This window comes from Rhinoraja longicauda, chromosome 22 (assembly GCF_053455715.1).
Source record: "Rhinoraja longicauda isolate Sanriku21f chromosome 22, sRhiLon1.1, whole genome shotgun sequence".
NCBI lineage: Eukaryota > Metazoa > Chordata > Chondrichthyes > Rajiformes > Arhynchobatidae > Rhinoraja > Rhinoraja longicauda.
Genome location: NC_135974.1, coordinates 16235165 through 16490838, shown reverse-complemented (window position 1 = coordinate 16490838; position 255674 = coordinate 16235165). Strand labels below are relative to the sequence as shown.

General features: G+C 44.0%; 4 protein-coding genes across 16 annotated transcripts; 1 reads left to right on the top strand and 3 right to left on the bottom strand.

Annotated features, from left to right (window-relative positions):
• The first annotated feature begins 1973 nt into the window (after window positions 1–1973).
• Window positions 1974–12743, top strand: LOC144604660 (delayed-rectifier potassium channel regulatory subunit KCNS2). The gene is made up of 3 exons (XM_078419300.1): window positions 1974–2294; window positions 10731–11725; window positions 12297–12743. The coding sequence occupies exons 2-3, from the start codon at window positions 10760–10762 to the stop codon at window positions 12741–12743; spliced, it is 1413 nt and encodes a 470-aa protein (XP_078275426.1). The 5' UTR covers window positions 1974–2294; window positions 10731–10759.
• Window positions 12744–23535: 10792 nt separating this feature from the next.
• On the bottom strand, window positions 23536–153551 carry LOC144604431 (serine/threonine-protein kinase 3/4). The gene is made up of 11 exons (XM_078418846.1): window positions 153433–153551; window positions 132207–132287; window positions 120202–120330; window positions 117825–117939; window positions 115753–115917; window positions 108556–108723; window positions 107049–107186; window positions 101378–101506; window positions 97795–97984; window positions 72474–72634; window positions 23536–31697 (listed from the first exon to the last, which is right to left on the bottom strand). Exons 1-11 carry the CDS (start codon window positions 153462–153464, stop codon window positions 31539–31541), a joined length of 1467 nt encoding a protein of 488 aa, XP_078274972.1. The 5' UTR covers window positions 153465–153551; the 3' UTR covers window positions 23536–31538.
• Window positions 153552–156595: 3044 nt separating this feature from the next.
• On the bottom strand, window positions 156596–172491 carry nfs1 (NFS1 cysteine desulfurase). Its single transcript, XM_078418845.1, has 13 exons — window positions 172287–172491; window positions 171804–171889; window positions 170749–170865; window positions 169593–169676; window positions 169060–169212; window positions 168672–168765; window positions 167766–167900; window positions 166349–166506; window positions 164802–164907; window positions 164303–164384; window positions 162043–162126; window positions 160413–160502; window positions 156596–159431 (listed from the first exon to the last, which is right to left on the bottom strand). Exons 1-13 carry the CDS (start codon window positions 172384–172386, stop codon window positions 159368–159370), a joined length of 1353 nt encoding a protein of 450 aa, XP_078274971.1. The 5' UTR covers window positions 172387–172491; the 3' UTR covers window positions 156596–159367.
• Window positions 172492–186596: 14105 nt separating this feature from the next.
• On the bottom strand, window positions 186597–226061 carry rbm39a (RNA binding motif protein 39a). 13 transcript variants are annotated; one of them, XM_078418834.1, is made up of 23 exons: window positions 225946–226044; window positions 225682–225862; window positions 221423–221489; window positions 221170–221269; window positions 220001–220158; window positions 218079–218148; window positions 215379–215428; window positions 214360–214554; window positions 212541–212558; window positions 209440–209511; window positions 208035–208088; window positions 202855–202987; window positions 201974–202126; window positions 200817–200954; window positions 200504–200569; window positions 199987–200191; window positions 198107–198193; window positions 196822–196896; window positions 196047–196079; window positions 194908–194986; window positions 191031–191136; window positions 189662–189740; window positions 186597–188768 (listed from the first exon to the last, which is right to left on the bottom strand). In XM_078418834.1, the coding sequence occupies exons 5-23, from the start codon at window positions 220015–220017 to the stop codon at window positions 188668–188670; spliced, it is 1731 nt and encodes a 576-aa protein (XP_078274960.1). In that variant the 5' UTR covers window positions 220018–220158; window positions 221170–221269; window positions 221423–221489; window positions 225682–225862; window positions 225946–226044; the 3' UTR covers window positions 186597–188667. The 13 variants fall into 13 exon arrangements, with proteins under 13 accessions (XP_078274960.1, XP_078274956.1, XP_078274962.1 ...); XM_078418830.1 differs by having other exon boundaries at window positions 225682–226061; XM_078418836.1 differs by having other exon boundaries at window positions 202855–202972; window positions 225682–226060.
• Between the last annotated feature and the right edge of the window lie 29613 nt (window positions 226062–255674).

Below are 255674 nucleotides of genomic sequence, written 5' to 3'. Positions count from 1 at the left end.
CCTCCCTCCCTCCCTCCCTCCCTCCCTCCCTCCCTCCCTCCCTCCCTCCCTCCCTCCCTCCCTCCCTCTCTCCTCTCTCCCTCTCTCCCTCTCTCCCTCCCTCCCTCCCTCCCTCCCTCCCTCCCTCCTCCTCTCTCTCCCTCTCCTCCCCTCGCTCCCTCTCTCCCTCTCTCCATCTATCCATCTATCTATCTATCTATCTATCTATCTATCTATCTATCTATCTATCTATCTATCTATCTATCTATCTATCTATCTATCTATCTATCTATCTATCTATCTATCTATCTATCTATCTATCTATCTATCTATCTGTCGCTCTCTCTCCCTCTCTCCCTCTCTCCCTCTCTCTCTACCTATCTCTAGTTCTCTCTTTAACTAACATTAGGTCGCCCAATAAATCACACCAAACAGCAGAAGAAATCCCAGTGGGAATCCAACCTCTGGGTGTTTCTGACATCGAATGGGAATCTTTTTTTGGAGGTTGTTTTTAGAGATCCATCGCGGAAACAGGCCATTCGGCCCATCTAATTCGCGCCGACCACCAGTACTATCCTACACACACTAGGGAGAATTTACCCTGTTTACCGAAGCCAATTAACCTACAAACCTGTACGTCTTTGGAGTGTGGGAGAAAGCCAGAGCCCTCTGCCGTCTCTCAGCCCCTCTCTCCGCACCGCTCCATTCGTTCCCAGACAAGGGGTTTCCCTCTGAACGCAGGGACTACAGTGTCGGACAGTGTGGCTAATTGTGACCTCCTCTCTCCCCCTTTCTGGCTCGGTTTGGGCACTTTCTGGCTCGGTTTGGGCACTCCGACCCATTTCATTCCCCGGCCATCGGTCCCAGAGCTCTCTGGAAAATCCCTCCGAAAATCCACCCCGAATCCCCATCCCAATCTCAAGGCAGAAACACACCGCGACCCACCGCGACCCACCGCGACCCACCGCGACCCACCGCGACCCCACCGCGACCCACCGCGACCCACCGCGACCAGTCCGCCTGCGTTTCATCCGGTCATCTCCGGAGTCATTCATTTGAGTTTGGGAAAATAAAAGGTGCTTGATTTATTTACATAGCTATCTGCATACGTGGATTTGAATATATTTATTATGGATGTGCATAAGCATATATTATTTTATATATTCGATGTATTTGTGTATAAATTCCTAACTGCATCTATAAATTCATTGTTTGTGAATCTAGACAGGTTGGTTTTGTGGATTTGAATAAATTCTTTATTTACACTTAATATGATATTCTTTACCATTTATATAATTTAATCTGATATTTAATACTTTCTTTACACCTAATATGATTTTCTTTATAATTTGATATATTTAGTGCTCTTTACTTACGTATAACATGATATTCTTTATCATTTAATGTATTTAATATTCTTTATTTATAAATGTAAAATGATATTCTATATCATTTATATCGTTTAATATTTATTTAATACACTTTATTTACACATAACATTGTATTCTTTATTTAATATATTTAATACTTTATTTACACATAATGATATACATCATATACATCATTGAATACATCTGTAATATTCTTTATTTGCACATTTAATATATTCTTTATCATTTACATAATCAAATCTGATAGTTAATATTCTTTCTTTACACCTTCAATAGGAGTTCGTGTCTAAATTTAAATGTCGTTCAGCTATTTGGACTTGTGTCTGTAGTTTAAATCAAATGTGCTTAAAATTTACAAATGATAAAATTTGAGAGATGGTGGGTGAATGTCAGATGTATTTCGTTTTAAAGCGGTTTCTGTTTAGTGTGGGTGACAGAGGGTCCTCATGGGTGTGATAGTTTATGGAGATTTCTCAGCTGCCCGAGTTTAAGACAAGACATTGCCCCAGACGGTGGGTGTGATCCAAACGCCCGCGACACCAGGAGTTAATCGGACCATGGGCCGGCGCTAGATGTTACTAGAGCCACACATACACACACACACACACACACACACACACAGCGCTGAGGCGACACAGCAAGACTGGAGACCCAGGAACTCAAAACCAGGACCAAATCTTAACTTTGTCCAACTCAAAATCGCCACCAGCTAAAAGAATTGAGGAAAGGAAGCGATTTACAAACGAAAAGAAAGCCTCAGCGTGCTGATAATCCGCCGTGAAACTTGAATGGGCGTTGGTTGATACAATGCAGCCGGGAACCCGCGGAGTGGGAATCGGATAAAAAAAAGACAGCATTAGATATTCCGGAGACGAGGAGAGACGGTCCAGGAGCGAAGGAGCGCCTATAAGGATCGCCGGGAAGGTAAACCCAGTTACATTGTAAAACCCGAGCGAGAGGCTGAGGAAGGAATCCCGGGTTTCATAGCCAGTCACCACCGGGGTCTCCCTCACGTTATCATTCTGCACGTCCCTTTATTGCATTTTCCAATGTCATTTATTAAGGGAGCTCCATGTTCCCCGCCTGTCCCATTGATTTGACCGTTTAAACTAAAGACACCTCTCGGTCCAATGCAAGGTTCCCCGGTAAGAAACAATCTCAGAGCAGTTTGAACTTCGCTTGGATCCCAGTCTCCCTTTCTAAATCCACGCAGTTGTTAAAACTAGTAGCTTAGAAACAGAAATTTGGTGCAGGAATAGGCCATTCGGCCCTTCAAGCCAGCGCCGCCATTCAATGTGATCATGGCTGATCATCTAAAATCAGTAGATCCTGCTTTTCCCCCATATCCCTTGATCTCCTTAGCCCTAAGAGCTAAATCTAACGCTCTCTTGAAAACATCCAGCACTGTCTTCTGTGGCAAAGAATTCCACAGATTCACAACTTTCTGGATGAAAAAATGTTTCCTCATCTCAGTCCTAAATGGCCTACCCCTAATTCTTAAACTGTGACCGCTGGTTCTGGACTCCCCAACACCAGGAACGTTTTTCCTGCATCTAGCTGGCCAATCCTTTAAGAATTTTATATAAAATCCCCTCTCATCCTTCTAAATTCCAGTGAATAGAATGAAGCCCAGTCGACCCATTCTTTCATCATATGTCAGTCCCGCCATCCCGGGAATTAACTTCACGAACCTACGATGCAATAGTAAGAATGTCCCTTCCTCAAATTAGGAGACTAAAACTGCACACAATACTCCAGGTGCGGTCTAACCAGGGCCCTGTACAACTGCGGTAGGACCTCCTTGCTCCTAAACTCAAATCCTCTCGCAATGAAGGCCAACATGTCATTAGCTTTCTTCACTGCCTGGCTGTACCTGCATGCTTACTCTGGCGAACTTCATCCCCCTCTCCTCCCTCCCTGCTTTTCTCTCTTCTTCCCTCTCAGCCTCCCTTCCCTCCCTCCCTCCCTCCTTCCCCCTCTCCCTCCTTCCCCTCTCAATCCCCCTTCCTTCTCTCCTCTCATTCCCTCTCTCCCTCCTTCCCTATCCCTCCTACCTCCTTCCTCCCTCCCTCCCATACTCCTCCCCCTCTCCTTCCTTCTCTCCTCTCTCCTTCCCCAAGGAGAGATTAGAAGCCTGAAATGAGTGGTTGATCAAAGGTGACAGGTCAGTGGGAGGATGGAGACTGGGAAAGGAGCTAAAGGACAAGATGATAGTTGGAGGTTCATGTGGGTCTCTCTCTCTGCCTGGAGAGGGAAATAGACCACTCACGGTGCTGGCAGCTGAAAGGGGGAGTGGAGAGAATTTGCCCATGGGTTGGTGGATGTGGGGGGAGGGGGGGAGAGAGCGAGAAAGAGAGAGAGAGAGATGAGGGGAGAGGGAGAGAGGCTGGGGGAAGGGAGGAAGAGATTGGGGAGGCGGATAAGGAGATGAGGGGAAGATGGGTGAGACTAAGTGAGACTGGGGAGGGAGAGAGGAGTCGGGGTGAAAGGGAGGGAGAGACGAGGTGAGGGGGAAGAGTGAGTTGGGGAAGAGGGTTGCGAGACTGGGGAGGGGCTAAGGAGATGAAGGGGAAGAAAGGAGGGAGAGAGGAAGACTGAAGGACTGAAGGATAGGGGTTGGGGAAGAGGAGAGAGAGAACAAGGAAGGGAATGAGGAGAGAGAGAGAGAGAGAGAGAGAGAGAGAGAGAGAGAGAGAGAGAGAGAGAGAGAGAGAGAGAGAGAGAGAGAGAGAGAGAGAGAGAGATGGGATAGGAAGAGACAGAGACGGGGAGAGATAGGAGAATGATTGAGAGCTGGATGAGAAAATGAAAGGGAAAGACAAGAAGAACAGATGAGGGAGTGTACAGCTGGGCTCTGTGATGTGAATATCCAATGTCAATGGAGTCACCTCCCTCCTCCTTCCCTCTTTCTCCTAATGCCAAATATAAACTCAGAAAACAATGTGTAGGTTGAGTTATTACTGGAAGGATGTGAATCACACTGCAGGTACTGAAGTGTTGGATATGACAATACAGACCGGACGGTGAGAATTCTCCCCAAATCAAGTCGGTTTGGGGAGAATCCTTGATTATACTCGCGACTTCTGGCTTTGTTTTGCTTTTTACACAAATTTATTTGTTGTACTTTTAAAATATCTGTTTATTATATTATTACTGTGTTTACAAACCTGTTGTGCTGCTGCTGTTGCTGCAAGTAAGAATTTGATTGTTCTGTTTCGGTACATGGGGCAATTATCACATTGAATGGTGGTGCTGGCTCAAAGGGCCGAATGGCCTCCTCCTGCACCTATTGTCTATTGTCTATTGTCTATTAAACACCCTTGACCCTTGAGTTTGTGGAAAAGATTAAAGAGAATTAATATTTAATTCCACCCCCGCATCTGTGCAGTTTCAGCTGCATGAAGGACGTTTAAAGACTCTTCTGAAATCAGAAGAAGGGGCCCGAACCGAAACCTCACCTGTCAGTGTTCAGGGATGCTGCCTGACCCTCTGAGTTACTCTGACACTTTGTGTCTTTTTTTTGTAAATGGGCATCTGCAGATCCTAGTATTTCCATTTAAATATTCAATTTGTTCACATTTGGCCCACACCCCTCTAAAGTTTAGAGTCTAAATCTTCCCTATCCATGTACTTGTCCAAGTGTCTTTTAAATATTGTTATAGTACCTGACTCAACTAGCAGCTCATTCCAAATACCCTCCACCTTCTGTGTGAAAAAGTTGCCCCTCAAATTCCTATTAAATCTTGCCTTTTTCACCTTATTCTCCTCTGGTTCTTGATTCCCCCACTCTGGGTGAAACACCCCAGCTAATCTTCATTCAGTCTGTGGAAGGGTCCTGACCCGAAACATCGCCTATCCATGTCCTCCAAAGATGCTGCCTGACTCGCTAAGTTACTCCAGCACTTTGTGTGGGTTTTTTATTGTGTGTGAATCGATGATTACAAACGTAGACATTACAGACACCATCCTTGAGCTGATCATGTCCCTGTTCAAACAATTCAATTCACCATTCACAGTGTCTTTCCCCAGTCAGTCTGCTAAAAGACACTGTTAGCCAGCACTAATTAACTGCAATAATTCGATGGATGGGATTACAAAGATGAGCCATTATTTTAATTGTTTAAGCTCTTAAAGTAATATACAGATAAAGATTCATTCTGTCTGTAATAGGTGTAATTACAGAGAGAGTCACAGTTTGCCCTATTGTGCTTTGGTGACATTTTCCAATTAATGTCACTCTCCCACTCGTTCCTCCTTGCTTTGTTAATTTTTCCCCTTTGTGTATTTATCTAAATCACTTCCGAAAATTGCTATTGGATTTGTTTGCCAGCCAGCACATTCTAGATGGCACAGCTGGAAGAGGCATTGCCTCACAGCACCAGAGTCACCGGGTTCGATCCTGACCTCGGGTGCTGCCTGTGTGCAGTTTGTACGTTCTCCCTGTGACCATGTGGGTGTGGGTTTCCTCCGGGTGCTCCGGTTTCCTCCCACATCCCAAAGATGCGTGCACGTTTGCAGGTTAATTGGCCCGCTGTAAATTGCCCCTCATGTGTAGGGAGTGGATGAGAAAGTGGGATAACGTAGAACTAGTGTGAACAGGTGATTCACGGTCGGCATGAACTCAATGGGCTGAAGGGCCAGTTTCTGTGCTGCACCTCTATCACTGGTAGATCACAGCATTGGGTAGAGGAAACGATTTTTCATATCACCTCGAATTGTAACATTTTCAAGAACTGTTTATTAAGTTTATTAGTTTAGTTTGGTCTATTGTTATGTGTGCTACAGTGAAAAGCTTTAGTTGCGTGCTAACCAGTCAGTGGAAAGACTATACATGATTACAATAGAGCCGTCCACAGTGTGCAGATACAAGATAAAGGGAATAACATTTAAAGCAAGTCCAGTAAAGTCCAATTAAAGACAGTCTTGAGGGTCTCTAATGAAGGATATGGTGACTCAGGATTGCTCTCAAAGTTGGCGATAGGACGGTGCAGTTGCCTGATAACAGCTGGGAAGAAACTGTCCCAGCATCTGGAGGTGTGTGTTTTCAAACTTCTGTACCCCTTGCCTGATGGGAGAGCGGAGAAGAGGGAGTGACCGGGGTGAGGCTGGTCCTTGATGATGCTGCTGGCCTTGCCGAGGCAGCGTGAAGTGTAGATAGAGGCAATGGAAGGGAGGTCGGTTTGCTTGATGGTTGGGGCTGCATCCACAATTCTCTGCAATTTCTTGTGGTTATTTACCATATTCTCCAGATTTGGATTGGAACAATGAATGTCTTTAAACAATGAAATCCCCCCTTTTCTCCCCCCTCTTTTACCTATGCCCCCCCTCCCACTCTCTTGCTCCCTTCTCCCCCACTGCACAATTTCACCTACATTTCTCCCTCCGTCTTTTCTTTTCCCTTCTCTCCACATCTGACACCCTATTGACTCCTTATCTCTTTCCCCTTTTTGTTACCCTTTTGTCTCCTTTTCATCACCACCCTTTGCCCACCCTTCTCCCAACCAAAGCCTCATTCACCTGTATCCACCTATCACTTAGACAATAGACAATAGGTGCAGGAGTAGGCCATTCAGCCCTTCGAGCCAGCACCGCCATTCAATGCGATCATGGCTGATCACTCTCAATCAGTACCCCGTTCCTGCCTTCGCCTCATACCCCCTCACTCCGCTATCCTTAAGAGCTCTATCCAGCTCTCTCTTGAAAGCATCCAACGAACTGGCCTCCACTGCCTTCTGAGGCAGAGAATTCCACACCTTCACCACTCTCTGACTGAAAAAGTTCTTCCTCATCTCCGTTCTAAATGGCCTACCCCTTATTCTTAAACTGTGGCCCCTTGTTCCGGACTCCCCCAACATTGGGAACATGTTTCCTGCCTCTAATGTGTCCAATCCCCTAATTATCTTATATGTTTCAATAAGATCCCCCCTCATCCTTCTAAATTCCAGTGTATACAAGCCTAATTGCTCCAGCCTTTCAACATACGACAGTCCCGCCATTCCGGGAATTAACCTAGTGAACCTACGCTGCACGCCCTCAATAGCAAGAATATCCTTCCTCAAATTTGGAGACCAAAACTGTCAAATTTGGAGACCAAAACTAGGCTTTGTCCCACCCTTCCACCTCTTTTCCAGTTTTCTCTCCCCCCCCCCTCCCTCCCCCAAGAAGGGTCCCGACCTGAAACATCGTTTGTCTCTTCCCTCCACAAGGAACTGACACAAGGAACTGCAATTTGTATGTATCACAAAAAGGAATTATTGACCATAAGCTGAACAAGGCAACCAGAAAAACAAAGCACTTGTTTTGTTTGGAGTATTCACCACAGTTCCATATAATCCATTAAAATCCATCAATGTCCACCAATATTTGCAGTTACCTTTCAACCTGGTACATGGATTTACAATGTTGACACCAGCTGTGAAGATAAAAAATGTTGGGAGTCTTCTTATAAGGCAAGGCTTATAAGTGACAGGAGGAACAGCTGATGCTGGTTTACAAAGAAAAATACAAAGTGCTGGAGTAACTCAGTAGGTCAGGCAGCATCTTTGGAGAAGTGTAGGAAGGAACTGCAGATGCTGGCTTACACCAAATATCAACACAGAATGCTGGAGTAACTCAGCGGGGCAGGCAGCATCTCTAGATAGAAGGAATGGGTGACGTTTCGGGTCGAGACCCTTTTTCAGTCTGAAGGGTCTCGACCCGAAACGGCACCCATTCCTTCTATCCAGAGATGCTGCCTGTCCCGCTGCGTTACTTCAGCATTTTGTATCAATCTTCAGCATCTGTGGAGAACATGGACAGGTGATGGTTTCGAGTCGCTACCCTTCTTCAGCCTGATTGTGGTGGGAGGAGGAGGTGAAAGCTGGTGGAGAGGTGGGAACGGGACCTCTTCTATCCTTATCTTAATCTCACATTTTTTTGTCTGTTCATCTCTTGTCTTTGTCCAACCGTCTGCCAATCAAACCTCCCCCCCTCACCTGTGTCCACCTATTACTCGCCAGGCTAATGGGTAACCTGGTAGAGGTCTTAAAGGTCACAAATGGATGGATTAGCTTCCATTATTAGGGGCATAGACTTGATGGGCTGAATGGCCTAATTCTACTCCTATAACATATGAATACTATACATTAATGGAATCAAGCTAAACTCGAGTAGAATAGGTAGAGTGAAGGGGAAGATCGAGTAAGCGGATGCACAGCTACAAAGTCGTGGCTTCAGGTCAATGACTTTCACTGCGACAGTTGAATACGACCTGCAGTTTCTTTTACAATCTCTTTTGCCTGTGAATCTGATGAAGATATGTGCAGCGCAAGGAGAAAGCAGAGAGCAAATTGATCGCTGGCTCAGAGGGCTGGCAGGAATCAGCTGAGTCATTCATAGACATGCTCTTTCATAGAGTCATAGAGCGTGGAAACATGCCCTTCGGCCCAACATGCCCACACCCACCAACATGCCCCATCCGCACTAGCCCCACCTGCATGCATTTGGCCCTTATCCCTCTAAACCTATCCTATCCATGTACCTGTTTCTTAAACGCTGTGATAGTGCCAGCCTTGACTACCTCCTCTGGCACCTCATTCCATACAGCCACCACCCTTTGTGTAAAAAAGTTACCCCTCAGGTTCTTATTAAATCTTTCCCCTCCCACTTTAACCTGTATCCTCTGGTTCTCGATTCCCCTACTCTGGGTAAAAAAAATCTGTGCATTTACCCTATCTATTCCTCTCATGATCTTATACACCTCTATAAGATCACCCCTCATTCTTCTGCGCTCCAAGGAATAAATTCCTAGCCTGCTCAACCTCTCCCTGTAGCTCAGGCCTTCCAGTCCCAGCAACATCCTCATGTCTTTTCCAGCATAACAACATCTTTCCTATAACAGGGTGACCAAAACTGAATACAATACTCTAAATGTGGTCTCATTAATGTCTTGTACAAGTCATTGTTTCATTTGATGAGTCTACGAGTTGTACCTCTTACCCTACCCCATATTCTACCCTGATCCCCCGTACCTTAGTTCTATCCAACAAACTAGGGACAATGTACAAAAGCAAATGAACCTACAAACTTGTTGGTCTTTGGAGTGTGGGAGGAAACCGGAGCACCCGGAGAAAACCCACATGGTCACAGGGAGAACACACAAACTCCGTACAGACAGCACCCTTTGTCAGGATCGATCCCGGGTCTCTGGCGCTGTGAGGCAGCAACTCTGCCGCTGCGCCACCGTGCCGCCCCAAGGGACAGAAGGGACTTTTGCCCAATCATTCCCTCAATCAAGGAGCCTTAGAAAAATGGTCGACAGAGATTGATTTAATTGATCCCTTGGAGGCTGAGAGGAGACCTGATAGAAATGTATACAATTATGAGAGGCTTATAGATAGGGTAGACAGTCAGAACCTTTCTCCCCACGGTGGAAACATCAAAGGACTAGAGGGCTTTGCTTTAAGATGAGGGGCAAAATTTAAAGATGTTTAGGGGTGTTTTTTTTACACAGAGGGTGGTGGGTGCCTGGAATGTGCTTGTGGAGGAACATATGTCAGTGACATTGAAGAACCTTTGGCCTACGCAGGGAATGGAGGGATATCGATCATGTTCAGGCAGAGTGGATTAGTTTAACGGCACCATGATCGGCAGGGACATTGTGGGCCGAAAGGCCTGTTCCTGTGCTGCACTGTTCTATGTTCTGTGTTCTAATGGTAAAAGTGCAGAGCCAAACGAAAGGTTTGAGGGGTATGGGACGAATGCAGTAAATGAGGGCTGGTTCAGTCAATAGACAATAGACAATAGACAATAGGTGCAGGAGTAGGCCATTCAGCCCTTCGAGCCAGCACCGCCATTCAATGCGATCATGGCTGATCACTCTCAATCAGTACCCCGTTCCTGCCTTCTCCCCATACCCCCTCACTCCGCTATCCTTAAGAGCTCTATCCAGCTCTCTCTTGAAAGCATCCAACGAACTGGCCTCCACTGCCTTCTGAGGCAGAGAATTCCACACCTTCACAACTCTCTGACTGAAAAAGTTCTTCCTCATCTCCGTTCTAAATGGCCTACCCCTTATTCTTAAACTGTGGCCCCTTGTTCTGGACTCCCCCAACATTGGGAACATGTTTCCTGCATCTAATGTGTCCAATCCCCTAATTATCTTATATGTTTCAATAAGATCCCCCCTCATCCTTCTATATTCCAGTGTATACAAGCCCAATCGCTCCAGCCTTTCAACATACGACAGTCCCGCCATTCCGGGAATTAACCTAGTGAACCTACACTGCACGCCCTTCTGTTCCGGGAGTCTTCCATAATGCCGTGACCTCTGTGGTAATCCATACCACTTGGTCTAACCCTGTGTCTCTGTCCGTTCCCCAGGTTACTAGGGATCTGTGCTGCCCGTTACCATGGTGAATGAGACATCTCGATCCTGGGATCCTAAGTTTGAGGACCAGGCCATCAACGTGAACGTGGGAGGCCTGAAGAGGAAGCTGAGCTCCAGCACACTCTCCAGGTTCCCCAACACCAGGCTGGGACAGTTACTCGCCTGCGACTCGGAGGAGTCCATCCTACGAATATGTGATGACTACGACGTGTCGAAGAGAGAGTTCTACTTCGACCGGCACCCGGGTCTCTTCCCCTACGTCCTCAACTTCTACCAGACCGGGAAGTTGCACATGATGGACGAGCTCTGCGTCTTCTCCTTCTCACAGGAGATCGAGTACTGGGGCATCAACGAGTTCTTCCTCGACTCCTGCTGCAGTTACCGCTACCACGACCGCAAGACGGAGAGCAGACGCAAGAACTGGGACGAGGAGAGTGACGTGAGCAGTGTTGACACCTCCCCGGATGAGATCTCCAACTTCAACCGGGACTTGTTGATGTTCGAAGGGATGAGGTACGGCAACTGCAGGAAGCAGCTCTGGCTAACCCTGGAGAACCCTGGGTACTCCATCCCAAGTAGACTCTTCAGCTTCATGTCCGTCAGTGTGGTCCTGGGCTCCATCGCCACCATGTGCATTCACAGCATGCCCAAGCACCAGATATTCGATGAGTTTGGGGAGCAGATCGATGACCCACGGCTGCAGATCGTGGAATATTTCTGCATCGCTTGGTTCTCCATGGAAGTCTGCTCGCGTCTCCTCCTCACGCCTAACGTCAAGAGGTTCTGCTTCCACCCGCTCAACATGATCGACATTGTCTCCGTGCTGCCGTTCTACATCACCCTGGTGGTCGACCTGATCATCGGCCACTCCACGGACCTGGAAGACTTGGGCAAGGTCATCCAGATCCTCAGGCTGATGAGGATCTTCCGGGTATTGAAATTGGCAAGGCACTCAACAGGACTGCGTTCCTTAGGGGCCACCTTGAAGGTGAGAATGAGTCTTTTCCAATTGATGACCATGGCATCGAGTTGTCATAGGGTCATCGAGTCATACAGCGTGGAAACAGACCCTTCGGCTCAACTTGCCCTCACCGACCAACATGCCCCAACCACCCTAGTCCCACCAGCCTGCACTTGGCCCATAGCACTCTAAACCTATCCTATCTTATGTACCTGCACAAATGTCTCTTAAATGAGAGGGGGATATAGGTAGAAGGGGAGGGGGGAGGGGAGAATGAGGGGTGGGATAGTGGTAGAAATACAGAAAAGAGAGAGGGGTTTACAGGTTAATTGGCCCTCAGTAAATTGCCCCTAGTGTGTAGGGAGTGGATGTAAGTGGGATAACATAGAACTAGTGTGAACGGGTGATTGATGGTCAGTGTGGACTCTGGAGCTCCTGGAGGCAACCCCTGGGGTCACAGGGAGAAGGTGCGAGCTCCACACACAGCCAGACAATGCCAGAGGTCGGGATCGTGCCGGGGTCTCTGGCGTCGCGAGGCAACGGCTCTACCCACCGTGCTGGCCCCAAATACTGACGGATCTTTGCGTGTGTTTTACAGCACAGTTACCGAGAGGTGGGCATTCTGCTGCTGTACCTGGGCGTCGGCGTGTGCGTCTTCTCCGGCATGGCCTACACGGCCGAGAAGGACGAGGACGTTGGTCTGGACACCATCCCGGCGTGCTGGTGGTGGGGCACGGTCAGCATGACCACGGTGGGTTACGGTGATGTGGTGCCCATCACCGTGGCCGGCAAGCTGGCCGCCTCGGGCTGCATCCTTGGTGGCATCCTCGTGGTGGCCTTGCCCATCACCATCATCTTCAACAAGTTCTCCCACTTCTACCGGCAGGAGAAGGCGCTGGAAGAGGCTGTGAGGGGGAGCCGGCGGGTGAGGAGAGAGGGCGGGGAGGAGGATAGCAGCGAGGGAGAGGAGTCGACACAAACGAGCGACCAGGCTTTACGGCCTCACTCCATCAGAACAAAGGACCAAGAGCTGCCCGCACAGTAAGACTTGTCAGAGCCACAGAGGAATCGTTCTATAGAATCTATATTAGATCACGGGACATTCTCTACACGGGAAGATTCTGACCGAATAGGATGGTTGTGAGAATTTTACACCCCTTCTCCCTGGCCATAGCCCTTGTGAACATCTTCCTCCTGTAAGCTAATGGCAGCCACGATGTGAAATTGTTAGTCATTCTGCTCATCTCCTTGCCCCATTGAACTCCACGCCAAAGGACTATTATTGATTCATAGAGTCGTACAGAGTGGAAACAGGCCCTTCGGCCCAACTTCCCCATGCCGACCATCATGCCCCATCTACACTACTACCATCTGATCACTTTTGGCCCATAACCCTCTAAACCTGTCCTATCCATGTACCTGTCCAAATGTTTCTTAAATGTTGCGATAGTATCTGCCTCAACTTCCTCCTCTGTTCCATACACCCACCACCCTTGTGTAAAAAAAGTTACCCTCAGGTTCTTATTAAATCTTTCCCCCCTCACCTTAAACCTATGGTTCTCGACTCCCCTACTCTGGACAAACGACTATGCATCTGCCCGATCTGTTCCTCTCATGTACTAGTTCACCTCTATAAGATCACCCCTTATCCTCCTGTGCTCCAAAGTATAAGGTCCTAGCCTGCCCAACCTCTCCCAATAGTTCAGGCTCTCGAGGCTGGGCAATGTCCTCGTAAATCTTCTCTGCACCCTTTCCAGCTTGACAAAATCTTTCCGATAACATGGTGACCAAAACTGAACACAGTTCTCTAAATGTGGCCTCACCAACGCCTTATACAAATGTATACACTACATTGTTCCAACCATAAACACAGCACCCCCCTCACTCCCAACCACCTGGCCTGGTCGACGTGTTCTACACAGCAATAATTGGGACATAATTCTCAGCGGGGAAGTTTTCAATGCCAATCAGCGCTATATCTCACAGAAATAATTTGCATTTATATAGCACCTTTACCGTACAAAACTACTGGAGCTTCCTAGAGGGTGCGTAGAATGTAGAACTGTGCCTCACAGAAACAGGAACTTTGGTCCACAGTGCCTGTGCTGAATACGTCATAAGCCATAGGAGATGAAGTAGGTCATTCTGCCCATCGAGTCTACTCTGCCATTCAATCATGGCCGATCTATCTTTCCCTCTCAATTCTCCTGCCTTCCCCCCATCAGCCTCGACACCCTCACCAATCAAGAACCTATCAATCTCTGCTTTGAAAATACCTAATTACATCATCCGCAGCCGTCTGTGGCAATGGATTCCACAGATTCACCACCCTCTGACTAAAGAAATCCCTCCTCATCTGCTGTCAGTTTAACATGATGCCATGTTAAACTAATCTCCTCTGCCAGCACGTGAACCATATCCCTCCAAACCTCCTGGAACTACATAGTGGGAGCATAGAACATAATACAACACAGGAACAGGCTCTTCAGCCCACCGTATCAATGCAGAACATGATGCCATGTTAAACTAATCTCCGCCTGAATGAGACCCATGTCCCTTCATTCCCTGCCTACCCTGCACTGTCATGCCAACTGGGATTCCCGGCACTTGAGGAGATGCCAAGGGTAGGTTGCCCAAAAGCCCGGTCGAAGTGGCAGGTTTTAAGAAGGAGAAAGGAGGGGGATTTCGGAGTTGGGGTCGGTAGCTGAATAAATAACATGCTCTCAGCCTGAAATCCAAAATTAAACCGTTCCATCAACACCAGACAAAATTCCTGATTGCATGACAAGCCAGTTTCAGGTGTTACAAACCTCAGTGCCAAGAAATCACAGTGACCTTCCCTGCTTATCCTTCATAAAAGTAATTACAGAAGGAGCCGATCGATGGGAATGATTAAAGAGCATCGGACGAGGAAAGGCCACAAAAGCTGGAATAATAATCAGCTCTAATATCGGATGGATATTGATGTAACGTGACTGATGGTCTCCTCGCGTTGTTCTGCTGGAGAATGTGGTGAGACCCAGTCGTACAGGCCCTAAACACATCTCCTCTCCTCACACCGACCCCAGTGAGGCATGAGACATTGCAATCTCAGTTACCGCCCGCTTCATGCAGTCGCCAAAGGGAAACACATGGACACTTTTGCACACATTTGTGCATGCACACAACACATAGAGACACTGGGACAGACACAGACAGATGCAGACATGCATGCAACAGACACACACACACACCTATATGCATGCAGATGACACACACATTCAGACACACACAATTGCAGACACACACACTCAGACACCCACATAGACACGCATGCACACAGACTGAAACACAGACACATGCACACACGCATTCAAACAGACACACACACATGCAGACACCCACATAGAGACACACACAGGCAGACACAATCATTCTCAAAGACACACACAGAGGCATGATGCATGTAGGCAAACATGTATACACACACACACAATCATACATATATTTAAAGAGAGACAGGCACATTTATAAAACAAACCCAGGCATATATATACACATGTACACATATACACAGGAATATATAACAAAGTTATGTTTAAATATATAAGCATACACACTCACACACACACATGCCACATTGTAGTGCAACTATGACAAGGCGCATTATTATATGGCTGTCACATTATTCACGTTGTGCAAGGCCAACAGGGTTGGGAAGGGCTGGGATCGGTGATGGTCACCGCCCCACAGCACAAAGTCCGTCAGTCTGGGACTCGAGTTTAACATCCCCGCGATCAGCAGCAGGGAGTTGCCTAGTTGTGCGGGGACTGAGGGCATGAATGATCTCCCGGTGGCTGTAGTTTTCACAGGTGTAGCAATCCTCCTGATGATGAGGACAATTGGGTTCACTGTTGTGCAGAGTGTACGAGTAGCTCCACTCCACACTGGTACTGCCGTTTGGGAGTGTGTGTGTGAGAGAGTGAGTGGGTGTGTGTACATATGAGAGTGAGTGTGTTGAGTGTATGTGTGTGAGATAGCGTGTGCGTGCATGAGAGTGTGGGAGTGTTTGTGTCTGTGTGGGAGAGTGTTTGTGTCTGTGTGTGGGAGAGCGCTTGTGTCTATGTGTGTGTGTGTGTGAGTGTGTGTGTGGGGGAGTGTGGGAGAGCGCGTGTGTGTGTGGGGGGGGGGTGTGGGTGGGAAAGTGCTTGTGTCTGTGTGTGGCTGGGATGGTGCTTGTGTGTGAGTGGGAGAGCGCTTGTGTCTGTGTGCGTGTGAGTGTGAGTGTGTGTGTGAGTGTGTGTGTGGGTGAGCACTTGTGTCTATGTGTGTGTGAGTGTGTGTGTGTGGGAGAGCGCTTGTGCCTGAGTGTGTGGGTGAGAGAGTGCGTGTCTGTGTGATGATCCCACAGGGAGTTTGATTTTCCACTCACAATGGCCGCATGTCCCTCACTCTAACGCGTTACATTTTCCTTCACTAACAACCTGCTCCTCAAGGAGAACATTTTTTTCCACAAACATTGAAGATGGTGAAAAAAACTGCATTTCTGTCGTGCCTTTTACAGCCTCAGGACTCGGGGTGCCTGTGGCCAGTGCTGCAGCCTCGTTGCTTTGGTATTGCAGGGACCCAATGGCCATTTTATGCACAGCAAGATCCCATAAAAAGCAACGAGTTAAATTATTGTCATAGACACACAAATGCATCACATAGACAACACCATGGACATAGACATGTGTGTTCATGTCTGCATAGCCAGACATATATACATGACAGGAACATGTATGCATCAGTGTGTGTATATATATATATATATATGACAGAACCATGTACATGTGGACCAATATGTATATACATGAGAGAAATATGTACGGACTGATACGCATATACATGATAGGAACATGTATGTATGGCTTGATATGTAATGCATGACAGGAACATGTATACATGATAGATATGTGCATACATGACAAGTACATGTACACATGGATAGACATGTGTGTACATGACGGAACATGGATAGACATGTGCATACATGGGTAGATATGTCCAATCACATAGATTATCTTTTGCAGTCGAGGGTTCACCATAGCCTCATGGAAGGTTTTCAACAGGGCAGCATTAACTTTCCACGTTAACCTGGGAGGGCAGGCGGCCCACCTCACTTTTCTCATTCAATTTTCCCCACAGGATGTGGGACGTTACTGGGAAGTGCCACCACTAACTGCCCATCCTTAACTGCCCCAGTTACAGGGCCTCTCCAATGTGGTAACAGGATGGGCCCCTCAGCACTCTACCCCATGCCTGTCCTACCACCCTTTGCCAATGTCAATCTTCACTCCTTGTGGCCAATGCAATCTTTGAAACTGTAGCGAACAAAAGCCAAGGGGCGGCGTAGGGCGTAGCTGGTAGAGCCGCTGCCTCACAGCGCCAGAAACCCTTGGGTTCGACCCTGACCTTGGGCGCTGTCTGTGTGTGGAGTATGCACATTCTCCCTTACCCTCTGGGTGCTCCGGTTTCATCCCACACCCCAAAAACGTGTGGGTTTGTAGGTTAATTATTCTCTGTAAAATTGCCCCTAGTGTGTAGGGAGTGAATGTGAAAGTGGGATAGCATAGAACTAGCGTGAACAAGTGATTGATGGTCAGCATGGACAGTGGGCTGAAGGGCCTGGTTCCGTGCAGTATCTTGAAAACAAAAAAACTAATTTCCTTAGCTCTGGGGCCATCTAGATTCAATTACATTAGCTGAGGCCAAACACTGGAACAATATTGGCCTCTCAAACCTTTAGTGTTGTTCAGTCACCCCTTGGCAATGTGGATCTTAATAATCAATACAATCCTTGAAAAAAGAGAACCATTCGCCTTATCGAGGCTTGAATGTGTTCAGATTAATCAAGGATTGAGCCAAATCCAAAAGCACTTAAATTAAACTAGAAAAAAACCTACAACTCCAAAGTAACAAAATCAGAGTGCCACAGTTTGGAGAGTCACAGTGATTCAGCCCGTCTCAATGGTTGTTGAAGGAGAGTGGTTGAGATTTCTTATAAGAAATTTGTTTTACGTGAAGTGGTGCTTCCGGGGATCAGTTCTGAAGGACCTGGTCCTTATCTTTCCAGACAACCTCTGTAATCCTCTCAGATACCTCAGTTAGACATCCCTATTCATCGACAGTCAAAGGAATACAGGTCTGCTTTATCTATGCAACCTCCCATCATTATTTCATCCCTTTCCTGGTGACTTTTTCCTGCTGTCTTGTTGCATCCCACCCTAACCTGGATCTTCGGCTATCTCCACAAACTCCAGTACGCCTGACCTTTGGTAGAAGGTCGGTAGGGAGGAGGCGAGCGGTGGAAATGTGGCTCGGAAAATGAGGGGGGTCTCAGGTTGTCCGTTCCCGCTTGCCCCTTGAGATGGCAATGGTGCATCCTGTGGAGGAGAAGCCCCACACGTAGCCCTTCCCAACTGGAGCAAGGCATTATACCTCAACAACGCAGTGCCCAAACCTTGCAGATGGACCACCAGAAATAAAGAATCATTCAATTTACCAAGGCTTGGATGTGTTCAGATTAATCAAAGGTTGGGCCAAAGCCAAAAGCACTTAAATTAAACGACTAAAAAAGTTACAACTCCGCGGTCAATGCACCACAATAACAACCTTCTGGTACTGTGTTAGTTATTTGCAGGCTTTCGGTCGTGCCTGCTTCAATCATGGCTGTGTCAGATGAAACTAATATTCAGAATAATCTATCAATAATACAGAGGGTTAACCTGTACTGATGTTGCATGTGGAATTCCATGCAGTTAAAGACTATCTATGCATGTCGTACATCATTGTGTAAACCACTACTCGATTCAATAAAGAACATCGTCAATGAAGCCCGAGCATTTATTGTTGTCAATGGGTGAATGGAAAACCACCAACAGGTTCATAGAATGATGCCAAAGAAATTGGGTGAGTTCCCATAAACGGTTGTGTCGGCAGGAACTGCAGATGCTGGATTACACTCAAGATAGACACTAAATGCTGGTGTAACTCAACGAGACAGGCAGCATCTCTGAAGTAAAGGTGGTCCAGAGATGCTGCCTGAACCACCGAGTTACTCCAGCATTTTATGCCCATCTTCCCATAAACTGTTCCCGTTTGGTTGGTGGATGATCCTTCCAGTGTGGTGCACACGCATACAGGAACCCATCCTTGTTTGCAGAAGTTCAATGTAGTTTATTGTCACATGTACCGAGGTACAGTGAAAAGCTTTTGTTGTGAGCTGTTGTCAGTGGAAAAACTATATATGATTCCAATCGAGATGTCCACAGTGTGCAGATACAGGATAAAGGGAATAACATTTAATGCAAAATATAGCCTAGAAGGGTCCCGACCCGAAATGTCACCTGACTGTATTCTCCAGAGATGCTGCCTTACCAACTGAGTTACTCCAGCACCTTGTGTCCTTTAACCTGACCATGGGCCTATTGAGGTAACATAGAAACATAGAAAATAGGTGCAGGAGGAGGCCATTTGGCCCTTCGAGCCAGCACCGCCATTCATTGTGATCATGGCTGATTGAAAAACAGGCCCTTTGGCCCACCGAGTCCATGCCACCTATCGATCATCCATTCACACTAGTTCTATGTTATTCCATTCTCTCATCCACTCCCTACACACTTGAGACAATTGTACATAGGCCAATTAATCTACAAACCTGCACCACTTCGCGATGTGGGAGGAAACCCATGCGGTCACAGGGAGGACATGCAAACTCCACACAGACAGCACCTGAAGTCAGGATCAAACCTGGGTCTCAGGCACTGTGAGGCAGCAGCTCTACCAGCTGCGCCACTGTGCCTTCCCAGTTACTCCAGCACTTGGTACTTTTTTTTGTAAACCTGCATCTGCAGTTCATTGTGTCTACACTCTAACCCAGAACAAGGTTAGATATCAACAGCAAATTATAATTCAGGTGTAGGGTTACAGAGAGAGGATGTGATTGATTATCACACTGCAGCTGTGTGATGAATTGATGTGCCTGCTTCTGATATAATGAGCTACAGATTTTTCTTTTAATTCCCATTCACATGGGAACACAAGGCAATGGAATTAGCTTGAAATGGTTCATTAGCATGCAAACGAACGTGAAATTTTATTAACTGAGCAAGATCTGTGTGAAGTGATTTGTCAGCTTTGAGAGAGATTGTCTGTCACATGCTTTTCCCACATTAGTACCTGGCTGCCTGACATCTCCTCCTGTCTGCCTTTCCCAGCTGCTGGTAACTGTGTTGGAAGTCATTAATGATGGTGGCTGAGGGACAATTAGACAGAAAGAGAACTCTCCATATCTTCAAAATAGTGTCCTGGGATCTTTAATTCCTGCTGACAGGTAACCTTCTTCGCAGCAGTTATCAGGCAACTGAATCATCTTATCACCAACTAGAGAGGGGTCCTGAGCTACCATCTACCTCATTGGAGACCCTTGGACTATCTTTCATCGGACTATCCTACGCTAAACATTATTCCCTTCATCCTGTATCTGGACACTGAGGCCAGCTCGATTGTAATCACGTATAGTCTTTCCACAGACTGGATAGCAGGCAACAAAAAGTTTTTCACTGTACCTCAGTACACGTGACAATAAACTAAACTAAATAAGGATGCCCCAGTGGCACAGCGGGTAGAGACAATGCCTCTCGGTGCCGGAGACCCGGGTTCAATCCTGATCTCAGGTGCCGTCTGTGTGTGGAGCTTGCACGTTTCCTCCCACATCCCAAAGACGTGTGGGTTTGCAGGCTAATTGGCCCTCTGTAAATTGCTCCTCGTGTGTAGGAAGTGGATATGATAGTGAGTTAACATAGAACTGGTTTGAGCGGGTGATCAATGCTGGGCGCAGACCTGGTGGGCCGAAGGGCCTGTTTCCGTGCTGTATGTTTAGTCTAAACATACTTAAGGGTGGCACGGTAGCGCAGCGGTAGAGTTGCTGCTTTACAGCGAATGCAGCGCCGGAGACTCAGGTTCGATCCTGACTCCGGGTGCTGCACTGTAAGGAGTTTGTACGTTCTCCCCGTGACCTGCGTGGGTTTTCTCCGAGATCTTCGGTTTCCTCCCACACTCCAAAGACGTACAGGTATGTAGGTTAATTGGCTGGGTAAATGTAAAAATTGTCCCTAGTGGGTGTAGGATAGTGTTAATGTGCGGGGATCGCTGGGCGGCACGGACTTGGTGGGCCGAAAAGGCCTGTTTCCGGCTGTATATATATGATATGATAATAAACTAGTGTGAACGAGCGAACAATGGTCGGCATAGTCTCGATGGGCCGAAGGGCCTACTTCCATGCAGTATCTCTAATCTAATCAATCGGTGAAATTTATCTCTGCAAGCTTTGGAACTGAGACTCAAAGTCTGAACTTTGGAGGCAGGAGAGCAGCCCGCTGAATGTCCATCAGCTGATGAAGGACACCTGACATGCTCTCTCTTCACATGCACTGCCTGACCTGCTGAGTGTTTCCAGCGTTTTCTGCTTTACAAATTTACATCTCATTTTTCTTAAAAATCATAGTTGATCTCTGCTGAATCCATAGGGAACGGGAATAAATAATAAATGTCAATAAGCAAATCATGCAAAGTACTGGAGTAACTCAGCGGGTCCTTTGTGTCTTACTTACATTGAGTGTTAATGACTGTCACGAAACAAGGAGATTCCATATAAAACTGATATTATTACAAGACCAGACTCTTCAGATTTACTGTAGGCCCTGAAGCATCAATGGCAGGAGCTTGTGGGCAGGACATGCTAAATATAGACCATTACTGATGACTTGGAGTTACTCCAGCTTTTTGTGTCTATCTTCGGTTTAAAGCAGCATCTGCAGTTCCTTCTTACACACTTGGATTTTGTTATTTTACAGAGACCAAGTCAGGCAGAATTTTACAACAGATGCTGTCAGATATAAACACCAACCTGCATTTATGTGACATCCCTCGTGACACTTTAAGGATGTCCCAAAGCTCTGTCGATGGGACGTCATTGTTGTAATGGCCCAGCAACAGGAATCAACTTATAATCTATTTGTAATTTTGAATGGGGAACCCTGACTGTGCCCATTGCAAGTCCCTTTCCTCAGACAGAGCACAGATGGAGTTTCCTTGGTCTTCATCTCTTGCCCCACCAGACTCCACCACTTCTTCCAACCAGTCATGACTTCCCCTCTTCTCCCCAACCTCCCCGCCTCGTTCCGCTTTCTGCAGGGACCACTCTACCCGTGACAGCCTAGTCCACTTGTTTGATCAATCGGTTGAAAGACACAGCATGGAAATAGGCTCTTGGGCCCACCGAATCCACGCCAACCATCTATCACCCGCTCTATGTTATCCAACTTTCTCATCCACTCCCTCCACACAAGGGGCAGTCTTATGTGGGATTGTAGGCAATTAACCTGCAAACCCGCATGTCTGTGGGAGCACATCAGAGCACCCGGACAAAACCCAAGCGGTCTCAGGGAGAACGTGCAAACTCCATACAGACAGCACCCGAGCGAGGTCAGGATCACAGTGAGCGGTTGGGGGTGATAATGGAGTCGGGTTCAAACAAAGTGTTCAAAAGAGAAGTGGGACTTTACTTTAGGCTCCAGAGATAGTCTGGAAACAGGCCCATCGGCCCACCGAGACTGTGCTGACCAGCCATCACCCCATACACTAGCACTATCCTACACTCTAGGGGGAATTTACAGAGGGCCAATCAACCTACAAACCTGCACATCTTTGGGATGTGGGAGGAAACCAGAAATTCGGACAAACCCATGCGGTCACAGGGATAACGTGCAAAACCCACAGACAGCACCTGAGGTCAGGATTGAACCCGGGACTCTGCCCGGGTCACTGGCGTTGTGAGGCAGCGGCTCTACCAGCTGCACCACTTATCCCTCCCTACCCAACCCTCTCTAGTCCCAGGCACTTTCCCCTTCAACCATGGGAGATACACTACCTTCCTACACCTCCTCCTCCCTCACCACCACCTAGAATAGCCCTTCAAAGTGAGGCAGAGATTTAGCTGCTCCTCCTTCAACATGGTCTATTTTATTCAGCGTTGATAAGTCAGAGGAGCAGAATTAGGCCATTTGGCCCATCGCGTCTACTCCACCATTCAATCATGGCTGATCTATCTTTCCCTCTCAACCCCATTCTCCTGCCTTCTCCCCATAATCCTCGTTACCCTTACTAATCAATTATCTGTCAATCTACACCTTAAAAATATCCATTGACTTGACCTCCACCGTCATCTGTGGCAATGAATTCCACAGATTCACCACCCCCTTGGCGAAATAAATTAATCATCATCTTTCTAAATGTCCAATCCTTTTATTCTGAGGCTGTGCCCTCTGGTTCTACTCTCCACCAGCACAAACATCCTCTCCACATCCACTCTATCCAGGCTTTGTAAGTTTCAATGCCCCCCCCCTCATCCTTCTAAGCTCCAGCAGGTACAGGTCCAGTGCCGTCAAACACTCATCATATGTTAACCCAATCATCCCCGGGATCATTCTCGTAAACTTCCTCTGGACCCTCTCCATACCAGCACATCCTTCCTCAGATATGGGGCAAAAGTGCTCACAATAATCCAGATGTTCAGTGTGTCCTCCTCTAGACATAAACCCGCAATTTTACGGTCTTTAGAATGGATTTGTTACAGCGGACGGACCTACTGAACATCAACGCCACCCCCTGTCCGCACTGCCTCCATTTTGTTTTTTGCTCACGTTTCCAGCCTTTTGCTGGTCAGGACACAATTGGCTTCATGGAATTAAGATCCATTTTGCAGTCTCGCTATGCTTTTTCGGATTAAGAAACACCCCGTCAAACATTTCTCAACAACTTTCTTTAATGACATTATCGCTGTCAAATACAGTAAAACAGTGGCTGTAACATTAAATCGGAATAAAAAGACAGTAAAATTTACAAACTTCTTCATCCACATACACATCTAAACTGAACATTTTACATAATATGCACACAGGAAAAAAAACCTGACTGCTTTGATCTCCATTCCAAATGACCACAACCTGCTGTGATGATATATCTCTGAAATACTTTTAAGTTTTTAAATTGGAAAGTCAAAATATTAATGTCTTTCCATCTCAGTGCTTTTATGAAAAGGAATGTAATAATATAGGCTAGGCCTTAGCAAATTGACAGCAGTATGGTAAAGTCTCACTGATTTTTAGAAATGGATTTGATTTTGTTTAGAAATACTGCATGGAAAAAGGCCTTTCAAAACACCGAGTCCATGCCGACCATCGATCACCCGGTCACACTAGTTCTATGATATCCCACTTTCTCATCCACTCCCTGCACACCAGGAGCAATTTTACAAAAGGCCAATTAACCTGCAAACCCGCACTTCAGGGATGTGGGGGTAAAGTGGAGCAGATGGCCACAGGTACAACGTGCACACTCCACAAACAGACAGCACTCAAGGTCAGGATCGAACCTGGGTCTCTGGCGCTGTGAGGTAGCGGTTCTACCAGCCGCCCTTCTGTACTGCTGTTCAAACAGTCCCCATTTTAATTTAACCGATCCTTCTCCCCACCCAGTTAACTACAAGTTTGGACTTGCATTTCACAACAAAACTGAGTGGCAGTGCAATTCCTCCTGGCCTCACCCCCAATATCAGAAAAATGAATCAGAAGTGATATTTTAAAGCAAGTCAACATAAAGATATAGAAGTTCTGTAGAAAGAGACACAAACCACCTAAACAAATCCTTGTATACCATTCAAAAGACTTTGAACACATTAGCAAGGTTGTTGTAATATCAGAGAGAAGATACTAGGAACTGCAGATACTGGAATCTTGCGTAGAACACAAAGTGCAGGAATATGTGGAAATAATGAACTGCAGATGATGTTTTACCGAGGAAAGATGCAAACTGCTGGAGTAACTCACCAGCATTTCTGGAGGTCATGGATAGGCGACCTTTTTGGGTCGGGAACATAAGAAACAAAACTGTACAGTGTAGAGATTTACATCAGGTGAACACACATGATCATTCTTCTCGCAGAGTAACTAAGCTCAGGAGAGATTTAATAGACATTCATAATTTTGAGGGAGTCTCAGCTGGACTGGTATTTCGAACTCAGAGATTGAACATAAACTAAGTAAAGAACCCAAGGCAAAAGGAGCAATATATTTAAGGCAATGAGTTGGTGCACACCACCTTTAGTTTAGTTTAGAGATACAGTGCAGAAACAGGCTCATCAGTGGTCACCCCATACACTAGCACTATCCTACAGGCTAGGGACAGTTTACAATTTTTACTGAAGCCAAATAACCTACAAAACTTCACGTCTTCAGAATGTGGGAGGAAACCGGAGCACCCGGAGAAAACCCACGTGGTCACAGGGAGAATGTACAACCTCTCTATACACAGCACTGTGTCAGGATCAAACCAGGGTCTCTGGCACTGTGAGGCAGCAACTCTACTGCTACGCCACTGTGCTGCCCCATTGCTTTAATTTTTGATTATTCCTTCCCTTTATGGGCAAACTCCATTTGAAGAAATAAATATGTTCTCTTTATTATTTTATGAAATTAATTAATCGACTTAAAGCAATGTTATCTTTAATGCATGTCAAGATTATTTTCAGACACTTGGTGACTGCATGTATTCATTCATGTTGTGGGAAAAAGGGATAATTGTACCAAGTCATTGGTTGAAGAAAAGTTTGGGGAGAAGATCAGGAATTTCGACACACTCAGTCTTCGATCAACAGCTAAGAGCTTAGTTTTAGTTTAGTTTAGCGATACAGCATGAAAACAGCCCACACACTCGTTCTATGTTATACCAGTTTTGCATCCGACACTAAGGCCAATTTACAGAAGCCAATTAAACTACAAACCTGCACGCCTTTGGAATGTGGGAGGAAACTGGTGCACCCGGCGAAAACCCACGCAGTCACAGGGAGACCATACAAACTCAGTACAGACAGCACTGTAGTCGGGTCGAACTCAGGTCTCTGGTGCTGCAAGGCAGTAACTCTACTGCTGCACCAGTGGAGCCATAAGCAGAGGCAATATTACTAGTTTGAGATCAGATAGTAAGATTTAAGAATTGCACGTTGCAAGAAGGATCAGTCAACAGAGAATGTGCACATAATGGGGGTATGCATTATGAATGAAAGTTGCCTCTTTACCATTGGTTGTTTTTTAAAAACATTTACAATACATTCACTTTTTACCCGTTAGGCAAGATGTATTCAAATTGTCAGGTGATTTTCACTGCTGTCAGGAATAACCTGCCTTCAAAGTAGAGCACCTGCCCTTAGCTTACATTAATAACCAGCAAAAGCTGACACAAAACAGCTAACTGAATTCAAAATCAGATCACTCTAGTCTCCGCTCTCTTGTTACTCGCCTCTCATGTGACATGAACCAAACAAATGTAAGAAATCAAATCCCTGGTTGGCGAGGGAAAGTCTGCTTCCAACTGCTGCTGCATTTCACATGCTACTTCACTGCCTTGAGGGAAAAGTGCAGATTAAATGTGCACTCTACTAATTCCATTAAATAAGCCAACTATTTCAGAGTCCCCAGAATCATTGATCAGAGAATGGACTTGTGATGGGAGCACATAACTTTAAAACATATACTGGTTGCTTAGATTTTTACATTTTTGCCCAGAATATAAAAAAGATGCCGTTCTCATTAAAAAATGGCAGATTTAATTCACGACCGATTGCTACAGTGTGTCTGGGTTTTAGAAATGAAATATATTATACAACTATTAGGCGAAGAGTTGGCACATTGTTGTTGTTTTAGAGATACAGCGTGGACACTGGCCCTTCCGCCCACCAAGTCTGTGTCGACCGGTGATCATCCATGCACAACTTCCATCCCATACACTAGGGACAATTTACAGAAGCCAATTAAGCTACAAACCTGCACGGTTTTTGGAGTGTGGGAGGAAACCGGAGTACCCGGAGAAAACCCATATGGTCACAGGGAGAACGTACAAACAGCACCCGTAGTCAGGATCCACCCTGGGTCTCTAATGCCATAAGGCAGCAACTCTACCACTGCGCCACTATGCCACCCTGAACATCGTACGTGTTAAATGCACGTTGGCAATTAATTAAAAAACTCAAGGGGAAGCATTTTGTCAATAGGATGCTGCATTACTAGAATCCTCAACATCATTCCTGCATCCTCACTGATATAAGCCAAAGAGGCTCAATACATAGGTTATGTTGCCCATCTCAACTTCCATTGATTACAGCATGCATGGTATTCCAGGATATGAATGAAAGCCAAATGTTAGAGGATGATCCACAGAACATCAAGACACTTATTCATCAGAGTGTTGAGTATAGAAGTTGAGAGGTCAAGTTGCAGTTTTATAAGACGTTGGTGAGGCCATATTTAGAGTGTTGTATTGAGGCACCATGTTATAGGAAAGATGTTGTCAACCTGAAAAGGGTGCACAGGATCTACGAAGATGTTGCCAGGACTAAAGGGTCTGAGTTATAGGGAGAGGTTGAGCAGGCTAGGACACAGGAGCACAGGAAGATGAGGGGTGATCTTATAGAGATGTACAAATCATGAGAGGAATAGATTGGGTAAACGCATGGAGTATTTTGTCCAGAGTAGGGTAATCGAGAACCACAGGACATTGGTTTAAGGTGAGGGGAAAAAGATTTAATAGGAACCTGAGGGGTTAACCTTTTTACACAAAGGATGGTGGATGTATTCAACGAGCTACTCGTGGAGGTAGTTGAGGAAGGTACTATCACAACGTTTAAGAAACATGTAGACAGGTATATGGATAGGATAGGTTTAGAGGGATATGAGCCAAACACAGGCAGGTGGGACTAGTGCAGACGGAGCATGTTGGTCAGCGTGGACAAGTTGGGATGAAGGGCCTTTTTCCAGCTGTATGACTCTATGATTTGGGAGTGAAATGATTTCCTACACTTTCCAAAGCTTGACGGCATTCCTCGCGGATCTTTTGAAGTCCACTTTGTGGAGTTAGTTAATGTGATCTCAATGGGGTCCTTGTTGATGAGTGAAGGACTTGACTGAGAGGTTAGAGAGAAAACACTTACGGGTGGCGTCATGAAAACTGGCAGTGGTGCTACATGGCAGAGCATCACGTCATGATCAAATGGCGGAGCAGATTCGATGGGACGAATGGACAAATTCTGCTCCTATGCCTTATGCTAAGTGTCAATTGGAACTTCCATAGTTTAGTTTAGAAACACAGCATGGAAACAAACCCTTTGGCCCACCGAGTCCATGCCAACCATTGGTCACCCGTTTACTCTAGTTCTACGTTATCCCAGTTTCTCACCTACTCCGTGTACACTAGGGGGAATTTTCAGACACCAAACATGTTCAAACCCACACATCTTTGCGATGTGGGAGGAAACTGGAGCACCCAGATGAAAGCTAGTCAGTCACAGGCAGAACTTGCAAACCCCACACAGACAGCAGCCAAGATCAGGATTGAATCCAGGTCTCTGGCACTGAGAGGCAGCGGCTCGACCAACTCTGCCACTGTGCCAGAAAGAATTGAGACGCTGCTACTGAGAGGCGTGGGGGGGTCAGAACAAGCAACAACATGGGAGATTTTCCAATCTATAGAAAATGAAGAAATTAACACTTCTTCCCTGAAAACAAAGTAGAAGTACAGAACACTCTTCCCAAAAAGCTTTTCAACTGGCAATCAGTTGATAACACCAAATTTGACCAAAAAGGTGTCACTGAGAAAGAAATATAGAAACAAGGAGCTGCAAAGATAGACACGGAGTACTGGAGTAACTCAGCGGGTCAAGCAGCATCTCTGGAGAAAAAAATGATGGATGAAGTTTTGTGATGGGACCTTTCTTCAGGCATTCTCAGAGTCCGAAGCGGAGAATGAAGCCCATGTTATTGACTTTCAGCAGATCCCAACCCAACGAGAACTCAGTCAGATTGTAAAGTAAATGGTGCTTGACAAAAAGCAGGTCTGCTGGTCAAAAACAGAAAATAAACTGTTAAGTAATTCATTGTTCTCCTCTATCAATGTTTCAAAGCTTACTGACTGGGCAGGTTCCACTTTGATAATAAAGTTGGCAATGGAAAGTGAGCACTTAAGGTAATCATGGATGCTGAAACTAAGATAAGAATAAAATTTGCTTATAAAAGTTAGTCAGCTGCACAGTTCATGAAGGAATGCTTTCTGTTGGCGAGCTCCGTGTAAAAATGTAGGCCATACCTTTCAAAACACTATGTAGTTTAACAATTTTGTATAAAAAACAGTCTGAGTGTGAGGAATTATAGAGCGGATTGACGCAATACAAGACTGCACGAAGAAGAAGATCAAGTGGGTGATACTGTTATCACAGCAGTGCTGTGTGAGGAATGATGACAGACACAAAGTGCTGGAGTAATTCAGCGGGTCAGGCAGCATCTCTGGAGAAAAAGGATAGGTGAAGATTTAGGTTGGGATCCTTCTTCAGCCAGTCCCGACCGACGCAGTCTAAAGAATGGTCCCAACCTGAAACGTTACCCATCCATTTTCTCCAGAGATGCTGCCTGACCCGCTGAGTTACTCCAGCACTTTGTGCCTATGTTCCTGTGAGGAATAACACGGCTGTGGACTACACTGTTGACAAAAACTGCCTAAGGAACTAGAATTCCTCCAACTGCTGAGGAATGGAAGCATTTTACAAGCTGAAAGGTTTGACATGATAAGTGCACTGCATCTTCAGATACTTCTTTGTAAAGATGTCAGCAATCTCATCTCCAGTGAGATGGTCTTGAGTTCCGGTCTCAATATAGAAAGTAAATATAATACTTATGGTGAAGCCTCCTGTGCAGTGTGACAGAGCGCCACACTATCAGAAACATTAAACTGAGGCCCTATCTGTTCTGTCAGCTGAAGGTAAAAGATCTGAAGAAAATCATTTCAAAGAAATGGGGAAATTTCCCCTGGTACCCTGGTCAACATTTGTTTCTTAATCAACCTCTCCAAAGACAGATCGTATTAACTTTATTTCATTGCAGCTTGTGGCTATTTGCAGGGAACAAATTGGGGCTGTGTAAACAACATTTAATTTAGTTTAGAGATGCAGTGTGGAAACAGGCGCTTGGCCCACCGATTCCACACCGACCAACAATCACCCGATCACACTAGTTCTATGTTATCCCAGTTTTGCATCCTACACACAAGGGGCAATTAACAGAAGCCAATTAACCTACAAACCTGCACGTCTTTGGAATGTGGGAAGAAATTGGTGCACCCGGAGAAAACATGTAGTCACGGGGTGAACGTACAAACTCTACACAAACAGCACCCATTGTCAGGATCAAACCCGGGTAGACACACAATGATGGAGTAACTCAGCGGGACAGGCAGCATCTCTAGATAGATGGAATGGGTGATGTTTCGAATTGAGACCCTTCTTTGAACCCGTGTCTCTGTCGCTGTAAGGCAGCAATTCTACTGCTGCACCACTGTGCCGTCCCTAGAGATTCTTGAGTGATTGCATCTCAAAAATATTTCTCCATTATCAAAGCATACCATCGCATCCTCAGGTCATGCGACAAGTCCACTTGTCGAAACTGTCTAAGTATGCTTGGATAAAGCACGCACTGCGGTCTCCGTACACAAGGCTCAAAAAGCTGAAGGAACCTGATAAAGGGATGCAGATTTTAATAAAAGTTAGTTGTGCCTTTATCTCATTTCGAGCAATGATCAGTGGACCTCCTGTGTTGTGGAGGACACCAAGAGACAAAGTACTGTAAGAGAGGATATTTATTTTAATTTAGCATGGAAACAGACCCTTCAGCCCACCGATTCCACGCTGACTATCAATCACACTAGTTCTATGTTATCCCACTTTCTCATCCACGTCCTACATACTAGTGGCAATTTGCAAAGGCCAATGAACCTACAAACTTGCACGTCTTTGGGATGTGGGAGAAAACGGGAGCAACCGGAGGAAACCCACACAGTCACAGGGAGAACGTGCAAACTCCACACAGACAGCACCCAAGGTCAGGGTTGAACCTGGGAGTGTGGCGCTGTGAGGCAACAGGTCTACCAGCTGCACGACTGTGCATATTGAGGAGACACAGTATGTTTCTCAGTATATGAACCCAAGATTTCCTAACGTTTGATTCCATTTCACATCTTGGATACAGTTGTCCCATCTGCTGTTGAACCCTCGGCTTTAGTGGTTGGGTAGGGAAAAGTGGAGACTGGGGTTCATCCCAAAGCACTGATATACAGTAGTTTTATTGCAAAGTGTTAATCTGGGAGCCTCCTCTAATCTGTTTAAAATATATAGCTTAAGGTTTTCTCTCAGAGTGATGATGGCTTCTGGAAAAAAATATTTTAGAAAAATAGTTTTTTTAAAAATAAAATAAAAACAATGTTCATCCTGGTGGTGGCTTTTATCAGCCACGTAACCAAAAGCAAGACTCCTGAGACAGAGGGGCAACTTGCCTATTAGTCCACGACAAGAGAGCGTTTCTTGTGTTGTATGCGTGTTTGTATGAGAGTCAGTGTTTGTTTGAGTGTGTGTGTCTTGCCTTTGTATGTTGGTGTGCAGATGTGTGTGAGAAAATGAGTATAGGTCTGTGTCATGTGTCTCTATATGCATTGGAACATGATGTTACTCCGCATAAGAGTGTGTGTGTGCCATCAGAGTAAAGGTTGTGGTGAATCCATAGGATGTGCGTGAGAGTCAGTTGTATGTGTGTGCGAGCGTGTGCATGTATGTGCGTACGCATGTGTGTACATGTGCTTTGGAAACAATGCTTCTTCGCAGAGCCCTGAGCAAGTGTGACTCTAAGCTCAGCGCATCACCCTAATGGTGAGGACTTCCGGCAGCGTCTCAGAAGTTCTGCTGCCGCCGTTTCTTGGCATCGATGGCGTCGAGGATGGGCTGCCTCTTGGCTTGGTAGCGCTGTCGAATCTCTTCGATCTCCTGCTCCATCGTGGGGTCCAGCGAGGCAAGCCTCCGCTGCAGTTCTTCAACGCTCCAACTCTTTAACTGCAAAGTATATTAAAAAGAAACGTTAGCTTTAATTTCCTTACCATCATAAAAAAAAATCCTGAACATAAACCTGAACATAATGGTGGCACAGTGGTAGAGTTGCTGTCTTAGAGAGACAGAGACCCGGCTTCGATCCTGAATATGGGTCCTGTCTGTTCTCCCTCTGACCGCTTGTTTTCTCTGGGTACTCCGGTTTCCTCCCAGTCTGAAGACATACAGGTTTGTAGGTTAATTGGCTTTGGTAAAGATCGAAAATTATTACTAGTGTGTAGGATAGTGCTTGTACACGGGGATCGCTGATCGGCGCGGATTCGCTGGGCTGAAAATGCGATAAGTATATGGAACAAGCTACCAGAAGAGGTAGTTGAAGCAGGTACTACCTGGGTTCAATCCTGACCATGGGTGCCATATATATCAAGTTTGCATATTCTCTCTGCACTATATTCTACTGCACTATATTCTACTGCACTTTACTTCATGATTTCCTGCAGGTCCCACAACCCAAAGATGTGCGGTTTGTAGGTTAATCAGCCTCTCCAAAATGGTCCCTAGTGTGTAGGGACTGGATGTGGCAGTGGGATAACATTAAACTAGTGGTGTTTGTTTGTAAGCCAGCGTCTGCAGTTCCTATTGTCTCCATAAAATTAGTGTGAACAGGTAATCGATAGTTGATGTGTACTCAGTGGGCTGAATGGCCTGTTTCCAAAGCTATGTCTGCAAACTGAACTAAATGACTATGTGGATACAAGGAACTACAAATGCTGTTTCACAAAAAAAGACACAATGTGCTGGAGTAACTCCATCAGTGAGGCAGCATCATTGGAAAGCATGGATAAGTGAAGTTTCAGGTCGGGACCCTTCTTCAGACTGAAGAAGAGTCCCGACTTGAAATGTCACGTATCAAAGTTCTCCAGAGACGCAATGTGTCTTTTTAAAAACTAAATGACTAATTGATGTTCCTCATGGGATGGTTCATGGGAAAATATAAGGACATTCTAGAATCCAAAGAATAAATCCAGATACCACCTTTAAAGGTATGCTAAAGGCTCGGCCGCGGGACTTAGCTGCGCACGGTACGGCCGCGGGGCCTTCCATCGCCCGGCTCGGCCGCGGGATGTTTCAGCGCCCGGTGCGGCTCGGCCGCGGGGACTTGGGCGTGGGGAAGAGAGCGGAAGTTTTGTTGCCTCCATCACAGTGAGGGGGTGTTTGGAGTCTCTGTGATGGATGTTTGTGTTGGGGTTATGTGTCTTGTGTTCTTTTTTTTTTGTGTGACTGCTGGTAACGTAATTTCGTTCGGTACCTCGGTACCGAATGACAAATAAAGCTCTGTATTCTGTATTCTGTAAAGAAAGCAATCATTTTCATAGCCCCTTCCGATATTCTATTGCACTTTAAACGTTTAATTAACTTTGGATCATTAATATAAGTCATACACTCAGAAGATAATCCACTTAAAGGCTTTCTCCTTTGGTCTTGCATGGAGGCTCAAATCTCCATTGGAAAGATTATACACATGCCAGACCTGGCAGAGGAACGTTTGAGATACAGCATGGAAACCGGCCCGTCGGCCGACCGAGTCCACGCCGACCAGTAGTCACCAGTTCCATGATATTCTACTTTCGCATCCACTCCCTGCGCACGACGGGCAATTTACAAATGGCCAATTAACCTACAAACCCACAAGTCTTTGGAATATGGGAGGATATCAGAGAACCTGGAGGAAACCCTGGAAACACACGGACACAAACCCCGCACAGATAGCACCCGAGGTCAAGATTGAACCCGGGTCTCTGGCATTTGTGAGGCAGCAGCTCTACCGCTGCACCACTGTGCTGCCCTATTGATTATCTGCCCCCTTGAGGAGGGCCTGGTCTCTGCTGTTAATGAGCACTAAAATCTCAGCAATTACAAATACACTTTAATTGCAGTAACTTTGAAATCAATGCTCTATTCATTTCTTTCCCCCTTAATAGCTTTTGTCATGGAGCCAACTTCTCGATGTTTAGAAATTCAGTTAATTGCTTTTGGCTCTTCCTGACTTGGCTAATGCTCAGCAGGCACGTGTTCTGGTCAGGAACTGACACTTGAAGTTCAGTCAAGGACACCATTTCAATGAATTAATAGTGTCATCACTTGGTACTGGGAGCAAATCCCCTCACCCATGCACTGTGAATAAAGGACGTTCTTGTGTTTCTGACATATTTTATTTTACTTTAGAGATACAACATGGATGCAGGCCTTCGGCCCACCGAGTTCATGCCGATTGTCAATCACTCATAGAGTCTTACAGTGTGGAAACAGGCCCTTCAGCCCAACACTCACACCGGACAACATTTCCCATCTACACTGGTCCCACCTGCCTGCATTTGGCCCATATCCCTGTGAACTTGTCCTATCCATGTACCCGTCTAAACATTTTTTAAATGTCGCAATAGTTCACACTAGTTCTATGTTATTCCACTTTTTAATCTACTCCCTACACATTAGGGGTAATTTTACAGAGGCCCAATTATCCTACACACCTGCATATTTTTGTCTTGAGTAAGGGTAGTGGGGAACCCGGAGGCAACAGTGAATGCAGGTGGCATACTGGCTCAGTGGTAGAGCTGCTGCCTTACCGCACCAGAGATCTGGGTTCGATCCTGATCACGGGTGTTGTCTGTAATGCGTTTGTACATTCTCCCTGTAACAGCGTGGGTTTTCTCCGGGTGCTCCGGTTTCCTCCCACACACCAAAGATTTACAGGTTTTCAGGTTAATTGGCTGCAGTAAAATTGTAAATTGTCCCTAATAGGATAGCATAAACACTCTAGTGATCGTGTTATTGTACGGGGTGATCGCTAGTCGGTGCGGACTCGGAACGCCAAAGGGCCTGTTTCCGCACTATATCTCTAAAGAATAAAGTAAACTCTAAAGAAAACCAAACAGTCACACAGAGAATGTGCAAACTTGACACAGACAACACCCCAGATCAGGATCTCTGGCGCTGTGAGGCAACAGCGCTACCAGTTATGCCACTACTTGGGAAAAGTCTGCACATACAAACGAGAGTTTGGGAGCCCGGAGGGTTGGATTTGCAGAGCTGGAGGCATCTTATGCCAGGTGGCAATGTAGCAATTCCATTTGCCAGAGACCCAGGCTCGTTCCTGACCTTGGATGCTGTCTGCGTGTGGAGTTTGCAATATAAAATGCTCATACATTCTACGAGCAGAATTGGGCCATTCAGCCCATCAAGTCTACTCCACCATTCAATCATGGCTGACCTATCCTTCCCTCTCAACCCCATTCTCCTGCCTTCTCCCCAAAACCCCTGACACTCGTACTAATCAAGAAACTGTCAATCTTCACTTTAAAAATATCCACTGCCTTGGCCTCCACAACCATCTGTGGCGATGCATTCCAAAACGAGAAAGACACTGTCACATATCACGGGGCTTTGGAATTTCTTTTGCAAATTATGGCAAAATAGTTACTTTTAATGATTTAAAAAACTGAAATTACAGAACATGGGAAAGTACAGCACAGGAACAGGCCCTTTGGCCCACAATGGCTGTGCCAAATTAAAATAATCTCATCTGCGAATAATGGTTCAGGCGATCGATGTTGAGTGTACTAGGACTGACGCTGTTTCTCCAAACATTGTATAAAATGAGTAATTGAAATCCGCCCACTTTCATGGAGCACAGCAGGAGGGTAGCTTGTGTGGGTTGGGATGTAGGTAGGGGGAGCAACTATACTATAAGGTCTATTGTGAATGTCACATCGTGCAAGTTCATGTTTTCACTTGAGGCTGGGATAACACAAATTAGCCCGCCCTTTGTTGAGGGCCCTGTGCGAATCCTTTAATAAAATATTAACATAGCTTTGTTTTACTGCAATTAACTGTTTCCATGGATAACCTCTAATTAAAATTACAGTAACCGTATCATTAATTTATTGAAATACTGCAAAACATTAACATTTTATGAAACAAATTATTTTATCCTTATCAATAATAAACGCATAAAGTAAAAGAAATGAACATTCAAAGTTACCTACAGTGCCCCCCATAATGTTTGGGACAAAGACCCATCATTTATTTATTTGCCTCTGTACTCCACAATTTGAGATTTGTAATAGAAAAAAATCACATGTGGTTTTGGTTAAAGTGCACATTGTCAGAATTTATTAAAGGGTATTTTTATACATTTTGATTTCACCATGTAGAAATTACAGCTGTGTTTATGGATTGTCCCCCCATTTCAGGGCGCCATAATGTTTGGGACACATGGCTTCACAGGTGTTTGCAATTGCTCAGGTATGTTTAATTGCCTCCTTAATGCAGGTGTAAGAGAGCTCTCAGCACCTAGTCTTTCCTCCAGTCTTTCCATCACCTTTGGAAACTTTTATTGCTGTTTATCAACATGAGGACCAAAGTTGTGCCAAAGTTCAAAGAAGCCATTATGAGACTGAGAAATAAGAATAAAACCGCTAGAGACATCAGCCAAACCTTAGGCTTACCAAAATCAACTATTTGGAACATCATTAAGAAGAAAGAAGTGAGCTTACAAATCGCAAAGGGACTGGCAGGCCAAGGAAGACCTCCACAGCTGATGACAGAAGAATTCTCTATCATAAAGAAAAATCCCCAAACACCTGTCTGACAGATCAGAAACACTCTTCAGGTGTGGATTTGTCAAATGACCACTGTCCGCAGAAGACTTCATGAGCAGAAATACAGAGGCTATCCGGCAAGATGCAAACCACTGGTTAGCCGCAAAAATAGGATGGCCAGGTTACAGTTTGCCAAGAAGTACTTAAAAGAGCAACCACAGTTCTGGAAAAAGGCAAGAACAAAGTACGGAGGAGAGAAGGAACTGCCCAAGATACAAAGCATACCACCTCATCTGTGAAAGACAGTGGTGGGGGTGTTATGGCCTGGGCATATATGGCTGCTGAAGGTACTGGCTCACTTATCTTCACTGATGATACAATTGCTGATGGTAATAGCATAATGAATTCTGAAGTGTACAGACACATCTTATCTGCTCAATTTCAAACAAATGCCTCAAAACATATTGGATGGCGGTTCATTCTATAGCAAGACAATGACCCCAAACATACTGCTAAAGCAACAAAGGAGTTTTTCAAAGCTAAGAAATGGTCAATTCTTGAGTGGCCAAGTCAATCACCCAATCTGAACCCAATTGAGCATGCCTTTTAAATGCTGAAGAGAAAACTGAAGGGGACTAGCCCCCAAAATAAGCATAAGCTAAAGATGGCTGCAATACAGGCCTGGCAGAGCATCACCAGAGAAGACACTAAGCCACTGGTGATGTCCATGAATCGCAGACTTCAAGCAATCATTGCATGCAAAGGATATGCAACAAAATACTAAACATGACTACTTTCATTTACATGACATTGCTGTGTCCCAAACATTAAGGTGCCCTGAAATGGGGAGACTATGTATAAACACTGCTGTAATTTCTACATGGTGAAACTAAAATGTATAGAAATGGCTTTTATTAAAATCTGACAATGTGCACTTTAACCACATGTGATTTTTTCTATTACAAATCTCAAATTGTGGTGTACAGAGGCAAATAAATAAATGATGGGTCTTTGTCCCAAACAGTATGGAGGGCACTGTAGAAAACGAGAACTGAAATAGGCCATTCGGCCCTTATTCATGCATCAACAAAGAACATTATCTTAGCTGATCCTCTATCACATTTCCATCCTCTCCCCAGACCTTTTGATGATTACAGATTCCATCTGTACAGGCTTCCCCACTTAAGAAAGAAGTTAGGTTCCTAAAGAATGCAGATAAATGTAAGGCGTTGCACTTTGGGAACTCAAACCAGGGCAGGGGCCTGGAGAGTGTTGTGGAGCAGACAGATCTAGGAATGCACATACATAGTTTCCTGAAAGTGGGGTCACATGTAGACAGAGTGGCCAAGAAGGCTTTTGGCACATTGGCCTTCATCAGTCAGTACATTGAGTGTAAAAGTTGGGATGTTATGTCACAGTTGTACAAGGCCACATTTGGAGTATTGTATTCAGTTTTGGTCACCCTAATTTAGGGCAGATGTCGGAAAACTGGAAAGAGTGCAGAGAAGATTTACAAGAACGCAGCTAAGACTTGAGGACCTGAACTATATGGAGAGGTTAAGCAGGGTAGGACGTTATTCCTTGGAGCGCAGAAGGCTGAGGGGTGATCTGACAGAGGCATGCAAGATCATGAAGGAAATAGATAGGTGCACAGAATCTTTCACCCAGAGTAGAAAAACCAAGAACCAGAAGACGTAAGTTTAAGGTGAGAGGGGCAAAATTGTAGTTTAGTTTGGAGATGCAGTGTAGAAACAGGCCCTTGGGTCCAATGAGTCCGCGCTAACCAGCGATCATCTATACACTAGTTCTACCCTACACACTAGGGACAATTTACAGAAGCCGATTAACTAACGAACATGCACGTCCTTGGAATGTGGGAGGAAACCAGAGCACCCAGAAGAAACCCACGTGGTTACAGAGAGAAAGTACAAACTCTGTGCAGATAGAACCCGTACTCGGGATCAAAACTGAATATCTGGTGCTGTAAGGCAGCAACTCTACTGCTGAGCCACTGTGCCGTCCAATTGGAACCTGAAGGGCAACCTTTTCACTCACAGGGTGTGGGTATTGTATGTGGAACAAGCTGCAAGAGGAAATAGTTGAGGCAGGCACTATAACAACATTTAAAAGACATTTGAACGGGTACATAGATAGGAAAGGTTTACAGGGATATGGACCAAATGGGGCCAGGTGGGACTAGTGCAGATGGGCACCTTGGTCGGTATGAGCAATTTGGGCCGAAGAGCCTGTTTCCACGCTGTATGACTCTAATCTTTTGTCATGTGAAAAAATGTAGGGTAGGAGGCCCAGTAAGCCCTTAGGTTTCAAAGGAATACCAGTTGAATGGATGGTCAGACAAGTCAGAAGATAGTCAACCTCCTTCCAGAAAGGACACAATTAATTAAATTGACAAACTGAAGCATTCAAGCTGAAACGTTTAGTCATTCATCCAAGGGACTTTGTTATCATATGGAAAAACACAGGTGCTTAAGAGATGTTTTTCCATTTTAAATAACTTGTTTATTTCACTGACTCCTTCCCACTAACCCAATGAAAAAGACTGTTGAATCTCAACACAAGAGACTAAGGAGGCTGGAATCTTGAGCGAAACACAAAGTGTTGGAGGAACTCAGCAGTTCAGGCAGCATCTGAGGAGGGAACGGACAGGTGACATTTTGGGTCTGGACCCTTCTTCAGTCACTGGTTTTCTCAAATCTGTGTTTGAAAGATCATTTCCAAAAATATTCCCTACCTTGTTGCGAACAAAATCTTAATTAATTGACAAGGTGAATTAAATAAAACTTTGATGTAGCATCGAATCATTAACTAAATTGTCATGGCCTTTCCTTGCTTCCTATTCTCCAGCCTTAGTCAGTCTGCAGACGCGTCCCGATCCAAAATGTCACCCATTGACATTCTCCAGAGATGCTGCCTGACCTGCTGCGCTCTCCAGCATTTTGTGTCCACCTTATAAACCAGCATCTGCAGTTCCTTTTTATTATATTTATGTTATTTACTAAATGTTTGCTAACTGGGCAGACTAAAATTCTTTAAAAGGGAAGCCTGGGTTTTTGTGCTCCCTTGTTTACATTTGAAAGACACAAAGTGCTGATACAACTCAGGTGGTCAGGCAGCACCCTCCATGATCTCCAGGGATTCTGCCTCAAATAATGAAAGGCCAAGATAGAATGGATGTGGAGAGGATGTTTCCACTGGTGGGATAGTCTCGGACCAGAGGGCACAGCCTCAGAATAAAAGAACGTACTTGTAGAGTGGAGATGAGGAGGAATTTATTTACTAGAGGGTGGTGAATCTTTGGAATTAATTGCCACAGACGGCTGTGGAGGACAAGTCGTTGGGTATTTTTAAAGCAGGGATTGCTAGGTTTTGATTAGTGAAGGTTATGGGGAGAATGCAGGAGAAAGCAAGGCAGCAACTCTGGAGAACATGGATAGGTGACGTTTCGGTTGGGACTCTTCTTTAGACTGATGGTGGGGAGGGGGTGTGATGGAAGAAAGCTGGGAGAGAGCAGAAGCAGGACAAAGGTTTGTAGGTTAATTGGTCCTCTGTAAATTGTGTCTTGTGTGTAGGTAGTGGATATGAAAGTGGAATCTGTGAACGGGTGATGCATGGATGGCATGGACAATGGGCTGGAGCCTGTTTATATGAGGTATCTCCCAAGCCTTTTTTGTTTGCTTGCTCCTGTTAGCCAACTTTGTACCCACAACAATATGGTACTCCTGAACTATGAGCTTTTATGGTCTGCATTAACATCTATTACAGCCCCTTACTAGACAACTCCTGAAAACCATGGATCCCCCGTTAAGCAATGTTACTTTGATAGAGGAGTGAATAAATTAATCAATTTCCCCTTCACAAAGCCATATTGACTTTGCCCAAGGACCTTGAAGTTCTCTGTGTTCTGCCACAATGTATTTAATAATAGCTTAATAGCTTCTAACATTTTTCCTGTGACAGATTTGACAAGTATATATCAATTACTGCGATACCATATCCAAGCCAGACATCATCGGGTCCAATACAGGTTAAGATTTATGTCGGAAACCACCCCCAGCTGAACTGTTCTTCAAGTGCTAATCGTGAAGGAATACAGTCAGTGGATAGAGGCAGAGAGTCATACAGCACGGAAACAGGCCCTTCGGCCCAACTCGTCCATGCTGACCAAGATGCCTCAGCTAAGCCAATCCCATTTGCCTTCATATGGCCCATATATATATCTCCAACCCTTTCTTATCCTTTTGTAAATGGTGCCAAATAGCAACTCGTGCATGTGTGATCTATGCAAAATGATTTTCACTGTGCCATGCACATATGACAATACAGCACCATTCAAGCATTAATATCCATGTACCTGTCCAAGTGCCATGCAAATATTGTTATTGTACCGGCCTCAACTACCTCCTCTGGCAGCTCATTCTGTCTACCCACCCCCTTCTGTGTGAAAAACAGTTTCTCCTCAGGTTCCTATTAAACCTTTCCCCTCTCACCTTAAATCTATGCCCTCTAGCTCTTGATTCCCCAACTCTGGGGGAAAAAAGATTCTGGGCGTTCACCCTATATATTCCCCTCATGACTTTATGCACATCTATAAGATCACCCCTCAGTCTCCTCCACTCAAAGGAATAAAGTCCTAGCCTGCCCAACCTCTCTCTGTAGCTCAGGCCCTCAGCAAACATCTTCGTAAATCTTCTCTGTACGCTAAGTACCTGATATATTAAGACTGTTTAGTGACCTTAAACATCGACTGAACAACACTTCCAACCGCTGGCTGGGTTCTCTAGAACCAAGAATCACTGTCTCAAAATAAGGATGAGCTATTCAGGGCTGAGATAAGAAGATTCTTTGCCGCTCCACAGAGGGAAGTTTTGGCACTCTCCCTTCCAGAGAGTCACGGAACTTTAGAATATTCCAGAAGAATCAAGGGATGCAGTGTTACCGCAGAATGATGGTGGTAAAAGATCAGCCATGGTCTTATTGAATGGCAAAGCAGGTACAGGGGATGAGTGTGGAGGAAGGAACTGCAGATGCTGGTTTATACCAAAGATAGACACAAAATGCTGGAGTAACTCAGCAAGGACTCAGCGAATCGTTGGAGAAGGGTTCTGACCTGAAACATCACCTATTCTTTTTCTCCAGAGATGCTCCCTGACTCGCTGAGTTTCTCCAGCATTTTGTGCCTAACAAGATCAGAATTGTCGAGTCCTGCTTGTATTTCTAATGTTCCCTATTGGTATGGTATCAAAGTAATTGGTTCTGAATCATTTATGTGCACAGCTGGTAGAGCTGCTGCCTCACAGTGCTGGATACCCGGGTTCATCCTGACCACGGGTGCTGTCTGCGTGGAGTTCCATGTTATCCCACTCTTGCATCCAGTCCCTCTACACTGGGGGGATGAACAGGGGTCAATTAAGCTATAAACCTGCACGTCTTTGAGTTGAGAGATGAAACTGGAGCGCCCAGAGGAAACCCACGCAGTCACAGGGAGAATGTATAAACTGCACACACAGACAGCATCCGAAGTCAGGACCGAACCCATATCTCTGGCGCTGTGAGGCAGCAGCTAGGCCGTTCCAAAATGGTTTGCCCCCCAAATACTCCCCACCTAACGATAGCAAGCTGACTCCGATCAATCATACCCAGACAGGCACTTCTCAACCAAATCATGACAACTCAGTTGATACCACCTCTCTTTACAAAGCAGCAACAACAAACTTTCTTTCAGAGAATCAGCAGTGGATCAAAATAGAGAGAGAAATATGCTCTCATGGGTTAACTTGTAATGAAGTCCATTGTGGTGATGCTGAATTAGCTGTCTTCTGCCGGGTTATTTTCCATCTAAAAACTGTAATTTTCTTACAAAGCCCGAGCGATGCGGTGCCAATCTTTGGTGTCCGCTTGCTGTTAGAGGCACGGGAGACGGAATTAATTATGCAGCTTGCTGGCAGCTCAATTCCATTCACAAAATGATGACAGACAGTCGGGGTAATGTGTCATGGTGAATGTAGTCCACCATCTTTATAAAGTTTGACTCAGATACTGAACAAGATTATCAGCATTTGGTGGGGGTTTTGCCAAAATGTACAACTGCATTTTATGTTTGATTATTGGATACCCAACAAGAAGATTATCAGCACAAAGTTTTCCTTAAGGAAACAGATTGCAGAATTTAAAATCTAATCGCTATTTGCGAATCGATACAATTCTCATTTGCTTCTGAAGCACATCCAAATCACTATGCTAATTGCTCTCATACCCATTCCTGCGTACAGCTCCGATCAATCCCTTCAAGCTCCTCACATTCCAGGTTTTCCAGCATCCAGTCACCTCAAGGGATTCACTGCACTCTCTCAACTTATTCATGACTTCTGAAGGGATTTTTAAATCCCGATCTTGCTAAATTACCAAAGCCAAGTGCCATGGGATATTTATGGGATAAGTGCACCTGTCTGGATGCATATTATACGCGTTGGCCTTTTGAAATGTGGCTTTGTAATGCACTTACGACGCTGTGTGTGCAGTACAGATTTACCAAGTATTATCTTAAACCACTTTAGCCAAGGATATGAATGAAGGTCAATGATATGGAATATTCTGGGAGAGAATTGCTCTACTATTAATCACCAAGCAACTGTCCTGAGTCTGAAGAAGAGTCCTGATGCCAAACATCATCTGTCCACGTTCTCCATAGATGCTAACCTGTCGAGTTCTTTCAGCACTTATTTTTTTCAAACTGTCCTAAGAGCACTGACTCCTTCAATCCTCAACGCTTCATCTTCAAACGCTTCCTAGTTACGTTGAAAGGGCGTTGAAATGTTAATTATTTCTCTTTAGTTTGGAGACACAGCATGGAAACAGACCTTTTGGCCCATCTAGTCCATGCCATGCTACGTTATCCCAATTTCTCATCCACTCCCTACACACTAGGAACAATGTTATAGAGGCAACTTAAACTACAAACCCACACGTCTTTGGGATGTGGGAGGAAACCGGAGCACTCAGAGGAGACCCACGTGGTCACAGGGAGAATGTGCAAACTCCACACAGACAGCAGATCAAACGCGGGTCTCTGGTGCTGTGAGGCAGCGGCTCTATCTTCTGCGCCACTGTCTCTTGCTACAGATATTTTGTTTTCATTTATTTGCTCCAGACAAGTGGACTTCGGTTTATTTTAGTTTATTGTCACTTGCACCGTCGTACAGTGAAAAGCTTTTGTTGCGTGCTATCCATTCAAAGAAAAGACTGTATATAATGCATGATGCCTGCAATTATTATTCATCCCTAATTGTCCTGAAATGTTCAGTTTAAAGTCGACCATCGTATAATAGAAAGGAACTACAGATGCTGGTTTATACCAAAGATAGAAGGGTTCTGACCGTCGTATCTAGCTTTGTTAACCATTGCTACTTTTAAGAAACATTTAGACAGGTTTAGAGATAGGAAAGGTTTAGAGGGATATGGGCCAAAATAAGGCAGATGGGACTATAGATGGGGCACGTAGGTCAGCATTGACAAGTTGGGCCGAAGGGCCTATTTCCCTGCTGCACGACTCTAGCTAGAGAAGGTTTCCGACCTGAAATGTCACCTATCCATTTTCTCCAGAAATGCTGCCTGATCCGCTGAGTTACTCCAGCATTTTGTGTTTATAAAGTCAACCGTACATGGGTGTGGAAGCACGTGGAGTTGAGACTGGGCAAGGATAGCAGGTTTCCTTTCCTGAAGGTGAATGAGTGAATCAAATGTGTTTTTACCACAATTTAGTGGCTTGACGGCTTTTTTCCTTGTATTTTTACATTTTCATTGAATTACTTAAATTTAGATTCCTAAGCTGCACTGCTTCAGGATTAATTGTCCAAACCTTTGGCGGTTCATCAGGTAACAACATTAGGCTGCTGCATCTTTGCCAGATTTTCCAGCATTTCCGACTGAATATTATTTAGACACAGCTCCAGCTGGGTTTCAAAGCCTGGATACTACCTGGCATTTTTGCGAGAGCACGGGAAGAAATATCATGGTTAAAAAAGATTATACTGTTCAAGAAAGGTCAACAGCAGATGATATTTCACTGACTCTCCCCTCTGCCCTGGAGCAGCTGAATAACAGGAATACATACGCCAAGTTACTGTTAATTGATTACAGCTCAGCGTACAGCACATCCCATAGAGTCTCACAGCTTGCCCACACCGACCAACATGGCCCATCTACACTAGTCCCACCTGCCTGCTTTTGGCCAATATCCCTCCCAACCTATCCTATCCATGTACCTGTCTAAATGTTTCTTAAATATTGCGATAGTACCTACCTCAACTACCTCCTCCAGCAGCTCGTTCCATACACCCACCACACTGTGTGTGGAAAAAATCACCCCTCAGGTTCTGGCTGCGGGAGGGAGTGCAGTGTCTCGGCCGGGGAGTGGGTCGCTGGCTGGACTGGGTGCCGCTGCAAGAGGCCGAGCGCCTGGACCGTACACGGCCTGCAGCGGTGGAGAACACCATAGCTAGGCCGACCCTACAATGCCGCCGGGACAATGCGCCTTCATGGTCAGGTCAAGAACCCTGCACTTACAAACTGGGACTGGAAAATGGCGACAAAACATGGCTACTTTATATACCATCTCGGTGTACTACTGCTATACACATGTACTGTTTCTGAGATGCTTATCTATGATGTATCTCAGTGCTTATGTAGTGATACTGAATACTAAATGAATTTCACTGTACCTCGGTAAATAAACTCCCATGACCAACGGAGCACTATCTTCCATGGACTTCTTTCCTACTTGTGTTTTGTACCAATATCTTGCATTTGCAGTCTTTTTCCTTTTCACTGCCTTGTATAAGTTATGTATAATGCATAATTTATGTTTTGTGTACTGCTCTACACCCCTGTCATGCACGCAAGATTTTCAAGTAATGCGCAGTACTTGTGCATACGACATTAAATTGTATAATAATAATAACAACAACAACAATATTACTGTATTAATTGTCTGAGTGGATGTACTGGCTCCAAGGCAACTGAAGAAAGAAGTGTCTCTTAGGGTTGCGCAGCGGTAGATTTGCTGCCTGACAGTGCCAGAGACCTGGGTTCCATCCTGACTTCGGGTGCTGTCTGCACAAAGTTAGTACGTTCTCCCTGTGACCACGTGGGTTTTCCCCGGGTGCTCCGGTTTCCTCCCACACTCCAAAGTCACACAGGTTTGTAGGTCAATCGGCTTTGAGTAAAAAATTGTTCCGTGTGTTGGATAGTGCGAGTGAACTGATTGCTGGTCGGTGCGGACTCGGTAGGGCCTGTTTCCGCGCTGTATGTCTAAAGTATAAAATGATCCTTTAGACATACAGCGCATAATCCATTTGACATTTTTAACTGCAGGTGGTTCTAACTGCTTCAGCCTTCTTTTGCCATTCTTTCACCACCCTCCAGACTTGATTATAAGTATAAAATGATCCTTATAATCAAGTCTGGAGGGTGGTGAAAGAATGCCAAAAGAAGGCTGAAGCAGTTAGAACCACCTGCAGTTAAAAATGTCAAATGGATTATCCATTTTGGATTCCTTTTGAGGTCTATACCATCACAGCAAATGCGATCTCACCCAACCTGATTCATTGCATGTGACATCAAGAAACAGCTGAGGGCAATGGATAAAGCAAAAGCTTCAAGAACAGAAGGCAACGCAAAGGTCATGCGTAAGACTTGTGATCCATTACTGGCCACAACTCTCTACCCTGGGATGCTGTCTGACCCACGGAGTTACTCCAGAATTTTACGTCTTTCCATGGTAAACCAGCAACTGCAGTTTCTTGTTTACACATTTTGACTGCTCCAAGGTAGTCCAAAGTCTCCTCAAGGTATGCCAACTTTGAAGAAGTATTCCTCCTCTTGGTCTGAAGAAGGGTCCCAATCCAAAACGTCACTTATCCAAGTCCTCCAGGGACGTGGCCTGACCCACTGAATTACTCCAGCTTTTGGTGTCTTTCCTTGGTAAACCAATTCTTTGTTTCCACTCTATATCCATCTACTTGATCACAAAAAGCAGGACTCACTCGAGGACACCCGGCCTCCCTTTCTTTCTTTGGCACAATTAGAAATCCACCTTTCAGATAAAGAGCTGTGTCACAGCTCGTAATATCTCCGACTTTGGCATCAATCTCTGTCATTGTCAGATCACATTCCTTTCAAATATGCAACTTGTCCTTCAAGGAGTATTCACGGTTAGAGCAAAGATTAAACAATGGATTGTTTTCAGCAGAGGTGTTGGGTGGAATTAATTCAACTATTTCCTTGAAGTGCAAAACAAAGTCTCTTTTTTTTGTTGTTGCGGTACTTTTAGACTTTAGAGATAGGGCACGGAAACAGGCCCTTCGACCCACCGAGTCTGTGCCGACCAGCGATCACTCCGTACGCTAACCTACACGCACTAGGGACAACTTACCAAACCCAATCTGTACGTATTTGCAGTGTGGAAGGAAACCGGAGCACCCGGAGAAAAACCACCGTTCACAGGGAGAAGGTACATGCTCCGTACAGACAGCACCCGGAGTCAGGATGGAACCCGAGTCTCTGGCGCTGTAAGGCAGCAACTCTACCGTTGTGCCACCCTGCCGTCCCTGCCGTCCCTACCTCCAAACTCGAATCACCGGAACCTTTTGTGTAGCTACCTCATAAATAAAATATATTTTTCTGTTTAAAAATGTGCCTCTCTCCATACAATAGTGAGAAATTGTTCTGTAGCGCTTCAAAAAAAAAAATCAATCAATGCAGCCTGCTAGTTAAATGACAAAATAACCTTCAAACATTGAATCACCAGGGTTAAACCTTCTGGAGCCGGCCTCAAGCAGTGCTTTGTTAAATTGTACATTACATCAATCTCTTCCCCATACAATGCCCCAACTCAAGTGGAACAATGCCCCTCGGATTCATCTTAAAATAGTCTTGATTGGCATGACAGTGATGAGCCTTGATAACAGCGCTCTAAGCTCTCGCTACTCGCTCTGAGTGTATATTTGCATATTCTACGCTCCTTCCCCTTCCCCTCCTAAGAATGTCAGCTGAACTATGAGAGAATAAGCTCGGGAAAGAGTACAGAGCATTTGTTTCCTTTAGGCAATGCTGTAGAACTGTCATTGCAAAAACACTCAAGATGAAAAATGTCCATCCATTTAAGATAAAATTAAAACACACAATTCACTCTGCCTCCAAAGTAGATAACCAATCATTCCTCCCAAGCACAAAATAATTCTTAGACCCTAATTAAGTGGCTCTGTATTACAAATAATGGAGTATTCATTGACACAAAAGTACCAGGCAATGAGCTGAGGCAATGCAAGACTCATGGCGTGCGGGGGTGTGTGTGTGTGTATATGTCAGCAAGCAGATGCGAGGAGGATGGAAGGTACTTGATGCAAATTTTTTAGTTTTCGTTTTAGGGATACAGTGTGGAAACAGGCCCTACGGCCCACTGAGCACCCGGAGAAAACCCACGCGGTCACGGGGGGAACGTACAAACTCCATACAGACACCAGCCGTAACCAGGATCAAACCCGGGTCTCTGGCCCTGCAAAGCAGCAACTCTACCGCTGCACCACTGTGCCACCTGGGGTTTGAACAATCGGGGTTTAAACAGGAGCAGTAGAATTTTGAATGGCCTCCAGCTCACAGATGGAAGAACGAATGCAGCCCACCCAAATATTTGCAGGAGACGTCAATATGCCCCATCTAAGCTAGTCCTGTTTGCTGATGAGTTACTGCAACACTACTAAGGAAGCAGCAGATGCAATGGGAACGCCTTCACCGGCAGATCTCCCCAAAGTTGTACACCATTCTGACATGGAAACACGTTAATAATCCTTCATCAACATGGAGTCTCCGTAACCGTGCAAGCATCTTCATCAGAAGGATTGCAGTAGGTGAAGAAACCATCTTTTCAAAAGCAAATAAGAACGGGCAACAAATAGAGTGAGAGAGTCATACAGCATGGAAACAGGCCCTTCAGCCCAACTTGACCATGCTGACCAACATGCCCCATCTACCCTAGTCCCACCTGCCTGCGATTTTGCCCATAAACCTACCGAATGCATTCAAGAGAGAGCTAGATAGAGCTCTTAAGGATAGCGGAGTCAGGGGGTATGGGGAGAAGGCAGGAACAGGGTACTGATTGAGAATGATCAGCCATGATCACATTGAATGGCGGTGCTGGCTCGAAGGGCTCCTCCTACACCTATTGTCTATAATCCATGCATCTGTCTAAATGTTTCTTAAACATTGCTAAACCTGCCTCAAGTACCTTCTCTGGCAGGTCGTTCCAGACACCCACCGCCCTTTTGTGAAAAAGTTACCCCTCAGCTTCCTATTAAATCTTCACCTCTCACCTTAAACCTATATCTGGTTCTCGATTCCCCTACTCTGGGCAAAAGACTCTGCGTCTACACGATCTATCCCACTCATGATTTGTACACCTCTATAAAATCACCCCTCATCCCACTGTGCTCAAAGGAGTAGTCCTAGACTGTTTGATCTCTACCTATTGCTCAGGCCCTCGACTCCTGGCCACATCCTCGTAAATCTTCTTTGTACCTTCTTCAGCTTGACAACATCTTTCCTGTAAACATCTTTCCTGTCACCAAAACGGAACACAATACTTGGAGGAAACTGTTGCCCATCTTATTCTGCATGTGGGATGTGGTTAGACAATTACTGCATGGTGGTGCAGCAGTAGAGTTGCTGCCTTACAGCACCAGAGACCTGGGTTCGATCCTGATTACGGGTGCAGTCTGTACAGAGTTTGTACCTTCTCCCTTTGACCATGTGGGTTTTCTCCGGGTGCTCCGGTTTTCTCCCACATTCCAAAGATGTACAGGTTTGTAGGTTATTGGCTTTGGTAAAAAAAAATGCAAACTGTCCCTAGTGTGTAGGATAGGGCTGGTGTATACGGATCGGTGGTCGGCATGGACTCGGTGGGCCGAAGGGTCTGTTTCCGCGCTGTATCTCTAAACTAAACTAAACTAATATTAAGAAACAACAGCAAGGATCAATATCTGATGATGCAGCAAAGGAAACCAATAAGCACAATTAACGCATGCAATTTGATCTTAATTTTAAAAATTACAAATACTTACAACTTTCATGTATAGACAGTCAAAACTTTTCTCCCCACGGTGGGAATGTCAAAGGCTAGAGAGCATAGCTTTAAGGTGAGGGAGCAGTTTAAAGGAGGCATGCATTTACACACAGGGTAGCGAGTGCCTCGAATGCACTGCCGGGATTGATGGTGGAGACAGATATGATGGTAGCGTTTGAAAGGCTATGTACAAGGATGTACAGGGAATGGAAGAATATAGATCACATGCCGACACATGAGATTAATTTAGTTTGGCATCATGTTCAGTGCCGACATTGTGGACTGAAGGGCATGTTCCTGTGCTGTACAGTTCTATGTATTCAGACTTGAGATGGTGCAAAGAAAATTAAAGCAAAACATGACCAGGAATAAACTTTCCATTCAAATTCACTTTGCCTCATCACAAAGTGCTTCGAGAGACTGGTCCTGCAGCACATCAAAGCCAGCCTCCCACCCACCTTCGACCCACACCAGTTTGCCTACAGAGCAAATAGGTCTACAGGGGATGCCATCGACACTGCTCTTCACACTGCACTGACCCACCTTGAACACCAGGGGAGCTATGTGAGGATGCTCTTCCTCGACTTCAGCTCTGCCTTTAACACGGTCATCCCGAGCAGACTGGTCACCAAACTTTCCGACCTTGGATTTTCCCAAACCATCTGCAAATGGATCAAGGACTTTCTGACCAACCGCCCCCAGACAGTCAAAATAGGCCCTCACCTCTCCTCCACCATTACACTGAGCACCGGCTCACCACAGGGCTGTGTGTTGAGCCCCATCCTTTACTCCCTCTACACTCACGACTGCGCCCCCACCCATCCCACCAACACCATCATCAAGTTCGCGGATGACACGACTGTGGTTGGACTCATCTCAGAAGGAGATGAGACAGCCTATAGGGATGAAATCCAAAGGCTGGCAGCATGGTGTTCAGTGAACAATCTGGTCCTGAACTCCTCCAAAACAAAGGAACTTATAATTGACTTTAGGAAAACCAGTGGAGATTACGACCCACTCTACATCAATGGGGTCTGTGTGGAAAGGGTACCAGCTTTCAGGTTCCTGGGTACGCACATCGCAGAGGATCTCACCTGGTCTACCAACACCATCACCACAGTAAAGAAGGCACAGCAGAGACTCCACTTCCTGAGGATCCTCAGGAAAACCAACCTGCAGGAGAAGCTCATGTTGTCCTTCTATCGCTGCTCCATCGAGAGTGTGCTGGCATACTGTATAACCACATGGTATGCCAGCTGCTCAGAAAAGGACAGGAAGGCCCTTCAGAGGGTCATCACGACGGCCCAGAAAATCATCGGCTGCTCACTGCCCTCCCTGGAGCACCTGTTCAGCCTACGCTGCCTCAGTAGAGCAGGCAAAATAATAAAAGATCCATCCCACCCCGGCCACCGTCTGTTTGTTCATCTGCCCTCTGGTCGACGTTTCAGGTCGATAAAATCCCGAACAAACAGACTTAAGAACAGTTTTTACCCCAGGGCCATACGAGAACTGAACACTACCTTTGCACTAGGCAACACTAAAAAATCTTTGTACTTAACATAATTGTATTTAATTGTATTTATGTATTTATTTGTTTTTGCATTTATTGCATATATGTTTGTACGCACCGTCAGGATTGGCTATTTTTTAATTTCGTTGTACTCGTTGCAATGACAATAAATGAATATTATTATTATTATTATTATTATTATTATTCCCATTATTGAAACTCTAATTGGAACTTTTATTGAGAAAACAAAATGGCAATTGCTTTTTTTTTTTATTGCTCATTTTGTATCTTCAGGGCACCTCCTGGCATTTCAGACAACAAATTTCAATTAAAGTGCAGGAATTGTTCTGTCGATTGACATAATAGATTATCTGCACACTGCAAGGACGCAAAGAAAAGCAAACAGATGGATGCATTTATGGCTACGGGTCATGAGATAAGAACTGATTAGCGGGCAGCTCTGCCCTGCTCCTCTTCGAACAGTGTTAATTTTCCACACATACCCAAGCTCGACGAGGCAAGGGTTCCGTACGTCAAAGACGGCACAACACTGGCAATGTAGGACTTAGTCGCTTGGTTTATGCATTCACTTTCTGACTGGAGTCTGACCCTTCTGCAGTCTGATGAAGGGTCACGACCCAAAATGTCACCTATTGCATTTCTCCAAAGATGCTGCCTGAACCGAACTAAACTGAGTAACTCCAGCATTCTGTCTCTCTCTTTGTCTGCTTTTGTGTGTTCACCAGCATCTGTAGTTCTTTGTTTCTATAATCCTGACTTGTGTCGTGAAAGTGCCACAACTTTATGAATAACGGGCTGCAGAAATATTCAGGGTCTTAAGAAATATTAAGCACAGTATGTGTGTGACTGGTCCAATTAAGATTCTTCTCAATAATGATACCTTGAAATCTTGATGTGTAAGGGACGTGGCATGAGAAAAAATGTTGTGGTATACAAAGGGTAGTTGTTAGGCTCTCTTTCACAGAAGGTCAATGCCTGTTACTTGTATGGTGAAAATGCCGTGTACCACATAACCACATGCCTAAATCTGAGTCTTTTGGATAAAATATATCTATTAGATTTCAGCAGGTTAGTCCTGCATAATTTGAAAATTTCCACTATTTCTGAGGAACATTTGATGGCACTGGGGCCTGTACTCGCTGGAGTTTAGAAGGATGAGTGGGGGGGGGTCTCATTCCAACCTACCAAATAATGAAAGGCCTGGATAGACTGGATGTGGAGAGGATGAGTCTTGGACCAGAGGGCACAGCCTCAGAATAAAAGGAAATTCCTTTGGGAAGGAAATGAGGAGGAATTTCTTTAGGCAGACAGTGGTGAATCAATGGAATTCATCACCACAGATGGTTGTGGATGTCAAGTCATTGGGTGTTTGTAAAGCAGCGATTGATAGGTTTCAATTAATAAGGGAGTCAAAGCTTATGGGGAGAAGGCAGGAGAATGGGGTTGAGTGGAAAAAATAAACCAGCCATAATCAAATGGCAGAGTAGACTCAATGGGGTGAACAGCCGAAATTTGCTCTTATGTCGTATGAACTATGCAAATGTTTGTATTTAAGTTGTTAATTGTTGATGTGTTCAATGCTTTTCAGTTCAAACTCCATTTTCCGTGCTAGATGACCAACAATTCATCAATACCATCAGACCAACAATTTGAGACACAATTTGTCTCAGACCAACAATTTGAGACACAAGAAACTGCAGATGCTGCTTTACAAAAGACACAAAAACTCAGCGGGTCTGGCAGCTTTTCTGGATATGCGACGTTTCGTTTTGGGACCTTTCTTCAAACGACCAAAACTCACCCATAGCCTGAAGAAGGGCCTTGACCGAAACATCGCCTCTTCAAGTCATCCAGAGATGTTGCCTGACTCACAGAGTTACTCCAGCACTTTGTGTCTGTTTTGGATTGCAACAATTGGATAATTTGTCCTCATGGATAATTTGTCCTCAAGAAATTCCTAATAATTGCTGACTCAAATAAAGCACCCTGCTATGCTTGATGGGTCACAGCACTGTGGGAAATGGCAGATTAGTTCTTCAGAACGAAGTTGAATTACTTATAATTAAACCCTCCGGACTCTTCATACCTCTACAAAATGGTGCCTGACATGCAAGCAATTGGTAGAAGGTTTGAGGCTGAGGAGAGAGCAAAGCTACTGTTGTGTTCAGGTCAAAGACAAAAATCAGAGGATTTGATAACTGCTTCGCAGTGGATGCTGAGAGAGTGGATTGTGATTTATTCAGGACAGCTGGGGTCAATTTAACACTAACTCAATTTTTTTAACACAGCTAGCAGACAGCATAACTCAGTAGAGGCTGGAACTGCTGCAAGATTTATTCATCATGTACAAAACTTCACAGAATTGATGCCTTGCCATTCTGGATGCTTTCAAAAGATAGACAACTACACAAAAGCAAACAACAAATAAAGTGTCATCAGGACAATTAACCCATCACCCTCTGCTGGATTGTTGGGTCTGGTGAAGCTAATCATTCTTTTCCTTTGTAAATGCACATATCTTTCAGTTTACTTTGGAGATAGTTTTGAAATAGGCCCTTCGGCATATGCATGCTTTTAGATGTTTCCACTATTAACAGGGTGTCATTAGCAATATTAATCTTAATTGTGGATCATTACAAACCTTTGTTTAAGTGCCTCATAACATATTCACAATAACACTGTATCTAATATAGTATTGAATCAATTATACAGTACTGAAGCAAACAACTTGAGCGGGTCAGACCTTGAGGGCCAATAGTCCCCAGCAAGCCTCACATTTTTAAACAGAGATTAGAGGATTGGAGTATAGGAACAAGGAGGTCCTACTGCAGTTGTACAGGGCCCTAGTAGACCGCACCTGGAGTATTGTGTGCAGTTTTGGTCTAATTTGAGGAAGGACATTCTTGCTATTGAGGGAGTGCAGCGTAGGTTCACCAGGTTAATTCCCGGGATGTCGGGACCTGGACCTGGAGTACTGTGTGCAGTTTTGGTCTCCAAATTTGAGGAAGGATATTCTTGCTATGGAGGGCGTGCAGCGTAGGTTCACTAGATTAATTCCCGGAATGGCGGGACTGTCGTATGTTGAAAGGCTGGAGCGATTGGGCTTGTATACACTGGAATTTAGAAGGATGAGGGGGGATCTTATTGAAACATATAAGATAATTAGGGGATTGGACACATTAGAGGCAGATAACATGTTCCCAATGTTGGGGGAGTCCAGAACAAGGGGCCACAGTTTGAGAATAAGGGGTAGGCCATTTAGAACGGAGATGAGGAAGAACTTTTTCAGTCAGAGGGTGGTGAAGGTGTGGAATTCTCTGCCTCAGAAGGCAGTGGAGGCCAGTTCGTTGGATGCTTTCAAGAGAGAGCTGGATAGAGCTCTTAAGGATAGCGGAGTGAGGGGGTATGGGGAGAAGGCAGGAACGGGGTACTGATTGATAGTGATCAGCCATGATCGCATTGAATGGCGGTGCTGGCTCGAAGGGCTGAATGGCCTACTCCTGCACCTATTGTCTATTGTCTATTGTCTATTGACTAGCATATGATGAAAGAATGGATCGACAAGGCTAATATTCACTGGAATTTAGGACGAGAGGGGATCTTATAGAAACATAGAATTCTTAAGGGATTGGACAGGCGAGATGCAGGAAAAATGTTCCCAATGTTGGGGGAGTCCAGAACCCGGGCTCACAGTTTAAGAATAAGCGGTAGGCAATTTAGGACTGAGATGAGAAAAAACTTTTTCAGCCAGAGAGTTGTAAATCTGTGGAATTCTCTGCCACAGAAGGCCAATTCACTGGATGTATTCAAGAGAGAGTTGGATATAGCTCTTCGGGCTTAAGGAATCAAGGGATGAGGGGAAAAAGCAGGAACCGGGTACTGATGATCATATTAGATGGCGATACTGGCTCGAAGGGCTGAATAGCCTACTCTTGCACCTACTCTATGTTTCTAGATGGAATTTCGTTTGAAAGTTGCTTCTACTCTACTGAAAAGATCAAAATAATTTGCTGTATAAAGATAGCTCTCATGGAAACACAAGGAACTGCAGATGCTGGAATCTTCAGCAAAACACAAAGTGCTGGAGTAACTCAGCAGGACAGGGGCAGCATCTGTGGTAGGAATGGACAGGCAACGTTTCAGGTCGGGACCTTCTACAAGCTGATTGTAGTAGGGAGGGAGATGGGTGCGGGACAAAGCCTGATAAGTAATAGGTGGAATGACACAAAGTGCCGGAGTAACTCAGCGGGTCAGGCAGCATCTCTGGAGAAAAATGATGGGTGATGTTTCGAGTCAGGACCCTTCTGCAGACAGGTATAAGTGAGGATACAAGTGAGGGGAGGATTTGATTGGCAGATGGGTGAAGTAAGTGACAAAGGCTAGAGATGATAAGGATGTCAGATAGTTCTAATTTCACCCTGGTTTTAGGGGAAATTATTGTCCTCTAGTTAACAAATCACATAACCATGGCGAAAAAAACTCTTCCTATCCAACAGTCATCAGTTTCTGACTGTGAACATTGAAGAAGTGTCTGTAGAAGGGTCCCAACCTGAAAAGTTGCCCATCTACAAGGCGATATGTTCAGACTGTGGAGCAATTAAGTTCCATATGAGAAGTCAGGTATGGGATAAGGTGAAACCCAGAATGTAAAATTTCAAATCATGGTTTGAGTGAGGTTGCAAGGAAATGCCATAAAACTGGGGCATCTTATCACTGCAACAGGGGAGAGCTAACAAGCAACTTAATGGAATTGCTCAAAATGAGGATTAGATAATATAAATCTTGTTATGGTGCTGCAAGTAAGAATTCCGTTGTTCTGTTTTTGGTACATATGCCAATTAAACACTCTGGACTCTTGAAATAAATGAAGTAACTTTAACTTAAATAACTGAAGTAACACCGAGACAGGATCAAACCCAGTCTCTGGCGTTATGAGACAGCAGTTCCAGTAGCTGCCCTCACTATTTATGTACCTGGTCCAGTTGAGTTTCTGTTCAATGATAACTCAGTCCATTCAATGTTTACAGATGCTGCCTGTCCTCTTCCTCCACCCTAATCGTTTTACCAGTTCCACTGTTCTCCACATTGTTTCTCGTGCAATCACACCTTCCCCAGACAACAATTGACCTGCTGAGTTACTCCAGCACTTTGTGTCTATCATTGATATAAACCAGCATCTGCAGTTCCTTGCTTCTGCAAAAAGAGACTGTTTTTTTGGCTGCAGGTCAGTAATTAGAAACACGGACTGACAAAAGAATCAGAAGTAAGATCTGCATAATTCATCTTATATGTCAAGTTGGCAGGGCTTAAGGAACAGTGCCTCGAAAGTTTATGGAAGCCAATTCAATCACAATTTCGAAAACAAATTGAATTTAGACTTCAAAGCTGTGAAAAAGGAGTTTGAGAAAGAGACACTAAGACAATAACTCTTCAAAAGGGCTTGCAAGTCATGATGGGCTGAAGTCTGAAGAAGGGTCCTGACCCGAAATGTCACCTAGTCCTTTTCTCCAGAGATGCTGCATGACTCGCTGAGTTACTCCAGCATATTGTGCCTATCTTCAGTGTAAACCAGCATCTGCTGTTCCTTCCTACACGTGATAAACTTACTGGTCTCTTTCTGTACTGGATCTTCTTATGATTGTATGAGAACATGGTTTGTGTTTTATACTAGACTCTAAATTTGTCTCAAGTTTATAACCTGCAGGGATTATGAAAGATTCATCGACCTGAAATGTAAATCTTTTCTTCTCCCCACACATGCTGCCTGACCTGCTGAATATTTCCATCATTCTCTGTTTTTAATTAAGAATGAGTGTTTTGGGATTCACCAGTTATTGGAAACTGTCAGGTGCATATAATGAGAGGTAAATCTTAAACAAAATATGTCTGCAGCATATGGTGGCACTGTCAAGTCAGCAGCACATGAATGAGCTTTATTTCAATGTGACCTGTTCTATGCTATCTAAGATTGAGTGTGTAAAATCTCATTTAAACTTGCAATCCATTCCTCAGTGTTGAAGCTGATTGCAGAAATTGAAATATTAAAAGTGACCCACACCATTCGAAGCCAATAGGGAAAAAAGACCTTCACACAAAGGACAGTGGAAATCTGGAACTATGCCCATGAAGCTGTTTTGTTAGCAACAGTATTAAAAGTTACAGGAAAAGTTGGTAGCACAGTGACACAGCAGGCAATGCCAGGGACCCAGGTTTAATCCTGGCCTCGGGTGCTGTCTGTGTGGAGTTTGCACGCTCTCCCTATGACCTCGTGGGCTTCCTCCCACATCCCAAAGACGTGCGGGTTTGTAGGTTAATTAGCCTCTGTAAATTGCCGCTAGTGTGTAGGTAATGGACAAGAAAGTGGATAAATAGAACTAGTGTGAACGGGCGATCGATGGTTGGCGTGGACTTGGGTGGCCTGAAAGGCCTGTGTCAATGCTGTATCTCTAAACTTGGTGGGGCAGCTTGGAATTTGAGGAGGGGTTTTATACTTCTTATTCTCCTGCAGTGACCCACAAGAATGTGAAAGGTGTCGGATGGAACTGCAGATGCTGGATTTTACCAAAGATAGGCACAACGTGCTGAAGTAAATCAGGTCAGGCAGCATCTCTAGAGAAAAGGAATAGGTTGGCATGGATGGATTGAACCGAAGGGTCTGTTTCCATGCTATGTGGCTATGATTCCACTGTAATTATCCCTCAAATATTGGACTAATTTATATGACACTGCTGCCACCTGCAGTTTATAAGTAATCAACTGGAAGAATGCAGCGTGGAAGTTGATTTAACAAAGATTCAGTACCATTTTATCCCCTCTCCCATCAGGCAAGAGGTATAGAAGTGCGAAAACGCACACCTCCAGATTCAGGGACAGTTTCTTCCCAGCTGTTATCAGGCAACGGAACCATCCTATCACTAACTGCTAAGAGAGCAGTCCTGACCTACCACCTACCTCATTGGAGACCCTCTGACTATCTGTGATCGGACTTTACTGGACTTTATCTTGCACTAAATGTTATTCACGTTATTCCCTTTGTTATGTATCTTTACGCTGCGGGTCGCTCGATTGTAGTCATGTATTGTCTTTCCGTTGACTGGGTATCACACAACAAAAGTTCAATGTACCTCAGTACAAGTGACAATAAACTAAATTCAACTTAACTCATTACACAGTGGTAGTATTACTTGATTCACTGCACAATACAACACAGAAGTCACAAACCAATGTTGGTGCTTTCATTTTGTAAGAATCTTTTCCAACCCCTCCACCATTTCACTTCATCAACACATCCTTCAACTTCCTCTAGCTTCCCAGCTAAGTGTGCACCATTGTTCATCATATATAATCCTTACTCTGGCAGCAAGTTAAAATTTTTATCCACACTCTGTGGGAGTATGCTTCCTCAGTTTCTGTGGTGAAAGGTGATAAATCCCCAGGAGGTGATGGCGGGCATTCAGGTCTGGTGACGCAGAGGTCTGGTAACAAGGCCAGACACGACCTTGAGAAGACCATCAAAAAGACCAAAAGGGATTTCCGCTCAAAGCTGGAGGACAGGGCGGATGTTCGGCAACTGTGGCAGGGCTTGAATGCCATCACCTCCTACAAGGCGAAACCAGGACAGCGAAACATCACTCCCTGACGAGCTTAATGTGTTCTATGCACGCTTTGATAGGAGAACACTGATGTGCCTTCCTGAGCCCCCATACGCCCTGATGGTATTACAGTCACAGTCACAGAGACCGACGTTGGAAGATCCTTCAGGGGGGTGAACCCTCGGAAAGTGCCTGGACCTGATGCTTTACCCGGTCGAGTTCTCAAAACCTGTGCAGATCAACTGGCTGGAGTTTTTGTGGACATTTTCAACCTCATTACTGAGGTCTGAGGTTCCCACCTGCTTTAAGAGGGCATCAATAATACTGGTGCCCAAGAAGAGTGTGGTGACGTGCCTCAACGATATCGACCAGTGGCACTAACGTCCATGGTGATGAAGTGCTTTGAGAGGTTGGTTATGGTGCATATCAACTCCTACCTCAACAAGTACCTCGACCCACTACAGTTTGCCAACCGTCTGAACAGGTCAACGGAGGATGTGATCTCACTGGCTCTCCACTCCGCACTGGACCACTTGGACAATGAAAACACTTACGTCAGGCTGTTGTTTGTAGACTACAGCTCGGCGTTCGACACCTTCATCCCCTCCAAGCTGGTTACCAAGCTCACGGAACTGGGTCTCTGCCTGGAACATGGCAACGACAACAGCCTGACCGCAGGAGAAGACGGCAGGGGAAGAGAAAAGACATTCTGGCCTTCCATCACAGTGAGGAGGGGACTGGAGGAGACTCACTGTGATGGATGTTTCTTTTTGGGGGGTTTTGTGTTGGTTGGGGTTGTGTAATTTGCTTATTTTATTGCTCTTATTGTTGGACCGTGGGTGACGAAATTTCGTCCAAAAAACTTGTTTTTTGGATGACAAATAAAGATATCTTGAATCTTGAATCTTGAATCCCCCTGCAATTGGATCCTCGACTTCCTCATCCACAGACCACAGTCTGTTCGAATTGGCAGAAATTCTTCCTCATTAACAATCAGTACGGGAGCACCTCAAGGCTGCGTGCTCAGCCCCCTGCTCTACTCACTCTATAGTCATGACTGTGTAGCTGGACACAGTGCAATCTCCATCTTCAAGTTCGCTGATGACACCACCGTTGTTGGATGAATTACAGATGGTGACGAGTCAGAGTATAGAAGTGAGATCGACCGATTGACCAAATGGTGCCAGCACAACAACCTGGCTCTCAATATCAGTAAAGCCGATGAACTGATTGTGGACTTTGGCAGAGGAAGGATGAGGACCCACAACCCTGCTTATATCAACGGAGATGGTGGAGAGGGTCAAAAACGTTAAATTCCTGGGTGTGCATATTTCCAAAGATGTTTCCTGGACCCAGCACACTGATGCTTTTATAAATAAAGCACATCAACGCCTCGACTTCCTGAGAAGATTACGGAGATTCGGTATGTCAAAGAGGATTCTCTTGAACTTCTACAGGTGTGCAGTAGCGAGCATATTGACTGGTTGCTTCATGGCCTCGGCAACTTGAACGCCCAGGAGCGGAAAAGACTGCAAAAAGTTGTGAACACTGCTCAGTCCATCACCGGCTCTGACCTCCCCACCATCAAAGGGATTTATCGGAGTTGCTGCCTCAAAAAGGCAGCCAGCATCATCAGAGACCCACACCATCCTGGTCACACACTCATTTCACCCCTGCCATCGGGAAGAAGGTGCAGGAGCCTGAAAACTGTAAAGTCCAGGTTCAGGAACAGGTTCTTCCCTACAGCCATCAGGCTATTAAACACTACAACCTCAAATAACCTCTGAACTACCATAGACTATTATTATTATTATTGCACTACTATTGTTTGTTTTTTGATATGAGTGTATATGTGTGTGTGTGTGTGTGTGTGTGTGTGTGTGTGTGTGTGTGTGTGTGTGTGTGTGACCACACGCGCATGTATGTGCATATATATGTGCATATATAAGTGTGTGTGTGTGTGTGTATGTGCACTTGTGAATATATATACACACTGATTTTTTTTCTCTCTTGTTTGTCACATTGTTTAGTGTACTATGTTTACATATTCTGTTGTGCTGCAGCAAGTAAGAATTTCATTGTTCTATCTGGGACATATGACAATAAAACACTCTTGACTCTTGTATCTCCCTGTGGATGTTGGGGCATCTTAGGAATTCATAGCAAATAGCTTCAACATTCACCGAAGGAATGAACTAACTGCGGGAACATAAAAAGTCAATAAATTAATATTGACTTACAAACCACGACAACTTGCACTTTATATTCTACCGTGAACATTTTAAAATGCCCAAAGTCTTTCACAAAGGTGTACTCAGTAAAAGGAATGGAAATTAATCAAATATGAGAATGGATGACTAGAATTTTGGACCTTACAATGGGTCGAGCTAAAAGACTGGAGTTTAACCCAAAATAAACAACTTGCTAATGGATCCACTGCACAATGTATTGTGTTGCTGAATGTTTCATTTATTATCTGCAATGCTTTTTTTATACTTGCTTGTTATCTATCATCTTCTATCTCTCGTCCTAACACCTACTGTTCAATTCATTTCTCCTTTTTTCCATTTCGAACATTAACCATTTCATATTATTCTGAAGAGGAGGTTTAAGAGCTATTCAAAATTATGAGTGGCTGAAATCCTTTCATGAGAATTGGTAACTCGAAGAAACAGATTTAAAGCAATTGGTTTAAGGACTGAACTCTGAACTACATAGACTTGGGGGCATTGGTTTAGTCTTTTTGCACAATTATTGTTTGTTTGTTTTATGTGTGTGCGTTTGTGTGTAGCAAACTTCTTTTGCCGATTACATTGTTTACATGTTTTGTTGTGCTGGCTGCAAGTAAGAATTTCATTGTTCTGTTGGGACATTTAACAATAAAGCACTCTTGGCTCCTGAAAGATGAAGCTATTGTAGGCAATGGATTGTTATTTGTTTTTGATAAAATTTGTTTCCAAACACATTTATTCCAAGATGGCATGTAAAGCACAACATCAACTAACAAGTCTATAGCAGAATCAATCCCAATGAAGACTAGTGCCAGAAGGTAGAAAAGAACAAGACCAGGCCCATTGGCCCAAAACGTCCATGTTAATCAAGATGCCAAGTTAAACTAATCTCCTCTGCCTTCAGGTAATCCATGTTCTCCATTCCTTGCATATCCAGACTGATTGGTCTGAAGAAGAGTCCTGACTAGAAACGTCACCTATCCATGTTCTCCTGAGGTGCTGCTTGAGCTGCTGAGCTAATCCAGTACTCCGTGTCTTCTTTTGTAAACCAGCATCTGCCGTTCCTAGTTTCCCCATCAGTATCCCCTCTCCCTGGCCAACATCTCCAAGAGCATCACCTCAGTTACACACATTAAGCTACACTGGCCCCATGGTAGATCGGGAAATGGTAGGCAGAGTGGCGCAGCGGTAGAGTTGCTGCCTCACAGCGCCAGAGTTGCTGCCTCACAGCGCCAGAGATTCCGGTTCGATCCTGACCATGGGTGCCGTCTGTAAGGAGTTTGAATGTTCTCCCCGTGACCGCTTGGGTTTTCTCCGGATGCTCCAGTTTCCTCACACATCCCAAAGATGTGCAGGGTGGGCTGAAGAGCTTGTTTCCAAGCTGTATTTCTAAACTCAACTGGATAAATATTTTATTAATAACATGCAGGCACGTTTTTTTGCCAATGACAAGGAATGCATATGGTGGAATCTTGCTTAGAACTATGCTGAATGTGCTCAATGATAGGCCTAACCATTTCTCCTCACATTTCTAGGGTTCAATTTCATTGTAATTTCACTTTCAGGACATATATGACAATAAAATACTCTTGAAAGGCAGCATTGTGGCTCAGCAGCAGTGTGATTGCCTTACAGCACCGGAGACCTGACTCTGGGTGCTATCTGCATGGAGTTTGTACGTTCTCCCTGTGACCACGTGGGTTTTCTCCGGTTTCCCTCACATTCCAATGACTTACTGGTTTGTAGGTTAATTGGCTTTGGTAAAAAAAGTGTCAATCGTCCCTAGAGTGTAGGATAATGCTCGTGTATGGCGATCACTGGTCGGTGCGGACTTGGTGGGTCGAAGGGCCTGTTTCAGCACTATATCTCTGAAGTCTAAAGACTCTTGGCTCTTCGACTTTTTACGGTTTTTAACATTTAAATCCTGTCCTGTTTCACTGCACTTTTCAATTTAATTTGTGTTCTGCATAAAACAGTGCCGCAGTTCTCACCTTGTGTCCATTAATGTTGGGAGTTCTGGGCAACAATCATTTCTGGGCCTGGTGTAGTATAGCCAATGTGGTGCTACATTGTGATACTTTAATTCAACACCAGCCTGACAGAATGGGAAATTTGTCCAAAGCTCTTACTCTAAATACACTTGGTGACCTTTACGGGAATGGGAAGCATTAAAGATTGGATTGATGTCACTAAACGTCAAAACGCTATGCCTATAGGCATCATTTTGCCCTGTTGTGAGCATAATCGGGAGGTTCATAACATTAAAATAAATCATTAAGCCGGAAAGAGTGCAGAGACGTGTATAAAATCGTGAGTGGAATAGATTGGGTAAACACACAGAGTTTCTTGCCCAGAGTAGGGGAAGCTTGAACCAGAGGACATAGTTTTAAGGTGAGGGGGGAAAGATTTAATAGGAACCCGAGGGGTAGCTTTACTTACACAAAGGGTTGTGGGTATATGGAATGAGCTGCTGGAGGAGGTAGTTGAGGCAGGTACTATCGCAACATTTAAGAAATATTTAGACAGGTATATGGATGAGTCAAACACAGCCACGTGGGACTAGTGTAGATGGGGCATGTTGGTTGGTGTGGGCCTGTTTTCACGCTATATGACTCTATGAGAAGATTTATGAGAACATGGCCAGGATGTGAGAGGCTGAGTTTTGGGGACAGGTTGGGTGTGCTAGGACCTAATTCCTTGGAGCGCAGGAGGCTGTGAGGTGATGTTGGAGGTGTACAAAATCACGAGGGGAATAGATAGGGTGAAAGCAGTGCGTCTTTGACTCAGGGTAGAGGAATCAACAAACAGAGAACATAGGTTTAAGTTGAGAGTGGGAAGATTTAATACAAACCTGAGGAGCAACCTTTTCACTCAGAGGGTGGTGGGTATAGGGACGAGCTGCCAGTGTTTTTGATGACTGGTACTAAAATAGCATTTAAGACACTTGGACAGGTCCACAGATAGGAAAGGTTTAAAGGGAAATGGGCCAAATGCAGGCAATGGGGACTAGCTTAGATGGAACAACCTTAGATAGGGAAATCTTGGTCAGTATGGACTAGTTGGTCTGAAGGGCCTGTTTCCGTGCTGAATGACCCGTTGACCTGAAACGGTTAACATCAGAGATGGGGGAGAGGCAAAAGAAGAAAAGCGATTCAATAAATGTCTGTTCTTTCCTCTTCATTGGTGTTTTACATATTAAACTGGCAGGATTTTATAAACAATCGTGCAACAATGGTTTTGAGAATTATAATACCCAAAGAATAACAACGGCTTTAACCTCCCGAGGGAATTCATGGAAGCATTAATCATCACCATCACATTTATCTCCTGACATTTCTATATTCTCTCAGTCTGGGAGAACACACTACCAAAACGACAGACAATTCCCTTGCAGTGAATCTCCCTGATGCGATTGTTTCAGACGGATGAGGGGGAGCATGAAGATGGATTAGGCAATTTTTTTTCACTCGGCTTTTTAATCATTTGGAAGTGCTACTTTTGTCAGCTGATGCAGCTGGATACTGCCTCCAGCTGTCACAGTTGGGCGACACGGTGGCGGGAGAGTTGCTGCCTTACAGCGCGAGACCCGAGTTCAATCCTGACGTCGGGTGCTGTCTGCTGTTTGTACGTTCACCCCATGGGTTTTCTCGAGGGGTTCCGATTTCCTCCCACACTCTAAAGATGTACAGGTCTGTATGTTGACTGGCTTTGGCAAATTGCCCCTAGTGTGCAGGATAGTGCTAGTGCACAGTGATCACTGGTCGGCGAGGGCTCGATGGGCTGAAGGGCCTGTTTCCACGCTGTATCTTTAAACTAAACTAAATCCAGCTCAGCAATCAAATTCACCGAGGAATAGTCTCCTTATTGTAACCACAAAATGCCTTTCCAATATTAACAGTAGTCTTTATTGTGAGATGTTCCTCACTGTTTTACTTCTAGAAATGATGAGGTGGATGGAGCAATAAAAAGTAAGTGGAGGAAGGAACTGCTGGTTTATACTGAAGATAGACACAAAATGCTGGAGTAACTCAGTGGGTCAGGCAGCACCTCTGGAGAAAAAGAGGTGATGTTTCAGGTCAAGACCCTTCTTCACACCCTTAGTATGGAGATGAGGTGGAATTTCCTCAGTTAGAGAGTGGTGAATCTGTGGAATTCATTGCCACAGTCAGCTGTGGAAGCCAAGTCATTGAGTATTTTTAAAGTGAAAATCGACAGATTGTTGATTAGTAAGGGTGTCAGAGGTTATGGGGAGAAGACAGGAGCAGGGGGTTGAGAGGAAAAGATAGATCAGCCATGATTGAATAACAGAGTACTCAATGGGCCAAATGCTGCTCCTATGACTTATGAACCACACTAGTTGTATGTTATCCCGCTTTCTCATCTACTCCCCACACACCAGGGACAATTTACTGAGAGCCAATTAACATACAAACCCGTATGTTTTGGGGATATAGGAGGAAACCGTAGCACCAGGAGGAAACCCATGTCCTGTCCCTAGAACTGCTCCTTGATAGAATCTTGGAATGTTTGACCCCAATTATAAAGTTACACTTCCTTGTTCTGTACTCCACAGCAGGGAAAATAGTGTATCTACATCAATGATTTTCTATCTATCTCATGCAAAACTCAAAAAGTGCACAAATGGACCAGATGACGTTTTGGGTCGGCACCCTTATTCAGGCACGAGTGTGAAGTAGGGTCTGGACCTGAAACATCGTTTGTTCATCACCTCCATAGATGCTGCCAGACTGGCAGGAACAGAGGATGTGATGCTGGGGTTAATGAAGCAAGGTGGGAGAAGTTTCACATGGGGCTACGGCATAAATCATTTGGACGTATGCACTGAGTTACAAACAGTCTATATAATGACCAATCCTCATATCACCATACCCACCACCCTGCTTTCTCTCCCCTACTTACTCCCCCAGTTCTGCCCTCCACTGATGGCTGTTACTATAAGCAAAATAAAAGTCTGCACAGCTTGAATCAATATGCAGGTAAATCATGCATACCGTCACAGCAATAACAGACACATCCTCCTGAGGATGTGTGAGAGAAAATTATATACTAACTCAATTCCTTTTGCTGTACAAACTAAACCTCCAATGCAATTTCAACTGTCCTTGTTTTTACTATGGGTGCTATATTTCATTGTTACGTCTATTTGGTTAAACTAAATTACATGGATTCAAAAATACAAAAGCAATGTCCTGTAAATGCTCATCAGAAATATATATAGTAAAGACTCAGCAGGTCAGGCAGCATGTGTAGAAGGCGAAAATTAGGTAACGTTTCTGATTGATGACCTATATGACCTGCAACTGACAGTAATAGTTGCTGTCGGAGCTGCTAGCTATTTCCAGGTTTTACTAATTGTTTCCAAGGATCCAGTCTCTGCACTGCAATTCTTAACTTGTCTCTTCAGGGCCAAATTAATCCCAGAATTTAATCCAAAATTTCAATTTAGACAGGATATGGGACAACCGCAGGCAGGTGGGACAAGAGTAGATGGGAAATGTTGGTCGGTGTGCGCAAATTGGGCCTGTTTCCATGTTGTATGACTCCATGACAATATAAATGTGAAAAAAGACAGTGCTGGAGTTACTCAGTGGGTCAAGCAGCATCTCTGAAGAACATGGATAGGTGACGTTTCATATCAGGAACTTCCAGACCTGAAATGTCACCTGTTCATGTTCACCAGGGATGTTGCCTAGCCCACTGAGTTGCTCCAGCCTTCTTTCAATTCTAGCTGAACTCATGACATTGCATCACTACACTTATCACGGTAGCAACATTTAGAAAGGGCTAGATGGGGCATCTTGGTCAGCATGGGCATGTTGGGCCGAAAGGGCCTGTTTTAGACTAGAGATACAGCCTGGTAACAGGCCCTTCGGTCCACACCAACCAGTGATCACCCCGTACACTAGCACTATCCTACACACAAGGGACAGTTTACAATTTTACTGAAGCCACTGAACCTACAAACCTGTATGTCTTTGGAGCGTGGGAGGAAACCAGAACACCCGGAGAAAGCTCACGCAGTCACAGGGGGAACGTACAAACTGCGTACAGACAGCACCCATAATCAGGATCAAACCAGTCTCTGGTGCTGTAAGGCAGCATTTGTTGGGCCACTGTGCCGCAGATTTATGTGCTGCATGACATGGCAATAATTAACCAAAACCAACACCAATACCTACATCCGATCAGAACTTCAAGGAGGAAAGAAATACTGAGGAGTTTTTGGAATCGTTAGTGGCTTACTAGGTTAATATCTACCCTCCTCCCCCATACAGTATTGAGACCTACAGAACAAATTGCTGCCCTGCTCTGCTATCATCAACCAGCAGATTCCGGCAGTTCTTCTGAAGACTCTAGAGGGTCTGGACTGCAAACATCAAGCTCTATACTTCTTCCAAATTTACAATCATAATTGCATTTTTTAGTGTGCTTCTGATTGTTAGGTTGATTGGGCTCAGTTGCCTCAGAGCACCAGAAAATTGCAACGGTAATGAAACCTTGTTTAAAAGAGGTACTAAATCACCACTTTATAACTGTGTTCTTTCCAGGTCAGGAGCTTTGTAAACCCATGATGGAAAGTGTCTTGAATTCGGCTGCAATAATTTTGAAGAGTAAAACTTAGCTTTCTCTGTTACCCATGTGATGAAAGTCTGGAGATCAAGAATTTCCAAGTGGTTGAACAGATATTGTGAATGGAATCATGCAATCGAAGATAAATGCAGAATTTAAGAACAGTCAGTTTAGACAATAGGTGCAGGAGTAGGCCATTCGGCCCTTCGAGCCAGCACCGCCATTCAATGTGATCATGGCTGATCATTCACAATCCATACCCCGTTCCTGCCTTCTCCCCATATCCCCTCACTCCGCTCTCTTTAAGAGCTCTATCTAGCTCTCTCTTGAAAGCATCCAGAGAATTGGCCTCCACTGCCTTCTGAGGCAGAGAATTCCACAGATTTACAACTCTCTGACTGAAAAAGTTTTTCCTCATCTCCGTTCTAACTGGCCTACCCCTTATTCTTAAACTGTGACCCCTGGTTCTGGACTCCCCCAACTTTGGGAACATGTTTCCTGCCTCTAACGTGTCCAATTCCTTAATAATCTTATATGTTTCAATAAGATCCCCTCTCGTCCTAAATTCCAGCGTATACCACCCTCGCCGCCCGCTCCAGTCTTTCAACATACAACAGTCCCACCATTCCGGGAATTAACCTAGTGAACCTATGCTGCAAGAATGTCCTCAATAGCAAGAATATCCTTCCTCAAATTTGGAGACCAAAACTGCACACAGTACTTAAGGTGCGGTCTCACTAGGGCCCTGTACAACTGCAGAAGGACCTCTTTGCTCCTGTACTCAACTCCTCTTGTCATAAAGGCCAACATGCCATTAGCTTTCTTCACTGCCTGCTGTACCTGCATGCTAACTTTAAGTGACTGATGAACAAGGACATCCAGATCTCTTTGTACTTCCCCATTTCCTAATTTGACACCATTCAGATAATAATCTGCCTTCCTGTTCTTACCACCAAACTGGATAACTTCACATTTATCCACATTAAACTGCGTCTGCCATGCATCTGCCATCCATGCACAACCTGTCCAAGTCACCCTGCATCCTCATAGCATCCTCCTCACAGTTCACACTGCCACCCAGCTTTGTGTCATCTGCAAATTTGCTAATGTTACTTTTAATCCCTTCAACTAAGTCATTAATGTACATTATAAATAGCTGCGGTCCCAGTACCGAGCCTTGCGGTACCCCACTAGACACTGCCTGCCATTCTGAAAGGGAGCCGTTAATCCCTACTCTTTGTTTCCTGTCTGCCAACCAATTTTCTATCCACGTCAGTACCCAACCCCCAATACCATGTGCTCCAATCTTGCCCACTAATCTCCTATGTGGGACCTTATCAAAGAGGTGGCACCATAACCATCTACTCAGTGGATATCATGGGTTGCCTTGTCTTTGACTGGATGTGCTTAAAGGGTCTGTCCCACTTAGGCGATTTTTTAGGCGACTGCCGGCGACTGCCAAAGTCGTTGCAGATCGCCAAAATTTTCTTTTAACCTACGACAATGACCACGACAATGCTGAGTCAGGTCGAGATTACACCGTCTTCGGAAACACAGTGAAATTCCCACGCTTATCAATACTTCTCCGGCGTCCTAATTTTCTCTGAAATCTCTGACAAGTCTGTAATTACTTGAGAGTTTTGAAATATAACATCTTGCCCAGGTTACTTGAAAACCAACCTTCACGGTAACAAGGCATAAACTGGATTGACTTCCAGTTTACTAATAGCAGTATTAAGAAATTTAATTTTAAACGTGGTTAAATGGATTTTTGTGCGGAGTGTGGACATTCTTTGAAAATGTATGGGAGATGCATATCTGGTTTCTGGGTTGCATATCTGGGTTGGGAGCTTACTTTAAATGTAATCGCTGATAAACATTGCGAAAATTCCCACGCTTACCTGACCGTCAAACTGTCACCTCCAACTACCTGTCAAATGTCCTAACGGTAAATAAATTGGTTAAACACAAGTATGTTATGGTATCTTCAAATTACTTTACTTAATTTAATATTACGAGCTTCTAAATGCATCTAGCAAACATGCGACAGCGCCCGCAATAAGCAACGATACCTGGCGACAAGCCAGCTGTCGCCAAGAAATTTCAATCCGGTTGATTTCTCAGCGACGAGCCGAGATCCACTACGATCCTTTAAAGACTCCTCACGATCATGTCCGCAATACCCCGGCGAACTGTCGGCAACAGCCTAATCGCCGGCAGTCGCCTTAAAATCACCTAAGTGGGACAGGCCCTTAACTCCTATGGCGATGGATGCGCTTCGTTCAAATAGCACCACCTCCTTTGAGAAAGGAGAAGCACTCACTCCTCTGATCACTGTCATTTCTGTGTGCTGAGGCAAATGGTAGGGGAAGGAACAGGTTATGTTTATCTTTTTAAAGGAGACATGCGGGGCAATCTCTATGGTAAATGCCTGGAACCCGCTGCTGGGGATGGTGGTGGAGGCAGATACAATAATGGCATTTACAAGCTTAGGATATGCGGGGAATGGAGGGATATGAATTATATACAGGCACATAAGAGTTAACGGGTGGCATAGAAGTAGAGTTGCTGCCCTACCCGGGTTCGATCCTGACTACGGGTGCTGTCTGCATGGAGTTTGTATTTTCTCGCTGTGACCATGTGGGTTTTCTCCGGGTGCTCTGGTTTCCTGCCACTCCAAAAATGTAGGTTAATTGGCTTCTGTAAATTGGAAATTATGTGTAGGATAGTTCTAGTACGTGGGGTGATCGCTGGTCGGCACGGACTCGGTGGACCAAAGAGCCTGCTTCTGCGCTGTACCTCTGACGTTGGTCTTGGGAACATATACAGCACAACCGGTGGGGGCTGGATCTGCTCTATGTACTTTACTCGCAGTTGGAGCTATAATCGACAGTGGGACAGTAAAACTTAATTCCTCGTCTGTGAGAACGTACACATGATCAATTATTCCAATTAAGAATGTCAGCAGATAGTTGGACTGCTACTAAATTAAGCCGTTAGAACCAAGTACATCCAGACACAGCCAAGGCAAGTCTGAGCAGATGGTTATTGCGCCACTTTTAAGTGACTTCTTACAATCTGGATTTATCTTCGAATGCATGATTCCATTAACAATATCTGCCGGCACTGTTCAACCACATGGAAATTCTTGATCTCCAGACTTTCATAACACGGGCCAGAGAAAGCTAAGTTCTAGTCTACAAAATGATTGCAGCCGAATTCAAGACACTTTCCATCACTGGTTCACAAAGCTGATGACCTGGAAAGAACACAATTATAAAGTGATGATTTGGTACTCTTTTAAATGAGGTTTCATTACCATTGCAATGTTCTGGTGCTCCGAGGCAACTGAGCTCAAACAATCTAATAATCAGAAGCACAGTGAAACATGCAGTTTTGGTTGCTAATTTGGCACCAGGATAGAGTTTAATGTCGGCAGCCCAGCCTCTACAGTCTCCAGAAGTACTGCTGGAATCCGAGACCGAAGGCTCGCCAACGTCTTTGATTTCACAAAAAGAAACACCTCAATGAACCAATGATTCAAATGTTATTAAAATTTACAATGTACCATTTAGAAGTAGTACAAAAAAATAAATCTACAAGGATTATAACACAGCTGAATGATTAGAAGGACAGCGCAGTGGTGCAGTTGCAGAGCTGCTACCTTACAGAGCCAGAGACCCGGCTTCAATCCTGACTATGGGTGCTGGCCGTACAGAGTTGGTACATTCTCGCTGTGACCATGTGGGTTTTCTCCGGGTGCCCCGGTTTCCTCCCACATTCCAAAGACGTACAGGTTTGCAAGTTAATTGCTTCTGTAAATTTTCCCCAGTGAGTAGGATAGAACTAGTGTATGTACGGGCGAGCACTGGTCGGTGTGGACTCGGTGAGTCGGTCCTGCTTCCATGCTATATCTCTGAACTAAACTAAGAATTATCTGGAAAGGTTGACCAGGTTAGAGCTTTTTTTCCCCTAGATAAGAGATCAGAGAAAAGCCTTGGAAAGGCTTGTAATGGAGGGGGAAATCCCTCTATTCCCTGCATATCCATGTACCTATCCAAAGGAAATGGAAATAAAAGGTACCTAGAACATAGAAAGGTACAGTACAAGAACAGGCCCTTTGCCCACAATGTCTGTGCTGAACATGATGCCAGGTTTACTCATCTTTTCTGCCTATCCCTCCATTCCATATCCCTCCAATCCCTGCATATCCATGTCCTATCCAAAGGCCCTTGAAACACCACCATTGTATCTGCCCCCTGGCAGTGCATTGCAGTCTCCCACCACTGTGTAAATAGCTTGTCCTGTACATCCCCATTAAACTTTGCCCCTCTTTCCTTTTGCCCTCTAGTCTTTGAGAAAAAGTTCTGACTGTCTACCCTATCTATGCCTCTCATAATTTGATATACTTCTGGCACGTTCCCCTCAAGCTCCGGCATTCGAGAGAATACAATCCAAGTTTGTCCAACCTCTCCAGGCAACATAAAAACCCTTAATCGTGGCAGCATTCTGGTAAGTCTGCCTGTAAGATTATGACATGGGAGCAGAGTTAGGCCATAAGGCCCATCAAGTCATGGCTGATCTATTTTTCCCCCTCAACCCCATTCTTCTGCCTTCTCCCCATGCTTCTGCTGTTAAACAAAGAAACCAGCTTGGGGCAGCACAGTGGCGCAGCAGTAGAGCTCCTGCCTCACTGCCAGACACCTGGGTTTGATCTTGACCACGAGTGCTGTCCGCATGTTCTCCCTGTGGGTTTCCTCCGGGTGTTCCGGTTTCCTCTCCCATCTCAAAGACGTGCAGGATTGTGGGTTAATTGTCCCTCTGTAAATTGTCCCTAGTGTGTAGTGGATAAGAAAATGGGATAACATAGATCTAGTGTAAATGAGTGACTGATGGTCAGCATGGACTCAGTGGGCCGAAGGGCCTGATTCCATGCTGCATCTCCAAACTAAACTAAGCAAACAAAGCCAGCTCTTCTGATCGACATAACTACACCCAACTGTGCCAAGATTGATAGGGTAATATAAAAAAATTGGTTGAACTTTTCCTCTTAGTTATTACTTGTCAAAACATTAATAACAACAGATTTTAATTTACTTACAAATTCAAAGTCGCCGTCCTGTGGCACCTTCCAGATATCGGAGGAGCCCTGAAGAGCTTGCGCGTTCCGATTACTGTGGCTATTCGCCTGATTCTCTTTTTCCTTCTGCTCAAAGTACTCCAGGAAGGAGGGTTTGCTTTGCTGTAACGTATCTTCTTTCTCTGTGCGGTTGAGGAAAAACATGCAGTGAGCTAAACAAAATTCTGGGGTGAGAGCTCAAAGTTGTTGAACAGTAAATATTGAGCAGTCCCCAACAGTTTTTCAGAACGTGACCCAGCATCTCTGGGAGCAGAAATTAGAAAGCTAATGATGTAGGAACAGGGCAAGGCTACTCAGCAAGGCTACTCAGCTTCTCCAGTCTGTTATCATTCACTAAGAACACGTTAAACTGTGACAATACTCCTTTTATCCACACTTTGCCCTACACCTCTCAATACCTCTGTAGAATATAAATTGATCAATTTGATTTAAAAAATTAGGATACAAGGAACTGCAGATGCTGGTTTACAAAAAGAGACAAAGTGCTGGAGTAACTCAACCTGTCAGGCAGCATCTCTGGACAACATGGATGGGTGATATTTCGGGTCAGGATCCTTCAGTTTCTGAGACTTCAGACTTCTTCCAACTCCAGTGTCTGAAGGGCTCCGACCCGAGATGTCACTTAACCATGTTCTCCAGAGATGTTGCTTGACCCACTGAGTTATTCCAGCATTTAGTGTGTTTTTCTGATTAAAAATTAACTCATTTATTAAAAATCAATTGCCATTTATATAAAATATGTCTTAATTTCTCACACGCTCTATATATAGAACTGCTTGCTAACCACTTTGGACTTTAGAGATACAGCGCAGAAACAGGCCCTTCGGCCCACCATGTCCCCACTGACCAGCGATCACCTAGCTTTTCATTGTGCTTCGGTACACGTGACAATAAACTAAACTGGAAACTATATTCCGTACTCTAGGATTTTTCGCTTTGCTCTACATGTTGTACTTGTGTTGGCTTGATTATACATGTATATATAGTATGATCTGAATTAATCAATTGCATGCAAACAAAAGCTTTTCACTGTATCTCAGTACGTGTAATAATAATCACCATTACCAATAAATTGCTCTCTAAACTCTCATGGGAGCATTCGAAAATTGCCTTCTGTGTGTGGGGAGTGGATAGGGTTGCCAACTTTCTAACTCCCAAATAAGGAACAAAAGGTGATGTCACCACCCGCGCCCCACGTTTCTTCGCCCAGCCAGCGGCCACGTGCTCCTGTTCCACCAATGGCAGCTGCCCGGGCAGGGAGGCGGGTTGCTACGCAACCTCTGTACGGTGAACACACTCGGCCCCGCTCCCAGAACACACTCCGTTAGCCTACACTGTCCGGGCCTACAGTGTCCGGGCCTAATATGGGACAAGGGTAGTCCCATACGGGACAAACCAAACTAGCCCAATATACAGGATGTCCAGCTAATACGGGACAGTTGGCAACCCAAGGAGTGGATGAGAAAGTGGGATAACATAGAACTAGTGTGAACGGGTGATTGATGATCAGTGTAGACTTGGTGTGCCAAAGGGCTTGTTTTTATGCTGAATCTCTAAATTAAACTAAAATTTGTCATAAAAAAGGAAACTGGTCATGAACTCAGTGGGTTGAACACCCTATTTCCATGCCGTATCTTTCAATGAATGCAATCAAACCTCTTTTTTTTCTTTTAATACCAAAAATGAGATGTGATCCGTCACTTATTGACTAGGAATAACGTAACCTATTGGCTCTGAGTGTTAACAATATTCTGCACTCTGGTATTTTTCTCTTTGCTCTACCTGTTGTACTTGTGTTTGGCTTGATCGTACTCATGTATAGTATGATCTGAACTAATTGGATAGCACGCAAACAAATGCTTTTCACTGGATCTCAGTATGTGACAATAATAAACCAATACAAATAAACAATTCTCTAAGTCCTTGGGGCAGCACAGTGGTGCAGCGGTAGAGTTGCTGCCTTAGTGCCAGCGATCCGGGTTCAATCAAGTCAAGTCAAGTCAAGTCAAATTTATTTGTCACATACACATACTCGATGTGCAGTGAAATGAAAGTGGCAATGCCTGCGGGTTGTGCACAAAAATAATTACAGTTACAGCATATAAATAAAGTTAATAAGTTACTAAACATAGCACAAAAAGTGTCGACAAAAATTTAGTCTCTGGGGTTATCAAAGTTGACAGTCCTGATGGCCTGTGGGAAGAAGCTCCGTCTCATCCTCTCCGTTTTCACAGCGTGACAGCGGAGGCGTTTGCCTGACCGTAGCATCTGGAACAGTCCGTTACTGGGGTGGCAGGGGTCCCTCATGATCTTGCTTGCTCTGGATCTGCACCTCCTGATGTATAGGTCCTGCAGGGGGACGAGTGTAGTTCCCATGGTGCGTTCTGCCGAACGCACTATTCTCTGCAGGGCCATCCTGTCCTGGGCAGAGCTGTTCCCAAACCAGACTGTAATGTTGCCGGACAGGATGCTCTCTACAGCCCCAGAGTAGAAGCAATGGAGGATCCTCAGCGACACTCTGAATTTCCTCAGTTGTCTAAGGTGGTAAAGGCGCTGCTTAGCCTTACCCACCAGTGCGGCAATGTGCGTTGCCCACGTCAGATCCTCTGAGATGCGGACTCCCAAGTATTTGAAATTGCTCACCCTCTCCACAATAGACCCATTTATCTCCAGTGGCGTGTACGTCCTTGGATGTTTAGCCCTTCTGAAGTCCACAATCAGCTCCTTTGTTTTAGTGACATTCAGGAGGAGGCTATTGTCCTGACACCAGAGTGCCAGATCAGCCACCTCCTCCCGGTAGGCCTTCTCATCGTTGTTGGAGATCCGGCCCACCACCACAGTGTCATCAGCAAACTTGATGATGGAGTTTGAGCTGAACCTGGCCCCACAGTCATGTGTGTACAGGGAGTACAGTAGGGGGCTAAGGACGCAGCCCTGGGGGGATCCTATGTTCAGGGTGAGGGAGCTAGATGTGTGTTCCCCCATCCTGACCACTTGGGGCCTGGCAGTGAGAAAGTCCAGGACCCAGGCACACAGAGGGGTGCTAAGCCCCAGTTCCAGCAGCTTCTCAACCAGTCTGCTGGGGACTATTGTGTTGAATGCTGAACTAAAGTCAATGAACAGCATCCTCACATAGCCCCCCTGGCTGTCCAGATGAGAGAGAGCGGTGTGTAGAACCTGGGAGACCGCATCATCCGTGGACCTGTTCGGACGGTATGCGAACTGTAGTGGGTCCATGTTGCGAGGAAGGAGGGCGCAGATGTGCTTCTTGACTAGCCTCTCCAAGCATTTCATGACAACCGAGGTGAGGGCCACCGGTCGGTAGTCATTTAAACACGCTGGAGAGGCATTCTTTGGCACCGGTACAATGATGGATCTTTTGAAGCATGCAGGGACCACGGACTTTTCCAAGGAGAGGTTGAATATTGTGGTGAGCACTGGAGCAAGCTGAGTAGCACAAGACTTTAGTACTCGCCCAGATATACCATCTGGGCCTCCAGCTTTCCTCGTGTTCACACGCGTCAGAGCCCACCTCACCTCATGCTCGGACACCGAGAATGTGTGCACATCCCCGGCGGTGGATCCCCCTCCAGCCTCGCTAGCCAGCGCCCCTTCGGTGCTGTTTTTAGACGGCGAGCTGGTGGTGTTACCCGTCTCAAACCGTGCGTAAAAAGAGTTCAGGTCATCAGCTAAGGAGGAGCCGGCACTTCCGGTTGAGGGGGTGCTGGACCTGTAGCTAGTTATAGTCCGTAGCCCCTGCCAAAGGCGCCTGGTGTCCTGCTGCTCCATCTGTGACTCCATCTTGTCCCGGTACCTCTTTTTTGCATCCTTCACTGCCCTTCGCAGTCGGTAGGACTCTCCCTTGTAGTCGTCCATGTTGCCGGATGCCAGGCCGGAGTTGTAAGCAGCGGTGCGAGCATTCAAGGCCACGCGAATAGACCTGTCCACCCAGTGACTACGTAGTCATGACTACGGGTGCTGTCTGTACGGTGTTTGTACGCTCTCCCTGTAAACCGTGTGGGTTTTCTCTGTGTGCTCGTGTTTCCTCCCACACTCCAAGGACGTGCAGGTTTGTAGGTTATTTGGCTTTGGTAAAATTGTAAAAAACTGTTCCTAATGTGCAGGATAGAGCTAGTGTATGAAGTGATCGGTGGCCAGCACAGACTCGGTGGGTCAAAGTGCATGTTTTTTGTGTTATATCTCTAAAGTCTAAAGAGGAATTCGAAAATTGCCAAAATATGGCCAATAATTTGATTAAAATGAACATACTTTGCAGCAGAGATAATCAGATGAGGGGATACAATGCACTATTCCTAGTCTTTATTTTCTTCAGCTCACTGTGGTCTTTAATAATCCAAAATTTAAATTTGAATCATCTATATTTTCCATAATCAAAAATATAGGTGTCCAAAGCATGCAATTTCATCTCCAAAATAAAGACGAGAATTATTCATATCCAATTCCGAGATCCATATCAAAATTCTTTATGTACATACATTTTCTGACTGGTTCTGCACGAAACCTTGCACAGCTCAATACATCAATAACGTTAAAAAGCATTCTGAAGACAGGAGTGGAATGTTCAGGAAGGGGTTTATGGAGTTACAGCACAAGTGTGAATCAGCAGAACTACATTTGGCATGCTTTCATTGTCGACCTGATGGAAGTATAAGTATATATAAGAGGCGTAGATAGAGTGGACCGACAGAACCTGTTCCCCAAAGTGGAAATGTCGATGACTAGAGGACATAGCTTTAAGGTGACGGTGGCAAAGTTTTCAGTAGATGCGCGGGGAAATGTTTTGTTTGGTTACACAGCGGGTGGAGGGTGTCTGGAATACACTGCCGGGTGTGGTGGTGGAGGCAGAAATGATAGATGTAATTAAGAGGCTTTTAGATAGGCACGTGGATAAGCAGAGATTGGCGGGATATAGATCATGTGCAGGCAGAGATTGGCATATCTTTGGTATGTTCAGCACAGACATCGTGGGCTGAAGGGACAGTTCCTGTACTGTATTGTTCTATATTCTAACAATGACATCCTTCAATATTTGACGAATTGTGAGAACCGGGTTGTATGCAAAACAAAACATTTCCCTGTATCTCGATACATGTGAGAAAACGTACCATTGAATCAAACACTAGTAACTTGAATCTATAGAATTAGCAACAGATGGAGGAATTACAATAATCAATTTAATAGTTGAATTAAATATTCTCATCGAAAAAGACCATGGCTTGAAAACTGTCACGGTCATTCTCTGGGAGCTACATGTGAGGAACTCCTATATTACCAGTTCAACGGCTTTGGAAATGACATGTGATAGCTGACGTCAAAGAAAGTACCTATAATAAATTTGACGGATCAGTTTGTTTGCGACAAGCATTAAGGCAATGTTGAGACACAACGAGCGGTCTAAATCTAACGCAGGCACGTCACATCACAGATAACCACAATAAACTATGTTTCCTGAAATAAATAACAAGTGCACATCCATCTCTTGCAACCAGCAGTATTTACACTGCGGTTTGAGGCAAATGCAACATTTCGTGTGGAATTATCATGTGGCTAGACACACCAGGCATCTTCCACTGACATTTCAGTCAAGTACAGCGTGACATTTCCTACAATGCTACCAAGTGAGGAGGAATGCCCTGCAGAACTATTATGGATTCTGTCTTTATCATCTTGAGCTGTCTGTTTAGTGCAAACAGGACACGGTGGATTGGAATTTATGGTGAGGCATGGAAAACAAAATGCAGCAAATAAAAACAAAAACAAATTGCTGAAAACTCCCGGTCTCTGCAGGATAAAGAATAAAATTATTTTGACAAATTCATATCTGAGACTTAGTTCTTCAGCGACAGAACAATTTGTCCCGTATTTACTGTTTTAATTTGACTTTATTTTGTTCAGCGAGGTTATAAAAGATAATGGAACCAAGACAGAGAAAAGGGACTGAGATACACATTGGTCATGAATTAATTGAATGGGGATTCTGAATGCACCCATCATGTAATGAAACACATAAAACGTAGCATTACTAAGACTAGATCTACAATTCAATACCTTCTGCAGCTTCATAATATTTTGCATTGGAAGCTCATGTGATTTTTGTCTTTTACAGATCTGATTGCTTCAATGCTAATGCTTCAAAACCATCCTCCCACAGTGTTCTTCATAGATCCCAGGTGGTTAAAACTCTACTACTCGTCCAATTATAACCAGTTTCCAGCCAAATGGCACAGTGGCGCAGTGGTAAAGTTGCTGCCTTACAGCGCCAAAGCCCCGGGTTCAATCCTGACTACGGGTGCTGTCTGTACGGAGTTTGTACGTTCTCCCCGTGACCGGATGTGTTTCCTCTCACATCCCAAAGACACGTGAGCTTGTAGGCTAATTGGCTTCTGTAAAACCTTTCAAGCATATAGGGATTGCTGCTCGGCGCAGACACAATGAACCAAAGAGTCTGTTTCCATGCAGTATCTCTACGATCTGATTGACATTGGTTCCTGATGCTCCAAACTCAAAATACTTGTCTTTGAATCCCCTCTTCTTCATCTGCAAAACTTGGTCCAGTCTGAGAATCCCCACACAGCTCCCCACTGTTCTTAGAACAGTCCCCTGTACATTGCATCAGCACATTCAACTGTCTCTAAGCAGCCAACACAACTCCTAAGATCTTGGAATATTCTCTATATTCCTTTTCAATTCAACACTAGTTTGTCTGATGGCACCCCTGCTGATACCATAGTTTTCTTCCTTGACATCTATTAATGATGAAAGTGCTCCATCAAAATGCATGCTGTCATTGTTTGTTTCATTACTTGTGCAGTGAGTGGTTAGAACAGTGAGTGGTTAGGGCGGCACTGTGGTAGAGTTGCTGCCTTACAGCGCCAGAGACCCGGGTTCGATCCTGACCACGAGTGCTGTCTGTACAGAGTTTGTACATTCTCCCTGTGACTGTGTGGGTTTTCTACGGGTGCTCTGGTGTCCTCCCACATTCTCAAGAAGTGCAGGTTAAGTTAATTGGCTTCTGTAAATTGTCCCTAGTGTGTAGGATAGAACTACTGTATGGGCGATCGCTGGTCGGTGCAGACTCAGTGGGCTGAAGGGCCTGTTTCCATGCTGTATCTCTAAAAGATTGAAATGTGCCAGCACACGCCCCACCCGTTCCCCCTCTCTTTCCAGTGCCCCCACCCTAATGCACACCCATTTCTCCGTAATCCCCCCCAACCCTCTTCCATCTAAATCTCTCCCCCCTGGCATTCCATTTCACTCCTCTTCTCTCCATATCTGAGACCCTTTTGTCTCCTATTCATCTCTAGCCTTTGTCCACCCGTCTGCCAATCAACTATCACCTAGTGACAGGTGTACGTCTCACCTGTATCCACCTATCACTTGCCCGTCAATATCCCGCCCTCACCTCTTTTCCAACCTTCTCCTCCCTACCACAATCTAGTCTGAAGGTGCCAACTCAAAACATTGCCTAGCCATGTCCTCCAGAGATGCTGCCTAATCCACGGAGTTACTCCAACACTTTGTGTTTTTTATTAAGTGGATAAGGCAAACAGCTTAGATGCTTTCAGAAAGAAACTAACCAGATACAAGAAAGAAAAAGAAATAGCAACATAAGCATTCTACGTGATTCTCGGAACTCTGTTAACTATGAATGACTTCAGTTAATATTTATGGAACTCTGACAATGCAAAGTGCACGAGTTACTCCATCCAGCATTTTGTGTCTTTTATTGGTGTGCCAACATCTCCTTCCTTGTTATTATATCTACTTTGCTGATGGTTGGCATCAAATTTGCAACTTGCGAACATTTATTTGCCATTTAAGCGAAGTAGATTGGTCAACAGTTTGGTTTAGTTTAGAGCTGCATAGTTTGAACAGGCCCTTCACGCCAACCATCGATCACCCATACACAAGTTCAATCCGATACACTAGGGTCAATTTACAGAAGCCAATTAACCCACAAAGCTCTACGCCTTTGGATTGAGGGAGGAAACCCGAGCACCTGGGTGAAACCCATGCGGTTATAGGGAGAATTCCGTATAGACAGCATCAGAGGTCAGAATCGAACCTGGGTCTCTAGAGATATTAAGCAGCAACTCTACTGCGTAGAGCCACGATGGCCATCCCCAAATTTGATTCGAATTTTGACAGATTTGAATTGTTTTACACAAGCAGTTAAACCAATGCTGTGCCTTAGCCCTGGATCTATTTTCTTAAGAGTTATCTTTGAATCTCAGTTATCAAGCTGTTTCCTAACACCCCTGGGAAGCACTCTTTAAAGATGCAACTTAAATGCCAGTTGGTGTTGCCTTACAATTCCATCGACCATCTGCCAATCTGTAGAAGTAAGTTTCAATACAAGTTGATGGGTGACTGTACTTGGCATTGGAGGGGGAGCCCACCTGTCCCCCTTCTCAAAAGGAATTGCAAAATATCAACCAAGTGCATTTATAGAGAAAAACAGTGCTGGGAGCAACTGAGCGGGTCAAGCAGCATCTGTGGAGATGGACAGACCACATTTTTGGTCGGTACCTCCCAATCCAAAAAGTAATCTGTCCATTCCCTTCATAGTTGTTACTTGACCAGCTGAGTTACTCCAGCACTTTGTTTTTTTGCACAAGAGTCCAGCAAAATTATAACCAGAGTTTGTTCATGACAACAGTATTCATGAGGATTTTAAATGACCAAACCACATACTGATTCCTCACAAACCTACTATTAAATCTGAAAGTACCTTACATAATGCAAACCTAATTCATGAAAACTTGATGGTTTCTATGACAGGCATGCGTGTTCTGAATTAACTAGCCAAACTTCATAGATCACGAAATGTCCAGCAATCCCTTGTTAACATAACAGCTATTGGCTGTCACACTTGATATGATAAATGAAGGTATTTAATCTTAAAGATCTTGATAGCAATTGTGTAAATGTGGACACAATTCTCCATGAGAAGCGGCATTCATCGTTGCCTTCAGAAATTAAAATTCCTTGACATCTGAAGACTTCAATTTCTAGTTCATAGACAAAACCCTAATGGGCAAGAGGTCTCAGTGATTTCCATTTCATTCAATAATCTGATTCTGGAAAATATGCAATTTTTAAGAAGAATTATTCCTCTCCACATTGTGTTTATAAGTTTTAGGAGCAGAATTAAGCCATTTTGCCCATCAAGTCTACTCCGCCATTCAATCATGGCTGATCGATCTTTCCCTCTTAATCCAATTCTCCTGCCTTCTCCCCTCAACCCCTGACACCCGTACTAATCAAATAATCTATCAATCTCCACCTTAAAAATATCCATTGACTTGCCACCCACAGCCGCCTGGCAATGGATTCCATAGATTCACCACCCTCTGACCAAAGAAATTCCTCCTCATCTCTTTTCTAAACCTACTTCTTTTTACTCTGAGGCTTTGCCCTCTGGTCCTAGACTCTCCCACTAGTGGAAACATCCTCTATACGTTGTGTTTCAAATCTACTTAAATCTTCCTTTCCGTTCCAACCATCTAAGACAGAATAATATTGTCAGCAGTGTAGGTGTCTTGACGGTGTTCCAACTACACATCCCCAATTCAATTGAAATCAATTCAATGAATCTTTATTATTATATGTATCTAGGTGCAGTGGAATTCTTAGTTATTTTTTCATACATCCATGCCATCATCAATGTTGCCTATTTCTAACTTAGTAGCATCATCCACCTGTGGCAATTCCTCAGTCATCTCTCGTTGAACGATGTCTTTGGCTCTGGATTTGATTACTTCGTTTCACTCCTACCCAACCTCCCCGAGTCCTACCATGCCGAAATTTAAGCTCATCCCTCTACGCATCCTTACGTATAAGAGTTACAATCGACCCTATGCTTGCTTCCACATGAACGAAGAAATTCAATCCCGATTTTCAAATCCTTACTGTTGCCTTGAAGAGGAGAATCAGATCGTACTCTACTTGACCTGCAACGTTTTTCTTTTTACTTCACATTAAACTATTTTGTCATATGAACTTTCATCAACCGTGGCTCTGTCCGTAGCAATCTTATCTCCAAGGCAGAAGCACGGCAATGGTGCGAGGATGACTGAGATTGCCTGCAGTCTTGACGTCATATTTGATCCCAAAATGACCTTCCATCTACGTGGTTGTACTCCTCGTGAGATGACGTAATCTCACTAAATCCTGCCTCACGCATGGGCAGCTCAAATAACCAGCCTCTATTGTTTCCTAGATAGGTGGTATTTCTGATGTGCTTCCCGTCTTCTACGGAGGTACAAGGAACCGTGCTGACCCCCCACCCCAAAAAAGAGCACCTATTCTTGTCCTCCAGAGATGCTGCCTGAACCGCCAAGTTACTCCAGCACTTTGTGTCTTTTCACCCACCTTCTATCTTCCATAACCTTCTCCAAAGCACTCTCCCATACCCCAAACTGCACCTTCCTATTCACTGAATTCCCCTTCACTCACTGAACTGTATTGGTTCTAAACAGAGCCATGCTACAAACCCAAATAGGACCAGCTGGTTTCTAAATAGCTCAATTAACCTTACCTCCTCCCTCACTCCCACTCCCACCATTATTTTTGCAAAATTCTCCTGGACTACAACTCTCCGTCAAGTTAGGAAGAGGGGATGTTCAACGAGATCTGGGTGTCCTAGTGCATCAGTCACTGAAAGGAAGCATGCAGGTACAGCAGGCAGTGAAGAAAGCCAATGGAATGTTGGCCTTCATAACAAGAGGAGTTGAGTATAGGAGCAAAGAGGTCCTTCTACAGTTGTACCGGGCCCTGGTGAGACCGCACCTGGAGTACTGTGTGCAGTTTTGGTCTCCAAATTTGAGGAAGGATATTCTTGCTATTGAGGGCGTGCAGCGTAGGTTCACTAGGTTAATTCCCGGAATGGCGGGACTGTCGTATGTTGAAAGGCTGGAGCAATTAGGCTTGTATACACTGGAAGTTAGAAGGATGAGGGGGGATCTTATTGAAACATATAAGATAATTAGGGGATTGGACACATTAGAGGCAGGAAACATGTTCCCAATGTTGGGGGAGTCCAGAACAAGGGGCCACAGTTTAAGAATAAGGGGTAGGCCATTTAGAACGGAGATGAGGAAGAACTTTTTCAGTCAGAGAGTGGTGAAGGTGTGGAATTCTCTGCCTCAGAAGGCAGTGGAGGTCAGTTCGTTGGATGCTTTCAAGAGAGAGCTGGATAGAGCTCTTAAGGATAGCGGAGTGAGGGGGTATGGGGAGAAGGCAGGAACGGGGTACTGATTGAGAGTGATCAGCCATGATCGCATTGAATGGCGGTGCTGGCTCGAAGGGCTGAATGGCCTACTCCTGCACCTATTGTCTATTGTCTATTGTCTAAAACGGCAGCACCCCTTCACGTTTAGTTTAGTTAAGTTTAGTTTAGAGATTCAGCGTGGAAACATGCCGACCAACGAACGCCTGCTCACACTGGTTCTATCCTGCACACTAGAGACAATTAACAGAAGGTGATTAACATGCAACTCCACATGTCTTTGGAATTTGGGAGGGAACCAGAGCACCTGGAGAAAATCCACATGATCACAAGGAGAATGTGCAAACTATGTGTAGATAGCACCCATAGTCAGAATCTAAACCGGGCCTCTGGTGCTGTAAGGCAATGACTCTACTGCTGCACCACAGTGCTGCCCTGCAGTGTTCAGGTCCTTTGTGTGGACCTCCATTCTTCAGCTGTTGTACCTCCAAACCTGGGCCTCCCTCACAAAAACAGTGTGATGAATGCCATTTAATATGAGGTCACAGCCTTAGTATGGCCGCCCATTCCGTCACTGAATAAAACTATCGCCACCCCATCTAACTGCCTCCCCTTAAATAATAGGGTCATTAAGCTTGAGATAGAATTCTTCTTTGCCTATGTTTGGTCCTTTATGAAGCATTAACAGCTAATTAAGATCTGTTTTTGTGCACAAGGCCTGAAGCAAAGTACCTCTGCGTTGGAGGAAATAAAACATGAACTGAATCCTGCATAATTAATTTCTGCTTCTATGCTAACAACATCCTAAAGGCAGTAAAACAGCCCAAGGAACATTCAGAGGAGCAAGAGGAAAGAAAATGAGTTAGAAGGCCAGAGAAAGATGTTTTAAGGAATTGCTCAAGGAGAAAGATTTGGTCTTAAAGGAGAAGATTTAAGGTTGCGAAAAGGGGGGGGTCGCTTACTTGAGTTATCTGAAAACCATGGGGGGAGTTTTGAGAGGTTGGGTGGGAGAGTAGAAGGGAAGTTTTCTTTTATAGCAGAGCGGATGCAGAGAAGATCTACAAAGATGTGTGTAAAGAGGAACTGCAGATGCTGGTTTATACCGAAGATAGACACAAAGTGCTGGAGTAGCTCGTCACCCATCCTTTTTCTCCAGAGATCCTGCCTGACCCGCTGCATTACTCCAGCACTTTGTGTCTACAAGGATGATACCTATAAATCTTGATAAATGAAGCAACCTAGTTTACCCGGAGATCAAAAAAATAACCCATCTAAAGAATGTGATGTACAAATCGCAAAGGAAAGAAAAAAGGAAATTGTGTTTAATGTAGCCCCAATTCTGTTGATTACCTCTGTGTCTGTCTCTAAGCAGGCCGACACCAAGTGTCTCTAGGTGCCAAGGTTCCATCTCCCCATCTTGCTACAGTTAGGTTTGGCCATTCCATTGTCTAGCTGGACCATGGCATACCGCCCATCCCTCGTAGAAAGGTCTGTCGAAAAAAGCTATCACCATAACTCAATCAAGCATAAAATGTCCTCAGGCCCTGAGGGACATAGAGATGATAGATCTCACTGATGAATCCCTGAGAAGATTATCAAGGTCATTTGACAGATTACCTTAACACCAAAGCTTTCAACCCTTGGTTTGGTGATATTGAGAAACCTACACATTTAACCAGAATCACAATGTCTTTGCCTACTGCCTTCTAAACAGCTGTGGTAGTTTGAGACTGTTATCCATATTCCTAATAGTTAGATTCATGCAGCACAGAAACAGGACCAATGGTAACCTTTTTACCATTCACACTGACACAATTTGCCAATATTCGGACCACACCTTGCCTATTTAAATGTATGTCATATTTCTGGAAAGTTGGTTATCCGGGAAGGTCTTGGAAGCTTCATTCTGAACAGCATCCTCAACAACACATCTCTAGGCTCTGTAGGCCATTCCTGGGGCATTCCCAGACCATCATTTGCTGCTGTTGCAAGATTACCAACCGTGATAAAATGCCCAGTGGTCTGTCTAAAACGTTGTTGCCCTCCAGTGCAGTTATTTATATCAGCAACTGAATATTGTAATTGGCACATTCCACTGTCCAGGCTTACATGTTGAGATCTACATAATGAAACTTAATGCAGTTTGGTTTAGTTTAGAGATACAGTGTGTAAATAGACCCTTCAGCCTACCGAGTCCACACTAACAATGATCACCTACACACCAGTTCTATCGAACACACTAGGGACAATTTATAGAAGCCAATTAACCTACAAACAGTACAATAAGCTGTTTGGACAGCTTGCAAAACAAAGCTTTTCATTGTACCTCAGTATATGTGACAATAATAAACCTAAACCTATCCATGTTCTTCAGAGATGCTGCCCAACCTGCTGAGCTACTCCAGCACCTTGTGTCTTTTATTGATAACTGAGTCATAGTTTGATTAGCTTTTGTGGAATCTCACAAATAACAGAGGATTGTGTATTGCAGCAACTTTAATTAGTTGTAGCAGCATAATAGTGGCTAAAAGAAGGAATGATTTCCACGTCTCCGATGCGAGGTAACCCATACTCAGAAGACCAAAGATATCGCTTCAAGCAACCAGGAAATTTCAGGATAAACAATCAGGATTTCCACAAGAAGGTCGCACCGTATCTCCCAGGCGGGGATTACTTTCAGATTAATGAGTTCAGATCACGACTGCACTCTGATGTACAGACAAAGCACAATATAAGTGGTCTATAAACAGCTATTTCTAAGAAGCTCGACAATGAATAATTTCCATGGAGTTTGTGAAGCTGAAAATTGGTCCCAGCTGGATGCCTTTGCAATAACACAAATATCTATATTGCTACAAAACTGTGACAGAGAGATAATCTTGTTCATTAATAACCTTCATTAAGTGAGGCGCTTATGCTCACTACATCTGGAAATACTAATTACAGGCTCATTAAGAATCACAGTTTGCGCAGATAAAAGTAGCTTTTCTGTATTTTCCTTTTACAAATGAGCAAATTACCAAACTGTCTAGTTTTTGGGAAATAAAAATGCACCTTCGTTACAGCTTCAGCATTGCATGCGATGTGCAAGAAAAATAAGGGTGAAAGCTTTGAATCGATACTATTTCCTAGACTGACTATATTTAAATGTCTCAGAAAATGTTTCACTCGACTGAATTACTGAACACTGCACTTAAGAGTCAGCAGAGATGAATGGTTCGTGTTTGGGCGTACACACATCCGTCTGATGCAGAAATAGTTGTTGAAAATAGAAAAGCTGCAAATAGTCAGCAGGTCAGTCTGTGGAAAGGAAATCGGTTCTGAGGAAGGATCTTCGACCTAGAACTCTTTTCTCTTTCCACATATGCTGCCTGACCTGGTGGATTTTTTCAGTTTAAAGATACACTGAATCTACGCCGACCATCGATCACCTGTTCACACTAATTCGATGTTATCCCACTTTCGCATCCACTCCCGACACATTTTACAGTCCAATTAATCTAGAACCCTGCAAGTCTTTAAGAGCTAAACAGCTTTTCTGATTTTTATGTAACTGAGATAGATTGAAAAAGTTGGCATATTTAAAAAGGGGAAGTCTTTACAGAAGTCTGTTCTAAAAATAACTTTGTGATCATGTGTTTCTGGGCAATAATTGCTTAATCAATTGCTGTGGACCAGATTCTTAAAAAGACATGCATTTTAAGATTCAGACATATATCTCTTTTTTAAGGAAACTTAAGTCATTTGAAAAAAATAATTTGATTTTACATCAATATAAAATTCTTAAGGGGTTGGCATATAAAATTCTTAAGGGGTTGGCATGATCATATTGAATAGCGGTGCAGGCTCGAAAGGCCGAATGGCCTACTCCTTCCTGCACCTTATTTTCTATGTTTCGAACTAAATATATACTCTTGATTTATACGACATTTTGAGGAGAGTGAAGGCAAACACACATTTGAAGCTTTCAAGCCTTGGGAAACAACAAAATGAACAGCAGGAGTCGGAAGATGAACATGGAGGTGAAGGTGAAAGCAGTTTGGAAAAAATAAAGAGATAAATTCAGAGGATGTATGGTTAAAACCATCACACCAGGTTACATCAATGTCAAGGCAAAATGCTGGAACATTGTGGCGACGCGGTAGCGCAGCGGTAGAGTTGCTGCCTTACAGCGCCAGAGACCCGGGTTCGATCCTGACTAAGGGTGCAGCCTGTATGCAATTTGTAAATTTTCCCCATGATTGCATGGGATTTCCCTGTGTGCTCTGGTTTCCTCCACATTCCAAAGACATTCAGGTTTGTAGGTTAATTGACTTTGGTAAAATTGTAAATTGCCACTAGCGTGCAGGAAGGCACAAAATGCTGGACTAACTCAGCGGGACAGGCAGCATGACTGGCGAGAAAGAATGGGCGACGTTTCGGGTCGAGACCTTTATTCAGTCTGAAGAAGGGTCTCGACCCAAAATGTCGCCCATTCTTTCTCTCCAGATATGCTGCTTGTCCCACTGAGTTACTCCAGCATTTTGTGTCTACCTTCAATTTAAACCAGCATCTGCCGTTCTTTCCTACACACTAGTGTGCAGGATGCTGCTAGTATACATGGTAATCGCTGGGCAGCGCAGATTCGGTGAGCCAAAGGGTCTGTTACCATGCTGTTATCTCTCGACTAAACAAAACTAAGCTAAACATTTGAAGCTTTGAAGCCCTGGGAAAGAACAAAATGAACGGTAGGGGTAGGGAGATGAACATGGAGGAAGGGGTGAATGCAGTTTGGAAAAAAACGAGAGAGAAAAATTCAGAGGATGAGGAATATAGTTAAAACCATCACAACAGGTTACATCAAAGTCAAGGCAAAATGGTGCAAATTCGATGTTGTGGGAGGGCAGTAACTCTGTGGACAAATGACAATTCATTCCCGCAGGAACTGATACCAGAAGAGTAAAAAACAGCCTGCAAGCATTGATTAGAAAAGATGCTGAGGTACAAGGTGAACAGTCCCATTGTATTTTTCAGTAAAATGTCCACGACTGTTTTCATCTGTGAGAAAGGAAATCCAATGCTTCTGTAATGGAGGCTCAAGTCCCAACCTGCTGCATTATTGATGGTGAAGCTGGAGAGAACTCTCATTGGAGCAAGACTGTATTGTCTGCTCAGTAACACAAATGTCCTTGTGTTTTACAGGCCTTTTTGCGCTAGTATTGTGGTTATTAATTCAATTGATTTTATTTTTGCTTATTACATATTATCTATGTGCTTGGCATTTAGTCCTGCTATGCTGCCGCAAGTAAAAATTTCATTGTTTCGTTGTCAGTACATATAACAATTAAACGCTCCTGACAGTAATGAAGCCCTCAGTAGATATCAAATCAATGAATACTGTCCTTTAACTGAAGCAGCAACTGCAGTGGTAGGGGAGAGGCGAAATGAGGGATGGAGGAAGAGAGATCAACTATCCATCATACCCAACTACCCCAACTGCCAAATGCACTCATTGAAATCTTAAGCACTCTCTAATTCCTTATAAAAAACAACATGCTATTCAATCCTCTATTTGCATTTAATCTTAGTAAAGATAACTCTCAAGGACCATGTGCCATATGGTTATAGCTAGCTGTATGTCAAAGGATGCCTATCAAGAATCTTGTGCTATATATCAAAGGATGTCTATCAAGAATCTTCAGCTGCAAGTCAGGGATAGCTGACACCATCCCTCAAGACATTTGCAAAAACAAGGCTTGTCCTTACGAGCAGTGCAATTTCCCATTGAACAGAGTCCAACTTAACCCTAACCCTAGAAACAAAGAACTTGCAGATGCTGGTTTATACCAAAGATGGACATATAGTGCTGGTGTAACTCAGCGGGTCAGGTAGCATCTCTGGAGAAAAAGGATGGGTGACGTTTCGGGTCGAAACCTACTTTCAGTCCGAAGAAGGGTCTCGACCCAAAACATCACTCACCTTTTTCAACAGAGATGTTGCCTGACCGCTGAGTTGCTGCAGCACTTTGTGTCTATCTTCAACCCGAATCCTAATGGAACATGAGTACAGTGCGCACAAGAGGGATTATTATCCCACTGTCTGCAAACTGACAACACGACATTCAAAGCAACACTATCCTCGTTACCTTGGTCCTCAAAAATGTCACAGCGATCTAAGATCCAGTGAAGACTGAAAAACAGCAAGAACAGTCAAGCTCAAGATGGGAGCAGGGAAATCCTCAGATACCAAGTTCTATTCAAATCCAGATTAGACCAAGCTTGGACTAGGTAAAATCACAAATACCAAATTGTATTCTGATCCAGATTAGTCGAAGGGTGGTACAAGAGAAATAGTTACTAAGTTCTTGAATCTGAGTTAGGCTGAAGAAGATGTGGAGGCTCATAAAGGCAAATGGATTTGAACAAAGGTAATGATATTGTAGGCCAGGTTAAAGCAGCAAACTCCAGTGACATTGAATGTCCAGCAAGAGGAATGATTAACCCACTGCCTGCAAACTGACAACCTCAGTTTGGTACAACAGCCCATCCAGAGAGCGTTTGGCATTGAAGCCAAACCCAAACCAGAGTTGCCACGTTAGGTGAGGGGCAAAAGGTTCAAATTAACCTGTAGCACACATTGCACTAGGATTATATGTTTTTTTAAATGGTAACAAGCTGGAAAAGATGCAAATAGAATGTATATGGGCTCTCACAAAACTCTCATGATTGGCTTCCCAGCTTGAAACCTCTGAGTATTTGGGTTCATCCAAAATTTAGCGACCTATTTTCTCACTAGCACGAATTCCCACTCACCAATTACCGTACACCTGCTGACTGAATCTGACTTCCAGTCTGGCCAGGCCTTGGTTTTAAAATTCAAATTTGTTTTCAAATTTCTTCTCCATCTTCAAAAGTTATAGGAGCAGAACAAGGACATTCGGCCCATGAATTTCCACCATTCAATCATCTATCTTTCCCTCTCAACTCCATTATCCTGCCTTATCATATCATATATACATACAGCCGGAAACAGGCCTTTTCGGCCCTCCAAGTCCGTGCCGCCCAGTGATCCCCGTACATTAACACTATCCTACACCCACTAGGGACAATTTTTACATTTACCCAGCCAATTAACCTACATACCTGTACGTCTTTGGAGTGTGGGAGGAAACCGAAGATCTCGGAGTAAACCCACGCAGGTCACGGGGAGAACGTACAAACTCCTTACAGTACAGCACCCGTAGTCAGGATCGAACCTGAGTCTCCGGCGCTGCATTCGCTGTAAAGCAGCAACTCTACCGCTGCGCTACCGTGCCGCCCATAACCCCTGACACCTACACTAATCAAGAATCTATCAATCTCTGACGTAAAAATATCCATTGACGGCCTCCACAGCTTGATGTGGCAAAGAATTCCACAGATTCACCACCCTCTGCCGACAGAATCTCCTTTCTAAGGGTACATCCATTTATTCTGAGACTATGGCCTCTGATCCTAGACTCTCCCACTAGTGGAAACATCCTCTCCACGTCCACTCTATCCAAGCCTTTCACTATTCGGTAAGTTTCCATGAGGTCCCCCCTCGTCTTTCTAAACTCCAGTGAGTACAGGCCCAGTGCCGTCAAACGCTCATCATTTGCTAACCCAATCATTCCTGGGATCGTTCATGTAAACCTCCTCTGTACCCTCTCCAATGCCAGCACATCCTTCCTCATATAAGGGACCCAAACTGCTCATCATACTTCAAAATGTGGTCTGACCTGTGCCTTATAAAGCATCAGCATTACATCCCTGTGCAATCAAATCCAGGCCTCCTACCCTCCAAGTTCTCCAATCCCTAATTCTGACTGCTTTTATATATCCAATCTTCCTCATTTCATCTGGCATGCAGTTGCCAAATGACCCCCTTAAACCTCTCTATATCTCACATAACTCAAACCTCTGTAAAACCTGCACCTTTGACCAAGCCTTGTCACCTATCCGAATCTCCAGCCTGGGTCAGATTTTATCTGATTACATGCAGAAAAATACTCAAGGAGCACTACACAATTGAAAAGTGCTATACTGTTGTAAGTTGGTGTTTCTTTTGGTCAAATGCTCTGACTTTTAATCATCGCACCTCTGACACTCAGGCTGCTTGCGTTTTCATCAGCTGGAGTCCACAATTAGAAGGCAAATAGAACTCTCCAAGTGAATCATTAATGTCTGGAAGTATATGCTCTGGGGGTTTTGTTCCATTAACAAAATAGACTCAGATATGTCACAGATGAATACCAGACTGCAAGAAATATTGTATCTCCCTCGGGCAAAATATGAGAAACAATGAACTCTGGTTCTCTGCATTATTACAGGAAACTAAACAGTCAGTCAAGGAAATACGCAGGGGAATAAATTTGTCTATGGTCCAAGCAATATAAAGTTAGCTGCTCATTCTACTCCCCCTGATATTTGCAAAGCGGCAGTTCCATTAACCTGCTAATCCCATTGAGCTGGCTTAGTGCCAGCTAAGAGCTGTGGCCCAAAGTTTCAGTGCTCAGTCAATGGAAATATTAGAAAAGCACAGCCCAGGCTCCACTTGCAGAGAGGTCAGAGTACACGCCCACCATCCACCACCTGTTCACACCAGTTCTATGTCAACCCACCGTCGCATCCTACACACTAGGGGCAATTTGCCAAAGCCAATTAACCTACAAACTCGAGCGTCTTGGGAGTGTGGGAGGAAACCGGAGCACCCAGAGGAAACCCACGTGGTCACAGGGAGAACATACAAACTCCGTACAGACAGCACCCGTGGTCAGGATGGAACTTGGGTCTCTGGCCCTGCAAGGAAGTAACTCTACCGTTGTGCCATAGCTGCCGCCTGATCTGCTGAGTGCTTCCACCAGAATGTGACCTGTGTCCTGGTAGAAAGGTGGCAAGGGCTTTACAATTGTAAGACGGGAGTGTGCCATAATGGCAAAGAATGAAACAGCTGTAATTAACAAACAAGGATAGGACAGGCAAACGGAGAAAACAGAAATTAATGACGTTTTGGGACACAAGTATAAAAAAGATGGTTAAAGGCCAAAGGGTGAAAGTCCTAAACCATGAATGAAACAGTCCAAGAGAGCAATACACATAGTGTACACAAGAAAACAGGAGAACTGGAGGTTGTAATATGCTGCAAGATACCAGATGGAACAAGAATGACTGCAATACGGCTACACAACAATACTAAATGTAAATTAAACACTACATATGATCACAACAATGCAGGAAAATGGAAATAGATCACGGCAGCAATGACACATAGAAGGGGAGATTAGAAATATACAGATCATCTAAAAGTGAAAGAGAGGCAGAGGAGGAAACAAAGAAACTACTTCAGAAAAAGAATTTTTTTTAAATTGAAAAACATACTGAATTTCTAGTACTCGACATTGATTTGGTTTGAAGAGACAAGAATGGGAATTGATTCCTAAACTGGGCGACAGGGGGCTGTGGATAGGGCAGTCTTACAGCTCCAGTGACCAGGGTTCGTTATGACCTCCAAGGTTAAGGATCCTCTCCCCATCTACTGTTGCTCGAATGTGAATGGGAGCTCGTAAAGGACAGATGATTAATGAAAAATTAGGGGGAAGGATCACAGGGTGCTCACTGTGATCTCGTGAGATTCCTCCGGATGCTCCGGTTTCCTCTCATAACCAAAGGCGTACATTTGTAGTTTCATTGGCCTCTGTAAATTGCCCCTAGTGGCTGGATAAGCAGCACATGGTGGAGCTGGAAAGGTTGGTGAGGAAAGGTAGTGGAGAAATTGGATCTAAGAGCAGCACAGGTGCAAGTTATCACATTGGAAAATGAAGCTAGGAATAAAATAACGTTGAAAGTTAGCATCACAAGACAAAAATTGAAAACCATCAACATTTTGCTGCAAAAATAACATAAGATTTAGATTTTAGATTTAGAGATACAGCGCAGAAACAGGCCCTTCGGCCCACCGGGTCCACGCCGACCAGCGATCCCCGCACATTAACACTATCCTACACCCACTAGGGACAATTTTTTACATGTACCAAGCCAATTAACCTACAAACCTGCACGTCTTTGGAGTGTGGAAGGAAACCGAAGATCTCGGAGAAAACCCACGCAGGTCACAGGGAGAACGTACAAACTCCGTACAGACAACGCCCGTAGTCGGGATCGAACCCGGGTCTCCAGTGTTGCATTCGCTGTAAGGCAGCAACTCTACCGCTGCGCCACCGTGCCGCCCTCTGCGCCCAGGGCGCTGTCTGCGTGGAGTTTGTACATTCTCCCTATGATCACGTGCATATCCTCTGGGTGCTCTCTGTGAGATCCCCCGCAGGAAGGAGTGGATGAGAAAGTGGGATAACATAGAACTAGCGTGAACGGGTGATTGATGGTCGGCGTAGACTCAGTGGGCCAAAGGGCCTGTTTCCATGCTGTAGCTCTAAACCAAATTAAATATCCTATTTTTTTTTTTGACTTCGTTTGCGCTCCATCACTGAGATCTAGTGCCACCTTGTGGTCTAAGAGCAATCTCAGCAAACTGCACATTTCACAGGCAAAGTTCTTAAAAGTCAGTGAAAGACACAAAGCGCTGGATTAACTCAGCAGGTTAGGCAGCACCTCTGGAAACATGGATAGTTGACATTTTGGGTCGCTACCCATCTTCAGTCTGAAGAAGGGCCCCAACCCAAAATGTCACCTATCCATGTTTCTCCAACCACTCTTCATAAACTCTAATCCTGGTGAACCTCTTCTGCATCCTCGCCAAAGTCTCCACGTCCTTCCAGGAATGGGACAACCAGAATTGCACACAATACTCCAAATGTGGCCAAACTGAAGTTTTATGCAGCTGAAAAAGACACAATCCGCTGGAGTAACTCAGTGAGTCAGGCAGTATCTCTGGAGAACGTGGATAGGTGAGGCATCGGATCGGAACCCTTCTTTCTTCGGAGTCTATATTCCACTCACTCGCAGTCCCTCTGCTTTTGATTTCTCTTACCAAATTGCAAGACCTTGCAACGCCCCGTGTTAAACATCATTTTCAACCATAGTTCAGTTTTAATCTAGAAATAGCACGGAAACAGGCCCTTCGGCCCACTGAGTCCACACTGACCAACGATCCTCACACACTAACACTATCCTACACACAGTAGTGACAATTTACAATTTTACTGAAGCCAATTAACCTACAAATCTGCACGCCTTTGAAGTCTTTTGCCCACTCACTTCTCTCTCTCTCGATATATCCTGGTGCAGAATCACTGTATCCTTTTCACAACATACCCATCCACCTATTTTTGTATCATCGGCAAATGTGAAAACCTTGAACGCTATTTCTTCATCTCTTCCAAGAACTGATTCTTGCGGTATTCCACTAGCTACCTCCACCTAGTTTGAAAAGGATCCATTTGTTCTAACACTATTTTCTATGAGACAGCCAGTTTACAATCCATTTGAGCACAATTCCACCGATCCGATGGCCGTTTAATTTATAAATCAGACTCCTCTGCGGCACCTTGTTAAATGTTTTTTGGAAATCTAACTATACTACATCTACAGGTTCCCCTGTATTTACTCTCCCTCTTACATCCCCAAAGAATTTGAGCAAATTTGTCCAACATTATTTACCTTTCATTAAAACCTTGTTGATTAGATTTGATTATATTCAGCTTCCAGAAATAATGAGCTATTTCCCCTGTGATGAGTGACTCTGACATCTTGCCTATGCCATTAAATTAACCGTTCTATTGTTCCCAGCCTTCTGCCACCTGTCTGCTCTTTCACGAACATGAGAAGGAGAGGTTGGGGAGGGGAGGGATCACATGGCTGCTATCCAAACATGAGAGAGAAGGAGAAAAGGAGATGTGGAAACCATTTTCGCCCAGAGGCATCTGGAATTATTGGGCGGCACAGTAGCGCTAGAGTCCCAGCGCTAGAGACCCAGCGCTAGAGTCCCAGCGCTAGAGACCCAGGATCGATCCTGACCACGGGTGCTGTCTCTATGGAGTTTTGTATGTTCTCCCCGTTTCCATGTGGATGGTATGGTTTCCTCCCCACTCCAAAGAAAAAAGGTGCAGTTTTGTAGGTTAATTGGCTTCGGTAAAATTGTAAATTGTCCCTAATGTGCAGGGTAGTGCTAGTATATGGGAATTGCTGGTCAGCATGGACATGATGGGCTGAAGGGCCTGTTTCAGCACTGTATCTGAACTAAACTAAAATTCACTGCATGAAAGGGTGAACATGAAGAGCAATGAACTACAACAGACCATGTCCTCCAGAGATGCTACCTAACCTGCTGAGTTATTCCAGCACTTTGTGTTCTACACAAATTGATCCACTTATTCTCTCAGTACTGGATCCCTGCTGCACGTGGACAATGGTGCAGCCCAGTTGCACAGCGGCAGAGTGGTTGCCTTACAGGTTCGTTTCTGACTTAGGGCGCTGTCGGTACGGAGTTTGTACGTTCTCCCTGTGCCCGCGTGCATTTTCTCCGGGTGCTCTGGTTTCCTTCTACACTCCAGAGATGTGCAGGTTTGTAGGTTAATTGTAAACTGTCCCTATTGTGTTGGATAGTGCAAGTACAGGGGGGTGATCGCTGGTCGGCACAGACTCTATGGGCCAAAGAGTCTGTTTCCTCGCTGTATCTCTAAAGTCTAATGGGCAGGGTTTATCTAGCCCCTACATCCTCTTTGTGAACCGCCCATTCCCATCTTCTACCATCGGACTTACTGCTGTCTTGTGATAAGAGTCGGCACAGTGGCCTAGTGACAGAGTTGATGCCTTACAGCGCCAGAGACCAGGGTTCGATCCTGATTATCGTTGCTATCTGTACAGAGTTTGTACATTCTTCCTGTGACTGCTTGGGTTTTTTTATGGGTGCTTTGGTTTCCTCCCACACTCCAAAGACGCACAGGATTGTAGGCTAATTGACATCTGTAAATTGTCCCTAGTTTGTAGGATATTGCTGGTGTACGGTGATCACTGGTCGGCACCTGCTCGATGAGCAGAAGGGCCTGTTTCCACACTGCATCTCGAAAGTCTAAAAGTCTAAAGTTAGACCAGAACCCTGCTGTCAAACGTTAATAATCACCACAAATTACTAATGTTGCATTCTGTGGTCATGGGATAAAATTAAATGACGTTCATACAATATTAAGTTAAAATTAGCTTGATAATTACTTGTAAAATGCCTTTTACTTTAATAAAAGGGTGCTTTATAAATTTTGTTTCCACAGTTCGTCTTGACATTTAGATAATATGAAAGTGAAGACTCCAATCTTCAGCTCCAACGCTTTTATCTTTTATAAAACATATATTTAACCGAGTGAAGCACAGCCTATGAGAAATCAGAAATGAATGCCGCACGGATGACTCATTAAATATTTATCTGATCTCAAAGGAACACAAACTAACCTCCAACGAGATGAATCTACATCAATATCAACCAGTCACAGTTTAGGAAGACACAAAGTTGGTCACGTCAAACCACATAACATAATTTCCGACATGAACTCATTCTCAACAGCCATGATGCTGAAGGTAGCACTCTCACTTCCGAGCCAAAGAGTTAGGGCTGAAATCACACTGTATGCAGACAAATGAAGACAGCACCCCATCAGTACTCTAGCAGCAATGGAGTTCTGCCTGGTTAGAGGTTCTGTTAAATGTTAAACAATCTGCTTGTCTAAGTGGTTTTAAACAACCCCATGGCACATTGATGAAAAGAAACACAAAGATCATTCCCAGTATCCCACGGATGAGGGGGGTCTCATTGAAACCGACTGGATAATGAAACGCCCAGATAGAGTGGACGAGGAGAGGATGTTTCCAGCAGTGGGAGAGACTAGAACCAGGGTGCACAGCCTCAGAATAAAAGAACGTGCCTTAGGAATGTAGATGAGGAGGAATTTCTTCAGCCAGAGAGTGACGAATCTCTGGAAATCATTACCACAGACGGCTGTCGAGGCTGTCAATGGGTGTTTTTCGATCTTGATTTCCTGTTTCCGCCCTGTATCTCTAAATTAAACTAAAACATCGGAGGTCTTACTTTTCATTGTTCCGTCCGCATCATCATCCCCGCTGTTGATCACCATGGTCCCCATCTGCGAGTCCAGCGTAGCGCTGTCGTGCTCGATCATCGTCCGTGCGCCCTCACTCATCGTGCTGGCTGCTCTCATGGTCCCCGTTTCATCGGCACTCGCTCTTACCATGGTGCCCGAGTCACTCTCATCTTCCTCCTGTTCCAATTGTTCAACAGCAATAAAATAGTGAACAGAGAGCAAGCCTGACCCGCTCGAGAGTGGGCTTAATGCAGAGTGCAGATCTTGCACTAAACGCCGCACCCTTTATTCTTTATCTGCACCCTGTAGACGGCTTGATTGTATTCATGTATAGTCTTTTCTTTAACTGATAAAGATAATAGCGTCATACAGTGTGAAAACAGGCCCCTTGGCTCAACTGCCTCTGGGCTCACATCGTCAGAGACCCGGGTCCGATCCAAACATTGGGTGCTGTATGTGTGGAGTTTGCACGTTCTCCATGTGACTGTGTGGGTTTCCTCTGGGTGCGCCGGTTTCTTCCCTTACCCAAAAGACTTGTGGGTTTATAGGTTAATTGGCCCTCTGTAAATTACCTCTATTGTGTAGGGAGTGGTTGAGAAAGTGGGATAACATAGAACTAGTGTAAACAGATGATTGATGGGACATGGATATGATAGGTTGATGGATTTGAGTCAAACGTAGGCAGGTAGGACTAGTGTAGATGGGACATGTTGGCCAGTTTGGGCCAAAGGGCCTGTTTCCACACTGTATGGCTCTCGGACTCCATGATACAAGCACGCAGTTGCACGCATGTGAAAGCACAACATATGCATGTTAGCAATATAAAAACACATGTATAGTAAAATCATCACACACTTGTGTGAGCATGTGAAACAGGCCACTCACACGTCTGAAAATACGTGCACACACACGCATACCTCCAAGTCAAACCTAAAAACTACAACCTTAACACAGCCGAACTACTGCATCCACCTCTGTAGCAGTCACTCTGCTGCAAAAAGAAATTAACTATGGAAATGTTTGCTGTTTTGACAGTAAATTACTATAAAAAAGCACAAAGATTTTGTAGGCCAATTCCTGATTTAAAAAAAGCTAGCATGCATTTTTTTGTATTTAAAGACAAAGTCACATGCAAAACCTCAAAAACCACACTCCTCAAACACACACACACACCTCACCTCCATCTTATGTCTATTCCTATTCAGTAAGACAAATTTTCTATAAACGGGTTTCTAAACAAAAAAAATGGATTACAAGCCCAATCAGAAACTGTAGCTACAAGAGTTAAAAGTGATAGATGGTGAAAAGGATTAGTATAGTTTAGCTTACTTTATAGAAGAGTGGAAACAGACTCTTCGGCTCACCAAGTCCACACCGATCAACAATCACCCGTTCACTAGTTCTATGCTACACTCTAGGGACAATTTATAGATGTCAATTAACCTACAAACCTGCATCTCTTTGGGATGTGGAATCTGGAACACCTGGTGAAAACCAACACGGTCACAGGGAGAACATGCAAACTCTACAGACAGCACCCGTAGTCAGGATCGAACTCGGGTCTCTGGCTCTGTAAGGGAGCAACTCTACCTCTGCGCCACTGTGCCACCCAGATTACAGAACAATCTGGATAAACCATAAAGGTGTGGTTGGACCACATCTGGTGGAATGGGTAGAATAGAACTGCAAATGCTGGTTTATACCAAAGATAGACATAAAATGCTGGAGTAACTCAGCGGGTCAGGCAGCATCTCTGGAGAAATGTGTAGGTGACGTTTTGGGTCTGAACCCTTCTGCAGACCTCTGGTGGAATGGCTGCAGCTCTGGGTGACTTCTGCAACCACAGAAGTCTGCATTGGCTTCAGAGAGGATACAGCATACAAAATAAGCATGAATAAAAGAGTTAAATTAAATACAATTTGAACAGAGAGCATGCATTTCCTGGAATATTGAAGAGTTAACAGTGATCTAATTCAAGGATTTGACAGTACAGATCATTTCCTCTCGTGGACATAGAAGGGAACATAAACATAGGAACTACAAATGCTAGAATCTTGAGTAAAGCACAACGTGCTGGAGTAACTCAGCTGGTCAGGCAGCATCTCTGGAGGGAATGGATAGACAACATTTTGAGTCGGGACTCTTTTCAGACGATGATAATTATATTGGATAAGGGAGAGACTATTCGGCTTGCGAGACTTGTGGTTGACCTGCACTCGATTCCCTCTCGACATGTATGTCGCATCCAGGGTAAAACTATTCAGGGCGGCACAGTAGCGCAATGGTAGAGCTGTTGCCTCATAGCGTCAAATTCCCAGGTTCCATCCTGACTACGAGAGTCTCTGTGGAGTTTGCACGTTTTCCCAGTCACCACGTGGGTTTTCTCAGGGTCCCGTTTCTTCCCACATCCCAAAGATGTATAAGTGTATAAAGTAATTGGTTTCTGTAAATTGCCCGTTGCGTGTTGGGAGTGGATGCAAAAGTGGCATAACATAGAAGTAGTGTGAACAGGTAGGAGGACAGTGTGAACAGGTGATCGATGGTCGGCATGGACTCAGTGGGCCGGAAGGCCTGTTTCCATGCTGTATCTCTAAAACTAAAACTATTGTATGCTTTTGAAAGATGGGTAAAGAATACTATACTAGTGAACATCCCTGATGACACAGCTTAAAGCTGTCGAAGTTCATGGCAGATCAATGGCAATTAAAAGAATCAAATCCTACTTACACTGTGTCCTTGAGGGTTTGTGTTCTGCCACTGACAAATGCTAATTGTGGTTATAAAACCAATTAACCTGAGCCTTCAGGAGAGGCAGTCTGAAGTCCTGATGCATGACCCAAGCCCAAATTCCTCTAACCCAGATGCAACAACGGCTGCTCAAAGTCAAGATGACCTTCCTAGTGCTGCTGCTTCAGACTTTAGACATACATGCAGAAACAGGCCCTTCAGCCCAACAGTCCGTGCCGACCAGCGATCACCCCCTACTTCATTAGTTGTGGGAGCCTAATTAGGCCATTCCCCCATCAAGTCCACTCCGCCATTCAATCATGACTGATCTATCTCTCCCTCTCAACCCCATTCTCCTGCCTCTTCCCCGTATCTCCTGACAACCGTACTAATCAAGAATCTGTCAATCTTCACCTTAAAAATACCCCTTGACTTGGTCTTCACAGCCTTCTGTGGCAATGAATTCCACAGATTCACCACCCTCAGACTAAAGAAAATCCTCCTCATCTCCTTTCCAAAGGTACGTCCTTTTATTCTAACACTATCCCACTCACTACTACGAACTCTAACACCATCCAACACACCAGGGACAATTTACAATTTTTTACCGAAACCCATTAACCTACAAACTTGCACGTTTTTGGTGCGTGGGAGAAAACCGGAGCACCCGGAGGAAACCGGCGCGGTCACGGGGAGAACGTACAAACTCCATACAGACAGCACCCGTAGTCAGGATCGAACCCGGGTCTCTGCCGCTGTGAGGCAGCAACTCTACCGCTGCACCACCCACTGTGCTGCTCTTGAGCAAGAGAGATCATCAGATACACGGAAACAAAGACCCACCGAGTTCTCCTCGTCATCCTGATCCAAGTCTCGTTGTTGTTCCTCTTGCCGCTTTAGTTTTATTTCCATCATATCGCTGATCAGGTCCCGCAAGATTGACACAGGTTTGGCACTTTTAATGAAGGGATGCTGCAAAGTGAAAATGAAATTGCTTGAAATGTGTTTGAAATAAATACTTCTTAATCAAACTGTTAATCCATCAATTAGCAGTGGGACTGGTTGACAAGGCTCATGCAAAGTAAAACCTACATCTACCTTTTTGCTTCAAGAGTCAGGAGTGTTTAATTGTCATTTGTACTGATTACTTGCAGCAGCATAACAGCCTGCAAACAATACCTGTAACAGCCTGTAACTCAATAGATATCTTAAAAAACAAAGAAAACAAGTCCAATGAGCAAAAAAAAGCCTGAATATTTGTGCAAAACAAAACAAAAGCCCAAACTCAGTGCAACCACGACAGTTCGTAGTTGGAAAGTAGATCCAAGGAACTGCAGATGCTGGTTTACAAAAGAAGACACAAAGTGCGGGAGTAATTCAGTGGTTCTGATCGCCCCGTTACAGTGGAGATGAAGTTTCGGGTCAGAACCCTGAAGAAGGGATGCTGCCTGACCCACTGAGTTACTCCAGCACTCTGTGTCGTCAGTTGATAGTCTGAAGTTTAGTTGCTGTTTGTTGTGTTCAATAGTTGTTGCGAAGACGCTGCTCTGGAACTAACTTCAGTTTCAAGCTCAATGCAAAATCCGATTACAGATTCAGATCTGGGAAGTTAGGAAGCAAACACTCTTTAATATGATCTAATCATGAATATGCAACCTTTAAATTTTACGTAAGTGACATTTAGCTCAGGTTCAATATCTTTTATGTGGTTTGGTGCCAACCGATATTTGCTAACAATTCTGAGAAATGCCTTTTATTTTTAAATAAATGGTGCAAAAAAGTATTTTGTTGGTGTTCAGTAAGCTAGCTTTTGAAGTGTTACTGTCCTATTTTGGTCCCTAGCTCCTAAAAGCCACATAAGAGATATTTAAGCTGAGCTAAATGTCACTTACATAAAATGTAGAGCTTTTATGTTCATGTGTGGTTACTAGTGCGTGAGAATTGCGGACGCAGCCCAGACCATCACGCAAACTGACCTCCCTTCCATTGACTCCATCTACACTTCACACTGCCTCGGCAAGGCCATCAGCATCATCAAGGACCAGTCTCACCATGGCCACCCCCTCTTCTCCCCTCTCCCATCAGGCAAGAGGCACAGAAGTGTGAAAACACACATCTTCAGACTCAGGAACAGTTTCTTCCCAGCTGTTATCATGCAACTGAACCATCCTACCAACAACCAGAGAGTGGTCCTGACCTACCATCTACCTCATTGCAGGCCCTTGGACTATCTGCGATCGGACTTTACCTTACACTAAACGTCCTTCATGTTATTCCCTTTATCCTGTATCTGTACACTGTAGATGGCTCGATTGTAATCATGTATTCTCTTTCTGCTGACTGGTTAGTTAGCATGCAACAAAAGCTTTTCTGAAATTATGAGACATATAGATAGGGTAGTCAACCAGAACATCCAACCCCTCCCCTCTCCCAAGGCAGAAACATCAAAGACGAGGGCATAGCTTTAAGGTGAGAGGGGCAACATTTAAAGGTTGTGTGGGGCAAGTTTGTTTTTTACACAGACAGTGGTGAGTACCTGGAATGCACGGCCTTGGGTGATGGTGGAGGCAGCTATGGTAGCGGCATTTAAGAAGTTTTCAGGCACATAGATATGCAGGCAATGACGGGAAAAGGATCATGTGCAGGCAGATGAAATTAGTTTAACTTGGCAGCATGTTCGGCACAGACATCGCTGGTCGAAGGGCCTGTTCTTGAGCTGTACTGTTCTATCTTCTATAATTACCACATCAATCAATGTTAACACCATTACCTAGTCAAAGCTATGACGTGATTAGGAGCACGCATCATCAATTAATAATCCAAGCTAACAATTCAGGCTAACTCAAGAATATAGTCACAGTCTCTCTGCCCCAAAACTGGGAACGATTCAGTGCCTCGATAGTCTTTATTGCTGGAAGAGAGAAGCCCAAGGAGTGATTTGATAGACATTTTAAATTATGAATGTTTAGTGGTTAGCATTGGATAGGGTGGGCATAAACGGATGTGGGCCAAACACAGGCAGGTGGAACCAGTGTAGATGGGGCTTGTTGCTCAGTGTGGGCAAGTAGGGCTGAAGGGCCCGTTTCCATGCCATATGACTCTATGATTAATGTGGGATTGGAGTTAAAGGCATGGACTCAGCCAGCACTTTTCTATACTGTATGTCTCCAAGTCTTTTATTCTCTTTTGCAGCTCATCTAAGGTGCCAGCCTCAGCACCGAGTACACAGTGATCCATGAGATGAAAATACACCAGTAGAATTAAGGAAACCCACTTAGCCATCAGGGAACCAAGTCTTCTCGTCAGTTCACAATGATTATTTCCAACAGTGCACAGGGTGTCAGATCAGATTATCAAAGGCAGACTTGCTTTTATTCCATTTCAGATCAATATTGCATGAGCCACCTCTGCAGTTGCTCCATAACGATGCGTTTAAACTTGTCTAATCCATTGCCATCCCCAGCATCTCAGCCGATTCATCTCTGGAGGTCAGAACGTTGTTTAGCAGATTAAATTCCTCAAGTACTTGATTATAATTCTGGCCACCAGTTACATAATGAAATCATGTCTGGCAAGGCATGAGCGCTTCTTTGTAGTATCTTGAATGGTTCATGCAATTAAACTATTAGCAGCACTTTCCAGTGAGAGTGATTGGAGTGTGCCTTTCATTCCCTCCTCCTTTAATTTGGAAGTATTTCGCTGTACCTTGGTACATGTGACAATAAAGAAACCATTGATACTTTAGAGAGATACACGGAAACAGGCCCTTCGGCCCACCGAGTTCGCATCGACCAGCGCATTAACACTATCCTACACACAAGGGACTATTTAAAATTTACAAAATCCAATTAACCTACTAACCTGCACGTTTTTGGAGGGTGGGAGGAAACCGGAGCACCCGGGGGAAACCCATGCGGTCACAGGGGCAACGTACAAATGCAGCACCACCAGTCAGGGTGGGACCCGGGTCTCTGGAGCTGTAAGGCAACAATTCTACTGCTATGCCACTATGCTGCCCCTCTCAGCTGGTACATTGGAAACCAGGAAAACTTGTTTTCACTCCATCAGGATAATGCCTGTGCCACAATTTTTTTAAACAGGGGTGCAACGAGGGAGGGGATGGCTAGTTTATTGTCATACACACCAGGGTGCAATGCAATTCCTTATATATAGTATAGATATAGGAGTCTGAAAACCATGACCAACCGGTTCAAGAACCACTAGGTGGGCGGCACATGGGGAGGGAGGGTGTGGGGCACATGGTCTCTCATCCCTTGCTCAGTAGGGGGGACACACACTGTGTTACCAGTGATCCTTTTCATCTATGGGAACCTTTGACTCCTCTACGCTCTTCCAACTCAGGCCCTCTTATTTGCTCCAAAATAATATTTCAGTGGTCCTTACGTGGGCTCACGGGATGCTGTTGGGTGGCAAATTACTTGGACAAGAAGCATGGTCATTATGATCTACACTGTTTATGGACCTAATCTATGCCCAGCACACCGTGTTTTCTTCTTCTTGGATTCAGCAGACATAACAAAGAATTCCTTCTATTAAAAAAAATAAATCAGTGAATCAGATTGCCTGATATTTTATGTCCGGGACTCATACAGTCTTGTTGGAATGACGGGTGCAAATCTCCAATGACCCCAATGACAAACTAGACCAATGAATTGATGGCGTCACAAGGGACTGCAGATGCTGGAATCTTGAACAAAACACAAAGTGCAGGAGGAACTCAGCGGATCAGGCAGCATCTGCGAAGGGAATGGAGAGACGACGTTTCGGATTGGGGCTTTTCTCTTTTCTGGCTTTCTCCCCCCGCCCGAACGTCTGTCCATTTCCGTCCACAGATGCGGCCTGACCGGCTGAGCATCTCTACCACTTTGTGTTTTGAACAATGAAACTGGTAGCTGACATGATAATCATGATAATGCACCATAAACAATCAAACTACCTTTGGAGAAAAAGGATGGATGACATTTCGGGTCGGAACTCTTTCGACCTTTACATTTCTAACTGCCAGCGGGATTTCAACTGTCTTAACCGTTCTACTCCCCTTACCTACTCTAACCTCACCCCTTCCGAAGTACAGCCCTCTTCTCACTTAGCGACAATCCCAACATTATCATCATAACAGTTCCAACCCATAACATCACCCATCCTTTCTCTCCAGAGGTGCTGCCTGACCCACTGAGTTACACCAGCACTTTGTGTGTAAACCACCATCTGCAGTTCCTTCCTCATATTCAGACTACCTTACAAGTTCTCATTTACTTCCAGTCACCCAGTGCTCCTCCAGGTCTACTGCAGTTATGTTCCTCTACAACTTCACTTTACTTTAAAGTTTTCTTACAGGTAAAAATCCTGCTTGTACCCGACCTTCCTTCAGCAAAAATCTACAGACCAACCCCTGATTTAGACACCCCTATAAATGAGCTCCTGTAATATTATTACATTCAGAAGTCTGGCATACATTCGTTCCTATGAACAGCAGAAATAGTTTCTTCTCTCACCACTTTTCAGCAGTTGCACTTTCTTATAAGTTTTATGTCTTATGAAACGCTGTATTACAATACTGTGGAGGTCTGGATAGCGTAGAGTGTTTTTGTGTATTTGCCAACCAAAAGGCAAAATTGACTCGGCGACCATTTTGCTGAACACACGTCCTTGGTCCGCCACACCCTGCTGGATCTCCCGGTTACAAACCATTTTAACTTCCCTTCCCATTCCCAAACCGACGTTTCTGTTCTGGGTCTCCTCCATTGCCGGAGTGAGGCCACACTGGATGAAAGCCGCCTCATATTCCACTTGAGTAGCTTACAACCCACAACTGTATGAATGTTCATTTCTCCAATTTTAGGTAACATTTTTGTGTCCTTTTGTGTAAACCAGCACCTGTAGTCCTTAGAGATATAGTGCGGAAACAGGCCCTTCTGCCCACCGAGTTCGAATCGACCAGGGATCACTCTGTACACTGGCACTATCCTACACACTAGAGACAATTTGCAGAAGTCAATTAACCTTCAAACCTTTATGCCTTTGGAGCTCTCGTTAAAATTACAGGATTCACTGGGAAAAATATTATTCTACTGTGTAACATCTGAAAAAAGTGAACTGTAAGTGTGATGTACGAATAGTCTGGAAAATGTGCCCATCCAACACCAAACTCCCCATAAAATGTTGACCTTGCTTGAATGTAAAAAGTCTTAGTAAACGATATTAAGAATTGACTCAGCATCCTAACACTTCAAAAACTGCCAGTATTATGGGTTTTATGGATCATGTTTCCGGTTGCAGTGTTATTAGTATTTAACTAAATATTACATTTCCTGTTAGTGTTACCGTATTCCATTACAACGTCACCAGTATTTGGTTGAATATCATGTTTCTAGGCGTAACATTTCCAGTATTTGTTAAATTAACCTTCTTAAGACAGGCATTAGAAGCATGCACATTTAACCGCGAAGACCATGCCTTTCTGTGGACATTATCACGTTATGTGTACACGTACCTGTAGAAGCTGTGTTGCAGCAGCTCTTTGCTCTGGATTTTTAACTAAACATTGCTTTACAAAATCTGTAAATTCATCCGACCAGAGTTCTGGTCTCCGGAACGTTGGTGGCGGATTTGTGGGAATCATGAAAATAGCCTGTAGAATAACCGGGGGGGGAGGGGGGGGGGGGGGGGGGGGGGGGGAATAAAGCATTTTTAAGTCACTTTCAGACAAATGGTTGAAGCATAAAATGTTGACCTTGCTTGAACGATGTTAAGAATCAACTCAGCATCCAAACACTTCAAAAAATGCCATCTAAAAAAGTCAACACTCTGGAAATTTATAGTGATTTTCTAAATCTTTCAGATGAATGCTCAAATATAAAATGTGACCTTGCCCGAATAAAAACCCAGTAAAAGGTCGTAAGAATCAGCTCTCCATTGAACACTTCAAAAATGTTATCTAATAAAATCAATTGAAATTCTCAACACACTGGATAATTATAGTGTGATTTTCCAAATCTTTCGGATGAATGGTTAAAGAAAAATGTTGATCATGTGTGAATAAAAACACATTAAAAGATCTCAAGAATCAGCTCTCCATTCTAACACTTAAAAAATGCAATTTAATAAAGTCAACCGAAACTCCTAACAATTTGAAAATTTATAGTGTGATTTTCTAAAGGGCAAGATTCCTCAATGATTCAATGGTTCTTTATTATCACGTGTACCAAGGTACAGTGAGATTCTTCTTTTGCATAGAATCAGTAGGGTTACTGCCATACATAAGTACAATCCCCAGTTAAGTACAGGAAACAAAGAAACAGCCCACCGAGTCCATGTGTAAGAGTCACCAGGTTTTGGCACTTTTTCCAAAGTCCCAGCTACAGCTATATCGGTGACTATATATTGTGCTATATGGCACCTTAATCGCAGAGAAAAGAAAACTCCTGTTTCGTTGATAGCACCACAACTGAGGGAAAAAAAACTAAAGTGGAACATGAAACTACATTCTAAGGCTTGGACATGCACCATAACTCCAGTGTAGTGGGAAGTTGTATATTAGACTTAAAAAAATCGTTTAGGCAAGCTTTTCAAAAATTGGTCCCAATCTGAAACGTCAACTATGCGTGTTCTCTAGAGCCTAACCCGCTGAAATACTCCAGCACGTTCTTTTTTTCAGCACAGCCTTTCTTTTTTGTAAGGCAGCATCTGCAGGTCCTTGACTGGCTGGTTTGCACGCAACAAAAGCTTTTAACTGTACCTCGGTACACGTGACTATAAACTGAACTAAACTAAAATTAAAAGAAGAACAAGCTTGATGTGCTGAGTATTCCCCTCCTACTTTAAATGATCTCAGATTTAAAGTTGCAGGTTTTTCTCTTTTTGGGGAACAATGTTATTACAGATATGTGGGTGGTATTACAATCTCGAAGGCACAGAAAGAGATATGAATGTTTTGACCATGACTGTGCAAGGGGCTATGAGAAGCCGAGTGGACTCGGTGTACCTTGTTTTCTCCTTACCCTCATGGGATGAATGTCCGCATATGGTGGCTTTCCTTCTGCCATCTCGATCGCCGAAATCCCCAAGGACCAGATATCTGCCACGCAGTTGTAACCGATTTCTTGGATCACTTCAGGAGCCATCCAGAATGGAGTTCCAATCACCGTGTTTCTCTTGGCCATTGTATCCTGAGTAGACACACACACACACACACACACACGTCACTGAAAGGAATTTCCAACTGGGCCGAGGCTTCAACACACCAAAGTAGAACACACGACGGAATTAAATCTGAGTTAAACCTTTATGTTGCATGGTAACCAGTCAGCAGAAAGACTGTACATGATTACAATCGAGCCATCCACAGGGTACAGATACATGATAATGGGAATAATGTTTAGTGCCATATAAAGTCCAGTAAAGCCCGATTAAAGAAAGTCTGAGGGTCTCCAATGAGGTAGATGGTAGCTCAGGACCGCTCTCTGGTTGGTAATAGGATGGTTCAGTTAACAGCTAAGGAACCGCCCATTAATCTGGAGGTGTGCGTTTTAACACTTCTGTATCTCTTGCCTGATGGGAGAGGGGAGAAGAGGGAATGACTGGGGTGAGACTGGTCCTTGATTATGCTGGTGGCCTTGACGAGGCAGCATCAAGTGTAGATGGAGTCAATGGAAGGGAGGTTTGATTTGTGAGATGGTCTGGGCTGCGTCTAAAATTCTGCAATTTCTTGTGGTCTTGGATGGAGCTACGTCGTCAGTATGTAGGTCAGTATATATCAGACCCTCAAGCTGTGCTGGCATTTCACCCAATTAGTTACACTTTTCCTGCTCTTTTCAAAGCTACATCTAACTCACTTTTGAAGGATACCATTAAATCTACTGATTCCGCCCCTACAGGCATTGCATTCAACTTGTACAGAGTCTGGGAGTGCTGGTGCATGATTCCCACAAGGTTCATTTGCCCATTGAGTCAGCAGTTAGGAAGATAAATGCAATGCTACCATCCATTTTGAGGGGACTAAAATTGTATATCACAATTTCACTAACCCTAAAGCTTTGATGTGATTCAATGACGAATAGGAAGAAATCAAGGAATCAAGGGATATGGGGAGAAGGCAGGCACGGTTACTGATTGTGGATGATCAGCCATGATCACAATGAACGGTGGTGCTGGCTCGAAGGGCCAAATGGCCTCCTCCTGCACCTATTTTCTGTTTCTAAAAAAGCAAGGCTGTGACGTTATAGGGTGCTGGTGAGGCCATAAGTGGAATATTGAGAGCAGTTTTGGGTCCCATATCTGAGGAAGGGTGTGCTGTCATTGGAGAGCGTCCATAGGTTTACGAGAATGATCCCAGGGATGATTGGGTTAACATATGAGGAGCGCCTGATGGCTTTGGACCTGTACTTGCTGGAATTTAGAAGGACGAGGGGGATCTCATTTAAACCTGAATAATGAAAGGCTTAGAGTGGACATGAAAAGGATGTCTACAAAAAATCGAGTCTAGAACCAGATTGCACACCCTTACAATAAAAGGGCATAGCTTTACAAGGGAGATGAGGAGGAATTTCTTCAGCCAGAGCGCGGTGAATCTGTGGAATTCTTTGCCACAAATGTCTGTGGAGGCCAAGTCATTGGGTATTTTTAAATCAGAGATTGATAGATTCTTGATTAGTAAGAGTGTCAAAGGTTACAGGGAGAAGGCAGGAGAATGGAGTTGAGTTGAATGCAGAGTAGACTCAATGGGCCAAATGGCCCAATTCTGCTCCTTTCTAGTCTTATGGTTTTATTAGGCAGGAGTAGAGGACAGTATACATTATTTCTGTTTTACACACAATTGGAAAAATTAACAAACATTAAGCTGCAATGCCGAGAACTATATTCTAAAAACTAATATCTTTCTCTTCGCTCTACTTTTTGTACTTGTGCATGGTTTGATTGTATTCATGTATTGGCTGAAGAATGTCTGAAGAAGGGTCTCGATCTGAAATGTCACCCATTCCTTCTCTCCAGAGATGCATTTTGTGTCTATTTACATGTATTGTATTATCTGGTTTGATTGCTGTAGCTTGGTACATGTGACAATGACACACCCACAACCCAACCATTTACACCATTAGAACCAACAATGGTAGATTTGTGACTATCATAAAGAATAACCAGTAACTTTGCCACTCTGAGAGTGGATATCAGTCTCTGTTTCGACACCATATTGCTAACCAGTAACTCCTACCAGTCAGTGAATTTAAACAGAAGAGTGAAGGCAGAGCCACCGTTGCCTAACAATTTACTGTGAACTGCAGGTGCTGGTTTATACCAAAGATGGACACAGTGCTGGAGGAACTCAGCGTGTCAGATAGCATCTGTGGAAAGGATGGGTCAATGACTGACCTATTCATGCTCACCAGAGATGCTGCCTGACCCGCTGAGTTACTCCAGTACTTTGTGTCTATCGATTGTTGCATAAGAAGTGGCTTAAGAAGAAAGGCCATTCAGCTCAGCTGCTCCAGACAGTGCCTCTGCCTCTCAAAGCCTGCCCTGACTTGACTCATTTTAAGCACATCATTGTAATCTTTATTTCATTTATGCTTCAAGTATTTATCTAATTATGATCCTATTCAAAGATGTCTTGTACTAATGAGTTCCACAATATAATTGGAAGATGGGGCAAGGGGGAGGGAAGAGAGAAACGGATGCCAGTGGATGCACAGTAAGGTTTTGTATGACGGCATAGAAGTAGCTTGCTTAATTAAATAGGCTGAGAAATGTGGACTAATAATGCAGACACACAAATTAAAATCCCGTCGCTACAGCTGGGGATCTTAATTCAGTTAATTAAATTATCCAGAACTGAAATAGAAATAGCACCAGTAAATGAAATGGCAAAGCAACTGGATTTGTTTTTCTCTGGTTAATTAATATCTAAAGGGGAGGAAATTTGCAGTGCTTACCACATTTGAGCTAAATGTGAGCCACAATAAAGGCTGCTGACTCTAACCAATCATGCTTCTCAGTTGTATCAACGTTACCTACATCAAAATATTCTTAGAATTAAACAATGCGGACTGCCCAGCCAAAACTCCATTGTCTTGCATACACAACATCACCGTGAGAGTATCTTCATCAAGACTGCAGCAGTTCCAAGCAGGGGATTGCCTCAAGGACAATGAGGGGGAGTGTGAAATCTTGACCTTACTAGTGACAACTACATCTCATCAATAAAACCGCACCAGATGCAAATTTTCCACAACAGCTTCAATTATACATTCTGCGTCTTCTTCAAACATTCATTACAACTTACGCTGGTAACGTTACCCATGTTTGTATTATTAATTATGACTTGTCCATCAAACTTAGTGACTGGCGGGTCTGTTAGTAAGCCCTATTTATTGAATGCAACTAAAGGAGGAAGTTCATAAGACATAGGAGCAGAATTAGGCCATGTGGCCCATCGAATCTACTCCACCATTCCATCTTTTCCTTTCAACCCCATTCTCCTGCCTTCTCCCCATAACCCTTGACACCCGTACTAATCAGAAATCTCAATCTCCACTTTAAAAATACACAATGACTTGGCCTCCAATGATTTCCACAGATTCACCACCTATGACTAAATAAATTCCCCCTCATCTCCTTTCTAAAGGTACAAAGTATTAATTTGTCCTTCTCCTTCTAATGTCCCATTTCCAAATTAATGACTGAAGAAGGGTCCCGACCCAAAATGACTGGCTGCTCTGTTAATAAGCCCTATTTATTTTTTTTATTTTTTTTTATTTTTGAAAAGCATATGTACAAATCGAAATAAGAAAAAACACATTTGTTACAAAGTTCTTACATAGCTTCAATTTTTAAATTTTTAAAGAGAGAAAGTAAAAATAAAAATATAAAACTATAAACTTGGGGAGAAAGAGAGTAAGAGGGTTAAAAAAAAAAAGAAAAAAGGATCTAACAATAAAAATTAACGGGAGTAGATCCGGGAGACAAAAACCACAGCTGTACATCCAACCCCCAACTCAAGTTTCAACTTTTTATTTAAATTTTTTTTTTAAATTTTAGTCCTGTGCCAAGCCCATTTACTTTTCTAAAAATTCAATAAATGGAGACCATATTTTTAAAAATAACTCAGGTTTGTCGATTAAGGCAAACCTTATTTTTTCCAAATGCAGGGTCTCTGTCATTTCCATAGTCCACATTTTAATTGTGGGGGTTATTGGTTTTTTCCAAAATTTAAGTATTAGTTTTTTTGCAGTTATTAGACTGTAATCAAGAAAATGTACCTGAATTACTGTAAAATTTGTAGTATGTTCTGATAATCCTAATATAATTAATTTTGGGTCCATATCTAATTTTTTATTAATAACTTTAGAAACTATTTTAAAAATCTCCAACCAGAAGTTTTGCATTTTTATACAAGTTACGAAAATATGAGTTAAATTAGCTTCTTGAAATTGACATTTATCACACATAGGAGAGATACTAGGAAAAATCCTATTTAATTTCGTCTTCGAATAATGTAATCTATGTATTATTTTAAATTGTATTAGGGAATGTCTAGTATTCAATGAACATTGATGTATATGTTGTAAACTTTCATCCCATATATCTTGCATTATAACTTGATTCAATTCGTCCTCCCATGCTCGTCTATAAGATTCTGATGACGGAATGTCAATGTCAAGGAGAATATTGTAAATAAAAGATATTAATTTATTTGAGTTATAATGTCGATTCAGGCATACATCAAGTATTTCTGGACCTCTAAACTTATATTCTTGCATGTGTGATTTTACATAATCTCTAAGTTGTAAATATCTAAAATAATTATTAACATGTAATCCGTACTTCTGCTGTAACTCCTGAAACGAAAGAAAAGTTCCCTTATGATAAAGATCTCCCACCCTTTTGATTCCATAACTTTTCCATTGAGCAAAGCCTCTATCTAAGACAGACGGTTTAAAAGAAGGATTATTCGCAATAGGAAGGAAAACAGATAATTTACTCAATTTTAACGTAAGCTTTAATTGTTTCCAGGTACGGATAACACTATGTATAATGGAATTACCTCCATATGTTTTTTTATTTAAATTTATTGGAGCTAAGAGGATCGCACCAATATCGAATGGTAAACAATCCTCTTTCTCCATCTTTAACCAATCCGGTTGTTGATCAGAATCATCCAACCAGCAGGTTATATTTTTAATATTAACCGCCCAATAATAAAATAAAAAGTTAGGTAAAGCAATTCCTCCATTAATTTTAGACTTACATAAGTGTCTTTTATTTATTCTATGAGTCTTGTAGTCCCAAATAAAATTAGTAACAATTGAATCAATTTTTTTAAAAAACTTTTTTGGAAGGTAGATCGGAATTGCTTGAAATAAGTATAGTAGCTGTGGCAGAAAGATCATCTTTATAGCATTACTACGACCAACTAATGATATAGGAAGTGTTTTCCAAAATTGGATATTTCTGTGTAATTTAACAAGTAAAGGAGGAAAATTTGATTTAAATAAAGAAGTATATTTCCTAGTCACGTAAATTCCAAGATATTTAAACTTTTCATAGGCAATTTTGAAAGGAAATTGTTGAAGTATGGCCGGATTATGCTCCATTATTGGCATAATTTCACTTTTATACCAGTTAATTCTATAACCTGAAAATGAACCAAATTGAGTTATGAGATTTAATAAATTCGGAATGCTAATTTCTGGCTTTGTAATATATATTAATACATCATCCGCATATAAAGAAATTTTATTGGTTGTATGTTTAGTGTTGTAGCCATAAATATGTGAATTTGATCTAATACTCTCAGCAAGTGGTTCTATAATTAGGGCAAATAAAAGTGGTGATAGTGGACATCCTTGTCTACAACCCCTAGCTAAATGAAATTTAGATGACAGCATTTGATTAGTTAATATTCTAGCTGTTGGGGATGTATATAAAAGTTTCACCCATGCACAAAAATTTTCACCTAGTTGAACTGGCTGCTCTGTTAATAAGCCCTATTTATTGCATGCAACCTAACTGGGAAAAGGATCTATTTCGGCATCACTATGCAGCCAAATGGAGCAAACTGGTAGACAGAATAGATATTCTAGGAGAACAGACAGCCAACAGATTTAGAGTATTCACAGGCTGCATCGGTTTACTGTGAAATGTGTCAGCAAAGACGACAGCTCCTACAGTTCACCTTCTACCTCTGTTATCATTACACTGCAAGCCTTTAGATAAGATGCAGAAACAAGGAACTGCCGATGTTGGTTTACACAAAGGGACACAGAATGCTTGAGTATTTCAGCAGGTCAGGCAGGATCTCTGGAGAACATGGGGAGGAGACGTTTTGAGTCAGGACCCTTCTTCAGTCTGAATAAGGGTCCTGGCCCAAAATGTCACCTATCCATGTTCTCCAGGGATGCTGCTTGACCCCGCTGAGTTACTTCAGCACTTCTTCAGTCTGACGGTCTTGACTCAATATGTCACCTATCCATGTTCTCCAGAGATAATGCCTGACCTGCTGATTTACTCCAGCAGTTTATGACTTTTTGTCCTTAAACTAGCATTCCTTGTTTCTAGCAATTGCTGCTACCTCAAATTATAATTTTGAAACTCAGATTGAAACACTGTTGATACCATAACATGTTAACTTGTGGAGTTAACATTTGGCAGTGATCATGTTGTAAAATAATAGCCATGATTTTAATGAATGGTGGACTGGGAATAAGGGACAGTTTCCACGTTCTGATGTTCTGAAGGAACTACAAATGCTGGTTTAAACCGAAGATAGGCACAAAAAGCTAGAGTAACTCAGCAGGACAGGCAGCATCTCTGGAGAGAAGGAATGGGTGACGTTTCGGGTCGAGACCCTTCTTCAGACCCTTCTGTAGAAGGGTCTCAACCCGAAACGTCACCCATTCCTTCTCTCCAGGGATGCTGTCTGTCCTGCTGAATTACTCCACCTTTTTGTGTCTATCCCATGTTCTGATGTCTTGTTTAAAGCCTCTGGAAATGGGTTGTACCAATATATCACAGATCTAAGAGCAGGCAAAATATATTACTTCTATGTATAAAAATATTGCTCGAGTCAGCTCCTATTCAATACTTTGTCAATAGATTTTTGTTGATATATTTCTCTCATCAAATAGAAACGGGCTCAGTTCAGATAACTTCATGACAACAGTCTTTGGCTGCGTGGGCCATTATTCTTCAGGGTGACTCACAGTAAGCTGACCCGCAACTCCAAAGTCTGCCAGTTTCGCATGTCCTTCATTGTTGAGCAAGATGTTTCCAGCTTTGATATCCCTGTGGATTTTTCTCATGAAGTGCAGATATTCCAGTCCTTTTAGCGTGGATTGGAAGATTGTGGCAATCTCGTCCTCTGTTAGCTGAAGAAAGGGAAAGAGATCTGATTTACAATGCAGACTCTCGGAAACGTTTTTGTAAAGGCTAAGCACAGTGCATTACTGTTCATCTACCAATGAGCCATACAGCGCAGAAACAGGCCCTTCAGCACAACTTGCCCATGTCGGCTAAGGTGCCCCTTCTTCGCCAATCATATTTGCCCACATTTGGCCCATATCCCTCTAAAACATTCCCACCATGTACCCGTCCAAATGTCTGAAATCCTGTTGTAGTGCCTCCTCTGGCAGCTCGTTCCATATACCCACCACCCTCTGTATGAAAAGTTGCCCCTCGGATTCCTATTAAATCTTTCCACCTCTCACCTTAAACCTATGCCTTCTGGTTCTTTCCCTACCCTGGATAAAAGACTGTGCATTCACCCTATCTACTCTCCTCATGAATTTATACATCTCTATAAGATCACCCCTCAGTCTGCTGTGCTCCAAGGAATAAAGTCCTAGCCTGCCCATCCTTTCCCTATAGATTTTTAAAATAGATTTTAGAGATACAGCGCAGAAACAGGCCATTCGGCCCACCGGGTCCGCGCCGCCCAGCGATCCCCGCACATTAACACGATCCTACACCCACTAAGGACAATTTCTACATTTGCCCAGCCAATTAACCTACAAACCTGTAGTCTTTAGAGTGTGGGAGGAAACCGAAGATCTCGGAGAAAATCCACGCAGGTCACGGGGAGAACGTACAAACTCCGTACAGTACAGCACCCGTAGTCAGGATCGAACCTGAGTCTCCGGCGCTGCATTCGCTGTAAGGTAGCAACTCTACCGCTGCGCCACCGTGCCGCCCCATATAGCTCAGGCCCTTGAGTCACAGCAACATTCTCAAATCTTCTCCGCAATCTTTCCGGCTTAATGACATAACACCAATGTAAAGTATCCCACCATCAGAGACAGAGATACCTATATTTCCTTTCTAACTGTACCGTCTGTGAGGTGGCAGATGCCCCAACACCTGAATTAATGCTGTTGTGTACAAGTGACTAGATATCGTCTCCAAGGTATGTTCCCCACTCACGCCTGCTCCTCATTCAAAGATGCAAAGAACTTGCATTTCTAAAGCACCTCTCATGGCCACTGTACAGACCAGAGCATTTTTAGTGAAGTGCTTTGAGGCGCCATCACTATAATTAAGGGAGAACACAGGTGCTGCTTTGGGTCGTTCTAATCAGTTTGCACAAATTGCATTGCAAGTGATTACATGCCGAAGCACAGCAGATAAAATGTTATCTTGCAATCTCCTTCAAACCCATTATAAGGACCAAGCAAAAGCAAGTCAATTTAATTTCTTCAAAAAGGTCTCAGCATACATTTTCCATTTAACTAACACTAGTTATCTCATTCCTCATTTGGACAGGTACATGGAGCGAAAAGTTTTAGAGGGATGGGTCAAATGGATGCAGGTGAGACTAGTGTAGATGGAGCATCTTGGTCAGCATGGACAAATTGGGCCAAAGGGCCTATTTCCACACTGTGTGACTCTATGACTTTAGATAATTCCACTTCAGTTTAGTTCAGAGATATAGTGTGGAAACAGGCCCTGTGGTCCACAAATGCACGAAAAAACTCACCAATCACCTGTAAAAACTAGTTCTATCCTACACACTTGGGGCAATTTAGCGAAGGCAATTAACCTACAAACTCGCACATCTTTGGCGTGTAGGAGAAAACCCAATGCAGTCACAGGGAGAACGGATAAACTGTGCACAGACAGCACTCGTAGTCAGGATCGAACCTGGGTTTCTGGCGCTGTAAGACAGCAGCTCCACCCCTCTTGTTTTGTTCTATGGTATCAGCTTCTAAACTTGCACTCACATACTGTTGTCAGATAATCCTGACTTTCTTGGAAAAAAGAAGCAAAAGGACAGAATTACCGTTTTATTCCTTATTCGAATAAGGTCTGACACTGAGCCAGCGCCACAGTATTCCATGACTATCCACAGGTCTGTATTCTTAAAATAGCTCCCATAGTACTTAACCACGTGAGGACTGTGGAGAAAGCGTAGGAAAATTAAAATACTTTCTTAGAAAGTACAAATGAATGGTTGAAAATGTTGATAACGTTTGTTAAACCCATCTACGAGAACAATTATCATAGTTACCTCAATTTACGCAAATTTCCATTGAGTCAAACGCCCTCAGCCCGACTTGCCCACACCTACCAACATGTCTCATCTACACTAGTCCCGCCTGCCCGCATTTTGTCTATATCCCTCTAAACCTTTTCTATTCATGTACCTGGCTAAATGTTTCTTAAACATTGCAATAGTGTTTCCTCAAGTACCTCCTCCGGCAGCTCATTCCATACACCTAGCACACTTTGTATAAAAAAGTTACCCCTCAGGTTCCCATGAAATCTTTCTCTCCCCCCCCCACCTTAAATCTGCACTGGTCCCACCTGCCTGCATTTGGCCCATATCCCTCTAAACCTTTCCCATCCATGTACAATGTATAATAATTTTTTTGTGTAATCAATTAGTTTTGAAGTGGTTTTTACATTTTCTTAGGCAAGTCACTCAGGGTCTGCGGAGTGGAAGATGCCAGCGTGTGAGTATTCTGAGTGTTGTATATCAGCTACCACACAGCCTTGACAAGGCACGGTCTTGGCCCAATAGCAAGGAGGTCCGGGACAAATAGTGACATGGCTCTGTTGTACGAGCTCAACTCATGGCAAATTCTCAGAAGGTAGTATATCTCTGGAATTCTTCACCGCAGAGGATGATGGAGCCCAGATCATTAGATGGATGGATAAATGTGGAGATGGATAAATATTTGAATTGAAGGCAATGGGGAAGTGGCACAGAATAGGAATTGAGGACTGCACAGATCAGTCATGGTCATATTGAATGGTGGAGCAGGCTTGAGGGGCCAGGTGGCTAATGAAGAAGGGTCCCAACCCAAACTGTTGTCAGTCCATTTTCTTCCACAGATGCTGCCTGGCCTGCCAAATTCCTCCAGCAGTTTGTTTTTAGCCCAAGATTCCAGCATCTGCAGTCTCGTGTCCCCTGCTCCCATTCTCTGATCTTGTGGCCCACTTGAGCGCATGTACAGGATCAAACTAGCTGAAGCCCCTGGTGCCAGATCTTGCCCATACCCTTTTCCCTCAGCCAAAGCCTTTGGCCCAGCCCCAAAATGCCCAGCCACCCATCTGCTCTCCAAAATTTCAGTAGAAACTTTAGGTGCCTGACTTCAACAGGCTGCAGTCTCCCACGAGTCTACAAATGCACCCTCCCTCAACTCGGGGAGGTCTGCCTCATACGTTCTAGCAGAATTAAGCCATTCAGCTCATCATGTCTACTCCACCATTCAATCATAGCTGATCTATCTTTCCCTCTCAAACCCATTCGCCTGCCTTCTCCCCATAATCCTTGATACCCTAACGGATCAAGAATCTGCCAATCTCCGCCTTAAAAATATCCATTGACTTGGCCTCCACAGCTGTCTGTGGCAATGAATTCCACAGCTTCATCTCCCGCACCTCCCCCTTAAACTCACGAGACCTCTGAATCCTGCGCTATTTTTAAACTCACTAAACCTTGGTTCTTGCACTCCCCTTAAACGAGGTAAACAGGACACCCATTGTGGATCAACAATGTACCACAAATGGGAGCAAGTGAATGAACAGAAAATCCGATGATGAACTAATTAATGTTCATGTCAGCAGTTCTTCTTTGAATCGTGCCACAGTACGGCAGAGTGGCGCAGAGGTAGAGTTGCTGCCTTACAGCGCCATAGACTCGGGTTTCATCCTGACCTCGGGTGCCTGTACAGAGTTTGTACGTTCTCCCTGAGACTGTGCGAGTTTTCTGCGGGTGCTCCGGTTACCTCCCACAGATGTGTAAATCTATAGGTTAATTGGCTTCTGTAAATGGCCCCTATTCTGCAGGATGTGAAAGTGGGATAACATAGAACTAGTGTGAACGGGTGATCGATGGTCGGCGTGGACTGAATACTGTATCTGTCTCCATACTGTATCTCTAAACTAAACTAAAGTATATTTAATATCAAAATGAAACTCTACACGTGGGTCATGTCAGTTAATTAAATTTATTTTCATAAACAATCTTCGTTCTGCTTTGAATTTCTTCCCTGATAATTTGGTCCAGATGTTTGTCAAAGAATGTTTGTGTTCTTATTCACCCAATTTCCCCAATTAATCCTAATCTTGTGGTAACTTGTGTTATCAAACCCGAAGAGTTTAAAAAACAAGTCAAGATCAGTAGTCACTCACAAAAAAACACAGAGCCTCACCTATCGCATTGCTGCATAATTGAGATTTCTTTGATAATCTCCTGCAGGTCTGATTCCACCGGGACCTGTTTGATCGCCACCACTTGGCCGGATTCTTTGTGAATAGCTTTGAACACACTGCCATAGGACCTGTCAGAGGAAGCAAAGATCATTAACATTCATTAAATGTTACACACTAAAGCTGCACGTTCCAGAGGACAGTGAACTGAGGAGGAATTTCTTTAGCCAGAGGCTGGTGAATTTGTGGAATTCACTGCCTCAGCCTTTGTGGAGGCCAAAATCATTGGGTATTTTTATCACGCAGATTGACAACGTCTTGATTATTAATGGTATCAAAGGCTATCGGGAGAAGGCAGGAGAATGGGGACGAGAGGGAAAGATAGATCAGCCATGATTGAATTCTGCTCTTATAACTTCTAACTTATAAGGGAGAACAATAATTATAGAGGTTTCCCTTTGATATAAAATTTCACAACTGTTTTATTTAGATTTCCCCCACTCTTTTTCTTACTTCCTAGCCAGCTGAACAGGTGATAGGTCTCTATTTATGATATAGGTTAATTGCTTTCCACTTCCTTCCCCTGGTGGGCGGCAAGGTGGAGCAGCTGTAGAGTTGCTGTCTCAGAGCACCAGTGACCCAGGTTCAATCCTGACTACGGATGCTGTCTGTACGGAGTTTGCACGTCCTCCCTGAGACGGCTTGGGTTTGCACCGAGTGCTCCGTTTTCCTCCCACACTCCAAAGACGTACAGATTTGTGGGTTAATTGGCTTCAGTAAAATATTGTAAATTGTCCTTAGTGTGTAGGATAGTGCTAGTCCTGGACTGCTTGCTCCAGCTTGTACTGGAGCCTACCAGGGAGAAGGCAATTCTGGATTTAGTGTTGTGTAATGATCCTGATCTGATAAGGGGACTAGAGGTAAAAGAACCATTAGGAGGCAGTGATCACAACATGATAAGTTTTACTCTGCAAATGGAAAGGCAGAAGGGAAAATCGGAAGTGTCAGTATTACAGTATAGCAAAGGGGATTACAGAGGCATGAGGCAGGAGCTGGCCAAAATTGACTGGAAGGAGGCGCTAGCAGGGAAGACGGTAGAACAGCAATGGCAGGTATTCCTGGGAATAATGCAGAGGTTGCAGGATCAATTTATCCCAAAGAGGCGGAAAGACTCTAAGGGGAGTAAGAGACACCTGTGGCTGACAAGGGAAGTCAAGGACAGCATAAAAATTAAGGAGAGGAAGTATAACATAGCAAAGAAAAGTGGGAAGACAGAGAATTGGGACTCTTTTAAAGAGCAACAAAAGTTAACTAAAAAGGCAATACGGGGAGAAAAGATGAGGTACGAGAGTAAACTAGCCAATAATATAAAGGAGGATAGCAAAAGTTTTTTTAGGTACGTGAAGAGGAAAAAAATAGTCAAGGCAAATGTGGGTCCCTTGAAGACAGAAGCAGGGGAATTTATTATGGGGAACAAAGAAATGGCAGACGAGTTAAACCGTTACTTTAGATCTGTCTTTACTGAGGAAGATACACACAATCTCCCAAATGTTCTAGGGGCCGGAGAACCTAGGGTGATGGAGGAACTGAAGGAAATCCACATTAGGCAGGAAATGGTTTTCGGTAGATTGATGGGACTGAAAGCTGATAAATCCCCAGGGCCTGATGGTCTGCATCCCAGGGTACTTAAGGAGGTGGCTCTAGAAATAGTGGAAGCATTGGAGATCATTTTTCAATGTTCTATAGATTCAGGATCAGTTCCTGTGGATTGCAGGATAGCAAATGTTATCCCACTTTTTAAGAAAGGAGGGAGAGAGAAAACGGGTAATTATAGACCAGTTAGTCTGACATCAGTGGTGGGGAAGATGCTGGAGTCAATTATAAAAGACGAAATTGCAGAGCATTTGGACAGCAGAAACAGGATCATTCCGAGTCAGCATGGATTTACGAAGGGGAAATCATGCTTGACAAATCTACTGGAATTTTTTGAGGATGTAACTAGGAAAATTGACAGGGGAGAGTCAGTGGATGTGGTGTACCTCGACTTTCAGAAAGCCTTCGACAAGGTCCCACATAGGAGATTAGTGGGCAAAATTAGAGCACATGGTATTGGGGGTAGGGTACTGACATGGATAGAAAATTGGTTGACAGACAGAAAGCAAAGAGTGGGGATAAATGGGTCCCTTTCGGAATGGCAGGCAGTGACCAGTGGGGTACCGCAAGGTTCGGTGCTGGGACCCCAGCTATTTACGATATACATTAATGACTTAGATGAAGGGATTAAAAGTACCATTAGCAAATTTGCAGATGATACTAAGCTGGGGGGTAGTGTGAATTGTGTGGAAGATGCAATAAGGCTGCAGGGTGACTTGGACAGGTTGTGTGAGTGGGCGGATACATGGCAGATGCAGTTTAATGTAGATAAGTGTGAGGTTATTCACTTTGGAAGTAAGAATAGAAAGGCAGATTATTATCTGAATGGTGTCAAGTTAGGAAGAGGGGATGTTCAACATATCTGGGCGTCCTAGTGCATCAGTCACTGAAAGGAAGCATGCAGGTACAGCAGGCAGTGAAGAAAGCAAATGGAATGTTGGCCTTCATAACAAGAGGAGTTGAGTATAAGAGCAAAGAGGTCCTTCTACAGTTGTACCGGGCCCTGGTGAGACCGCACCTGGAGTACTGTGTGCAGTTTTGGTCTCCAAATTTGAGGAAGGATATTCTTGCTATTGAGGGCGTGCAGCGTAGGTTCACTAGGTTAATTCCCGGAATGGCGGGACTGTCGTATGTTGAAAGGCTGGAGCAATTAGGCTTGTATACACTGGAATTTAGAAGGATGAGGGGGGATCTTATTGAAACATATAAGATAATTAGGGGATTGGACACATTAGAGGCAGGAAACATGTTCCCAATGTTGGGGGAGTCCAGAACAAGAGGCCACAGTTTAAGAATAAGGGGTAGGCCATTTAGAACGGAGATGAGGAAGAACTTTTTCAGTCAGAGAGTGGTGAAGGTGTGGAATTCTCTGCCTCAGAAGGCAGTGGAGGCCAGTTCGTTGGATGCTTTCAAGAGAGAGCTGGATAGAGCTCTTAAGGATAGCGGAGTGAGGGGGTATGGGGAGAAGGCAGGAACGGGGTACTGATTGAGAATGATCAGCCATGATCGCATTGAATGGCGGTGCTGGCTCGAAGGGCTGAATGGCCTACTCCTGCACCTATTGTCTATAGTGCGTGGGGGACTAGGTGGGCCTAAGGGCCTGCTTCTGCACAGTATCTCGCTGTAAGTCTAAAGATGCTGCCTGACCCACTATGCCAGCACATTGTATCTTCTTTAGTAAACTAGCATCTGCAGTTCCTTGTTTCTACGTGGGATGTAGAATGGTGATTGTCTCGATTCTGACAGAACTTTGTATCCAGTGCCAACCGTGGGGGTGTTACAACAACAAAATTATTTGTCTGATTAGATCAAAGAATGGTCACATACATGTATCAGGAAGTGAAAGTGACGCAAAGTTCAGGAGTAATTCAGCGTCTCTGGAGAACGTGGAGATTCGACCTTTTGGGTCATACCTTCTTTATACAGTCTGAAGAAGATTCCCAGCCCACAACGTTACTGTCCATCTCCAGAGATGCTGCCTGACCCGCTGAGTTACTCCAGCACCTTGTGTCTTTTATTGTAAACAACCATCTGCAGTTCCTTATGTCCACAGGAAGTGAAAGTGATTTATTTCAAAAGAACCACATTTCAAAGTAAAACAAAAAAATTACCTTTAGTTTTAAAGTCACTACATTTTAAAAATGTTATTCTGGGGGATGAAGTTTTGAAAATAAAAATACTTTCTCTGGGATTAATAGCCATGCAGCCAACTGGGTGGCCCAGCAGGTAGAGCTGCTGCCTCACAGCGCCAGAGACCTGGGTTCCATCCCGGCCTTGGGTGCTGTCTGAGTGGAGTTAACGCGCTCTCCCTATGACGACGTGGGTTTCTTCCGGGTGCTCCGGTTTCAACACATATTGCAAACACCTGCAGGTTTAGAGGTTATTTGGCACTCTGTAAAATTGCCTCGCGTGCAGGGAGTGGATGAGAAAGTGTGATAACATAGAACTAGCGTGAATGGGTGACTGATGGTTAGTGCGGACTGGGTGGGTCGAAGGGCCTGTTTCCATGCTGTATCCCTAAACTCAGAGCCACAAAGCATTGAAACAGGCCCTTCGGCCGAACTTGCCCAGTCGAACAACATGCCCCATCTACACTAGTCCCACCTACCTGCGTTTGGCCCATATCCCTTTAAACCTATCCTTTCCATGTACCTGTCCAAATGTTGTGATAGCACCTGCATCAACTATTTCCTCGCTCCATACACCTACCACCCATTGTGTGAAAAGATTGTCACTCAGGATCCTATTCAATCTTTCCCCCCTCACCTTAAACTTATGTCCTCTGGTTCAGAGTACTTATGAATTTGGTGTACTGCTTATAACAAAATAGTTATACCCAATTCGTCAAGGCATATTATTCGCGAAAGGATTTTATAAACAGGAACATGTTATATGTTAAAGCACAGGGCAATTCACTGATTCAATGTTGACTGCACCTTTGACAACCACAACAGTGAACTTGTGAAGGAGCAGGAAATGACTTACAGGAACTTCATTTCAGTACACAAGTACATTTAAGCATATGGCAGAAGCTGCTAACACTCTTGCATCGCTATAAAGCAAAGCATCGTCTTCAGTACAAGGTTCCAGAGATTATGGACCACAAATAATCCAGTAAAAGTCTAGTGTAGTAACCTACCAAATAGTACAGTACAACAAGGTCAATATAGGAGAGGAATGTCACACAGGCTCACAGTTGAGAGTTTGAGTCCAAAATACATTGGGTATGAAGCAAGAAGCTAAGGGATAAAAATTCACAGAGCAAGCGGATTGAGCGCAGCATGTGGCAGCTGCATGGAGTGGCGGTGGATGAAGCAAGCAGCATTATTCTGGGCCAGGCCCATCCATTGGCCCAGTGTCCTCAGGCCACCAGGCCTGCAAGTGGGAAATGTAAGACGCTGCATATTTCCTGAGGCCTTGAGCAGACTTTTTAGAGATTTGGAAGTTGCAAGTAGTGGGCCGGACAGAATGTGGCAATTCAGAGTGCTGTTTCAAACGAGATCTATTGTAAAACGGACAGAGAGTGCTGGAATAACACAGTGCTTCAGGCAACACCTCTGGATGATACGGATAGGTGACGTTTCGGATCGGACTGAAGAAGGGTCCCGGCCCTAAGCGTCACCAATCCGTTCTCCAGAGATATTGCCCAACCTGCTGTTCCTCCAGCATGTTGTCTTTTTTTGGAAACCAGCATCTGCAGTTCCTTGATTCTCTAATTTACTCATGTACGGTATGATTTTACAGATAGAATACAGAACAGGCTTGTTACTGTCCCTCTGCACACATGACAATAAAGTGACCATAGAACTGTTGATCTGCTTTATCTCTCATCTCAGAGAGACCTGGATTTATATTCCACCTTGACCGAGGGTGGAGAAATGTAGGTTGCCAATCTACTGCAGGCCTGATAGATTTGCATGGGCGACTTTTTGAATAGGATACGAGATCATAAGACATGGGAGCAGGAGCAGAATTAGGCCATTCGGCCCATCGAGTCTGCTGCACCATTCAATTACGGCTGATGTAATTTTCCTTCCCAACTCAATTGACCTGCCTTCTCCCTGTAACCTTTGATGCCCTTACTAATGAAGACATTAACCAAGGGCCTGTGCATTACGATTTCAGGACACTGTCAAACGCCACAGTGCCTCATAAGTCCCTCGTATTTTGAAATAGATTATCTGATCCACACAACTTGGATGTTTGTTGTGTCCAAATTAGTCATCGTGTTTCCTGCTTTAAACAACTATTTACAGCCACCCAGATGCAACCAATTTATTCTAGACGCCTTAACCAGCAACTTCAGCCTAATCCAGTACGATTTCTTAAACCATATTGTTTATTCCTTGAGCATTGCAGTACAAGTTTCACCCGTTTTCATTTTAAAGCATATATCAAAGTTTAGAGATACAGCATGGAAACCGGCCCTTCGGCCCACTGAGTCTGTGCCAACCAACAATCAGCCAAACACTGTTAACCCACTTTTGCATCCTGCAATAGACTGAAGCCAATTAACCTATAAATCTGAGATAGACACGAACTGCTGGAGTAACTCAGCAGGTCAGGCAGAATTCCTATAGAAAAAGGATGGGTGACATTTTAGGTTGGACTGAAAGTAAAGTGAAGGTAGGAAAAGACCAGAACAAGTCAGAGCCACCAGCAGATGACCAAGGGAGAGTGGAGCCCATATTGACCCATTGTTGGCTGGGGAAGAGGTGATAACCTATAAACCTGTACATCTTTAGAATGTAAGAGGAAACCGGAGCACCCAGTGAAAACCAATGCAGTCACAGGGAGAACGTACAAATTCCACACAGACAGTATCCGTAGTCAGGAAGAAACTCTGGTCTCTGCAGCTGTAAGGAAGCAGCTTTACCGCTGTACAGCCCCTCCCCCTTTTGCATTGCATATTCACTTCCCTTTTGAAAACTGCAATTTAAATTGCTTCTGACCTATTTTAAGCAGTGCTTTTCAATAGGGATCACAACGACTGTAAAAATACATAAAGCTCACATTGATGCCTTTCATTTGTTTCCAATAGCCTCCCATTCTGTACTAAGCTCTACGTTCACTCAACTCTCTTAAGGAAATATGTTTCCCGACAAAAAGCTGCAAAATTGTGGGCAGCAATCACAATGCAAATGTAAAGCCAAGGTCAGAAGCTGGCTGCAAACTACAAGTGTGGGTGTCCAGTGTTGGGTACGTACGCACAGCCATTCTGCACAAACCTCTAATCTTTCCTCTGCAACAGGAAACCCGCAAACAGAAACTAATTGTGGGGAAGCAGTCAGTCCGCCTGCAAGTTCTCCGATTGCACCAGGCAACACACGCCAAAATAGAAACAAGAACAGCCTCCAGTCCCCGGCAAGCTCAACATCCTACTGCAAAATAACCCTCGTAAAAAGTTTGGAAAGTATCCCTACGGTTCAATGGTTCTTTATTATTATGTGTACCACAGTACAATTAAATTCTTTTTTTTTTGCATGCAGATCAGTAAGATTATTGGCATACATAAGTACAATTCCCGATGGTATACAGAACGTACAAAATCAGTCCACTGAGTCTACATGCAAGAGACGCCAAGTTGTGGTGCCATTTTACAGTGCCAGCAGTAGCTGGCCATAAGAGCCCATTGCTGCTGTCGTCCCTCTCCTCACGCTGACACCTTCAGCCTTCATGTCCCCGGGGTGCCTCCTGCTTACAAGTTCAATATGGTCTGCTATGCACTGACTATTTCAACAAGTTTCCACTAGTGGGAGTCTAGGACCAGGGGGCACAGCCTCAGAATAAAAGGACGTATCTTTAGAATGGAGATGAGGAATTTCTTTAGCCAGAGCATGAATTTGCGGAATTCGTTGCCACAGACGGCGGTGGAGGCCAAGTCTCTGGGTATTTTTAAAGCAGAGATTGATAGGTACTTGATTAGTAAGGGCAATGATTATGGGGAAAAGGCAAGAGAATGTGTTTGTGAGGGAAAGATAGATCAAGTTGGAGCAAACTTGATGGACCAAATGACCTAATTCCGTTACTATGCCTAATGATCTCTGTGTTCTTCAAAGGTAAGTCCAGGGTTTGTTGATTAAGAAGCTTTTTTTTTTAACTTCCAAAATAAAACAATCTAACCATCTCACCCAGCTCAAGTGCTCTAGATTTCAGCGAGAAATTTCAATTGACGGGGTGAAGTTGCAGAATTATTGTGGGTACTCGAGTCAGTTTTTGAACTGCTGGTTGAGGTCACCCATGGTCTTCTCTTTATCTCAGAAACACCAAAAAGGCACCCACCCAGTTTTGCTGCTGGAGTAATGTCCAACGTAAGATAACCATGAAAGAGGAAGTTTGTCCAACCCATTTTACTTCATCATGCACAATGACTAAAAGCCTCCTCTCCCTTTTCCAATTAGAAATTTAGTGAGTTACCCATGAGTCAGAAAGCTATGGATTAAAAAAAAACTCAGCAGACATGAGTGCAAAATTTAGGATGACAAACTCAGTTCAAATTCCTTTAAAGTGTCGCAACAAGGAACTGCAGATGTGGGTTTGCAAAAAAGGACACAAAGTACTGGAGTAACCGTGGGTCAGGCAGCATCTCTGTAGAACGTGCATAGTTGAGGTTTTGGATTGAGATCCTTCTTCGATCCATGTTCTCCAGAGATGTTGCCTGACCTGCTGAGTTACTCCAGCACTTTGTGTCCTTGTGAGAGTCGGAAGTAACTGTGCAAAACGTGAAGACATGGTATTCTCCACAAAAACATCCCCGACAGTTAATTCTGGTCAAACGTGACCCGATAAGAAGAGCCCTGACCCGAAACGCCACCTATCCATGTTCTCCAGAGATACTGGCTGACCCGCTAATTTACTCCAGCACTTTGTGTCCCATTGAAGTGCCACCTTTCGGATGAGCCTGAGGCTCTATCTGCCTCTTCATGGGCTGCAAACAATCCCGTGGCAGTACTGTGAAGATATTTGTTTGATCAATGCTGTGAGACAGTTGAGCATGTTTATGCTGTCCTGCCAGTTAAGAGGAAAATGTGGCCAGTTAGACAGCTCACCCAAAACACAATTGGGTCAGTGAACCGAATAAGTCTCAAAAGCACATCAAATTATTCATCTGGTTTCCTGTTTATATCTTTTACTGGTTTTCACTATTTCAAAAATAGAAACAACATGCGCCATGGTCTGCCTCTAATTAGTTTAAGTTTAATCTACAGAAAAGTACTTATGTTTTGCAACTCCCTCTGCCTAGAATGAACCGCTTTGTGATTCACAGAGGTGTTTTAAGGACACATTGGGACAGATGATTAAAAGTCCACCAATGCCATTGGTGTTGGGCCGAAGGACTTCTTTCCACGCTGTATGACCATCTCAGGACAACATGGATGTGCAGCAAATGCCACCCTTCCCAGCGATACCCATGTCCCATAAAGGAATTACAAAGAGGTGGATTTCAAGCAGACTTATAGGAAAGAAAGGAAGTAGTGAGGCAGAGAGAACTAGTGAAAGAACTCCATCGATAAAGCATGGACACCAATGGTGGAGCAACAAAACTGTGATGCCAAATATCAGGTGAAGTTTGAGGGATAAAAAAAGATGATAGAGATAGGCGGTGCAGGATGGCACAGCGGCAGAGTTGGAAGGTTAGATCATAAGGTTAGGAAGAAGGTTAATCAAGGCTACATAGATCAACTGGGAAAGTGATCCAAGGTCTGGCAGATGGAATTTAATTTGGACGAATGTGGACTGTTGCACCTGGGTAAGTTAAACCAGGGTAGGACTTGTGGAGTAAACAGCAGGGCACTGGGTAGTGTTGAAAAACAGAGAACTTTCAGGAATTATATACTCCTAGACCAAGTGGACCCATTGGGCCCAAACCTCTCCTGCCTTGGTGCAGCTCCCCCCTCCTCCCTCCCCCCCCCCTACAATTGTCACGCTATTGTGTACCGTTTTGGCTGTAGTTCAGGAACGAACAAACAAGAGTTTTAGTATATAGATTTTTAGCATGTCTGAACTTTTGTGGCTTCTTCGCCACCATCCTCAGCATCTTCACCGCCTTCTTATCCATCTCCAATTAACAACATCTAGTCGGTAGCATCAGTAACTGGGGCCGGTGAAACGGAAGAAGTCGATGTTGGAATGGTTGACAGACAAACATACCACTTTAGTATAATTTTGAGATACAGCGTGGAAACAGGCCCTTCGGCCCACTGAGTCCATGCTAACCAATGATCACCCACACGCTAGTTCTATACTACACACTTGAGACAATTTACAGAAGCCAATTAACCTGCAAACCTGCAGGTCTTTGGAATGTGAGAGGAAACCAGAGCACCTGGCGAAAACCCGCATGGTCACAGGGAGAACGTGCAAACTCCATACAGACCACACCCTTGGTTGGGATCAAACCCAGGCGTCTGACGCTATAAGGCAGCAACTCTACTGATGTGCCAAACAGAAACAAAATAGTATATAATTCCTGAAAGTTGTCAGAGGAAGTAGCTTAGTTTAGAGATACAGCACAGAAACAGGCCCTTCGATCCAGGGTCTGCACCGACCAGTGATCCCCGTACACTAACACTATCCCACACACTAGGGACAATTTGCAATCTTTACCGAAGCCAATTAACCTACAACCCTGTACGACTTGAGTGTGGGAGGAAACCGGAGCACCTGGCGAAAACCCCTTACAGACAGGACCTGTAGTCAGGGTGAAACCTGGGTCTCTGGCGCTGTAAAGAGGCAACTCTACCGCTGTGCCTCCCCAAGGCAACACGTAGTTGAAATAGGTATAATTACAAGATTTAAAAATCGTGAGACAGGGGCATAGATTGGAAAGGTTTACAGGGCGACGGGCTAAATGTTGGCAAGTGGGATTAACCTGAGAAAGGCAACTTGGTCGACATGGATGAGTTGGGCCAAAAGGCGGACCCAAAACATTAATTATTTATCTACCAGTAGACCTGTAACTATTTCTAGCCTTTTCTGATTATATTTCATATTTCGTTATTTGTGTTAGCCAAGATTCCAGTATACTTGGATGCCCATGCAATCCATTTGCTGCAAATTGTACCAAGGTTAGGGCAGCACAGCAGTAGAGTTGCTGCCTTATAGCACCAGAGACCCGGCTTCGACCCCAACCAAGGGTGCAGTCTGTATGGAGTTTGCACGTTCTCCCTGTGACCGTGTGGGTTTTCGCTGGGTGCTCCGGTTTCCTCCCACATTCCAAAGACCTGCAGGTTTGCAGGTTAATTTGCTCCTGTAAATTGTCTCAAAGTGTGTACGATAGAACTAGTGTGCGGGTGATCGTTGGTTAGCATGGACTCAGTGGGCCGAAGGACCTGTTTCCACGCTGTATGTTTGACTGTCAACCATTCCAACATCAACTTCTTCAGTTTCACCGGCCCCAGTTACTGATGTGCTGCCGACTAGATGTTTTGAATTAGAGATGGGGTAGGAATGCAGTGAAGATACTGAGGATGGTGGCGAAGAAGCCACAAGAGTTCAGACATGCCAAAAATAAGAACGCATGGAATGCACTAACTAAAAGATTTAGAAAACAGCTGGGGAAACAGTACAGCACACAAGGTCACAATCACTGCAATGGAATTAAAAGCTTTGCTGCCGAATGCATCATTAATAATATTGTTATAGTGACTTTGACAAAGCAAAATATAGCTCACAAGATCACTATGAACAAAACTTGGCACAAAGCCACAAAAAAATGTTTGTTCGGGTGACCAAAAGACAGATAAGGTTTTTATGAAGCTCCTTAAAATAGGAACGGTTGGTAGAGACAGCAAGATCTTTTTTGGGGGAAGAAACATAGAACAGTTCAGCATAGTATCAGGCCCTTCGGTCCACAATGATTGTGTAGAACGTGATGTCAAGAAAGTGGGCAAATTACAATACATGGCTACGAATAGTGGAGAAATAGAATTAAGGATCGGCACGGTGGCACATCGGTAGAGTTGCTGCTTCACAACGCCAGAGACCAGGCTTCGATCCTGAATACGGGTGCTGTCTGCATGGAGTTGGCACATTCTACCAGTGTTTCCTCCCACACTCCAAAGACGACAGGTTTGTAGGTTAATTGGCTTTGGTAACAATTGTAAATTGTCCCTAGTGTGTGGGATAGTGCTAGTGTACGGGACTCGCTGGGCTGAAGGGCCAGTTTCCACGCTATATCGATAAAACTAAATGACTTTTGGGATGTCCGGGATGTCCAGGATGCCAGAATTGGAAATTGCAGGACTGAAGATTAGAGAGGCTGCAAAGATATCATAATATCATTGTCCTTCAAAATGGAAAACCTTCAACATGATGTAGACAGATTTTTTCTCTGCAAATAATCAGCACTCACCCTTCGCCAAGTTTCTCTAATAAGTCAAAGACTTCTTCAGGCTGTTTCGTCAAACTGTCCTCACTAAGTTTCTTCAGAGATCTGTAATTGGGCGGAAGAGGGAAAATTGCATTGAAAACACTGTTATAACATTGGGAAGGCTATAAAAATGTTTCCCCCACTGGTATTCCTTTAAGCTCTGTTCCCTTTCAAAACATTTACAATTTGACATTTCCAAGTCAGAAGATAGGTTAACTTACAAATCTACACCCATCCGGCAATGCAGCAGCAATCAAGTGGTGTACAGTCAGAAGTCCACCTTTACCATGTCACGTTAACCAAGGATCTCTCAAGTAGAAATATAGGACTATTTTGATGCACAGTGGTGCAGTGCAAAAGGCCCGGGTTCAATCCTGACCCACGGGTGCTGTCTGTACGGAATTTGTAAGTTCTCCCTGTGACGGTGTGGGTTTTCTCCACGTCCTCTGGTTTCCTCCCACACTCCAAAGACCTACGCGTTTGTAGGTTAATTGACTTTGGTAAGTTGCAAAATTGCCCCTAGTGTGCGTAGGTTAGTGTACGGGGTGATCACTGGTCAGCATGGACTTAAAGGGCCTGTCCCGCACTGTATCTTTAAAGTCGAAAGAGCAGTGCAGTTTTCTCTGCTGTCTTTGTCGCCATTTATCTCTTGCTCACAATCGCCAAACGATCATTTCGGAATTATAATTTTATTATTTGCAGGACCGTGTTGTTCATAAACTGACTAGTTTCATACAGCACAACAATAGCGATACTCCAAAAGCGTTTTGCAGGATCTTGGAAGAAGTGTACTTTAGAAACTTGCTTATTTCATTTTCAGTAAAAGTGCAGGAACATTTTTAGTTTGTTTTCAGTTTTAGAGATACATCGTGAAAACAGGCCATCAAGTCCACGCCGACCAGTGATCTGCCCACACACTATTTCAATCCAACAGAGTAGTGACAATTTACAGAAGTCTTATCCTACAAACATGGACGTCTTTGGGACTTGGGAGGAAAAACGAGCACCCGGAGAAAACTCACGGTCACAGGGAGAACTTGCAAGCAGCATCTGCAGTCAGGATCGAACCTGGGTCTCTGGCGCTGTAAGGCAGCAACTCTACCAGCTGCACCACTGTGCTGCCCTATCTTAAATGTCTTAAATACGTGCATATCTTAAATACGTCTTAATTGTGTAGACTATCAGGATAGTTACCGCAGTAGTAAATTAAATAAGAAACATGAATACTTTTCAGCACCATTTACACAGTTGTATTACCTGCAACCTTCTGATACCAATCTGAGTTTGCGTGCGTGTGTGTTTTTTTTTACAGGCCCATCCCTCACTCAGGATTCTCAAAAAGAGCCAGGCACATTCCAACGTTATGGAGCGTTTGCCTGCTGCATTGTTTCTGGCTGGTTTCTGCTGCCTTCTATTTTGATCATCCAATTAACCTACAACAAACAGACTCTAAACCATCTGGTATCTCTTGAGAAATTGAGACTATGAATAGATCTGACATCTTTGTGCAACCAAAAATTGAATTCTTACAGTTAGAACATGAAGCACACACCAGACGATGGGCAATTCTTGGAGATGTTTGATTATCCACTTTATATTCACAGATATATTCAAGGAACATAATACCTTATTGTCACATGTGTCTTGGCACAGTGAAATTCTGTTTTTGTATACACTACACAAAGTACGCAAAGTGCTGCCACGTATCTGATGCCAACAAAGTACCCATTATGGTCCCTCTTTGTTCCCGGTCACAAACACCTCCCGCCGGGTCCCTCTTTGTGTCTCGTCCTTGGCCAGACTGCCTTTCCCCCTTGTACAGATCGCCAGCCAGCCATCCTCCAGTCCACTGCTTTAGCCTTTGTTCCCTGGGGGGCGCCTCCTGCAGCCGACCTGGAAAGCGCAGGTTAGACACACCCCCCAACACCTCCTGCATCCGCTGGAGTCGCCGATTATCTCCTCCTTCAGGTTCTCGTCCTTCGGGGGCAAGCGAGAGACGAGCCTCGGACCCTCTCCAAGCATGTTCCGCGGCGGCTGCCTGTTGGTCAGGGTTTGGCAAAGACCCGTGCAGCCCCTGCATCCATCGACCCCGGTGGCTCGGGGCCAAGTTCGGAAGTGGATATTGTTTCTCACACAAACATTTATCTTCTCACTTTCACACACCCCCACTCACCCCAACCCCTCCCCATGCATCCTCTCCTTCTGCCCCAACTCCTAATCAATATTTGCCAACCGTTCTACCCCTCCCCCCCGCCCAGTCAATATCTCACAAAATACGACATGGACATTAGTTGTAACTTTATTTCTGGATATCCGCTGTGCTCTATTTGCTCCCTGCAGCCCAAGTAAACATTTATCACTGGTTTAGAAGAAGTGTCTGAAGTCTGAAGAAGGATCCCAACCCGAAATGTCACCAATCCATGTTCTGCAGAGATGTTGCCTGACCCAATGAGTTATTCCAGCACTTCGTGTCCTTTTCTGAAAGCAGCATCTTCAGATCCTTGTATGTTGGGGCGGCACAGTGGCGCAGCAGTAGAGTTGTAACCTTATGGCGCTAGAAACCGTGGTTCGATCCTGATTACGGTGCTATCTATACAGAGTTTGTACATTCTCCCTGTGGGTTCTCTCCGGGTGCTCCGGTTTCTTCCCACACTCCAAAGTCGTACTGGTTTGTAGGTTAATTGGCTTCGGTAAGTTGTCCCCTGTGGGTAGGATAGTGCTGGTGTATGGGGCCGCTGGTCAGCGCAGGCTGGATGGGCCGAAGGGCTTGTTCCCGCGCAGCATCACTAAAGTCCAAGGTGTACACCTAACTTGCTGCCAAGTGGTGGATGGAGCACTAGGAATTAAGAACGGATTACAGCCCAATAATAATTTTACGGCTTTAAAGCTACACTGGACATCCCTTGGATGCAAAAGGATTGTAAAATTAAGTTTGTGCTCTTGAATCCCACAGTCAGCAGTGACCAGAGCTGTAGTACCTCAAGGAAAAAAAGAGTACATTTTACATTTCCTCAGCACTCGAGGGACATCTCAGGGCAGTGAGGTGGACTGTCGAGATCTAACCAGCGGGAGGCCATTGAGAACAAAGGGGGGGGACCCAGCAAGGGGCTGCCAAGAATGAAGGGGGGGGGGGGGGGCCACGGCAAGGGGGAGCTGCCGAGAACGATGGCGGGGATGCAACGGGATGGCCACCCAGTTGTACACTATGCAGAACCTGTTGCCATGTGGAGCGGCAGGCAGAAGATAGGATTGTTTGGTGAACCTTTGTAACTTTGTCAGCGCGGTGAGATCTGCTGTATGATTTTACCGGGTAGTATGCAATGTGATAATAAAGTATCATTGCACCATTGAATCACTGTCGCTCGATCTCATTCAACGTTCTGCATTTTAACACAAAGTGATGATGACCCTGTAACTCATCTGGGATTTAATCAGTGGAGCTTGGTTTAAGAGCTTCGCCTCACAGCCTGCATGAAACTATTAGCCACAGAATAAGTTATTGCTTAGAAATGGCAGTGACATGTCTGCGCTTGGGGGGGGGGGGGGTTGAGTAGATCTCTGGCAGAGTAATTTCTCTTTAATGGTGCTTATCTTATCAACCACCCAAAGATGCAAGCAGCTGGGGAGTGCGATGACTGCAACTTTCTCTGAGGACACGGGAAAGACATTAAGGAAATGTAATCGGCTGCTTATCAGTGGAACAAACAAGCCTCAAACAGCAATGGACTAGGAACATTGCTTGTAATTTAGCTAGAATTGACATTTGCCGAACGCTATCAATATTGCACACTCCCAAACGAGCGGTTCTGCATAGTGCAAAACTGGGTGGCCATCACGGCTTCCTGTGCTTCAGTCTTGCATGGTGATAGCACACAGCCAAAGCCACAGCGAGGTCAGAAATATCCCGAAACCTCCCAATCCCCAAGGAATATCAAACAAGACTTAATTACAGGTTATCTTGAACAGAATGCTTTATCAGTCTCGCTCTTTGACTGGAACACAACACAACCAGAAACAGAGTTCAAATGGAATTCAGTTTCACAATTAAAAGTCAGAATAACACTGTCCACTTAAACTGTGCTTTCAATACAGAGATATGGGAAACCAGACAACCATCTGATGCCATTAAATAACTTTATATTTAGATAAATATGTGAAAAGGAACATTTTCAGGGCTTTGGAGAAAGACTAGAATGTAGAACAAGCCCTTCGGCCTATAATGTCTGTGCCAACACCATGGCAATTTAAATTCATTTGTTCTGCCTGCACATGATCTATGTGTCAATCCCTGCCTGTCTAAAGGTAGACACAAAATGCTGGAGTAACTCAGCGGGACAGGCAACATCTCTGGAGAGAAGCAATGGGTGACATTTAGGGTCGAAACCCTTCCTCTGATTCATCCTGCCTGTCCAAATATCTCTTGAATATTGCTATTGTCCCTGTTTCTAGCAGCTCGCTTGCTAGGGTATTCCAGGCACCTACCACTCTGTGTTGAAACAAAACGTGCTCCACATATCTCATTTAAACTTTCCCCTTTTCACCGTTAATCTGTGCCGTCTAGTATTTGGCATTTCCACCTTTACAAAAACGAAAGCCCAACTGGTGATATTATCGATACCCCTCATAATGGGCGGCACGGTGGCGCAGCAGTAGAGTTGCTGCCTTACAGCGAATGCAGCGCCAGAGACTCAGGTTCGATCCTGACTACGGGCGCCGTCTGTACGGAGTTTGTACGTTCTCCCCATGACCTGCGTGGGTTTTCTCCGAGATCTTCGGTTTCCTCCCGCACTCCAAAGACGTAGAGGTATGTAGGTTAATTGACTGGGTAAATGTAAAAATTGTCCCTAGTGTGTGTAGGATAGTGTTAATGTGCGGGGATCGCTGGGCGGCGCGGACTCGGTGGGCCGAAGGGTCTGTTTCCACGCTGTATCTCTAAATCTAAAAAAATTGTATATACTTCTGTCAGGTCTCCCCTCAGCCACTGATGCTCACAGTCCAGGTTTGTCCAATCAATTATATCAACATAGACAATAGACAATAGGTGCAGGAGTAGGCCATTCAGCCCTTCGAGCCAGCACCGTCATTCAATGCGATCATGGCTGATCACTCTCAATCAGTACCCCGTTCCTGCCTTCTCCCCATACCCCCTCACTCCGCTATCCTTAAGAGCTCTATCCAGCTCTCTCTTGAAAGCATCCAACGAACTGGCCTCCACTGCCTTCTGAGGCAGAGAATTCCACACCTTCACCACTCTGACTGAAAAAGTTCTTCCTCATCTCCGTTCTAAATGGCCTACCCCTTATTCTTAAACTGTGGCCCCTTGTTCTGGACTCCCCCAACATTGGGAACATGTTTCCTGCCTCTAATGTGTCCAATCCCCTAATTATCTTATATGTTTCAATAAGATCCCCCCTCATCCTTCTAAATTCCAGTGTATACAAGCCCAATCTCTCCAGCCTTTCAACATACGACAGTCCCGCCATTCCGGGAATTAACCTAGTGAACCTACGCTGCACGCCCTCCATAGATACATATTACACGTAGCACCAGCCAAGATATTTGAAGTATAGGATTAATTAAAGACTGGAGTTCTAGTTAAAAACCAATGGGTGGCACAGTGGCACAGCAGTAGAGTTGCTGCCTAACAGCGCCAGAGACCCGGGTTCCATCCTGACTACAAGTGCAGTCTGTAATAAGGAGTTTTCTCCACGTGCTCCAGTTTTCTCCCACACGCCAAAGAAGTGCAGGTTTGTAGTTTAATCGGCTTCTGTAAATAGTCCCCAAGGTGCAGGATAGAACTAGTGCACGGTGCAGACTCGGTGGGTCACTGTACCTCTAAACTAAACTAAAATGTTAAAGTTGGTTGCCTTCTGTGTATGTGTCACTACCAAACCCCTCTGTGAGCAGTCATCCATTTCGTAAAACAAAAGCACACTCAAATTATACATTTACTCTTTTAAATTAAACTTTGATAAGAAATAGTAAGGTACAAATTAAGTTTGAAGTATGGACACATTTTAGATTTAGAAATACAGCGCAGAAACAGGCCCTTTGGCCCACTGGGTCTTTGCCACCCAGCGATCCCCGCACATTAACACTATCCTACACCCACTAGGGACAATTTTTACATTTGCCCAGCCAATTAACCTAAAAACCTGTACGTCTTTGGAGTGTGGGAGGAAACCGAAGATCTCGGAGAAAACCCACGCAGGTCACGGGAGAACGTACAAACTCCGTACAGTACAGCACCCATAGTCAGGATCGAACCCGAGTCTCCGGCGCTGCATTCGCTGTAAGGCAGCAACTCTACCGCTGCGCCACCGTTTTCTACCCCAAGAACATTTCCTTCCTTTTGTGTAATACAACTGCCAGTTGTCTTTGTGAAAATTCCTTGACCTACCAACAGCCTGTTACGATGGGAGGTCTAACAGGTTCACTGCGCTCTTCCCCCCTCCAGACTGCAGTCTCTTCTTTACAACATAGGTTGTGGGATTTTGTTTTGTTGTTGCATGTTTTAAAATTAAATGTACCTTCCTCATGCTTCCTCCCCTTTAGTTTAGTTTAGAGATACAGCTAGGAAACAAGCTCTTCGGCCCATCGAGTCTGCGCTGACCAGAGATCACCCCATACACCATTGCGCTATTCTACACACAAGGGACAATTTTACAATTGACACTGTGCTGCCCTTTGTCAGAATTATAAATCCGTTTTCATTTTGTTACTCTGCACTTATAGGAAATGGCAGTCAAAAGAAAAGAGGAAGAGAAAATGCCCACCATATCTCAGCCTTGGACTCCAGTTGAACTTAAGCAGGAAGCAATAGCCTCCAAATATTACAGAAAGCTGTCAAGTGCTTTCAGCCATTTCCAGAAGAAATAAAAGCAGAAAATGCTGGAAATACTTGGGCAGCATGGTGAAGATAGAAACATAGTTTCTCCCAGATTTGATGAAAGGTCATTGACCAGAAACAATCATTTTACATAGAACAGCACAGAAACAGGCCCTTAAGCCCACAAGGTCTATGCCAAACATGTTGCCAAGATAAACAAATCTCCCATGCCTACACGTAATCCATACCCCTCCATTCCCTGCATATCCATGTGCCTATCTAAAAGTCTCTTAAATAGGGGAAGTGGGGGTGGGCGGGAGGGGTGGAATAGAGCTGGGGAGGGGGGAGTAGGGAAATTGGGCTGGGGGGGAGGGGGGAGGAGAGGGTGCTACGCCAATGCAGGAGAGGCTTTGGGTCCACAGCTCACTCCGGCTGCGGCGCTGGTGGTACGGGGCTAAGGTGAGTGGCACCCTCTCCCCTTCTTTGTCTGCCTACGGCCCCGGGTGACACTCCCCGCCCGGCAACGGGCTTCGTCAGTCGGAGAGGGTTGCCGCGCCCACAGGATCGTCAGTTGGGGGAAGGGTTGCCCCAGGAGAGGCCCGCAGGAGAGATTTGGACCTAACGGGTCAATTTGGTCTAGTATATATATATATATATATAACATAACTAAAACTCTCTTCTTGTATAGTGCATTCAGAAAGTATTCAGACCCCTTCACTTTTTCCACATTTTGTTACGTTACAGCCTTATTTTAAAATGGATTAAAAAAAAATTTTTTATCATCAATTTTGTTGAGGCACCTTTGGCAGCGATTACAGCCGCAAGTCTTCTTGGGTATGACGCTACAAGCTTGGAACACCTGTATTTGGGTCATTTCTCCCATTTTTCTCTGCAGATCCTCTCAAGTTCTGCCAGGTTGGATGGGGGGGGGGGGGTGGTGGTGGTGTTGGTGCACAGCTATTTTCAGGTCCCTCCAGAGATGTTCGATCGGGTTCAAGTCCGGGCCACTCATGGACATTCACAGACTTGTCACGAAGCCACTCTTACGTTGTCTTGGCTGTGTGCTTAGGGTCATTGTCCTGTTGGAAGGCGAACCTCCGCCCCAGTCTGAGGTCCAGAACACTCTGGAGCAGGTTTTCATCAAGGATCTCTCTGTACTTTGCTCCGTTCATCTTTCCCTCAATCCTGACTAGTCTCCCAGTTCCTACCGCTGAAAAACATCCCCACAGCATGCTGCTGCCACCACCATGCTTCACCGTAGGTATGGTATTGGCCAGGTGCCTGGTTTCCTCCAGACGTGACGCTTGGCATTCAGGCCAAAGAGTTCAATCTTGGTTTCATCAGACCAGAGAATCTTGTTTAGGTGCCTTTTGGCAAACTCTAAGCGGGCTGTCATGCGCCTTTTACTGAGGAGTGGCTTCCGTCTGGCCACTCTACCATAAAGGCCTGATTGGTGGAGTGCTGCAGTTGTTCTTCTGCTAGATCCTCCCATCTACACAGAGGAACTCTGGAGCTCTATTTATTCACAAAATGCTGGAGTAACTCAGCAGTTCAGACAATTCCTTCGTCTTCATGGCTTGGTTTTTGCTCTGACATGCACTGTCAACTGTGGGACCTTATATAGACAGCTTTCCAAATCATGTCCAGTCAATTTAGTTTACCACTGGTGGAATCCAATCAAGTTGTAAAAACATCAAGGATAATCAATGGAAACAGGATGAACCTAAGCTCAATTTTGAGTGTCATAGCAAATGGTCTGAATACTTACGTAAATGTGATATTTCAGTTATTTGTTTATTTTAACTACTTTGCAAAAATTTCTAAACACCTGTTTTTGCTTTATTATTATGGGGTATTGTGTGTAGATTGATGATTAAAAAAATGAATTTAACCCATTTTAAAATAAGGCTGTAACTTAACAAAATGTGGAAAAAGTGAAGGGATCTGAATACTTTCTGAATGCACTATATATATACACATATATATATTGCATTTAGTATGTTCCCGAAATAGAGCCAAAACGGTACACGATAGCGCGCCAATTTTATCACCACCTTAATCACCATTGTCCTGTGGTTCAAATGGTTGTTATATTTTAAAGGTTTTTCACTTTTTTTAAACTTTAAAAATCGGCTTTTTAAAGTTATAAAAATCACTTTTCCATTTTTCCTGGCTGTCAGCCGCGTTCAACGTCACAATGGGACCCGCCTGAGTGACGGCCAATGGGGGTGGGGGGCTGCTGAGCCGATGAGCTGCCACTGCTGCTGAGCCGTCGATCTGAAGCTTTAACAAATGCGCTCCCCCCGCCGGGAGGACCAGCGCCCATCCCCGTGTGCCCCGCACCTGACCCTCCTCCGGTAGTGCAGCACGGCAGCAGAGAGGGTTCACGGACCGTCAGCTGGGGGAGGGTTGCACCCAGGGGTTGCCGCGCCCGCAGGGTTGCTGGGCCCGCAGGGGAGATTTAAAAAACACTTTTTAAACTTTAATACTTACGTAAGATGGCCGCCGCATACTCGCGGTACGCAGTTGGGGGAGGGATGCCGCTCGGAGGGGGGCGGGACCCGCACGAGTGACTGCCAATGAGGTGGGGGGGGGGGGGTGAGGAGAGCTCTCCTGCTGCTGGCCACAGGAGAGGTTTGCAGAGGGTTGCCAGGCCCGCAGGAGAGATTTGGACCCAACGGGTCCATGCCCGACTCTTTCCTTTAAACTTTACTCATCTCACCTTAAAGCAATGCTCATTTTCTGTTTTCAAATTTCTGGCACCTACAGTTTTTTCCCCATGCAGAAAGGAAATAACCTAAAGATTCAGCAAAACTCATTGATGCCTTGACTTTATTTTCTCGTACTTGCTCAAATTCCACAATGGGCTCACACCTTCTTAACTCTATAATCTGCCTGAGAAGTCTACATTTCTCCCATTCCCTGGATCCCATGAACATCAGCTGGCCATCAGCTGCCGGGCCCCTAAGCTCGAGAAATTCCTTCACCAAGAACAAACCTCTTAACCCCTCTTTCCAATTTTAAAACTCCCATTAAAACCTATGCAGTCAACCATAATGTATCAAATTCTGCTAAGATCTCAATTTCTTAGTGTCAATTCTGTCTGAAAACATCCATAGATTAATTTGGGATTAGTTAATATATATATAATTAATATATAACGGGGCAGTCGAAAGGAGAGGAAGTGGCGGCGCTGTGCAGCAGCTGCGGCTCACCTGCAGTCTGTTTGTCTTTTGTGATTTTTGTCTTAATTGTAGTTTAGATATGATGTAGTGTTTTTTGTGGTTGTGTACTACGTGTGGGGGGGGGGGAACTGAAAAATTGTCTCTTCCGAACGGAGACCCAACCTTTTTTTCTGGGTTGTGTCTCCATTCCCGCTGCGGCCTACCATCGGCCAAACACCTGGAGCAGGCGGCCTCCAGCTGGGACCACCTGGACTCTGGTTCACAGAGCCCGCGAACTGTACTCACCACCAGCGGAGCTGGCTGCCTTCTGAGGCTGTGGTGGCACTGCAAGTGCAGCTGCGACGCCTTCGAAGGCTTCGGCCGCGTGGATATCGGAAGCTCGCAGGCCCCTGGGTGGGGGTCGACATCGGGAGCTCCGGCGGCGGCAGCGTCTTCGCCCGCCCCGAATCGCGGGGCTTGGGTCGGCCCGCCGCGGACCTTTCACCGGCCGTGGCATTTTCTCCGCCCGGCGGGGGCTTCAATGTCGGGGGCCCTGACCGCCCCGACGTGGCAAGTTCCACAACCTGACCACGGGAGAAGACGGCAGGGGAAGAAAAAAGACATTCTGACCTTCCATCACAGCGAGGAGGTGACTGGAGGAGACTCACTGTGATGCATGTTTCTTTTTTTTTTTTTTGTGGTGGTAGGTGATTGTGTGTTATTGCTTATTTTTATTGCTCTTATTGTTGGACTGTGGGTAACGGAATTTCGTCCAAAAGACTTGTTTTTTTGGATGATAATAAAGGTTATTCTGATTCTGATATATCATTGCGATGCATAGTTTACAATCGAAAAATTAATTTTTGAAAGATATGTGCATATGGCAGTGTAAAAAAAGGGCCTCAAAACTGCCACAAATTTAATAGTATTTCTATAACAATAATATAAGTGCCAAAAACTCAGATGGGAGCACTATTGGTAGCAACGGTGGACAAAAGGCTCTGAATCTGGGGAGGGGGGGGGTGTCTTACCTTCCGCGCCCTTTGGGTCAGCTGCAGGAGGCACCCCCAAGGAACAAGGGCTGAAGAGGGCCGTGCAAGGAGAGGGCAAAGGTTCACGGGACGATGGGAATGGGGCCGATGGTCAGAAGAGGCCTTTGTAGCCAGCTGCAGCTGGGATTGTAAAATGGCCCTCTTGCATCTAGACTCAGTGGGCTGTTCAATACATTCTGTACTAATGGGGGGGATTGCACTTATGTACGGGGATAGTCTTGCTGATCTGTGCGCAAAATAAATAGTATTTAACTGTACCTTGGTAAACGTAATAAAGAAAACATTAAACCATTGGTTTGACATGTATAGTTCAATCTGACATGATTGGACAAAAGCTTTTCACTGTAATTCAGTACACGTGATAATAATAAACCAAAACAATGTGTTTTATAATAAACCTAAACAATGGCTTTCCAAAGGGCTTTTTATTACAGATTTATCAGCAAAAAATAAAGCATATATCCATCCCACCCCGGCCACCGTCTGTTTGTTCATCTGCCCTCTGGTCGACGTTACAGGTCGATCAAATCCCGAACAAACAGACTTAAAAACAGTTTTTACCCCAGGGCCATACGAGAACTGAACACTACCTTTGCACTAGGCAACACCGTTAAAAAATCTTGTACTTAATATAATTGTATTTAATTGTATTTATGTATTTATTTGTTTTTGCATTTATTGCATATATGTTTGTACGCACCGTCAGGATTGGCTATTTTTTAATTTCGTTGTACTCGTTGCAATGACAATAAATGAATATTATTATTATTATTATTAAGGCACACTGAAATCATGCAGTACAAAGTTGGATGGAAAACATGCAAGAGTGTGGTGTTGAATAGAGGAAGATGAATAATGATGTTCTCCAGGGATTACTGTTAAATCCACTGTGTTTTTTGAAAGAGGCAGAGAGTATGAAAGCAGAGATGTCATGCGGAACCTACATAAACCCCAGCTGGCCTCAAGCAAAGTATTATGTTCATTTCTGGTTGCCTTACTGTAGGAAAGACGTGGAGGATTTAGAGAGCCCAGAAGAGATTTATGACCATGATTTCTGGCAATGCAGTTACAAGAAATGATAGAGTGCTGGAGCAACTCAGCAGGTTAGGGAGCATCTCTGGAGAACATGGATAGGTGATGTTTCATGCTGTGACCCTTCTTCAGACTAATTTTAGGGGGGGGGGGGAGAGGGAAAGAGATGGAAGAGCATAGCAAAGCCAGGCAGATAATATGTTGTTATATAGGTGATTATCTTTTTGATAGGCAAATGATCGGACAATGGGCAGAGATTAAAACGCAGAAAGTGTGGAACAAAAGGATTGAAGGGTTGTGAATTGTGAAGCTAGATAAGGGAATGTAGGTGGAAGGAGAGATATAGGTGAGAATCCAGGTGGGGCACAGGCGACATAAGACAGGGGGAATGATAGTGCGGGTGCATACAACCCGTCTTCAGTGGTTGGAGACTGGGAGGGGAAAGCTGGAAGAGAGGTGGGACAAAGCATGGCAAGCGATAGGTGGAGATACAAGGCTGAAGGTTCCCGACCTGAAACGTCACCTGTCCATGTTCTTCAGAAATGCTGCCTGACTCGATGAGTTACTCCGGCACTTTGAGTCCTTTCAAGTGATAGGTGGATGCTGTCGATAGCCAGAGTGGTCTGAAGGGCCTACTTCCATGCTGTAACTTTTGATTCAATAGAATCTTTCATGTCCACCCTAGCCAGAAATGCATCACCCATCCTTTGTTCTCCAGGGATGCCGTCTGACCCGCTGAGTTACTCCAGCATTTTGTGTCTATCCACCAACCCCCATATGCCACCGACCTGCAACCTCCATATGCTCGCACCATCCGACACACACTGGGGACAAATTACAACGTTACAAACCCAATTAACCTACACCTGCACGTCTTTGGAGTGTGGGAGGAAACTGGAGCACTCGGAGAAAACCCATACACGTCACGGGGAGAACGTACAAACTCCAACAGACAACATCCATAGTCAGCATCAAACCTGTGTCTCTGGCACTAAGGCAGCAACTCTACCACTGCGGCGCCAATTATTGCCGTTTTCTCACCGCCATTAGATAAATGTTTTAGGTCTTGCCAGCTAACAGCACAGTGGCATCACATGTTGATAAACTGCTGTTCCAGGCATTTTGTCATCTTAACCTCAAGAACATATTTTGATAGGGATGCTCTCGTCTTCCGTATGAATTAAGTATATACATCTTGTCTAACGAGCAAGCTGTCTGAGGGAAGGAATGGGCTTTGAAGAGTTGGGGGACAGACCACAAGAATTTATGAGTTTGATTCAAGAAAGAAAATTGAAAACCTTCGGAATAATCTAGGTCAGAGTTCTATGCTTCATTGTCCAAGTACAGCTGCACTCCATAAGCACAAGGCTCCAGTCCATCAGAACCAGGGTTTTAATAGGATTAATAGAACACAAATTACTTTGAATCAAAGAATTACATATCAAAGCAGATGGGTATTTGGAACTAACGTTATGACGGCTTTGAAGCTACGTAATTACCCTCACCATTTCTCTCTGCAGATCTCCTGATTCTACTACTTTAACTTGTTTTTTAAAGTTGCAATTGAATCTTCTTGCACTGTCCTTCAATGCCAAATTGAATACGCTGTTCGATATTATTCCCTCCTCAGGGGACTATTTGATCATTGGGCGGCAATGTGGCGCAGCGGGTAGACCTGCTGCCTCATAGTACCAGAGACCCAGATTCAATTCTGCCCTCGGGTGCTGTCTGTGTGGAGTTTGCACATTCTCCCTGTGAAAACATGGGTTTCTTCCAGGTGCTCTGTTTTCATGTCGTAGGAGCAGAATTAGGCCATTCGGCCCAGAGTCTACTCCGCCATTTGATCATGGCTGATCTATCTTTCCCTTTCAACCCCATTCTCCTGCCGTATCCCCGTAGTCTTTGACACCTTTACTCACCAAGAACCTGACAATCTCCACTTTAAAAATACCCAATGTTTTTGGCCTACACAGCCGACTGTGAGAATGAATTCCACAAATTCACCACCTTCTGACTAAAGAAATTCCTTTTTACCTCTTTGCTAAAAGGACTTCCTTTCAAACCGAGGCTTTGTCTCTGGTCCCAGACTCTCCCACTAGTGGAAACATCCTCTCCACATCCACTCTATCCAGCCATTTCATTAGTTGGTAAGTTTCAATGAGGTCCCCCGTCATCCTTTTAAACTCCAGAGTAGACAATAGACAATAGGTGCAGGGGTAGGCCATTCGGCCCTTCGAGCCAGCATCACCATTCAATGTGATCATGGCAGATCATTCACAATCAGTACCCCGTTCTAGCTCTCTCTTGAAAGCATCCAGAGAATTGACCTCCACTGCCTTCTGAGAGAATTCCACAGATTTACAACTCTGACTGAAAAAGTTTTTCCTCATCTCCGTTCTAAATGTATTCTTAAACTGTGGCCCCTGGTTCTGGACTCACCCAACATTGGGAACATGTTTCCTGCCTCTAACGTGTTCAATCTCTTAATAATCTTATATGTTTCAATAAGATCCCCTCTCATCCTTCTAAATTCCAGTGTATACAAGCCTAGTCGCTCCAGTCTTTCAACATACGACATTCCCGCCATTCCGGGAATTAACCTAGTGAACCTATGCTGCACGCCCTCAATGGCAAGAATATCCTTCCTCAAATTTGGAGACCAAACTGCACACAGTACTCCAGGTGCGGTCTCACTAGGGCCCTGTACAACTGCAGAAGGACCTCTTTGCTCCTATACTCAACTCCTCGTGTTATGGCCAACATTCCATTGGCTTTCTTCACTGCCTTCTGTACCTGCATGCTTCCTTTCAGTGACTGATGCACTAGGACACCCAGATCTCGTTGTGCGTCCCCTTTTCCTAACTTGACACCTATCAGATAATAATCTGCCTTCCTATTCTTACCACCAGAGTGGATAACCTCACATTTATCCACATTAAACTGCATCTGCCATGCATACGCCCACTCACACATGTCCAAGTCACTCTGCAACCTCATAGCATCTTCCTCACAGTTCACACTGCCACCCAGCTTTGTGTCATCTGCAAATTTGCTAATGTTACTTTTAATCCCTTCATCCAAGTCATTAATGTATATTGTAAATAGCTGCGGTCCCAGCACCGAGCCTTGCGGTACCCCATTAGTCACTGCATGCCATTCTGAAAGAGACCCATTTATCCCTACTCTTTGCTTTCTGTCTGCCAACCAATTTTCTATCCATGTCAGTATCCTACCCCCAATACCATGTGCTCTAATTTTGCCCACTAATCTCCTATGTGGGACCTTGTCAAAGGCTTTCTGAAAGTCAAGGTACACTACATCCACCGGCTCGCCCCTGTTCACTTTCCTAGTTAGATCCTCAAAACATTCCAGAAGATTAGTCAAGCATGATTTCCCCTTCGTAAATCCATGCTGACTCGGAACGATCCTGTTACTGCTATCCAAATGTTCCACAGTTTTGTCTTTTATAATTGATTCCAGCATCTTCCCCACCACTGATGTCAGACTAACTGGTCTATAATTTCCTGTTTTCTCTCTCCCTCCTTTCTTAACATTAGCTACCCTCCAATCCCCTGTACAGGCCTAGTGCCGTCAAATACTCATCATATGTTAACCCAACCATCCCTGGGATCATTCTCGTAAACCTCCTCAGGACCCTCTCCAACGTCAGCGTATCTCTCCTCAGATATGGGGCCCAAAACTGCTCACAAACGGCATCACCAGAAATCAGTTCTCCTTATTTAACATTATAAAAACTCTGCATTATTTTGGACAAGTGCTATGATAGTTTATATCATATAATCATCAGGCCAATTAAATATTAAAAACACAATAGATAAACTCTGCACCAAACATGAACCTGTTGCTCACAACCTTCACTACCGCCGAACACTTTCTGACCTTTTTTGTGTACAATAGTTGTGTACTGTAGTTGACCTGTTAAATTTCCCATGTCATCTGTCCTGCTGAGGTTTCTCCATCTGGTGTGCAAAAAGTCCATCATTATTGACTGGCAATGGGCAATTACAGTAAACCCTCCTTATAGCGGGAAAGGGGGAATGTTGTTCGTTATTGCAGATTGTCCAGTATAACTGAATAAGGTTATGCCCCCCACTGACATTGCTGCCCAGGCGCCAGGTCAGAATCCTGGAGCCCCGTCACTGAGAGCCCAATGGGAACCCCCTCACCACAAAGAGTGCAGCGGCCCAACACCATCTTGTCCACCAATAACTGCTGCCCCTGCTGCGAATCCCACATTCAGAGATTGAGTGCAAAATGGGTGGTCTGGGGTGTTGCAGTGGCAGGATGAGAAAACCCTGCCCCACTCCAAGGGCAAATCCCTCAACCTGTTCAGGGTAAAAGCGTATTGATCTTAAACGTTATCTCTGTTTCCCCATCCAAATACACTATCCTGCCTAACCTGCTGAGTGTACAAAGATCTTAACAGCTAAAAATGGTTTCTTGTTACTGCAAGCTAATAATACTAAAGGGTGTTTGTTTATAGACTTATGTGCCGATCCGAGTGATTCCTTGTCAATTTCAATGGCCTGTCCATTTCAATACCCTGTCAATTTCAATGCCCTGTCCATTTCAATGCCCTGTCCATTTCAATGCCCTGTCAATTTCAATGGCCTGTCAATTTCTATGGCCTGTCAATTTCAATGGCCTCCGCAGAGTAACTAGCAGCGTGTATTCTTAAAGAGACAGTCAACTGTTACAAAAAAACGCTATAAATAGGTCCGTAATAAAAAAGGTTTACTGTATCATCAGACCACTAAACATTGTACAAATAGTATTCATGGATGCAGTTACTCATCATCAGACAAATTCGTCCATCGCACAAAAGGAGAGCCAACATATTTGCAAAGCTGGCCTGTCTCGAGCTGTAACAAGGACCATTTTATTTATGGCTGGAGGCACAAGGTGACAAACCCTCCAGAGGCAAAATCCCAATGGTTGCATCACTAAGCCAGTCATGTCCAAATCATAAGATGTAGGTTTGAGTGCCACTGCAAAGAGAGCAGTACAAAACCTTGCAACATGGAGGGAATGGACAGGTAACATTTCAGGTCTTCAGACCAAAGCCAAGTTGCACTGTTGGAGGTACAATCTTTGGTCAAGATATTAAACAAAAGCCTCATCCATTCTCTTACAGAGATATCCCGAATCAAACCTTGCCTTACAAAATACAAATAGATAATGTCCAGTTGGATGTGAAAGTTCCTAAACTATTATCCAAGCAGCAGGATAGTTCTTCCATGTCCGAGCCAATTATATCTCTTAAGCAAAGCCTAAACCGGCTGATAAATCTCATTGCTGTTTGAAAGACACAAAATGCTAGAGTAACTCAGCAGGCCAGGCAGCATCTCAGGAGAAAAGAAAGATGCCGTCTGACCCAGAGTTACTCCAGCATCTGCAGGTCCTTCCAACACTCATTGCTATTTGAGATACCTTTGAAGCTGGCAAACTAGCAGCTGCATTTCTCCACATCACAGCGTTAAATACAATTCCAAAAACCTGCTGGTTGTGGACAACGTTGCAGCAGTCTGAAGTCATAAAAAACAATGTGATGCATCTTTTGCCCACAAAATGCTGGAATAACTCAGCAGGTCAGGCAGCATCTCAGGAGAGAAGGAATGGGTGATGTTTCGGGTCGAGACCCTTTTTCAGACTGATGTCAGGGGGGCAGGACACAGGATGGATATAGGTGGAGACAGGAAGATACAGAGAGAACTGGGAAGGGGGAGGGGAAGAGAGGGACAGAGGAACTATTTAAAGTTGGAGAAGTCAATGTTCATACCGCTGGGCTGCAGGCTGCCCAGGCGAAATATGAGGTGCTGTTCCTACAATTTCCGGTGGGCCTCACTATGGCACTGGAGGAGGCCCATGACAGAAAGGTCAGACTGGGAGAGGGAGTTGAAGTGTTCGGCCACCGGGCGATCAGGTTGGTTAAGGCGGACCGAGCGCAGGTGTTGAGCAAAGCGAATCGGCGAGCCTGCATTTGGTTTCGCCGATGTAAAGAAGTTGACATCTAGAGCAGTGGATGCAATAGATGAGGTTGGAGGAGGTGCAGGTGAACCTCTGTCTCACCTGGCAAGACTGTTTGGGTCCTTGGATGGAGTTGAGGGAGGAGGTAAAGGGACAGGTGTTGCATCTCCTGCGGTTTGCATCTTTTGCCCAGTCAGTTCATAAACCTTGCTCCAAATGCAGGCCAAGTAATACAACAAACACAAAACCTTTAACACAAAATGCTTGAGTAACTCAGCGGCTCAGGCAGCATCTCTGGAGGACATGGATAGGCGACGCTTTGGTTTGGGACAGTCTGAAAAAGGGTCCCGAGTTGAACCATCTCCTTTCCACATCCTCCAGATACGCTGCCTGACCTGCCGAGTTGCTCTAGCACATTGCAATCCATTGAAGATTCCTTGTGTCACCAACAATAGTCATATCAAAACTGTACAAAACACAAGTTAATCTACAGTGAGATTATTGCATATGGTTCTGGTTACAGAAAGGATGTTGCTGCAAGACAGGTGCTTCAGGGTAGATTTGCTGAATAATTCTCGTGCTGAAAAAGATTGACTATAAAGCGAGATTGCCCGGGCTGGAGTCATTTGTTTTGCAACAATGAAGGCCATATAGAGATTTAATTGAGGTGTATAAATCTAAGAGAGTGTCAGATAAAGTGCCATATCTTCAAAATAATTGGTTTAAAAACAGAAAGAGAGATTGATTGAAAGAACAGAAACAGGCCACCGAGTCCACGCCGATCATTCACTCTAGTTCAATGTGTAGGAAGGAACAGCAGATGCTGATTTAAGATAGACACAAAAAGCTGGAGTAACAGCGGATTAGACAGCATCTCTGGAGAAAAGAAATAGGTGACGTTTCCGGTCGAGACCCTTCTTCAGACTTCAGTCACTCCAGCTTTTTGTATCTATCTTCGCATCAGTTCAATGTTATCTAACTTTCTCATCCACTTCTTTTGCATTAGGGGCCAATTATCCTACAATCCTGTACATCTTTGGGATGTGGAAGGAAACCGGAACACCCGGAGGAAATTCACGCAGCTCAGTGGTTTCTATATTGTCACATGTACCAAGGTACAGTGAGATTCTTTTCTTGCATATAGATCAGTAAGTTTATGGCCATTCACAAGTACAATCCCCGGTTAAATACATAATGCATAGAAACAGCCCACTGAGAGCATGCAAACTTCACACACACAGGTCAGGATCAACCCAGATCTCTGATGTCGTGAGGCAGCAGCTCAATCAGCTGCATTATTGTTTAGACAGTGGGATCCTGGATTTCATTGTCTGATAGGGAGGGGGAATAATGCCTCAGTATAATTTAAGAGAAAACACTAGATATCCATTTTGAGCACTGAACGGTTCCAAGAGTTGGAGAGAACTGGAAAGTGGGTTCACCTGCTGAGCCTTGTCCATCAGTGTCTAATGATTGTACAAGTACACCATCGATTTTCCAGCACCCTTAGTTCCAGACCAACAGAGGTCACGTAATAATAATTTGACAATATACCTCTGACCCACTAACTATAACCCTCCCTCATCTCTAAAGCACCATGGACTGCTGGAAACTTAAATATAAACTTAACAATTAACCAACAAGTAACTCTTTCAGGGCAGAGGCACAAGTCCCGAAAGTGCATGTGCCACACACAATGCTCTCTTAATGTTGTCCGGATTAAAGGAGGTGCCAGACTATCAGTTGCCGGAAAATCGGTGGTATATCTGTATCATAGATTTGTGCGATACAAAATCCCACCTCTCGATGGGTTTTTGTACAGACACTGCAATTACAAGTGCCTCATATACTCAGTGCACCTTGCCACAGTCACACCAGTGCCTAAAGCAAAGGCACAGAAGCAACAGTTATGGAAGTTCCTCTTTTTAAAGAAGAGGAAGTTAAGAGCATTTGCAACAAGACAAATTAAACATGGAAGTTTTGGTAAAAATGTCAGGGCAGAAGTCCGACTATTATTTGTGCAACATAATACACATTGAACGCCATTTCTGTAATTTGGTCAGATTGGAATCCCCCAGTTTAGGGCACAGGGGAGGGGGTGGCGCAGGCAGTGGAATCTGAGTAGGTTGCCAATCTCAGAGGAAAGCAGATTATGCGATGTTGTTGCTGCTTTGAAGAAGCATTATGTGGTACAAACAAATGCTACATTTCAACAACATGTATTCCGGCAATCGTCACAGAGAGGGACAAAGTCTTGCTCAGTTTGTCACAAGATTATGTCAAGATTCTGAGGGCTGCAGTTGTGGAGCTGAGTTGGAGAATCAAACCAGGGATCAGGTTGTACAAAGTTGCAAATCAAATGATTTGAGACGCAAGTTGTTGGAGAAAGGTGACACACTAACATTAGGGGAAACGTTGAAAATTGCCTGTTCATTTGAAGCCGTAGAAAACCAGTTTCAGACCATGAGATTGGATAGAGGAAGCCGAGTTAACAAGATCTTGGGGGGTTGGAAGGGAGTAGGTCCCGAGAGAAAAGGACGAACTTCGATGCCAACGAGGTTACATCACAAGATGGGTGCAGCGATCCAAGCAAGGGGAGGAGTGGGGCAATCCAGGGGAAGGGAGAAGGAGGAAACAATCTTAAAGGAGGGGGTGATTAAGGGGGGGGCGAGAGAAGGACAGTGGGGAAGAAGGGACAACCCGAGGGAGGGTACCGATCTGGGGAAGATCCCGGATGAAGAGAAGGATCCTGGGGTGAAGGGGATCCCGGAGTAAAGGGGGTGGGGGAGATCCCAGGGTAAGGGGAGAAGAGGTCTCGGGGTGACAGAGGGGGAGAGAGGTCCGGGAATGAAGGGGAGAGAGGGATAAAGGGTGAGATCCCAGAATCGTGTGGTAGAGGGGACAGATCCAGGGTTGGGGGGAATGGAAGAGATCCCGAGGAGAGGGGGGGGGGGGATTCCCGGTGTGCAGGAGGACGGGCAGATGCCGGGGTAGAGACTCTAGTCCCGGACTGCGCCGCTCCGCGGGCCTTTGCCCCATCGCTTCAAACCCCGGTTCCGCGCTCAGCTGCCCGGGGCCCGGCCGCTCCTCCTCCCTCCCTGCCCCCCTCCCCGGCTCTCCTCTCCCCCAGCTCAGGCTCTTACCGGCGCGGGTGCCGCCGCTGAACCTCCTCCATGGCTTGTGTCGCTCCCGCTCTTCAGCCTCCAGCTCCGGCTCCGGCTCCTCTCGCCGACTTCCGCCCCGCACCGGAAACTCCCTTCCGTGCGACCGTCGCCATGTGACGTAATCAGCGGGGCGGAAATGGGGTCGCCGGCCTGCGGGGCGGAAATGGGGTCGCCGGCCTGCGGGGCGGAACCGGCGGCTGTCCTCAGGGGGGCGGATGTGAAGCACCAGAGCAGGTCTGAAGGAGGGTCTCGACCCGAAACGTCACCCATTCCTTCTCTCCAGAGATGCTGTCTGTCCCGCTGAGTTACTCCAGCATTTTGTGTCTATCTGGAGTATACAGGTCGAGTCCGCTCAATGTCCAACGGTAACCTGTTGTACCTGAAACCATTCGCAGCATTCCCTGCTCTGTGGAAAAAGTACCCTTTGTTAAATGTGTCCAGAGCAGTACACAATATTCCAGATGTGTCGTCTCACCAAGGCTCTACACAAATGCAGTGAGAGTTCCTCTTGAAATCAAAGCTAACATACCAAATACCTTCCGAATTGCTTGTTGAATTCTTACCAGCAGTTATCAGGTCTCTCATCAGCTAGAATGCGGTCCTGACCTCCCATCTTCCACATTGGAGACCTCTGAACTCTTTAATCGGACTTCAATGTTATATCTTTGCACTAAACGTGTCCGTTATCTGTGCACTGTGGACGGCTTGTTTCAATTCATGTATAATCTTTTCTTTGATTCGATGACAGGCAAACAAAAGCACTTCACTGTAACAATAATAAACAAAACTAACTAAACTATATTGGCATTCATTCAATGTCTGCAAGGACATTTTTGTTTTATTCATTCAATTGTCTGCAAGGACATTTTTGTTTTAGATTTCCAGCAGTGACATTTTTTCTGCTTATTTTCGTCAAATTTTGTTGAAATTGCAGCAACTCTTTTTACTGTACTGAAGAGAGGCGATGGAGTGATCCCAAATGGCTCCAGCACCACCTACAGGTACAGAGGAAGTGAAGGTTTACTGAGGGCCGACAGTACTGTATCTGGAAAAGAGTGTTCTCGAGATGTTTTCTGCCCCGCTGAGTTACTCCAGCACTTTGTGCCCTTTTATGTAAAGCTATGGTTCCACACCTTGTGGCCAGAGACTCTCTGAATGTTGTTGCTACCTCTAACCTCCAAAGGCGGCGAGATACTGGGGATAACTCCTTAAAAAAGTTTTCAAATGGTTTATTATTGTTATGCTTACCAAGATACAGTGGCGTGATATCCAGGCAAATCATACCACATGCGTGTGGAGTAACTCCGTGAGTCAAGCATCTCCTTCAGAATGAAGAGTTTGTAGAAGGGCCATGGCTCTAAATGTCACCAATCTATATTCTCCAGAGATGCTGCCTGACCCGCTGAATTACTCCAGCAATTTGCGATCCACATCTTTGTGTATGACCTTCAACATGGCAAAAACATTGCGCAATGCTTCTAAATCATCCCAAAATGAACACAAGGACCAGATTCAATTTTGTTGTAATGGAAAACCCTCCCCCCTCCTCTCCCAGGGTGCTTAATACAGCTTAACCCAAAGCTCTCACAATTTAATGTCCACTCTTACCAGGTCGGCTAGGTAATCAAACACCCCGATGTGGGTCACTGTCTTCAGGCAATGGGAAGGAAAGTGTTAAAGCGAGACAAGGGTTGGGCTTGAGCAAAAAACAAAGTGCCAGAGGAACTCAATGGGCCTCCTGTAAGGATGCCATCATTCTTTCTCAGTTCTCCATCTCCGCTGCGCCTATCAGAGTTCTGGCTTCTTTCCAGGACCTCCGATTTCTTCAGGAACCATGGCTTCTCTTCTATATCATTTGTAACTTTATATATTCAATTTCATCTACATCCTTTAGAGGATGCGAAGAGACCTCATTGAAAGTTATGGAATAGTGACAGGCTTGGATAGAGTGGATGGGGAGTGGATGTTTTCACTAGTGGGAGAGGTGAGGACCAGAGGGCACAGCTTCAAAATAAAAGTACATGCCTTTAGAAAGGAGATGAGGAGGAATTTCTTTAGTCAGAGGGTGGTGAATCGTGAGGAATTCATTGCCATACAAGGCTGTGGAGGCCAAGTTGATGATTATTTTTAAGGAGGCGATTGATAGATTCTTAATTAGTACGAGTGTTAGGGGTTATGGGGAGAAGGCAGGAGAATGGGGTTGTGAGGGATAGATCAGCCATGATGGAATGGCAGAGTAGAGTTGATGGGCCAAATGGCATGATTCTGCTCCTAGAACTTATGTTTATGAATTATATTAGTTGATGGTGGCCTCGCAATTGTTTCATGCTCTCAACCCCACCAACAGGTAAAGTTCCCTTCCTCCTCATCTTTCACCCTCTACCCTCTGCATCCAGCACATCCTTCATTTCCACCATCACACCACTCAAATCTTCTCTCTCATTTTCTGCATTCTGCAGGGACCACTCTTTTTTTCCATGACTCCCTGACTGCTCACCCCTCCCTAGACACTTACCCCTGCAACTATAGGAGGTGCAACATTCATCCCTTCACCACCATCCAGGGACCGAAATAGTCCTTACAGATGCACAGTGAAACACGTGCATCTCCCCCAAACTCTGCTATTGCAATCTCTGCTTGCAATGTGGCCTCCGCCACACTGGCAAAATTGCTTTGCTGAGCACCTGCATTCTGTTCGCAATGGCCATCCTGATATTCCGAGCTGGTATTTCTACTCTCTTTCCCATGCTGATCCATCTATCTCCATTGCCCCGGTGAAACTCATTGCAAACCAACACCTTGAACTCCACTTGGGTAGCCTCCAACCCAATGGTGCGAACAGTGGGGCTTTCCAATTTCCGGTAATGCACAACTCCAGTGTTCCTTTACCATTCCCAATGGTCTCCACCCAGATTTTCCCTCCTTTTGTTCTCCTTTTCCAACCTTCCTCCACTGTTCACTCATCACTCTGGTTCAACCACCTGGCTCCATCTGCCCACATATCTATCCACTCTGGTCCCATCACCTACATATCTAGGTCCCTTCTCCCTTTGTTCACCGTTTCCATCCCACCACCTCCATTACCATCACTCTCCCCTGCAGCCTGCACAAGTTCATCTGCTTGAAAAAACAGCTAATCCACAAGGCTATATAACTCCTTTAATATGATGGGTTGTACATTTATGTTAACAAACATTACCAACTTAAAAGATACAAAGGAACACATCAATACATATCATGGGTCTATAGATACGAAACAAAGCATAAATTGTGCGTGTTTAGTTCCACCGATGCGATTCGTAGACAGTCGACATCCTGACAGCCCTCATTGACACTAAAGATGTGAATAACCTTGGCCCGATTTATTACATCCTAATTCCCTCCCCTTCATTGGTGGTCTGAAGTGGCGTCGAGATTATCACAGATGAAACTCTAAATGAACGTATCAAAACATGAGCTGAAGAGAACAGAGATCTCAGTATTGGCAGCTAAACAAGAGGATTCACCTACATTTTCAATTCAATAGCGTGCACTGAGGCAAAGCACATGGCCCGGCTGATTTATTTTCATAGTGCCATCCACTGCTGTTATGACTGGCTTTAAGGAAACCTATTTCAGCTCCACTTCGGAAGCAAATGAACAAAGGTGAGCAAAACCGAGAATAGGAAATTGTGGAAACAAGGAACTGCAGATACAGGTTAATACATAAAAGGACATGGTGCTGGAGTAACTCAGTGGGTCAGGCAGCATCTCTGGAGAACATGGATAGGTAATGTTTTGGGTCGAGAGCCTTCTTCCATCCATGTTCTCCAAAGATGTTGCCTGACCTGCTGAGTTACAGCTCTTTGTCCTTTTGAGAGTGAAGTTACTGTGTTAAATGTGAAGGCAAGGTCTCCCAACAGTCAATTCTGATCGAACGTGACCAGTGGCCTGGTCGGTTCCTTGGCCACTGAATTGCAGGGAATGGCAAGGATAGATTGCAGGGAAAATGAGTGAGGAGATGGTATTGCTCTGTGAGCTGCCATACAAGGAAGTCATTTCAACCCATCAACCCAAGACATAATATCAAAAATAGAAATAGTTCTAATGAATAGCAAAGATAATTAGTAAAGGACAAATATGGGCAGTTTGGGTCAATTGCTATTGTGCACACAATGCTAAGATTCCCTTTTCTTCCTCATTATCGTGGGAAGAGGCTCCAAACACCATACTACCTTTCACACTTGGATTTAAGTAAGAATAACCCATTTAGATAAGCTCATCTCCAAACCTTGTGTAGGAATCCTCACCTTCAAAATAGAACACAAAGTGCTTGAGTAACTCAGCGGGTCAGGCAGTATCTCTGAAGGACATGGATAGGCGACGTTTTGGATCGGACTTGAAGTGTCGCCTACACTTGTCCTCCAGAGATGCTGCCTGACCAGCTGAGTTACTCCAGCACTTTGTGTTCGACGCACAATCCAGCATCTGCAGTTCCTTGTGTCACCTTCAAAATAGAACAATTTAAAAAGGAAATTAATTACCCCAGTCTAATAAATGTAGCAGTAAATATGTTTGTCCTTCATTGTTTCAAGTGGGCCAGAGGGTTACCCTTGTTAATCATTGTGAAAGTACAGATCAGAGTTTGCCCATTTAATGGCGTAGCGAAATAAACATCACTCTTGCATTCTATACTTGGGCATGTCCTTTAAGAGGCAGGCTCAAGAACAGATCCCATTTCATCTGCTCCTGAAGCCCAGCAGCTTCACAGCACAGAATCCCTAAATTTGTCTTAGACGATAAACAGTGTCTACAGCAGAGACATACGGACTATAGTTTAGTTTAGAGAAACAGCATGGAAACAGGCCTTTCAACCACACCATCGATCACTCATTCTTACTAGTTCTGTTACATTCACTTCCTGCACACTAGGGGCAATGTACCAAGGCCAAATGAACCAGGACTTGCAATTGATCTGAAGAAGGGACCCAACCCAAAACTTCACCTATCCATGTTCTTCAGAGATGCTGCCTGACCCGCTGAGTTACTCCAGTACTTTGTATTTTTTTCCGACCTGATACTTTACCTATTCATGTCCTCGAGAGGAGCTGACTGAATGCTGAATTACTCCAGCGGTTGTGTCTTTTTTTTTTTAAGCCAGCATCTGCAGATCCTTGCTTTTTCAATTTCTCAAGCTCATTTTCTCATCTTTCCTGTTCTGAAGGAGAGTCTTCAAACTGAAACCTGAATAGGTGACAGTTTCGGGTCGGGACCCTTCTTTATTGATTGTGGTGGGGAGGTGGAGGGAGAAAGCTGGAAGTTTTTCTTTTTTTGGTCGCCTTTAATTGAAAGGAAGGTGCACGAGGGTCTCGCAGAGACCGTGAGAGAAACCGAACAAGTGTACTGCACAGGGGTACTGTCTAATTTCCTTGTCCAGTGGATGAAGATAAAAATGAGACCGATCTGCAGTGCAAGACCGTTCCCCAAGCAAGGTATCTAGATCACAAGATGGCAGCATCTTTGTTTTCATTTAACCTAGATCACCTGATTGATATCAAACTTGCTACTCTATTAAATAGACTGATTGCATCAGTCCCTCTTCAGGGCTAGCTGATAGCCACCATGTTAAGGTACCAGTGATAAGCAAGAAGCAACATTTCAATCAATACACACGAGGGAGATTGCTTCAAACATTAATAATTTCTGATGAGATATTTTTTCATTAGCCAGTTTGCTGATAGATTAAGGTTTGAGTTTACCAATATAGATAAGATGCTAGAATTCGCATTTACTGTAAAGCACTGACTCATCATGAGGCACACCGATTCATTTGCTTTAATTTACCCATTCTGCAAATGACGTAACCCGAGTCCCATCTTACAGTCGCTGACCACGCCAACTGTCCTTCCCAGCGGCCAGTTTCTTCTGGAATATTCTAATGCTGTGACCATTTAATGTTCTTCAAGTCCATGCCTTCCTGAACCATTTCCCAGAGTGGGCTACAAAATAAAATGGAGGAATGGGGGGGGGGGGGGGGGGGGGAGAAGAGGTGCGGAGAGAGAGACAGAAACAAAAATGAGGGAAGAGATTCAACATATCTTTCAGCCTGACTTTCTTTCCTTTCAAACTAATAAATCTAGGTTCACGAGTAGGGCTAGGTCCGGCATCCTCCCTAGCTCCCATCTCATCTCAGTTTAACCATTTACACCTCAACATCTCTTTAGTTTAGTTCAGAGATATAGCGAGTCCAGGCAACAATCGATCACCGTTCACACTAGTTCCATGTCATCCCCCTTTCTCACACACTCCCAACACTAGGGGCAATTACAGAGGCCAATTAAAATACCGACCTGTACGTCTTTGGTGTGTGGGAGGAAACCGGAAACAGCCCGAAAGGGGAACCCACCCTCCTAACCGCCAAAACGAAGGGGGGCACCGAGAACGAAGGGGGGGGGGGCAGGCTGGCAGAAGGTACAAGAACAAACGGGGGACCTGGAAGGGGCCACAGAACGAAGGGGGGACCCGGCACTGAGAACAGGGGGAGGGGGGAATTTACAGTGGCCAGCAATGTTCAGTTAACTTTTGCAACTTTGTTGGCGCCAAAGCCTGACGACACTTGTATACTACCTAGGTGAGGTCTACTACGTGATTTTACCGGATGTATGCAAAACAAAGCCCAGTGAGACCGGCCAACGATCAGCCCATCCACTAGCACTACCCTACACACTAGGGATAATTTATAATCTTTACCAAAGCCAATTAACCTACAAACCCATACGTTTTTAGTGTGTGGGGAGAAACTGGAGCACCAGTGGAAAACTCACACGGTCAGAGAGAACGTACAAACTCCGTACAGACAGCACCCGTAGTCAGGATTGAACCCGGGTCTCTGGCGCTGTAAGGCATGCAATCTTTGACAAATTTCATTTTCAAAGTAGCTGCCATCCCTCAATGTTTCAACTGATGTATGCCTCACGTACCTCATGTCCCTCAACCTCCGCACTTGCTGGATGCACCGCTCTGCTGTGTGGTCCACCTCCTGCTCAGTGGTGAAACGTCCAATGCCAAATCTGCAGCAACAAGAACACCCGTGTCAGGCAACCGCCTACAGGTACCACCAGAACACAAGCAAAACACTAAACACAATTTCTGGATGTCCTGGAAAAAAGAAAGCGTAGAACAGCCATCTCTACGTATGAAAGACACAAGAAACTGCAGGTGCTGGAATCTTGCGTGAAACATGAAGTGCTGGAGTGACCCTTGGACTATCTTTAATCCTTATTTACCTTGCACTAAACATTATTCCCTTTATCCTTTACCTGTACATTGTGGACGACTTGTTTGTAATCATGTATAGTTTTTCTGCTGACTGGATAGAACGTATCAAAAAAGCTTTTCACTGTACCTCAGCTCACTAAACTGACTCAATGGGTCAGACAGCATCTCGAGGACACAGATAGGTGACCTTTCTCCAGACTCAGCACGAAGAAGGGTCCTGAACTGAAACTTTCCCTATCCATGTTTCCTCCACTGTCAACTAGCCTTGAAGAGGGACCGGTGGAATTGGTCGATTTAATACTGCAGCTAGTGTGATTTCAATCAGTTGATCCAGGATAAAAGAAAACAAAAATCGTGTCATCTTGTGATCGAGATACCTCGCTTGGGGAACGGCTTTGCACTGCAGATTGGTCTCATTTTATCTTCATCACCCATTGAAAAAGTTAGACGGCCCCTGTGCAGCACACATGTACAGTTTCTCACAGAAGCTCTGTAAGACCTTCTTTTACACTTTCTGTTGGGTTCTTGCCCTTTCAATTAAAGAAAGACACAAAACCATCTTCCCTCCTCACCCAGCATGCTTAATAGTGCAGCTTAACCCAAAGCTCACACATTTCCATGTCCATTCTTGCCGAGTTGGCAAGGTAATCAAGCACTCCAATCTCCTCAGGCAATGAGAAAGAAAGGGTTAAAACGAGACAAGGACCTGAGCAAAATATAAATAGCTGGAGAACTCAGCTGGTTGTGCAGCAACTGAGGAGGGAAATGGACATGATCTGCCCATTCCCTCCAGAGATGCTGCCTGTCCTGCTGAGTTCCTCTCGTGCTTTGTTTTTTTGCTTGAGATTCCAGCATCTGCAGTTGCTAATGTCAGCAAGATGGCGGCTATTTGGCTTCCCCCCCAAAAAATCTAAGAACATAAAAAGACAGATTTAATGAAGAAGTGAGGTGCTGAAGGTGATTGATCAGATCCACAGGAAAACTGAGGGTAAGTTGGGTGGAGAGAGTGGGACAGAGGGAAGAAGCACTGTTCTGCACTACATTGGAGATTTTGGTATTTTCAAGAGTGTTTAATTGTCATATGTGCTTACAACAGGATAACACGTCTATAAACACTGTATTCAAAAGATCACGCAGTACACAAAAAAAAGCAATTTTTAAAAAGTGCAAAAACAATAAAAGCCCCGTCCGTAGTGCAACCAAGACAGCCCGTAGTTCGAAGCTTAGTTGGTGTTTGTCGTGTTCAAGAGCCTGATGGTTGTTGGGACAAAGCTGTTCCTGAACCGGGAGCAAACCAAGTCAACAGCCCGAAAGGGGAGCCAACCCTCCTACCTGATTGAAGAATGTGCCAAGTCTTCATCAGCTCCAATCGCTCGCAAAACATAGGAAGGCTCCAGAGAGGCTGACGTACAAGCACTGAAAATAGACACACAATGCACAGCGCTGAAGTGAATCTTAATTGAGTAAAATGCAACTTTCACATTAGCTTGACCTTTTGGAAGTTATTTAAGATTCTCGTTAAGCTGCAGGCAGGTGGTAATGAAGAGTATATATTATCATGAAAAGACTTGGAATGATTGAAAGATACAGGGTGGAAACAGACCCTTAAGCCTCACAGCACCAGAGGCCCGGATTCGATCCTGACATCAGGTACTGACTGTGTGGACTTTGCATGTTCTCCCAGTCACCACGCGAGTTTTCTCTGGGTGTTCCCAGTTTCCTCCTACATCCCAAAGACGTGCGGGTTTGAAGGTTAATTGGCCCTCTGTAATTTGCCCCGAGTATGTTGGGAGTGGATGCGAAAATTGGATAACATCGAATTAGTGTGAGCAGGTGATCGATGGTCAACATGGACTCAGTGGGCTGAAGGGCATGTTTCCATGCTATGACTGCAGACTAAACTATTGAAAAATGAAGATAACATATGGTGTCAGGAATCTTGGGACAATCATGGAGAATGAAACTGTTTTACAAGCAACATGTGGAAAAGAAATTCCCCTCTTGGAGAAGTCAAATTCTAAGCTCAGATATACAAAATCAGAATAAATAAATGATGATTTTTTTGAGAAGCTTCTTTACTCAGACATGGCAGAATTGGAACTTATTTATTTTAGAGAGTAATTAGGGGTGGACAGGAACGTGGAGTTAAATTTACAATCAGATCAGCCATACTGCGCTGGTGAGCAAAGAAGATTCACAAGGGTTCCGACCCGAAAAGTCACTATCCATAAGATCGACACAAAAAGCTCGAGTAACTCAATGGGTCAGGCAGCATCTCTGGAGAAGGAATGGGTGACGTTTCGGGTCGAGACTTCTTCAGACTAGTCAGGGTAAAGGGAAACAAGAGGTATAGACGATGATGTAGTGAGATTTAGAACAATGAATGAAAGATATGCAAAAAAGTAATGATGATAAAGAAAACAGGCTATCGTTAGCTGTTGGGTGAAAACGAGAAGCTGATGTGACTTGGGTGGGGACAGATGGACAGAGAGGGGGTGCGGTTGTTACCTGAAGTTAGAGAAATCAATATTCATACCACTGGGCTCTAAGCTGCCCAAGCGAAATATGAGATGCTGTTTCCCCAATTTGCGTTTAGCCTCACTCTGACAATGGAGGAGACCTAGGACAGAAAGGTCAGTGTGGAAATGGGAAGGAGAATTAGTGTTTAGCAACCGGGAGATCAGGTAGGTCCAGGCAGACTGAGCGAAGGTGTTCAGTGAAATGATTGCCCAGTTTACGTTTGGTCTCGTCGATGTACAAGAGTCCACATCTTAAACAACAGATACAGTAGATGCAGTTGGAGGAGGTGCAAGTGAACCTCTGCCTGACCTGAAATGACTGTCAGGGTCCATGAACAGAGGTGAGGGAGGAGGTGTAGGGACAGGTGTTGCATCTCCTGCACTTGCAGAAGGTACCTGGGGAGGTGGTGGTTTGGGTGGGAGTAGCTATGGGCACCCGCAAGGGCCGCAGCTATGCCCGCCTCTTCGTAGGGTACCTTGAACAATCCCTGTTCCAGGCGTACACTGGCCCTATTCCCGATGTACGATTATGAGAGGTATAGAGAGAGCAGAATGGAAAGAGGGAAAGGTTTAAACAGAGGATGAAGTTATAAAGGAGATCTGAGAGGTACGTCTTTTTTAAAACAGAGTGGCTGATATCTGGAATATGCAGCCAGAGGCGGTGGTGGAATCAGGTACATTACTGTGTTTAAGAGGCATTTAGACAGATGCTTAAATAGGAAAAGCATAGAAGAATCCAGCCCTAATGCAGGAAAGTAGAATTAGTGTAGACAAGTAAAAAGTTCAGCATGATGTAGTGGACCGAAGAGCCTCTTTCTATACTGAACGACTGTGGTCAACTCCTGTGTCTAATTTAAACTTCTTGTTGAATAAGGCTTCCAAAGACAAAACAGATACACAAAGAATAATGATTATTTCAATTTGTACAATTTTACAGACATAACTATTTTATGTACTGTTATTAAACCAATTACTGACTTTACTATGTGCAGCTTAGCATGCTGTTTTTGCACGATAATCCTTTACATGATTATACTCAGTAACAGTATTATCAAGTGAGACTAATACACTACCTTCCAGATGAGAGGGCTATATCTTTCAAAGCCATCAGAAGACTCTCTCCTTCCACATAGGCGAATGAGAGGTTAATACAGCCTGCAGGAACCAGGTAAAATACACATTGTCATTCTTTCCAACAAAATAGTAACCGCAAACAAGTAAACCTGCAATTTGCATAGATAATTAAGATCCAAAACAAAACAGGGTGGCACTGTGGTGCAGCAGGTAGAGTCACTGCCTAACGGTGCCGGGGGGGGGGGGGGGGGGGGGGGGGGAGAAAGCTGTGTGTGTGTCTTTGTCACCTTTAATTGAAAGGGCAAGAACCCAACAGAAAGTGTCCGAGAGGATCTCGCAGAGACCCTGAGCGAAGCTGTACAAGTGTGCTGCACAGGGATTCTTTTCTCTTCCAGTGGGGAGTGAAAATAAAAGTGAGACCAATCTGAAGTGCAAGACTGTTCCCCAAGCGAGGTACCTAAATAATTTAGGCGTGCGAGGAAGAATCAGTCACCGTACCTGCATACCGCTGCACAGGATCTCCATTGAGAATCACATCAGGGATCGCATCCATTATCTTTGTCACCAAACGCTTGGCCAACTTCGACACGTGCTTGTGATCAAGCTGCAGAAACACAAGCAGCCACGTTAAAACATGCAAAAGTGCAGAACAGCTTAGAAATGCAATGTTCATATTATAGCAAGGGACTATAGACAGGTGCAGACTTAACAGTTTCTCTGCCTTTTCTAACGCTAGACAGCAGCTAGCAACTATACAACTTTTCCATTAAAATTCTTCAATTTTAAGTAGCACCCTCCCCCTCTCTTCCCCATGCCCCCAACCCCCACTCTGATACGAACACTTTAATCCCACCATTCTGTCCCTCTTCCCCCAATTTCACCTGCATCCCTTCCTCTGACTGTACATTTCACCCTTCTCTTCTCAATTGACACTGTTTTGTCTCTTTCTCAATGTAGCCTTTATCCACCTCTCCACCAATCTGCCAATCAACCCTGCCCTCACCTGCATCCACCTATCACTTGTGAAGGAAGGAACTGCAGATATTGGTTACACCGAAGACGGACACAAAGGCTGGAGTAACTCAGCAGGTCATGCAGCATCTCTGGAGAAAAGGAATAGGTAACGTTTTGGATCAACACCAGTCTTGACCAGAAAAATCACCTACTCCTTGTCTCCAGAGATGCTGCCTGACCCAGAGTACTCCAACATTTTGTGTATATCTTCCATCTATCATTAGCCAGGCATTGTCCTGCCTCCAACTCTTTTCTCGCTTTCTCCCCCCACTACAATCAGTCTGAAGAGGGGTCCCAAACTAAAATGTTGTTCGCATATACAAGATCAGGAGTTTATTTTACATAAAAGATACTTCTCCCAGATTCCGTGTTATCCAGTAGTAATGGGTATCTGGGTATCATGAAGAGCAACAGAATTTGACCACATCTTTACCCATAATATATAGATAATTATTTTATTATTGGATAAAGATGAGGTCAAATTCTGTTCTCACAACAATACCCAAGTACCATTATTATCGGTTAACATATGATCTGTAAAAAAAAGTTAAATCCTGTGCCATGGCACAAAGCTCAATAATTAGCAATTCTTCTATCCATATCTCATGCTTTTAATCTTTTCACCTCTCCCCTTTGTCCAACCATCTGCCTATCCAAAACCTCTTTCACCTGCATCGACCGTCTGAAGTTGGGTCTCGACTCAGAATGTCACCTATTCCTTTTCTCTAGAGATGCTGCCTGACCCGCTGAGTTACTCTAGCAGTTTCTGTCCATCTTCGGTGAAAACCAGCATCTGCAGTTCCTTCCTGTACATATCATTTGCCAAGCTTTGTCCTGCCCCACCTCTCTTCCAGCTTTCCTCCTCCCCACCCCCATCGGTCTGAAGAAAGGTCCCGACACAAAACGTCACCTATCCATGTTCTCATGAGATGCTGGCTGACCCGCTGAGTTACTCCAGCACTTTGTGTCTTTTTTTGTAAACCAGCCTCTGCAGTTCCTTGTTTTTCAAAAAACCTCTGCAGTTCACTCACCTCCATCTCCTGCATTCCTATCTCACAGGCCGCCCCAAGCCCGACGACCAGTGGAGTTGGAACTGTACCCGACCGCAGGCCCCGCTCCTGCCCCCCGCCGCTCTGCAAGGCCTCCAGCCGCACCCGGGGCCGCCGGCGGACATACAACGCACCGACTCCTAACGGGGTTTCAGAGCAAAGTGGAAGTGTGGGGTAGACAGGACAAAACAATCATACACCAATGTTAAAAGTTAGTAAGTCAGTGACAAAATGTACTGATCACACAGCAGCACTGTGGCACCATTGGTCGAGCTACTGCCTCAGCGCCAGGGATCCGGTTTCGATCCCGACCTCAGATGTTGTCTGTGTAAAACTTGCACTTTCTCCATGACGACGAGGGTCTCCTCCATTTTTGTTGCTCACCCCCCCCCCCCCCCCCCCCCCCCCCCCGTGTCTCACCTGGGTTATCACCTATCTTTCTCCTCTTCTTCACCCTCCAGCTTCACAATTCGTAATTCTTCAATCCTTTTGTCTCACACCTTCTGTCTTTTCATCTCTGGCCTTTGCCCAACCATCTGCCTATCAACCCCCCCCCCCCCTCTCACCTGCATCCACCTTTCTGTCCTCTCCCCACCACAATCAGTATGAAGAAGAGCCTCTAACCAAAATGTTGCCTATCCATGTTCTCCAATCAATTTACTATAAACTTTACTATAAAATAACAGACTTCCAATGCTGCACATTTTAAAACGGTTAGTCAAAATGAAATTGAAGAATTTTTCATAACACAATTTTCTATCAAGTGAGACTGCTTGGAATAAAGCAATATGTCAACTGTTTTGAAAGCCCTAAAATGCAAAAGTATAAATACATATTTACTTCACCATTTTTTTTGCTCCAGATTGCAGTATCTGCAACCTATGGTTACTGCAGTTGTTTTGAATCCCTTGATCTGTTGCTCAGATGTAAAACTTTCTGTAGAGCAGACAAAAAGTGCTGGATTACTCAGACAGCATCTCTTGCAAAAAAGGATGAGTGACGTATCGGGTAGGGACGCTTCTACAGACTGAAAATTCTGAGAGACTCTCAGTCTGAAGAAGGGTTCGGAACCGAAATGTCACACATACTTTTTCTCCAGGGATGCTGCCTGCCCCGCTGAGTTACTCCAGTGTGCTTTGTGTCCATCTTCGGTACAAACCAGCATCTGCAGTTCCTTCCTACACATCTTGCCTGTAGAGCAGCTTCAATCTCCCCCACAATGGATGACCCTCTTCAGGGTGTGCTCTGACACATATCTCTTGATTCAATCTGGATTAAAAACTATGCCTGCACAGTTTAATAATTTATAGGAAAGCGTTTTCTAAATATAATATTAATTTCAAGTCATTTTATTGAGTTTCTGATGAGCTGTAGGTAACAATGTGACTGAATTCTATACCTTTTGGTCCATAGATTTTGTGACCGCTGATTGACAACAGATCGATTTGCATTTTGTTCACATCAAGGGGAATTTTCGCAACAGCTTGTGCAGCATCCGTATGGAAAAATACCTTCTTAGCTTTACAAATATGACCTGCAGATAACAAAAAATAATTGGTAGATGGATGTAGTCATACAGCACCGAAAAAGTCTCTTCAGCCCAGCTCATTCATGCCGACAAAGATGCCCCATTTAAGCTAGTCCCACTTGCCCACGTTTCCCTCATATCACTCTAAACCTTTTGTATCCATGTACCTGTCCAAGTGACTTGTAAGAGAAAGATCATCCCTCAAACAACACCCTTTCGCCCTTTAAAGACAGTGGAGCAGCTGGTAAAGCTGCTACCTCACACCACCAGAGTCCTGGGATCGATCCTGACCTTGCGTACTGTGTGGAATTTGCACGTTCTCCCTTTGACCACGTGGGTTCCAGTTTCCTCCCACATCGTAAAGATGTGTAGGTTTGTTGGATAATTGTCCCTCTGTAAATTGCTCTAGTGTACACGGAGTGTATGCTAAAGTGGGATCATTTAGATCTAGCGTGAACGGTTAATCGTTGGTTGGTATGAACTCAATAGGCTGAAGGGCCAGTTTCATGCTGTAGATTACAATCAATTCAATCAAGCTAGTGCCTTGAGCCACACAAACAAAGTTTGACTGAGTAAATAGCTTTCCCAACCACCTAAATTACAAAGAGGAAACCAACATTTTGTTCTCTATTGCAAATGAATACCCTCCTCTACAAGGAACACCCGGTTACAAACAAATTATACTTGGCTGTAGAATGCCTATGATCAGTTAATATCCGGGCATTATCAGGGACCCAAGTGGAATACATTATAGTAGAACAAGTGAGTGTTACATACCTATATCGCCAATTGGTTGCTGTACCCCAATTTCATTGTTCACAGTCATTATTGACACCACACTCGTATCCGGTCTAATTGCTTTCTCCAATTCCTAATAAGTATAGATACAACTATTAGTTGGAAAACAACTGGGCTTTAAATAAAACAACTGGCTTTAAATAAAGCAACTCCATCCAAATTGCGGCAGTGATCCAGTTGGCTGTGATCAATGTTCCCCATTTTGAAAGCAGCCAGAATCTCCACACTCCAGTCCAGAAACTATTCGTCTTTGATTATTTCTACTGCTTTTTTGAGGCAGCATGACATCAACCCCGAAATAAAGGGTTAAATTCTGGGGGAAAAAGTCCCAGGAAAAATACTTGAAATAGCAAAAATAAAGACTTGCCTCCAAATCAACAAGGCCATTTATTTTCACCGGTAGATAGGTAACTTCAAATCCCTCAGTCTCAAGCATGCGGCAAGAATCCAGTACACATTTGTGCTCTGTCTGAGTCGTGATGACGTGCTTCTTTTTGGCTTTGTAAAACCTTGCAACACCCTGGTAATAACAGAACAAAAATAGATCTATAGCATGAATATATAACCTATAAAAATAAAGATGAAGAGATAACCTTAGCTTTATCCTTCAGAATCTGTTAGCATTAGAGCGCCAGAGACCAGGGCCTGCTTCCATGCTGTATCTCTAAAACTAAAAACAATTACTCTTGGGATAAATTTCATTCACCTCAAATGTATGTCATTTTTACAGTATTATACCAGGAAAAAAAATGGTTTAAAATTATGATAGACCACAGTATTGGTCTTTAATCCCTCCCAAATACACTGTTAACCCACAAGATCAACGGGCAATGAGACAGGTTAACCATCAGTAAATGATACATTGGGCTTAACACCAAGCCACTGAACTGGAAAACTTGCCTTGATGGCGATGTTGTTTGATTCTGTCGCACCACTGGTGAAGATAATTTCTCGCTCGTCAGCTCCAATCACAGCAGCTGTTTGCTGGAGTAACAAATGATTTCATGAAACATCCAAGAATGAATGTTGGTAAAAAACTTCCATACTAGGTTTCTAAAAAAAAAACTTCTAAAAGATGCACATTTAATCTCACCCAAATTCTCTAGGAAAATTACACAATATTTGGGCAGGACTAAAGAGCAATTCATAGAATGAAAATAAATCATAAACTCACACTCTAATAGTCTGTAGATATCTTAGAAATACACTGAGCTGTAGGACAGGAGAATTCATCTTACAACACATTAATTATCTTGAAGGGGAAAAAACATGTTTTGAGAAAAGGAGACAAGAGACTGCAAATGCTGGAATCTTGAGCAAAACAATAAAGTGCTGGTGGAATTCCTGCGACTATAATACAATACTGTTTAAATGATCACCCCCCATTTATAATCCAAGTTCCACCCATAGAGCCATTCATTAGGTGACTCCAAGAAAATACCTATATTCCACTCCTCCTTTCTTACCTCCAACTCTATAACCCTTGTAACATGTACCCTAGAATATTTAGCTGCCAGTCCCTCAGCCATGGTTTACTTGGGGCTATAATATCAGATTCCCAAGTATCAACCCTGCCGAGCTCTTCTTCCTTTCCAGCCACGCTTTCTGCACTAAAATAAATGCATATATCTTCCTCAGTTCCTGTCCAGCTGCCTATTCCATCTACTGTTAGTAAAAAGGCAAAATAGGAAGGCTTTAAGGATAATCGTTACACAAGAGATTGCAGATGCCAGAATCTTGAGGAAAACACAATGTTCTTCAGAAGGTCCCAACGTGAAATGTTCATTTCCCTCCCCAGGGACTGCCTGACCTGCCAGCACATTATTAAAGAGGCAAAGGTTGTTGGGTGGATTAAGTTTCTTTGTTGCATCTGTCTGTAAAACAAACTTCTACAGGCCCATGGAGGAGGAAGAGATTTTAAAAAACATCAAGCAAAAGCAAACGTCTAAATGCCGATTGTAATTAACTCTCAACCAAACACTGAACCAAATCAGAATTCAAGTGTGCTAATTATAATTAAAGAGAGCTGGCAGAGCTACGAGAGAAAAATGCTCACCTTTCTCGCTTTCTCCATGGCTGCCTCACTCTCCCAACCATATGCATGTGTTCTTGAATGAGGGTTACCATAATAGTTCACCAGATAAGGGAGCATTGCATCCAACACTCGCGGATCCTAGAGGTTAATTGGGAACATTAAGCACGCTGGTAACACAGTGGCATACATTGCACTGTCATGACTTGGGGACAAGACCAGAGGGCTATATCAGTATCTTTAATTTAAATACTACGAGACAGGACTAGTGGGCTGGGTAAACAAGCTCAGAAACAGAACATCCAAGGAACAGTGGTAGATATTCAAACTGCCTCCGTAATGCTCGACAATAGTTTATCCCAGTCAAAAAGAGAGGTTCCATGAGGCATAATGAATTGTTAACAGATGAGGTAAAAGGTAATGGAGATACAAGGAACTATAGCTTTAAGGAAATAAAGACACAAAGTACTGGAGTAAGTCAGCAGATCAGGCATCTGTGGAGAAGATGAATAGGTGATCTTTTGGGTCAGGACCCTTTTTCAGACTGATTGGAGGGGAGGGGGTGTGGGGAGAAAGCTTGAAGAAAAGTAGGGACAGGACTAAGCCTGGCTTTAACATTTAATTATGTTAAATTGAAAAAATGGCTTTCAAAGTGGCAAGGGTATGTTGTAGATCAGAGGACTGAGAAGCTTTTTGAATTCAGTAGCATGTGCAACACATTTAGAAGTGAGAAAAAAGAATTTGGGATTTAAGGACACAACCATAACATTTAAGATGACACCTCAGAGCAATATCAACGAGGCACCTCCTAATGGATTCATTGCCCTTTATTTCAACATCATCAGTACATATTGTAGCACGTAATCTGGTGTTTGTTTACCTAGTAAACTTGCCACCAAACCTTTCCGACAATTGGGAGGAATAATGAACGTCTTAGGTTTATTATTGTTAAGTGTACTGAGCCAATATCACTTAAAAGAATGCAACAGAGTAAGATAATTGCTAAAGCATCAAGGATGAGCAATAAATTCTGACATGGTCCACGAAAACCAAATCTCAGAAAAGACAAAATTCTGTACCAGTGGTGTTGTTGCTTGGAAATCCAAGTATAGAGGGCGGAGTTCATTTTCTTGATTTTTTGAAGTCTTGCCATCTAGAGTGAGTGCTTGAAAATTATACAAAGAAACAGGATCAACAAGGAAGTTCAGTCATTGGGCCTTGCATACATTATGCAGACCAGGCTCTGCCTCATTCTGCCCCACCCCACCCCTCTTTGCCCCCCCACTAACTCTCTTAACGTGTTCTCCTCTCCATTCATTCTGTTCCCTCCAACATACCATGCACTCCCCCTCCTCATTCCCACTCTCCCCATCTCCACTCCCATATCCCCACTCTCCCCTTCATTCCCCTCACCCTCGTCCTCAACCCCCCCCCCCTTCTAAGCCTCTCCCCTACCCGCGATTCTCCTCCTCACCCCACCCTCCCGTCAACGCTCTCCCTCCCCACCCGCACCCCCATCCCTCTTCAACCTCCATATCCCCCACTCTCCATCTCACCCCCACCTCGCTCAGCAGCCGCCTCTCGGGCCTGCGACAGGCTGAGCCACCGACACCAGGCTCCGCGGGCGGCGGGGAACAGCCGGACGGAGCAGGGGCACCACATCTGCAGCTGCCGTGCGCCAACTGCCTGAGCCGCAAGGCCGTGTGGAGGGAGAGGGAGAGAGAGAGAGGCAGGGTGGGAGATACGACTCGAGTACCGCCCGGAAACCACGCTTGACCCTTCACCCTGACAACGGACGTGAGATACCGCGCCGGTCACGTGGGTCTCCATTAAAGCCCATAAACTGATTCATTAATTCACTTGAACAAACATTTTGAAGGCGCCGAGCGGATTTGATTTTCAGTCATATTAAGAATTGCAACCGGGAGCAGCCTGCAGCTTGTGCGGGAACAGTGGGTGGGAGAGAGGGAGAGAGACAAACTGCAAGGGGGGAGAGGCAAGGGTGGATGGGCCGATGGCCAGGGGTGCAATGGGGACTGGTGTAGACGAGGGTGTCCAATCAGTAGGTTACAGGGATCAGGCTCCACAGGGATTAGTTCATTCTTGTCACATTTAAAGAGACAGTGAGGAAGTTTAGAAAGGGGGGGCTCTCTGAAACATCGAATAGTGAAAGGCGTGGTAAATATGAAGATGTTTCCATTAGCCTCAGAATAAATGGACGTTCCTTTAAAAAGGAGATGAGGGATTAGTCAGAGGGTGGTGAATCTGTGGAATTCATTGCCACAGATGGCTGTGGAGGCCAAATCAATGGATTTTTTAAGGCAGATTGATAGATTCTTGATTAGTAAGGGTGTCAGAGGTTATGGGGAGAAGGCAGGATAATGGGGTTAGGAGCGAGAGATAGATCAGCCATGATTGAATGGCTGTCTACTCCGACTTGATGGGCCGAATGGCCTAATTCTGCTGCTAGAACTTATGAACTTGGGAGAAATAATGGTTCAATAGTTGAACCATTGGACTGCAGATGCTCAATTGCAAAACAAAAGACAAAAGCGCTGGAGTAACTCGCCAGTAATGCAACTGGATTACAAAACTTTTGTTACTGGAGAATATTTTGAGGGATAAGATATGATGCATTTGGATAGATAGGCTAATGAGGAAAGACATTTCTGGAACAACAAGTCAGGCAGCATCTTGGGAGAAAACAGGATTGGTGATGTTTTGGGTCAGGACCCTGAAGGGGGGGGGGGGGAGGAGGGAGATGGAGGTAACTGAAGACCAGGATTGGGGATAGTAAGCACAGTTTTGCACTTGGGAGATTTGATTTGAGTTTTCTGAAGCAGTACCAAATAGGTTGTTGAGGGCAAAGTCATAAATATCGTCTATAGGGGCTTCAGCAAGGCATTTGATAAGGTTGTGCATGGTAGGTGGGAAGGGATGAATGAACCAAGTAGGGATTCGTTCCCTTGATATTTAAGGGAGAGGGGAATTTTGTTGGAGCTGGTGGTAATTCTGAAAGATAAACCGAGCTGGAGAACTATCTAGGAGAACAGTTGAGGGTAAAGTATGGAAAATAGTTTACATTCTGTCCAAAATAGATACATTCTGTCCAAAATGGCAGAAGTGAAATCATGTTTCAGGAAAACAGCCATTTCAGGCATTCTGTTGAAAGTATCATTATTGGGGCAAATATGATGTTGACAGTGCAATCAAGCAGTTCCTATCCACTGATTTGCTCGCCAAAGCCAAATGTTTTAGCAGATAGAGATACAGCGCAGAAACAGGCCCTTCGAGCCACCGAGTCTAACACTATCCTACACCCACTGGGGACAATTTTTACATTTGCCCAGCCAATTAACCTACATACCTGTACGTCTTTGGAGTGTGGGAAGAAACCGAAGATCTCGGAGAAAACAGTCAGAAACAGGTGAATTGATCATAGGGAACAAGGAGATGGCAGACCAATTGAACAACTACTTTGGTTCTGTCTTCACTCGGGAAGACATAAACAATCTGCCGGAAATAGCAGGGGACCTGGGGTCTAACGAGATGGAGGAACTGAGGGTAAACCAGGTTAGTCGGGAAGTGGTGTTAGGTAAATTAAATGGATTAAAGGCCGATAAATCCCCAGGGCCAGATAGGCTGCATCCCAGAGTGCTTAAGGAAGTAGCCCCAGAAATAGTGGATGCATTAGTGATAATTTTTCAAAACTCTTTAGATTCTGGAGTAGTTCCTGAGGATTGGAGGGTAGCTAATGTAACCCCACTTTTTAAAAAGGGAGGGAGAGAGAAAACGGGGAATTATAGACCAGTTAGCCTAACATCGGTAGTGGGGGAAATGCTAGAGTCAGTTATTAAAGATGTGATAGCATCACATTTGGAAAGTGGTGAAATCATCGGACAAAGCCAGCATGGATTTATGAAAGGCAAATCATGCCTGACGAATCTTATAGAATTTTTCGAGGATGTAACTAGTAGAGTGGATAAGGGAGAACCAGTCGATGTGTTATATCTGGACTTTCAGAAGGCCTCCGACAAGGTCCCACATAGGAGATCGGGGTACAAACTTAAAGCACACGGTATTGGGGGTTCAGTGTTGAGGTGGATAGAGAATTGGTTGGCGGACAGGAAGCAAAGAGTAGGAATAAACTGGTCCTTTTCGGAATGGCAGGCAGTGACTAGTGGGGTACCGCAAGGCTCAGTGCTGGGACCCGTTATTTACAATATATATTAATGATTTGGACGAGGGAATTCAATGCAACATCTCTAAGTTTGCGGATGACACGAAGCTGGGTGGCAGTGTTAGCTGCGAGGAGGATGCTAGCAGGCTGCAGAGTGACTTGGATAGATTAGGAGAGTGGGCAAATGCATGGCAGATGCAATATAATGTGGATAAATGCGAGGTTATCCACTTTGGCGGCAAGAACAGGAAAGTAGAGTATTACCTGAATGGTGGCCAATTAGGAAAAGGGGAGATGCAACGTGACCTGGGTGTCATGGTGCACCAGTCATTGAAAGCAAGCGTGCAGGTGCAGCAGGCAGTGAAGAAAGCGAATGGTATGTTTGCATTCATAGCAAGAGGATTTGAGTATAGGAGCAGGGAGGTTCTGCCGCAGTTGTACAGGGCCCTGGTGAGACCGCACCTGGAGTATTGTGTACAGTTTTGGTCTCCTAATCTGAGGAAAGACATTCTAGCCTTAGAGGGAGTACAGAGAAGGTTCACCAGATTGATTCCTGGGATGGCAGGACTTTCATAGGAAGAAAGATTGGATAGACTAGGCTTATACTCGCTGGAATTTAGAAGACTGAGGGGGGATCTTATTGAAACATATAAAATTCTTAAGAGGTTGGAGAGGCTAGATGCGAGAAGATTGTTCCCGATGTTGGGGAAGTTCAGAACCAGGGGTCACAGCTTAAGGATAAGGGGGAGGTCTTTGAGGACCGAGATGAGAAAACATTTCTTCACACAGAGAGTGGTGAGTCTGTGGAATTCTCTGCCACAGAAGGTAGTTGAGGCCAGTTCATTGGCTATATTTAAGAGGGAGTTAGATGTGGCCCTTGTGGCTAAAGGGATCAGGGGTATGGAGAGAAGGCAGGTACAGGTTACTGAGCTGGATGATCAGCCATGATCATATTGAATGGCAGTGCAGGCTCGAAGGGCCGAATGGCCTACTCCTGCACCTATTTTCTATGTTTCTAAAACCCACGCAGGTCACGGGGAGAACGTACAATCTCCATACAGACAGCACCCGTAGTCAGGATCGAATCTGAGTCTCCGGCGCTGCATTCGCTGGAAGGCAGCAACTATACCGCTGCATCACCGTGCATGACCATTTACTTGAGACTTAATCACAACCTTGGTCTATAGACCAAGGCAAACAATTCCAGAGGCGAGGCGAGAGTGGCTGTCCTTGACATATTTGACTAAGTGTGGCATCAGGGCACTTTGATAAAACTGAAGTCAGAGGGCATTAAAGGGAGTCGCTCCAGAGGTGGGGACTTACCTTGCACAAATGAAAGGTGGTTATGGAGGTCAATCTTCCAAGCTCCAAGACTTCACTGCAGGATTTCCTAAGGGCAGTGTCCCAGGCACAATTGAGCTGCTCAATGACTTTGATTGCTAATGATTGCACAATGTTCAATTCTATTTGCTACACATTAGCAAAGAAAGCACCATGCCTGAATGCAGCAAGACCAAGATAATATTCAGCTCCAATAAGTAGCAAGCATATTTGTGCCAAGGATTGACCATCTCCAAAAGGGTGCATCAAACACCTACCCTTGACATTCAATGGGATTATCATTGCCAAGTCCCCCACCATCAATAACACGGGTGAGGGGGTGGTCAGTCATTCAAAAATTCCACAGCACTAGCCACACAAATACCACAGCCACAATAGGTCAGAGGTATTCTGCATTATGGAGGACATCAGAACATGAATAATACCTGAACATGTCTTTGAATGATCAAGGTATAGAGGGATTACTACAGATAGGCATAGACGTGGTGAGCCAAATGGTCCATTTCTATTCTATATAGGTTTAAAGGTCAGTTTGTCACATGTACTAATTAAGGTATAGTGAAATTTGAGTTACCAGCCATACTAAGTGAAAAGCAACAAGACACACAACCACATAAAAGTTAACATAAACATCCATCACAGTGATGGAAGGCAATAAAGTTCAATTTTCTTCCCCTTTGTTCTCCCTCAGTCGAGGCAGTCAAACCATCCACAGTCGGGACGATCAAAGCCCCAGCAGCCACCGATTATGTAATACATAACTCTATGAAGTCGTAAGACACTGCACTAGAATCAAGAGCACAGGAGAAACTCAGCAGGTTGAGCAGCATCTGTGGACATAAAGGGATGGTCGATATTTCAGGTGAAAATCCCGCTAAGTTCCTCCGGCAGTTTGTTTTTTGCTCCGACTCTTGGAAGATGGTAATCTGTACATTTCACTATTTCTAATTATTTCAGAATCCTGGAATGCATGAGGTCCTGGGAATTTATCAGAATTCAATCCCATTATTATTTAAATCCTCCCAAACTGTGCGATCAAATTCTGCTTTAATTCCAATTACAAGTTTGCAGATGACACCTGGCAGATGTGGTCAGGATCTTGAGCAATGACAAAACACAGCACAGGAAGGAAATAGAGATAATATAGTGTTATATTAACAATCTCCCTCAATGTTATCTAGATGAGCTAGTCATCCACTTCAGGAAACAGGGTGTTGTACACATACACTGATCAGCCAAAACATTATGACCACTGACAGGCGAAGTGAATAACATTATCTTGTTACAATGGCACCTGTCAAGGGTGGGATATATTAGGCAGCAAGTGAACAGTCAGTTCTTGAAGTTGATGTGTTGGATGTAGAAGTGGGCAGTAGTAAAGACCTTGACAGGGCAGTAGTAAAGACCTGAGCGACTTTGACAATGACCAAATTGCTATGGCCAGATGACTGGGTTAGAGCATCTCTGAAACAGCAAGACTTGTGGGGTGTTCCTGGTCAGCATTGGTGAGTACCTACTGACAGTGGTCCGAGGAGGGACAAACCACAAACCGGCGACAGGGTGTTGGGCGCCCAAGGATCATCAATGCACGAGGGCAACGAAGGCTATCCCGATTGGTCCGAACCGACAGGACTACTGTGGCACGTCACAGAAAATTTTAATGGTGGTCAAGGGAGGAATGTGTCACAATACATAGTGCATCACACCCTGCTGCGTATGGGGCTGCACACGGAGGACCAACAGCATATCAGGCAGGTGGTCATAATGTTTTAGTAGGAAAGAAAACCGCAGATGCTGGTTTAAATCGAATGTAGACACAAAATGCTGGAGTAACTCAGCGGGTTGGGCAGCATCTCTGGAGAGAAGGAATGGGTGACGTTTCGGGTCGAGTCTGAAGAAGGGTCTCGACCCGAAATGTCACCCATTCCTTCTCTCCAGAGACGCTGCCTGACCCACTGAGTTACTCCAGCATTTTGTGTCTACCTTTGATCATAATGTTTTGGCTGATCGGTATTAATGCTGAAGTGCAAATTGTTGAGAGTTTCAAGATCCTGAGTGTAAATAACACCAATAATTTGTTCTGGTCCTATCACATTGATGTTGCAGCCAAAATATTACAACAGCATCACTTCTTCCTCATAAGTCAAAGGTAATTTGTCATGTTTCCAATCACACTTATTAATGTCTAGATTGACCTTGGAAAGCATGCTATCGGGATGCATTACAACTTGGTTTGGCAGCTACTCTACCCAAGATTGCAGAGTTGTTAGGGTGACAAATGAAGATCAATCAGTTATTGGTTCTAATTGGTGATGGCTGGGGGTGGGGAGTTAAGTGAGGGAGAGAAGCAGCTAAAGAATGGATGCTGTCAGTGATCCTTCAATGTAAAGATATTCCTCAATTTACAAATGGGGTCAAGGAAAGAGCGTTCTCATCGCGGCCATTTCCACCACTACGCACAAGAAGCCATTGTGTGCAGATGCCAAGAAATGTGATCAACTCTGGCTGAACAATTTCTAATCTTGTGATGTGGACTCGATAAGAAGAATTTACAAATGTTTTATTCATTCTCGATGCAACATCAGCTTTTAATGGTGAAGAATAAATTGTGGGCACATTCTGAATGAATAGCACATCTCTTCCAACACAGGAATACATTGGGGCAAACTGCCTGTGATACATTGCAGCCAGCATTTGATGAAGTTTTGCTCAATGAGATTCCAGGAACGCAACCCATCTATAAATAACATTTATACAATGACATCACCGTCAACTGATGTACTGCACTTCAACCACCGAAGTAGGTTTAGGGCAGCACAATGGCAGTGTAGTAGGTGCAGGAGTAGGCCATTCGGCCCTTCGAGCCTGCTCCGCCATTCAATATGATCATGGCTGATCATCCAGCTCAGTAGCCTGTACCTGCCTTCTCTCCATACCCCCTGATCCCTTTAGCAAAAAGGGCCACATCTAACTCCCTCTTAAATATAGCCAATGAACTGGCCTCAACTACCTTCTGTGGCAGAGAATTCCACAGACTCACCACTCTCTGTGTGAAGAAATGTTTTCTCATCTCGGTCCTAAAAGACTTCCCCCTTATCCTTAAGCTGTGACCCCTGGTTCTGGACTCCCCCAACATCGGGAACAATCTTCCCGCATCTAGTCTCTCCAACCCCTTAAGAATTTTATATGTTTCTATAAGATCCCCCCTCAGTCTTCTAAATTCCAGCGAGTACAAGCCCAGTCTATCCAGTCTTTCCTCATATGCAAGTCCCGCCATCCCAGGGATTAATCTGGTGAACCTTCTCTGTACTCCCTCCAAGGCAAGAACGTCTTTCCTCAGGTTAGGAGACCAAAACTGCACACAATACTCCAGGTGCGGTCTCACCAAGGCCCTGTACAACTGCAGCAGAACCTCCCTGCTCCTAAACTCAAATCCTCTTGCTATGAATGCCAACATACCATTCGCTTTCTTCACTGCCTGCTGCACCTGCATGCTTGCTTTCAATGACTGGTGCACCATGACACCCAGGTCACGTTGCATCTCCCCTTCTCCCAATCGGTCACCATTCAGGTAATACTCTGCTTTCCTGTTCAAAGTGGATAACCTCACCAAAGTTCAATCCCGACTACAGGTGCTCTGTATGGAGTTTGCACGTTCTCCCAGTGACTGTACGTTTTCTCCGGGTGCTTTGGTTTCCTCCCACATTCCAAAGGCGTGCAGTTTTATAGATTAATTGGCTTCTGTAAATTGTCTCTGTGTCGGATAGAACTAGTGAATAGACAATAGACAATAGGTGCAGGAGTAGGCCATTCAGCCCTTCGAGCCAGCACCGCCATTCAATACGATCATGGCTTTTCACTCTCAATCAGTACCCCGTTCCTGCCCTCTCCCCATACCCCCTCACTCCGCTATCCTTAAGAGCTCTATCCAGCTCTCTTGAAAGCATCCAACGAACTGGCCTCCACTGCCTTCTGAGGCAGAGAATTCCACACCTTCACCACTCTCTGACTGAAAAAGTTCTTCCTCATCTCCGTTCTAAATGGCCTACCCTTTATTCTTAAACTGTGGCCCCTTGTTCTGGACTCCCCCAACATTGGGAACATGTTTCCTGCCTCTAATGTGTCCAATCCCCTAATTATCTTATATGTTTCAATAAGATCCCCCCTCATCCTTCTAAATTCCAGTGTATACAAGCCCAATCGCTTCAGCCTTTCAACATACGACAGTCCCGCCATTCCGGGAATTAACCTAGTGAACCTACGCTGCACGCCCTCCATAGCAAGAATATCCTTCCTCAAATTTGGAGACCAAAACTGCACACAGTACTCCAGGTGCGGTCTCACCAGGGCCCGGTACAACTGTAGAAGGACCTCTTTGCTCCTATACTCAACTCCTCTTGTTATGAAGGCCAACATTCCATTGGCTTTCTTCACTGCCTGCTGTACCTGCATGCTTCCTTTCATTGACTGATGCACTAGGACACCCAGATCTCGTTGAACTCCCCCTCCTCCTAACTTGACACCATTCAGATAATAATCTGCCTTTCTATTCTTACTTCCAAAGTGAATAACCTCACACTTATCTACATTAAACTGCATCTGCCATGTATCCGCCCACTCACACAACCTGTCCAAGTCACCCTGCAGCCTTATTGCATCTTCCTCACAATTCACACTACCCCCCAGCTTAGTATCATCCGCAAATTTGCTAATGGTACTTTTAATCCCTTCGTCTGTCATTAATGTATATCGTAAATAGCTGGGGTCCCAGCACCGAACCTTGCGGTACCCCACTGGTCACTGCCTGCCATTCCGAAAGGGACCCATTTATCCCCACTCTTTGCTTTCTGTCTGTCAACCAATTTTCTATCCATGTCAGTACCCTACCCCCAATACCATGTGCCCTAATTTTGCCCACTAATCTCCTATGTGGGACCTTGTCGAAGGCTTTCTGAAAGTCGAGGTACACCACATCCACTGGCTCTCCCCTGTCAATTTTCCTAGTTACATCCTCAAAAAATTCCAGTAGATTTGTCAAGCATGATTTCCCCTTCGTAAATCCATGCTGACTCGGAATGATCGTTACTGCTATCCAAATGCTCAGCAATTTCGTCTTTTATAATTGACTCCAGCATCTTCCCCACCACTGATGTCAGACTAACTGGTCTATAATTACCCGTTTTCTCTCTCCCTCCTTTCTTAAAAAGTGGGATAACATTTGCTATCCTCCAATCCACAGGAACTGATCCTGAATCTATAGAACATTGAAAAATGATCTCCAATGCTTCCACTATTTCTAGAGCCACCTCCTTAAGTACCCTGGGATGCAGACCATCAGGCCCTGGGGATTTATCAGCCTTCAGTCCCATCAGTCTACCCAAAACCAAGGGTCTCGACCCGAAACGTCACCCATTCCTTCTCTCCCGAGATGCTGCCTGACCTGCTGAGTTACTCCAGCATTTTGTGAATATACCCAAAACCATTTCCTGCCTAATGTGGATTTCCTTCAGTTCCTCCATCACCCTAGGTTCTCCGGCCCCTAGAACATTTGGGAGATTGTGTGTATCTTCCTCAGTGAAGACAGATCCAAAGTAACGGTTTAGCTCATCTGCCATTTCTTTGTTCCCCATAATAAATTCCCCTGCTTCTGTCTTCAAGGGACCCACATTTGCCTTGACTATTTTTTTCCTCTTCACGTACCTAAAAAAACTTTTGCTATCCTCCTTTATATTATTGGCTAGTTTACCCTCGTACCTCATCTTTTCTCCCCGTATTGCCTTTTTAGTTAACTTTTGTTGCTCTTTAAAAGAGTCCCAATCCTCTGTCTTCCCACTCTTCTTTGCTATGTTATACTTCCTCTCCTTAATTTTTATGCTGTCCCTGACTTCCCTTGTCAGCCACATGTGTCTCTTACTCCCCTTAGAGTCTTTCCACCTCTTTGGAATAAATTGATCCTGCAACCTCTGCATTATTCCCAGGAATACCTGCCATTGCTGTTCTACCGTCTTCCCTGCTAGGGCCTCCTTCCAGTCAATTTTGGCCAGCTCCTGCCTCATGCCTCTGTAATCCCCTTTGCTATACTGTAATACTGACACTTCCGATTTTCCCTTCTGCCTTTCCATTTGCAGAGTAAAACTTATCATGTTGTGATCACTGCCACCTAATGGCTCTTTTACCTCTAGTCCCCTTATCAGATCAGGATCATTACACAACACTAAATCCAGAATTGCCTTCTCCCTGGTAGGCTCCAGTACAAGCTGTTCTAAGAATCCATCTCGAAGGCTGGATCCATTTCCTGGGGTCCATTTCCAACCTGATTTTCCCAGTCTACCTGCATGTTGAAATCTCCCATAACCACCGTAGCATTACATTTTTGACACGCCAATTTTATCTCCTGATTCAACTTGCACCCTATGTCGAGGCTACTGTTTGGGGGCCTATAGATAACTCCCATTAGGGTCTTTTTACCCTTACAATTTCTCATTTCTATCCATACTGATTCAACATTTCCTGATTCTATGTCACCCCTTGCAAGGGAATGAATATCATTCCTTACCATCAGAGCAACCCCACCCCCTCTGCCCACCTGTCTGTCTTTTCTATACGTTGTGTACCCCTGAATATTTAGTTCCCAGCCCTGGTCCTCTTGTAGCCATGTCTCTGTGACCCCTACAACATCATACTTGCCCATGACTAACTGAGCCTCAAGCTCATCCACTTTATTTTTTATACTACGCACATTTAAGTACAACACTTTAACTTCTGTATTTACCTCCCCTCTCACATCGGTCACAATTGGCCCTGCCCTTAATTTCTTTTCCCCTCTAGAACTTCTGTTCCCATTCTTCCGAGTCTTTTGCAATATCTCCTGTATTCCCTTTTACCTCATCTTCATATTCACAATTTGTTAACCCCTCCCCCCCACTACTTAGTTTAAAGCCACAGGTGTCACACTAGCAAACCTGCCTGCCAGAATGTTTGTCCCCCTGCTGTTAAGATGTAACCCGTCCCTTTTGTACAAGTCACCCCTAGCCCAGAAGAGATCCCAGTGGTCCAGAAATCTAAATCCCTGCTCTCTGCACCAGCCCCTCAGCCATAAATTCATACCCTCTATCTCTCTGTTCCTGGCCTCACCAGCACGAGGTACCGGTAGCAGTCCAGAGATAACCACCTTCGACGTCCTACTTCTCAGTGTTTTTCCCAACTCTCTAAACTCCCGCTGTAGCCGGTCAGATCTAGACTCGGTGGTCCGAACGGCCCGTTTCCACCCTGTATCTCTAAACTAAATGAATCCAAAATGCATCAAAATCCATAGATAACTAGCAGGAATGCTTCTGGAAGTCTAATGGGTCTACACAAACATTCGTTTCTTTTATGCACTCTGCAGCCATACTAATTGAAGTCAGACAAGGCCTGGTCTGATAAAAAGCCAACAATTTGAAATGTTTCTTTCTGGGTGTTGACGACGTGAATATTTCTAGTAATTATAAACAAAGTATTTATTTAACCCCAGTTGATTCTGTGCCCTCAAAACACTATTGCCCTTTCCTCTAATTCATTCATCACCTCATTGCTCATTCATTAACCTCCACCAGCTTTCGGTCCAAAAATGTCTGTTTTAAAATTCTATTTTGCCATTCTCCCCTATCTGTAACTTCCATGAGACATAATCTTACAACATGATAGCATTCTACCAATTCGACATCCTGACCAACTCAGTTTTCATTGAAGAATTGAATGCTATCACGGGTTGACCAGGCTCGGGATTATGAATTCCCTTTGCTTGCCTCTCCCGAGTCCCTCCCCCACCCCTTTATGACTCTACCACAACCTTGCAATTTGCTTCCTAATATTTTGGTATGATCCAGAACACTCCTGTTAAGGGATGATATATGTGCACTTGCATACATCTTGAGGTGGAAATCAGTAGAACCTAAAATATGCATCACAGCAAAATATTTTCTGCTAATGTAATTAACAATTTATGGGGAATATTGAAAACGTGCGAAATATAGCATAATTGGCAGAAAAAGCTCCTCGTTCCTCAAGCAGTTTATTCAATACGTAGGTATCACAAAATGCTGGAGAAACTCAGCAGGTCAGGCAGCATCTAGGACACTGTCAGGGGTCGGGACAAAGAAAGGATATAGGTGGAGATAGGAAGACAGTGGGAGAACTGGGAAGGGGGAGGGGAAGAGAGGGACAGAGGAACTATCTAAAGTTGGAGAAGTCAATGTTCATACCGCTGGGCTATAAACTGCCAAAGCGAAATACGAGGTGCTGTTTCTTCAATTTCCGGTGGGCTTCACTATGGCACTGGAGGACGCCCATGACAGAAAGGTCAGACTGGGAGTGGGAGGGGGAGTTGAAGTGCTCAGCCACCGGGAGATCAGGTTGGTTAAGGCGGACTGAGCGAAGGTGTTGAGCGAAACGATCGCTGAGCCTGCTTTTGATCTCGCCGATGTAGAGAAGTTGACATCTGGAGCAGCGGATACAATAGATGAGGTGCAGGTGAGCCTCTCTCACCTGGAAAGACTGTTTGGGTCCTTGGATGGAGTCGAAGGGGGAGGTAAAGGGACAGGTGTTGCATCTCCTGCGGTTGCAGGGGAAAGTGCCTGGGGAGGGGGTGGTTTGGGTAGGGACGAGTGGACCAGGGAGTTACGGAGGGAACGGTCTCTGTGGAACGCAGAAAGGGGAGATGGGAAGATGTGGCCAGTAGTGGGGATCCGTTGGAGGTGACGGAAATGTTGGAGGATGATTTGTTGGATACGCTGGCTGATGGGGTGGAAGTTGAGGACAAGGAGGATTCGGACCTTGTTACGAATGGGGGGAGGACGAGCAAGAGCGGAGTTGCAGGATATAGAGGAGGCCCTAGAGAGAGCCTATAATGGAAGAGGGGAAGCCCCTTTTCCTGAAGAATGAGGACATTTCTGATGCCCCTAGTGTGAAACCCCATCCTGGGTGCAGATGCGGTGTAGACAGAGGAATTGGGAGTAGGGGATAGACTTTTTGCAGGAGACGGTGGGAAGAAGTGTAGTCCAGATAGCTGTGGGAGTCAGTGGGTTTGTAGTAGATGTCAGTCACTAGTCTGTCTCCCGTGATGGAGATGGTGAGATCCAGAAACGGTAGGGAGATGTCAGAGATAGTCCAAGTATATTTAAGAGCAGGATGGAAATTGGTGGCGAAATGTATGAAGTCAGTGAGTTCTGCATGGGTACAAGAGGTAGCACCAATATGGTGTAGTGGAGGCAGAGTTCCAATATGGTGTCATCAATGTAGTGGAGGTAGAGTTCGGGGAAGGGGCCGGTATACGTCTGGAACAGGGATTGTTCGACGTACCCGACAAAGAGGCAGGCATAGCCACGCCTCTGGTTTGGAGGAAGTGGGAGGAGTCAAAGAAGAAGTTGCTAAGGGTAAAAACCAGCTCTGCTAGGCGGAGGAGAGTGTTAGTAGATGGGGATTGGCTGGTTTACGGTCGAGGAAGAAACGGAGGGCTTCAAGACCATCCTTGTGGGGGATGGAGGTGTAGAGTGACTGGACATCCATGGTAAAGACGAGGGAGTGGGGCCTGGAAACCGGAAGTTATCGAGGAGACAGAGAGCATGTGAGGTGTCTTGGACATAGGTGGGGAGGGATTTGACATGGGGGGGATAGGATGGAGTCGAGGTAGGTGGAAATAAGTTTGGTGGGACATGAACAGGCAGAAACAATGGGTCTGCCAGGACAGTTCTGTTTATGGATTTCAGGGAGAAGGTAAAATCGGGCTGGTGCTCGTCGGTAGGGTCATGGTCCAAGGTCCTTATTCAACACGTAGGGCAGCTTCAAACTAGTCAACCTTTTGATCTTTGTATTGCAAATGATAGTCTTGTAATTCCTAGATTAGTTAGATTTCAATCTTAAATGTGGATTCAAGGGCTCTCATTGCTTTAGCTTTTGCGCATCTGAAAATAACTGTCAAGCAAATTTAGCTTGAGCGTTAATGTAGTTACTTTAGAGGCCTTTTGAGATAAAATGACATTGAAGCACCAATTAAAATTGGAAAGTAATCTAATGCTGCACATGTAAACTTAAAACACCGTAAATTATGATTTTTAGGGTGGCAATAAAAAAAGGGCCTTTTTCGCACAGGTACTGTAGGATAGTGTTAACTGTGCGGGGATCGCTTGTCGGTGTGGACTTGATGGGCCGTACGGCCTGTTTCCGCGCTGTTTCTTTAAACCAAACTAACTACAGAAAGCCTGGATCATATCAAATGTCCAAACCCTAACGGTCTGAATTAAGATGCCCAAGAGTTGAACCTACCAATATCCTCAGAAACAAAATCCAGATTTCCCCCAAGTGTTTTTTTCCTTTTATTTATTGAATGATTTTGCATTTTTTTTATACAAAATTTGTACCAATTACAAAATCCTTACTTTTGAATAGAAATACCAGGCTGCTTTTGAATCACACTACAGAAGGGGGGGAAACAGGTAATGTGTACACTCTGGAGCTCACAGAGCTTAAAAAAACAGCAAGAAACACCACGCACGGCCAGACAAAATTACTGTTACCCTTTTCATCTTAATTTCTTAAAGTATGCATTTATAACAAAATCATTATTAATAAACCTTTCCAAAGTTTTTTTTTCCTGCATAACACTTTCTACAACAAAGGCAGCGAGAAACAACTATTAAACTGGCCTAGGGTTCTAAACGCATAAAATTAAATTACAGAAAGACACTGCTTACCTGTAATTAATGTCCAATAGAAGATGCGCTGAAAGTGATTATATTTGCCTTTCATCTTATTTGACAACAATTAAAAAGAATGAACATGCAATTAGTTGAAAAAACCTCCGAACTTCAATTTACGCCAGTCCATGCAGTCAACCATTGTGAAGTGACAACAACCTCGCGATCTTCCCATCAAACATTGGGGTATAATAGAATGGAGTCAGAGGGACATTACTCAGGTCTGTAGTTGTTGGCAGCTTTCTTCTTACTTCCTCGATGAAGGAGTAATCAGTTCTCATTCAGCTCTATTGTGGACTTCATATTTTGCCCTTACCCCTATCTTTATTCATCCAAATGCTCAGATATATATTTTTTAAATATGGTAAAATTAAGTTTGTCTGGCCTAGATCCTATGGAAGCACAAGGATAGAACATCACTATTAATTATTTACATAAAGACGGTTAAATCAGTTCGGGGGTGGGTGGGAAGTGAAGATTAGCATTGAAAACAGACCAAATAAGGCAAACTGTATATACAATAAGCTTTAATCTGAAAATGTTGCCTAGAGACCAACTGTACACAAAAATTATTTAGAACTCCATTTCTTTTGCAGTTTGCCTTTTATTGAATGAAAATCCCAAACTTTGGTCATAAGAATGCTAGCCAAACCTAGTATTAACACTTTCCAGAACTAGGCATAGTGATCTTTAAACAGCCCCAGATCGATACTGATATAGAACACCATTCCTTAATTTGAACATGGAATGGGAAGTAGCCAAATCCACAATTGCTACTAATCCAATTCTGTAGACATTCAGCATTGCCCCATCTTATTTGAACTCCAGTGATCAATTCCTCAGTCAAAAATGGTTGGTAACATAAATCACCAGTAACTAAAGGAAAAAATCTGGTGTAGTCAGTCACTTTTCCAGTTATTGTAAAGCAGCTTATCTGGGCTCCTTTCTCTCTCGCTCCACATCCCCACCTTCAATTGTATGTAAACTCGCTTCAACACAACATATAACTTGCCTTCACTTAGTTTCATCAGGGTCACAAACCCCTATTTATCAGAATCAACTGGAACTCCACATAGCAGAATAAATGCAGTGAATGATCAGAGGTCTGAGAGATTTACTGTGTGATCTTTAATTCACAAGAGCTGCAGCCTACTATTCAAAGATTATCTTTTCCAATAACTCACTTTTATACAATGTATTTTCACAAAATTTATAAACTGATATTTAAAAAAGCTCATCTGTGAAGTTCGACCAGAAGAGCAGCAAAATCAACAAAACGTAACTTAAAATGGGTAACGAGTGCAGTGCTATCTCTATAGTCTACCTGACTGCAGTAGTCTTAGTCTTTATCACAGGAACCACAATAAGTTCAAAACCCCCAAGAAAGATGCACACCATCTTTCAATCAGGTTATCTGATCAGGTTATCAACGTTACTTGTAGTCAAAATGTGGTACACTGCACCAAAATAAAACAGCCTTAGGGCGCTTGTGTGTAAATCTACTTCTGCCATTTTATTTCTTCCACTAGGGCTTGGCAAGATTGAAAAAGAAACATTTGTCTGAAGTCCATTGGGAGTTGTAAAGAGTTTCCCCCCGATACTTTCCACTTGCATCGTTTGTACAGGCAACCCCAATGTAATTGTCCACATTCCTCCAAGTTATTTGGAATTTCAGTTCCCTTGCAGCTCCTATCGTCTTGCTGGAGTCAGCAGCTGGGCAGTTGTCATTGAGTCTGGAAAGAGGTTGTGGTAGGTTGGAAGTGGCACATAGGCAGCGGTGATCATTTTTCCTACAAAAAAAGAAAATGGTTACATTCTAAGCTTACAAACAGTCATAAAAAGTGATTAATAGATGCTCAATTAGAAAGGCACATAAATAAATCTTCATGAGAACAAATGTAACTAATCTCAGCTAGGTAAAAACAAGAGCCCTTCTTAGGACCTCTCCACTCAATTTTAGTACAAGATTCTCAATGCTAACTGGAATTTCAGTAGGTAAAGATATGAATTTGTACTTTGATAAAAATTGCACTGAACAAAAACATCCCAATCTTCAAACGGTGACTTGCTAACCCAACTCAATCTGGAAGCTCAAAGGAAAACAATTCAAGTTAGCAAAGATATAAAAAAGGTTGCTTCCAAAGATTCCTGGCATGTCAGCATCCCACAATGAGGAAGAAAAAAAGTTCCAAATATTTTATTTCAGAGTATTGAAACTCCAAATATTTTTCATACAGCCACACATCCCCATCAATACCACCTTAAATGTTTTTAAATGTCTTCAAAATAATTGTCTCTAAAAAATGATTAAGTTGATACGGTTTGTTTACCACCCTCCAATGAAGTACACAATGACAATGACAAGATCAGCATTTTATTGCCCATCCTAATGACCTCTTGAAAAAAGTAATCAATTAGGAAATTTCACTGGGCAGTGAACAATGATGTTTCGGCACATCTGGATTTTTGTACAAGTTAGCCTGGCCAAAGAACAATACTGAGCTAGATGGATTTTGACGATTCAATCATTTCATCACCAATTAATTCAAACTTTTAAAATTCAATTTAAAATTTCCTATCACTCTGGTAGAATTTGAACATGTGCCTGTAGATTAGTTAAGATCAAAAGAAGCTTGACTAAATATACCCAAATATGCATGTTCAGCACACTTTAAATACCTACCTGCAAACCACCTTCCGTGTAAGGCGCCAACGGCTGCAGCGGCAGCGGCAATAGTGGGACATTTCACATAGACATTTCCCTGAGGAAACAAACCATACCATTTGATAAGGTGACAAAGCATTCACCCAATAATCAGCATTTGTTATAGGTTAGTCGGGCAGCACAAAAATAAATCTTTTGTCCCACTTACTCCATACCAGCCATCGAGCACCTAATTACACTAACACTGCATTATTTCTATTTTACCGTTTCACTGCTGATTCTACCATTCGCCTACAATTTACAATGACCAATTTACCTTCCAACACATATTTGGGATATGGGAGGAAATTGGAACACAGAGGGAACCCACATTGCCACAGGGAGATCATGCAGACTGCACACAGAAATGGTGATCAGGATGCCACCTACATTAGTGTTAAGAAACAGCAGCTCTATTGCACGAAGTACCATGTACAAAGCTGCAGATTTCCAGCAACGGTTATCTTGCCAAATACTAGATTATTTACTTTAATGCTTACAGTTTAAAGAAATAGTCATTGCATTGGTTACCCTTCTGGTTACATCAAAAGTTGGAGTTATTAAAATTAACTGGTCAACAGACTAGAAAGTTTTTGAACACAGAGAACACAAGCAGAGATGCTTGCAGCAGGGAAATGTTCAACCAAAATAGAATAGAAAAACAATAACAATAATTGCGAGAGTACATTTTAACCCCTCCCCCCCACTAAATGTGACTCCTAAGCCAGGGCAGGCAGCCGATTTTGACCTCATTCTGTGCCGATCTGATGGTCGAGATTGTCCCTTGCGGCCGGGGCTCTGGAATGCCAGCCCAGCCGATCTGTTCCCATGGCCACCTTCTGCGGCTGACTATCTCGCACCACCCCTCCCAACCAAAGGCCGTGACTGCTGTTGGTCCGGCAAAACATATAATATGTCAAGGCTCTGGAACAAAAGGTGCCAGAAAATCAGTACAGTATGTGAAGAAATAAAAATGCTTTGGAATATCTGGAAAAAAGGCGAAGGTGGGGGAAGTACAAATTGTAAAGGAGCTCGTTAATTAGCATGCTTTTTATAGGATGGAATATAGAATCCTGGAATGACACTGAAAAGAGAAAGGTCTTCCTTCTCACCAATGTTTGTACAGTGCAGTTCTATATGCTCATTCTTGTGCTTACTAAAAGCTCATTGGCAGAATTAATATGGCTTTTTCTTCAACAATGGAGTTCTCAACTCCCTATTTGGTTCTTTGCAACATAACGCGAGTCAAGATAGCAACTGTTTACTAACTATCTTCACCACTGGCACTTTGAACCAGCTGGCAGAAATTATGTTCTTACAGAAAATCTTGCCAGGAAAGACTGCTCACCTGGGGTGAATTTTTATCCACAAATAAGTGAATTACTCCTCCATGCTTATTGCATTCTTCAATTACATCATCTCGGATTTCTTGGTCCCAGGCTGGATCATCTTCCCTTCATAAAGAAATTATATTTAAGTGAGAAAAGGCTTGCAAATATACCACTGTTATGGCAAATAATTAATGAATTCCAAACAGTTACTTCAAGACATTCTCAGCCAAAAACGTAATTTAATGCTTTATTGGGTTGAACTGGGATGTAAGGAAAATAAACTGATGTAGGCAGTCATTATCCACCCTTCTCTAACTGATGTATCTGCAAAAGTAATGTTTTTTTTTACAATGTTCTAAAAAAACTTATTTACAAACAGGGGCGAGAGAAAAACGGGAAAAGAGGAATGTTCTCCCCATCCCCGTTCTAGAAAAGAACAGTGCTTACTGCTGATCATACTTGAGTATCACCAACTAAAACTTTTCATGCAACATAAGGAAGAGTGCCATCCATCATTGTAATGGTTTCTAATACCAAACTGAAATAAATGGCTATCAAGTAAAACATAACATTTGGAAAAAGCATGCTAGTTGGTTACTTTAATAGAATTTCAGCCTCAAAGCCCACGTAACGGAAAATGGAAATAACCAACACATTTCCATAAATAAAATCACGATTTTTTTTGTAAAAATTGAGTTTAAAAAAAGATTTAGAAAAATTCTTCCTTCTTTATCTGATACTTGTCTCATTTTCACCTGACCTGTCACTATCTCCACCCATATGTCCATCACAACCCCTCACCTGTACCCACCTATCATTTGCAAGGCTTTGCCCATCCGCCTCTTTTTTCCCCAAGTTCATCCCCCATTCCAGTCTGAAGAAGGGCCCTGACATGAGACGTCACCTGTCCATTTCCTTCACAGATGGTGCTTGACCCGCTGTTCATCCATCACTGTGTTTTTGTTCAAGATTCCAGCGTCTGCAGTTTCTAGTATCTCACTAATATCATATCATATCATGTATGTACAGCCGGAAACAGGCCTTTTCGGCCCTCCAAGTCCGTGCCGCCCAGCGATCCCCGTACATTAACACTATCCTACACCCACTAGGGACAATTTTTACATTTACCCAGCCAATTAACCTACATACCTGTACATCTTTGGAGTGTGGGAGGAAACCGAAGATCTCGGAGAAAACCCACGCAGGTCACGGGGAGAACGTACAAACTCCTTACAGTGCAGCATCCGTAGTCAGGATCGAACCCGAGCAGCAACTCTACCGCTGCGCTACCGTGCTGCCCATATCTGAAGCTTGTTTCCAGAGTAACAAGAATAACACCATAGCCGAACAACTGATTATATAGGAGGAATTGCTTTTGAATTGCATCGTTTTGGTGTAAAAATTCCAGAGAACTTGATCACTGAATATATTTAAAGTGACAATTGACATCTATTTGAAGGTAATGGTGCGTGAGATAGATCGGCTATGACAATAAACAATATGTGCAGTAGGCGGCCATTCAGCCCTTCAAGCCAGCACAACTCCCCCTCCCATTCCCAGTCTGACCTGTCTGTCATGGGCCTCCTCTAGTGAGGCCCACCGGAAATTGGAGGAACAGCACCTCATATTTCGCCTGGGCAGCTTGAAGCCCAGTGGTATGAACATCGACTTCTCCAACTTTATAGTTCCTCTGTCCCTCTCTTCCCCTCCCCCTTCCCAGATCTCCCTCTATCTTCCTGTCTCCACCTATATCCTTCCTTTGTCCCGCCCCCGACATCAGTCTGAAGAAGGGTCTCGACCCGAAACGTCACCCATTCCTTCTCTCCCGAGATGCTGCCTGACCTGCTGAGTTACTCCAGCATTTTGTGAATAAATACCCACAATTCAACGTGATCATGGCTGATCATTCTCACTCAGTACCCCGTTCCTGCCTTCTCCCCATACCCCTTCTGACTCCGCTATCCTTAAGAGCTCTACCTAGCTCTCTCTTGAAAGCATTGAGAATTGGCCTCCACTGCCTTCTGAGGCAGAGAATTCCGCAGATTCACAACTCTCCGACTGAAAAAGCTTTTCCTCATTTCCGTTCTAAATGGCCTACCCCTTATTCTTAAACTGTGGCCCCTGGTTCTGGACTCCCCCAACATTGGGAACATGTTTCCTGCCTCTAACGTGTCCAACCCCTTAATAATCTTATATGTTTCGATAAGATCCCCTCTCATCCTTCTAAATTCCAGTGTACACAAGCCTAGTCGCTCCAGTCTTTCAACGTACGACAGCCCCGCCATTCCGGGAATTAACCTATAGCAAGAATATCCTTCCTCAAATTTGGAGACCAAAACTGCACATAGTACTCCAGGTGCAATCTCACTAGGGCCCTGTATAACTGCAGAAGGACCTCTTTGCTCCTATACTCAACTCCTCTAGTTATGAAGACCAACATTCCATTGGCTTTCTTCACTGCCTGCACGCTTCCTTTCAGTGACTGATGCACTAAGACACCCAGATCTCGTTGTACGTCCCCTTTTCCTAACTTGACACCATTCAGGTAATAATCTGCCTTCCTATTCTTGCCACCAAAGTGGATAACCTCACATTTATCCACATTAAACTGCATCTGCCCACTCACACATGTCTAAGTCACCCTGCAACCTCATAGCATCTTCTTCAGTTCACACTGCCACCCAGCTTTGTCATCTGCAAATTTGTTAATGTTACTTTTAATCCCTTCATCCAAGTCATTAATGTATATTGTAAATAGCTGCGGTCCCAGCACCGAGCCTTGCGGTACCCCATTAGTCACTGCCTGCCATTCTGAAAGGGACCCATTTATCCCTACACTTTGCTTTGTCTGTCAACCAATTTTCTATCCATGTCAGTACCCTACCCCCAATACCATGTGCTCTAATTTTGCCCACTAATCTCCTATGTGGGACCTTGTCGAAGGCTTTCTGAAAGTCATGGTACACTACATCCACCGGCTCTCCCCTGTCCATTTTCCTAGTTATACCAAAAAATTCCAGAAGATTAGCCAAGCATGATTTCCCCTTCGTAAATCCATGCTGACTCGGAACAATCCTGTTATTGCTATCCAAATGCTCCGTAATTTTGTCTTTTATAATTGACTCCAGCATATTCCCCACCACTGATGTCAGACTAACTGGTCAATAATTTCCTGTTTTCTCTTTCCCTCCTTTCTTAAAAAGTGGGATAACATCAGCTACCCTCCAATCCACAGGAATAATCCTGAATCTATAGAACATTGGAAAATGATCACCAATGCAACCATGATTTCTAGAGCCACCTCCTTAAGTACACTGGGATGCAGACCACCAGGCACTGGGGATTTATCAGCCTTCAGTCCCATCAGTCTACACAACACCATTTCCTGCCTAATGTAAATTTCCTTCAGTTTCTCCGCCACCCTAAGATCTCTGGCCACTAGAACATCTGGGAGATTGTTTGTATCTTCCTTAGTGAAGACAGATCCAAAGTACCGGTTCAACTCGTCTGCCATTTCCCTGTTCCCCATAATAAATTCCCCTGCTTGTTTTCAAGGGACCCACATTTGCCTTAACTATTTTTTTCCTCGTCCATTCAACAAGATACTATGATCTTGTTCACTGTGGAGACATTTGCAACAGGATTTCAGCTTAATCAGCCATTGTCGGTTTGCTTAATCACATCCTCATTCAAGTTATGCCAAATTGGTTAATTACCGTTACTCAAATACAAACATACACAATCAATCTTTTCTACTGGCTGTACCAAGTAGCTTTATTCCAAACGCCAGTGCAGAACAGACTCAATTGAAATATGGAAGGCATGTCAATACTACCTATTTATATTTTGGGAAAGATTTCAAGAAAGCAGGCCAGCGAAGAGAATAAAACTTACGACTGTGGGTTAAACATGTTGGACAGCTGGAAACACTGTGTCGCTATTGGTGGGGCATTTACAGCCATAGGATTCAATGCTGAAAATAATAATAATAATGTAAATTAAAAAAAATCCCATTCAAGATAAAAGATCAATTGCACTTAGCGCATTCATTCCGTAACATGTAACTTGTGTCACTTTACATTGTAATTATGATCATTTAAAAAATACACATTTGCACTGAACCCTAATTTTCTAAACAAGATGCAACAAATATATTTCATATTTCCCATCACGATTTGACATACCCAGTCTTGTGAACATTATTGATACATTTACTCTATCATTAACCTCCTTGAAAATGCAAAAGATGAGTTCACACTGTTCCTATTGTTGTCACCTTAAATTGTAAGGTAGGTGCAATTGGCAGTGCTATGGTCACTGTTGTCATGTTTTGTTAACGAGTGCCATAGAACTTAATTTAAATTCTGGTGTGTAATCATGTTGTGATACAAACAGTAGAACCATGCTATATATAAGTTCTCTTACATGCAGCAAAATCTTCCACCAACCACCTTAAACTGGCCCATGCTTTTGAAATTCCTCATGTCACAAATATTCAAGGAAAGGCCAACACCATCCGAAAAAGCTCCAGTCTGTTTCTTAAGTATGATCATTATTGTAACACCATTAATACAGCAACTACTTGTATATAGTGACGTCTCAAATATTCTGCTAGAGATGTTAAAAACTAAACACTTTCCAAAAGCTTAAGAAAAAGTGCTCACACCATTCCGGATTTAGCAACCCTTATGTTGACGACTTTGCAACAGCCTCAAAATGCAGTGCATTATATTAGTGTACACACCTAGACTCCAGCTCAACACAAATAATGGAGCAATGCTGATTATATTGACATACAGGCCATGAAATGAATTAATTAAAAAAATACCAGCTCCTTGGGGATAAAAAAGCTTTTTTGCTTATAGATAACCCAGCAAATTTCAGACACACTTACATAATTGTGACTACACCGCCAATTTAATTCAGTATTTGTGCATTCATTTGGGATGTCCTGAGGAATTGAGGACACCCCAACCGTAATCCTTCTGTTTAACAAATAAATGAAAGAAATTCACCAGAATAAAACTTCTTACCTTCAGTCTGCTGCATAATTCTGGTCTGCAAATCTAACAAAGCAGAAGGGACAAATATTAAATCCTCTCAAATAATGTATATTAACAAACACATTTTTGAACATTCAAGTCAGCAATTATTAAAACCACATTGTGTAAAAACCCCACCTCACTGTTAAAAGAAACAACAGCTCAGTAGCAAAGTCACCAACGCATTGTCCAAATCAAATGCAGTCCCACACCCTATTATATCCAGGAAGCAGCAGTTAAAGTATTAATTAGCAATTCAAAACAAAACAAAGGCAGTGTGAAATTACTTGGAGCGTCAGAACAGTTAAAAACCCATTACATTAATAATTACACGGTCTCTCTACAGAGCGAGAATTCTGTGGTATTGAGGAGCGTTAATAATGGGTAGAGAATACAATCCACAAAATTTGAATATATAGAGTGCAATGTTGCAACGATGAGCATTTGCAAATCAAAATGAAGAAACAAACTTTTTAAAAATGCATCGAACTTGGCCAAAGAGGAAAAAACTAACCAACTAAGAAGGATCAGTAATTTTAAAATGACAATCATTTCAGTTTAGATAAAACAGTTCCGAACAAGTAATTCAGAAGCATGGACAAATAATCCATGAGCCTTCTGGTCAACATTAAAAATTGAAAGTAGACAGATTAGTAATTGGCCAAATGTGGCAAACCATATCAAAAGCAGAAAACCAATCCGGCCAATTATTATTCCAGTCCACTCTCAATTTGATGGACACAGTTATCGAGCAGCACTTACTTACCAAGAACTTGTTCATTGATGTTCAGCTTGGGTTCCCCCATGACCACTCTGCTCCAGACCTCATTGCATCCTTGGTCTAAACATGGACAAAAAGAGCAGATTTCTAGAGGCGAACTGAGAGCAGCAATTAAAAAAAGATGTGGCATCACATCATAGAATTGGAGCAAAATTGAAGTCAAAGGGAATCTTGGGTAAATCGCTCCAATGTTTGAGCCATGGATAGCATAAAAGTCTGAAGTTGCTGATGGACCCAGGCTCAATCACCTCAGCCCCAAGATATCATTGTAGGAGTTTCTCAGGGCAATCCAATAGCTTTATCAGTAACTTTCCTTCAATCATGTCAGAAGTAGAAATATTTGTCGATAATTGCACAATTTCAGTTCCAACTGCAATTTCTCCAGAAAATTGAGCCAGCTATGTGCACATGCAGGAACACCTGGACATTAAGGCTTGGGCTGATGGGCAGCACGTGATATCTGTGTGCCACAAGAAAGTCAGGCAATGACCACTGCCAGTATATTAGTACTCCAAAGACGTACAGGTATGTAGGTAAATTGGCTGGGTAAATGTAAAAATTGTCCCTAGTGTGTAGGATAGTGTTAATAGTGTTTTAGTGTGCGGGGATCGCTGGGCGGCGCGGACTTGGTGGGCCGAAAAGGCCTGTTTCCGCGCTGTATATATATGATATGATAATCACCCCTTCCCTCCATTAGTCAAAGGAACATGATGGAATACTCTTAAAACTTGGCTGGATGAACATGGTAGGCAGAGGACAAAGCAGTTTGCTTGATTGGCACTCCATCCTCCACAAACATTCTTTCCACCACCTGAAGGTTTACTATCTATATGATCCACTGTGGCAACTTAAGAATTTTTCAAAAATAAATCTCAAATGTATAATCTCTAACTCCTAGCAAATCACCATCACCTGCAAGTTCCCTTCCAAATCATACAAATTATCTTAGGAATGTACTCCCCAGTTCAGAAGCATGGGAATATTCTCACCCAAGTTTAGTTTTATTTATTATTTAGTTTAGTTTATTATTGTCACGTGTACTGAGGTACAGCGAAAAGCTTTTTATTGCCTGCTATCCAGTCAGCGGAAAGACTACACTTTGTTACAACCGAGCTGTCCACATTGTAGATACAGGATAAAGGGAATCCTGCCATACAGGCAGCTCACCACTACCTTCAAATAAATAGTTATACCAGCAATAGCCAAGCTCTGAATAAACAGTCATACAAATCTGTTTGTTATACAAAAACACCATGAGGTTTAACTTTACCTGCTACTGCTGCCATGGCACCCAATGAAATGTTACCACTCATCTGCAAAGCTTGTTGTGCTGCCGGAGGTATTTGCAATCCTGTTCCTGAACCGAAAAGAACATATGCAAAAAATATTAAGACACTTACAATGCGAGAGACATTATAAACAATTCTATGCAAAAAGAAAATTTTAGTGGCAAGAATAAACAAAACCAGCTACCAAAGTGATAACATAAGAGCAAACAAAGTTAGTCTGATAAAAAAAAGTTGAACTATTCTCCAGATGGAAAAGACCGACAAACTACCTAACAAACATTTAAGATCTTCAGATATGGAGAGGATGCGTGCATGAAGTCTAAACATAAGTATGGATCTGTTCATGCAAATAGCCTGTTTCATGCCAGTAAATTCTAGCTTAAGATAGACCATCATTAAAATATTGATTACATCACAACTTTGATCCCTAGTTTCTAAATAGTTAGATCACTAAGCAGTTGTAAACAATAGCACTTTAGTTATTAATTTACAAGCATTTGGATGGACACAGATAAACTCGCCCACATCTGATGATAAAGATTATAAATTGTGAGAATAGCAGAGCTTGCAAAAATAGACAGGTTAAATGAGTGGGTTAAAACAAAGGCAGATGAGAGTATAATGTAGGGACATTGAAAGTTATCCATTTTGGTAGGAAGAATAGAAATGCAGAGTATGATTTAAATGATAATAATGCAGAAAGATCAGGGTTTAGTGATACAAAGAAACACGTTATCATGAAGTTGCTGCAGATAACTACCGCAGACACAGGAACATTGGCCTTTATTGCAATAGGTGCAGTGTCAAGGGAAAGGAAGCCTCGCAGGTTAATCAGTCTGTATCTAGAGGAACACATGCACTTTGCTCTACTTATCCAAGGATATAGATGCCTTGGAAACAATTCTTCCTAAATGTTCACAAAATAAATTCCTATAATGAAGTTGCCCTTGTGCTGAATGGGCCTATATGTGTAGTTGAGAAAGACAGCAGGCAATTGAGGTCCCGAAGAGCCGTAACATGGTTAATACTGTAAATATTTCTCCTGAAATCTAGGATTAGAGTATTGCCATTGAATATGGTGGCAAAGAGACATTCCCTTTACTCAATATGAACATTGGAATTCTCTACCCAACGAGAAGGTTGTGACAGCTGATCCATTAAAACTTAAGGTTGAGACTGATAGAACCAAATGAAATAAAGTTTTGCGTTGGAAGGAACTGAAGATGCTGGTTAACACTGAAAAATAGTTTTAGGTCAAATAATTGCAGGCAAGATCAGTTTTTAAATTTACTGGGTGATTCAGTAGGCACAAGAGGCTACAAGAACAAACTCTTGATCCTATTAGGCATTTATAGATCAGATCACAAATTAGAGATTCACTGAAAACTGTGCAAACCTCTGATAATGTGGCATGTGGGTAATTGGTACCACCGAACAGTTACTTTTTCCAGATTAATGCATGCCATTCCATATTGTTAATTTTATTTGCCACACAGGATGACATTGTCAATCAATATAGGAAACCTCAGCACAACGCAGAGATTGAGGCCCCAGTGAATCTCAGGAGAATTCACGAAACATCTATGTAGCATCGGGATTTCTGAATAGATGGATTAACTGCTACATACTATTTAAGTGACAGGGAACAAGGCATTACAAATGCAGTCTTATACTGCCTGGACTCACTAGGCTGAGGAAGTTCAGTTCAAGTTGTAACAAAGAAAACAAAAACTGCTATGAAATAAGAAGAGATTTCAAATACCAGAACCTGCAGTATTTCATCTGTTTAGTTAAGTGAAAAGAAAGAAAAATCAACATAAAAAGTATGCACAAGCTTCAAGTCTTTCTCACACTAAAGTACCTTCTGCCAGCCTAGCCATCAGTTGTAAACGCCCCGTTGTTCCAAGGTCAATACCAGTCCTTTCCAATTCATCGCTGTCTAGAAATGAGCTGGCATTGGAAGAATCAGATCGTTCTGTCACATGGCCAACCTTCATTGGTCTACCGGCAAGCTCGAAACCATTTAATTGTTCCAGAGCCTTCTTTGCACATTCAGCATCAGAAAACTGTGTAGAAAACAATTATACTAGTTAGCATCATAAGCAATTTTAGCATCAAAGTTCCTCTCTTTGCATTAGATTCAGAATAGAAACAATGCCTATTGCATTAATGCCGACCTTATTCCACATCTACACTAATCCCATTTGCCCATAGCGAGTCCATATACTTCACCAGCTTTTCATTATCACATGTACCAACGTACAATAAACTAAGCAACCTATCTATTTTCTCACCAAAACTAAAGTCCTCCAATCGAGTAAACATCCTGGAGAAAAGTAAAATTATAAAACACATACAAGTTTAGACCTAATACTTACTGTTATGAATCCATAGCCTTTCGATCGGCCAGTTTCACTATCCATCATCAGTTGTATATTTTCAATCTAAAGATTCAAAGAACATAAGTCACAACCCAAAGTTATTATGTAAAAAATCTACACATTTCCAATGGTCTGATGACCTTAAGTAAAATTAAATTCTCTGCATAACTCATTTCTGAATACCCACCCTCTCTAATAAGCATCAGTATTTGACCAGAGCATGATGAACACATGTTCCAAAAACCAATAGATTATGAAATTATATTTCACCGAATTCTTTTTATCTGATAAAATAATTTATTATACTTACTCTACCAAAGGGTTCAAAAATTCCTCTCAACATCTCTTCAGTGATATTGAAGTGCAAAGATCCTACATATAGCCTCATTGGTCCTGCAGTTCCTTTCTGGAGGTTGTTAGCCAGCGCCGCAGCTCTGTTCTTCTCAGCCTGTTTCACATGAATGACCAGTTAACTTTTTCATTTGGTGAAAAGAGGAACTTGCATATATCTAACAGTAAATGAAAATTTCAAAAACTCAATATGTTACAAATCTGAAAGAAAATTACACAGCATTCGTAGAAAGAGAATCAATGTTTTAGGACGACCTTTTTATTCTGGCAGTTTCTCTTTCCACAGATGCTGCCTGATTTCTCAAAATTATTTGACATGAAATTATGATGTAGAAATAGTAGAAAACAAAATGCGCCAAGACACACAGAATGTTGTTTTTTAAATGAACTTAATTTGCAAAATGATATTTTTATCATTACATTTGAAACAAGCTTTTCATCAAAAAGAGAACTGTAGCTTTGCTGTCTACCATAATGGAAGAAGCTTCCATGAATAATGAAATCTATTATGCAATTGAGGTTTTGATGGAAAGCATGCAAATTCAGCAATTCAGGCAAGCAACTGGCAAGAACAAAGTTGCTAGATTGACTCATTCTTTGCCATCAGCTTCTCTAAGGAAAAAAAAATGCAGGGCTTTGGAGAGGGTGATGAAGTGGAGCAAAATGAGCAAGGATAAGATGGGCCTAATGATATTCTTTCTCGCTGTAACTTGAAAATCTGCAACCTCGTTAGTACCACTGGCCTACAAATGACCACACTAAGTTGAAAAATGCAGCATATAAACACAGTAATTTTTCTCCTCTTCCCCGTAGGGTCAATTTTCCTCCTCCTGAAATTAACTTCTTGAATCCATCACCTAAAGCTGCTCAAAAATCAAATTGGAATGGCACTGATACGCAGTTACGTAGAGGCTAGTTTTTTCCATTAACGGTTTTAGATATGATCTAAGCTTGAAAAGGAGGGGATATTGTTTAAAGACAATAGGGCTCAAGAGAGTTTTTAGTGAATGGACATTATAGTTCTCATTCAATTTATTCACAATGTGATGTAAAATGGCATTATATTGTGTTAACATTTGATTATATATATTGATTAAAAAAATGATGTTCCCTTACCTGTGAAGCCTGAACAATAATTGGCACACCAAGCAGCTTTTGCCCCGTCAAACCTATTGCGAGTGGAACAGAGCTCACATCGACAAATTCTACATAAGCAATTCCTTTTGAGCGTCTAGAGTTCCTATCTGATATCATTCTTACATCACGAACCTGTATAAAAAGATATTCAATTCACTAAAGTTAAATTAATAAGAAATGTGTTAAATAAGTCACTACACTTCAAAACATTTTCATCCTCAGAAGCTACTTGATCTTCAGCTCAGGTATTCAAACCTATTTCATCCCCAAGGATTAAGATACAAAGATTACAAGGTGGAGCAGTGGCACCGCTGGCATGGCCTTTGCCTCAAAGCACCAGAAAGCCAGTTTCAATTCTGACCTTGGGTGCAGTCCATATGGAGTTTACATGTTTCCCTGTGAACCTGCGAGTTTCGTTCAAATGCTACGATTTCTTCCCACATCCCAAAGATGGGTTAGGTTAATTGGCCACACTAAATTACTGTAATTTCTGTAAAGAAATGTCTTTACGTAGTTAATGGTAGTCCTATGCGGTTCGCTATAACATCCGCAGTGGAAAGCAAGCTGCTGAATATCCTTGAGACGGCAAATTTCTACATTCGAAAGGCATCAAATAGTATTGGGTGGGGTGAAAATGGGATTGAATTTATTCTTTTGAAAGGTGGAACAGCCTCAAATAGCTGCATGGCCTATTACTTTTCTTATTTTTTACTTTTCTGCAAAATAGTTATTTTTTCAATAGACCTTATATAAAAAGACGCTGGAGTTCCAAATATAACTGAATCAGATGAGCCCGGCAATGGTTTCAATAAAAATAACTTTGTTAATTAACAAATATTAAATAGAAATCATGATCCCACCTTTCCTACAGAAGAAAAAAATTCCTCCAAGTCTCTGGGTCGAATTCGTGCTGCCAACTGCATACAAAACACTGTGCGTGCATCTCTTTCTTCAGGTGAAATGTTATCGATTGGCTCTCTATAATTAGGAATTATATAAGAAAAAAAAAAGAAAGATATTTATAAATGCTAAACATAAATTATTTGAATACAAGATATTCACCCACATTTCTTCAACACCTCACTACTAGTTTGAGGTACACAGCTGCTTTAAAAGAACATCCCACAGAAAGAACAGGTGCCCAAGAAGAGCAAGGTGAAATATGTCAATGGCTACCCCAACGGTGGCACCTGCATCCAATGTACTGAAGTACATCAGAAAGATTATGATGCAAATCAACTCCTGCTTATGTATTCACCTGGACTATCTTAAATTCACCCACCACTACCCAGGTGGACAACAGACATGATCTGCGCCAGACCACTTGGACAGCAGGAACACGTACGCCAAGCTGTTGTTCACTGACTACAGCGTGGTGCTCAACGCCATCACTTCCAAGCCCATCTTCAAACTCAGGGAACTGGGTCTCTGCTCCTTGACGTCCTCATCAGTAAACCTCAATCAGTACTTCAAATGCTTCTAACTTTTAATGCTCCAGGTCATATCAGATACATGTGACAAGTAAACACACTTGAATTTTCACTAGGACTGTTTATTCTCTGGCTTTTGTCGACAAATCTCAAATGGCAATTCAGTAAATTTCACAAAACAACCATCTACAAATCTACTAAATGCTGAGCTGGCTCATGTACTTTTTAAAATGTCAACATAAACAAACCGCATGATAGAAGAACTGCGTGTCTCCAAACATCCTTGTACTGAATGCTAGAGGGATCAGGAGATATGGTAACCAGACAGTGGAGTAGACCTGATGCATTGGTTTAATCATGACAGACAGAATGCAGAGCAGTCTCAGAGCATGCCCTATTCCTGCTTCTATGCTCTTAAGCTGCAAATCCATATCTCCTGTTCATTAGTCCATTACGATTCTCTGCCATATCACTTTGTGAAAGGCAGAGTGAATCAAAATTGCACCAAAACCTTGTATGTTAAACATGGAGGGATACATAATAAAATGAAGATCTTATGCATGACTAAAGTAAGTTGCATAAGGATTGACTGCACTAGACAACAGTACGTCATTTTAACAATTGTGCCATGGTGTTCAGCAGTCGCTTATGAAAAAGAAATTGAGAAAAGGGCTGAAAAAGGGACTTTGTTTGCACATTATAAAATACTCTGTTGATCCTTAAATACCAAAACACACAACCAATATTTAAATCCTACCATGTCCACCCGTTAGCAAATTTGCAGATGACACAAAGCTGGGTGGCAGTGTGAACTGTGAGGAGGATGCTATGAGGATGCAGGGTGACTTGGACAGGTTGTGTGAGTGGGCAGATACATGGCATATGCAGTTTAATGTGGATAAATGAGAGGTTATCCACTTTGGTGGAAAGAACAGGAAGGCAGATTATTATCTGAATGGTGTCAAGTTAGGAAATGGGGAAGTACAAAGAGATCTGGGTGTCCTTGTTCATCAGTCATTTAAAGTTAACATCCGGTACAGCAGGCAGTGAAGAAAGCTAATGGCATGTTGGCCTTTATGACAAGGAGTTGAGTATAGGAGCAAAGAGGTCCTTCTGCAGTTGTACAGGGCCCTAGTGAGACCGCACCTGGAGTACTGTGTGCAGTTTTGGTCTCCAAATTTGAGGAAGGATATTCTTGCTATCGAGGGCGTTGAAAGACTGGAGCGACTAGACTTGTATACGCTGGAATTTAGATGAATGAGAGGGGATCTTATTGAAACATAAGATTATTAAGGGATTGGACACGTTAGAGGCAGGAAACATGTTCCCAATGTTGGGGGAGTCCAGAACCAGGGGCCATAGTTTAAGAATAAGGGGTAGGTCATTTAGAACGGAGATGAGAAAAAACTTTTTCAGTCAGAGAGTTGTGAATCTGTGGAATTCTCTGCCTCAGAAGGCAATAGACAATAGACAATAGACAATAGGTGCAGGAGTAGGCCATTCAGCCCTTCGAGCCAGCACCGCCATTCAATGCGATCATGGCTGATCACTCTCAATCAGTACCCCGTTCCTGCCTTCTCCCCATACCCCCTCACTCCGCTATCCTTAAGAGCTCTATCCAGCTCTCTCTTGAAAGCATCCAACGAACTGGCCTCCACTGCCTTCTGAGGCAGAGAATTCCACACCTTCACCACCCTCTGACTGAAAAAGTTCTTCCTCATCTCCGTTCTAAATGGCCTACCCCTTATTCTCAAACTGTGGCCCCTTGTTCTGGACTCCCCCAACATTGGGAACATGTTATCTGCCTCTAATGTGTCCAATCCCCTAATTATCTTATATGTTTCAATAAGATCCCCCCTCATCCTTCTAAATTCCAGTGTATACAAGCCCAATCGCTCCAGCCTTTCAACATACGACAGTCCCGCCATTCCGGGAATTAACCTAGTGAACCTACGCTGCACGCCCTCCATAGCAAGAATATCCTTCCTCAAATTTGGAGACCAAAACTGCACACAGTACTCCAGGTGCGGTCTCACCAGGGCCCGGTACAACTGTAGAAGGACCTCTTTGCTCCTATACTCAACTCCTCTTGTTACGAAGGCCAACATTCCATTGGCTTTCTTCACTGCCTGCTGAACCTGCATGCTTCCTTTCATTGACTGATGCACTAGGACACCCAGATCTCGTTGAACTCCCCCTCCTCCTAACTTGACACCATTCAGATAATCTGCCTTTCTATTCTTACTTCCAAAGTGAATAACCTCACACTTACCTACATTAAACTGCATCTGCCATGTATCCGCCCACTCACACAACCTGTCCAAGTCACCCTGCAGCGTTATTGCATCTTCCTCACAATTCACACTACCCCCCAACTTAGTATCATCTGCAAATTTGCTAATGGTACTTTTAATCCCTTCGTCTAAGTCATTAATGTATATCGTAAATAGCTGGGGTCCCAGCACCGAACCTTGCGGTACCCCACTGGTCACTGCCTGCCATTCCGAAAGGGACCCATTTATCCCCACTCTTTGCTTTCTGTCTGTCAACCAATTTTCTATCCATGTCAGTACCCTACCCCCAATACCATGTGCCCTAATTTTGCCCACTAATCTCCTATGTGGGACCTTGTCGAAGGCTTTCTGAAAGTCGAGGTACACCACATCCACTGACTCTCCCTTGTCAATTTTCCTAGTTACATCCTCAAAAAATTCCAGTAGATTTGTCAAGCATGATTTCCCCTTCGTAAATCCATGCTGACTCGGAATGATCCCGTTACTGCTATCCAAATGCTCAGCAATTTCGTCTTTTATAATTGACTCCAGCATCTTCCCCACCACTGATGTCAGACTAACTGGTCTATAATTCCCCGTTTTCTCTCTCCCTCCTTTCTTAAAAAGTGGGATAACATTTGCTATCCTCCAATCCACAGGAACTGATCCTGAATCTATAGAACATTGAAAAATGATCTCCAATGCTTCCACTATTTCTAGAGCCACCTCCTTAAGTACTCTGGGATGCAGACCATCAGGCCCTGGGGATTTATCAGCCTTCAGTCCCATCAGTCTACCCAAAACCATTTCCTGCCTAATGTGGATTTCCTTCAGTTCCTCCATCACCCTAGGTTCTCCGGCCCCTAGAACATTTGGGAGATTGTGTGTATCTTCCTCAGTGAAGACAGATCCAAAGTAACGGTTTAACTCGTCTGCCATTTCTTTGTTCCCCATAATAAATTCCCCTGCTTCTGTCTTCAAGGGACCCACATTTGCCTTGACTATTTTTTTCCTCTTCACGTACCTAAAAAAACTTTTGCTATCCTCCTTTATATTATTGGCTAGTTTACCCTCGTACCTCATCTTTTCTCCCCGTATTGCCTTTTTAGTTAACTTTTGTTGCTCTTTAAAAGAGTCCCAATCCTCTGTCTTCCCACTCTTCTTTGCTATGTTATACTTCCTCTCCTTAATTTTTATGCTGTCCCTGACTTCCCTCGTCAGCCACAGGTGTCTCTTACTCCCCTTAGAGTCTTTCCACCTCTTTGGAATAAATTGATCCTGCAACCTCTGCATTATTCCCAGGAATACCTGCCATTGCTGTTCTACCGTCTTCCCTGCTAGGGCCTCCTTCCAATCAATTTTGGCCAGCTCCCGCCTCATGCCTCTGTAATCCCCTTTGCTATACTGTAATACCGACACTTCCGATTTTCCCTTCTGCCTTTCCATTTGCAGAGTAAAACTTATCATGTTGTGATCACTGCCTCCTAATGGCTCTTTTACCTCTAGTCCCCTTATCAGATCAGGATCATTACACAACACTAAATCCAGAATTGCCTTCTCCCTGGTAGGCTCCAGTACAAGCTGTTCTAAGAATCCATCTCGAAGGCACTCTACAAACTCTCTTTCCTGGGGTCCATTTCCAACCTGATTTTCCCAGTCTACCTGCATGTTGAAATCTCCCATAACCACCGTAGCATTACATTTTTGACACGCCAATTTTATCTCCTGATTCAACTTGCACCCTATGTCGAGGCTACTGTTTGGGGGCCTATAGATAACTCCCATTAGGGTCTTTTTACCCTTACAATTTCTCATTTCTATCCATACTGATTCAACATCTCCTGATTCTATGTCACCCCTTGCAAGGGAATGAATATCATTCCTTACCATCAGAGCAACCCCACCCCCTCTGCCCACCTGTCTGTCTTTTCTATACGTTGTGTACCCCTGAATATTCAGTTCCCAGCCCTGGTCCTCTTGTAACCATGTCTCAGTGGAGGCCAAGTTTCTGAATGCATTCAAGAGAGAGCTAGATCGAGCTCTTAAGGATAGCGGAGTCAGGGAGTATGGGGTGAAGGCAGGAACGGGGTACTGATTGTGAATGATCAGCCATGATCACATTGAATGGCGGTGCTGGCTTGAAGGGCCAAATGGCCTCCTCCTGCACCTATTGTCTATCACATTGAATGGCGGTGCTGGCTTGAAGGGCCGAATGGCCTACTCCTGCACCTATTGTCTATTCACACTGAAAAAAATGGTTTGTTCTAAATGTGGTTTGCATGCAAGTTTAATTGGCTTTTTATTACAGCAGTAGCTATGAATTTATTCAAGTATTACCTTATCGGACTTTTATCCTTCTTGTGTGGGCTTCTGCTTCGAGATCGCCTTCGACTTTGAAATCGGAAAAGAACACAAGAATTAGTATGAATCTTTGGAGGAAATAACAGATTTCTCCAGGAAGAACTGTAATTTGATTGCTTTAATAAACAAACTGTGATCACTGTCACATTTTAAACACACAATGACGAAACAAGCTCAGCAGATATATTTATACAACATCAGACATTTCAAATTTTAACATTTATTGATGCATAATTTATCACTAGACTGCTGAAATTAAAGTTCTCTTGGGGCTACATGCTACAAAATGCAAAATAATTTTCACTGTCAAGGTCACAAGTTACAATTAAACTGACATTGGGACGAGCTGGGTAGCAATGATCTTTCCCCATTGCTTGGCATTCCGTTATTCATTAGTTTAACAAAATAATATAAATAAACCAATGATTGGTCCACATGTAGCCTGAAAATCACTGCTTACCCATGTGACTATAGACTGTTACTGTTTAAGTGACAGCAGGCTCACAGCATAGCCCACTTCTGCACAAAAACAGAATTCCCAAATTTGCTTATTATATGCAGAAACTTGATGCCCACTGATGGAGCACAAAGTTGTAGAGTTTCCCCGTACTTATGTTGGGAATCCTCTTTTACAACTTGCACCATAATCAGACCACCACAGTTCTTCATTTACTTCAATGAAAGAAAATAACTGAGAGGGACCAAGGCATATTCTAATATTTGAGGTTTTTATCTTTAGTGTTTCAAATATTGTTAATTGTCCTGAAGTTTTACTTATTAATTTTGGAATGTTTCTGAATGCCTGACAACTGACAGGATTTAGGCAGAACCTGTTTTGTTCACTCCCCCACCCCAACTGACCAGTCATCACAGCCCAGGCATGGTGAATACTTTGGTTTTAAGTCATGTCAAGATACCTGCCACAGGTCAAGACACTGGTTAATATTACAGGCATGCAAATATGTCTAAGATTATTAAAATTATGGAAAGTGTTTGGAAAAATGTTTAAGGACTTGGGCTCAGGCCAGAGTCATGGCTGTGGTCAGCTTCCAGCCAGGTTTTAATCTTGTTTCTGTGCAGACCTCAACCAGAAAATTGTGATCGCTTACTGTAGATCAGTGGCAAGCATGGATGGCTCAATGATGGCTACACATTCTGGGACATTGAGGCAGACTCAGGGGGAATAAAAACATCTGGCACTTATTAGGATTTGAAAATATACATGATTGGACCACAAATTGGAGCCTCACGATTAAAGGCTTGAATAGTGTTCTTACAAAAAAAGAAAAATTGGCGGACATCTTTGTGTGTTATGCCACAGTGAATAATGGGTCATTTTAGGTAGGGCTCTTGTTAAATGCAAGTTACTTTAATAACATACCTTATTTTGATACTGGGTTGCATGCCAATCTTCCCTCTGCTGCTGCTACCACTGCTGAATTTTGGACCAGAACTAAAATTAAAAAATGAGACAAAACCAATTATAGTTACAAGATATACAGTGCCCTCCATAATGTTTGGGACAAAGACCCATTGTTTATTTATTTGCCTCTGTAATCCACAATTTGAGATTTGCATATGTGGTTAAAGTGCACATTGTCAGATTTTAATAAAGGCCATTTTTATACATTTTGGTTTCACCATGTAGAAATTACAGCTGTGTTTATACATAGTCCCCCCATTTCAGGGCACCATAATGTTTGGGACACATGGCTTCACAGGTGTTTGTAATTGCTCAGGTGTGTTTAGTGACCTATTTGATGCAGGTATAAGAGAGCTCTCAGCACCTAGTCTTTCCTCCAGTCTTTCCATCACATTTGGAAACTTTTATTGCTGTTTATCAACATGAGGACCAAAGTTGTGTCAATGAAAGTCAAAGAAGCCATTCTGAGACTGAGAAACAAGAATAAAACTGTTAGAGACATCAGCCAAACCTTAGGCTTACCAAAATCAACTGTTTGGAACATCATTAAGAAGAAAGAGAGCACTGGTGAGCTTCCTAATCGCAAAGGGATTGGCAGACCAAGGAAGACCTCCTCAGCTGATTCTCCCTAAAATAAAATGAAGAATTCTCCCTAAAATAAAGAAAAATCCCCAAACACTTCTCCGACAGATCAAACACTTCTCCGACAGATAAAACACTCTTCAGGAGTCAGGTGTGGATTTGTCAATGACCACTGTCCGCAGAAGACTTCATGAACAGAAATACAGAGGCTATACTGCAAGATGCAAACCACTGGTTAGCCGCAAAAATAGGATGGCCAGGTTACAGTTTGCCAAGAAGCAACCACAGTTCTGGAAAAAGGTCTTGTGAACAGATGAGACAAAGATTAACTTATATCAGAGTGATGGCAAGAGCAAAGTATGGAGGAGAGAAGGAACTTCCCAAGATCCAAAGCATACTACCACACCTGTGAAACACGGTGGTGGGGGTGTTATGGCCTGGGCATCTATGGCTGCTGAAGGTACTGGCTCACTTATCTTCATTGATGATACAACTGCTGATGGTAGTAGCATAATGAATTCTGAGGTGTATAGATGCATCCTATCTGCTCAAGTTCAAACAAATGCCTCAAAACTCATAGGCCGACGGTTCATTCTACAGCAAGACAATAATCCCAAACATACTGCTAAAGCAACAAAGTAGAGTTTTTCAAAGCTTAAAAAATGGTCAATTCATGAGTGGCCAAGTCAATCACCCAATCTGAATCCAATTGAGCATGCCTTTTATATGCTGAAGAGAAAACTGAAGGGGACTAGCCCCCAAAACAAGCACAAGCTAAAGATGGCTGCAATACAGGCCTGGCAAAGCATCACCAGAGAAGACACCCAGCAACTGGTGATGTCCATGAATCGCAGACTTCAAGCAGTCATTGCATGCAAAGGATATGCAACAAAATACTAAATATGACTACTTTAATTTACATGACATTGTTGTGTCCCAAACATTATGGCACCTTGAAAAAGGGGGGACTATGTATAAACACTGTTGTAATTTCTACATGGTGACACCAAAATGTATAAAAATGGCCTTTATTAAAACCTGCCAATGTACACTTTAACCACATATGATTTTTTCTATTACAAATCTCAAATTGTGGATTACAGAGGCAAATAAATAAATGACGGGTCTTTGTCCCAAACATTATGGAGGGCACTGTATCAGCCAAAATGCTTTCAACAGAGCTGGGATGCATCAGAAACCCTTGCATGTTTTATCCATGACAAGCATGAAAGCTTGTTTGATAACAATTATAATACCTTCTTGTGATGGATGCAGTAACACTAACTTTAGCTATCATTTGAAAGATTTGATTTCCTTCCTCTATTTGCACCAAGGACTGACCACTCAATTTCAGTCCTAGGTTTTAAGAACTATGATCATCATTACTAATGTTATTAAACATTAAAACACTGTTTTTGTTAAACAGTAAGGCAATATATTGGGATTAACACCACAAAAACCTCAAGATGCGAATAAAATTCATTCAAAAAAGCAGTCATGTTTCAGTAAGATACATGCAAAAAGCACCAACAGAAATGCAAGTGGGAAGTATGATATGCAATCCAAATGTTTTGAGCAAAGAGCAAAAATCAACTGACTCAAAGAAAGTGATTCACGTAAAAGACAGTCAAAAATGTAACTGAAATAGATTTTAGAAGATCTGAATGTGGGACGTACAAAATTAAGTCAAATAGATGTCCACAACACACCCATTTTTCAAAAGAAAACGTGATATAGGATGTTGAAAGAATGATGTAAAAAATTGAGGATAATACACTATTTTCACAACCACCACTAAATATAATCTAGATTCGCAGCAATGCTAAAGTTTGAAGGTGCAAACTCCACAATAGTACACCTTCTGAGGAAAGATATTTTGGGATAAAACTTCCAATCTCAATGTTCCTAAACCACAAACAGATTATAATTTAAATTCCACGTGTTGAACCCAATATTCTTCACATCTACATTCCACCAGGCATTGAAAGCATCCATCCATATGGACCAGTTTTTGTCTTTAAGTTTGGTGTAAAAAACACCAAAATAACTAGTTTTATTCCATGATTAAAATAATAGGACCATTCCTAAGAAGCAAAATACAAAGAAATCTAAATATCTGGGCAGTTTGGGGGTCTAAACTGTTCAGGCTACTTGGACACAGCAAAATGTGGATTACAGAACTTTAGTCATTAACAAAACACGGGAATGTAATATGAAATTGTATTAATATTTGAACTTTAACAGTTTGATAGTTAAAATGTCGGTGTTTTCATTTAAATTGAACAGAATTGCATGAAAAATTGTTAGAAATGTGAAGTTAGCTCTACTCTTACTAAATTAATATCCTGTTGTTGTTGCTACCCCATACATTTCCCATTCTCATAAACTGAAGATTAAAAGAGCCTATCTAAACAAGAATATAATTGTAGGGTTTGGGGGGGGGGGGGGGGGGGGCAAAGAACACTACACATACTTACATAAGTCGCTTGTCCAAACTAAGCAGGTAAAGATGGTAGAAAGAATTTATATAAGTACACACTCAACTTCTGAAAGCATCAGCAATTCACCCTTTTTAATAATTTAAAACTGTTACTATTTGTGCAAAGCAATATCCTCAACACCAATATTGCAGGTAACGCGAGAACATGCTGTAAACTCATGAGTAAAACTCTATGTGCACAGATCAATTGGAATGTAAGTGCGTTTGTATATTCAGTAAGGAGAACAGCTCTGAAATCAGTTCACAAGAACAGTCCAGTAATCTTGAAGTTTGAAGAAAATTCTGAAATTATACAAAATTGAAAATGTACACCATACTGAGCCATATTAGAAATAGTTGCACCAAGAGCAGGGAAATAAAATTTAAAACATCCTACATCTGAATCCTTCAGTTCTAGTCCACAAAGTTAACACAAACCAGGACAGAAAAGGTTCCCAATTAGGTATCACCGTGCTTTTGTGCAGTTCGATGTAAAAATTTGATATGAAATATAACAGGAAAAATTGCACACTAGTTCCAAAAGTATGCATTAAAAGTTGACACTACTAAACTGGCATCCCTCAGATTCACTATTGCGTATTTGATGTTGAATTCCAAACACTAAGGTATACACATGAACGTGGCCTGAAACTCCGCCAACTGCTAGCGCTACCGTTAGCTACATAGCTCAGTGAAATGAACCAGCAAAGCAATATGTAAAGACAGTGTGCGAAAGATAGCGTTGGGTGAGCTGTGTGACTAATCAGCACTGAGATGTAGGGTTCAAGAGGCATCTTGGCCGTGCAGAGTGTAATGGCTGCTTCCTTTGTTGATAGACTGGTTGTTGGATATGACAAAAGCTACCTATTCCCTTTCATTGTTCAAATGCACAGCTCTCACAATCCTAGATTTCATTATGGTGGCAAGTTCAAGTGGTTACTAGCAGTAGAATTTGCTGCCATAAAGAAACCTTCAGTCAGGAAGACCTCCGCAACAAAAAAGTGCTTACACCCAGAAGGAGGTGACAGAGCTGCATTCAACACGTGAAGCAACTGCTGCTAGACCCCTGAGCCCCACATCCCAACACCGAAGAGCTGCAGTTTACTCCAGCCTTCACAGAACATTGCACTTTGCCTCGGTGACTCATTCCAAACTACATGGCACAAGATCACTACGAAAAGGGCTGCATCACAACCAGAATCATGGCACAGCATTTCACAAAGGAGGGCAGTTTTGTGTTAGGTACCCAGCACCCCTGTACTTTCAGTAATGGATCACTCCACATACAATGATGCACCCCTTTAAGCACTGAATCCACTCATGCTACTTTTCCCAGCAATGCATGCTGAGCAATAAGCAAATGTACTAGCACAAATTATTTGAAGAGATGAACCCTATATTGTGGCAGTGTTTTGATCAAATCTGTGCCATCTTTTCAAGGATAAAGCAGATACGGGTCACCTCCAATATGTTAAGACTGACAGAAATATTAGACTTTAAATGTATTATTGCAAGAATATAGATAATGGTAAAATGGACATTGATCACTTTTCATATTTTAAAGCCAATTTATATTATGTAAAAAGCTAAATTAAGATCTATAAAATTCCACCCACCACACTACTGACACAGAATACATTTTTTAAAATACCAGACTCAATCCCAGTGTAATCAATAGAGATTCATATTATTCGAGTTAAAAATGACTGAAATACTTTAGGTTTGTTAATTGAAATAGATTTTTTGAATCCAATGTCAAGATTTCAAAGTAGCTACTTAAAATAGAGCAACAAGGCTATTATAAAAAGTATACATACAAAGGACTCCTGTAACGGCCTCTTTCTACCCTCCGTCGGTCCTTGCTTCGGCTGCGACGATGTTCCCTATTCTTGCTGGTTTTTCTCTCTCTGCTCCTGCTTCTCCTCCTTTCTCGTTCTTTGCTACGTCTACGCTCTTTGCTTCTACTTCTCTTCCTTTCACGGCTGTGGCTACGACTTCGGCTCTTCTTTTTCCTGAAGAAATCATTAACAATTAAATTGCAATCTAATTTTTCCCAACAAAATCAAGTAGAGATCAATAATTTAGTAAAGTGATCTATTGACAAACGATTTGTACAGTGAAATCAAGTTTCTACTATTGCACACTATTAATTCAACAAAATACATGGAACACAGCAAGTTCAAACAAATAGAGTAAAATGTTGCATCAAGTTCAACATGCACCCAAAAACACAAACTGGGAGTGTACTGCAATCACCTTGGCATAATGTATCCTGTGCTTACAACATGGGCTCCTTTAAATTAGGAAGTGAACATAAACAGGGAAACTAACCATGGCCCCAATTCTGTATTTGGTCAAATTAGGAAAATTGTATTTAGAGGTCTGCCCTCCTGTACGCTTCTGAAACCCAACCTATCTCTTTTAAATTCTCCAAATTTCCAAAAGGAAAGATGAATGAACTTGATAATCTCATGTTCTTGTATTGTGTTCTTACCAAATTATACCTTAATTAACAATTAACATCATTAACATTATCTGTGGGAGCTTTCCATGTTTAAATTACCCATCATGTTTCCTATATTGTAATTGGGACATTTCAAAAGGTACTTCACAGGCTATAGAGTGTTGCAGAACATCAAGGTAATTGAGTGCTTTATGCAAGAGAAAAAAAACTATAATCCTTTTATTCACGGTTTTATAATTAGGTGAAAATAATGCAGCATGAATTCTTTAAAAAAGATCAGAAGTGTACTAATCAGTTGGCATTTCAAACAACAGCACAACCATTTCTTATAGATTATAATTCTTTAAGAAAACAGACTACTCCTTCACTCACTTTTTACTACGTTCCTCTTGTCCATTGGCTTTGCTCGATTTGTTCTCATCCTAGGCAGGTCGACAGAAGAACATCAGAATGACGAAGGGGAAACATTTTGCAAGTCGTGAGGGGAAGGGAAGAGGGAATAAGAAAATATAGAACATAATCATTTAAAAATTTATTACTAGTAAGAAACTCTAAAGTTTCTCTGAAATGGACCCTTCTATACACATTAGATTTTATTAATTACATAATTAATAAATAAGGAATTTAGGAAGATAGGAGGACAATAAAATCTTGCTGCTACTGACACACCGATCAGTACCAGTGCTATAAGTGTGCCTAAGACATGTGTGGCTGTGTTAGCTGAGAGCCACAGTTGATTTCCTGCGACCAATCCTGTTCCTCACGTCTTCGCCCATTTGTGCTGGAAGGGTGCGACTGTAAGAGCTTGAAGTCACCTCTCTCACACATCTCGCCCTGAAGCAAACAGGGAATCACACCTCTTAGTAATGTCGATTCCCAAGAAATCTGAAGTCTTCAATAATCCACCAGTTCAGCCTAATCATTCCCTAAATGTGGTCCTGTTTACACAGGGAATATTATTCATATTAAACCGGGTAAAATGAAAGAAATACTATTCAAACACAATCCAACTATTTTGCAGCGGCAAAGCTTGACGTATCATATTTATTTTTTCCAAATACAAGCTGCTTTTTTTGGAAAAAAGCTTCTACACAAGTACAAATTTGACATGCTAAGTCAATTGTATGAACAGAAACATACTTAGTTCTTTTGAGGTTGATAACAATGATTTTGATCATTTGCACATTAAAGATTATCTTGTAAGTATACAAAGCAAATTTGCCCACAAAATATCAATGGACAAGTACTTTTTAAAATTATTTGCAGCCCCAACGAATGTTCCCAGGCATCAGTTGCTCCAAGTAAAGACTATATTTTGCAGTAATTTTCAATTGAGTGCTTACAGATTTGTCCGCACTTTTCTTTTAAACATTAAAATATGAAATACTGAACTCGTGTGGAAAGTATACTTTCAAATGCCAACCCCTCAAGAAATATAATCACAAAATGTAATTGTTTTTTTGAGTACATACTCCACTGGAAGCAAATTTTATGACTGCACTAAAATACAATGTTACTTAGAAACTTGCAGCAAAACAAAATAATTGGCCATTTATTAATTTTAGGTTTAGAAAGGTTCCTTCCTCTCCACCGTGTGTAAGTGCAATGTGACATAAATAGTATACTACATCGCAAGTTATGCAATTTGCAGAAGGACCGTCAAGCCTTGAGCTAGTCAAAACAAAATGTTGTGTTAGAACAGATGAAAGACGTTTTGAATTGTTCAGTAGTTTGCAGTCTGTTCAAGATACACGTTTCATCTACATTATCCTGTTTGTTCTGTGAAATACTAATCAGTTGATACAAACACACTATCTACTAATACAGAATGCCTAAAATGTAGCTAGTTATTTCTGTAGACTTTAACACACTGTAATTTAAAATCTACAAAATGAAAAGGCAACAAAATGTCTGGCTGCCACCAAACATTTCTTTCCTCATTAAGTTCCCTGTCTTACTAACCTGAGCAGAGACTAAATAACAATTCAACATTGAATTTGCCAATTCAGTTCAGAATTTTTAACTATTAAAACTATCAAAATAAAATAGTATTTAACTACATTCTACTTTGCTTACAGCAGGGATAAACCCTCCAAGTCTCTGCAAGATACCCAAATCTCAACAGCTGCTCTCCAGTTTCGATGTAGTAAAGGCGTGATCAAATATTGGGGAATGCCAAAATAATTTGGTGGAATAAATACATTAACATGTCTTCTGGACGATTTACTGAATTCACATATTGGATTCATTAATTTCTATGCAAGAAATAACTGCATAACAGTTATTCAGAGGCCCACCACTTGAGTTTCCTAAACCCAGCCTGCATGAGACTGCAAAACCAGTCACTTTGTAACTTTCAATCATGAATCTTGATTTCTCTGTGTAAACAGGGCCTTGTTTTTTTTTTTTTTGTTGAAATTTATTCTATCATCGTATAAATGCATTACATACAGTGAAAGTAAAATTTAACAGATCAATATAGATTACGTTTAGGTTCTGTGAAACTTTTTTTTGCATGCAGAATATTAGTTTCTCTTCTAAAAGCTCTAAATAATGGACTTTTGTTGTTGTTTACAATTCATCTACTCTTTGATACTACAATGCAATATGTTTACTGTTTAAAACCGTACTTTCACCTTGTTGCTATACCAAAGAATAGGCCATCTTTTCTTGGGCTTTGGGTTTTTACCCAGGGTACCACAGAACAGCGATACTTCACGCAATTACTACCTTATTGTTTGATAGTTCAGACTGGAATCAAAGCTGTATTCATGGTAGTAGAGATGTGATATCACTAGGCAAGTCTACAAAAAGAGATAGATGGGCATTTATTCATCACTCTAATCGAAACTACTGCAAAAAAAGATCTCATTTCTAGTTGCAGAACCAGCTCAACAGTAAAGAAAAACTTTACTTAAATGTAGTGAAATATCTGTATTCTATATGCAGTAAATATTAAAATGAAAGGGTTATGGAACTGTGATATTCAATGAGTATAGCACAGCAGTAGTTTCATAAATGGTGCTATGTTGCTCTGTACTTATGACCTGTGTGGTTGCCAATGTTCCTCACCTCCTTTCTATACGGTGCCTCCAGCATTGCTTCAATATCCAAGTCATCTGCCATGCTTTCTGACTGCCACCTGAAAAACATACAAAGAGGAGCAGAAACAATTAAGAATTTGGAAGCAATTTTGAATCAAAGTAATTCTTAACAATCACCGAAGGCTATAACAAAAATGACTAAAAATGCGATGTGCATTTTACCTAATTTTCAAATTTCCGATTCCATTAATCAAGCATAACACTTTTTTTCTAGAAGATTAATCGCTGTTTGGAGATGGGAAGTATGAATTAAAAATCTTTTTTTCTATAATATTCATCTCTATTTAGTAAGAGAAAGGGGATGCATGAATTAAAAACCTCTTTCCCACTCATGCTTTATTAATATTGGAACAAACCTGTCAAAGAATAAAATGCCACGCTGTTTTTTCAGTTTAGCCCTCACAAAAATGAGACCCTTAAATGACTAATTGGTTGAACTTCAAATTTAGCAATAGCACTATCTGAAGATTATGCACATACTGAATATTATCTCCACCAAATGCCTCCCCACACCAAGTACAGCTGTAACAATTACATTTGAGGGAAAAAGAATATCACAATTTGTCATAGAATGCATTTCAATGCAGATTATAATTAGCACAAGAATAGCAAAGTTTTCGTTCTTTGAAAACTTTAGTTGAAGGATTTAATGGCTCTCCAGTCTACACAGGTGATTCCAATGATGTCCTTAAGGATCTCAGGAGAAGCAGCTTTCAGATAATTAACTGTAAAAGTCACAAATAAAAGCATCACAATGGCACAAAAATCTAGACATGTTCAGCAATATGAGAACAGTCTAAGCCAAATAATAGCTTTAACTTACATTACTTTTTAACAACGTCTGGAAAAGAAAATGCAATTTGATTTGCACTGTGTGGCAACCAAATGTGTACCACCCTCACCCAAGTCAGAAGGCCATGGGCTCAAGTGTCACAGAGACTTGAACACAAAAAACTAAGCTGGCTGCCCAACATAACAACGATGGATTGCTACTGCATGAAAGATTTAGTGCAAAACAATAAAGTCTCCATCATCTCCCTAAAGTTGGGGACGTTAGACTTATGGCAAATATATAACTACAAAATAAATTCTCTCTATTGTCCATGCAACATTTATAATTTAATGACCACAAATATATATAGCCAGTGAAAGGCAGTGATGTTCACCCAAAATATTAAATCTTTTCCTCTCAGTGATCCCATTGAATAGTTCCAGCACTTGCTTTCAACAGATAATTTTAATTTGCTATTTGTGGGAGCTTGCTGTGTGGAAATTAGCTGCCACTCTGCCTCCTCTATACTGTTCAGTATCTTGGCAAGTGAAAAGCATTATACAACTGCAAGCTCCCTTTATATAACTATGATTGCAGCGAATTAAATATGATAATCTTTTGACTAAAAACAGTGGATTACTCCAGAATGAAAAGATAATTAATTGTTTTTTGCTGCCATGGTCTGCTTTACTTCCCCTTTTTAAAAATTCAAGGTTGAGGAACCGTAGTATTTCATTCTAAGTCAGCTGAACTAAAGTTTCGAAGAGCAACCTTGAATATTACACTAAATGAGACTAAAAGTTCTGAAGAAAATAAAATTCCAGTTAAGTATTTTTGTCCTTCTGTCCCAATCATAATGCAGTGTGGTGCATTTAAGAAAGTTTAGACTTTCACTATGTGATCAGTTAGATGCAAAACCCCTCTGGCTCTGACAAGGCTATATGTCTTTGGTCTAACGTCAGGTCCAACAATATTATAGCCCAGGTACCAATGTGAAGAAAATGTATATCAGCTTCAATATATCAGTTTCAACATAGTGAAAATTTAATAGGCAGTTTTCTCCAGTTTATGAAGTTAGATGCTATATTTGTTATGTGATGTTCAATTTGGCCACTTACCCATGTTGCTTACTCATGTTTCACTGGTGTAACAAGCACTGTTAAAAGGACTGTGGCAAAAGATGTATCTGCACTGATATTTTAAGGTGGCTATTTTTTTAGTTAAATTAAATGAGAAATTGCCCATTTCATGTAATTTGTCTCAGGCCGACTTTAACCTGAAATAAAAATAATTGTTATCTTATTAAAACAAAATCCTTTACATGGTTATTAAACCTCTTCATTTAATCATTCTTCTACTTCCTTGCCATGTGATACTTTTCCAGAAAACATCTGTACTAGGACAATGTACAGAGGAAGGAAATATGGTCTTGTGTAAATTTTAAGTCCTGAAAATACCACCAACTGCCTCTAAAACTGCCTCTAAAACAGAAAAATAGCCAATCTGGTGCATTTACAAAGACGCGCTTTTCAAACAGAACGAACTGCTTCATAACAAAATCCTGAGATACACAATAGGTTTAAGTTGATAATGAACAAAGCTTAGTGACATTCAAAATGTGTACTACCACATATTTTCCATTGTAACTCATGGTACTAGATTCTATCTTACAAATATGAACTCTGAATTAGGTAATGGTAGCAGAAGTGCAGTGCAACTGTTATAGTCTTGAAAATCAACCTGCCATTAACACAAAAATCCACAATAAATTCAGCAATGGGTTCTTGAGGTACCATATGTTCCAAGTTCTACTCTCACAACATTAAGAGCTATCAACTACTATGTGCATTTCCTAGAAATTGCATCGAAACCCATGCTCTCTACTGAACTATTTAACCTATTTGAATTGTATTGCCCAATATATTTTTGTTCATCGGTCTTTATGAAGTCTAAATTATACAAAGAAATACAATTATGTTTCTTTCATTATGTACGCTGACCTTCAGAGAAAAATAACCTGACATTTCGCTCTCATGGGCCATTGAAAGTGGATAACTAAATCCACAATAGCGATGTTCCAAATCAAATGTTCTGGAAAAGTTCCATAAAGAACCAGTTGTAGCATTCATACAAACCCCAAAGTGTTCTAATGAGCAGTATCAACTCATTTGTGACATTATGGGCAAAACGAGATCCCAGGGAGCTTTGTCAACATTGGCATGGTACTGTACAAATAAACTAAACCTTACAGGCATACAAACTTCAATATGAAACAAGACAATCCTACTATTAGAATTTGTCCAAATATGCTGATATAGCACTGGTGCCTTGTTAAATATTCTTCAAAGACATCAGATTGTTCGCATCACGGATGAGACAACTAATTTCTGAAGACAGAAAAATGGAAAGTTATAGTTGACAAATTATTTTCCTCAAACACATTGATTTTTGGGTCTATTTCTGAATATTATGTGTCCAGAATTAGTCGGCCTCAGTCCAGTCAAAAATTACAAACAAACAGAAATAAAAGTAAATTTTACCTGACCAATTTAATGGATCTATTTGGTTAGCTTTTCCATCTGACAAGTTTGTTAATTTACCCAAAATCTATCAAAAAGAAAAGCCTATTAGCAAACACATATTTAGCAGGAGCAAACAATGGTAATACTAGTATTCACTGTATTCGGTGAGATTCAAAAGCAGTACATCCATGAAAAGATAAAAGCTCCAATTGTGTAGTAAAGGTTAACTAATGATATTAGAAACTGAATCGTTAAAGTAATTTCCAATAACTTAAGAAAAAGCATAAATGCAGCAGACTGGGAAGATTTTAAGGATTACAAAAAGGAAGCCGAAACCAAATTGCACGTGGAATGAAAGCTAACAGCTAAAGATTTTCTAACTATGGAAAGGGGAACATGGGCTATTAAAGACAGATACAGGAAGCATTATCAATCAACAAATGGTAAAAACAGACATTATTTGCAACAGCAACAGCAGTCCAAAAAAAAAAGTCAAATAATGGAGAGGGGAGAAACAGTGATCTAATATGCACTAAATAATTTAATGCAAGGTCATATATGGCAGGGGAGAAAATAAAAAGGACATTAGAGAAAACATCAAGATTTGATGATGGCTTTCACCCTGTAGTAACAAAAAAGGGGGAAAAAATGTGAATGGTTGTCATAATCTTCCAAAGCTTTCTAATTTCTAATCAGAAATGTAATTCGTTCTTAAGAAGGGACTTAAAACAGAATTTGGCATTTTTGACCCTTCAGTTCAAAATAAAGTGGAAAAGTTACAGGAAATATCATGAACTGAGAGACTGCACATTTAGGATAATATGAACCCAAGGATTTGCAAAGTGCAGGAATAATTACTAAGATATTCATATTATGCCTAAAGATTCTGTCCTCGTTAATTTCTAGAATGCATTTAATAAAAGTTTGGACAAACAAAAATAATTTTACAGGTTGAGAGGTAAGTGTCAGAGAATAAGATAATGGAAATGTGACACACAGGATTCCTGGTTAATGAAACTGGGATCCTGTTTTTCAATGCATTACAATTCAAAAAATAAGTTTTATATAAATGGGAAGATAACATCAAAATTACAATGAAACGTCAGTGATGAATGAGCCATAGCATGTATAGAGAGGCACAAGGATCTTGAAAATGAATGATTGATATTTTCATAAAGGCAAGAATCATGTGGATGAAGTTTATAAAAGATTAAACAAGCAAATACTTTCAGAAATATAGTACAAGAGTGTTCTTTAACTCAAAGGGGTTGGTGCACAAAAGGACAGAACAGATTGCATCGTTGTGTGGATCCTTGATGAGACCTTGCGTGAATACTCTAATCAGACGTGAGTGCCAAACTTCGGAAAAGATGGAGGAAATAAAACTGCAGATTTACCAGATGGCCTAAATGATGAAATCACAAACAGTTGCATAAACATTTATTGCACTCAGCTGACTTTTGAGTGACCTTTCCTACATTAAAAAAATATTTAATATGATAAACAATCTTCACTGAGGAAGAATCTGAAACAAGAGGGCATAGTTAATTAATCATAATGACAAAGGAGTTAAATCCATATGCAGATTTAAGGGCAATGGAAATTTTCCCCACTACCTAATATAATGTGGGTGGTGAGTAAATAAAGTTTCAAGAATGAGAGCCATAAACATTCACTTGGTAAGCAGAGAAATGTAGCAAAAGCCAAGCTAAATTCAGCCACCATTTGACAGAAAGATACAACAGGTTGAGGAACTGTGTTCCTTGATGCAGCAAGTATCTTTGACACAGGAAGTGCATGCAAGAGGAGCTTTATTGGGAACTAACCAGACGAGCTTCACTTTTTTTTTTTTGCAGGAAAAAACTGTGGTGTCCTATGGAAATAAATTACCATAGGAATGGGAAATTAGTTTTGGGCTTATACAGCAATGACATCTACTGCTGCTTTTCATGGAGCCTCGTTTGAATGGGAATATGTCTGCCCCATCTATGGAATTTTCCAATGAGGGCACAAGATGGGAACTACCAGAATGAATAGATGTAGAGCAACATAGAACAGTTTGGCCCAACTTTAATGCTACACAAGAAAGGGCTTGAAACGTCACAAGCTCTTACAATTTAGTATTACAACTAAAAAAGTGTTTTCAAACACTTTGTGACCCAACAAACATGATTAAAACAGCATTTTTACTATTTAAACAGATTTTGAATGATTAATCAACAGCCATTTTAAACAAAATTTGCCTTTTCTCTCAGCTGTGCGAAAATAATCCCCTACAGTGCTAGGATTTATCATCCTTCATTTATCATACAAGCCAACTCAAATTTATTTAAGGGAACCGCAAGTTCATAAAATTTAAAATTCAGATTGAGCCTTCCATTAAGTAAACCTTGTGACAATATGAAAATAGACACATAGAAGAGTCTATTTTGAGGCACTTTGGAAATAACATGCAACTTGAGAACATGCACAGAAGTGATAAGTTAAATTGTTTGTCTTTCTCCTCAACATTATGAAGTGTGTGTAACCTCAAGTTTAGTAAATTTATTACACCGGGCAGCAGTTCTTAGTTTATATAGTAATGTAAATTGAAACTACGGCTTTATATTCTACAGTTCCTGTTATCTTTGCTGACAATTTAACAAAAAACTCTCAATTCATCTACCATGCAACAAAAATTGAAGCAGTTTAAATGTAAATTAAAAGCTAATTTGGCCATGAAGTCATATTTTTTTCAAAATGAAACACATTTTTCAAAGTTGTTTAAAAGTAACCTTTAGTCCCATATCCATGTCGCAGGGCCCTGTTCAAGAAAGAGCTGTAAGTGAAATATGGCACACAAGTCCTAAAATCATGTCCCATCACCCACTTTATCTTTAGACTTACCACAAAATATTTATAGTTACTACTGCACCAAATCCAATTCATCCCCCCACCCCCCCACAATTATTTATATTTGCTTACTTATATGGTCATAACTTCCAGCTGTATTTCAAGCAGAATTACTCAAAATCTTGATTACCAAGAATCTCACAAATTATTTATTTAGTGACCACGATGGATTTTGACCAATATTAAATGTACATTGAATTTACTCCCATCTAAAATATTTGATTTCCTTATTATCTATGATTTACGTGCAAGGAACTCGTGCAAGGAAGCATCTTGCAGACTGATTTAGTGTCCAGTGGATTTTAGTCACTATAAATTGCATTAATAAAATCTACGTCCCCTCGCCTAATCATTTTGATCTCCTCATTATTTTATATGAACATAATTTCAAGGCTTTAACTCAAAACCTTACCAATTTCATGAATTGAAGTATCTATTTAATGTTCACAAGATTTTAGATTATATTAAATGTATTAATAAAATCTACTCCCCTCCTCAATAGTTCAATTTCCCCATTATCTGATAGTCATAACTTCCAGCTAACTCCAATAAGATTACTCAAATTGTTAATCATAACTTCCATCAATCTAATGTTCACAACAGATTGTAGCTTATTTTAAATGTATTAGTAAAATCTACTCCCTTCCCTAATAATTTCAATTTCCCTATTATCATATAATTATAACTTCCAGCTCTAGCAAGATTACTCAATTGCCCTGCTGGGATGAATAAAGTTCTGTCGTATCGTATAACCTTAAGGATCATGACTTCCATCAATTTAATGTCCACAACAGATTTTCGACTATTTTAAATGTATTGATAAAATCTCCTCCCCTTCCTAATAATTTTAATTTCCCTATTATCTTATATAATCATAACTTCCAGCTCTAACTCAAAATCTTAAGAATGTCGTTAACTGAATTATTTATTTAGTGTCCACAATTAATTTTACCAATAGTAAGTGTGTATGTATGTATTGTAAATATTTATTACAGGCAAAATGGGTTGAGCACCCAAAGGCACTTCAAAGCTGGGGAGGAATCGAGACAACTCCTTCAGGGTTATCAGCAGTTTGTTGCGAAACGCAGCGAACTCCCACCCCGGGCCTGTTGCATAACTTCGTCGGTAGAAAAGAACTGATAAAAAAAGAGAACTAAATCCTCGCTGGGAGACTCGCTGGGTTCGTGTTTGTAATCTGGAGGCCGACAAGGATAAATATTAACCCCACTATTCACATTATTATCCCTATTTTTTTTTTAAACAGCCTGGTTTCCTCGAGGCCCGGCTGAGCTCCGGTCCGCGCCGTTACAACAACACGCGGCCCTCAGGCGAAGGTCAGCGATTAAGAAACGCGTGCGGGGAGCAGGAAAAGGGAATACATTTACCTTAAAATCAAAGGATTAACGATTGTGGCCGAGTCTGGACGCAGGGAGTCTTTCTCTTGGGCAATGAGGCGATTCTTTTCCTCAGTTTCTCGATGTCAGGCCTTGCTGCTCCGGCTCGTCTTCCGCCCTTAGTAGGCCTCGCTCGCGACTTTTAAATGTATATTTTGTTTTAAAAACGGATCTGCGAGGCAAAGAAGCTGTTTAACAGGGCGCAGAAAATATTTCTGGTTTAAACTAGGTAGATGGGGTGCTGTGCGTGCGTACGTGTGTAAATTGATTGTTTTTCTTTTCCCCTTGTCACGGACAAGCGGCCTCGACGACCAAAGAGCGATCACAAAATGGCGCCGCTGTCGTCCAGTCCGCCAGCGGCGGCACTAAACGGGTTTCCCACCGTCACCATGCAGGGGCGGGGCGGGGCGTGGCGCCGCGTCACGGCCACCGCACGTCACAGGCGCCGCTTCCATGGCAACGGGATCGCGTTAGTAACGTCAGTGACGTGAAAACCAGAACCCAAAGGATACATTAGGGTAACCCTCAGTCGCTCACCACCCACGTTGCCATCCGTAATTAATCTCACCAAAAGTTTTGCTATTACATGACCACTCTCAAAACGCTTAAAAAAATACGCTTTGAATTTATATGACAATTCCCTAATCACTTTTTAAAATAAAACGATTTGGGAGTTATATAATTTACATTTTTTCCTGGAAGTTATTTATAGTCAAATACTTTATTTTTGGGAGTTATATAAATACATTTTACACATTTTTTCCTGGGAGTTATATTTACTGGGAGTTACACTTCCTGAGATTATATATAGTCAAATACATTCTTTTGGGGATTTATGTAAATATATTTTATATGTTACTTTTTTTTCCTCTGAGTTATATTAGTTTTTTTAGTTTAGTTTATTGTCACGTGTACCAAGGTACAGTAAAAAGCTTTTTGTTCCGATTGGTCTGGGTCCCACTTGGGGGGAGCAGGTTTCTTCCCGCTCAAAGCAACTGCCGTCGCAGTTGAGCTGACGGTGCTGCTGAATGAGGGCACAGTCTCGAGGATCTCCAAGAGAGGATTTTAACCATAAAAAGCAAAAACATTCCAGATAACTTTGTGTTTTGCGCATCATAATTGACATGGAGTCTTAACAGCACAGAAACAGGTTGAAGGGCCTGCTTCCATGATGTACAACTGTATGTCTATATTAAAAAGGTTTTTTTTAATGACCTGCTTATTTGCTTGCAGAAACAAAGAAATGCAGATGCTGGTTTACAAAAAAGACACAAAGTGCTGGAGAGTAACTCAGTGGGTAAAGCAGCATCTCCTGAGAACATGGATAGCTGGCATTTTGGGTCAGGACCCTTCTTCAGACTTGCTTGTTTGCTTGTTTTAACACCTCATCTAAGAATCAACACCTCCAGCAAGGCAGACAGACTGCACATGTGTCCCAGCTTAGATCTTTGCAGTCGTGTCTGAAGTGAATACACCAACTTTTATTTACTGACAAATATACTACCAACTGAGCCCCAGCAAATGCCATCAGCACCAGTGATGGAAATGGGGGGGGGTTACGCAGGGGGACGGCATTCCCCTAGTTTTCAATTTCCAGCTCGGGTTTAATGAGTACTGCAGAAAGATTCGAGTCGTTTATCACTTTATTCAACTCAGACGAGTTGTTAACTGCCACTGTTAGCACTTGTTAACAGCCAGTGGTTAACAGGTAGTAGTTATACAATGTGTCATCAATACATCGATCCACATTCCTCAGTAAATGTAATTGTGTCTTGACCATGTATTAATGGCACCGCGTTCCTTTGAATAAAATTCAAGGGAGAATTTCTTAAACTCACTGTCAGGGCTACCGGACTGTGAGCACGGGCTCAGGTAAAGTCATGTTATTTTATTATTCCACGTTATTTTATTTGCCACTCTGCCGGTGTGCCTCTGTGCCTCTCTACCGCTGTGCCTCAGTTGTTTCAGTTAAATTAGAATGGATGGGGAGAAAATTAAATAAGTAGTTCAGCACTGCTCACAAACCAGTGAGTCCATGTTGGTCGGCATGGGTAAATTGAACCGAATGGGCTGTTTCCACGCAGTATAACTCTATGGCTCAATAAATTATTTTTGGATTTTAAAAGGTGCTACAAATTCTCAATCTTGTCTTCAAATCCCTTCATGCTCATGGCCTCCTTATCTCGGACATAATTCCACATTTACATTGCTGGCAAGGCCAGACTTTACTACTCATTCCTAATAGTTCCTTGAGTTTCCTTCCTGAACTATTGTGTCATGGAGTCACAGATTCATACAGCATTGAAACAGGTCATTTGGTTCTAGTTCTATCCTGCACACTAGGGACAATTTACAGAAGCAAATTAACCTGCAAATCCGCCTTTGGAATGTGAGAGGAAACCGGGGCACCAGAAGAAAACCCACGCAGTCACAAGAAGAACGTACAAACTCCATACAGTCAGCACCTGTGGTCAGGATCGAAACTGGCCCTCTGGTGCGGTAAGGCAGCAGCTGTAGACCTGCGCCACTGTACCGCCGCAATGCTATAGGAAGGATGTTGCTCTGCTATTGGAAGGATGTTGTTAGACTTGAACAGGTGCAGAGATGTACGAGGATGTTGTCAGAATTCAAGGGTCTGAGTTACAGGGTTGGCAAGCTGGGACTTTATTCCTTGGAGTGCAGGAGGCTGAAGGGTGATCTTATAGAGGTGTATGAAGTCATGAGGGGAGTGAATAGGGCTAATGTATAGGACCTTTTACCCAGAGTGGGGGAATAAAGAACCAGGGGATATAGGTTTACCGTGAGTGGAATGATTTAATAGGCACCTGTGGAGCAACTTTCTCCACACAGAGTGGTGAGTATATAAATCACGTTGCAAGAGGAGGTAGCTTATTTATTCGTGTCATTACACAACTGTTTGCCAATAGCGAGCAAATTTTAGTGCCACGTCATTGGCCTCTGCAAGATCCTTTACAGTGCATGTGTCATGCAGCATGTCACAGCTCAGGAGATGTTCCATAGTCTAGAGGCCTCGTCCGCACTCGCAGTCTGCCGCATCTTCGGTATATCCCCACTTCAGCATGTTCGATTTGCTTCTTCCCATGCCAGTCCGCAGTCTTGAGACTGCGCCAGGTTATCCACGGTTGGTCGGCAGCTGGTGGGAGTTTCTCAGAGGGATCGATTGCCATGTGAGTGTCTTTCGGAGATTTCTCTAGTCTCTCTTCCCAGAGTTTGAGCCTTCTGGACGATGCACTGCAAACCAGGGGATGGACAGAAGAGAAGAAACTTCTGCGTGATTTCAAACTCTGACGTAGCAAAGGGTGGTCATGTAGATGGTGCATCTTGGTTGGCATTGGCAAGTTGGGCTGAAGGGCCTGTTTCCCTGCTGTGTGACTCTTGTGAGATGATGCTGTGTAGACAAGGGTGAAAGACAGCCAGGCAGAAAGAACAAATGGAACAGAGAGATAGAGAGAGAATCAGTAAGTGATGACATTACCGGAAGTGGAAGGGGTAATTTTATTTGCTGTTAAATCCCTCAAGAGATTAGAAGATCTATTTCTACACATTAGAAGTTGGTTACACCCAATGAACAACTGAACTAGTGACTCTCGCCTGGTTTACAATGGTGAAAATAGTGGCAATTGTCACTATGGCTGGTTTGGTTCTGTGAGCATAGATTTAAATCACTTGACATTTTATAACAAAACTACAAAAAAAACAAGGACAGTTACATATACAATGAATATTTTCAATGCACAGTAGAAAACTCTGATAATCTGCTGTGGGATCATTCGGTGTCTACTGAGTACAGGTCCACCTCCGATAGTCTGGCAACTAGACCGGCCCCCACCTTTAATCTGGACGAAATCCCTTCCCCCCTCCCCTGAAAGTCCCCCAAAAATGTGGTGCTGAGATCGGGTGAGGCGGCCAATCTCAACCTCTTCGGGAGTTCTGTGCAGAACGCAGGTTGAATTTGCTGCCTGCAGCCGGGGCTCTTGAACTTCAGCCTGGCCAGAGCCAACAGATTAGTTCCCATAGCTGACCTTTGCAGCTGACTTTGCGGGGCGGTATCTCAGCCCCCCGAGGCCGTGACCTCCATTGGTCCGGCAAAACGGATAATACGGCAAGGCTCTGGAACCAATGGTGCGGGAAAATCGGTGGTGGACCAGTACTATGTTTACATATCTGTTGTGCTGCTGCAAGTAAGAATTTCATTGTTCCATTTTGGGACATACGACAATAAACCACTCTTGACTCTTGTCTTGGTCCAGTTCATGCTTTGCATTTACACTCAGAGGGTTCTCGATACCTAATCTCCATTCCACCCCTGATGTTCCTGGTACCTGTGTTTCATTTACACACACTAAGGGCCCCAGATCCCTCACACACTTTCAACTCACCAGGATCCTGGTTCCTTTATATTTTATGTAGTTCACTCAAAAATCTATTCTAGTGCTGTTCTAGGGGTCTTTAGTTTCAGTGTTAGAGATATAGTGCAGAGAAAGGCTCTTCGACCTACCAAATCTGCACCGACAAGCGATCCCTGCACACTTACACTAGGGACAATTTACACGTATACCAAGCCAATTAACCTACAAACCGGTACATCTTTGGAGTGTGGGAGGAAACCGAAGATCTCGAAGAAAACCCACGCAGTCACGGGGAGAACGTACAGATTGCATACAGACAGCACCCGTAGTCGGGATCAAACTTGGTTCTCCGGCACTGCAAGTGCTGTAAGGCAGCAACTCTGCGCTGCGCCACCAGATTTACTGCTTGATTTACAGAAATAACATCTGATAGTGCAGAAAATTTGCCAGTCTGCATTAAACTTTGTTAATATTCTGTATTCTTGTTTACTTCAGTTTAGTTTAGAGATACAACATGGTTACCACTTCGGCCCACCGAGATGACACCAACCAATGATCACCCATACACCAGTTCTATCCAACACACTAGGGAAAATTTACAGAAGCCAATTAACCTACAAACCTGCACGTCTTTGGAATGTGGGAGGAAACTGGAGCACCCAAAGAAAACCTACCCTGTCACAGGAAGAACATGCAAACTCCAGACAGGCAGCACCCGTAGCCAGGATCAAACCCAGTCTGTGGCGCTGTAAGGCAGCAAACTCCATATGGACAGCGCCAGTACTCAGGATCGAACTCGGGTCTCAGGTGCTGTAAGGCAGTAACCGCTGTACTACTGCGGTTTGTAAGAGGTTGTATGCCAACAGAGAGGCCACAAGATGGAGACAAAGTTCACAGAAGTCCTGAGCCAAAGTTTGTCATTGAAAATTGTTGCTTTTACTGATCTGTGGTCCATCTCATCATTGCAGATGTGTAAACAGAAACGTCCGAAAATAACACTTCAGTGACACAGAACAGGGGATGCCAAGGCAGGCCATTCAGCCCAACTCGTCTATCCTGATGGAACACAAAGTGCTGGAGTAACTCAATGGGTCAGGCAGCATCCCTGGAAGATATGGATAGATGCTATTTTGCTTGGGACCTTTCCCCATGTCCTCCGGAGATGCTGCTTGACCTGCTGATTTACTCCTGTGCTTTGTATTCTATGGAAGATTCTAGCATCTACAGTTCCTGTGTCTCTAGATTATAGTTTAGTTTGGAGATACAGAGCAGAAACAGCGATCCCCATACACTAGCACTATCCTCTGCACTAGGGACAATTTACAATCTTTACAGAAGCCAATTAACCTACAAACCTGTACGTCTTTGGAGTGTGGAAGGAAACTGGAGCACCCGGGGAAAACCCACGCGGTTACAGGGAGAATGTGCAAACTCCATACAGACAGCACCCGTAGACAGGATCCAACCCGGGTCTCTGGCGCTGTAAGGCAGCAACTCTACCGCTGCACCTCTGTGCTGCCTTAGGAAAGTCATTTTACCGGGCACACACTGTCTAGTACAGTTGCATTTTTCCAATGTTGATTACCTCGCAGAAGAATTTAATGGTCTATAACTCCAGATTCAGGGATGTTTTTTTCCCAGCTGTTCTCGGGCACAGCAGTAGAATTGCTGCCTTACAGCGCCAGAGACGTGGGTTCGATAATGACTATGGGTGCTGTCTGTGTGGTGTTTGTATGTTCTTCCTGTAACCACATGGGTTTTCTCCGGGTGCTCCAGTTTCCTCCCACACTCCAAAGACGTACAGGTTTGTAGGTTAACTAGCTTCGGTAAATTTGTAAATTGTCTCCTAGTTTGTAGGACAATAGACAATAGACAATAGACAACAGGTGCAGGAGTAGGCCATTCAGCCCTTCGAGCCAGCACCGCCATTCAATGCGATCATGGCTGATCACTCTCAATCAGTACCCCGTTCCTGCCTTCTCCCCATACCCCCTCACTCCGCTATCCTTAAGAGCTCTATCCAGCTCTCTCTTGAAGGCATACAACGAACTGGCCTCCACTGCCTTCTGAGGCAGAGAATTCCACACCTTCACCACTCTCTGACTGAAAAAGTTCTTCCTCATCTCCGTTCTAAATGGCCTACCCCTTATTCTTAAACTGTGGCCCCTTGTTCTGGACTCCCCCAACATTGGGAACATGTTTCCTGCCTCTAATGTGTCCAATCCCCTAATTATCTTATATGTTTCAATAAGATCCCCCCTCATCCTTCTAAATTCCAGTGTATACAACCCCAATCGCTCCAGCCTTTCAACATACGACAGTCCTGCCATTCCGGGAATTAACGTAGTGAACCTACGCTGCACGCCCTCCATAGCAAGAATATCCTTCCTCAAATTTGGAGACCAAAACTGCACACAGTACTCCAGGTGCGGTCTCACCAGGGCCCGGTACAACTGTAGAAGGACCTCTTTGCTCCTATACTCAACTCCTCTTGTTATGAAGGCCAACATGGGCGGCACGGTAGCGCAGCGGTAGAGTTGCTGCTTTACAGCGAATGCAGCGCCGGAGACTCAGGTTCAATCCTGACTACGGGTGCTGCACTGTAAGGAGTTTGTACGTTCTCCCCGTGACCTGCGTGGGTTTACTCCGAGATCTTCGGTTTCCTCCCACACTCCAAAGACGTACAGGTATGTAGGTTAATTGGCTGGGTAAATGTAAAAAAAAATAAAAATTGTCCCTAGTGGGTGTAGGATAGTGTTAATGTACGGGGATCACTGGGCGGCACGGACTTGGTGGGCCGAAAAGGCCTGTTTCCGGCTGTATGTATATGATATGATATGATAACATTCCATTGGCTTTCTTCACTGCCTGCTGTACCTGCATGCTTCCTTTCATTGACTGATGCACTAGGACACCCAGATCTCGTTGAACTCCCCCTCCTCCTAACTTGACACCATTCAGATAATAAACTGCCTTTCTATTCTTACTTCCAAAGTGAATAACCTCACACTTATCTACATTAAACTGCATCTGCCATGTATCCGCCCACTCACACAACCTGTCCAAGTCACCCTGCAGCCTTATTGCATCTTCCTCACAATTCACACTACCCCCCAGCTTAGTATCATCTGCAAATTTGCTAATGGTACTTTTAATCCCTTCGTCTAAGCCATTATAGGATAGTGTTAGTGTACAAGATGATTGCTGGTCGGCGTGCAGTCGATGGGCCGAAGAGGGCCGAAGAGCTTGTTAAAGTCTAAATTCTAACTATTTTGCACTCTGTATGTTCCCCTTTGCTCTGCCGATTGTTCTTGAGTTTGACTTGATTGTAGGTAGACATAGTATTTTCTGGATTGATTGGATAGCATGCAAAACAAAGCTTTTCACTGTACCTCGGTACACGTGGCAATAATAAACCAAAACCTAAACCTACTGGTGTTTATACTCCACACAATTTTCTACCTATTTCATCTGCCCGTCTCAACTTTTCAGGAGACCTTTCTGACTTGTTGCTTCTCATTCAATGACCTCTTGTGAGCACTCGTATTTACTTCCTTTTTATTTATTTATGCAGTGTGGGCATCACTGGGAATCCCATAATTATTTTAGTACTCTAACCTCTCATTAAATGATCCCCAGAGTATTCAGAGCATGTAACAAAACAGAACCACTCCCTGTGTACCAGGGGACATTTACAGTGGTTGAGGGGTGAATTGATAGGTATATAACATTATGAGAGGCATAGATACAGGCAAACAGTCAGAAACTTTATCCCAGGGTGGAAACATCCAACACTAGAGGGCATAATTCTAAGGTGAGAAATGAATAATATGTGTAAGTTCTGTACCTTCCCATACCTCTCGTGTCCACATCCCTGACTCTCAGTCTGATGAAGGGTCTCGACCCCAATCGTCACCTGTTTCTTTTCACCAGAGATGCTGTCTGACTCGCTGAGATGCTCCAGCACTTTATGTCTGTCTTCGGTGAGAGGTGGAGATGTGCGGGTGTAGTGTTTTACACAGAGAGTAGTGGGGGCCTGGACTGCATTGCCAGAGGGTGGTGATGGAGGCAGATGCGATAGTGGCATTTAAGAGATTTTTAGATAGGCACATGAAAGTGCAGGGAATAGAGGAATATGGATCATGTGCAGGCAGATGAGATCAGTTTAACTTGGCATCATGTTCAGCACAAAAGTTGTGGACCGAAGGGCTCATTCGTGTGCTGTGCAGGTCTGTGTCCTATGTTCTAAAACACTGGGTGGACTGCACATGATGTGTGTTTCTGGTCACCACACTGTGGGAAAGAGGTTGTTGCGATGGAGACAGTGCAGAGAAGGTTCACCAGGATGTTGCCTGGATTGGGGGACTTTAGTTATGGGGACAGATGGAATGGGTTGGGCTTGCTTTCCATGGACAAAAGAGGCTGAGGGTTGACCTAATCACAATCTGGAGAGAATAAAATTGGATTAGATTATTGTAGGATTAGTGTAAGTGGATGGCACAGTGGCACAGCTGGTAGAGCTGCTCCCTCATAGCGCCAGAGACCCGGGTTCGTTCCTGACCGGATGCTGTCTATGTGGAGATTGCACGTTCTTCCTGTAACCCTGTGGGTTTCTTCTTGGTTTCCTCCCACATCCCAAAGACATGCGGGTTTGTAGGTTAATTTGCCTCTGTAAATCTCCCCTAGTGTGTAGGGAGTGGTTGATTAAGTGGGATAACATAGGACTAGTGTAAACAGGTGATTGATGGCTGGCATGGGGCTTGGTGGGCCGAAGGGTCAGTTTCCGTACTTCATCTCTAAATTAAAACTAAACTAAACGGACAACCTACTGTTGACATCTTTCTGTGGGGTCATGGTAGATAGAAAGGATAGGCAGAATAAAATTCCCCTTGTAAAACACAAAGGGTGGTGGGTGCATGGAATAGGTTTCTAGAGGAAGTATTTGAGGCAGGTACAATAATAATAATAATATTCATTTATTGTCATTGCAACGAGTACAACGAAATTAAAAAATAGCCAATCCTGACGGTGCGTACAAACATATATGCAATAAATGCAAAAACAAATAAATACATAAATACAATTAAATACAATTATGTTAAGTACAAAGATTTTTTAGTGTTGCCTAGTGCAAAGGTAGTGTTCAGTTCTCGTATGGCCCTGGGGTAAAAACTGTTCTTAAGTCTGTTTGTTCGGGATTTTATCGACCTGAAACGTCGACCAGAGGGCAGATGAACAAACAGACGGTGGCCGGGGTGGGATGGATCTTTTATTATTTTGCCTGCTCTACTGAGGCAGCGTAGGCTGAACAGGTGCTCCAGGGAGGGCAGTGAGCAGCCGATGATTTTCTGGGCCGTCGTGATGACCCTCTGAAGGGCCTTCCTGTCCTTTTCTGAGCAGCTGGCATACCATGTGGTTATACAGTATGCCAGCACACTCTCGATGGAGCAGCGATAGAAGGACAACATGAGCTTCTCCTGCAGGTTGGTTTTCCTGAGGATCCTCAGGAAGTGGAGTCTCTGCTGTGCCTTCTTTACTGTGGTGATGGTGTTGGTAGACCAGGTGAGATCCTCTGCGATGTGCGTACCCAGGAACCTGAAAGCTGGTACCCTTTCCACACAGACCCCATTGATGTAGAGTGGGTCGTAATCTCCACTGGTTTTCCCAAAGTCAATTATAAGTTCCTTTGTTTTGGAGGAGTTCAGGACCAGATTGTTCACTGAACACCATGCTGCCAGCCTTTGGATTTCATCCCTATAGGCTGTCTCATCTCCTTCTGAGATGAGTCCAACCACAGTCGTGTCATCCGCGAACTTGATGATGGTGTTGGTGGGATGGGTGGGGGCGCAGTCGTGAGTGTAGAGGGAGTAAAGGATGGGGCTCAACACACAGCCCTGTGGTGAGCCGGTGCTCAGTGTAATGGTGGAGGAGAGGTGAGGGCCTATTTTGACTGTCTGGGGGCGGTTGGTCAGAAAGTCCTTGATCCATTTGCAGATGGTTTGGGAAAATCCAAGGTCGGAAAGTTTGGTGACCAGTCTGCTCGGGATGACCGTGTTAAAGGCAGAGCTGAAGTCGAGGAAGAGCATCCTCACATAGCTCCCCTGGTGTTCAAGGTGGGTCAGTGCAGTGTGAAGAGCAGTGTCGATGGCATCCCCTGTAGACCTATTTGCTCTGTAGGCAAACTGGTGTGGGTCGAAGGTGGGTGGGAGGCTGGCTTTGATGTGCTGCAGGACCAGTCTCTCGAAGCACTTTGTGATGACCGGTGTGAGTGCTACCGGACGGTAGTCGTTAAGACTGCTGATGACAGACTTTTTCGGCAGTGGGATGATTATGGCGGACATTTGGACAGGTACATGGATAGGAAAGGTTTAGAAGGATATGGATCCGATGCGGGCAGGTAGATCTAGCATAAATCGGTCGGCATGGGCAAATTGGGCTGAAGGACTTGTTTCCGTGCTGTGTCACTCCATGACTATCAATATTCTGAAAGAAAGGTTAATATGTGCAAAATTATCCCACTTTAGACAAATATTTTCTACAGCAACACACTGTGTACACTCTCCATTAACATGACAATATAACAGAACGAGCCAACAAAATCAAAGGCGTCCCACCACGCTCATTCCATCTTTTCCCTACGTCCACCAGGCAAAAGATACAGAAGCTTAAAAGCATGTCCCACCAGACTCTGGAAGAGCTTCTTCCCCTCTGCTCTCAGGCTTCTGCATGGTCCTTCTATAAACTAGAGTACTGTCCGATTCACCTCTATCTCATTGCGGACATTAGACTTTGTCTTCGGAACCGGGGCGCTACACCACGGAGAGTTATATTCTTCTTCCCTTTGCTCTACCTATTGCACTTTATTCTATTTATATATAGTAGTTTAGTTTAGTTCTTAGTTTTGTTTATTATTGTCACGTGTACCGAGATACAGTGAAAAACATTTCTATTGCATGCTCTCCAGTCAGCGAAAAGACTATATTATGGCGAGTCGTAGGCGAAGTACGTTGAGGTAGACGTTTATTGTAATATTAACAACCGTGACAACCAACGCACCAAACGACAGACAACCATAAATCTTACTGTCTCTCTCGGAGTTCTAAACCAGACTGCCCAGTTCCTTTCTCTGTGCACCACCTCACCTCTTCTACCAATCAGAGGGTTCGATGGTCTGGAACAATCCCTGTGTCCCTACATGACCCCCCCCCCAGAACCCTCGGTGCGGTACCGGGCAGGTGCCCGGACCACCCGACCGGAGCGGGTGCGGAGAGGAGAGGGGGGCCCTGCCGGGGGTGAGGACGGGGAAACCGGCACCGCGGGAGGAGGGGGAACTGACGGAGCCGGAGGCGGCAGTGGCAAGGCGACCGGGGGAAGAGGAGTCCCGAACGGGGGCAGCGAGGGGGAAAACTGCTGTATGGGAGCCGCGGCCGGAGGTCGGCCCCGGCGAGGAGGTTGAGCCGCTGTGACGGGCTGGTCTGGGTCCAAATAGGCAGGCTTGAGGCGGGACACCGAGACGACCTCTTGTCGTGTACCCACTTCTAACGTGAAGGTGACTGTGCCTCTCTTCACTACCCTGAACGGACCCTGGTAAACTGGCCGGAACGGGGGACGGTGGGCATCAATGCGCCGGAAAACGAACTCGCAGTCGCCCAAGGTCTGCGGGACGTGTGAAGGGGGATCCCTGTGACGAGAAGCAGGGACCGGGGCCAGGGACCCCACCCGCGCTCGGAGTGAAGCTAAGAGTGCTGGCATGGAGGGATGGGGGGTGGAACATTGGGGGAGAACGTCGCCTGATACCCGCAGGGGCGAGCCATAGACCAGGTCTGCCGAGGAAGCTCCGAGATCGTGCTTAGGAGCCGTGCAGATACCCAGGAGAACCCATGGGAGCTGGTCGGCCCAGTCGGGGCCGGACAGGCGGGCAGTGAGTGACGCTTTAAGCTGCCTGTGGAACCGTTCCACCTTATTGAGAATAAGGGGTAGGCCTTTTAGAACGGAGATGAGGAAGAACTTTTTCAGTCAGAGGGTGGTGAAGGTGTGGAATTCTCTGCCTCAGAAGGCAGTGGAGGCCAGTTCGTTGGATGCTTTCAAGAGAGAGCTGGATAGAGCTCTTAAGGATAGCGGAGTGAGGGGGTATGGGGAGAAGGCAGGAACGGGGTACTGATTGATAGTGATCAGCCATGATCGCATTGAATGGCGGTGCTGGCTCGAAGGGCTGAATGGCCTACTCCTGCACCTATTGTCTATTGTCTATTGTCTATTATCCCGTTGGCCTGGGGGTGATAGGCGGTGGTTTGCTGTAATCGGGACCCGCACAGCTGAGTCAGAGCCACCCACAGGGATGAGGTGAATTGGGCGCCCCGGTCGGTAGTGATGACGTCCGGGACGCCGAAACGGGCAATCCAATTTAGTGCCAGAGCCCGCGCGCAGGAGGCTGGTGAGATGTCGGACAACGGGAGCGCCTCTGGCCACCGGGTGAACCGCTCGACTACCGTGAGGAGGTGGGTGTAGCCCCTGGAGTGGGGTAACGGGCCGACGAGATCCACATGGATGTGGAGGAATCGGACTGCGGGGACCGTGAACTGCTGGACGGGGGGCCGAGGGTGCCGGTGTACCTTGGAGGTTTGGCACGGAATGCAGGAGCGGGACCAGGCGGCCACCTGCCTCCGCAGCCCGTGCCAGACAAATCGAGCCGCAACCAGAGCCGAAGTGGCCCGGATGGACGGATGTGCCAGGCCGTGAATAGTGTCGAAAACCTGGCGCCGCATGGAAGTGGGCACTACCGGGCGGGCGCGTGGCAGAGAAACGTTGCACCAGAGTTTGGTACGCATGGGACCACAGGCTACCTGTGCCAACCGCAACCCCGAGGTGGTGTGGGGGTACAGGGAGGGGGTGTCTTCCAGGCGCTGAGCCTCCGCGAGCTCCTGGAAATCCACCCCGGAACTTACCTCGGCAACCGGGGAAACCGCCGGTCTGGACAGGGCATCCGCCACGGCGTTTAGTTTTCCCGCAATGTGCCGAACGTCGGTGGTAAATTCCGAAACGAAAGTGAGGTGTCTCTGCTGGCGGGCCGACCACGGATCGGAAACCTTCAAAAAAGCAAACGTCAGTGGCTTGTGGTCAGTGAAAGCCACGAAAAAGCGACCCTCTTAAAAATAGGGAAAATGACGGATCGCCAGGTAGAGGGCCAGGAGTTCCCGATCAAAGGCACTGTAAGCTATCTCGGGGCGAGTAAGCTGGCGGCTGAAAAACGCCAAAGGGTGCCAGAGGCCGTTAACCTGCTGTTCTAAGACGCCCCCCACCGCCACGCCGGAGGCATCGACGGTGAGGGCGGTGGGGGCAGAGGAGCGCGGGTGGACGAGCATGGTGGCGTTCGCGAGGGCCAGCTTGGCTGCCGCGAAAGCCGTGTCGGCAGCAGGGGACCACACGAGCTCGGTGGGGTTACCCGCGAGGCATTGGAAAAGGGGGCGCATGATCCGGGCTGCCGCCGGGACGAATCGGTGGTAAAAATTCACCATGCCTACAAACTCTTGTAACCCTTTGATAGTGTCGGGGTGGGGGAAGGAGCGGATAGCAGCCACCTTCTCGGGCAAGGGAACGGCACCGGCCTGTGTGATCCGATGGCCCAGGAAATCGACTGAGGATAGTCCGAATTGGCATTTGGACGGGTGTAGGATCAGACCGTGGTCCTGCAACCTTTGGAATATGGAGCGCAGGTGGGACCGGTGTTCGTGAGCCGACCGACTTGTCACGAGAATATCGTCCAGATATATGAACACAAAAGGCATACCCCGACCCACATGATCCATGAGGCGTTGGAACGCCTGGGCGGCGTTTTTGATGCCGAAAGGCATCCGCAGCCACTCGAAAAGCCCGAACGGGGTGATGGTGGCGGTCTTAGGGATGTCTGCGGGGCGAACCGGGATCTGGTGATACCCTCAGACTAAGTTCAGTTTTGAGAATACCGTGGCACCCTCTAGGCTGGCAGAAAAATCCTGAATATGCGGGATCGGGTATCGGTCAGCCGTGGTGATGGCGTTCAGACGTCGGTAATCGCCACATGGTCTCCACCCCCCAGATGCTTTTGGGACCATGTGTAATGGTGAGGCCCACGGGCTGTCTGACGGGCGTACGATCCCCAGCCGTTCCAAAGTGAGGAACTCTTCGCGAGCGACTGCCAGCTTATCAGGGGGTAGGCGTCGGGCTCAGGCGAAAACAGGCGGTCCCTCCGTAGGGATGAAGTGCACGACTCCGTGCTTGGCGGCAGGTGTGTCGAAACGCTGGACTAGGAGCTCCGGGAATTCAGCGAGTATCGCAGCAAACGGGTCGGAGGTCGTGGTGACGGCCTGGACGGTCGGGCTGGATGACATGGAAACCGAAGGAGCGGGGGGGTCAATGCTACTGGACGACGGCTGCAGGCTCTTCCCGCGGACGTCAGGGATCAATGAAAAAGCCCAAAGGAAATCCGCTCCCAGGATTGCCTGGCCTACATCTGCGATGATGAAAGTCCAGTTGTAGGTCCTGGAACCAAAGGACAGGGACATGTCCCGTGTTCCGTAGGTACGGACAGGGCTGCCGTTGACCGCAATGAGTGGGGGGCCGGTCTTACCTGATCGCGCTTCCTGGCAGGATGGAGGCACAATGCTGACGATCGCCCCGGTGTCCACGAGGAAAACGGTACCTGTATGTTGCTCCGCAAGGTAGAGGCGATGGTTCTGGCCGATCGAGATTGCCTCTACATTTGATCGGCCGAGGCATTTCCCGAGAATGTGCAGTGGCTTCTACAGTTGCGTGCCGCTGCTCCCCACCGTCTATGAAAGAAACACCAGCCGCGCTGGTGTGTTTCTATGTCGCGGGCCTGTTTCAAAATGGCCGCCGTCGACGTAGCAGTTTGGTGGGTTTTTTGAAAAGTGGCGGGTGGATGGGCACCATCTTGGCCGCGCGGTCGGTCGCTCACCTGTGTTGAAACCCGATTTACTGAGCCGGGGCGCCTCGCCTTTGCCGCGACCAGTGCGTCCGCCTTTTCTGCGAAATCCATCGGGTCCCCGAAAGTAACGTCTGCTAGGACTACGCGGACGTCCTCTGGCATCTTCTCGCGGAATGCCTCCTCGAACATGAGGCATTTGGTGTGCTCTCCCGCTAGAGTCATCATCTCCGTCATGAGGACCGACGGCGGTCGGTCCCCGAGCTCAGGTAAGTGCAGGAGTGTGCTGGCACGCTGTTGTTGGCTGCGGCCGAAGGTTTTCAGCAGCAGCGACTTGAGGCCCGCATACTTGTCGGTTTCTGGCGGGTCGGTGACGTACTGTGCGACCCGTGCGGACGTCTCCGACGGCAGGACGCTCAGTAGATGGTAGAACCTGGTCTCGTCCTCCTGTACTCCCCGGAGGTGGAACTGTGCCTCCACTTGGGCGAACCACAGGCGTGGTTGGTGGGCCCAGAACGGGGGCAGATGAACGCCGACTGCATTCGGCGTCGATGCCTCCCGATGGGACATCTTGGTGATCTGTGATCACGTCGGGGTCACCACTATGGCGAGTCGTAGGCGAAGTACGTTGAGGTAGACGTTTATTGTAATATTAACAACCGTGACAACCAACGCACCAAACGACAGACAACCATAAATCTTACTGTCTCTCTCGGAGTTCTAAACCAGACTGCCCAGTTCCTTTCTCTGCGCACCACCTCACCTCTTCTACCAATCAGAGGGTTCGATGGTCTGGACCAATCCCTGTGTCCCTACAATATCGTACAAGAATTACGATCAAGCCGTCCACAGTGTACAGATTCAGGATAAAGGGTATAATGTTTAGTACAAGATAAAGTCCAATAATGTCTAATTAAAAATAGTTTGAAGGTTTCCAATGAGGTAGTTGGGAGTTCAAGACCACTCTCTAGTTGGTGGGCAGATGGTTCAGTTGCCTGATAACAGCTGGGAAGAAACTGTCCCTGAATCTGGAGGTGAGCGTTTTCAAACTTCTGTCCCTCTTGCTTGATGGGAGAGGGGAGAAGGGAGAAAAGGGAGTGTCCAGGGTGAGACGGGTCTTTGATTATGCTGGTGGCCTTGCTGAGGCTGCGGGGCAGACCATCTGACTTGATTTGATAGCATGCAAAAGAAAGCTTTTCACTGTACCTCAGTACATGTCACAATAATAAATCTAAATGTAATCGGGAAAAATACCCCCTTACAACAAACAACAAAGCCATAACTCCATCTGTTCCCACTTTGTGCTTCCACTACAGTGTTGTTAAGCACGGAGCAGCCAGCTCAGACACAGATGTACATTGCCAGAAGGCTCTTAGTTTGCTTGCTACACCACTGCTCAAGAGAAAAAAAAAGTTTTGTCATGAGAAGAAAATGTTCTAAGTGCCTCATAAATCAAAGTTTTCCATCCTGCTGAGTTCAGAATAAATTACTTTTTTCCACTGGCAAGGATTATGAAACATTGCTTCACCGCCCCCCTTCCCCACCCCCTCTATTCCAACTCTTCCCCCTATCCTACCCAAGAAAATACGGTAAACAGTAGCCACTAGAGGGACTCTCGTAAAGCAGGATTCAACACTAAAAACCAGAGGCATGTAGTGCGTGCATACTTGCATGGTGGAACTTTCACCTCTCAACCAGAATCTCGTCCCACCCAAGATATTTGGAGTTAAAGTCCAGGAAAACAGTCACAGTGTGTGCTAAACCATCTCATTCCTTCATAAGTGACTCTGATTACCTTTTCAGGAGAATATTAAAAAATCCCGTGGGTCTGTCCAGAAGATGTGTAAGGATACTCTTTGTATTGGGGAAAGAATAAATATTAAGACAGTCAGAACCAAAGACGATGGAGCATCGGTTTAAGGGTGAGATGGTCAAAGTTTAAAGGAGATGTGCAGATTTCAAGGATTCCAAGACCAACTCTTATCTGCCTGCACAGAATCCATATCCCTCCATTCCCTGCTTATACACTCAATCAGATCAAATACTAGTGGGCATAACTTTCAGGTGACAGCGGAGATGTGCAGGGTAAATTGTTTACACAGAGGTTGGTGGGTGCCTGGAACACACTGCCTGGGGTGGTGGTGGAGATAGAAACAATAGTGATGTTTAAGAGGCTTTCAGATAAAGCATGGATATGTGGGAATGACTGTGAATGTTCTGTGAATGACTAAAAATAATATTTTCTTCCTTCCTTTAAGTGGGGAAAATAAAGTTCCAATGCAACACCTGATCTTTTTTCTATGGGACTAATTTTGTGCACATACTCTACCCAGGCCCCCAGTACTGTTCGCGCTATTGTTTGGGAATTTGACTGTTGGTGAGGGGGAGGTGGGAAAAGGTGGTCTCACTCTAGCAATGGAGGAGACCCAGGACAGAAACCAGGACAGTGTGGGAATGGGAAACCCCAGACCATCACACAAACCAATCTCCCTTTCACTGGCGCCATCTGCACATTACACTGCCTCGGCAAGGCCACCAGCATAACCAAGGACGAGTCTCACCCTGGTCACTCCCTCATCTCCCCTCTCCCATCAGGCAAGAGGTACAGAAGTGTGAAAACGCATATCTCCAGATTCAGGGACAGTTTCTTCCCAGCTGTTATCAAGCAACTGAACCATCTTCTCACCAACTAGAGAGCGGTCCTCAACTACCATCTACCTCATTGGAGATCCCCAGGCTATTTTTAATCGGACTTTACTGGAATTTATCTTGCACGTTTATCCTGTATATGTACAATGTGGATGGCTTGATTGTAGTCATGTACATCTTTCCACTGACTGGATGGCACAAAACAAAACATCTTTCCATGTACCTCAGTACATGTGACAATAAACTAAACTAAACTCAATTAAAATGCTTCATGTCCAGTCCTGCGAATTACATAAATATTTTTTCCCCTTCCCCATGGAACAAATTCCGTTTACATCGTCAACTGAGATCCCGGTACTGTTCCCGTTATTGAATTTGGCTGTTGCTGAGGGGGAGGTGGGAAAAGGAATGTCGATGAAAGATTTATTGCCGAGTTTAGCAGTAAACTTTTATTTTCGACGTGGATTAGATTTAACGGCAAAATATCACGGAGGCATTGAGGTCCTCAGATATGTAAAGGCCACAGTCCCCAAATTTAGAGTGGGTAAACTTTGGATAGAAAGGTTAAGGGCGTTGAATGATGACATGAAGGTCAACTGGCAAATGTCGGTGTGTACAAGTGATTATCCCACTTGTGGCAGAGTGGACTTTAGAGATACAGCACAGATACAGGCCCTTCGGCCCAGCGAGTCTGTGCCAACTGGCAATCACCCTGTACACGAGCACTATCCAACACGATAAGGACAATTTTACCATCTTTAACAAAGCCAATGAATCTACAAACCTGTACTCCTTTAGAGTGTGGAGGTAACCGGAGCACCCAGAGAAAAGCCACGCAGTCACAGGATGAACGTACAAGCTCCGAACAGACAGCACCCGAGGTCAGGATCTAACGTTGAAAGTCAGCAACTCTACCACCATGCCACCCTAGCATTCATAGAAACACAGAAACATAGAAAATAGGTGCAGGAGTAGGCCATTCAGCCCTTTGAGCCAGCTCCGTCATTCAATATGATCATGGCTGATCGTCCAAAATCAGTACCCCGTTCCGGCTTTTTCTCCATATCCCTTGATTCCCTTAGCCCTAAGAGCTAAATCTAATTCTCTCTTGAAAACTTCAGTGCTATAAGAAAGTTAATGATCTGATCACAGAACCTAGAACATAGAGCAGTACAGTGCAGGAACAGGTCCTTCAGCCCACAGTAGAGTCATAGTCATAGAGTGATACAGTGTGGAAACAGGCACCGGCCCACCTTGCCCACACCGGCCAACATGTCCCAGCTACCCTAGTCCCACCTGCCTGCGTTTGGTCCATATCCCGCCAAACTTGTCCTATCCATGTACCTGTCTAACTGTTTCTTATAACGTTGGGATAGTCCCAGCCTCAATTACCTCCTCTGGCAGCTTGTTCCATACACCCATCTCCCTTTGTGCGAAAAAGTTACCCCTCAGATTCCTATTAAATCTTTTCCACTTCCCCTTGAACCTATGTCCTCTGGTCCTCGATTCCCCTACTCTGGGCAAGAGATTCTGTGCATCTACCCGATCTATTCCTTTCATGATCTTGTACACCTCTATAAGATCACCCCTCATCCTCCTGCGCTCCAAGGAATAGAGACCCAGCCTTCTCAACCTCTCCCTATAGCTCAGACCCTCTAGTCCTGGCAACATCCTCGTAAATATCTGCAGCAAACATGATTCCAAGACCAACTCTTACCTGCCTGGACATAATCCATATCCTTCCATTCCCAGCAGATCCACTTGATTAGATCAAGTAAACCTTTTTTGAATATAAAAACACCACTCAATCATTGCTGCCTGCAAAATTAGACCTAAGACACTCTTGCAAAGTACCTTGTATCACTTATTTCACTTGTGGAGGGGGTGGTTTGGGTGAGAAGGCATGAGTGAACAAGGGAGTTGCGGAGGGAATAATCTCTGTGGAAAGCAGGATGGAGATGGGAAGATGTATCTAGTGGTGGGATCCCGTTGCAGGTGGTGAAAATGTCAGAGGATGATGTGTTGTATGCTACGGCTGATGGGGTGAAAGGTGAGGACAAGGGGGACTCAGGGCCGTTTTTACAGCATTATGGGCCCCCGGGCAAAGCAGTGTACTGGGGCCCCTACCGTTACTCTCCCCCACCCCCCTTTCCCTACCAGCCCCCCCCTGTCGTGCCGGTCACTTAACATACACAGATCAGCATGGGGCCCCTATGTTCGTGGGCCCCCGGGCAAGTGCCCATCAGGCCCATGCGTTAAGACGGCCCTGGGGGGACTCTGTCCCAGTTGTGACTCGGGGGAGGGGGAGTAAGAGCGGAACTACGGGATAAAGAGGAGACACATGTCTCCTTATACCTCCTCCCTCAACTCCATCCAGGGTCGCTGGCAGTCCTTTCAGGTGGGGCAGAGGTCCACTTGCACCTCCTCCAGCCACATCTACTGTATTCGTTGTTCTCATTGTGGGTTCCTATATATTGGCGAAACCAAGCGCAGATTGGGTGATCATTTTGCTGAACACTTGTTTCGCTTGGGAAGCTTACAACCCAGCTGTATGAACTTGATTTCTTTCATTTAAAGTAGCTCCTGCATTCCCTCTCACCCACCTTTGTTGTTGTTCTAGCTTCACCGTTCACATCCTTGTATCCCCTCGTTATCACCTCTTCCCCAGCCAACAACGGCCCATTATGGGCTCCACCTTTCCTTGGTCATCTGTTGCCAGCCTTGATTTGCTCTAGCCTTTTCTTAACTCCAGTTCCCCCCCCTCTACTTTCAGTCTGAAGAAGGATTCCGACCCAAAACATCACCCATCCTTTTTCTCCAGAGATGCTGCCTGAAACTGCTGAGTTACTCCAGCATTTTGTATCTTCTTTCGGTATAAACCAGCATCTACAGTTCCTTTCTACATAGGTTTGTAGGTTAATTGGCTACAGTAAAAAATTGAAAATTGTCCCTAGTGTGTAGGAGAGTGCTAAGGGGTGATCGCTGGTCAGTGCACACTTGGTGGGCCGAAGGGCCTGTTTCCATGCTGTATCTCTAATATTTCAAGTCTAAAGTCTAAAAGATGCTGGCTGACCCGTTAGGTTCCTCCAGCACTTTGTGTTTTTATGATTTTGGGGTTGCTTTTTTCTCTTTTTTTTCCATTTCTTCAGGGGAAGACCATATCAGTTTGGAGCTACTTGCTCTCACCAATGTTGAGTAGGTGTGTAGGAAAAAAACCTGCAGATGCTGGTTTAAATCGAAGGTAGCCACAAAATGCTGGAGAAACTCAAGCGGGTCAAGCTGCATCTCTGGAGAGAAGGAATGGGTGACGTTTTGGGTCGAGACCCGAAATGTCACCCATTCATTCCTTCTCTCCCGAGATGCTGCCTGAACCGCTGAGTTACTCCAGCATTTTGTGTCTACCTTAATGTTGATTAGGTCATCATTTGAGCTTGAACCATGAGGAGTCAACAATGCATTAATCTAATTAAGATAATTGGAGAAAGAACCAGAGGTGAGATACTGAGACTTTTTTTTCACACTGCAAGTTGTTATGCTCCAGAACGCACCACCTGAAAGAGCAGTGAAAGCAAATTCAAATGGGAATAGCTTGGTAAAATACACCTCTCGATGCTCCTGAACACATCATCAGTGATGTAACCTGGGGACATTGGGTGTTTCGGGTCTTTCAACATCAGACACCCTCGCCCGGGCGACCCAGCCGTGGTTGATCAGACCCCGACGTGTTCAGGTGGCATTCGCTCCTCCCCATGAACCTCCTCTCCTGATCCAGAGCCATCTCGAGGCTTTCTCCGCTGCCTCTGTGTTCTTGATGACTCTTCTCCTCTCCATTCCAGTGATGCCCAGTGCACTCAAGGCCTTGTAGAGCGATTGTCCTGCAGAACCTCTACAGCCAACCTCGATGGGCATACACCTTGCCTATCGACTATTTGAAGGGGAAAGGCATTGTGAGTACTTGGGGAAAGTAGATAGGGTGAATGTACAGGTTCTTTTACCCAGAGTATGGGAATCAAGAACCGGTAGCAGCACAATGGTGCAGTGGCAGAGTGGCTGCCTTACAGCGCCAAAGACCCGCGTTCGATCCTGACTAAGGGTGCAGTCTCTACACAGTTTGTACGTTCTCCCTGTGGGTTTTCTCCAGGTGCTCCAGTTTCCTCCTGCACTCCAAAGATGTACAAGTTTGTAGGTTAATTGGCTTTGGTAAAATTGTAAATTGATCCAAGCGTGTAGGATAGTGCTAGTGTACAAGGTGATCGCTGGTTGGCGTTGACTCAGTAGGCCGAAGGGCCTGTTTTCGCGCTGTATCTCAAAGTCTAAAGTCTAAACCAAAGGACATCATAGATGTTGCCAGGACTTGAGGGCCTGAGCTATTGGAAGAGGTTGGGCAGGCCAGGACTTTATTCCTTCGAGTGCAGGAGGCTGAGGGGGTGATCATATAGAGGTGTATATGATCATGAGGAAAATAGATAGGGTGAACACACAAGAGCTTTTTACAGGCACAATGAACTTGAAGGCCGCCTGTCTGGCCGTGTACGTCGTGAAACAGAGCAAGCTATCCCCTTGTGCACTTTCAGACCGCATCCTGATGGAAAGTGATGGGTGCCATGCCAATTCAACTCCACATTTTGCAGGGGAAAATAATCGACAATAACACAGACACATGGACCAAGTCTCCATTTGTTTGTGGCAGGCGGAGACATTTTATTGTGCACTGTGCAGAGTGGTTACCAAAGACAGCTGGATAGTTGCCTGGTGACAAGGAGCTGTCACAACGCATCAGGTCAGTACACACCAGTTTCCTCTAACAGTGGCACGAGGGATTGTTTCCGTGAGGCACTCAGTCGCAGTGATATTAAATTGCCACTTAGCACTGTCACGATCAATGAAACCTAATTTATTTTCCCCCTCAATTATTTATTTGCCATTGGCTCTAATGTTGTTTACTGTGTTTTGGCTTCTCGGACAAACAGTTCAGGGTGTAGCTGAGTTTTTTTAACATTAATTGTGACCTTCCTCAGCTTGGCTTCACGGCCACATGTTCCAAGTTGAGCCCCAGATGCCAAATACAGAAGAATTCAATCAGATCGGGCTTTCAGCATTACTTTGGTATTGGAGATACAGCGTGGAAACAGGCCCTTCGGCCCATCGAGTGCGCTGACCATCCATCACCCATACACACTAATTGTAGAAACAAGGAGGTGACAATGCTGGTTTACAAAAAGAAGTCACACAAAGTGCTGGAGCAACTCAATAGGACAGGGAACTGGAGAACTTCTCTGGAGAATATGGACAGGTGACCTTTCAAGTCAGGACCTTTCTTCACACTAGTTCTATGTTATCCCACTTTCTCATCCACTCCCTACGCACTAGGGGCAATTTACAGTGGGTCAATTAACCTACAAACCCGCATGCTTTAGCATAACATTTTAAGTGGATCAGTGCCAGATTTTCCCCATGAATAGGGATGGCACAGTGGTGCAGTGGTAGAGTTGCTGCCTTGCAGTGCCAGAGACTCAGGTTAAATTCTGACTATGGTTGTTGCCTGCACGGAGTTGGTACGTTCTCCATGTGACCGAGTGGGTTTTCTCCATGTGCTCTGCTTTCCTCCCACACTTCAATGACCAGCAGGTTTGTAGGTTAACTGGCTTCTGTAAATTGTCCGGATTGTGTAGGATAGAACTAATGTATGGGTGATGGCTGGTCAGCATGGACTCAGGGGGCCGAAAGGCTTGTTTCCACACTGTAGCTCTAAAACTAAAAGTAAATAGCCTTGCAAGGTTTGTGATTACATTACACACCTCCCATATATTGTGAGCCTGCAAGATGGAGACAACATCTTGGGATCCATCTCATTACAGGGCTTTAGAATTCTGACCTGGATTCTGACCCGGCGGTCAGATTAGGCAGTGATGTCAATGGGGGACAAACCATTACTCAGTTATGGAGGACGATGGCAATCACAGATACCATCCCCCCCACCCACAAAGTCCAGTATGATGAGGTTTTACCTTACAGAGACTGGCAGTGCTGAGTGCTGTGTGGAATTGAGAGCAAACCTCCAGCAGAACTGCGAAGCTGGATACCGTCCAAGATACATCTGGAAACTTGGAAACTTGGTTGAAATGCACAGATGTTTGGGATTTTTTTTCTGTTAAGTGCAGGCGAGTTTTGGAAAAGAGTTATGCCTCATTTTTAAACTTTCATAAATCATCAGCAATGTGAAGTTGGCATTCGAGTGTTGACCTAACCTCTGACCTGACACTGTCATATGCTGAAGATAGACACAAAAAGCTGGAGGAACTCAGCCAATCAGGCAGCATCTCTGGATAGGTGACAATCTGGGTCGGGACCCTTCTGAGCTTAATTGCAAATATCAACATGCTTGTTCCAGAATATCTAAACTCAAAATATTAACAAAAATAAAAGTTGGAGATATGACTCGTTTTTTAAATTTTAGTTTAGAGAAACAGCGCAGAAACAGGCCCTTTGGCCCACCGAGTACATGATCACCAGCGATCCCCGTACACTAACACTATCCTACACACTAGGGACCATTTACAATATTGCTGAAGCCAATTGACCTATAAACCTGTATGTCTTTGGAGTGTGGGAGGAAACCGGAGCACTGAGAGAAAACCCAAGCAGGTCACAGGGATAACGTACAAACTCTGTACAGATTGCACCCGTAGTCAGGATCGAACCCAGGTCTCTGGTGCACAGTGGTGAAGCTGCTGCCTCACGGCACCAGGGACCCGGGTTCCATCCTGACCTCAGGTGCTGTCTGTGTGGAGTTTGCACGTTCTCCCTGTGACTGTGGGTTTCCCTCAGGTGTTCCGGATTACTCCCACATTCCAAAGACGTCAAGTCAAGTCAAGTCAATTTTATTTGTATAGCACATTTAAAAACAACCCACGTTGACCAAAGTGCTGCACATCTGATTAGGGAAAAAAAAGAAACATACAGTGGCAGGCAGCCAAACACAACGGCGCGGCCATCTTGAACAAAATGTTTAACTAAAGCAGAATGGTGTCCCGCGGCCGCGAGATGTGGTCTGACCCACTGAGTTACTCCAGCACATTCTTTTATAAACCAGTGTAGGTCTCTAGGTTAATTTGGCTTCTGTAAATTGTCCTTAGTATGTAGGATAGAACTAGTGCATGAGGATCGCTGGGCGGCGTGGACTCGGTGGGACGAAAGGGCTGTTTCCGCGCTGTATCTCTAAACTAAACTAAACTAAAAAACCTTCTATGCCACTGAAAAGTGACAGCACACCCTCATCACTCCCTTTAGGTGTTAACTATCTGTCTACCTGGGTCCACGAGCTCCTGTAAATGTTTGAGGCCATTCAGTGAAGGGGAAGGTGCAAATTTAGTTTAGCTTAGATTAGAAATACAGCGTGGAAACATGCCCTTCGGCCCACTGAGTCCACATCGACCAACGATTCATGCACATTAACACACACTAGGGACAATTTACACTTATACCAAGCCAATTAACCTGCACACCTGTACGTCTTTGGAATGTGGGAGGAAACTAAAGATCCCGGAGAAAACCCACGCAGGTAACGGGGAGAACGTACAAACTCCGTACAGACAGCACCTGTAGTCGGGATCAAACCCGGGTCTCTGGTACTGCATACGCCGTAAGACAGCAACTTTACTGCTGCGCCACCGTGCCACCCTGGACGGTGATTTACCGAAGTCCATGCCGACCATTGATCACCCGTTCACACTAGTTCCATGTTATCCCACTTTCTCATCCGCTCCCTATACATTATGGGCAATTTACAGAGGGCCAAGTAACCTACAAACCCGCATGTCTTTGGGATGTGGGAAGAAACCGCAGCACCCAGAGGAAACCCATGCGGTCACAGGGAGAACGTGCAAACTCTGTATAGATAGCACCCAAAGTCAGGCTTGAACCCGGGCCTCTGGCGTTGTGAGTCTACAGCTCTACTGCTGCGCTACCATGTTTCCCCTGTGTCTTATGAACTTACTTCATAATGGAAACATCCTGGGTAAGAATCTCAGTCTGAAGAAGGGTCTCGACCTGAAACATCACCTGATCCTTTTCTCCAGAGATGCTGCCAGACCCGCTGAGTTACTCCAGCACTTTGTGTCGATCTTCGGTGTAAACCAGCGTCTGCAGTTCCTTCCTACACATGTTGGGAAGGAATGAGTTAATAAGCAAAAAGGAAGTGCACCCAGCAGGGATGAAATCCAAGGACAAACCTCTAATGCAAAACAGCTCTCAATAATCAATAACACCATCTGCATTTGTACCCCCATTCCATGCTTCCAACTAATCTACAGGCCATCTCCCGTAAAGATGCTGCTTTCATTGGCAATTCCCCTCGCCATACTTGTTTCATTGTTGATCCACTCTGGGGGATTCCCACTTGTACATTCATCCACATAATTTGTTTTTCAATCTTACTTCTAGTATTTTATTCTTAAACTGACAGTACCAATGTCTAAGAGAGGCAGTAACGAGGAACTGCAGATGCTGGTTTACAAGAAAAAAGACACAAAGTGCACTCGTAACTCAGCGGGTCAGGCAGCATCTCGATAGAACATGGATAGGTGATGTTTCGGGTCGGGACCCTTCTTTGTTGAATGTTGCAGGATGAAATATTGTTCTCTGCACAGTGTAGATTCCTCTGGTTACAAAGATGTGTTAGTGTGGTGTCAGTTATCCCTGTGTGTGGCTGCATGTGTGCAAGTGTGTGTGTAAATGTGTTTATGTGTGTGTATGTGTGTGCATGTATGTGTCTGTGTAAGTTTGTGTGTGTTAACATAAAAATGTTGAATGTATTTGGAATGACATGATTTGTATGACAAGCACTTTTTGCAGAGACAAGAAAATGCAGATGCTGGTTTACCAAAAAAGACACAAAGTGCTGGAGTAACTCAGGGGATCAGGCAGCATCCCTGGGAGACAGGGGTAGGTGACGTTTCGGGTTGGGATTGGGGCTGATTGATGGTGGTGTGGGGAGGAAGAGGCAGACTAGAGAAACAATGAGTGGGCTCATGGAATACATTCAGATGGAAATTACACACAGCGATTCCTCGATCGCCAAACATTTGATTTATGAATTTTAACTTTAACCCCTTTGATTCTTTGCGGTACCTGATTTTGATTTACAAAGCTGTTTTTTCACAATAATAAATAGTGTACATCTCTTTGTGTGCAGGAATAGATTATAGAGTCATAGAGCACAGGCCCTTTGGCCCAACTTGCCCAATGCCGACCAAGATGCCCCAACTTAGCTTGTCTTACTTGCCAAGGTGAGAGGGGAAAGATTTAATAGAAACCTGAGGGGCAACATTTTCACACAGAGGGTGGTGGGTGTATGGAACGAGCTGCCAGAGGAGGTAGTTGAGGCAGGTACTATAAAAGCATTTTAAAGACATTTGGACAGGTTATAGATAGGAAAGGTTTCGAGGGATTTGGGCCAAATGCAGGCAAATGGGACAAGCTTAGACAATAGACAATAGGTGCAGGAGTAGGCCATTCAGCCCTTCGATGGGCAACATGGTTGGCATGGGGCAGGTGGGTGGTGTACGACTCCATGACTCTCAGAGTGGAAATTAATTTAGTTTAGCTTAGTTTAGAAATACAGTGCGGAAACAGCCCACCAAGTCCGCGCCGACCAGCGATCCCCAAACGCTAGCACCATCCCACACACCAGGGACAATTTACAACTTCTTACAAAGCCAATTAATCTACAAACCTGCACGGGAATGTGGGAGGAAACCAGAGCACCCAGACAAAACGCACGCGGTCACGGGGAGAACATACAAACTCCGCACAGACAGCACCCCAGGTCAAGATTGAATCCGAGTCTCTGGCGCTGTGAGGCAGTAACTCTACCGCTGTGCCACTGTGCCATCCTGGATATGGTTGGACAGCTACTGAGATGCAGTGAAAAGGTTTTTGGTTGCGTGCTATTCTGTCAGTGGAAAGACTATACATGATTACAATCAAACCGTCCACAGTGTACAGATACAGGATAAAGGGAATAACACTTAGTGCAAGATACATGCGAAAGGGTATTTAATTCGCTGCAAATTCTTGTGGCTTCCCTATTCTTGGTCGGCATTATGTTCGGCACGGACATTGTGGGCCGAAAGGCCTGTTCCTGTGCTGGACTGCTCTATGTTCTATGTCCTATGTATTCAATGATCACAGCTCACTGCACTGCTGGGCCAAGGCCAATTGCTGCCACATTGATCCTCAGACAAATCTATGAGCAGGGAAGGTTAACGTTCGTGGGTCATGTGCAGCAGTGCTCATACTTGCCCCTAAAGCCGACCTCATCTAATTTGAAAAGAGCAGTCCACTCACACCAGCAGTGTCGAACAATAAGGACACCTCACAATCAGGCGGGCTGGAGTACACAGATAAGTCATTATCTGTCACTTCTGCTCTGCTAATAAAAGACTGTGGAAAGAATGATCGCCCCGGCCTCTCAGCGGTCCCACGAGTCGTACAAAGTCTATCTGCGGGCTTTCTTTTACTTCTGTCAGCGTGCCCTTTACCCTAAGTGAGTTGATAACTCTCGGAGATGGAGGGGGTCATTGAGTAAAGAACACCCCAGCAAGGTCAAAGCTTGGTCTGCATTGGTTTTGCTGCTGTGCATGGTGGCAGATTGTTCAAGGCATCTAGTAGCAGTTCCTAGCTTCTACGTTTTGCCTCTTTAGACTTTAGAGATACAGCCCTTCACCCCACCGAGTCCGCGATAACCAGCAATCACTAGCACTATCTTACACACCAGGGATAATCCACAATTTTTACTGAAGCCAATTAACCTGCAAACCTGTACATCTTTGGAGTGTGGGAGGAAGCTGGAGCACCCGGAGAAAACCAACGGGTCGCGGGGAGATTTTACAAACCCCATACAGACAGCAGGTCTCTGGCGCTGTGAGGCAGCAGCTTTACTGTTGCGCCACTCTTCCACTTCCTCGCTCTGAGGAGAGTTCTGCAACACCCTCCTGCACTGCTCACTTCCAGAGCTTCACTTCCACCCCCCCCCCCCCCACTTGACTTTTAGTCTGAAGAAGGACCTGAAACGTCACCCATCCTTTTTCTTCAGAGATGCTGCCTGGCCCGGTAAGTTACTCCAGCACTTTATGTCTATCTTTAATAATCTGATCTGATTGTATAGCATGCAGGCAAAGGCTTTTCACTGTACCTTGGTACACATGACATTAAACCTAAACCTGTTGAGTTGAAACTTCATGCAATAACACCTCTGTTAACCCCACCACAGAGCCCACAGCCATATCAATGGGATAGGGAGCAGTTGCAAATTTTATAGCAACTTGGTTTTAATTTATTGCCCAACTCTGGATGAACTTTGCCTTAAATATAACATCCAACATTTCTGGACACTAATAATGAGGGTGGCTGGAAAGTTTTGGGAATGCATGTTGGTGGACCAGCTCCAATTAGAGTATCTAAATATAGGCTCTGGACCGGTCTGAAATATCCTCTTCAGTGACCTGGGTGACTCTTCATATTTCACATGTTTTCCGCTTCAATCAACTGTGTTTGCAAGTGGTATTAATCTGTTGACACAAGTCGAGAATGACAAGGATTGACATTCTTCTTGTTGTGTGCAACCCATGGACAGGCTTGGTTGCTGTGTAAACATTGGCTACTGGGCGAGGCTACCAAGGTGTGAAGGAGACAGCACTCTCATCTGATTGAAACATTGAACACACCACACCGATGCACAGAGTCTCTTCATTTAGTTTTTCTTAGTTTTAGAGATACAGCGGGGAAACAGGCCCCTCGGCCCACTGAGTCCTCACCGACCAGCGATCACCTGCTCACACTAGTTCTATGTTATCCCAGTTTCGCATCCACTCCCTACTCACGAGTGTAATTATTTCACCAAAGCCAATTAACCTACAAACCCGTATGTCTTTGGAATGTGGGAGGAAACCAGAGCACCCGGAGAAAACCCACATGGTCACAGGGAGTCCATGCAGACAGCACCCGTAGTCAGGATTTAACCTGTGCCCCTGGCGCTGTGAGGC

What these genes read in the sequence shown, in the direction of transcription:
- rbm39a (XM_078418830.1), bottom strand. An exon ending in TTTTTTCTTCTGTAGGAAAG is followed by an intron (nt 202,127 to 202,854) that starts GTGGGATCATGA and finishes CTTTTTATACAG; the next exon opens with GTTCGTGATGTAAGAATGAT. An exon ending in CATCAATGAACAAGTTCTTG is followed by an intron (nt 196,080 to 196,821) that starts GTAAGTAAGTGC and finishes CTGCTTTGTTAG; the next exon opens with ATTTGCAGACCAGAATTATG.
- nfs1 (XM_078418845.1), bottom strand. Translation starts at nt 172,386, where the DNA reads ATGTGGTGCCCCTGCTCCGTCCGGCTGTTCCCCGCCGCCCGCGGAGCC. An exon ending in CCATGGAGAAAGCGAGAAAG is followed by an intron (nt 169,677 to 170,748) that starts GTGAGCATTTTT and finishes TTGTTACTCCAG; the next exon opens with CAAACAGCTGCTGTGATTGG. An exon ending in CAAACAACATCGCCATCAAG is followed by an intron (nt 169,213 to 169,592) that starts GCAAGTTTTCCA and finishes TGTTATTACCAG; the next exon opens with GGTGTTGCAAGGTTTTACAA.
- LOC144604431 (XM_078418846.1), bottom strand. Translation starts at nt 153,464, where the DNA reads ATGGAGGAGGTTCAGCGGCGGCACCCGCGCCG. An exon ending in TTAGAGAAACTTGGCGAAGG is followed by an intron (nt 120,331 to 132,206) that starts GTGAGTGCTGAT and finishes TTCCTCTGACAG; the next exon opens with GTCCTATGGCAGTGTGTTCA. An exon ending in AGGATGACGAGGAGAACTCG is followed by an intron (nt 97,985 to 101,377) that starts GTGGGTCTTTGT and finishes CAATTGGAACAG; the next exon opens with GAGGAAGATGAGAGTGACTC.
- LOC144604660 (XM_078419300.1), top strand. Translation starts at nt 10,760, where the DNA reads ATGGTGAATGAGACATCTCGATCCTGGGATCCTAAGTTTGAGGACCAG. An exon ending in CCTTAGGGGCCACCTTGAAG is followed by an intron (nt 11,726 to 12,296) that starts GTGAGAATGAGT and finishes TGTGTTTTACAG; the next exon opens with CACAGTTACCGAGAGGTGGG.